Source organism: Uranotaenia lowii, chromosome 3, assembly GCF_029784155.1.
Source record: "Uranotaenia lowii strain MFRU-FL chromosome 3, ASM2978415v1, whole genome shotgun sequence".
Classification (NCBI taxonomy): domain Eukaryota; kingdom Metazoa; phylum Arthropoda; class Insecta; order Diptera; family Culicidae; genus Uranotaenia; species Uranotaenia lowii.
Genome location: NC_073693.1, coordinates 123,933,819 through 124,204,002, shown reverse-complemented (window position 1 = coordinate 124,204,002; position 270,184 = coordinate 123,933,819). Strand labels below are relative to the sequence as shown.

At 34.8% G+C, this 270,184-nt stretch overlaps 3 protein-coding genes across 7 annotated transcripts; 1 reads left to right on the top strand and 2 right to left on the bottom strand.

Annotated features, from left to right (window-relative positions):
• Positions 1–13,839: 13,839 nt before the first annotated feature.
• LOC129754701 (L-2-hydroxyglutarate dehydrogenase, mitochondrial) lies at positions 13,840–28,613 on the top strand. Of its 3 annotated transcripts, none has more exons than XM_055750910.1 (4): positions 13,840–14,121; positions 14,212–14,384; positions 14,455–14,764; positions 27,584–28,613. In XM_055750910.1, exons 2-4 carry the CDS (start codon positions 14,266–14,268, stop codon positions 28,508–28,510), a joined length of 1,356 nt encoding a protein of 451 aa, XP_055606885.1. In that variant the 5' UTR covers positions 13,840–14,121; positions 14,212–14,265; the 3' UTR covers positions 28,511–28,613. The 3 variants fall into 3 exon arrangements, with proteins under 3 accessions (XP_055606885.1, XP_055606887.1, XP_055606886.1); XM_055750912.1 differs by having other exon boundaries at positions 14,191–14,384; XM_055750911.1 differs by having other exon boundaries at positions 13,840–14,132.
• Positions 28,614–58,358: 29,745 nt separating this feature from the next.
• Positions 58,359–254,728, bottom strand: LOC129756771 (putative uncharacterized protein DDB_G0277255). 3 transcript variants are annotated; one of them, XM_055753777.1, is made up of 6 exons: positions 254,617–254,728; positions 166,674–167,338; positions 157,709–157,877; positions 150,107–150,855; positions 113,427–113,790; positions 58,359–58,480 (listed from the first exon to the last, which is right to left on the bottom strand). In XM_055753777.1, the coding sequence occupies exons 1-4, from the start codon at positions 254,689–254,691 to the stop codon at positions 150,112–150,114; spliced, it is 1,653 nt and encodes a 550-aa protein (XP_055609752.1). In that variant the 5' UTR covers positions 254,692–254,728; the 3' UTR covers positions 58,359–58,480; positions 113,427–113,790; positions 150,107–150,111. The 3 variants fall into 3 exon arrangements, with proteins under 3 accessions (XP_055609752.1, XP_055609753.1, XP_055609754.1); XM_055753778.1 differs by having other exon boundaries at positions 113,427–113,787; XM_055753779.1 differs by having other exon boundaries at positions 157,709–157,874.
• Positions 58,421–91,379, bottom strand: LOC129752575 (uncharacterized). The gene is made up of 3 exons (XM_055748349.1): positions 91,330–91,379; positions 72,577–74,185; positions 58,421–58,480 (listed from the first exon to the last, which is right to left on the bottom strand). Exons 1-3 carry the CDS (start codon positions 91,377–91,379, stop codon positions 58,421–58,423), a joined length of 1,719 nt encoding a protein of 572 aa, XP_055604324.1.
• Positions 254,729–270,184: the final 15,456 nt, after the last annotated feature.

Below are 270,184 nucleotides of genomic sequence, written 5' to 3'. Positions count from 1 at the left end.
AGGGGCTAACTCGCCGCACACTGCTGTTACGATGACAGCGAAACGTCAACGAGAAGGAGATAGATTGACGTACAGAAAATAACCTGATTCGAAAAAGTTCCTTCGTCATCCTTACCAAGTCGAAAGTCGGTTGAGTGGAATTTTCAAGTTTATTTCCTATTTTTATATAATTAAATTACTTTTTGTTCACGTTAAGGTGTAAGTAGCATATTAAATTTTTTGTAGTTCTTGCGATTATTGAATTGTGTCCCACGTAGATCGTTTCCCGGCGTTTCTAGACTGAGCGACTGAAAACCTGTGGAAGAAAAGTAAAAAGGAAGAATTATCAAATAAATTGTGAGTAATTGTAACTTGCTTAACTTACCTTCTTAAATAAAGTAGAATTTCCGTAATCTAGTCCGCTCAGGAAGTTGTGCGATCGCGTGATTGTTTGGAACTGCGGAAAAATAAGTAGGACACTCGATGTAAGTTTAGTATTAAGTCTAACACAAAATCTGTGAATTAAAAGAAACCTTTAGCTTTTAGCTACACCCAGCAAAAAACGGAGTTGCTTAAAAGGGTCCGAAAATCGTTCCAACAGTGATAAATAATTTTTAAATGGTTTATGTTTCAGTTATGTTTATCAATTAAACTACAAATCATTGGATTGATACGCAGGTTTTTTTTAATTATTAATTGATTGAAATATGTTTGCTTATCATTCTTCAATTTTATTTGTATCTCAGATATTTTGAGGTATTTTAATTTTTTCGTCCATCAAGCTTACCTCTCTGTGAGCGTCGTAAAGCACCATCAAATTTTTTCGCTTCCAGTTCCTTAGCCTTTTTTTCTGCCTCTCGCTTCCGTTTCGCTATAGTTTCTTTCAGATTCTCCTCTATTTTTTTTTTTTTTGCTTTCAAGGACTCGACATATCTCGAGTGAGAATTGCGGGCAAACTGGATTAACGATTTCGTTACCGTTATAGCTGTAACTCCCCCTGAGATGTTGATTCCGTCGTATTCGATACTTGGGCTGTCAGACTCTCTTCGGTTTGGTTTTCAACTAGGCATTTGACGTTAACCGAAAAGCCTCTTTCCATCGACGCGTTCGTATGAGACAAAATTGGAATTTCTTCAATAAGGTCGTTAAATTGAAAAACTCCTTTTTTGATTCACCTATAAGTTCCATCCAAAAAATGTCCAATCGTTGTGTTTTTCTTCGATATCCCGAAAATGATGTTTTTATTGAAGCTATTGCACATCATTGTCCGAATTCGTCCTTAATTTTATCGGCAAAAGCTCCACTTTAGTGTTGCTTGTCAACAAGTACTTCTAGACACTTGTCTTAACGTTTTTTGGCAATATCTGGATTGTGTGCAATCACACTCACGATAAATACCGAGTGATGGGATAAGTCAAGAAAGCTCGTATAGCCATTTTATTCAAAAATCCACAGTAAAGCAAACGACAGCTATTTTTGAATACAAGGATATCCTTGTCGGGAACCTGACCCGACTTTTGCTTTCTTAATTGCCAATTTATTTGAGAATCCAATTTCTAAGCTTTCAGGAGGTAGAACATTTATTTCTGAGAGTTCAATTCTAATAAGCGTTTTTGATTTTACGTTTAGTCGTTCAGGCTTTACAACTTTCTCCATCAATGCTCTTACAAGCCCGGTTAAATCATCGAAGGAGAACGGAATCATCTGTGTGATACTCGCGTAAAAAGGACTCAACAGTCGAAGCGGCCGTAACCATTTTTGTCCCAGCAAATAATCATCTACAGCTTTAGCAACAATGTCGAATACCTTCGACCGGGAAATTGATGGAAAACTCCGCTCTCAATTTGGATGGTTTTCCTTAATCTTTTTCTCCTCCTTTTTTTTCCCTCGTCGACAAACCGTTTGAGGTACGGTAGCATTTTGGCAGCACGTTCTTTTTCCATCCACCGAACGTCACAAAATTTTAACGGAAATATAGTTGAACCCGTTACTGTAGTATAATCTGCCCTTTTAAGTGGAATGTTTTTGAACAGGCTATGCAACGCCCTCAAAAATTCATCCAAATTCTATTCACTTTTACTCAGTCCCTCCTTGAACGAGTTATGTCCAGTGTGAAATCCACAGCTCCCAATGGTGAGAATCTCATACGCCGGATTCGAAGCAAGTTCTTGAACCTCGCTAGTTAGTTCCTTGAGCATTTTCCAATTTACTGCTGGACCATCCCTGGAACACTGGATCACTCGTTTCAGTAGATCAGGATTTTTAGAAAAACATAGTTTCACGCCATTCAGAAGGTCATTTGAGCGCGTCGACGATAAGAATGTAGAACCAATATACCTTGCTTCAACTAGGTTTCTGTTTAGATTCCAGAAGCGCACACCAATATCCATTTGTTGCTTCTACCTACCTACCTAAGGGTCCGGCGCCGATTGACCGACGCATAGGGCTGAGATAAAAGATTTCCACTGCTGGCGATCCGAAGCCAGCGTCTTCACTTGCTGCCAGCCAAGGTTCTCGTCAACTGTGCGGATTTCAGCGGCTAGACTTCGCCGCCACGAGCTTTTGGGCCTGCCTCTTCTTAGATGTCCTTCTGGATGCCAGTCAAGCGCCTCTCTGCAAATCTCGTTTTCATCTCTTCGCAGCGTGTGCCCAATCCATCTCCACTTACGTTCCCGAATCTCGATTTCTAGCGCCTTTTGATGACACCGGCGATGAAGTTCAACGTTTGAGATCCAGTTGCCAGGCCACCAAGCGCGGATGATGTTCCGCAGGCAGCGATTCACAAAAACTTGCAGTTTTCGCGTCGTCACCGCATATGTGCACCAAGTTTCACACCCGTACAGCAATACTGATTTGACGTTTGAGTTGAAGATTCGGATCTTAGTTCGTAGAGAGATCTGGCGTGAGCGCCAGATGTTTCGGAGACTCGCAAACGCAAATCGGGCTTTTCTGATCCGGGTTTCGATGTCCTTCTTGGTACCACCATCAGGCGTAATCTGGCTACCAAGATACTGGAAGCACTCCACTGTCTCAACCTGTTGTCCAGCTACCACGAAATTGGAACGATTTTCTGTGTTGATCTCCATCGACTTGGTCTTTCCGACATTGACTTTGAGACCTGCTGCCTTGGAGATTTGGGTGAGGTCGTCGAGTTTGTTCTGCATGTCTTGTTGTCTTTGGGCGAGCAAAACAATATCGTCAGCCAGGTCAAGGTCGTTCAGTTGCTCCATTGTTGACGTATTCCGACAATCCTCGGTTCGGTGCACAGTCGATCGATTCAGTCAGAATCTCATCCATTACGATGAGAAAAAGTAGCTAGCGGTGATTAGATACATCCTTGTCTCACTCCAGCAGTTACCGGGATTGGTTCGGACAAGACACCATCGTGCAAGACCTTGACGTACTGTGCTCCGATGAGATGGACTAGTTTCTCTGTGACTCCTCGTCGCCTTAAAGCCGCCCAGATGTTTTGTATGTATGTATGCATGTATGAAAACCCACCAGTGGCTGATAGGTCTTTCGACCCGAGGCGGTACGGGAAGTCTTGATCGCATATTCAAATATTGTTCATGCTTAACTCATCAACAATAATTGCAGCACAACCAAGGGGTCCGTTACCACTGGCTTGGGACAGGTTTGACTCATCTCACTCCCTGCAACTGTTAGAAACAAATAAAGAATTCTGAAAAGGTTCTTAAGTACCCTTCTCATGATTCTAAATTTGTCGAGATACTCCGGCTGGCTTGAACCCACAATCCATTGTATATTAGTCTTCCGATCGTTTGATGTCCTGGCCAACCCCCGCTTAACCTCATAATAGAGTTAAGCTATTTTGAACATATGAAAAAAAAAAACACTTTTTACATCTTAGCTCTTTTTCATTTGAAAAGGCTACATGTTGAAAGGGATAATTTCCGGGAATATTTAAAAGACAGGAATAGGCAAGCCTGCAGCCAAATCCGCCAGTTGCCAACAATCACTCTTCTTGCACTTACCGGGGATTGACCAACGTGTGAAAGGGTTTGAGAAACGGCTAGTGATCAACAACACCCGCCTTGCGAGCAACAGCAATTGTTCAGCAACATTAAGGACCCGTTAAAGTTCAACGAGTTCGAAATTGAAGGTTCGGCACCACCATTGCCACCCGGTTCACCACGTACGATCTTTGAGCCCCAAGACATCCCGTAGTAGCATTTTTTGTTTGCCGACACCCTCTTCGGGTATTTTGGATTTCTTGATTCGTGTCACCCTCTCGTCAAAGTCGACCCGAGGTTTTTCGTAATTGTACTATACTAGCCAACCAAAAAAGGCCGCATGAGGCACATCCTCACCAGAATCCCCGTGGCTTGATCAGGAATTCGAGGGCTGTTGTAGCTAGCCCTTTTGGTCAGCTAATAATAAACTGGCCTGTTGCGAAGCGTTGATGTTACTTCCCGAAGCATTGCTGATACTGATTGCATTGGTTGCAGAGGACACTATACTTCTGCTGTTAGCTTCCCAACTAGATCTTATACTCACAAATGATGTATCAAATGTGTTACGATTTAACCAAATAGATTTTCCTGTTCTTTCCAACCACGATTTATTATTTGTTGCTATTAATCATAGTAAAAATCAACCCAATTGTCCAACAGAATTTCGTGATTATAATCGAGTAAACTCTGTTTTACTGAATCGAGAGCTGAATGCTTTAGACTGGACAAACTTATACAGCATTAATGATCCAAGTATTTTACTCAACACTTTTAATCAGAGAATCAATCAATTACTCGAAACCTGTGTTCCTCTTAGACGTGTAGGCGCTAAACGAGCAAACCCGTGGTTTAATAACACAGTTTCAAGAGCAATTGTTAATCGTGATTTAGCATATAGAGAATGGAAAAAAATAGAACTGAGGAAAATCATACAATTTACAAAAACCTACGTAATCAAACGAATATGTTGATAAATAGAACCAAACAAGAGTTTTACAAGAATTTTATAAATACTCAACTCCCTACAAAAGTACTCTGTTAGAGACTTAAGGCCACTGGAGTTGGTAAGCAGTGTGCCGACACTTTCAATAACTTTAATGCCAACGAAATAAACGAGAATTTTGCAAAAGCTTTCACAAGTGATAACGTTAGCACCAGTTATGCAATGGCCAGTAGTCAAATAAATAGATTCTCTTTTCAAGATGTAACTGAAGATCAAGTAAAATATGCGCTGTTTGCTTTCAAATCCAATGCAATAGGACTCGAAAATATTCATTTAAGATTTATGAAATTAATATGGCCGTTTATTGTTCAACCTGTCACACATATTTTTAACGAAATTATTCATACAACAAATTTTCCAAGTGAATGGAAAAAATCGAAGATTATACCCATAAGAAAAAAGCCTGTCAACACTTTAGAGAACCTACGCCCCATAAGTATTTTGTGTTCAGTGTCAAAAGTTTTCGAGTTTGTAGCCAAACATCAACTGTGCAATCACATTAATGTATATAAACTACTCAGTAATTTTCAATCTGGTTATAGAGAAAAACATAGTACAATAACAGCGATGCTAAAGATTATTGGTGATGTTGGGGTTGTGCTAGATAAAGGAAATTCAGTTATTCTGATTATGCTTGATTATTCAAAAGCTTTTGATACAATTTTTCATAAGTTGCTATATATTATTATGGATTCTCATTGAATGCTGCCAATTTGCTTAAATCGTATCTAAACGGTAGATCTCAAGCTGTTTTTAATAATAGAGAATACTCACGATTCATACCAGTTACATCTGGGGTACCTCAGGGGTCAATTTTACGGCCTGTTCTTTTCACATTGTATATAAATGATCTGCCTACTGTATTCAAGCATTGTGAGATACATATATTTGCAGACGATGTTCAACTGTACTTCGATTGGAGTGACTGTAATGTAGAAGAAATCACAAGTAAGATTAATGAAGACTTATCAAGAGTCAGTAAATGGTCTTCAAAGAACATGCTTTCACTCAATTCCTCCAAAACTTGTGCCATTATGTTCAACAAAAATTGTAATTTTCTCCCATGTATTACGCTGAATAATCTTCCAATAGTTTTTGTTGACACAGGCATAAGTTTGGGCTTCCGATTCCTGTCAAATTTCCAGTGGGATGCTATTTTACAAACACCATGTGGAAAAATATACAATGCTTTGCGTTCTTTACGGCAGAGTGACTCTATAGTAAGCATTGAAACAAAAATTCGACCCTTTGAAAGCTTGATTTATCCACATTTTTTGACATGTGGTTTTCTGATGCTACAAGCTACAGCGCAAATGCTTAATAGATTACGTGTTGCATTGAACTCTTGTGTTTGCTATGTTTTCAATTTGAACAGTTTTTCCCACGTTTCTCATCTCCAGTGTCATCTTATCGGCTGTTCATTTGAAAATTTCATTTAGTTTAGATACTGTATGTTGCTCCATAAGCTTATCGAAAGTAAAACTCCAGGATATTTATATGATAAATTAACATTCGCTAGAAGTACTCGGTCAAGAAAATTAATAATACCACAACATCGCACCGCAAAATACGGCGATTCATTTTTCGTAAAAGGCGTATCTTTATGGAACTCATTACCTAATGATGTGACGATAGAAAAAAGTTAAGAAGTTTTTAGAAAAAGATGTCTAGAGCATTTTAGTGTTTAACTTGTTGAAAAATTATAAATTGTGAAAATGGTATTATATTCGATAACTCTCATTCTATGTACCGCAAACAAACTGTTGTAACAATTAAAAAAGATGTAAGTCTTAAGTTACAGAAATAAATAAATAAATAAATAAATAAATAAATAAATAAATAAATAAATAAATAAATAAATAAATAAATAAATAAATAAATAAATAAATAAATAAATAAATAAATAAATAAATAAATAAATAAATAAATAAATAAATAAATAAATAAATAAATAAATAAATAAATAAATAAATAAATAAATAAATAAATAAATAAATAAATAAATAAATAAATAAATAAATAAATAAATAAATAAATAAATAAATAAATAAATAAATAAATAAATAAATAAATAAATAAATAAATAAATAAATAAATAAATAAATAAATAAATAAATAAATAAATAAATAAATAAATAAATAAATAAATAAATAAATAAATAAATAAATAAATAAATAAATAAATAAATAAATAAATAAATAAATAAATAAATAAATAAATAAATAAATAAATAAATAAATAAATAAATAAATAAATAAATAAATAAATAAATAAATAAATAAATAAATAAATAAATAAATAAATAAATAAATAAATAAATAAATAAATAAATAAATAAATAAATAAATAAATAAATAAATAAATAAATAAATAAATAAATAAATAAATAAATAAATAAATAAATAAATAAATAAATAAATAAATAAATAAATAAATAAATAAATAAATAAATAAATAAATAAATAAATAAATAAATAAATAAATAAATAAATAAATAAATAAATAAATAAATAAATAAATAAATAAATAAATAAATAAATAAATAAATAAATAAATAAATAAATAAATAAATAAATAAATAAATAAATAAATAAATAAATAAATAAATAAATAAATAAATAAATAAATAAATAAATAAATAAATAAATAAATAAATAAATAAATAAATAAATAAATAAATAAATAAATAAATAAATAAATAAATAAATAAATAAATAAATAAATAAATAAATAAATAAATAAATAAATGAATAAATAAATAAATAAATAAATAAATAAATAAATAAATAAATAAATAAATAAATAAATAAATAAATAAATAAATAAATAAATAAATAAATAAATAAATAAATAAATAAATAAATTAATAAATGAATAAATAAATAAATAAATAAATAAATAAATAAATAAATAAATAAATAAATAAATAAATAAATAAATAAATAACAATTGCTAAATAGTTTTAGCTTCAAAATACAAATGAAATTTTACCTTCACACATTCTCCTAGGCCCTCCCACTATATCCATTTAAATTTTTTCTACAAAGTTAACCATTTTATAGGGTTCCTATCCGTTTTTCCGATACGGGCTTACTCTTGGAAAATGTCCTTATTTTTTAAATATAAAACATTTATCATTAAATGACTAAAGAAATAGCACTAAAACTATACATATAAAAAGAAAAAAAGTTGTTCTTTCACATTCAACAACCCGTTTGCTTCTAAATGCTTTTTGGTGTCATCAAGAGAGCTGATTGTTTGCGAGCCTTGGAAAAATAGATATTTTAGGATTTTGAAATTACATCTTTACTAACAGAAAAAAATTCAAACAGAAACCAAATTTTGCCTATTTGATGTATGTATGTATGTATTTCTAACACTCAGTTAGCAAGGTACAGCCGGGTAGCAGCGAGCAATTTTTGCTTCGTAACTTGTCCAAGATTCATCAACTATAAAATTCCAGAATGACTTTGAGTGGACTATTATTAGGGAGAAGAAATGTAAGCAGATGCACTTACATTTCTAAGTAGGGAAAGGGATAAAATTGTCTCCACCGAAAGAACATATCAAAATTATGTAACTTTTCATTCGAGCCGTTATAAAGCTAAGCGCTCCACTGGGTGGGGAGACGATCCCTTGCTGGTGAGGTAGCCCAATGCTTTCCTCAAGAACCGTTTCATTTGAGTGCCCGGAAGGGACCCCCCAATACCCCAGAATGTATTATAAATTTATAAGCAATAGCAATGAATTACCTGTTGAATGTTTTTTGATGGAAATATTTTATTTTATTACTCTAGAACACCTTAATCACAATTTCCACATTCCGTATTTTGAAAATTTGATTCCTTAGTTTCGAATATTTTTTTCAAAATATTTATAAATTACCAAAGTTAAATTTTCAAATATTCGAGTAATAGGTATTACATTTAATTTTCCAAATTTCAGCATATTTTTTTTTTTAAATTTGTGTTTGTTAAATTTGGTATGCTCAATTATCTTACCATCCAAATTCCATATGATTTATTTTGTTATCTTCTAAAATTGATTAATTGTCTTAAAAATATATTAAGTATACAATTTCCTGAATGTTTTTTAGTTTCTAGAAAAAAAATTTCTTAAAAAGTTCAATTGATTGAATTTCTAAAAATTCCAATTTTTAAATTTTTGAGGGTTAAAATTTTCTTAAAAGAATAAATCAGAATCCAATATTTTTAATTTCCAAACAATCAATGATTTGAATTTCAATTGTTATTCTTCCGTTTTTTCCGCTTTGATATGAAAAATTAGTCATGTTCTAAAAGAATACAAAAAAAGGGAACACTCTATGTGATACTCAGCTAATAGGCTTTCAAACGTAGAAAACAGATTTCACAAATCCGGAAGCAGCGTCTTCACCTGATTCCAGTCAAAACTCTCGTTGACAGTTCGTATTTCGGCGGCTAGGCTTCGCCGCCACAAGTTTTTGGGTCTGCCTCTTCTTCGATGTCCTTCTGGATTCCATTCTAGCGCCTCTCTGCAAATCTCGTTCTCATCTCTTCGCAGCGTGTGCCCAATCCATCTACACTTACGTCCCTGAATCTCGATTTCTAGCGCCCTTTGATGACACCGGCGATGCAGTTCCTCATTTCAGATCCAGTTGCCAGGCCACCAAGCGCAGATGATACTCCGCAGGCAGCGATTCACAAATACTTGAAGTTTTCGTATCGTTACCGCATATGTGCACCAAGTTTCGCACCCGTACAGCAATTCGGATTCGACGTTTGAGTTGAAGATTCGGATTTTCGTAAGTAGAGAGATCTGGCGTGACCGTCAGATGTTTCGGAGACTCGCAAACGCAAATCGGGCCTTTCTGATCCGGGTTTCGATGTCCTTCCTGGTACCATCATCAGGCGTTATCTGGCTACCAAGAAACTGGAAGTACTCCACTTCTCAATTTGTTGCCCAGCTACCATGAAACTGGACGGATTTCCTGTGTTGATCTCCACCGACTTGGTCTTTCCGACATTGACTTTGCTGCCTTGGAACTTTCGGTGAGGTCGTCGAGTTTGCTCTGCATATCTGGTTGTGTTTGAGCGAGCAAAACAATATCGTCTGCCAGGTCAAGATCGTTCAGTTGCTCCATTGTTGAAGGATTCCACGGCAATCCTCGGTTTGGTGTACAGTCGATCGATCCAGACAGAATCTCATCCATTACGATGAGAAAAAGTAGCGGTGATAAGATACATCCTGGTCTCACTCCAGCAGTTACCGGGATTAGTTAGGACAAGACACCGTCGTGCAAGATCTTGCACGAAAATGCTTCGTACTGTGCTTCGATGAGATGGACTAGTTTCTCTGGGACCCCTCGTTGCCTTAGAGCCGCCCAGATGTTTTCATGGTTAAGTCGCTCGAATGCTTTTTCGAAATCAACGAACACCAGCAGAAGAGAGTCCTGGAATTCGTTGATTTGTTCCAGTATGATTCGTAGCGTTGTGATGTGGTCCACACATGATCGTCCGGATCGGAATCCAGTTTGTTGCCGTCGGAGTGTAGCGTCGATTTTCTCTTGGATCCTGTTCAGAATCACTTTGCAGAGTACTTTGAGGGTTGTACATATCAACGTTATGCCTCGCCAGTTACCGCACTCTGTCAGGTCTTCTTTCTTTGGGACCTTTACGAGGATACCCTGTATCCAGTCGGCCGGGAATGTTGCAGTATCCCAGACGTCAGCGAAAAGACGATGCAACATTTGTGCTGACAGGGCAGGGTCGGCTTTCAGCATTTCAGCAGGGATGCAATCGATCCCAGGCGCTTTGTTGGATTTCATGTTTTTGATTGCATCTTCTATTTCAGCCAGCGAGGGCGCTTCCGAGTTGACGCCATTTATGCGACTTACTGTTGGCACTTCAAGCTGCGGGTTCTGTTGGCCATCGCTATTCGTGACTCGGAAGAGTTGTTCGAAGTGCTCAGTCCATCGTTTGAGCTGATCTGTTCGATCGGTCAATAACTGACCTGCTCGGTCTTTCAGCGGCATTCTTGCATTAGTCCTTGCACCACTGCACTGAGGCGGCGAGAAATGTCATAAAGTAATCGGATATCTCCATTGGAGGTGGCTCTTTCCCCCTCTTCGGCTAGGGAGTTTGTCCAGGCTCTCTTGTCTCGTCTACAAGCTCGTTTAACTGCCTTTTCCAGCTCCGCATATCGTAAGCGGGCGGCTGCTTTGGCTGACCCGGTACATGCCTGCTCAATTCCGACTTTCGCCTTTCTCCGATCATCGACCATCCTCCAAGTTTCATCCGACATCCATTCACTCCTTCTTCCACAAACTTTACCGAGAGTACCATGGCTCGTCGTGATAAGACATTCTTGATTCCACACCACTGTTCTTCGACTGTTCCGTCTGTCGGCAGCTCCGAGGCTCGGGATTCTAGCTGTTCAACGTATGCCCTTTTCACCTCTGGATTCTCCAACCGGCGGACGTCGTATCGACACCCGACTTTCTCCTCGCACCGTTGGACACACGCAACTCTCAGTCGTATCTCGCCAAGGACGAGGTGATGGTCAGATGTAATGTCTGCGCTTCGTTTGTTGCGGACATCAAGAAGGCTCCTTCTCCATTTTCGGCTGATGCAGATGTGGTCAATTTGATTTTCTGATCGGCCATCTCGGGATACCCAAGTGACCTTATGTGCTGGTCGATGGGGGAAGAGCGATCCACCGATCACCATGTTGTTGTTGCCACAAAATTCTACAAACAGCTCTCCGTTTTCGCTCATCTGTCCTAGGCCATGGCGCCCCATGATGCGCTCAAGGTCTTGATTGTCGGAGCCAATCTTTGCGTTGAAGTCGCCCAAATGGATTTGAATGTCAGCCTTCGGAATTCTCTCTACCACGCTGTTCAGTTGACTGTAAAACTGCTCTTTCTCCTGCAAATCGGCAACGTCAGTTGGCGCATAACACTGGACCATTGTAAGGTTTCTAACCCGTGTTCTGAATCTGGCTACGATTATTCTTTCGTTTATCGGTTCCCATCTAATGAGGGTCGCGTAGGCCTGCGGGCTTAACAGGAAACCAACTCCTCGTTCCCGAGTAGCATGTTCTCCTCGTATGCCAGAGTAAAGCAGGACTTGCTCGGACTGTGTCTTGTGCTCTCCAGTGTTAGGCCAACGGACTTCGCTCAGACCCAGAATTTCAAGCTTGAGCTGCTAGCTTCTCTAGCAAGTTGAGCCAGCTTGCCTTGTTGAGCAAGGGTTAAATCATTCCAAGTTCCAATTTGTGTCCGTGTTTTCATGCTAAAAGTCGTCGCCAAAGTTCCAGGTCGGTCATTTCTTTCGGATTCCGTAACAATTTCAAATCGGGAGCAGTAGGTTGTTAGCCTAAAGTCCCGCGATGGGGCTGCCATCTTTGACTAAGCTGGCGGGAGCCGCATTTCAAAAATTCAGCCGCTTGCTGCAAGACACACGCTTTTTGAGCCGCCCCTGACCTGGAGAACAGACGCTCGGTTGTTGTTGCACGCCGCCCTTGACCTGGGGAACAGACGCGTGCGGCCACCTTCTCAGTCTGCATGCGACCAAAGCATCCACCGGGGTTGGGTACCCGATCTCCGCTTAGGTTACTCGCACCCCAGCCGGCACCGCGGGGAGGTAGAGATAGGAGTTGTGAATAAGAGGTGATATGACCACTATGGGGTCTCGTGTTGCACATTATCCACCGTTTACCAGCCAAACATTTAGTTATTGAACAAATATTAATAATTTCATGATAACCAATGATCACGATGCATTCAGAAGAAAAAATATATCTTTTTGGATAATAACTCATAACAAACATTTGGGATAACTTATTTAAAAATTGAGAGTTTACTATTGCTTTGAAAATATGGAATCTTGAAGTTCCTATAACACTCTAACGATTGACATATTAGAATAAATATTTTATTATAATTTTTTCATGTGAGAAACATTTTTAAGAGGTAAAATGCTTGGTCAATTTTGATATTTTAATTTTAAATCTAATTTAAACCCAAAATTTCAGGTAGCTTTTTGAAAAAAAGTGCTGATTTCCAGCAATTGAAATAATTGGTTTCCAGCAATTGAGATTGCTGGGTTTCCAGCCTTTGGGTTTGCTGATCGTATTTAACAATTCATATTGCTGAAAATTTTGCTGAAAAGTTAGCGGTACAAAAACCAGCAAAAATTTGCTGTTTAGGTTAGGATATAATTTATGTATGCTATTGCATAAATTCACCTGATTGGTAGTACATATTAAAGTTCCTATCACTAACAACTGCATGTAGCTGAACTAACTATTTAAAGAGACTAAAATTTAAATAAGGAAAGATTAGGACCTACAGAAATTTCATTGTGTAAACGATTCGATTAACAATTTGCATAAATGCTCTGCTTTTGATTTTTCGTTTGCAAAAGACCTATGGTTACTTTGATCAGTTCCCGTTATGCAAAATTCTGAATCACGGCAAGTGGCAATGTGTCTGTTAGTGAAAGGTGCTCCACTCCGAATGGTTGTGACAACCGGTGGACGGGAGAAGTGTTGTGATGTGTTGTAAACCTTCGAAAACTCCATCTCCACGAGTGAACTCGCGCTGTGATTGAAGTTCTCATCAATATTAGCATGTAGCTGGAATTTTCTAGTAGTCATGATGAGAATCACTGCAATGGGTATAAGCGCCAAACAAAAAAGCGTCGGGAGATCTGCTCTCCAACCAGCAGAACGTATTTTACTCGCGTGTCCCGAGCTGCAGTGAATAACAAAACGTTGCTTCCTCGTTAAACGAACATACGCATCACAACCGGCATGTATCCGTTCCACGCGTATTGTGTTGTGTTTGGGATTTGTTATCAAAATCAACGCGCATGCGTTCATCCACGCTCTTCCATAAGTTTGTTTTGGGTTATTTTCAGTCTCGCATTCGCGAGATTCGTTGTTGGTTTGGTTTTTTTTTCATTCCTTCCCTTGTGATGTTATTCTGAAGTTTCACATCTTGCACGGCAACAACAACGGAATAAAAATCGGCAATTTTTATTCTTCTTCTGCACTCAAATTTGACGTTCGTCTCCCCAAAAAATGAAGGTCGAATAAAACACCGCTGTCGGTCACAGGGGAGACACTTTTGCTCATTCAGAGCTGGCCTTTGGTTTGGAGTAAAAGAGTTCGGAGCTGCTGAGGTAAAGTTTTGGTTTGTTATCATCCTCTCATAATTGTGTCGGCTGATAAGCTGCTAGGTTGTTCTGAAGATAATCGAATTGTGTTTTCAGGTGTTAGTTAAGATATTCAAGGAGTAGTTTGCAGCCTAGACGAGCAATTTAACGATGCTTCCTCGAGTTATTGACCGATCAGTTCTCCGGCTGTATTCATCGGTTGGAAAGTTGAATTACCCAACCAGTAATCTTGCATTTGCATGTAGGGCATACTCGCAAAAATCCAAAAGGTAGGTCAAACTTGCAGGTTGTGAAAGTTGCATTTCGAGAGCAATTGCATTGCAATTCATTCCTTTTTAGCATTTACGACATTGTTGTGGTCGGGGGTGGAATTGTCGGAACGGCCTCGGCTAGGGAGATTCTGTTGAGACATCCAAACTTAAAAATTGCCATCGTAGAGAAGGAAAATAAGCTAGCTTTCCATCAGAGTGGACACAACAGTGGCGTGATACATGCTGGAATCTATTACAAACCTGGTTCTCTGAAAGCGAAACTCTGCGTCGAAGGCCTCCATCTCAGCTATAAATACTTTGACGAGAAAAACATTCCCTACAAGAAGGTGGGCAAGTTGATTGTCGCCACGAATGATGTTGAAGTAGAACGATTGAATGTGAGTATTGTTGAAATTTGTATATTTCTCTTTTTCGGGTGGATTTCATTTGGGGATGGTGTACGTAAATTGTATTTGAACAGAGATAACCTTGCTTATCTCGGCTTTCTCTGGCTTCATTGGCAATGTCGTATTGAGTCAATAGCAATCTGTATGCGTCTCATGATCCAAATAAAGGATTGATAAAACGCATTTTAGCAAAACATAAAATTTAAATTTTATTTACTAGGTAATCGATATTTTGACTTTTCATCTTAATCAGCAATGTAACTTCATCTATATATATAAAAATGAATGTTTGTCTGTCTGTCTGTTCCCTATAGACTCGGAAACTACTGAACCGATCATCATCAAAATTCGCATCTGAGGGTTTTTGAGGCCGGGGATGGTTTCTGTAATAGTCAAAACTCCATCCGACTTAAGGAAGGAGAGGCTTCCATACAAAATTTGTAGTTTTTCGAAACAAATTAAAGTCATGACATCCATTTTCTTGAGATTTTTTTTCCTTTGGGCGGTTTGTTTTTCGTCTCTATGGTAGAGGCGTCGCGAGCCAACGACGCCAAAAGAAAGTAACCCAGGCATAGCATACTGATCAGTAGGAATATTTGGCGCGTATTTCTCAACCAAGCATATTTTCTTTGAGGGGTTTGTTTTTCGTCTCCATGGGCAAACAAACGTCGTCGCAAGAGGATAGTAACCAAAGCACACTGTTCATTGATTGCTGGAAAATTTAACAATAAGGCGCCTGTTTCTCAAACACGTGGGACGATATGCAACCTAGATGTGTTTTTTTCTTGCTTATTTGATTTGTACACAGCACGTGGTAATGAATTACGCCTAGATGTGACACGGATTGGTATTTTATCAATCGAATCAAAACCAATTGAAAGATTTGCAAAAATACTTCCATATTTAGTTCGTGTTATTGTAGGTAGCATTCGACTTTTCATTCAAGGAACATTATAACATGTTTAAACGTCCAACTTTTTCCGTTAAAAAAAATTAAAAATTATGTTTTCTTCTAGAAATTGTTACTTCAGCCCAAATAAACAACTGAAACGAATTTAGAAATGAAAATGGGAGCTTTTTATTTTAAATAATTCTGAAAAAACCATCGTTCTTTTTGCTTACATACCAATTCAAGTACGTACTTAACATAAAAAGTGTTTTTGTGTTACATGGCTGCATAAAAGAGACTTTTGATCCGCTTCGTTTTTGAAAAGCGAGACTTTAGAACTGATATTCAACTGGACGCAAAATTTTTAAGAGAAATTTTTAGTTTACCCTTAAAGTGTTAAAAACAATATTCCCTTCTGTCAACTTACACGGTGGGGCAAGGGCAAACGTCGAACTTTTAAGAAATTCATCTTCAAAATGATTCAATATGTTGGAAATACCAGAAGGGGTATTTCGAATGTTGAAACTGCAGCGGGTATTTAAAATTCTTAAATGCCTTTGTAAATGAAGGTCATTTGCTTTGAACAGCATTCGTTAAAAGTGGGGTAACAAACATAAATTTATATTGCAGGAATACTGCAGATATATCAGTGAAACTTGATAGAACAAAAAACAGGAATTCGTATTAAATCCATTTTAAAGCCATTACTCTGACGCATCTGTAAATAAGTTTTGCATTGACACTTGCCCCAATATAGGGGACAAATGTAAACTTAGAAATTTGTTTTTGCCTACATTTTTGAATATTTGACTTTCAAAGAGAAAATAAAAAAAAAACGCTGAGAACTTATTTAGTGATGCAACTGATATTCTTTTTAAATGTTTATATGTTTACCGTAGTAAATTTATTTAAAAAAAAAAAAAGAAATTTGCACTGTATTTAAAACATAACTAATTTAATATATTTTTCATCACCATGATTAGTGCTGTTTGGGAATCGAGCCGGTTAAATTTGCCTACCATCTTCAAGCAGTGGGGGACAAAATTGAAAAAAATGGGAGAGCTCCCATGTAAATTTAAGATAAAGAGCTTTTCAAAGCAGGGACCATATGTCAAAAAGTTTTTTTAGGTACAGAGTACAAATTTCAGATCTTGAAAAACGAGTTTAGAGACTGAAAATAATATATACCATCGTTGAATTGCAATTCAGAACTGCAGCTGCAGCTCCCATTTCAAAGTTGTTGGTTCTGAAGTATGATGAGGTTTGATTTAAAAAAATGCTCTCTAAAATCTAAATTTGAATAAATTTTTACAAATTACATTTATTTCCGGAAGGTGTAGCAAAGCACAACGGGTCAGCTAGTTCTTAATATAAATTTCAAAATCGTATTTTTGAATTACCGTCAAACGGGGCAACATGCAAAGGCAGGGTTAGATGCAACATTTGTATACCACAACATTCATTCATCTTTTATTTCAATATATTTTAATAATATTATTATTGAATGATACCAAATTGATGATGACAGAGTTTTTAACATCGTGAACATTTTTTTCTTCTAGTTTTTGATTGTTATAAAAAATTTAAAAAAATCGAGCTATAGATGTGCAATTTTTTACATTTTTCGATGCCATAAAAAACTTTACCTAGTATGACGGATTGGCTTAATGATATCACCTACAAACTTTATATAGCCTTCATTATCCTATACCAACACTGATGGCGTATAAATATTTTTCGGACAATCACCATATTTTTTTAAATAATTTTTTTTATAATTCAGTTAGCTGTCTGGGGTAAAATGCAACAAAATGCAAATCAGAACTAAATCTAATAAATCGCGTTTCCATATGCTGGGATATGATTGTTTTGCATTATGCGTTTATTTATATTAAAATTTCATCCATCGTAAGATTTTTTTTCATGATTTACGGTTAAAGAATATTTTGTAGTATTTTTTACCCCTAAATGTATGCAGCAGATTAACACTTTTTTCTTAAAAACATTTTTGACAGAAAAAAATTTAAAAAATAAATTCGAACAAAACCAAAAATTACTGTAATTGGTGCTTCATGCGCTATGACATCGCAAATGTATAAAAAACTATAAATTTTCAAACGTTTTCATTTGATTTTTAATTAATTACAGACTTTGTTGCAACTTACCCCTTTTTCCCAGTAGGGTGAAAATCGCATGTTTTTGTAAATTTAAAAATAACTGGTAAAACCAATAATTCTTCTAACTACGTCAGTTTGGTGTCCCATCAACCTTAAAACTTTTGATGAACAAGAGGTATGATTATCTCTAAGCATTCAGATTTTAGAAGCCATTGAAGTTGAAAATTGTTGCATGTTGCCCCAGTTGACGGTAAAAAATAGTTCAACTTAGAAAAGTACACTTTATAGCTGCCTTTCATTTCCTGACTTTTTTTGAAACATCATAATTATTAATTACATTGTAAAGAATTTCTTCAACATAGATACAGAACCAATACTGAATCATCTTACAAAATCAATTTCCGATTCAGGATGGTTTCTATCAATCTTCAACAATTAGCAAAGTAAATTCTTCGAAGTTTATACAAGGATAACATTTCAAAACCAATCAATGTGTCATTTCATGACATTCCCCCAGATAAGCTGGCTATGAAATTGGTGTTTCAAACCCTTAATGTTTAATGTATTTCCATTTTCTGGATGAAAACTTTGACTTATGAACATTTTCCTCATTGAACACTAACCGCTTTTAAAAACAAGGTAATCTTTTAAGTTTTATTTTTATTTTATTTTATCGTCCAGTAATTTATAAATTACTATATAACATACAGGCTCTTGATACTTGATCATGTTGAGCTAAAACATTTTAAAATTGGAATTGATCTGATTTTTTCAAGTGCTTTATTTTCTTTGCGAATAGTGCGTTAAAAATTAGCCCTAATAACCTTTGAAGATACTTTTAATTTTCTCTGCAGAACCACCTGTAGGTATGTTGTTCTTTTTACAGTAGTACCCAGTAAATTTATAACAATTACCTAACCTGACGTTGCTTTAAAACAAAATTCTATCGCGTCGTTGCAATTTCTATAGAACTAAGATTGTTATTTGTTAGAGTTTTGAATTATCTGTTTCTTCAACTGTTCAATATCTAGATGAATCAATCGCAAACGTTTTTTTTTTTATTAAGGGTTGAAGTGGCGATATATGAATTCTTTCTATTAAAATTAAATTAAATTAAATTACTGACTGACTTGCGATGATTTTGACCACTTTTTCAGTCAAGGTATTTTTTTTAATAATTTTAAGAAAAAAATTGGCAAAATTTGCCACAATATAGAAGAGACTCTGCCCTATCTAACGCTCTATTAAGGAAAAAAAGATCGGGGGGCCTAGAACGCCTTTGATTTTTGGATGATTTGTTAAACGAGACAAATTTTCGCTAATAATTTTCCCTAAAAATTTTAAACTTTTTATTTTCTTTTGGATGTGTTAATATTTCTTCAAAAATTAATAAAACTTCTAAAGTTTTCATGAAAATAATTTTTAATAAAAAATTTGGCAAATTTTGAAGAAAATTGAAAAAAAACACTAATACAATTATTTATAGTTAGCCTTGAAATTAACTCATGACAACACTGTAGCAAATTAACTAAAATGCGATAATAAAAGTGTGTTCTCTATGATCATTTCTATCAAAGACAGAATGTAGTTTTGAGTTCAGTTAAGAAAAATTACTATTTAATCATCCTACAATATATTTATCACATCACGATTTATTTATATTTTATTTAGACACCTATGGGCGTGGTTTTAGGAAGAAAGAAAGTATAGATTGTCACAACATATTTGATAAACTTTAAAAAGCATTGCGCAGCACTCTTTAAATCCTTATTTCAATATAATTTTCGAATTTAAAGTGCACATTACCTTTGTAGCCTATAGGATCAGATTTTTTTCTATGAATCAGAGAGAACGCTCACTACAGACTGCAAAAAAGAAATTTGGTATCGGTATTTTTGAATACGGCGAATGCGCAAACTGTACACAAATCCAGATAATCACATAAATGCGTTAAACTCTTTATTTTACATCAGAAAGTATGATATTTTTTTAATTTTTCTTATTTTAGTGAAGTTAAATTTAATTTTTAAAATAAAACGAATAGCTTTTTATGAGTGTGTAATCCCACAGTTTTTTCGCCCATTTCCCCTCAAAATTTCGTCGCGAACAAAAAGGCCAATAGTTATTTCGAGATAGAAAAAGGGCATTGAAGTTTTTGAAATTTGTTTTCCAGGACGAGGAGATGCACACATCAGTGTTTATAAGATCGTTGAATGTGCTAATGTTTTAATGTGATCATTTGGACCCGCTTTCAAGCCGAAATTTGCTAGAATATTGCTTCTGCAATGAGCGAACAGTCATTCTGAAATTCAAAACTGCGCTCCAATTTGGCGAATGAACAAAATGAGAGCACCAGTCTGTGGTAAAAGGGCCCGCAGTTATATTTATTAATGTTTTGAAGTAATTAGTACGGGAAAGCTATATTTATCTATCAATTTATTTAAGAAAATGATTGTACGCCGCTAAAAAGGAAATTGATTTTATTTTCTGAAACTTGGGATGCGTTTTTCTCAAAACAAAGGTCTTGGCGCATTCGCCGTATTCAAAAATCGATACCGAATTGAGTATTATCAAACACTCAGAATTATTTTTTTTTATTCTAAATAAATTCATTGCTACTACGTAGAGCCTCGCACTTTTCGGCTCATAGTTACGTAGCGATAATTTTTATCTCAGCTATTTCGATGCCCATTTTTCCAGGGAATGCAAACCAAATTTGTAAGCTTCAACATGATTCTAATTGGTTTGTATCTTATCATTTTTTTTTTCTTTATTTCCTTCTAACACCAACATGGCCAAATCTTGTAGGCATCCTGAAAAATGATAAACTTCCGTTCCTCATTTTTCGTTTCAACAGAGTGGATATCTGATACATAGAACATGCATTGCAGATACTACACAGAACAAATTTTTGACTATTACGTGTCACTGAAAACTGTAACCTTTAAAATAAATCACCTGTAATTAACAAAACCTGTAATTTTAAAATGTTTTCCTTGAAAGTTAACGAAGATTCATTTATTATTATAGCAAATGTCCTGTAAAAAAGTTGAACACTAAAAATTACATGTCACGTAATCATGTTTTCGACCTGTAAAATTATGGTAAATGTCCTGCTCCTTTTTGTTACAGGATATTTGTGTTATAATTTTTGCTGTGTACTTCGTCTAGGGTCCTCGTTCACACTAAAGAAGGGCACAACCAGAATACATCCGCCCTGCAATCTGTCTGTCAACTACTCGCCTTTTCGTGTCCACTTGCTTACTTAGTTCTATCTATATTATTATGTGTCCTTAGAGCAAGTTCACTGGTGGTGGGAGAAAGTGGTAGAAATTTTGTCACTTTTTTCATATTTTGAAAATTTTTCCACGCAAAAACATTTTCAAGATCTGTGGCCTTCAAGTATTTTAACAACATGTGTTGTAGTTTCGCATGCTGTGATGTAAAATTAGCAATATTTCTATCAGATACGGCTGAAATAGAAACAGTACTGTAAAAAAATACAACGCCCAAAGATCTTGAAAACATTTTTGCATGGTAAAATTTTCAAAATGTCAAAATTTCTACCACTTTTTCCCAGCACCAGTGAACTTGCTCTTAATAAACAAGACAATGCTAACACGAAAGTCAAGACACCACACTACGGCCAGGCCAACCATGTGATGTAAAACGCAAAAGATACAAGAACAAGAGAGAGGAATGAAGCTTGGAGTTCCTTACCAAACGCTTTATATGATTCTATAGAATTCGGGTTTGAAGTGATAATGTTAAATTTGCAAAGTTTAAAACTAAAAATGGTTTGATCTTACTCGAAACATTTACAGTTTGACGCTTGTTCCACAGGTAATTCAATCTTTGCCACCATTCACCGTTTCCAGATCTTCTCAGTTAATGTTTCAAAATTTTCACTGAAGCTCAAAAAAAGGTTTCGTTCCTTCAAACTATGATTTAGTTGTTTTTTCTTTATCTTCATGATGATGTAGAACATTTTCGGGAACAACTGTCAAACACATCTTCGAGAGATCGACGCTTACTTAGATCCCTCTGGTGTGTATCTTTTCCTTTCATAAAGATTCTGAGAGAGAATTCTTAAGATCCGTTTTAAATATTCATGAAATGAACGTTGGAAAACCTTATATCAGACCCCAAAAATTTCAAGAATGCAGAGTTCTGACGAATATTACTAAGTGAAGTATATTTAACACTAGCTGACCCGGTGTGCTTTGCTATACCCTCCATAAATAAATGAAATTTTAAGAAATTATTTGAATTTTGTTAGTTTTATATCCAATTTCAACATAATTCAAAAGCAACAGTTTTGGAATGAGAGCTGCAACTGGAATTTCACTACAAAGATGATTTAATCTAATTTTCCGAAACTTGATTTCAAAATTAATTTTCCAATATCTGGAATTTTTGCTCTGTTTTTATAAGCTTCATTGATTCTTTAAATGTGCCAAAATGTATGTTTTACTCATATGGCTTCATCACCCTATCCCACTTTCAATGCGGAAAGGGCTCACGAACTACTATAGATATATTTTTATATCCGAATAACGTCACATTTCGCTCCGTTTGACTGATAAGTTTTCGAGATTAAAGGGAGGGTCTCAAATTACAACTTCTCTTACGTAAAATGGTCTCTAATGCTCAATAAAAACTCGATTTAAGCCTAAAACATTCTTTGGAAGACCCTCCTCTCTCTTCCCATCCGCAACTGCTGGAGAGAGGTAGGTTCACATTCTCGTTTCCAAAAGCCCTCCCATGCCAAATTTGGTTCCATTGGAGGGTTAAGTTTGTATAGGAGCCTCCTCCCGGCTTGAAGTTTTTCCACTGGAGGAACAGAGGGTTCTCAAAATATAATTAAAAATATCATAGAAACATTCCTTGTATTCCAATACCTTCCCATGACGAATTTGGAGCCATTTGCTTCATTAGTTTCCAGTAACACTGAAAATTGTAAACGAGCCCCCTCCCCTTTTCTATATCTCCATTGGAGCTAGTTCTCGAGCTATGCAATAAAAAAGGTATGGAATCCCCCCCTCCTCCCTTCCTATATCCCCACTGGATGCGAGTTTCCTGTGCGTACAGGACCATATCAGCAGATGCAGCTTTTGTCATCGCGGGCATGGTTCCCATCGACATAACTCTGGCGGAGGATATGGAATGTTACAAAGCAAGAGCTGTTAGAGGAGTGCGTAATATTCAACGAGCAGCGTCAATGCTCAAGTGGCAGGAGCAATGGGACGCATCGAACAACGCAAGATGGACGCATAGGCTAATCCCGAGACTTTCAGACTGGGTAAATCGGAAGTATGGAGAGGTCAACTTCTACCTGACGCAGTTCCTTTCGGGTCATGGGTGCTTTAAGCAATACCTTCATCGGTTTAAGCTTGTCAGCTCGCCTTATTGCCCGGAATGCGTAGAGACGGAGGAATCGGCAGAACATGCTATCTTTGTCTGCCCCAGGTTCAATTCAAGGCGTCAACAACTTCAAAATTTGAACGCTGAAAACATAGTGAGTGAAATGTGTCGCGACGAACAGTCATGGCGTGCTATAGTCGACGAAATCTCGCAAATCATGCGCGATCTGATAAGGATCAGGAAAGATGATGAACGGAGAGAGCGAGATAGTCAACCAAATTTGACAAGCTATTGAAAGGTCTTGGGCCTCGTATGACACTTCAATTCAAAAGCAACGCGATCTTAGGGCGCGGTATAACTCTAATCTGGACTCATACGTGTGGTGGGACTTAAAAGGTCTCACGTACTCAGCTACGAATTTTCCTGCAGCAAAAGGAAGCGGAGATACCATTCGAGGTGGTCGTGTCGGGATTCTAGCTTGGTAGTTTCTCAATCGGCCATGCCTTGGTGGTTAGAAATCCTGCGGAAGTGGTTGCTGTGACGGGCGCGAGTTACTTTGAAAGCGTTACCTAACCGGCACACGTTTCGAGGTCCCCGGGATAGTGGATGCTGTGACGGGCGTGAGTTATTATGAAAGCGTTACCTAACCGGCACACGTTTCGGGGTCTTCCGTACCAGTCTTAAGTTGACGATAGAGGAAAAGGAGAAGGAGGAAAAAGGATAAAGCAGTACGATGATCAAGGAGAAATTGAGGAAAAATTGAGAAAGAGGAAATGGGTGAGATGTATAAGTGCATGAGCACAGCCTACCCCTTGATGTAGTATCATAGGGTGAAACCAAGGGGCACATCTGGCACACGAAGCCCAAGGTGGTTTTAGTGGGACGAACCCACACACGGCAGCAAACACCCGGCTGTTATGGTTTGAAGTCAAATTTCCATCTTGTAAAAAAAAAAAAATCCCCACTGGAAGAAGGGAAGGATCTGAAATAATCATAGAAACTTTTCTCGTATTCCAATACCCTACCATGCCAAATTTGGTTCCATTAACTTGATTAGTTCTCGAGTTATGTAAAAAAAAATTGTTGGCCCCCTCCCCCCTTTCTATCTCCTCACTTGAAGGAGGGAAGGGTATCAAATATTCCTAGAAACATTCCTCGTACCCAAATACCCTCCCATGCCAAATTTGGCACCAATTGCTTGATCAGTTCTCGAGTTATGAGAACAATTGGAGGGGTCTCAACCTATAATAGGGACCTTGCCAGGCCACAAAAGCACCCACCTGTCATGTTTCACTCAATACAGTTTAGTAGTTTCCGAGTCTATAAGGAACAGACAGACAGAAATTCATTTTCATATATTTAGATAACAAGTTAAGCTCCTTGAGTGAAATAAATTAAACGAAGACCACCAGCTAACAAGCACAGAGAAACTCGGACGGAACAAGACAATCAATACTTATTAATAGAGAATTATCATTATTGAGTTCTAATAACCGTTCTGGTAGATAATTATTCAGTTTATTATGTTGTATGTAATTTCAAAAATGGCAAAAAAAACAATTATGTTAAAACTCGTTTTTTAACCCTCAAAAATCAAAATTCGAAAATATGAGAAGAAAGGGTGAGGGGGTTTAATCAGCGTTACGTTATTTTTTTATGGGGGTGCGTCGCAGAGTTACGATTTATGACATACCGGAGAGAGGAGGTCAAAAAAGTCATTTTTTGCGTTACGTAATTAATGGATGCCGCCTTAAGTAAAACCGTATAAAAATACCGATGATAAACACTGAGGCAGACGACAAAAATTGGTTCTAAACGATCGTTGAAAATTTTACACAAGGTTTGTGGGCTAGCTTGTACGTCTGTTTTCTGTGTTGTAACTTTCTTCACTAATCTCAAAACTACTTCTGTTTTCAATAGAAATGACCATAGAGAATACATTTTTAATACCACGCTTTAGCAAATGGACTATTGACTTGCCAGTTATTTTCTAGATCATTTTAGTTGTTTATTTTCATATTTTCTTCGAAATTTAACATTCTTACCAAAATATTTGATTGGAAATAATTTTTATCAGTATTTTTAAAAATATCTTTACGCAAACTCAAAAATATGAAATTTGAAGTTCTTAGGAAAAATTAAAAGCGAAAACTTAAAAATTTACGCGTGTATTTTGTTTGCGAATCTTCAAAAATAGGTGTTCTAGACCCCCTGATCATTTTTTTCCCTGAATAGTTGGATAGGGAAGAGTCTCCTCTAGAATGTGGCAAATTTTCAGAGATACTGTTTTTTTTCTTTTTAAAGGTCCAAAACACCATGCAGTCTTTTGCAAAGCTTTCGATGGAATCTGCAAACTTCACATATTTTCTCAAATACGATTTAGTATGGGCCAAAAATGTTTCAATCGGTCTTGATTGAGCAAAATTTGGCGGGTTCATCCTCTCTGGTACGATTTGGACTGTGTTGGATTGGTATCAAGCTATGGTGTACTTTGAGTAAAGCTTAGTTCATTTAGAAATGGGAGACTTTCTTTTGCACAGTTACCTTCAAAATCCATCACTATCAAATTGACAGTTGGCAAAACCTATGATTATTCCAAAAAATTATGTGTGTGAGTGGAGGAAAAGTATGCAAACACTGTCAAAAATGTCTAAAAACACATGATCGGCACTTACAGTTGAGAGTCATCAGGAAAATCAAAACTCATACCAGAAATTTTAATTTTTAATAAGCAAAAACTTAAGTGTAGGGGAGGAGCGGGCTATATGCGCCTATTAAGCAGAATACTGATTTAATTAAATATAACATCGAATATGTGATCAAAAACTATAAACACATGAGCAGACATCTGTTTTGTCTACATTGGAGTATTTTTATTTTGTTATAATCTCTTCCCGTTTTTGAGAAATCGATTTTATTATAACTGTTGGAAAAATTGCGGAACCTCAAACCGTGTGGGCTAAACGCGTCTATTTATGATTTAGGTAAAATTTCTGTTTTTTTTATCAAATCTGTGTTGAGATCTTCGATTTGCTCTCAAGATATTAGTTAGAGTTTAGATTTCAAGTTTAAATGATCAAAATCATATATTTATTTTATTTTAATATTACATCAAAAGGTATCAAAACCTTGTATGAATTTTGAAATTTTTTGAGATGGTTTATTCATAAAATTCTTTCTTGCCTTATGTACAAAGCGTATCACCCTCAAAATGCATTGATTAGATATGTTGTCTTGTCAGCCATTTCGTCAAACGGCCGTAGGCGCATTTAACCCGATAGGCCCATTTTGGAAACTTTCCCCTAGGTCGCTAAAATGTCCTGCAAATTTTTCTCCGATAAGCTAGAAGCGGTTATTAAAAGCTTACCTCAAACAATAAAATTTTTGAAAGTTTCACAGCTCGTAAGCTGTGGATCAAATCCCATTTCAAAAAAAATTCCAGCGGTTGAAACCTATAAAATTTCTGCTCGTGGCAAAACAAAAACTTTGATTTTCACTGTTCTTTAAAAGTTTATAAAAAGTACCGTTGTATGTATGTTTCGCAATCTACGATCTTTACAAACCGATTTTACTTGAAGTTCAATTTAATGATGGTTTTGCTTAGATTTTGTCAAATTTTACCAACAGACATTCCAGTAAAACGTTTTAGTGACACAGAAATAATCAAGTTTTGTTAATTTCGAAACAGCTGAATCCACCAAATAGCCCTAAGTTCCTTTCAAAAGAGAAGTATTGGGCCAAAAAGTAGCGGAAATTAAAGAAGGAAGAAGGACTCACCCAAAATACAGATTTTGGGAAGTGTAAGTGGGAAAAACTGATCAAAATCATTGCTGAAAAAAGTGTTCGCTTGCCTATGGGAGATACCAAGAATAAATGTTAACGATGCTGGACGATGCTAAGAAAGGATTCACGTTTTTGGTCACATCCCAAACTGGGCGGTCTTCCTACTGGCGTAAGCACGCATGACTTTCCGGTCCAAAGTTTTGTCCACCGGACCCGGTTACCGCCCAGATTTTTGTTTGTCCACGAAGCTGCTTTCCTCTCCGTACTTCCGAATCGAATTTCGAACGGCTTCAAAACGTATTTTCACAGGTATTTCTTCCATTTCCGCCAACTAACTTAGCGAAATGTTGGGGAAAGTAGACCATTTGTTCACGATATATTTGAGCTTTTCCGGAAAATGCTTCTCGTTTTCACGAAAATTATGAAACCTAGAGCTCACGATACACGATAAACAATAACACACAGCAGAAATCAACTGTTCAAAAGCCATCCGGAATGAGCTGGGTGGTTTCAAATCCGTACTTAGACATAATGGGACACCCTTTGGTGTTAAATATTTCTTCTCGTCACACATTAGGATGATTGATCAACAATTGATGAAAAAATTAGAAGCAAGAAGTTTATTGAATTATTATTTCAATTGCATTATGTTTCCAGGATCTATACCAACGTTCACTGGCCAACAACGTGCCCGACGTTCAGCTGGTGGATGCCGACCGCATCAAGGAAATAGAACCCTACTGTCAAGGTTTGAAGGCGATCTGGTCACCCCACACTGGCATCGTAGATTGGGGCTCAGTCACCCAGTACTATGCTAAGGATTTCAAAGAGGCCGGAGGAGATGTGTATCTCAACTTCCAGGTTTCCAAGTTTGAGGAATCCAAGGACCCAGCTTATCCAATCGTGGTTAGAAGCAAAAACAATCAAACGGTGCAATCTAAATACATTCTAACATGTGGAGGGTTGCAATCGGATAAGGTTGCCGAACTGACTGGATGTTCTCCACTGCCGAAGATTGTGCCTTTCCGAGGGGAGTACTTGCTGCTGAATCCGGACAAAACCTACCTTGTTAAAGGCAATATCTACCCGGTGCCAGATCCGAGATTCCCCTTCTTGGGTGTCCATTTCACTCCCCGCATGGACGGAAGCGTTTGGCTGGGACCGAATGCTGTTCTTGCCTTCAAGCGAGAAGGATATAAATGGAGTGACATTAACCTGATCGAGCTTTTCGACGCTCTCCGGTTTCCGGGTTTCATCAAAATGGCACTGAAATATGTAGGTGCCGGCATGCAGGAAATGTTGAAATCCGCTTTAATCCCATTGCAAGTCAAGGAACTGCAAAAGTTCATTCCAGAGGTGCAAGATTACGATGTATCCCGGGGTCCGGCCGGAGTTCGTGCTCAAGCCTTGGATAACGATGGTAACTTAGTGGACGATTTCGTATTCGACCAAGGAAAAGGTGATAACGCTCTGGCCAAGAATATCCTACACTGCCGCAATGCTCCATCGCCGGGAGCTACGAGCTCATTAGCTATTGCGAAAATGATAGCAGACAAAATTGAAACTCAGTTTAATATTAAGTAGAATCGATCCGTGGCTGTGGTGAATTCTTTTTGAAATGCATTTTGTTATTTTTGTCGTAATATGTTTATCAAATGTTAAAATTAAAAATAATCCTTGAGTTTTATGGAATTTGTTGATTGGTTTGAGAAATGTTGTTCTTTTTTTTAATATGTCTTTATTTGTATCAATTCATCATTACATTTATATTACATTGTTACATTAAATTAGGTGTTCGGCTCAATAATGAACTGTTCAGTGCCATAGAGATTTCTAATAACTAAAGTTTATTTAGTCGACTTAAATTTGTTGAGCACAATTAAGTATTTAAATGTAGGAGAACATCCTGTTATGTTAAAAAAAACAAACAATAAACCTAAACCTGAAAATTATCCTAAAATTAAACTAATTGTAGAGATAGCGAATTTCTGCAATGGAAGACTGCATCAATTTACCTCTGAAGTTGGAAATGATTTTGTTGGCCATCCCTTCGATAGATTCAATGCTCGCAATCCGATGAAGATCGTCGGTGCTGTGCCAAGGTGGAAGCCGCAAAATCATTTTCAGAACCTTGTTTTGAATCCTCTGAATGGCTTTCTTCCTCGTCGCGCAGCAGCTAGACCAAATCGGAACTGCATACATGATCGCTGGTCGGAACACCTGTTTGTAGATAAGCATCTTATTCCTCAGGCACAGCTTTGATTTCCTGTTGATGAAAGACTAAAGAAATTTAGTGCATTTATTACATTTAGATTAAATATCTTCAATGTGATTTTTAAAAGTAAGATTCCGATCAAGTGTGAGTCCCAAGTATTTTTTTTTGATCAGACAGTTCTAATGAAACCACATTAAAAGTTATGGAATGATTTTCATTAGGTTTTAAAAATTGAGCTCTTGGCTTATGGGGAAATAAAATAAGTTGAGTTCTAGAAGCGTTAGGAGAAATTTTCCACATTTTCAAGTAATTCAAAAAGGAATTTAAATTTTGTTGCAATCTACTGCGTACCACCCGTAAATTCTTACCTTTGGCAGAAAGCACAGCATCATCAGCAAATAATCTTCTGCCTTTTCATTCTGGTACATCAATTAGATCAGAAGTAAAAATATTGTATAAAATTGGCCCAAGTATACTGCCCTGAGGGACACCAGCTTTAAAAGGTGTCCTTTCAGAGCATGAATTTTGTATAGCTTACTTGCAAAGTTCGGCTAGTCAAGTAATTTTGAATAATTTTGGTGAGATATACAGGAAAATCAATTCGAGCTAATTTAGCTACTAAATCTTTGTGCCAAACACTGTCAAAAGCTTTTTCAATATCAAGAAGAGCAACACCAGTTGAATAACCTTCAGATTTGCTAGCGTTAATCATATTAGTTACACTCGAAAGTTTATGTGTAGTAGAATGTCCATGACAAAAACCAAAATGTTCATCAAGGAAAATAGAATTCTTATTAATGTGAATCATCATTTTATTCAAAATAACTTTCTCAAATAGTTTACTTAAAGAAGAAAGCAAACTGATTGGTCGATAACTTGAAGGCTCTGAAGTATTTTTTCCGGGTTTCGAAATTGGAGTTACTTTGACATTTTTCCATTTATTGGGAAAATAAGCGAAGTGAGAACATTAATTGAAGATTTTGTATGTATGTATGTATGTATGTATGGTTCCCCCATCGGTAGCAAGGTCCTGCCTATGGCTGTGTGGCTTGGCCTTCGAATTTCTTCTAGGGCTTCCACGGTCCGATGGTTCGTCGAAGGAAGGCATCCAACCCTCAGAAACCTACAATGGCCGGCTACCCGTGCCGCTTGTAATAATTTCTTTGGGTTATCCCCAGATGCATTCCTTCTAAAGAAATATAATGAAATAATGAAAATTTATATGATATCTGTTGGAAAGGAAAATTAAACAAAATATTGAATAAATATACAGTTGAATATGGTAAAAAATACTTCAATAAAAAGGATGCAGACCTGAAAGAAATTTTATGTTAATATTCATGTTAGACAATTTGAAACTGTGTAGGAAAAAAATGTAGTATTGCAAAAAAAACACACTTCTCGTCGAATATTTACCAAAAAATTCCTTTGCACATGACCGTGAAGCATGCGGATTCCTTCTCGGGATTGATATGATGGCAAACTTAAAACATAAATCCATTTTAAAAATGATTATCCGTTGAATTAAAAGAAATCAATATTTAAGTCTAAAGCAAACACAGTGTATATCATTTAAAAATAAAAACTAAGTAACAACATACATAAAGTCATTCATTCATTATAAGATGTAGTTAATTGAATGGGACACGATAGAACATAATTTTCACTTGTACAAATGAAAACAGAAAGAAGTTAGATTCAAAGTAAATTAAATCAATGCATTATACGACACCGAAACGTAGGATTAAAATAAATTTTATAAGAAACTGGACTGATTTGCCGAATATAATTTCACCTTAAAACAATCTTTCTGGCAATTCTAACAACTTCAAACATGAATTTAAAAACCAATAAATGAACATTCGAACACCGTCGCATTTCAAATATATATATGCGATGCTAACGGACTCGCTTAACTGACAACGCAAAAATAAACAAACGCAAACGGATAAAATCATCAAAGTAGGCCTCAAGATGCTAACGCTTCATCAAGGCAAGAGTTTAACGCACACATATAACATTTAGAACTGAACATGATTTTTCACAATTTTATGCTGAGTGCAACAGGGATCAATTACAAAGAATTGGAAAAGAAATACTACAATAAATACATAGAAATAGAACGGGCTCACCAAATTCTCGGTCAATCATCATCAAAAGTTGATAAGTCCGCAGATGTTAATTTTCCCCTCACTGACACTGACTGCGCTCCTCCTCACTCCTCGCACGAAAATTTTATCAACACTTTTTTGGCAAAGCATTAAACAAATTGGTCAACCAGAAAGTTAAGCCACTTATTTCACCCATCTTTCACTTCAACACTTTTTCCAAAGAAAATCAACGTGATAACCCCTTTAACTAACGGAAACTGAAAATTCCCATGCACAGTTCTGGTCCCTGCCCGTGTCCTCCGAAAATTTGTCGCCATTTTCATTCATTCCTCCGCACTCTCTGGCATCAATTTTGCTGAGTCCTTGATCCTTAATACATCACATCAGCTCTTCTTTCCTTGACAACTTCTTTTTAACAAGACTTTCGGACACATTCACGTCAAATCTGAATTTCCGGAAACAACTTGGTACTGCACCAATTTGGATTTTCACAACCGCACACGTAGCTAACAAATGAAATGAATCTTCTCGTTCGGGCTCCCGAAAGCAACTGAGAACATTAATTGAAGATTTTAACTAAAAAATTTAAAGTGCTTCTGGGCAACTTTGTAATAAGAATATAGAAAATTCCATCTTCCCCCGGAGCTCTCATAATTTTAAACTTTTTGAAAGTCAATTTAAGTTCATCAATAGTAGTCTGACATGAACTTCCAAATACATTTTGTTTAGAAAGAATATCATCAAATTCAAGGGAAATTTGAGCATCAATTGGACTAACAACGATTAAATTAAAATCATGAGGGGACTCAAATTGTAGGAATTGGCTTTTGGGGCTTTTTCAGAATTTTAGTTAATTTCCAAAATGGCTTTGAGCAGGGTTTTATGTCCTCTACTGCTTTGCAAAATTATCATTACGAATGAAATTTAATTGACGTTTGATCTCTTTTTGAATGTCGCAATAAATAAATTTTTAATCAGGATCCCTAGTACGTTGATATTGGCGTCGACGAATGTTTCACAGTCGTATCAAAAACTGAAGATCATCATCGATCAAAGGTTGATTAAATTTATGTTTAACTCTACAGCCTCTACAGTTCTACAGCCAAATCAATATCTTCTATTGAATTAAGTGGAACGTTTACATTCAAATTACGTTCAATAAAATTCCTATAACGCTCCCAGTCAGCTTTTCGAAAGTTAAATGTTGATTCAAAAGGGGTTTCAATGGGGGGATAAAGAAAAAGTAACTGGAAGGTGGTCTGAATCGAGGTCCGCATGAGTAAATAATTGACTACAATGCTCGCCTAAATGCGTTAGAACCAAATCAATTGTGGAGGGATTTCTTATTGAAGAAAAACAAGTATGCCCATTAGGATATTCAACAATATAATAACCTGCAGAGCAGTCATTAAATAAAATATTTCCATTTGAATTTGATGAAATATAATTTAAAGATCGGTGTTTTGTCATTAATAATAAAAAAAATTAGATTTATTTCTGGAGAGTTTTTGTAAATCTCCCTTCAAAAAATTTTTCTGTTCACCGCTACATTGAAAATGCAAGTATTCGGCAATAATTATAATTTTTCCCATAGAAGTTTCTAATTCAATTCCAATTGTTTCTAAGACTTTTGTATTGAAAGAAGGAAGAAGTCTAAATTTGAGACGACTATTGATGACAATAGCTACACCCCCACCTTGTCGATCAAGTCGATCATTTTGTAAAATTTTAAAGAAAGCCTTGCTTTTCAAGTTATTGTCTGGCTTTAAAAAAGTTTCAGTGATGGCAGCAATATGTATGTTTTGGGTTTTCAAAAATAAAAAGAACTTATCTTAACCCATTCGAGACGGCGACTTTTTACGAACGCGTCTCCCAGGAGCCAAACATTTTTATTCTTTGATTCGATCAATTTTTATCTGAAAAACATGAATACAATGAAATTTTCAAAATTTAATCGTAAATTTACGAAACACGTCCATTGCACACCGTGTGTGCAGTCCGCTCCTCGAAATAAAATTATTTCGAGGAGCCGCATTGCACACAAGGTGTGCCATGGGCAGAAAAATGAAAATACACCATTTAAAACATGATCAACCTTCGTTTCAATTTTTGTTTGGTTATAAAGGAAAAAAATATAATGCAAAGAATATTATGTAATGTGGTTTGAATCAACAATTAGTGTTTTTAAAACTTTTTCCAATAAAAATGTGTTTACTCTTGTGATTTATGACGATGGTTTCTACTTTGTCGGTTTCTACCCAATTTTTTCTCCTGTGGATTTTTTCTATCCGAGAACTATTTAAGTAGTCTAACTTTTTAACTCCGGTTAACTTATACTTGTATTAATTTAGAACTATATTTCATAAAAAATATGCAATGAAAAATTTAGTGTTCATCACATAATCTTCCGTACATTTTTCTGAAAAGCACCTTGGAAAAAGGGTGATTTGTCCAACATTTCATGAAGGCACTTTGAACGGAGTGTTCAAATGTTAAAAAATTTGATTTTTATATTTAAAAATGAATTTCTGTCTGTCTGTCTGTCTTTCTGTCTGTCTGTCTGTCTGTCTGTCTGTCTGTCTGTCTGTTCCATATAGACTCGGAAACTACTGAATCGATTTGCGTGAAACTTGCCAGGTGGGGGTATTGGAGGCAGGAGAAGGTTCCTATTATGGTTTGAGACCCCTCCCTCTTTCATGAAGGGAGGGAGGGGCCTCTCAAACAAAAGACAATTTTCTGCATAACTCAAGAACCCATCAAGCAAATGGTATCAAATTTGGTTTAGGGTGGTTTTTGGGAACGAGGAATCTTCCTATGAATATTAGCTACCCCTCCCTCCTCTCAGTGGGGTGATAGGAAGGGGGGAAGGGGGCTACCTTACAATTTTTCATATAACTCGAAAACTAATCAAGATATTGGAACCAAATTTGGCACGGGAAGGTATTTGGATACGAAAAATATTTCAATGATTATTTGAGACTCAAACTCAAAATCTAATAAAGCAAATGGAACCAAATTTGGCATGGGAGGGTATTTGAATACGATAAATATTTCTATGATTTGTTGAGACCCCTCCCTCTTTCCAGTAGGGAGATTTTAAGAGGGGAGGGGACCTCTTTTATAATTTTTTACATAACTCAAAAACTAATTAAGCAAATGGAACCAAATTTGGCATGGAGCGATATTTCGGTACGAGAAATGCTTCTATGAAAATTTGGTATCCCTCACTCATTCAAAGAGATGGATGAAAAGAGGGAGGAGAGGTCTCCCTTACAATTTTCAGTTCAACTGGAGAGTTGATCGAGCAAATTCAACCATATTTGGCATGTGAGGGTATTTGGATACGAGAAATGTTTCTATTATAAATTGAAGCCTCACATTTTTTCAACGGAAAGATATAAAGGGGGAAAGGGGGCTCCCATACAATTTTTGCATAACTCGAGAATTAATCGAGCAAATGAAACCAAATTTGGCATCAAAAAGTATTTGAGTACAAAAAATACTTTTTCTATGTGAAACAATTGCTTTCTTGCAGTAGGATGATAGAATTGGGAATATAGAAAGGGAAGAGGAAAGCTTACATTTAACTTTTTTTTTTTTACAAAATCCGAGAAATGGACAAAACTTAACATGGAAAATCATTTTGGTAAGATTCTATGATTATCTGACACACCAACCTTCTTTCAGTGAGTAGAATCATAGGAGAAGGGACAATTTTGTTAGCATAAGTTCTCAATTTATGCTAACGAAGCCAACAAATGGAAACAAATATGGCATGGAAAGGTACTTGGTTACGAGATATGTTTCTACGATTGTTATAGACCCTTACGCTGTACAGTGTAGAGAGGGGAAAAAAGGAGGAGCCTCCATATACATTTTGTTGTAAAGCTTAAAAACTTATCAACCAATGGAACTATATTTGATATAATAGGATTTTTGGGAACGAAAAATAATAGGTGTGATTATTAAAGATCACTACCTCCAAAACATATCAAGCAAAAACAATCATATGTCTTAAGTTAGATTATTTGCGAATCCTTCGTCGCGAATGACATAAAGATGTTAAAACGACTTTAATCGAAACAAAAAAAAACTCAAATTTATAGAGCAAGATTCAGAATATTAGTTTAAGTTATCTTTGTGTTGCAATTCGAAACTCCAGCTGCAGCTCTCATTTTATAGCTGTTGCTTATGAATTATGTTATAATATGATTTGAAATATACCAATAAAAAATAAAAATTCAAATAATTTTTGAAAATATCATTTGATTTTGAAAGGTGTAGCAAAGCACACCGGATCAGCTAGTACAATATAAAACTAGAATTTCCTAGAAATTCATAAATGGATTGATTGAATACATTTCATGGAAAAAAAATGAAATTTAATGATGATGATATTATAAGCAAACACTTACAGAGCTAAAGTTTATTCCATTTGATTTTTTTAAAATACATTGTAGAAAGTAACCAATAATATAAATTTTATTTGATCATTCGATAGCTACCGTAAATAATATTTTCAACTATAAGATATAGATTTCAAGAACACCTTTGTGGAAGTAGAATCTACTAAAACTCCCTGTCAAGGGCTAAAGAACCCAATAGTACACTCTAAATCTTGAGGATTTGAAAATAAGACTCTACAATACGGAATTCACACAAACGCTATACACCAGGTCCAAGAACCACATCAATTTCAGTTATTCTCTCCACACCATAACCTAAACAATCAACAACGCAAACTTCCACAACAACAGCACAAATAACCTGCAAATGCCCTGTTGTCTGTATCGACAATAGTCTGTACGAAACGTAAATCTGTCTGCGCTGCCTAATTTTATGTCATTTTCATCCCCAGATATTTTGAAAACATTTTCATTCACAGTGAAACCATTGTCAAATTATGTTTACCTATGCTTTAAAGATTCTATTGGTTCAAGAACCAATAAAATTGGTCCACTAGTTTCATCAAAATCATGAAAAAGTTAAAACAACTTCCATTGCACACACGGTGTGCAATCGGTCTTATAAATAGCCTCGGAAAGTCATTGCACACACGGTGTGCAATCCGTCTCGAGTCGGTTAATTAGCCAGCAAAGATCTAGCGTTCCAGTTCATAATATTTCATCATCTATTTGCATCCATGAGGGAATCGTTAAGTCATAATAATTTTGCTAGCATAATTAAAAGAAGTTTGGAAAGCTTCAAACATTGAATTTGCTTTCAACATAAGGTACCTCATTTCCATTAAATTTTGATGCAAAAATTTCAATTTTTCCTCAGCAATCTCACTCAAATCAACAAAATTTTAAGGATCAGAAAATGAAGGAGAAGAAAAGGTATTTGTGTTTCAGGGAGTTTTTCAAGCCTTTGCATGTACGTTGAGACTTGGTTTTTTCCCATTTTTATTAGTTATGCCTGGAGAGGGTAACCCTTTTTCAACCACCTCTGAGAACGTTAAACAACGAGTCTGTGGCGCAGAATCAGCACAGGTAACATTAAAATCACTTCGAGCATTACCAAGAAATGAAACCAATGCAGGCCGAGTCTGACGGCGAACAGGCAGATTGTTTGCCGACCTGACGTGTGAAGACGAAAAAGAGGAAGAAGGAGACGAAACTTTTCTGACAACTTTGAAATTTTTCCTAGAAGCAATATTTTGCCCTAACGGGACAGTCTATGGAATTGGATGAATGATTACCTGCGCGATTCGCATACTTGAAGAATTCTCCAAAAAGGCATTTAGATTTTTCTTGATCGAATGAGCCACAAAGCATGAGCAAGCAATTCGTTCTACAATTTTCAGTGCCGTGACATAAAGCTTGACAACGGCGACATTGCTTAATATTTTGAAGAAAATTGGTAGAAGATTTTCAAAAAGGTTCAAATTTGTCTCGACAATGAAACATAAGACGAGCCTTTTCAAGAATTTGCAAATTATTAACCTGATCCTTTTTAAAATGGATAAAAAAAAGCTCAGGAGCAAAACCAACACTACTGATATTATTCGTGATGGTTCTTTTCCTCATTTGAAACTCTTGAATCAGAGAAAACCCTAACAAAGAATTTTATTCAGTTGTGATCTCATCCGGTGTCTGATCGCCGGTGAGACCACGAAGTACAACTTTGTTAGGACTATCACTTTTAGTGTCGTTGGTAAAAAATTGGTGTTTTTTATTATTCAAATAATTTAAATTTTTTTGAAAAGCATTAAAAGATTCCGCCAATATACGAGCAGTTCCCCTTCGACCGATCTGAAAAGAAATCTTCACATTCTTGACGGAAGTGACGATTTATTTCCGAAAGGCATTGAAGTCCGGAATCGTGACCGTAATTGGTGGAACCTTTTCGTTTTTAAGAGTATAAGAAGAAGAAGGTTTCTTAGTACTCTTATCAGGATTAAATATGAATTTTTCCTTATAACCGATGTTATGAAGGACATCGAATGAATTGGAAATTTTTGGCCGATGGACCTAAATTAGGTTCGGCAATCCGTTTTCTTCCGACTTTGACGCCGGCCGATGACTTCCCCATGCTGAAAAGAAAAGAAAAGTTACAAATATGAATAAAAGAAAATGAACATAATTTTAGCACTGAAAAGTGCTGATTGAAAAACGGGTAAGAATAAAATAAATAATGTAAAATGTTCCTGCAGGTACAGAGCAACGATACGATGCTCCGGCGTACGTGATGACGGCTCAACGGTACATATGGAAGTAGATGCTTTGATTCAGTATATTTCGAATAAACTCCCACTAAAAGTATTAATATTTTCAGAAATCGGCTAGTCTCATCACAACCAGCTGATCTCTCAAAGAAACAATTGAACGTAGTAAAAAACAAAAAAGATAGCAACATTCAATTAACGAGTAAACTACGATCAGCACTCTTTAAATTGAACATATCTCATTTCAAATCAACTCTATCTGGGTTGGATTCTAGATGAACGTGTCAAATTATCATCCTAAAAGAAGATGGAAGCCTCCAGCTTCGTCAAACTAACAAACCCATGATAAGCAAGCCGAACTGTAAATCAATCCAGAAGAGTCGTTATAATAGGATAGGAACTCCCAAAACGGATGGCCGACATTGAATATTTATGAGCCGATAAATTGACGTTCGAGCATTGAATTTTAAGCGACCAGACCCAAGCCAGCTGATGATGGTTGGTTGTTTGCTGAGGTTCGGATGGAACAACAGCTGAAACATTTCGATCAACTCGGGCAGGTCGTCCACTGTGTGTCTCTAATGGAGAAAAAAGCTCTCTCGGATTAGATTGAAGGTAGTCCTTCCCTTAAGTTTATCAATTCGATTACAGCCTAGTGGAGAATTGGAGTGTTTTCCTCCACACCCAGCGGGAGAAGCTTGATCGAAAAAAAGATAGGCTCAGTTGATTTTGTTTGCTCTTTTTGCCTCCTTTTCACGCATCATCAAACTAATGTGAACCATATTGGATTTTCTTATTGATACAAGTGTAAATTGTAGCGCAGCCGGTAGATGGAGGATAATATTATTTTCGATTTATCTCGAACAGCGCTGCAAAAAGTTCGATAACATCATTTCGATTTTATGGGTTCAGACTTTTCTCGAAATATTCTCGTTTTAATATAAAAAGCTTTGGTTGAATTTCTTTATAAAAATGTAAAAATCGGAATACTTTTTGCAATCAGGGATTTCAACTAAGTTTTCGGGAAAAGAAAAAAAGCGAAAAAAACACAGCTACAGATTTAAGCACAACAAACTTGCCATAATTAAATTCAAAAGACCGACAGTGATCATTTTGTTTATTGAATCCAAAAATTACATTAGAGACTCAATCGGACTTACAACAACAGAAAAAAAACAAAAACTTTAAAAAATCAAAAAAATATCAAAAACTACATAAATAACAAAAAGCTCATAAATAATTAGATTAACCTAAATAACAAATGGAAAGAAAAACACAAAACACAAAAAATACAAAAATAACAAAAATTTCAAATGTTTTCAAAATGAAAAAAATTACAAATCAACATAAATAAAAAATTTCATAAAAATTACAAAAATTACAGAGATTACAAAAATTACCAAAATTACAAAAATTACAAAAATTACAAGAATTACAAAAATTACAAAAATTACAAAAATTACAAAAATTACAAAAATAACAAAAATTAAAAAAATTACAAAAAAATCAAAAATCAAAAAAATTACAAAAAATTACAAAAATTAAAAAAATTACAAAAAAATCAAAAATTACAAAAATTACAAAAATTACAAAAATTACAAAAATTACAAAAATTACAAAAATTACAAAAATTACAAAAATTACAAAAATTACAAAAATTACAAAAATTACAAAAATTACAAAAATTACAAAAATTACAAAAATTACAAAAATTACAAAAATTACAAAAATTACAAAAATTACAAAAATTACAAAAATTACAAAAATTACAAAAAACTACAAACATTACAAAAATAACATAACAAAAATATTAAAAAAATAACAAAAATTAAAAAAATTACAAAAATTTCAAAAACTATAAAGATTACAAAAAATGACAAAAAATACAAAAATAAACAAAATAAATAAATTTCATAAACTCAAAATGAAAAAAATGTTAAAAAAAAAATCATGGTTCACTGTAACTTTGTTATAATATTTAACAAACAAACTATAAAATTATAAGCTACCGGATTTACAGAAGAAATTGTAATAGTTCATTTTTTTAACTAAACCATCTATAGACTCTTTTCTATGGAATTAGCCGAAATACAGTTATTTTAACCAATAAATATGTAATTTTGGATAGTTTGCACTGACTATCTCATAATTCACACCATATGACTGAAATTTTTATCCAAACGTTTGCAAATTTTTGCTCCCCTAAAAGTTTTGAAATTTTTACTGAACAAACGTGGCTGTTTATAACATACACTGTCAACGGGAATCGATGAGCTTATTTAGTAAAACTGACGAGTGTAATTTTTATATTTTTTTCACTAAGGTACTTTTGGTAGAATGTAACCAGACTACAGATAAAATTTGCGGAACAAACAGTACAAAATTTATCCATTTTGTATTTGAATAACGATAAGTAATAGGATGTTTTAACGAAAAAATCGCAGAATTGTAACTCAAGTTTGGTAATTTTAATTATGTTTGTAATTTCTTTATTTGAAACGGCTCACATCTTGAGGCTCTAAGGACCCAAACTCGTTTTGTATGTTACAATTGTTTGGTTAGGTCTAGATCAGTGGTTTTCAAACTATTTTCCTTCACCGCCCGCACAAATTCTCAAATTTGGAAAAAAAATAATAAAACGCCTATTTGAACTTTGGTAAAAAAAATTCTTTTCCAATTCAATTTGCCATTATTTTTCGCAAAACAATCACTGATAATTCGGTGAAATAGCATCAAAATTAAAATGCATAGTTTGATTTCTTGATAGTACTTTTTTATGAGCAAAGATTCGAATGAATGATAAGTCTCAAATAAAATTAAAGAAAAGAAAAATTTCAAACATCTATTTTTGAAAATTGTAGACTCGATTTGATAACTGTTTTAAGTTTAGCAGTATTTACGGGTCTAAAAATTGCACATAGGTTCCATCAAATTAAGAGAAAGAATGACCAAGCTGGTTCAAATCCTCTATAAATAAATAAAATAGAATAGAATAGAATAGAATAGAAAAGGTTCCATCAAATGGATTCGGACAATTTTATGCTTTCGAGTATAACTCAAAATAACTTACAAAACCAGATATACATATAAACAAATATAAATACAAATCGTATACGGAATCTCACAATAAAAAATGTGTCTGTATTGAGACCTGCGAAAGCGAAATCATATAAATCTGTTAACTTAAAGATACTTTTGTAATAAACTTGGTTTCAGAGTTCTTCAAAGTCGTTTCATTGTTGGGCGTTAGACGTACTCGTTGTCATTTAAAATCTCAATTATTCTGTAGTTTTAGGAAGCGTGAATTTTAAAATGAACCCACCACCCCCCTGAGCCCTTTCAACGCCACCCAAATTTCAAAGTTGCTCTCACCGCCCCCCTAGAAGCTCTCAACGCCCCCAAGGGGGCGGTAGGGACCACTTTGAAAACCACTGGTCTAGATCATCTCTATTTGAAGAAAACAGGAAATAGATAGGGAAATATGAAATTAAATTGAAAACATACAATTATTTTTTTGGATATTTTTTAAATTTCTTTCATCAACCGACTAAGTTAGGATTAAAAATGCATGTTTGTTTTATCGATCTCTGAAAATGTCAAAATTTCAGAACTAGTTTCATAAAAAAAATTCCGAGCTCAGCAAAAATTTATAGGCAGTTAACGGAAAGCAACGAATTTAGTAATTTTGCTAAAATCGTTGATTTACTTGAGCTGCCTTGTTCTAGTGTTGGGATTATTTACAAAAAATATTACGCGTATCATTTTAGAAACAAAGTATAATACCTACAACTCGACAGTTGGTGATCAATATTGATGCCAAGAAACAAAAACTTCCTATGCCAAAAAAACAAACTTTAGCTTGAAATTCAATTGGATCTAAATCTTTTCTAAATAAAATTCTTATATTGATGACTGTTGGAAAAGTATGTTGATGATAATATATTATCGAATCGAAGAGGCAATCCAAGTTTTCCCGCAAACTACTCCAAAGGGTGCCATCTTCCATTTGTCACAGTTCCTCAGGGAGCTGTTCCGTGTGTAATCCAGTTGGTAATGCGATAACTTTATCCAGAGTGGAAATGGAAAACGGTCAAAATTGTTAAACCTTTTGCCCCAACATCGCTCCGGTTCTACCGCAACATTCCGGTAAATGTTCCTCCCGGTACAAATCGGAAACTATTCTCTTCAAAGAAGTGGGGGAACTTTTCACCCATCATCGAGCAAGCCCAACGGAAAATAACTTAGCAAAATTTGTCGATTCCTGAAAATGAGATGCTAGAAGTGAACAGCTTTCTTCTACTACCTAACCCTTTCGGTGGAATTTACTGTGGTTGACGATTTTGCTAAGCTCAAAGCTATGATCCTTCTGGTGAGCGATTTTTTTCTTTCTTTCTTCTTTTAGCCAATGAATGCTTCAGATTCTGGGTTGTAGAAACCAACCGATTTCTGGGAGTTTGTGTCATTCCTATCAAACGTTCTGCACCCTGGGATACGAGTTAAAATACAGCTCTCTTTCGATTTTCGCATGTATCACGAAATAAAATGATTTCGCATTTACAGAACCACTACAATAATAAAAAAAACAAAAAATGGCAACAAGTATGTTAAAATTTGCAAAAAGCGTGCCTTTTTCCTTATTCAATTATTTTTTCTCTTATTTTTGAACGATTTTGAATAAACATGTCTAGGTAAAGCAAAACGCGCCATGTCCGTTGATCTCTAAGCATGTTTCATATTTGTTTAAATGTATATGCAGTTTCATCATAACAATTTTAAAGATATTTATATGTTGTATTGGAAAACATAACTTGAATATAAACGAATATATTTAAAATTCTTAAATTTAATATAGATTTAATTAACTATTCACAAAAATTTCAGTATATCTGGCAGCACTGCGCGTAGCAATACATTTTTCCGTCTGTGAAGTAGAATAGAAGTTTTTAATACCTGGCAAACACTTTCGTGCTTGAAAATATCTGCTACCTTTCCCCTTCCTTTTGCCGTATAAAACTCCTGTCCCGGAAGCTGCTTGTATTCGGCTTTGACGTAGGTTTCGTCGTCCATTACCACGCAGTCAAACTTCGTTAGCATCGTCATGTACAGCCTCCGGGATCGCGCTTTGGCCGTCGTATTTTGTTTATCATCGCGATTTGGAGTCACTACCTTCTTGTAAGTCGATTGTCCGGCTCGTTTTTTGGCTCGATGCACGGTTGTAGACGATACCCAGCTTATTTGTCATCTCAGCGGCTTCCAGTTTTCGATTTCCCCCCGATCCAGACTTTGTGGCTGTCGACAAACGTTCCCCAAACACTTTAATTACATTTGTAACGATTATTTTGGCAACTTTTAACGATTTTGCCAGCTTTGCCTGCGAGTAGCTCGGAATTTCGCGATGCGCGAGCAAAACTTTGATACGCTGCTCTTCTTCCTTGGACGGCATTTTGACAACTGAAGAGTGAATTCGAAAATCAAAATAGGAGCAACATTCTACACACACACACCTTCGAAATGAGGGGTGTTCAGGTTTTTTAAATGCAAAATTGAAAGAATTAAATCAAGTTGATATTGACCAAATTTTCACCGTATCACCCTTTACGTTAAAGTAACGGAAATTTCGCTCAAAGTGACGACCTTTTTTTTGGTCATCGCTCCACATTTTCACTGTAATATGGGTTGTGAGCTTACTTGGTTGAACACTTCTACTGAATCAAAAGAATCGAAAGATTCCCTTTAATGCCCTTTTTAAAATAAGAATTAAAGGGGATCTTTCGATTGCTTCGATTCATCCACATTTTTACTTTCTAACTTCAGCAAAGGTACCTAATTCAGTTCCTTACTACCCAATTTTTGTCACATTCGCAAAAATCAGGCAAAATCAGGCATATTTTCAGAAATCAGGAAAAAACTATGGCTTATCAGGTTGTCAGACTGACCCTCGAAAAATCAGACAAATTCTGAAAAATCAGGCACATTAGAATCTCTGTCTGCTACTGGCAACAATGCACAGTGGTGCAGAACATCAATCTGCACGAAATTAATAGCGTCCAGGGATGAAGAGATCGACATTTGATGTCTTTAGCAAAATTGTTTAGTTTTACACGGAGCATATTTTGGTATGGAAATTTCTGCCGAGGGGTCCACCGATATCAAGATATAAATGCCAACTTTTTTGTTATTCAAATAAGGGCTTTGATGCTTTCGACAAAGTTGTTTATCTGTTCAAAATACATCAATTCGTTCCAAGGAGAAGAAAGTGATACAATTTTTAAAACAGAGTAACCTTTTTAGTGAGATCTAAAGTGTGAAAACAAAACTTTTGGAGGGTGAAAACAGAAGGTTAATCGCTCATTAAATAAAACGTACAAAAAAAATAAATTTGTTGAATGTGTCAAACTCCTTTACATCAATCTCAGGAGGTACAGTAGAAGTAAAAAAAAACCTTGACTCGTTGTAGATTGGATAAAATGGTTCGCTGTCTTCGAAACAAAGTTGTTACAAACCAAGATCTACAATTGTCTCATACATTATGATGGTTTTAGAAGTTGCTAGCGCTCTATAGAATTCATTTAGTGTATTTTATTGACAATTGCGGAAGGTTCATCCAAAAGTGCACGTTTTCGCAACACTACCATTTTTGTGATTATTTTTGCGGATAAGCGGAACTATTTCTATTTAAAATTAGCAGGGAAATCAGTGGAACTAGCAGAGTTTTGAATTATTGAAAATACTCTATTTTCCTATAAAAATTTCTTATTTTACTTATGTTATCTAATTTTGAGCGCCGCTGAAATCTTATTAATTTTTATCTGAGTTGGCATTTTGGCAAATTTATAGAAACTAACTAGAATTATATTTTTTTTAAAGATGATAAAACTACTTGGACAGATCAAAGCTAGAGTAGGGTTACCATATCCTACAACGCCAAAAAGAGTACATTGAGAAAAAAAAATTAAAAATTGTAAAGACAAACGCCATTTTTTCAAAAACCTTAATGAGGTTATTCATAAACCAACAATATTTTGCAAGATACATGACTTACATGACAAATGCTCAGAATTTTAAGTTGGATTATTCAAAGTTTTCGATTATATGCTGAGAAAGCACACAAAAGTTCACAAAAAATCAAGCAAATGGTTGTTATGCATATTGTCTACTAACCGGGAGTTCATTGCATGCTCAAAGGTGCTCATTTTGAATGAAAAACCAGAATGAAATCGTGCATGTACTCGTGATTCTACTAGTATCCATCCTTTGAAACATTCAACAAAAGAAGCAAAACTGAAGTGATGGGCAATGAATGCATAAAAAGTTGGACCTCTTGTATTTTTAAGGATACAATATTTAAGTATCGGAAGAAATAAGTTAATTTGTATGAGAAAGTTTTATTTAATTCTTAAAAAAAAGAGTACATTTCGTAAAATTTTACAAAAAGAAGAGTACGCTTATTTTTCGATCGAAAAGAGTACATGTACTCTTAAAAGAGTACGTATGGTAACCCTAAGCTAGAGCGCTTTGGGTAGAAGAAACGAATAGATGTTTGAAAATGTTAGCTAGGGCTTTGTTTTTATCGACAGCATTTACTACCTGTGTGATTCTTTTCCCAGCACCAGCTGGTTGTTTGTAGCAAGTGACGAAGAAGCCACATTGCTATTCACAACCAGCTACAGATGGGTCTGTAGCATTTTTATCTCGCTAAACATGGACCCCTCGACAGAAACTTTTATAGCAAAAAATGCTTCATGTAAAACTGAACAACTTTACTAAGACATCAAATGTCTATCTCTTATTCTCTGAGCACTATTATTTCGTACAGTTGGATTGATGTTCTGCAGCACTGTGGTCGCGAAATATCAGCCCAATTTACTATATGTGGGCTCACGAAAGAGGCAAGGTCGAGGAAACTACGAAGCTCGGATACTGTTTTTGGCGATCTAAACTTTTGGATACCTTCAATCTCTGTGGCTTTGATATTGAATTCGTTGCAGCTTTTAGGGTTTGTTTTTGGGAACCCACTTTTATTAGGCTACCCTAAATCAGATATAAGGCTCGAAAGAGGATACTGAATATCAGTTAGTAATAAAGACAATGAGTCACAAAAGTAGGTACACAATTTTAAATACAGGTTTACTACTTTTTTGGGAATAGTAATACGAGAGCTGAGACGTCTTACCTTATTACTTAAAAAAAAAGTGATTATATTTTTTTCACATTCTTCATAAAATGTTTAAAAAATCTATAAATCGTTTGTTCCCATTGTGAACCCCACAAACCTCTAAAAGTAGGGCCAAACTTCAAGTGGCCCCTAGCCTATCCGGACACGTTTCAGCTTTCCGTCCCATAAGGTGATTCAACTCTTTGCCACGGCACCGAATCTTTGCCTCGGTGTTATTATAATTTTATTCCAATCCGCATCAGGGACAAACCGAGCGAGGAAGGGTAACCGAAGAATGGACCAAATTTTCAACACCACACAGAGATTTTGGAAACATCCTCAGAATCCACTCCAAGGTCGTCGTTTGGTTCTTACTAAATGCCTTGTCATCGGGTTTGACGTTCCGATCTGACAGTTCAATCTGGGGCTGAGCAGGGCTTGGCTGTGTAAACATTATGTTAACTGGAAAATCTGTTGTCGGAAAATGTGCCTGGCTGAAGAAGGCCGCACGAGTTTAACTGCTTTGATCGGATGTCAATAGTGTTTGATAATTCTATTAGTGTTGGTCGACTTTTATGAAAAAAATATAACCGCTCAACTTGTTTCCGTAGGATGTTTCTTCTTAATAACTTTTCTAAAGCTGAACGGAAATATGATTTCAATCAGACTAATGAATTCAGAAAATCATGTTCCGCAGTTGAAAAATTTCTATTCTGTCATGCCTTTATAGCTTTAATGGTATTTAACTATTTGCTAGCTTTAAAGCAACTGTATCAGCCCTCACTTCAAAGTTGCAATTTAATCGGCTTATAGTCGAATTAGAAGCTTGATAGCACTGTGACATCTGAATAATTTAATGCTATTAACGGATCAAATATCGCACTTATGCCGAACAGATAGTCAGAACCCTTTGTTGATTCAACCAATACCAATTGTGCATTCAAATCTAACAGCCAGCTAGCCAACTCATTGGATGTGAATCAACATTTGAGATTATTTGCAAACTCAGACAATCCAAGTTCTCTTGTATGCATAATTGAAAAGACTAATGTTGTATCATCACAGAGGGCATCGCAAAAGCAAAAGCTCAATGCAAACAAACAAACGCAACACTACAACTGCTTGTGTGTGTTTGTAAGTCCAAAATGCTAATTGAAATCCTCTTGGTACAAATTTCCATGACAGTTAATTGCGGCCAATCAGGAGGGCAATTAATTATGCCATCAATATGTACAGCCGTCTCTCAGTTTCCCACGTCATCCCCCCTTTCCCGCTCTTTTCCGTGGCAGACAACCAACAATTTCCGCAAACTTTCTGCGGTCAGTCACCAAAACCAAACCGAAGCTGCTGATGGGGCAGGGCACGTTTTCATAATGGATGGGTGATTAATATTTCAATCTCCCTAGAGGGATGACCCGCCGCTAAACTTCGTCATCAATCATAGACAACTCAAAGTTACCACCTCTCCCACAACAAGAAGCGAGCTTCTTTCTTAGGAAGAATAAACGTGAGAGCTTAGCTTCGCAGATAAGAAATAATAAATCTCACATTGAGGAGAAGATGTTTTTTCTTTGAAAATTGAACCGAAAAATTTTACTTGATACACTGAAATATTGATAGTTTCAGACAAAAAAAGAAGTAGGCGTCGATTGAAAAGCGAACACTATATTTTTCCCTCCTACCAAAAATAATTTTCTAAAGTAAAAATTGAAATAACAGTTAAATAGGGAATTGTCAACATTTCTAAACGCGGATGGCTTCTTCAGTTGTTATTCGCTGTGGCTCAAATTCCAAATTAGGTCCGCTGTTTAAAAAAACTTTCCCGGAATGCGGTTTCCTGTTACGTAAACCGAAGATAGAAGCACCAGTTTTCCAGGCGGACAAATTCAACTCTAGGATTGGTATTCTATTTGACATTTCCGGTGAGCCCGTTTCTTTATGTTGCTTTTTAGTAAAATATTTCATTTATACCAGGGCAGTGCTAAAGGGTGATACGGTTAAAATTTGGTCAATATCAACATGACGTATTTCTTTCAATTTTGCATTTAAAAAACCTGAACACCCCTCATTTTGAAGGTGTGTGTGTGTAGAATGTTGCTCCTATTTTGATTTTGGAATTCACTCTTCAGTTGTTAAAATGTCCAAGGAAGAAGAGCAGCGTATCAAAATTTTGCTCGCACATCGCGAAAATCCGAGGTACTCGCACGCAAAGCTGGCAAAATCGCTAAAAGTTGCCAAATCAACCGTAACAAATATAATTAAAGTGTTTGGGGAACGTTTGTCGACAGCCAGGAAGTCTGGATCGGCGGGAAATCGAAAACCGGAAGCCGCTGAGACGACAAAGAGAGTTGCCGGTAGTTTGAAGCGAAACCCTAAACTCTCTCTCCGATATGCCGCAAATAAGCTGGGTGTATCGTCTACAACCGTGCATCGAGCCAAAAAACGAGCTGGACTAACGACTTACAAGAAGGTAGTGACTTCAAATCGCGAAAATAAACAAAATACGACGGCCAAAGCGCGATCCCGGAGGCTGTACACGACGATGCTGACGAAGTTTGACTGTGTGGTAATGATCGACAAAACCTACGTCAAAGCCGACTACAAGCAGCTTCCGGGACAGGAGTTTTATACGGCAAAAGGAAGCGGAAAGGTATCAGATATTTTCATGCACATGAAACTGTCAAAGTTCGCGAAGAAATATCTGGTTTGGCAAGCCATCTGTACCTGTGGCTTGAAAAGCAGCATTTTCATAGCTTCTGGGACTGTCAACCAAGAAATTTGCGTGAAAGAGTGTTTGAATAAACGTCTGCTGCCTTTCCTGAAGAAACACGGTTGTTCCGTACTGTTTTGGGCGGATTTGGTATCTTGCCATTACGGTAAAAAGGCCATGAAGTGGTACGCCGCCAACAACGTGCAGGTGGTTCCCAAGGACAAGAACCCTCCCAGCACGCCAGAGCCCAATTGAGCCAATTGAGAAATAATGGGCTATTGTCAAGCGGAACCTAAAGAAGACAAAAAAAAACTGCTAAAGATGAGCAGCAGGTAATGGCAAACTGGTTTTCTGTGGCGAAGAAGGTGGACAAGGTGGCTGTACAAAATCTGATGGCAGGGGTTAAGCGTAAGGCCCGGCAATTCGGATTGGGAAAAGCGGAAGCCTAACTGAATATGTTTATCGAATTTTATACTAATTAAATTAAATAAACGATTTCACCGATTTACACGCGTTTTCCCTTGACCAAATTTTGACCGTATCACCCTTTATGTAGGCTGTGATAACTGAATAAGATCGTTTTTGGAAACTCATTAGTGCAATTCAACTCTTTGCCTCATATTCTTTATGAAAAATTTATCTTCTTTAGACATAGTTTTTTAAGGTAAAAATTATTTATTATTTATAAACAACCGTAATGATTATCAATAATATTATGAAATTATTAATAATGTATCAAGGTTTAATTTATGAAATATATAAATGTGATTTCTTTTATTGGGCGTTATTCTTTTAATTCAACTTAAAGCACTGTTTGTTATTCAAAATAAAGGCATTATTCAATTTTTAAGGTATCACGACGATATGATATAAAATTGAATATGATGATATAATCGTGTCCTTTCAAACCTGAGTATCAGATTTATTTCTCATCAAAAAAACTGTAATGAACAGTAATGCTGAAGATAATATGTTGCAAGAATAGGTGCTTCATGTATTTATTTTGATCCTGATGACTGAGTGTTAAATTTATGTTGGTGGTTTATGACAGTTTTAAATAAAGATTCAAAATTACTTATTTTGTTTATCAATGCTTTTATGAAAATTCTCATTCGTTTTCTTCACCTCGTGGTGACCAAGTTGTTTTTAAAACCTATAGGGGAGAGTGGGGATACTTGATCCCCTTTTCTTATTTTCACCATATCTTTTTGGAAAAATTTAGCAACTCGCCCTCTTTGACATTTTCTGACAGCTTGTAACTTCAAGTTTCTATGCTCCAAAAACGATACTTAAACCCGTTGATGAACTAGAAGCATTTTCGTGGCAGTAAAAAAATTGCGATTTTTCTGAAGTTAGGGGAGACTTGATCCCCTATTGAAGGAGACTTGATATTTTATTCAGGAAGCCCTAATCCTTGTATAAAAATCAAACAAAACCCCAAGATAGAATGTTAATTTACTATTTTGGTCATGTTTGTTCTCATTTTACAATTTATAGCAGACATAAGAAGAAAATTCTATAACTATGTCTCAACGCTAATAACATTGCATACTTAAAGGCGCTATTTTTTTTATAATTAAGAGAAAATTAATTATTTTTGGTCTTTTCTTTAGACAATTGTTTGATAAATATTAGTTTTTAGATAAATATAAGTAATTTCGTGATCAGCAATCATAACGATCAATTCAGAAGAAGAATATGCCGTTTGGAAGGGAGATCAATTGTACCCAACTCTAGGGGATCAACTATACCCATAATCAACATTTTAGAAAACTTTTTCTGTAAAAAGTTGAGAGTTTTCCATTGCTTTGAAAATATGGCATTATGAAGTTCATTCTACGCTCGAAGGATTGATACATTGGAACAAATATTTTTTTTTTTAATTTTCCCATGTAAGGAACATTTTAAAGTGATGAAAAAAGATCTTCAAGTTACATTTTGTGAAATTTTTCAAACAAAGTTCAATTACTCAAACAATTATTTTGTTGAAATTTTTTAAACTACAAGCATTGTTATTTTGCTCATTTTGGCACATTTTTCTAGAACATTTGATCTTTGTAAGACATTCCAGTTTCGAGATATAGCTAAGGAATCAAGTATCCCCAGGGATCAAGTATCCTCATTCTCCCCTACAAACCGGTTGTCTTCAACTTCTTGTAGTGAACTATCATTTTATTGAACGGTACTGTGCGTTGATTGTAACGATAAGCTTAATAATGATTCATAATCTTCGCTTTACGTCAAGGGTTTTTAAAGGTTAACTTATAATGTTCTAACTGACTAACATTTTATTTATTTTTTAATTCGATTGACGTTCTTCTGGTAATACGAAACACAACAGGAAAGTCTAAGCTGTTAAAAATTTAGGTTTGAATTTTTAAAATGTTTTTCCTTTTAATTAAATTTCCAATATAAATCTGAACAAATATACGAAAAAAAGAAACGAGCTGACTTGTCTCGAGATCCGTTGTCCTTAGCGCATAGCTTCTTCTTCGGAAAACCTTCTTCGGTCTCCTTCGTGGAGCATCAGCCTGCACTATCCACTAATTCATTACGGAGAAAAAGAACACACTTATTTTAAATTCTTTCGACGAAATTAAATTTTTATACTTTGATTTCACTATAAATTAACACTTTTAAATCTATAATTTTGTTGAAATCATGTCATGGGCTACTCCTCTCAGTGCTAAAAGGAGAGGTTTCAGGTTTTAAACACCAATTGATTTTTTTCAGGTCAAATATTATTTTCAAAATCTTAAAAACTTCTGTGATGATTGTTTGACTATTGCTTTTGACAAAATCGTTTAATTTTGGCAATTGGGATTTACGATTCTGGATTTCGATGTATTAAAAATAAATTAAGAATTTGGTTTAAAAATGTGTCATCTACACAGTAAATTTTTGCCTTGATTTCCAGCAAAAAAAATTGCTGGAAATATTCAGCAATCCAACTTTTTGCTGGAAACCAGCAATCGGTTTTCTGATTGCTGGATTTTTCAGCATTCGGTTGTGTTCTTATCATTTTTTTTGAAAACCCAGCAATCGAATTTCAAATTGCTGGACTTTCCAGCAACTGATCTAGTTTGCTGGAAAATCAGCAATCGAGTTATCAAATTGAAGTCTGTTTGTTTTCGTACGCTGAAAAAGGTGAGAATTTATTTCACGAACTTTGAATAGATTAATCAATTATTCTAATTTTCCTCTCTATTAAAGCATTCATGGTCTGCAGACATCAAGTCAAGGGTGAGTTTTCATTGGATAGGTAGATATTTTATAAAAGATACTTATCAAAACTGTATTTCAGGTGGTCAACACTTTGGCACAAAGCTTCCACCCCGGAGCAGAGCCGGTGCTGGTATATTAAAAAAATGTATAGTTTTGGGAATAAATACCTACATAATTGAAAAAATGGAAAAATTCTTATTTATTGGTCCTCATAGGCACAGCAAGTATTCAATACTTAATTTCGAGTTGAAATATAAATTTGATACCAAATACTGCCGAATGTTTTGAAAGAAATAGCTGGTTTCCAGCAATATGGGTTGCTGATTTCCAGCAATTTGAATTGCTGGAATCCAGCACTAATGTTCGCTGATTTTTCCAGCAATTCAAATTGCTGGAAAGTCAGCGGGGCAAAAACCAGCAAAAAATTGCTGTGTAGTGACAAAATGATTGTTTTGTCGATATCATTAATCTTTCAAAATTAAACGCTTTAAAAGTTTTTTGATTTGAAGATTGTATTCGAAAAAAAGGGCAACACTTTGTTTTGTGAATAACTTTTGAAGGTATGAAAAGAATTTAATTAAATTTTCAGTGAAGCTACCTATTTGTGTAACGTGTACGTGAACAGAATGAGGTGACAATTTGTCAAGTGGTATTTGAGATAGCGTCCAATACACAATTTACAAATGATTTGGATAGGTTCGAGAAATATCCAGAAAGGTCCCAGTGGGAGATCCAAAAACAGCTGGAAATTAACCATTCAACCAAAATGTACATGGTAAATCGCTTAGGAAGTCCTAGAGTACCTAGAGTTCCATAGTAAGCTGAAATTCGAATATAATGAAGATTATTGATTCTATGAAGTGAGAGGAATGTGAGATGATTTTTAAGGCTCATTCCGAAAATATGAATAGAGAAAGTGATAAAAAAGACAATTTTTTCTGTCTGGTTATAGCTGACTTTTAACTAGTTCTGATTTCAGTTTTGTAGGGACTATGATTGTATAGATGAATGACAGCATTATATTCTGATTTGCCATATACTAGAATTTGTGAAATATCAAGGTTCTTATTATAAAACGATAATGACTATACACGTATAAGCGTGTATTTCATAGCGTCCAGCTTCGCGTTAGGGCTGAAAAGTCAGTTAATAAGCGAGTTTGAAGTAGAATAGACGCGTAGAAGAAATGCTATTGCTCGTCATGGAAGCTTGAAAAAATACGGCCAGTCACTACAAATTTTATAAGGAAGAAAAGCTGCCCACCGGAAAAATAAACTAAATACGGCGGTCAAATCGTGCACAAAATATTTGGACTGTTGTGGGGAGATATTTTGAAAAATTTCGTAATGGACAGCAAAACGAACTATTATGCGGTCACCTGGCAGGTTCTCGTCTGTAATTCCCGGAGGTAAATAAGGAGAAAAAAAATTGAAAAATTTAATGTCTAGTACTTGAGGAGGCTTACGATCTGTGGAAACTGCAAATTATTCAGTCTTTCATAACGATTGACACGATAAATGCCTAAAAATACAAAGAAGACTGCCTCCAAATGCGACAGTTTTCTCTGCAAAGGACCTCAATAGGCCCCAGGTCAAGTTTATACTCCGTTTAAGTTGGATCTTGAATCGTGCCATAGCTCAAAAGCGGTGGTGGAGTGATAAAAAGTCAAATGTGTTGATTTTGTGCTTAAGGAGGACAATACGCTAAATTTGTTATAACTTCGACGAAATTCAAAAGATCAAGCTTCAAGAAACAGCAAACGTAATCGAAAAAAGCCTTGATTTAAAAAAAGGTGATTCATAGTATGCATTATAGGGGGCACAAGTGTTGCCCAAAAATTAAAGTCTAAAAATGTCTTCGTTGAACGCTATCTCAAACACCACTTTACAGAATATAACAAAAAAAAATGAAGATGTAAACATTACATGACCAGATAACTTCGCTAAAAATTTCATTGATTTCCATCCAGGCATTCAAAAGTTATTCACAAAACAAAGTGTTTCATTTTTTTCGAATCCACTCCTTATTATCAATGTTCATTCATCAGAGCTAAACTTGTTGCAGTTCAGGATAGATTTTTAACACAGTGATCACATATAAAAAAAGGAAAATCGTCATCTCGATATGCCACTGGATATTACGGTATTTCTAAAGACATATTTGCAAATTTAGTTTACAAATTTATTTTACAAGGTTATTAGTTTTTTGTCCCCCTTAGTAACTGAAAGCTTGCAATTCGACCTAATAGGAGCTAAGAAAATAATTTGTATGGTTCACCATAGACCTAGTCGAAAGTGTCCCCAATTAATTCCTTTTACCCCAGTCCCAACCAATATTAGTTTGTTAGACTCTTAACCCACTAAATAAATCATTTATCCCCCTATCTTTTTTTTTCGATCAATCCATGGACTACTAGGATGTGGACGCTTTCAAATAGAGAGCATCAGTTTTGTACACTGAGAATATGCTTCTAGTCCCAAGACAAGGAATATTTAAATAAGGTAGTGCCGATAGCCATATTGGATTTTTTGTGACGTAACAAAAACGATTGTATCGAATATTTTACTATGCTACGAAGTTTTTTGGTGCTTTGAAGACTGCATTATGCTCCCAGCAAACCTTTTTGAATGTTTTTTTTCAACAAATTTCGTTATACGTCTCATGAATATTATAGAATCATCGAATAGATCTCAAGAAAACCGCATTTACCTACCGAAGCGGAGGCAATATACATACATATTTTTAACTTCTGGCTTAAGCTAAGAGAACTTTAGAAATTGGACGATATTTATCACTTTATTCGTACATCCTGCAAGTATGTGAATGAATGCAAATTTTGCTCTCAATCCATGCAAACCGATGCCAGCGAAAATATTTGCTGCTTTTCTCATTGCCCATTGGACAATTTTTCCAAATGAACCTTCTGATTTTTAGCAATCTGGTTACACTGTATATTAGACTGAGTCGCTTTGGGGTCATTTTCGAATTTCCCAAACCCTGGGCTCTTAAAAGCTTCGTCTTGGTCCAAAACTCATCCATGATTTTTTGCAGAATTTTTAAGTTACGTTTACATGAGTAAATTTGAACTTTTAGATTTGTATGGGAAAATTGAATATTTTGTACTGAAAAATCAACATCGTTTCTGTTTTGTCGGTGGAACCGACCCAGCTGATGGTTTTTGTGCCAATTTATAAAATTCCTAAGGGAAATTTTCTGCTGAACAACTTTGTCGAAGACTTTAACTTTGTATCTCATAAGACAAAAAAGTTATAAGCTGTTTAACAGGGAAATGTCTTTTGGCATTGATAAACCATAAATTCAATTGACATCACTGCTGGAGCCCCGCGAAGTATAGCGTGAAAAGTAGTCATGCAATACCTCGATAGACACCCTGCAGTGATGTCAATTGAATTTTATGTTTATCAATGCGAAAAGACATACCCCTATTAAACTGCTAATAACTTTTTTGCCTAATGAGATACAAAGTTAAAGTCTTCAACAAAGTTGTTCAGCGGAAAATTTCCCTTAGGAATTCTATAAATTGGCACAAAAACCATCAGCTGGCTCGGTTCCACCGACAAAACAAAAACGATGTTGCTTTTTCAGTACAAAATATTCAATTTTCCCATACAAACCTAAAAGCTCAAATTTACTCGTGTAAACGTTACTTAAAAATCCTGTAAAAAATCATGGATGATTTTTGGACCAAGACAAAGCTTTTAAGACCCCAGGGTTTGAGAAAATTCTAAAATGACCCCAAATCGACTCAGTCTACTGTATATCGTAGAGAAAACAACAAGAATATTTTTTCACTTGAATCCCGCGCGGGATTCAAACATATCCGATTTTTACCGACTCTAAGTAACCATTATTACGATCGTTTGCTTATTTGGTAGGAAGTGCGATTCGCATTAACATTGTCAAGGATTTGAGCTATCGTTTCTAATGCGATTTTATGTTTGCTGGGTTTTTTTTCTTATTTGATTAATGAATGCAAGGTAGAACATGCAAAAATGATGGAAAATTCAGCTTAGAAAAGGTCTAGCTGATAGTTATTGAGTGTTCAACAGATTGTCATGATTTTCATACAACCGGTTTACCATATACATTATACAATCTTATATTGAGTTGAACTATTAGCATCAATTAATCGGTTTCCAAAATATGCCTATAAATGATTGTGGTTTTATATAAAAATTTGTGTTGTTATACTTTATTGTAATAAGAAGCTTAAACTACATTGACTTCAACATTTCCATGGAACACTATGAAGTCATTTTAAAGTTTTGCAAATTTTAATAGGAAAAATCCGCCATTTTTTTTAAACTTCGATGGTCTATTTTACGGAAAAATTACTCGGAATTCCAACTTTTTTTTTTGTACAGATCTAGAAGTACAAGAATTCTTTTAAATTAACATGTCTTAAAAGTGGAATATTTCCAGCAGATTCTTTGAATTATAAACGAAAAAAGCAAGTTGCCTAGTAAATTAATAGACTTTTCGTGATTGTTACGTCACAGTATAGACCAATACTAGACTTATTCCTTGGTCAATCACGGACTAGCAACCTGTGGCGATGAGGAACTTGTTACTGGGAGTGATCGTAATCATAATTTAATTTTGTGGCAAGTATTGCATACATTTTCTATAACAATGCATTTCAAATTTTACGATTTAAGGTGGATGTGTATAGTAAAACAAGCTATGGCAAGCCAATGTTGATAAATTCAGATAAAAAAGTATTAAAAATCTAAAATTTGAATTTCAACACTGAATCCCACGTGAAATCTGAAATCTGCAATCTGAAATCTGAAATCTGAAATCAGAAATCTGAAATCTGAAATCTGAAATCTGAAATCTGAAATCTGAAATCTGAAATCTGAAATCTGAAATCTGAAATCTGAAATCTGAAATCTGAAATCTGAAATCTGAAATCTGAAATCTGAAATCTGAAATCTGAAATCTGAAATCTGAAATCTGAAATCTGAAATCTGAAATCTGAAATCTGAAATCTGAAATCTGAAATCTGAAATCTGAAATCTGAAATCTGAAATCCGAAATCTGAAATCTGAAATCTGAAATCTGAAATCTGAAATCTGAAATTTGAAATTTGAAATCTGAAATCTGAAATCTTAAATTTGAAATTTGAAATCTGAAATGTAAATCTAAATCAAGATAATCATAAAAAATATGAATAGAATGTTTCGGATCAGTAAACTCAACACCTCTCTGAAGGGTCACTATAGTTTTTATTCAGCTTGCATTATTTTTTAATGATTTTTCGCTCAGTAGTTTTAGTTTTTGTTTCATAGAATTACTTCCAATGCATGGCTTTGGTGAAAATCTTAAGCATTAAATGTTCTCGAATGTAAGAAATAACGATTCTTTTGCACATCAACGGGCAGCACTTCTTCTTAATCGCAAACTATCGTCTCAAAAACGTCCTATTTACACCATACACCATTTAAGGATCTGAGGGCACACAGTTTGGTTTTTACTTTCTTTTTTATTGGTTTTAGGATACTTAGTGTATAATTTTTGGCATCTGGTTGGCTTTTGGGTTTTTAAACTGTTAGGTTAAATATTCAACAGGCGTTAGAGATTAATCTTACAAAATAATTTACCTTAGTTTGGTACACTTTTTAAGTCCATGTTACGTTCATTGAGAATCACTTTATTATCTTTAATTTTGTTTTATTTTTTTGGGGTAGCTATCGATAACACGAATATCTTAATAGTTTAGGGTTTTTTTTAATGATTCTAATACTTCGTTCGATCGTTTCATCAGTATGTAGTTTAAACTTTCAATATTTAATATAATATCGTTCATCTGAAATTTCATGCAGCTCATAAGAACCAGTTAAATTTTTATCCACAGTACAATTAAAGATTTACATCTATTAAAATGACCAATTTCAAAATTCGTTTACAATATGTGAATGATTCGAAAAAAATATGAGCACCATCTAACGTTTAGCATTACCATTGATCAAATTACGTCACTAACAATTTCTATATTTGCCCACTCTGTTGCTTATCGGTCACTCTATTTAGATCAATAAATTGCTCTGATATTGTTTAAAACAGATTTTTTTTAGATTTAATAATCAGTTATCGAAAATAACATAGCTGCGTGTGTTTATCATTTGTGTAACTTTAAATAAATCCACAATCCGAATCATATAAAAGAAATCAACGAGTGGTAAAATGATAACACTATTTCTAGACTTATAATTAAAAGTTTTTTTCTGTTGAAAGTCTGCATTTTTGAAGATTTTTGATGGTTTCGCATTTCGATCATACTCGATGACTCATTTGGTTTATATCTATTTATAATCATTTTTAAAGGAGTGAGGGTATTTTTCCTTACACTGTTTGAAGGTGCTTTTCCATCCATCAGGATAATTTTTTTTAGCTCGAATCTTCAGATGGTTTGATGATCAGATGCACTCCGTAATATTGATTCACATTCTGTAAGAAAGAGAAAAGAGAAAAGAAGCTATAAACTATAGATAAGTAAAGTTTCTTTTTAAAGCAACAAAATAAAGCTTCTAAAGTTTGCCTCACGAAAATTACTCAAACGATCGTTTTTAAAGCCTTCCTTTTTACAAATCTTAACGTTTTAATTCTAACCATACGGAAAAACCTCCCGAAAGCTGTCCCTCAGTTAAAGTCAATCGATAGTGCAGCGCCACCATTAGCAGCCAACCGGCAAGAACTTAATTGCTTAATAACAAAACAGCACTTTTCTAATTGGTGTTATCAGCTAAATTACAGCTCCCTCCCGGTAAATTCGAAATGTTGGTAACAACACCTTGTGCTCGGTGAAATTTCCACTCGCAACAAACTATCCTTCTCCTGAAAAAAGGAGAGAAAACGCTGGCATCAGAACAACTGCTTAGTTTCTGTGCGGTTCGAGGGGTACACCGAAAGTCGGAATTCAATGCGAAATATCACATTTAATGGTTTAAATAAATTTTAGAAATTGGGATACCATTTGTGAAAACGTTTAAAGACGTTGCCGAAAGATATGCAGTGCATTGTCCAAAAAAGAGGCATTCTCCTAACAAATTTTAACGTTTTTCCATACAAATTAGAAATCTTAAATTGAGTAATAAGCACAGAGAACCAGAGAACGGGCCCCGAAAAAATATGTGTTGAATCCGTGTGTAAGAATTTGGCCATTTTAAAACCGTTAAAATTGGCCTAATTGGCACCATCTAGTGGCTCTTAGCTAAGTGACTCAGCTGTTGTTGTTGGTTTTGTTTGTCAACAGTTGAGAACACGTGTTCTCAGAACATAAATAATCTAAAATTTACTTCCAGGTCGCACCAAAACAGAGTTCAGCTAGTTTTTTTTGGGTGCTATTAAAACGAAATATTTTTTTGGCAATGTTGCCTTTGCGGTACTCGTTTGGTATTAAGCCACTGATTTTGTTTCGGGAAAAAAGCAAACATTATTCAATTGTTTGACGAGTAAGGTAATATAACAGTTCAATTATGTGTCTGGTTTAATTTGAATTATAATTTCAAAAATAGTTAAGTTAACATTTGCCGCAGGATTTCTGTATGATGTGTTAATTGATGATACTCCTCGATAGGATAAATAAACTAAACTTTTTTTTAGAATCAGATTTTTAAAACAAATTTCACTCATAACGAAGCATTTCAAATATAGTCAATTGAAAGTTTCACTACCCATCATCGTTCGAACATTGCAAAATAATAGCACGTTAACATCGCGTCATTCCTGCGCCAGGATAAGACTTCAGTCCATACTTCCTAAAATATTCGAAAATTTTAATAGCTTTCCAAATACCGAATTTTGGCTCTTAGTCGGAGCAGAGTAATAGCATGGAGGTTACCCGGACACTTCCTAAGAATTTAAGGGAAAAGAAAAAGGCATTTGAAAGCAACTCGATATCAAAGTTTAATAAATTCTTCAAATATTCCTCCCTTCCATTATACTAATTACAGATGTCCGATTAAAAAATGCGCCAATTTTTTACCAATCCTACCAAGATAACAATTTTGTGAAAAAAAATACTGAACGAATTTTAAAATTTTTGTTCATCATGGAAATATATTCTAAATTTCGCTTTTTTCAGTTTAGGCTTGATGTAGTGTTTTTTTTTATGTTGACAAAAACAAACACATGCAAAAAACCGAAAATCATACAATTATTTTCATACCAGATTGGGTGACAGAAAATACATTTGGCATTGAGTGCATTTTTCATCCGTTGAAGGTACTATTGTCTGAGCGTGTAGAAAAAATGGAAAAAAAATTAAAGTTCCGGTAACGTTATCTAGTGCAGGGGTGCCAGGTGGTTTCGTCAAAAATCAGGACAACGCGAAGTTAAAAATCAGGATTTTTCAGGACCGCTTGATTCATGAAAATAATAAAGATTTCTGCTTATATTGCATAAATAAAGGCGCAATACAGGTGCTGTAAACGCCTTGATTTATGCAACAACAGTAAGCAGCTTGTTTGCTGGCATGTAGTTCATATCAAAAAACATTATTTAAATATCATCTGAACCGAAGATTACCATCTGTTAAATGGGTTTAGCTATTTTATAACCTATTTATTCAATTTTCTCATAGTATAACTACAAATTCGGCCATATTTAAGGAGGTTTTATGAAAATCAGGACAAATCAGGACATTTTAGTGACAAATTTTCAAAAATCAGGACAACTCGACAGTTTTTGAAAAATCAGGACGGTCTCTCGAAAATCAGGACAAATCCTGATAAATCAGGACACCTGGCACCTCTGATCTAGTGGCTCTTAGCTGAGTTGCAAAAATGGCGTCGTTTATTTTGAAATCACGGTTAATATTTTTACACACGGAGGGAGCTCCAGCCCGAACTCTGGTTCTCTGTGTAATAAGTAGGTACCTTAATCTTAATTTTCAGAATGTGCAATAATTTGATCGTTTATTTTAAACAAAAAGGAAACTTTTTAGACTAAAAGCGTTCGAAAAGCGTTGAAAAAAAGTCGAAAATTAACATATTCTAATGGGCGCATTGTTCCTCAAGATTCACTGTCATTAAAGTTTTGATTTCCACACATAATTGAATAACGAAAAACGCGTTTTTACTTTAGTTTGTTAATAATTTATTTAATATCTATTATTTTATTTATAATTTTTTTAAGACAAAAAGTATACCTTTTTGAAGAGACATTAGGCACCTTCTGTCGCACAGTGGGGCAGGACCTATCAAAGCTTGGCCAAAACCCCTTTTTGTAAATTTTAAAAATTCATCATAAATTTATGCTTTTCAGAAACTGGACATTACACCGATCACAAATCTGTGAAACAAAACTTAAAATTCGTTGTTTCATACAATTATTCACGTAGGTGAAGTTGGGGTATGATGCTGTTGGATTTTATCGCAAAAACAAAAAAATATTTTCAATACTCCACTAAAATTTTATTTCTTGAAGATATAAAAAAAAATTAACATGTATGTGTTTAGAATAATATGAAATTTATTTATTTGAGGTTGAAGAACTGAAAAAAAATCGCAATTTTTTTTACGAGCATAAACGTATAATGTTAAAAAATTACGAATTTTCATCATATTGGGACATCTGGAAATCATGTTACCCCACGTTACCCCACTCTCATTTCTACTCGAACATTTAAATGGAAGTCTCAGCTATCCAACAAAACAAAAAGTAGTTGCCACTTTTTGCCTATTCAAAAGTTATTCACGTTTTGGTGAAACATGTTTTTGGACAATTATCGTACTTGTGGAATTGATTTTGATAATGGTTTTTGCTAGAAAAACTTGAACTCAATCGAATTTGAAATTTTAAAATTTAATTTTTTTTCTAAATTTATTTTCCTCTTAGTTTGATAATACTTTATCGGTTTTTAAAAGTTATATTTATCTACAGACAAGCAGATCAGATTCTTTGAAATATGAACTTTCTATAACCTTCTCAAATCCTTTGCGGTCAGATGTTTAGTACCTATCTGTTAACTAACTTTTATTCAAAAAAATTTTCTGTAAATGTAGAGATTTTAAAGTTTTACTCAAAAATAAAATATAAATTTTCACACACTGAATGTTTGGATATTATAAAAAAAACAATGCAACCATGTTTTTTGCTGTCATATTGAGTAACAGCCTACTTGATCCATATGCTACTTATATAAGGTACCAATATGAGTTTATGGCTTTATTATCTGAACTTATTTGTTCTATTACCACTGATCACACTGACATGACCCTTAGAACAAAATTCCGTTCATATTTTTCATATTTAATTTGTATAGAAGCATTCGTTTCATAGATGGAATGAGTTTTGAGCCATCATAATAAGCGATTTGTCGTATCCCGAAATCCTCAGAGGTCAAATTCGGTTAAATTTGGTTCAATTTGCTTGTTTGTTCCTTGTCAGGTTCCTACCAGTTGTTAGATCTTTTGTGGTTGCTTAGTTAGTTTTTTGAAATGTAGAAATTTGGTACCATTTCTATGAAATTTTCTTCTTCCAGAAAAGAGATTGGTCTCAAACTAGCGTTAAAATAACATGCATTTCTTTCTTGACAAATTTGGGTCCATTTGCATTATTTATTCAAGAGTTTTGTAGATATTCAGGTAACATTTGTATGGGGCCCCCCTTCTTGTGAGGGGAGGGATCTTAGAGCATCTATTAACTTATTAACGGTCCTAAAAACCCTTACATGATCATTTTCACGCCGATCGACTGAGTAGCTTTAAAGTTGGTAAGGAAAATCTGCTGAACAAAGTTATCTAGATCAAATTTTACAACACCCAGATGAAAAAAACTACATCAAATTAAAGATTTCGATCAGATGAACAACTTTTCAGAAGACTTCAAACCAGTAGGATTTCATTTAAAAAAGTTATGAGGTTTTGACCATCGATTGGTCAGGTCTGCCCCACTGTGTGTCGTATTCAACTCAACTCATGGTGTACAATAACACAAGGTGATATATTCCCGAAAATGACGTCATTGCTATCCATCTAGTGATCCTCGGTGTATGCAGCATTAACTTACGCGCGCGAAGCTTAAGTTTTGTCTTGCACGCTGTTCGAAGATAGCAACCACGTGACGTGACGTGTTTACACCCAAACAAGTTGTTTACTCCTGGGAGTAGCCTACCTTGTCTTTTTTTTTTACCGTGAACTCAACTAGCCTGTCATTAGGTCGTGTTTATTTTCCCAAACACAGGAACTGGTTTTCAGCTGTTAACTCACGACTCTTATAAATTATTTATGCGAGTCTTACTAAGTTGGAGAATAACGGCAAGGGTTGAATAAATCGAGTTTTGCACTGTGCAGTTCACTTTACAGTACTGAATTTAATAAAATAGTTGTAATTTCTTTTCATTACACATTTGTGAGCCGTCAACTAGGTAAAACATAAAACCAGCGATTAAGTTGTTCGATTTCATGCATTTTTTATCATAATGAGTAAGAGCTATTAACAATGTTCACTCATTAGCGCAAGTACAGAATAAATATACCCATGTAGGGGAAATGTACCCGACCTTGGCACCTAAGGCACGGTTTACCCTTTTTTTTTCAAGATTCCAACCTTCCTGTTGGGTGCACCATATAACATCCTTTGAAGAATTTACTTGCTAACTTGCTTAGAGTTCAACAAAAATAAGTTTTCTCTATGGAACTTTCATTAATGTGAGCAAAATGCATGCAAAGTACTCACAGCGGTGCTCCAATTACTTGGCCGCTGTACCAATTGTTTGCCGTTGCGATGATCCGATTCTTGGCCACCAGCAATGTGCAATAGATCTTTACCAACAATGCTCAATTGACAGTTAACAGAACCGTTGGCTATTCTGAATATAAGGCCACTGACAGAATGACGTCAGCTGAGCGTAAAGTTCTATGCGACGATGGAACACCGGGCTTCACTCATACAACAAAAAGGCTTTTGAAAACATTGATGAAATTTGGTTGGAAGGGAAGCACAAAATTAGCTTTCATTTCAAAAAGTCGGAAGTCCAGAATTTCCGCAATTTTTTTTTGATTTTTAAAACATTAAACTTTTTACTCATTTAAACAAAGTGATGATTATAAACACTTCAGTTTGTTTCAGAATATTTGTGTATGAACAAGAATCATTGGTTTATGAATGACAACCAAACCTTCATCAGAGGGACCGATTCAGAAACCAATTATGTCCGCGAGTGGTTTGAACTTTCTCTTCTTTATGAACATTAAATCTCTTTGGTGAAATCTAAAATAACATATTTTGTAAGCAAACTTTTTAAACTAAACCCTTTAAAAAATTTCTCCAATATTTATACAGTAACTTACTAATGAAGGACTTATAAAATCTGAATAAAGCCAATCAATCTAGGAAAAGTATTTCAGATGGCATGGGCTTATCTAGACTAGTCCAGGTTTTCAACGTAGAGTTTAAAAAAAGTTGGTGTGGTTCAGCTGCCAGAATATTGAGGTAAAATATCCGTATCTGGCACCGATTGATTCACATTCCTCATTACACATTCCTTTTTTAAAAAAGATTTCACAGTTCATCATTTTTGCGAAGTTTGTTGAGACAATTTCATCAAAATAAAAATCAAATACGACTTGAACGGGAGTAATACTGAAAAGTTTGAGCCGTGTCAAATAAACGAATTATTAAAAAAAACGACTTGAACGTGGTTGTTGTGAAAGTGGTATTGTTACGTTGAATTGAAATATCTTATTTTGAACTTTTCTCATCAATTACATTTTTCCAAATATTGAAAAAATTGCTTAGATTTTCTCAGTTTTTTTTTGGAGAATTTCCTGACTTGAATGCTAACTGGACAAATTCAGGAATTCTAAACCTAAAGACAGATTCATTTACGACATTTCTATGGTTTTGTGCATCATGATGTGTTGTCATTTATAAATCATTGTTTAAATTATTTCTTTTGATTTTTTATAGACCATAAGATTATAAGGGTTATTTTCACTACCAAACAACTATCTTCATATTGTGGAGTTTGGCTTCATAAATTAAGAAATTGAAAAATTCTTTGAATGGTATTTTAAAATTTTGCCCTTTTGAATTTGTTAGCTGAGATTATGAGCTTCTAGCAAGAGCCATCTCGAATGCCCGGGGCGTTGCGCAGTGGTTTGACACACCAAATAGATGTTAGAATGTAAACCTTGCTAAAACATTTTTTAATTCGACTCACATCTAATATTTTAAGAAATAATTGGAAACGATATTTTCCTGAACTTCCAACTTCTATTTCCAAGAAAAAAAACTAGAACAAAAATCCAAAAAATGTAATTTGTTTTTAATTGTTGGTCTTGCTTATTCTTTAGCTTTATTTTATGGTAAGATGAGAAAAAGCTAAGCCTTTCACAGGAAAAGTTATAGTCTTTTCAAAATAAAAAAAAATTGTACTCAATGAGAATTATTTAAAACTGTCATGGGAAGCCGGCTAGAGCTTTCACAAACTTCGAAAAAACATTTTGTCAGGGTTAAATAAATCAACAATTTTATTGGCTATGCAAAGCAGTTTTTGCAATTTTTATTTTAATCCTACAGTTATACAGCATATATTTATAAAAAAAACTTTTTCAGAACATCGAATATCTTTTCTGGGGCAAAAGTTAGGTTTAAGGTTTGTGTATATGAAATGAACGGCAAGAATCAAAAAATATTTAAACACCAAAGAGATATTTTTTAAAACTTTCTGCACAGCTCTGGCGATTTTTCAATAACTTTTTCTAACTTGTTACGTAATATTTGAGTGGTCCCAAATCCATATATTTTAAATGCATTATTTTGTTAAAGTTGTGGAATTTTACTCTTTTTTCATCACAAAATTTAGTAATCAAAACCATATAAAATATGTTAATATTTTTTTTTCATCTTTCCATTGGTCTCATGTGGTTAGAAATATAAAAATTGTCAACGAGTTTGAGCTTTTGAGATTTAAACCTAAATTTCTTATTCAAATGAAAAATTACCCTAGTTTTGGCTCAAATATCTTACTTAGAATTGATAAATTTTAAGTAAAATTGATCTTTGATAACTGATTAAAACCTGCATGAAAAATAAACACAGATTTTGAATATTTCAAGAATTCATCAGGTCATCGAAAATTGAGATCTTTACTAGATAGGGTTAGTTGCCTTTTTTGGGACCCTTCAAACGGTGGTTTTTAAATACTCTTGTTTTTCTCATAAATGGACTGGAGGTTGATATTTTTTAATAAATTTCTTTATAGTTCATGATCTTAACTGCAAGTTTCAATGAAAATTTTCAACATAGGTTTAGTCGTTATTGAAATATTTGCAAAAATATGGGTGATCTAAATTCCTATCTTTGAACCTACTGTTCCTATTTTGGTACTGAACTGGTACCTTTCATTGGACCTGTAACTAAAATTCCGAAAAAAAGTTTGATTTTTTGAAAATAAATTAACAAATTAATTTAAAATATAATCTGCAAACAAATATTATTATAATAAAATATTACAGCTTTTTAGCGATTAAAACATTTAAATTTCGGTTATGAATATTTCAAACTCTTCCACTCCCCGTTATCTCTATCAGCAGAACAATAGCTGAAACTTTTTTGTGTTTACTAACTTGTAGTTTATTTGCGTAAAGCTGATAAAAAATGTTAGAAATGTTCAATTTTGGTTCTGAATTATGCCCCAATTAAAAATTCGAACCTTTTTTGATTTCTTGGTGTTGAAACAAAGGTTTGATGGTGTCAGGTCTAAAATTGGAACATCAAAGTCGAAAGTCTCCTTATTTTGGACCCCTTATAAATTTTTCGGGTTTTCCATTGATTTTCTTTTATTTTATTTTAATTTTTCATAACGCGGCCCACTAATTAAGCTGTCTGATTTAGCACTGATAAGGAGGTACATTTTAGAAAACGAAGAATATTTCCAGAAAAACTTTTTCTGGTAAAAAGTGGTATGGTAGGACGCAGAAAGAATAAGTGTAAGAGTTCATTGTGTGCATAGGAGTATCTTTGCCGTATGCTGGCAAAATGATTTTTTACAATTATCGGCATTTTAGGACTAAAGTAGGCTCTTGGTCCAAAGTAGGAATACTCACTCTATTTAAGTTTCAGAAATACAATGCTTTGAAAAATCTGCCAACCAATATGGCGTATGAGATAACCTATTATTTCGAAGAACTTTGGGTGTACAGCCTTGTGAAAGACGGATAGACGTGAAATACGATCAAAACAAAAGATGATTATTAGAAATCAAAACGTGTAACTTATACAATTTGGCGTGGCTAAAACTCAATCATTTAATAAGATACAGGGTGACAAAAAGTCACATAGGAAAATCTCAATATTTCAAAGAATAAGAAAAAAAATCTATATCGTACAGTTTAAAGTTTAAAGTTAGTGAGAAAATATATAGCCATCACGAGAAATATTTAGGCTAGGAGCGGAAAAACTTAATCACGCAAAGCTCTCATCCACCACTGAACTAGAACTGTAGTTCTTTGAATTCGTATTTATGCGATTAACTTAAACTAGTAAAAATTTGATTCATAGACAGCGTCGTGAACAAAGATTTAGTAGCCACTTACATATTAATAGGGGAATCACACTGAAATATGAGTATTGATATCCTAGATCATTGAAGAAACCCTATTCATGTTCAATGAATTTAGCTTTAAAGCTGTTATACATATACTACAAGAACGGCGTATTTATTCCCCTGAACAGTACTATTTTTGACATCGTTTAAGAAAGTCTTTTGTTAAAGACTCAAAACGATTTGGCTTATGATGAAAGATACTTCAAAGATTCCATTCGGTTAAAATATTCAAAATCGTTAAAATTCTCGTACTATGCAGGATTCGGAAAAATTGACAAAAAAAAATATTAAATGTCTAACAATTTTCTCAGAAGTCAGAAAAAGGTGAATTTCATTGTGCAATCGATTTCAGATTGGAAAGTTGAAAGATTTTTCTGTTCTTAGGGTGTTTAGAGTTGTTTTTTTTGTTAAAATTTTCCTGATATCAAAAAAGAGTGCAACTAAAATTTATTCTAGGAATTTAGATACTAACATTTAATATTTGCAATAAATCATATTCATTTAAATCATCGTTAAATTGATATCGGAAAAAAGTACAGTTTTTTCAATTTGAATTGAGATTTAATGAGCAATACAAACTGGTAAGAAATAAATTATTCCAATTTTGGTGTTAACCATCAAAAGTAGAAAGAAAACACAAATTTAGTTAATATTAGAGATCAAAATTAAGCTTAAAAATTGCTATCTTCGATTAATTTTTCTCACTTTTCATAAATCATTTTCAAAATCATGATTTGTTATATGAAATAGTAGGTTAAAAAAATATTATAACTGATTTATATTTTGAAGCGCTGGTTCATCAAAATTGTAATCTTCTAAAATTAAGATTTTTTGAAGACTAAATCTGAATATTCAAAAATAAAAATGTCATTTTGTATTTAAGACCCAAAAATTTTGAAAGACAAAGAAGACTTGGAAATTTTAAAAATATATTTGAAAAGCAATGCTGGATATGAATTTAAAAGGAATTTTTCTGAACACAAATATTATTTTTATGAAGAGATTAACCACCGTAATTTTTGTTTGTTACTTTGATTTATCGGCCTAGCGGTGAAAAGTGATGTCCTTTTTAGTAGGGACATCTAAAGATTATGAAATTTTTTTTATATAGCTGGATAGAAGGTTAGAAGAAATGAAAGATGGTGAAAATGAGTGGGTAGAATTTGTCTAGAAGCATTACCATCACATACCAAATTTTTGTTCCTCACGAGCCTACTACTCGTGAGGAACTAGGCACTAGGCTCGTGAGGAACAAAAATTTGGTATGTGATGGTAATGCTTCTAGACAAATTCTACCCGCTCATTTTCACCATCTTTCATTTCTTCTAACCTTCTATCCAGCTATATAAAAAAATTTCATAATCTTTAGATGTCCCTACTAAAAAGGACATCACTTTTCACCGCTAGGCCGATAAATCAAAGTAACAAACAAAAATTACGGTGGTTAATCTCTTCATAAAATTAAATAACTTTGGCCAAAAAGAAATTAAAAAAAACACGACATCATAGCATCGGTGGTTGGTCACTATCAGACTATCGACCGTACCGTTTCGCATGCAAACCCCGCATGTAACGAATGCGAAGATAACAAACTGAGAAGACTTAAACATCGATAGATGCGTTTCTGAGTTAAAGGGAGCTTATCTGAGCGATCACATATCATCTTTTTGTTCGTCCGCACTACAAGTTCTCGCTTGTGGGGCGGACCACGCTAAGCCTACTAATGTGTTGTGGTAGATGCAACTCTATCTGTATCTACCACTTCATAGTAGTAGGCTCGTGAGGAACAAAAATTTGGTATGTTATGGTAATGCTTCTAGACAAATTCTACCCGCTCATTTTCACCATCTTTCATTTCTTCTAACCTTCTATTCAGCTATATAAAAAAATTTCATAATCTTTAGATGTCCCTACTAAAAAGGACATCACTTTTCACCGCTAGGCCGATAAATCAAAGTAACACACAAATATTATGTTATTTAAAAACTTATTTATCAAATTAAGTTGATAATTTAGCAATACCCTTCGAAATGTGAACTGAGCATTTAGAATAGAGATGTACCGACTGTTCGGCCAGCAGAATATTTGGCGCCGAAAATCGCCAAAACCGTTAAGCCGAATATTCGGCTCACCGAATAGTTGAGCTATGTATTCGGCCGAATAGGCCGAATATTTATTTTTAAAATTTATACATTTTCATAGTAGTCAAATTTTTCAAATGATCATTAAAAACGTATGGTTTTAGTAAAACATCTTAGGTGTTTCCGTGTATCTTTCACTGTAGATAGCTTTATACTTAGATCACAGACAAACAGACGGGACACTAGGTTTTCGTTTTTCGCAAAGCTGTTCCGAAGCTAGGCAATGTCGCCACAAGAATGCACTAGAATCACTAAGAATCAAGTCTAAGTTTTCATCATGGTAGGCTGTGTAATGATGGTATAATTATTTTAATCACCATGGTACCTCTAGAATGTTTATTTTCGTTTGTTTTTATCCAGCGAAACGGATTTGAAACGGTTTGTTTTGATCCAGCGTATTTCTGCTTTGCTAAGTCACAGCGTTGAAAAATTAACCGCAACGAACAGCTGAAATCGTCAGACTAGTACGTACATCAGTTAAAGGATCATTCTATCGGTATGTAAATATCTCTGACTTCGTGCAGGACCGAGCTTCTAACAGCCAGTGTATTTGTTTTTAGGTATAATTTCCCTCAAAATTGTTCGGATCAGTTGGTCGTATCCCGATTCGCGGCCGATGCATTTTTTCGAATAAGACATGGGAACTCAATGAATTTGGTGGACTTTCAAACAGTAAACCTTCATTATTCGATAATTTAGGGACGACTTTCAGTATCTGTTCCGGAGCTGTTGCGTCACCGAAAACGACGAGGGATTCGCCTACAACGGTTGCCTGGACCGAGGCTACATGCCTCCAGAGACTGCAGCGGAGCTAGTCGGAAAAGCAGACTGTTCAAATCCGGCGTCACATGGCCACAACGCTATTGCCATTCGACCCGAAACGCACAAACAGATCAATTAGGAGGACCGCATTTTCAAAACGATATCCGAAACAACCTTCCTTTGCCCCCCTTCCATCAATGAAAGGGGGATAAAAAGTACATGTATTAAAAAAACCAAATACAAAATCATCTCAATGAATTTCGAAGACCGTCAAGAAATGTTTTCGGAAGCGAATTTATGATGAGCCAAAATTTATTAACATATGAAATATATATGTAACAAAGTTTAACCTCTAAAATTAATCTTGAAGGATTATAAAGTATGGCTCAAAAGTTTAAATCCGACGAAAACTTGAGTACTTGACAAATTTCAATCCTCTTGAAATGAGACCTGTATATTTTTTTTAAATCTATAGTTACATACATCCCTCTCCCAGAACCCGAGACAGGATGTATAAACGTGGCGCTCCCAAGCCACGCGCAACCACGCGGTGATCATAATTGCATCGTAAGCAAATATGATCACTTAAATACCGATAGCGAAGGCATGCTCGTTCTCTTTGGTTCCCGACCCGGCAGCAGTAAGTGGTTCAGCAGCAGGAAGTGCAGTTAGCAGTTAGTTTATTAGAATAGAATAAAATCAACGGATCATATGTAGATCCTAATGATAACTTAATAGTAGATAATAACAATACAAGATAAAAAATTAACACAGGTCTATACAGTTCTTGAAACAGTTAAAATTTTTGTCCGGAACACGTTCCTCGAAACATCGAAGTCGAAATGCTCAGAAAAGCGATTGAACGTTTTCAATATGCCGATAAATGCGCTGTTCGCTCCGTAGTTGTTGAGACGAATAGGTACATAGAGCTGCAAAAGCTGGTTTCTCAATCCTCGGGGACGCACGCTGAGAGGAATGGCCTCCAGCAAAACGGGACAGTCGACTCTGGACGTTAAGAGATCAGCAACAACTAGAGCGCGCGTAGCGTTTCTGCGAGCTTGAAGCGTATCTAGGTTTATGAGGCGGCAGCGATTCTCGTAACTTGGTAAACGGAACGGGTCTTGCCAGTTCAGATGACGTAGGGCATACCGCATGAAGCGACGCTGGATGGCCTCGATTCGTTCAGCCCCGTTCTGGTAGAAAGGGCACCAAACAGCTGAAGCATACTCGAGGATGGAACGAACTATACAGCAGTAAAGACTCTTCAGGCAGTACACGTCTTTGAAGTCTTTGGCCATGCGAAATAAGAATCCGAGGTTTCTGAATGCTTTGTCGACGATGTAGTTTGTGTGAGTCTTAAACTCCAGCCGTTGATCGAGAATAACGCCCAGATCGTTGATGTGGTTCACCCGAGAAATGATTCCGTCTCCGAGAGCGTACTCCGCATAAAGAGGGTGTCGCTTACGAGAAAATGATACGACCGAGCATTTACTGCGATTCAGGGGCAGGCAGTTCAGGTCACACCATTGAGCAAACACAATGAACTGCTGTTGCAGGAAATTGATGTCCTCTTGGCCGTTTATGGTGTGAAAGAGTTTCAGGTCGTCGGCATATGCAAGTTTTTTGCAGTCAAGGAGCGAGAGTACGTCATTAAAATATATCACGAAAATTAGTGGTCCTAAATGACTTCCTTGAGGCACGCCGGAGCAGGCAAGAAAATGATTTGAACAGGAGTCACCAATACGAACGGATAACTTTCGACCTGTTAAGTAACTATGGAACCAGTGCAAAAGGGATCCACAGAAACCCAGACGTTCCAGCTTTGCGATAGCGATATCGTGGTTCACCTTGTCGAATGCAGCAGAAAGGTCAGTATATATGGCATCAGTTTGGGTTTTCATAGCAAAGCTGTCTTGCACAAAAGATGTGAAGGTGAGTAAGTTGGTAGTCGTGGATCGTTTAGGCATGAACCCGTGTTGATCATTGGAAAGTTGGTGCTTGAAGAACGAATTAATAGGATCCAGGATAACCAATTCAAACAATTTGGCCATCGCGCATAGAGCTGAAATTCCGCGGTAGTTATTAACGTCTCTCTTGTCACCCTTCTTGTGAACAGGAAACATGTAGGCTTCCTTCCATAGTGAGGGAAAGATTCCAACATCCAGCGATGATTGGGAAATATGCCGAACAGGAAACAGCAAAAGTGGCATAAAACGCTTCAAAAAAGTAGCAGGTATACCATCCGGGCCCAAAGATGTAGAGTTTTTCAGCTTAACTGTCGCTTTCGATATGGATGCATCGTCGATTGTGATACCGTTAAACGAAGAAGGTGTAGGCAATATATTTCTCACAGCTCTTGCCAGTTGCTCAGGAGAAATGGATCCAGTTGTAAAAATGCTGGAGAACTTCTCGGCAAATAGATCACAAATTTCGGGATCAGAGTTCCCTGTGTCGCTGTTCAGGAACATTTGAGACGGAAGCCCTGATTCTCTCCGCTGATTTTTCACGTGCTGCCAAAAAGATTTCGGACTGCTCTTGAAATTCTGTTGTAACCGATTAATATAATTCTGGTAGTTACGCTTAATGGCTTTCTTATAGGCAGAATTCAATTTGCGATATTTGTCCTTAGTGTAGAGGGACTTGTGTTTGTTGTAGTTGCGTAGTGCGCGCTGCTTAGCCGTCTTAAGTCTACGAAGACTTCCAGTAACCCAGGGGGTCCGTAGATTGGTAGCCGTGCTACGTTTCGGCACATGGCGATCGATGATATAGTTCAGGATGTTCGCAAACGTCTCGGCAGCTGCATTGGGATTAGAAAAAGCGAGCTCAGCCTCCCAATCAATGGATTGCAGGACGAGGGATATGGCTTCGAAGTCAACGTTCTTAAAATCGTGATAGAAAGACGCAGTTTTCTCTTCTGAGCCAAGTATTTTAGTGATATCGAGTGAAATCACTAAGGCTGGATGATGCGGGACAGTTTTAACCAGAGGAGCAGGAGCGGATTCGATCGTCGGATTCTTGATCCCTTCGTTCACGAAGCAGAGATCAAGCATACGGCCGTTTTCATTTTCAATTTTGTTGATCTGTCGTAGAGTCGCGGTGCTCAAGGAGTCAAGGAAGATATTAGAGGATGCTGAGAATGAAGAACGAGCAGGATCCGGAAATAAAAAGCCGCTTGGGGAGGAGCACCATTTCAAACCGGGTAGATTGAAGTCGCCGATGATGAGTATGTCGTCTGCCGGAGAGCAAATCGAACTTATTTTAGAGAGGCAGAGCGAAAAAGATTCAGCTAAAGCCAAGTCTCCAGAACGGTCAGGGGGCACGTACACTACGCACAAATAAAGTTTCCGATCTCCGAAATCAATGCGAATCCAAACAAGTTCTAAGTTGGCCCAGGAATCGTCTTCAATTGGCTTAGCTGGAAACGTAGATTTCACGGCGAGTAACACTCCACCACCAGTAGACTTTTTGCTGTTACGAGGACTACGGTCGCAACGGAACACTGCGTAATCTGGGCCGATAATCTGACTAGAGAGGGTCCGGTCGTTGAGCCAGGTTTCGGTGAAGGCAAAGACGTCGTAGCAAGAACATGAAGTCGCCAACAAGTAGTCAATCAAACAACTATTAACACCACCGACGTTCTGATAGAAAATGTTGAAGGGTTCGGACGATTCGAACGTAGTGCGGGATCGATGATCACTGGAAAGGTAAATTCCATCACGCGGGGAAAAACTCTTAGTGGTATCATACTTGCCAGAAAGCGCTGGCTGGAAAACCCCTTCGCCACAGACGAACTCAGGGCCGGGACGACTGAAGACGCTGGCAGGAAACAGCGCGACTGAGTCGAAGGGCTCAGGGGTCTCCGTAGTTCCTAGTTCGTTGCGTCCCGGTGCTGGAGGCCCGGAAGAAGTCGTAGGATTAACAAGGTTCGGAAGATCTAGCGGGATGCATCTGTGGTGGAACGGAAACAGGATACGCGAATGGCAAGTTCTAGACATAAACTGGTACTTGCCTGTAAAAGAGGCCTGGAGAACCCCGTCGCCTCCAACGAACTCAGGGCCAGGACGACTGATGACGCGGGCAGGAAACAGCGCGACTGAGTCGAAGGCGAAGGCGAAGAGTTTAGTGATAGTGATTAGTGAATAAGTAAGAGGAATGTGAAAATAAAACTTTTTTAAAAACATCCTCGGAGACTCGGTCTCATAATTGGCGCAGCCGACGGAAGCAGCTTTAGTGAACTCTGATGATAAAAAAGTGGATAAAAGCCAATTAATAACCGACTTAAAAAAGTGATCTCGCGAATAAAGCATCGGAACAACGCGGATGACCTGTCATCGTTTCGAGTTGAGGATCCCCCCGTCAGGACCACTACAGCAACCTACCGTCACGACAGCAAACCGAGGTAAGTGATATTTTTTTTTATTACTTTTCACCTCAAATCAAAAAGATTAGTGTTTATCTTAGTGAAATTTGGTACTACCAGATAGGCCTCTTTTCACTCGAGTACTACCAGATAGGCTCGAAAACTAAGCTATTCGCTTATCTTTTTGCGTCCGGAAACTGCACTACCAGATAGACAGTTTTCGCGACAGGGAGTGAGGCGACAGGGAGTGAGGCGACACATTCTGTGTGCTCCCAGTTAAAACAAAGTGCTAGCGTTTTATTTTTTCCCAGAGTACTACCAGATAGGCCCTGAAATTAAGAAAATTGCTAAAATTTTGTTGGTATCGATCTGTACTACCAGATAGGCAGATCTCTACAAAAAGTTAAAATAAACTACATAGCAGTGATTGAATTTTGCTGAGCATGAATTGATCAACCATCTCTCGCTCAACGCTTTACTCGGAAGCAAAGGTTGCTTTGAGGCAGCAAAAACGACAAAACCGATGATGCATACGCTCTCATATGGCCCACCTTCAAGAAGCAATATACATTCGAGGCAGCGAATCCAAAAAACCAAACGAATGGCTCTCACTCATCTCCTGTTACATTCTTGAGGGAACCGAATGCAAAAGGCAGAGCAAACCCGAGTCTCCTCGTTTGTGCCTGGATCGAATACCCGAGGTTTTTCTGCTATTGCTATTATTGCACAGCAACCGCACGCAGGCAGCTAGTTTTTTCGTTTTTTTCCTCCCCTCTCCTTGCTCCATACGTTGCGGGCCTGTGCAATGCAATAAGTTCGGTTGTTGTCGTTGTTGCCTCAACCTTTGCGGCGAGGTTGAGTCCCTCAAATTCAATAACGTAAATGAGTATGTGTGCCTCGTCTTCTTCATGCATCATGTAGCGACCGAACGTTGAGAGAGTTCGTTCTGAGCAGCGAACGGATAGTGTCTCTCGGAGCAGATCCTCCTCATGGGGGGAGGTTTGAATGAATGTATATGTATCGTCTCCTGTATTACTATACGAGGCCTCAAAGTGTGTATTTTGAATGCCTCTGATGAGAAAATGGTTGAGTAACGATCAATTTAAAACAATGGCAAGAGACCTGAGGACCATGATAGTAGACCATATGTTATACTACATGGACGAATATTCCGAAGTTATACAAGGGGAATTGATAGCAGCTGGACACAACGTAGCGGTAGGAGACCAAACTGTAGTGGAGGAGTTTATCAGAAATTTGGCATTAAATGGAAGCTGGGCAGGAACAGAGTCGTTGAAAGCAATGGCAGCAGTTTTGCAAAGACCAATCAAGGTGTACAATCCAAACTTCCCGCCCGTAGAAATTGATGTAAATCCCAGAGGTGGAAGCGGAATTGAAATCTACTTTGATGGAATTGGACATTATGATAGCATTCAAGGGACTAAACAAGCAATGAACACAAGAGCACAGGAACAAGAAAAAACAGACCAGAATGGAGGAAAAAGAATAATAGAACATAGTAATTTGAAGGTAAATAGAAAAAGTTCGGAAATGAATGAGAACATTAAACAAAACGAAACTAATTTAGGGAAAAATATAGAAGAATTTGGAAGCAATAGGAAGTGGGAGGGAAGTTATGCAGTAATCAGGGAACCAAATGAGAAAGAGAGAGGAAAAGGAAATACAGAGATTTTAGAAACAGAAAATAGAAACAGCAGTGAGGTAGAAGAAACAAATGAGAACAATGATAGGCAAATGCATAGCACGGATTTAAATATAGATTGGTTTGAGGAAGAGAATAACATGAAAATAAGAAACTATTGGATCACAAGTGAAGAACATAGATTGAAGGTTATGAACATAGTGGAGGACAAATATAGCTTTCTTTGGTCAATAAGTCATCAATTAAGTGGTATAAATCCAGAATCATTAGCATTCCAAGAACTTCCTAAGGCACTACTCATAGATATAGTAAGATACTATAATGAAAAAAATTGGAATATTGGGGAATTACTACCAAACGACAAATTGTGGGAGGCAGTATCAAACACTTTTAACCAAAGGATAGAAGTGTTTAGCATGGACAGAAATGAAATAATAGAGCCTAAATTAAAAAAGGAAAATAAAGGAATCACGATATACAAGTATATGAAAAATGGAATAGAATTAGTTGATAGCATAATCAGGAAATACAAGTGTAATGAACGCAATAAAATAAGGGAAGAAGCTCAGATGAAACAGGTAACCAGAATTTTAAAAGTAGCATCATTGAATATAAGAGGATGTTGCAAGAAAGAAAAAAGGAATGATATAGACGCAGAATTAACGAGCATGGGAATTGAATTAGCAGTATTGCAAGAAGTGAATATAATAGCCACAAAAATAGAAACAGCCAATTTTATTTGGAAAGGAATGGACTGTAACAAATCGAACAAGTCAAGAGGTCTAGCTGTGCTGATTAGTAAGAATAGTAATCTACTTATTTCAGATATTCGAAAAGTAGACAAAAATATACTATCAGCAAAGATAATAACTGAGGATAAAAAGTCATTTGTCTTGGTAAATGTACACACTACAAATGACAAGGCAAATGCTTTTTATGCTGAGTTAGGTAATTATGTGAATAGAAATCCGTTGAAAACGGAAATGATAATTATTGGGGATTTCAATTCACAAATAGGGAAAGACTGCGACGACGAAGAACTACAATACCTAGGACCAAATATAAAACATGAAAGATCTAATGAAAATGGGGAACTCTTAAAGATGTTTCTGAGAATACATAAAATGAAAATCAGAACAATGAATTTTGGAAAATCATTACTAACAACTTGGACAAATGGAAAAAAGGAATCTCAGATTGACCATGTTGTGACAAGTCAGGTAACCAACATTAAAATTATGTTCATTAAGGCAAAATGGACAGCGGTTAGGACTGATCACAAAATAATTATAATCGGAATAAAACTCGAATTACAAAAATTAAAAAATGATCTGAAAAAGTCAAATAACAACATCTCGATACAAAAACTTCAAGAATCTAAAATAAGGAAAGAATATCACGAGAATTTAGCAAAACAAAATATTGACATCGATAATCTGAATGTTAATGAAGCATATGATAACCTTAAAGAAAAAATTAAATCATCAGCTAAAATCGTTTTAAAGAAAAGAGCTGAACCACTTCCAAAAAAATGCAAAGTAGGACTGGAAGAGATTATGAATAGTAGAAAAAAGATAAGAATAGCAAAAGAACGAGGAATGGATACAGAATGGTTTAGAACAGAGTTAGAGATAAGGAAACAGGAATTTTCGGCTATAATTAGAGAACATAGAGAAAAGGAAATTATTAGATTTTACAATGAATTGAATGACTATGAGGTAGGAGAACGTATGAGAAGGTCGTACAAATTTTTAAAACAATATCTAAGAGGAAGGAAACAAAAAACGCCGATCATTCCGATGAAGAACTGGTCAGCAGAACTAGCATTAGCAGAAGGAACACCATTAGATGTATTACCCGATGACGAGGAGATATCAGAAGGACCAACGTTAGGAGAAATTGAGGAGATTATATTGAAATTGAGAAATGGAAAAGCGGCGGGGAAAGATGGAATCAAAAATGAATTTTTGAAATATGCGAATGATCAAACGATTGAAGAAATGTGGAGAATAATAAAAAAATCGTGGGAATTAAATGAAATACCTGAAAGTTGGAGAGAAACAATACAAATTCCGATACCCAAAATCAAATCAGCCAAGGAAACAGGAGATTACCGAAGAATAACACTATCAAATATAGGATATAAAATATATGCAACATGGTTAGTAAATAGGGTAAAAGCACAGGCAGGTAACCCAGGATTTCACCAAGCAGCTTTTATAGGAGATAGATCGACAGATGATCAAATGTTTATTGCGAGAAGGTATATGGAAGCATATTGGAATAAGGGAGAAACGTTATTAGTGGCATCTTTAGATATAAGAAAGGCATTCGATACAGTAGAAATAGGATCAATAGAGCAAATTTTGAGAGGATTAGGAGTAGCACAACATTTGATAAATCGAGTAAAACAGGCAATAAATAAAGAAAAAACTAGCATTTTGTGGGAAGGAATAGAATCTGAAAGCAAGAATAAGAGTAAAGGAATAAAACAAGGATGTCCTATGTCACCATATTTATTTACTCTTATAATGCAAAAGGTTCTATATAGAGTGCAAGAACAATACCCAGAATTAAATCTATTAGAACTAAATAATAAGAGACTACCGGTCATACTCGCCTTTGCAGATGACCTACTTATAATAGTGAAAAAGTGGAAAGATCTAGAAAAGTTAATATCACTTCTTAAAGAGGAGTTAATGACAGTAGGACTTAAACTTAATTCAGAGAAAAGCAAAATCATGATACGAAAACCAACATCAGATCATAGCATAACAAAAACAGTTAGAATAGATGGAGAGGAATTTGAGGTAGTAGATAGAATTCGATATTTAGGTACATATATTACAGAAACACTTGATAGGGCCAACACAACTCGCATAAGATGCAGGCTAGCCTTAAATAGTGCAAGAGTAGTTGTGGAATTTATGAAAAAATTCAAACCAACGTGGAGAATCGCAAAATTAATACATTTAACAGTATTATCACCGGCAATAACGTATGGCTTAAAAGTGGCAGCGCTTATAAAAAGGAATCTAAAATCTATAGCAAGATACGAGACCCTCATTGTAAGAGAATTATTAAAATATTCCAGGGATAGGCCTAGGGGAAGAACTAATCTATTTAAATTACTAGGGGGAAAAACGGCAGTGAATAGAGCAAAAGTCATGCAACTTAAATACTGGGCACATATTAGGCGAAGAGAAGAGGGCCATCCATTAAAAGTTGCAGAAAAATTATCGTTTAGGAGAAAAAAGAAAGGAAGACCAGCAAGAATTTTGCCAGAATCAGTGGAAAAAATTAAATTAAAATTTTCTATTACTGAACAGGAGTGGGATATACTTGCTAGGGATAAAAAAGAATTTTCTAAGAAGGCTGAGGAATTGTATCTTAAGCAAGGAAGTGAGGAAGAATCAATATCAGAATCAGAATGAGAAAATTTAAGGAATCTATATCAGAATCAGAATGAGAAAATTTAAGGAAGAATGAATCAAATAAATCAAATAGTAAGTAAAAAGAAACTAGACAACAAGTAGATTTTTGTTTCTTATAATCCAATTCTAGTCTAAATCATGATAGTGAAATTTTCAAACCATGTTAAATAAAAGAAAAGATAAATAAAGTGAAAGATTTTTTAATTCTAAACATATTCTGACTGTTATATGTATATCTCATAATTAGCATTAATATATTTTTCTTTGAAACATACAAATACTAAATGATACATAAAGGGATTTTTAGATAAGATTTTAATAGAGAGGAATAAAGACACAAAGAATAAAAAATGTTAGCAGAAGTGATCATAAGGAACAATCGAAGCAATAAAGTTCTTTAATTGTCGTTAAAGTTATGTTGTGGGACAAAAAATAAAAATAAAGTTATTATTAACATCATAAAGCATATTGTTTTATTAAATGAATTATAATATAATCAACAGAGAGCGTACTAATAATCTTCCATTTAGATATCTCTTTTTAGATCAGGAAAAAAAAAACAATAAGCGAGAAAGAAAGAAGAAAATGAAACAACAAAACAAAGGAACAAAGAAGGAATAGTAAGTAAATCAATGGTAAGATACGTCTGATTCATTCATAAAACAACAAAGAAGAAATAACAAAATAAATACGAGTCAATCTTTTATTGTACATATTAGGAGACTAACTTAATATAAGCGCACGCTTAAATTTAGTAAGTATCTGGATGTGTACTGAAATAAAAGAGTGAAAGTCTAATCATAATCCCATAACCCATTTGGTTATGAGGCTAAGATTGGGCGGGGCTTATTGGCAATGAAAGTAGCCTCGGGATGTGCAGTTGCCATTCTGAAATGGGTTACTGGAATTTCAATAGAGCTAACACCACCAGCACCCGCGATTGAACAATGTTAATCAAGTAGAATAACATTGGCTCTTTTGCATAACATACCTGCCAGCTCAGGGGGTCGTTGGATGGATTATACATACATATACATACATATACTCTGATGAGAAAATGGTTGAGGATTTCAATCACTGCTACATAGTCACCATTTGAAACGCGCATAAGGCGGACTAAGCAAAAAGCTCGCGCTGCTAGTTCACGCCAAGTGTTTATAAAAGGAGACTGAAATAAGATTCCCTCTGCTCGTTCATACTGACTGAGCAAACTAAAGGGGTTACATCAAATAAATTAATGCCAAAAGAAAAAAAGCTAAGCGCTTTGAAAAAGGCAAGACAATTATTCAGTTCGGAAATTATCTTTAGTGATATTTCGGATTCAGAAATTTCGGAAGAATCTGCTGAATTTTCACACGTTCCTATTGAAAATCCCCCCGATTTAGGAGCACTGAAATTAGAACAAACAAAAATGGAAGACCTCGTGGCGCAAATCTCGCACCTAACCACTATGGTCAGCCAAATACATTCAACCCAAGACCAACAACAGTTGGCAATAAACGCACTAGCAAACAATAATCCAAATTCAGTTAATGAACCAACAGGGACATTAGAAAATTTATTTGCTATACCAGACCCCATCAAATCAATTCCTAAATACGACGGAAACAGGAAGCAACTTCCAGCTTGGCTGGATAACGCTGAGAGAACACTTAACGTTTTCAAACCGCTGGTCACAACTTGCCAGTATGAAATTTATGTGACAGCCGTCATAAATAAAATCGAAGGGAAAGCACGGGACATCATTTGTCTGGCAGGCAACCCGCGTACCTTCGAAGAAACAAGCGAAGTCCTCAGGAACGCATTAGGCGACAAGCAGGAGCTGACCTTTTACAAAAGCCAATTGTGGCAAACGAAAATGAAGGAAAACATGTCCCTTCAGAAATACTACCAAATAATAACCGAAATTGGGCAAAATATAAAAAGTTTAGCCAAACAAAAAATTAAATACAAACAAAATTGGGATGCGATAAGCGCATTCATTGACGAAGACATCCTTGCCGCATGCATTTCCGGCCTTAAAGAACCCTATTTTGGGTATGTGCAGGCCGCAAAACCGGAGAACATCGAGGAAGCTTACGCTTTCGTCTGCAAATTTAAAAGCAGAGAAAGTTTTGCACAACAACCCCCATTCCAAAAGAAAAATTTCAAATATCCAGTGAATGACACCAATGATAAGAAAAAATCTACTGAACAGAAAAATACCTACAATAATCCCCAACCAATGGAGATAGGCTCGGTTAAAAGCAGGTTAACGCTGAACCGAACCATAAATAATAACGGAATTAAAAACGAAGAAATAGATGATGAAATAGACGATTTAGACCTAAATTTTTGCTTCGTCCAGACAACAAACTTTAATAACACAAATTCTCCAATTTCAGAAGTCTCCCAAGATACATTTTCAGAAAATTGGTCGAGTCAAGGAGAGGCATCAACCAGCAACACACCAGAAGAGGAACACAATCAAACCGATGATGGCCAACCAGAAGAAAATCCATCACAATCTAACAATGTTCTTCCTGCAGCAACGAATAACATTTTAGACGACAATGACGAAGATGACGATGACACTGAAACGATTCATTCAGCGCAAACTTCCGACGATCACTTTATTCATTTCACAGAAAGACCAATAAACTTTTATAGAAACCAAATCATATTTAAAAAAGCAAGCTTTACGAGCGACTTAATTTTCAACCCCTTTCCAAAATTTCGAAGAGTGACTATAGCTAGAAAAGAATTTAATCACGACATAATACGTGACTGTATAAAGAAATTTCATGATTACAAGCAACGGCTATATTAGCACCAGAAAATATTACCCAACTTATCCAAGATGTATACAAGGAACACTTTAATGAACACGGACACTTTGTAATGACTCAAAACTTGGTAGAAGACGTTAACTCGGACGCCCGTCAAGACGCCATTGTGAGCAAAGAACATGACAGAGCCCACAGAGGAGTCACAGAAGTAGAAAGTCAAATTAGAAGAAGTTATTTTTGGCCCAAAATGATCGAAAAAATTTAAATGGTTACAAAAATGTGTAAGATTTGCAATATGCATAAATATGAACGTAAACCTTACAACATAAAAATTTCATCAAGACCCACGACAGACAGACCTTTTGAAAGAGTTCACATGGATATTTTCCAAATTAACAAACAAAATTTTTTATCTTTAGTTGACGCATTTTCAAAGCATGCGCAATTAATCCCTATGGATACTAAAAATTTAACAGACGTCAAAAATGCCTTTGCACAATATTTTATGACTTTCGGAACCCCAAGACAAATCATAACTGATCACGAAACTACATTTTGTTCAATTCACTTGAAAAACTATCTCGACAATTTAAACGTTGACCTCAAATATGCATCGTGTTCAGAATCAAATGGACAACTAGAAAAAACACATTCGACAATGATCGAGATCATAAACACTAATAAACACAAGCACCAACACTTGAACATAACATCAATGGTTCTATTAGCTACAGCACTTTACAACAATTCAATACATTCAGCGACACAATACTCGCCTAACGAGGTCATTTTTAGACAAAATAATATTCAAAACCCTCAACAAATTAACGAAGAATCTACTCAAATTTTCAATAAAATAAAAATTAATTTAGAAAAAGCTAAAAACAAACAAGATAAACAGAATAAGAACAGAATTGAACCACCAATCATAGAGGAAGGCAAAGAAGTATTCGTCATTCCTTACATTAGAAAAAAATAAGATCCAAGGGCAAAACCGTCAAACGCTCAAGAAATTACAGATAAAACGTTCAAAAATAATAGGCGCGTTAAATGGCACAAGAAAAATATAAAAAGACTTACATGACATGAAAATCATGTTTTCTAGATTATAAAAGAATAGCCAACCTTTTCTAATATCTTTTATTTTTCAGATGAAATCACTTGCGATCCTACTATTTGTCTCTTCAATCACCGGGTCAACAAAATGTAACTATTTAGGAATTAGAAACCTATCAAACGACCCGATGCTTTTGTTAAAAACCGGAAACTGTAAAATCCAATCAGGGATTGTCAAAATTATACATCCGATTAACATAACCAATTTGGAATCAAACGTATACAATTTTGTAAAAATATCAAGGAAACTAGATACAAACCATCCAATAACAAGTTTAGTTATTCAGAAAAGCAGACAGCTAGTAAATAACTTACACCTGTTGAAACCGCTGAAACCAAGAAGAAGCAAACGATGGGACCAGATTGGAACCGCCTGGAAATGGATAGCCGGAACCCCGGATGCACACGATTTGGACATCATCAACATAACTATGAACGAACTCATCGAACAGAACAACCAGCAAGTCAGGATCAATTCTCTCATTGATTCCCGAATTTCGGAAATAACAGGGACGATCAACAAGCTATTGGAACATGAATCCATGGAAAACAAATTAATAATGGAAGAAATGGATGCAGTAATCCTCCTCCTATACATGGACACGACGAATCAGATTCTAGAGCAACTAGAAAACACAATCCTGAAGACAAAAATTGAACTGCCAAATAGTAAGCTACTATCTCTCCAAGAAATCCTCTCAATCGAAGCTATTCTCAACGAACAAGGTATCGAAACGAAATTTCCCGAGGAAGCTCTAAATTATGCTAAGCCAAAAATAGCATCAAAACACGATACAATGCTATACATACTCGAAGTCCCTAAAATCAAAGGAGACTGTGACATAATCCAACTCATCCCATTAACAGTCAACAACCATGTGATTACCAACATTCCAAATCACATTGTGAAATACAAAAAACAACTATTTCAAACCGAATACCCAGAAAAATTGATTCAACGCGATGTCTTTCTTAATCCCCTGAAAGATAGCTGTACTAATTCAATTATATTTGGAATAGAAGGACAATGCAAATCTGTTTTAGAAGATGCCACAAGAATCTCACTAGTCGACAATAACAAGATTCTGATCAATAACGCAAGAGGCTCCAGATTAGAAACAGATTGTGGGCCACATAATCGTGAGTTGCATTGCAATTTCATGCTTAAAATTTCTAACTGTAGCATTACCATAGACGGGCAGAAATTTTCTTCAGAAGAACGTGTTAGTAATACCGAAGAAATACAAGGAGCCTTTCCAAATCTTACGATGAAGTGGAATACTATTCAGGATCACAACATCTCATTAATCCACAACGAGACGATCCAGAATAGACTGAAGTTAGACTTGATCAAACTTGAACACTCTGGATTCCGAAAATTTTCGCTTACAGCTTTCGGTGGAATATCCACTAGCATAATCATTTTGATAACTCTAACCTTTCTTTGTATCTTTAAGAAAAGAGTAACTATCAAAATAAGGAATAAACCACGGGAAGCAGCAGAAACCAAGAAATCAACAGACGGCTAAGTGTCGAGGACGACACTTTTTCACCCCCCGGAGGAGTTACATACATCCCTCTCCCAGAACCCGAGACAGGATGTATAAACGTGGCGCTCCCAAGCCACGCGCAACCACGCGGTGATCATAATTGCATCGTAAGCAAATATGATCACTTAAATACCGATAGCGAAGGCATGCTCGTTCTCTTTGGTTCCCGACCCGGCAGCAGTAAGTGGTTCAGCAGCAGGAAGTGCAGTTAGCAGTTAGTTTAGTGATAGTGATTAGTGAATAAGTAAGAGGAATGTGAAAATAAAACTTTTTTAAAAACATCCTCGGAGACTCGGTCTCATAATTCTATATATATAAAAATGAATTTCTGTCTGTCTGTCTGTCTGTCTGTCTGTTCCCTATAGACTCAGAAACTACTTAACCGATTTGCATTAAACTTGGCAGGTGGAGGTATTGGAGGTTGGGGAAGGTTCCTATTATGGTTTGAGACCCCTCCCCCTAACAGGAAGGGGGGGGAGGGGCCTCCCAAAAAATTGACAATTTTTTGCATAACTCGAGAACCAATCAAGCAAATGGTATCAAATTTGACATGGTGTGGTATTTGGGGACGGGAAATTTTTCTATGAATATAAGGTACCCCTCCCTCCTCTCAGTAGGGTGATAGGAAGGGGGGCTACCTTACAATTTTTCATGTAACTCGAAAACTAATCAAGGTATTGGAACAAAATTTGACACGGGAAGGTATTTGGATACGAAGAATATTTGAATGATTATTTGAGACCTCTCCTTCTTTCCAGTAGAAAGGGGGAAGGGACCTCCTTCATATTTTTTTTACATATTTCAAAAACTAATAAAGCAAATGGAACTAAATTTGGCATGTGAGGGTATTTGAATACGAAAAATATTTCTATGATTATCTGGAACCCCTCCCTCTTTCCAGTAAGGAGATATAAAGGGGGAGGGAAGTTTCGTACAGTTATTACTACATATCTCATTACCTACAACAGCAAATGGAACCAAATTTGGCATGGAACTATATTTGGGTACGAGAAATGCTTCTAAGAATATTTGGTATCCCTCATTCCTTCAAAGAGGTGGATGAAAAGGGGGGGGGAGAGGTCTCCCTTTCAATTTTCAGTATTACTGAAGAGTTGATCGATGAAATTGAACCATATTTGGCATGTGAGGGAATTTGAGTACGAGAAATGTTTCTATTATAAATTGAAACCCCATCTTTTTTAGCGGAAAGATATAGAGGGGGGTTACCATACAATTTTTTTTGCATAACTCGAGAATTAATCGAACCAATGAAACCAAATTTGGCATCAAAGAGTATTTGAGTACGAAAAATACTTTTACTATGTGAAACAATTCCTTTCTTGCAGTAGGATGATAGAATTAGGGATATAGGAGGGGAAGAGGAGGCTTACATTTAATTTTTTTTTATAAAATCCGAGAAATGAACAAAACTTAACATGGAATATCATTTTGGTATGATTCTATGATTATCTGACACACCATCCTCTTTTCAGTGATTAGGTACATAGGAGGAGGGAGCCCAATTTTGTTTTGTACAATTTTGTTAGCCTAAGTTCTCAATTTATGTTAACGAATCCAATAAATGGAAACAAATATGGCATGGAAAGGTACTTGGTTACGAGATATGTTTCTACGGTTACGCTTTACAGTGTAAAGAGGGGAAGAAAGGAGGAGGCATTGTTGTAAAGCTTAAAAACTTATCAACCAATGGAACGATATTTGATATAAGAGGATTTTTGGGAACGAAAAAAATTGGTATGATTATTAAAGATCACGTCCTCCATTCAGCAGGGGGTGGAGGGAAGGACATGAGAGGGGGCTCTAATATCAGTTTTTTAGCATAAATCCAGAACATATCAAGCAAAAACAACCATATTTTATAAGTTAGATTGCTTACGTGCGATTATATTGAGACCCTCCAGAAAGATTAAAATTATCAGATCTTCAACACAAATTTATAAAACAAGATTCAGGATATAAGTTTAAGTTATCTTTGTGTTGCAATTCGAAACTCCAGCTGCAGCTCTCATTTTATAGCTTTTACTTATGAATTATGTTCTAATTTGATTTAAAATAATGCCAATAAAACAATTATAAAAAATTTAAATATCACTTAATTTTGAAAGGTGTAGCAAAGCACACCGGGTCAGCTAGTGCCAAATAAATTTTCTTTTAAAAATAACTTAAATTTCGATAAACGTTTTTATAACTATAACGAACCCTCAAAGGGATTACAAGAAAAAGAATGAAAATGAAAATGAAATACATGAGATAGAAACAATTTTTTGTAAATGATAGTTGTTTTTCAACCACAATACTCAGTCACAATTCAATCCGAAACAGTTCCATTTGATAAATCTTCATCAGTTTTAGCTGGAGGAATGGTTTATTAGTCGGTTTGGTCGTCGACTCGAACCATCTTGAAACATATGTGGTATCTATCGATGGGATTCACTTACACTCAAGGACCATAGAGCTGTTAATTTCCGTTATATGACCCTGGAAGATAAAATTGTGATTTGAATAATTTAAATAACTCTACGGCAGTGATTGAAACTTATCCGGTTGAAGAGACTCTGTCTGTGAAAGATGAAGCTCCGTTTTCCTCTCCTTCTACTGTGCTGCTGCCGTTTATGAAGTTTCAACTAACTAGCGAGAACTTGCACCAGAATGTTCATGAATGTTAGTAATGATCACTTTTCCCTCTCTCTTGAAAACAGTTGTGCAAGTTCTTGTTCCTTGATCTTCAATGAAATGGGATGTTTCGATCACCCACGAAAAAATAAAATTGAGGAGAAATTTGACATACACTGCCGGTCAAAAGTTTGGGATCACCCACTAAAAAACATGCAAATTTTGATCGTTCATATCTCAGCCGTCTTAGGACATATGGAAAATCTTCTGATCTCATTTGAAAGATAATGAGCAATAGCTATCTCGGAGGTATTTTGCCCAAATATAATGTTTTAGTTTTGAAATTAAAACTTAACCTAAAGTTATAACATTTTCAAAAAATCGCACTCAATATTCAAAGCCGATCATCTCGGGATAGGGTGGACCAAATCTCAAAATTTGAGGGGCATTAGAATTCCTGTTCTTTACTTCTCAAAACACAATCAAAAAATTTTGTGAAAAAATTCAAAAACGTATTTTTAATTAATAAAATAGACACTTGAGTTATCGTCCAAAAGTTTGGGATCACCTCTTTATATGGTGAGTTTGGGATCATTCTTATAAAAACATGCAAATTTATTTTATTCATATCTTTCTCACCTAACATCGTATTGCAGATCTGAAGGGTTCATTTGGAAGCTAAGGAATTGTTATTTTTTATTAAATTCATTCAAAAATTATATTTTGAAGTGATAACCATAAAAAATCACCTGAAATTTAATGTTTTTTTGAAAGTTCCCAGATTTTTTTTATAGTTCTCACCTTAAAATATAATTTTTGAATGAATTTATTAAAAAACAACAATTCCTAAGCTTTCAAATGAACCCTTCAGATCTGCAATACGATGTTAGATGAGAAAGATATGAATAAAATAAATTTGCATGTTTTTATAAGAATGATCCCAAACTCACCATATAAAGAGGTGATCCCAAACTTTTGGACGACAACTGAAGTGTCTATTTTATTAATTAAAAATACGTTTTTGAATTTTTTCACAAAATTTTTTGATTGTGTTTTGAGAAGTAAAGAACAGGAATTCTAATGCCACTCAAATTTTTTGATTTGGTCCACCCTATCCCGAGATGATCGGCTTTGAATATTGAGTGCGATTTTTTGAAAATGTTATAACTTTAGGTTAAGTTTTAAGTTCAAAACTAAAACATTATACTTGGGCAAAATACTTCCGAGATAGCTATTGCTCATTATCTTTCAAATGAGATCAGAAGATTCTCAATATGTCCTAAGACGGCTGAGATATGAACGATCAAAATTTGCATGTTTTTTAGTGGGTGATCCCAAACTTTTGGCCGGCAGTGTAATCTCAGTCTAAAAGAAAAATATGTTTGTTTACTTTTTATTTTAACATCACAATATCTTAGGCTACCTCGATCCTTTTATTTTTGATAAAACTAATTGGTAGGCAATACCGACACCAGATGGCAATGTAATCTCTTGCGAAAGTTTGTTAAATTTTTCTTCTAAGTGTCCTGTCTGTTTGTCTGTGCTTAGATTATTGTTTATTCCAGATTTTCTTGATAAATATATTCAGACTTGCCCTTAAATTCAAAAAAGAATTCGTGATAAATCAAATCTGGCCGGGATGCCCAGATATTGTTTGAAACTTCCCGAATTTTCCCAGGTTTATTCAAATTAATTGCTAAATCAAATAAAAAACTCAAATATCGCTTTGAAATTATAAGATTTTGTGTTCGATTGAAAAAAAAATTAAAACATATTCAATTTTATTAGATTTTAATTAGATTTTAAAACTGATGCTGTGATTCAATGAAAACTTTAAGTTTTAAGTATTTTTTTTCGTTTTGGACGTTTAAGAATAATGCCTTGAATTCAGATTTGCCCTTTCTTCAAATTAAAAAATCTTCCTGAATTGCCCGATCGCATGGATAAATACGTGTGGTAGAAAGTATGATATGCTTCAGGTTAAAGATAATCGTTTTTTTTAACAACCATTTTGAAGATATCTTGCTCAAATTCGAACATCATCCAATTTATCATCAAATAATCCGTTGCAAATTGCTTGGCGCTTGATTCGACATGTTTGTGTCTTGTGTTCAATATTTTTTTTTAACTTTTAGACTAGGTTACCTTCTGAATTTAAGATCCAATTTAAAATTCAATTTTCAATTACCAAATCAACTCTCCCGAACAAATTGCATGATTCTTGGAACCATTTCATTCCTAGCTTTGGGTGCTGTTTGGCTTTCGCTAATTAGCCCGCAATGTTTTACCATTTCCGTTTTTGCTATTTCTGGGAAAAAGCAACGAGAAAAGTCTTTTTCTCCTCCTACACAAATACATACTTCACACAGGTACCAATCCCCATTTAAAGCCACAACTAAACATTGGCTGGCTGGCTGGCTGTAGCATGAATGGCGTAATGAAAGACGATTTCCAGGACCCTCGTCGTCAACAGCAGAATGAGGGAAAAAAATTTCCGTTGAAACGACCCGAGTTTTCTGTAGTGTCGAAATTGATGAGTAATGGTATTTAGTTTGGTTTACTTTTTAAGTACTGAAAGCTTTGATGTTTTGCACCTGAGCTTAAACTGGTCTTAGGTTCTTGTTTGCTAACAAGATAGAAGCTGCTTTGGAATTGGGGAATCTTTTAGTTAACGTTATTTAAAGCTGCAACATTTAGGATGTCAATCTGTAAATATTTTTTGTAAAAAATACTCCAATTATGAAACGGGCTATCAAATTCACAAGACTTCACTGTGTGTGTACTACATTTTTAAATAACTCGCCTGATAATTTCTTTGGCTACAAGAAACCGCTGCCTAAGTGATGGTAAACTTTATCCACCCAGAATGTTAATGAGCTCGATACTGAGTACGCCGATAGTTCGAAATTTATGATAGCTTTTCTTTCCAAGAAAATTGTTCCGCTCGTGCTGAGTTTCCGGAACCTATTCTTGTTAAGAAGTCTACAAAGAGTAGGTATACCTCTTGAGACAAGACAGACAGGATAAGAGCGAGAAAATAAACGATAATTACAACACCTGGCGATGAAAACTTTCTCGCTATTGGGGTTCGGTTTTTCTAATTCCCCCGCATCTTTAAAGTACTCTTCCGTTCCAACGAGACTACCACTGGAAAAAGAAACTTGCCTTAAGCTTTTCAACACGTCTAAAAGGTAGGATAAGTTGGTGGAAATCACAACAGCAGAAGCCCAAATCCCTCATCAAGCACACTCTCAATGTTTTTTGCCCTCTCTCTGGCTACCGAAACTGGCAAGTTTTTTTGGGAAATCAGCTTACCTTTTCATCTTTGCTTGCGCAATAAAACGATAAACTTCAGCCAGCATCATTATCGACAATTCGAGGCTGGGTTTAATCAGAGTCGTTTTTCGTACCTATTATTTTTCCAACTGTTTCTCACGACAGATGGTGAAAATGCTTATTTTAATCCTTTTTTTTCGAAATTCTGAAAAAAGATTTTGATGTATGCTTTCAACAACATAGGCCTTAATATGATACCCTATGGTTCACTCGAATTTAAATTTATATTAAACAATTAATTCTCGAAAAAAAGCTTTTGTTTACAAGTTCATGTTTTATCAAATAAAATAGTTTAAATAAACATCGTTGAGAATCACTGTTCCATTGAGAAAAGAATAGAATTTTCGGCTCTGGAAGTTGTCGATCCAATCTGATTCCGTCGTCGTCGTTAGTCAGCAAGTTTTAATGTTGGTTGCGGTTTGCTCATTGGAGTTGTTTGTTTGTTTTCGTTTTCGTTATTGTTATTGCTCGGTGCCTAAATTTTCCATTGTTCCCTCTGTTTGACAAGCGGTCGGCGTGGTTCGGAATCGGAAATGGACAGCTCCCGATTGTTGTTGGTTGGCTCTAAATTGAGCATTCGGGTGGAATTTTTGCACTGGTAATCCCATAAGGATTCTTTTCTACGTTGGTTTCAATGCGTTGTTCAACGATGTTGTTGGAATGTGATGGAAAGCAGTAGAAATCCGATAAATCATAAAAAAAATTTTTTTTAGTCAAAAGGTGAAGATAAAGTTTTCCTCTTTCAATCAATGTGAAGTACCTAAAAAGTGTATTCGAAAAAATGCAACACTTGGTTTTGTGAATAACTTTTGAATGCATAGATGTAAATTGACGAAATTTTCAGCGAAGCTACCTAGTGTAATATTTATCAATGCCAATTTGTTTGATGTTCTGTCAAGTGGTTTTTGAGATAGCATCCTATGAAGAAATTTTTCGACTTTTATTTTTGGGCAATACGTGCTCCATCTATAATGCATATGCATATTATGAACCATCTTTTTTTCAAACCAAGACTATTTTTGATTGCCTTTGCTAATTCCTGAAGCTTGACCTTCAAAATAACTCAAAATTTTGAATTTGGTCGAAGTTATAACAAATTTAGCCGATTGTTCTCCTTCGGCACAAAAACAACATATTTGACTTTTTATCACTCCACCACAATTTTTGCGTAATGGCATGATTCCAGATTCAACTATAACAAATTTTAAACTTTGTGGGACTTATTGAAGCGCTTTGCAGAGAAAACGATCACACTTGAAGGCAGTCTTTTTTTGTATTTTAAGGCATTCATCGTGTCCATCGTTATGGAAGATTGAATAATTTGTAGTTTCCACAAATCGATAGCCTCCTTCAGTACTGTTTCAGTTGTTCAGCTGTTTCAGTTTTTCCTCATTGTTTATATCCGGGAAATATAGGCGAGATTAGTCAATTTGCAAAACGAAATTTTTAAAAATATCTTTCCATTAGCAGCAAAAATATTTTGCAAACGATTTCTCCACCGTATTTTGTTTATTTTTCAGGTGAGCAGCTTTTCCACCTTGTAGAAATGGAGTAAGGCCGGTTTATAAATCAGTTAGATGAACCAGTCAGAAAAAATTAACTTTTTTATCATTAGCTCTATTCATATTTTCGGATTGAGCTTGAAAAAACATCTCATATTTCTCTCACATCATGGACTTCTTAAACAATTTATCATGAAAACTTTGGTCGAATAGTAGATTTTCAGCTGTTTTTGGGTCTCCCACTGGGACTTTTTAGATTTTTTCTCGATCCTGCTCGCAAATTTTTTCAATAAACTTCAGTTTTGGACGCTATCTTGAAAACCACTTAACAGGTTGTTACCAAATTTTATTCACGTACACATTAGATTACTAGATAGCTTCACAGAAAGTTTCATCAATTTCCATCCAAAAGTTATTCACAAAGCAAAGTGTTGTTTTTTTTTCATATACACTCCTTACATATACAGAATCCGTTCGATTTTGGCAACACACCCGAACATTTTGTGTTGCCAAAATCGAATGTTGCTGAAATGGAACGGTTTTTCCTCAATTTTTTTCAATAGTTCTACAAAAAAAACTATCATTATTATCATTTACATAATTTTCAGTCAATTTTTGATCATTTTTATTTATTTGCTGCTCCTCTAGCGTTAAGGAATTTGATATTTAAGCTGTAATTCTTTACCAAACTACTTACTTTATTCATTAAAGTGACGTGAAATGATGAAACAAACATTCCCGATTAGTTTTGAATTAGAAAAAATAGGTTGGAAATCAAAAACTTTGATTTTGTTCCGTAAACCACACTTTTTCCAGTTTCAAGTCGTAGATGGCAGCACTATCTTGCAGTTAAAAACAAATGTAGTCTCAATCAGGGCCGTATTAAGCCATCGGGGGGCCCGGGGCAATTTATCTCGGGGGGGGGGGGGCCTATAATTCGATTTTTTTTCAAATGCTACCCAGAAAATACAAAAGCTTTTAAACGTGTTAAAAAACTGGAAATGAGTTCAGTATATTATCTTCAAATAGCCATGTTGTCTGCATAGAAAATAGCTTCTAGTATCTTCAAATAAAATTTGTTAATCAATCACGTGCAAGCATTGTGGAAGAGTTTAGAAATTTCTTAGAAATGAAAACTCTAATTTAAGCTGCAAAATGCTAAATTTAATTCTTATTATTTTTTAAACCCTCATCATTAACTAAAATTCTCTAATTTTAAAAATGACCGGATAGATATTTTAAATGATTTTCATATAATCATTGATCGTTTGGTTTGTGCTGATTCGAGAAATATTTACCTAGTGACAATAAGGAAGCATCTTGGAGATTTGAATAATAGAAAACAAAATTAAAAAAAAATAAACATAAGAACTAAATCCATATTTCATAGAGATACAGATATAAGAGTTTAGGAATTCAAAACTTTAAATCACGATCAGAACCAAAATACAGTGTCCCAAATCTAAATCACAATTTCAAATCAAGTTTTAACAAACAAAATATGAATTAAATTTAAAAAATAGAGATACTAACTTACTATCAGAACAAAATCAGAAATTGCACCATATTTGAATTTCAATTTTATGTCTTTGAAACACAAAAAAATCTTTTCATGAAATGTTTTTGAATATGATTCTCATCAGATAAATTTTTTTGTATCAAATTGTTATTCTAAATGTGACCAAAGTTTCATTCGATGCCCTCAAAGCCAAAGGGGTATTAGTGCAAAAATGATCGGTTGAAAAAAAATTGAGAATTAAGATTAAATGTTTAAAACACACAATCAGTTATTATTGAAAAAAAATCAGATACGAAATCCAAATGAGTTTAGTACGCTAAACTAAGGTTGCCAGAATACCCGGAATTTTCCGGGTTTGCCCGGATATTTAACAAAAAAATTGACAATAGTCCAGTCCCGCCCGATTGTCCGGATTTCATTCACATTATTTGCTAAAGCAAACAGAGAAAATCATATTATGTTGTGTTGTCAATCAATCAACCCAAACGGAATTTTTTGAGCAAGTTTTATAAAATTAATAATGAAAAGATTTTTTTTTGAAAGCTTAAATACGATTTTGAAATTGCTGATGAAAAAAATCAAGTTTTTTTTCTCGATTCGTGTACTTCCTGGGCCGACATTTTGGTATCAAATGTCCGGATTTTGCCAGGTTTTTAGCTAAAATAGCATGGATTTGTTCGGCCCGGGTACGTGCTGAAAAAATTCTGGCAGCCTTACTCAAAACTAAAATCCTGAATTTTCAAAATTCAGAAAAATGATGAAACTGAACTTCAGTAACTGAAGAAACAACACGATTTGAAAATCCCAATGAATTGGATCTGGAAAAAGATCATAGAAATATTCATATTAAGAAAATCACTCCATCGTTTTTATGATAATTTGAGAATGATAATTTGAAAAATGATCTGCTGAATTCAGGATATTCACTTCAGTAGATGATAAAATTTTGGTTAAATCAGTTGAAAATGTTCCAGTACAAATTTCAAGTCTAAGGCAGAAATTGATATGAAAATTCAATAAAGAAACCCTGTACTGTCGATTGGGCCAATTTAAGCAACTACAAAGATTTAAAAAGATTTTACTTTCAAAAATAGGGAGGGAAAAGGGTTAAGAATTTATAAACCAATGAAAATTTCAATAATAATAATTAAAAGGTGGAAAGTTATTATAATACGCGATATTAACCTGGATACTGCCCTGGTAAAATTCTGAAATGTTATCATAAAGCGAAATGAGCTGTTATTTAAGTGCAGAAAACCAGAACTTGGAAACTTAACGTAACAACAAACATTATTTTTATGCAAGACGTTTGAATGTAATGAAAATGTGTAAAATTTTACATGTTCAGTACAGAATATCGTAACTAATATGTTTTGATAAAAAAATGAAAATTTGAGGTGTTTTGCCTCATATTCTTCTTAATTTTTATTCGAATTCAGTTTTGTCAAGAAGATTTTGATATTCTCAGCTCGCAAAATGTGGGAGAGCTCCTACACTGCTTACTCTAAGGGCCCCCTAACTTTTTAAGACAAAAGCTAATCTAGATATTTTTTCACGTGGGCTCTTTAGTTTTTATATTTCAAGTTTTCATTCCGATTTTCTAGTTTTGATTTCTTTTCATGGATTTGTGGTAGTATGATTAAAATAATGTTAAAACTTTTTTATCCCTCGGGGGGCCCCCCGGCCGGGGCAATAGCCCCTTTTGCCCCCCCCCCCCCTTTAATCCGGCCTTGGTCTCAATATTGATTTTCCAGGTTTATTTAGGCCCAAATTCATCATTTTGAGGTATTTTCCCATCACAATTTTCTGGAAGTTCACGCTGCAGAAAGCTTTTCCGGATTTGTAAAAGAATCACCAGCACAAAAATGTACAACCGCCAAAATTCCTGATCATTTCAACTCAATTGTATGTATGTATGTATGTAGTTGAACCCACCAGTGGCTGATAGGTCTTTCGACCCGAGGCGGTACGGGAAGTCTCGATCACACATTCAAATATTGTTCATGCTTAACTCACAAACAATAATTGCAGCACAACCAAGGGGTCCGTTACCACTGGCTTGGGACAGGTTTGACTCATCTTACTCACTTCAAACTGTTCGAAACAAAACAATGATACCTGGAAAGGTCCCTAAGAACCTATTCCAGATTCCAAATTTGCCGAGATACTCCGGCTGGCTTGAACCCACAATCCATTGTATATCAGTTTTCCGCTCGTTTGATGCCCTGTCCAACCCCCCACTAGTCCCCAATAATAGAGTTAAGCTATTATATTATTTAATATAATGAAATTTAAAACGATCAATGTTCAAGTGGTACTTAGCTGATTTTGTTCCTTTGTTGATTCCTTTCGCCTTGAAGAAATCCAAGCAATCTACAGGAAAAAGCTTCGACGCTGGCACTCTTATTTTACTACTGTACCCGGAAATAATCTCCCTTGTCAGAAAGATAATAAACTTTAAAAAAATCACTAAAGTTTCTCCACCTTCATCACTGATTCAAAATAACTTTCTTTGAATTTTTAATTCAAATCGATAAAAAAATCCTTCCGGATCTAAATAGACATCTTCTTCACTCCACAAATCGACAAAAATGCACGGATTGAACTCGAATTCTATTACCGGTTTTCCCGAAAATCTATCTACACCAACATCAAGAATTTTCGTTATGTTTAAGTAAATTAATCACTACAATGACTAACTTCGAAAAAAATCTTAATAATGGAAAACAAAATTTTAATTTAAAGACCACTGAAGAAAAACGCGGTCGCGGAAAAACAAATGACCGTTCTCGAGCAAGGCCAACTTAGCTCTCCTGATCATTTCAACTCAATTGCAAATAATACCAATAATGCTGCTAGCCGTCTGGTCCATCAAGTTCTATCGCAAAGTATAACTTTATTCTGATAATCAGTCCAAAAATTTCACTTTTTGTGACCTTGATGCAATTCTAATTTTTTTTTGGATTTAGTGATCTTAGAATTTATAAAGCGTTTACACGGTACATGTAATTATTTCTTGACCGAAATCATCCAGAATTCCCTAATTAATCCCGGATATTCGAAAATGGGCATGAATTTGGTTCCGGGCATGAATCTGATTTTCGTATTATTAAAATGTAAAATATTTCTGAAAACTTGATGTTGAGGATATTTTTGTAAAAACGCCAAAATTAGTGAACAAAACGCATCATACCGGAAGGGTGGTCCTAAATGTTATATTGATTTTATGGAGTATAATGATTGTAACACCAAATACATACATTGCGAAAAACTCATTTATATTTTTTTATTTCTTGACTGATAAAGGGATCGACAATTTCGCCTTTTAAAATACACTTTTTCATATCCGAAATTCAGTTTCTTAGCTGATATCGCGGCAAAATGGCGGCAAACGATTTTTTTGAATCGAATATTGGTACAATTCTCAAAATTGAACAAAGACGAAATTTGTTATAATTAGGTATGCATTCGTAGCGTTATTTGGAAGTCTTTAAATGAGAATAATGACATTTCGTTTTAATATTCAGGTTTTCTCAAAAGTGTACAGCATTCAAAATTCGAGCGTAAAACACGGGGTCTTACACGCATTCTGCCCAAATTTTGATAGGATTGTGGATGGTGCGCCTTGTACAGTTTTCCCCTACGTTTAAAACAACTTATGTCTTAACTGTGAGATCCCTAAGGAAATGTTTATAAATTTCGGAAATCAAAGTACATGTATCCTCACACAAATAGTATATGGATACTAACAACTGGGGCACTAATCTAGGATTTATTTGGAAAACAATGCAATCAAACTGTCTGCTTTTTTGTTTCTTTTGACAATTAAGATCATTCAATAAACAAGCTGCATCTCCAAAACAGTTCATTCAGGATTCACCCGTAGTCGGCAAGCAAGGTAGAATTCACAAAAAGGTCATCTGCAGCCTCCGGTGCGATATGCTTAATGAAATTGAGCCACCTTATCAGCCTCTGCTGGTGGGTGGACGTTAGATCAGAAAAATGGAAAATGGAAAAAATAGCCTCCGGTATATCGAGATAAAAAACGGCAGCAAAAAGGAGATATTTTCTGAAAAGCATCCGGTCCGATATGGTGTCGGTAGGTGCTTTGGATCAGCAAGCAGCCATAAGTAACAAAAAAACGAACCAAGGAAAAGCTTCAAACGAGTGTTGGCTCCGGAAAAATACGTGTGATATTTCTTTGGCAAAAATGAAGGTGAGCTCCTCAGGCTTTCGGTTTTGGTGAACCGGACGTTAGCCGGAATACTATGAAAGCAACCTTCTGTTTCATTTCTCATTCGGAACGAAGGTTGTGATCAAACGTTCAGTTTTATCTGTTGGGTTTCCAATTTCCGGATCGTAAGAAGGGTATTCCCTTCAAATCCCTTAGATTTAATGAAATACTTTCGAACCTACCCAAACCCTCTAGCAATTGGAGGAAAGATGTTCAAACATCCTCATTAAAAAAAACCACGCCCTCAATTAGGGATAGAAATCCCTCGTTGAAAAGAAAATTCCCAAACCGAGTCAATTTAGTCAATTTAAAGTTGCCTTTATTGGAATTGTACCCATGATCGAAATTGCTGCCAGAGAGCGCTCGCCCAGATCCCACCTAAGTACGTGAGATGTCGCGGAATTGATTTATCTTCTGCTTGTCATTCATTCCATCAAGGCAAATTCTCGGTTCCATTTTCAGTAGAAGCACTTCACCGCCAATGCGCCGCCATTCCTTGAATATTGGATGAAAGAAGCGGGCTTTATTATAGTATATCCTTCGCACCGTCGTTGCGATGCTGCAGGGGAAATGATGGCAAAACAATGACCCCAGTCGTCGAAAGTCCAAGGTCGAGCAAGGCGCATTATCTCCACTCAAGAAAGTTTCTGCTGTAAGAGAAGCTAGCAGCAAGTAGCACCGGATATTCAACGATAGGAACTATGCAACCAGCACACTACCTACGTCTAGTAGAAGTAATCCACTTAAAACTAATGGATCAGATCGGAAAACGTGACTTAGTTGCTTATCACGCATGCAGAATCGAAAGCATGGGCCAGGGTTTCTCAGTTGTGTTTCGGCGTTCTGTTACGAAAACTTGTTTGCAATAGGTACCGTAAACTGGGGGAACTTTGATCACTTGTTTCAATCATTTTAGAATATTTGGAAAGGGGTTGCTTTTTCGTCATACCTGAAAGCATTAAAACCCTTACTGAGGTGAGGAGTTTTAAACATGATCATGGATTGCAGTAAATTAAAACGACATTTGTGGTCATAATTAAATGTTTGTTACAAAACCAGATTTCGAGTTTCGGGGTAACTTTGATCACTATGGTTTTTACGTATCTCAACGTCTTCAAATTTATTGTTTTGATGCCATCAAGCACAGAAGGCTCAAAACATCGATAACAGTAATTTTTTGTTTGGACTCAATTGAATTCTTCAACGTTTTCTTTCAAAAACAAATATACCCGAAAGATGGACTATGTTGCTCCATACATTTAGGGGCATAAATTATAAACATTTCTCAAAAATTTTTGGCCTCGAATACAAATAAAATGTTACCTTCATGCAATTCCCTAAGTTCTCGTACTGTTCTCACGTTCTTTTTTCTTCAAACTTTACTATTTGAAAGGGTTTTTAGCCATTTTTCCTATACAGGCTTTTTAATGGAAAATTACCGTTTTTTTTTTCAATATCCAAAAAGTTATCATAAAATGACCATAAAAATAACACATATACTTGACCTAAACCAAGAAAAATGGTAGAACTTTTACATTAAACAACCCATTTGCTCCTAAATGCTAAAATTTGATCATGAGAGATGTTTGTTTGTGAGCCTTCAAAAAACCAGATATTTTAAGATTTAAAAATTATATTTTAAGTTATATAAAAAATCTCCTAATAAAAACCAAATTTAGCTTATTTGTAACTCAATTTACAGGCTTTTAAACGTAGTAAACAGTTTTCAGATATTTTAACTTCATACTTAGTTTATGATGATTATCTGCAAAAATTTCATGTTGATCAAAGTTACCCCGCTGATCAAAGTTCCCCCAGTTTACGGTACTCTTCCTTATCGTACGAATAAAAAAAGACGACTAATGTTTTGACGAGTTCCCTATAACGCGTGTTCTACGACGTTGGACAGTTAATCAAAACATTGATCGAGGAAATATTGTCAAGTACCGCTAAAATCTGATGAAGTATTGTTTGGTAGCGTATGGTATTTGTGAAGACTGATTCGGACCTCCGTTATGGAACCGCCGCACTGTGGGGCAGAACCTATGAAAGTTGTGACAAAACCTCATTTTTCATTTCTTGGATAAAAATTTTCGTATTTATATTTTTGGAAACGAGATGGATAGCCTATCTCAAATCTATCACAGATTTTGAAAAATTAGATTTTTTGAGCAACTTACTTAGTAAGGGAAGTCAGGGTAATTTTTTTTTGAAAAATGAGGAAATAATAACAGAGATCTTAATCGCTCTGCAGAAAATAATCTGTTCAAGATAAACGTTAACCAAATACATCAAATTTTTTGAAATTTAATCACTTTTTATGCACTTTGAAAAAATTAAATTTACAAAATATATTGTACTAGTTATAGCAAAAATAGTTTGACATAAAAAATAACAGATTTTCACCAATTTCAAACATCTTAAAGTATAGTTTTTCAGCAAAATTCAGCGTCGAGTTACATATTAACATAAAGAACTAAGTTTCAACTTTATGGTAAAAAAAGTAGTTGCTAATACTTGCTAATGAAGAAGTTATTAGACTTTTTGTGAGGCATATTTTTAGTGTTTATCATGAAATTTAACATTTTTCTCAGTAACTCGTTCTTGGAATGAAAGCCTACTGTTTAGTGTGGCTTTTTAACAAAAAAAAAATTAGCTTTAATAGGGTAAGAACACTATATATTGAACACCATCTTTGGGATTGAACTCATTTGTGGCCAATAAATAATAACGAAAGGTTTTTCTGATAAAATTTTGATAGCGTAGCTTAAGCTTATTTCTCTGCTTCAAATCGATATAATTTTTTTCGTGGAAATATGTTTTTAAAATTATCATTTAAGCCATTTTATTCAAAATTACTTTTGTCCCAATGATTAAACACAATGATTCTAATATTGAACAAGCAATGTTCTAATTGTTGAACACGTAAACATTGAATATCATTGCATATATTCAGGGGTATTTCGCTTGATAGTATGCCTTGCAGGGGCGATTTTGGTTGAGCTAGCAACCAAGAAACAGTTTGTTTACATCTCCAAACACCAACCGATGTTTGTTCAATAACTGGTATATGCATTTATTTACGAAACGAGTACTGCAAGATTGAACGTTCAATAATTGAAACATTGGCGTTTTCTGTGATCCAATGATTGAACACTTTAATTTGTTAAATTTTAAGAAAATAAGGATAATAAAGGCTGCCACTCTTCCAGAAATCATTCAAAAAGACTTAGTTGAAAACACTTATATCATTATCTTAGACGTTTATTTGTCTTTTATCCAATTTTTCCCCCAATCAAAAATAGGCTGTTTTCTTCATCCAGTCGAAAAACCAAGACAAAATTTGAACACATATTCAAGATTCGGGGATTGTGGCTTTAAGAGTCCGAGATTCTTGATAAAAATTTGAACATAGGTAGAAAATGCTTCAGCAGTGGCACAACGAATTTTGATTCATTTTTCTACTGTATATTATTGTTTTAATCGGTAAATGTTTAACTAGTGTTCAATATCTGGTACCTGTTCAATAACTAGTGCTTCTACCCTAATAGGTACCATTATTTTTTTTTTACTTTAATTACTCAAAAAATCAATTTTTTTTGCATAACAGAATTCATTTTATGCGTAAATGAAGGATATTATTGTGGAGCTAATGTGAACATTTCAATTTTTTTTCTAAACTATTCCAAGGCAATATACAATAACATACATTAAATTGCAAACAGGTTTATGAACAGCTTTATTATTCATCAGTACCCATATTTGAATATTTTTCTTATTTTTTGAACCTGTTCTTTTTTACACAAATCGAGGTAATCTTTTCAAAAAGTTCAGTGAGCGGAAGAGTTAGCCATATACAGTTGCGTTAAAAAAAGAACGAAATCGTGTGAAGCTGCGCACCTACTTCCAAATTTGACAAGCTGCCATTTGTCTCTCGGTTGATATTTTTTAATGAAAATTTTACACAATCTAGTTCAACTATCCAAATAACGCTCTACAAGATTTTAAGTCTTTATAATGCCGGGAAACAAAGATACAGCTATTCCCGTAAAAAAGGGAAATTTAGAATTTACTTTACTAAATTTGATTCACTAAATTTGCTGTTTCTTTGACAATTTTCATTGAAAAATCTTGAAATTTGAAACAAAGATGAAAAAATGTTTGAATTAATATCAGGCCAAGTTTCGTCAAAATCGATGAACGTGATCAAAAATGGTGCCGAGTAGAAATTTAGGTTCATTATCGCCCAGCAGACGATTTAATTCATTTTTTGGACGTATGTTTATATGGGAAACATCGTAATCCATGTGTTTTGGTATTTTTTTTAACGAAATCAAAATTGATCACAAATGATATACATCTTTCAATACAAAATTGAAACACGTTGCGTTAACTAAAAATCAGCTAAATCATCTCAAATTTTTCACTGATGCTTGGTGACCCAAAAGGCATCAAAAAAACATATGGGAGCAAAAAGTCATTTTTTGCAGCGGTCTTATGACTCTAGGATCGATTTTGAATTTTCCTTCTACTTAAAATAGTTTCCATAGCAAGAATTCACATATATTTACTTATATGAACTTGAATTTAATGCGGAAAATATTGGAAAAGCAAAGTTACAAAAGCCAGAAAACGGCTAAATTTCTTCTATTTTTAAAGCCTAATTTTTCTTTGGCTCTGAATAACGGCTAATAAAAGGTCGTAGGAGAAATTGTATATCGTATTTTGTTAACAATATAACAAATAAATGAAATTATTTCAGTAAAGTATATAAATATAAACATATTAGTTAAAAACTATTTGACATTCTTTCAAAACAGATAAATTGAAAAAAAAATTTCAATGATTCTCATATTTTATTACCGATTAAAGATTTTTAAGATACAAAACATTTAAAAAAACTTCGAAACTATCATCATGTTGATTTCAGTCAACACTGCTTCTTATTTTAAATTTATACATACGTATTAAACACATCTTCATGACAAAACAATTTTGTTTAAAGTGTTGCCGAATGCATGTATGTAGGTTTATTACGATAAGTTTTTATTCAATTTCAATCTTTTATTCAAATCATAATTTATTCCGAATTTTTAAATATTCTCTGAAAATCGTTAAATCTCTTCAACTTTTGAGTTTGTTTAGTTTAAAAAAAATATTCATCATTTATTTTTAAGAATATGAAATTTGATGCGTTTTGGATAAATTAGGACGTAAAGTTGAATGAAGAAACGTGATTTTTTACACAAAACTTAAAGATAAAAATTGTTGGAACCACCTGATCAATGATTCTCGCAAAAAGTGCGTTAGATTGAGCGTTTTCTAATCTTTAATTTAGAGAATTTTCAAACATGCAATTTTTTTTTCGTTCTGGAGATATTATAATAAAGATAAGGCGAATTCAACAGACGTATATTTTCAATTTTGTGCCTTTCAAAAATGAATTCTAGTATTAAGATAGAATATCATCAACCAAACGTTTAGATAGCTTTTATTATCGTGAACATTTCACTCGAAGACATCAAACCTCTATGAGCTGATTCAAAGAAGTTACGAGGTTTTGTCCACAACAAAATATGTTCTGCCCCACTGTGCGCTGGACCACCTGACCGTGTCTAGCCGGGGCAACTACGCGCTGTAGTGCTTAGCCGGCTCACCCGCTTGCACTCGCTTACTGGCTGACTGACTCGCGTACACGCTGGTCATCACAAGTGTTGGTACAATCCATACACACATCCCCCTCCTATCCCAAACAAAATATTACAAAAATTGATAGCCAAACAAAATATTGTTGTTTGATATGCAACAAGCTTAATAGTAAAAGTATCTCCAAGTATAAGAAAATTTTGCAAGTACAATCTAAGATCACACGCCAATTGGATCATAATCATCTTAAGCCATGTCGCCCAATATTTGCTTACATTTTGCTTGATTGTCTTTTGTTTAATTTTACGAATTTAATACACGCTTAACGCTGATTTTACACTTTGTGTTAAATTCATAAAAATTGAAAATTCATAATTTTCTCAACTTGAATTTCAAACTGCATGCTCAAGAAACTCAAAAAGCTACGAGAGTGAAATATTCGAATGTTGAGCTTTATTGACAGGTGAAATTTAGCTTAAGGATTTCTTATCTCAAAAAATTCCGCAATTAGTTTAAAGAAACGGATGCGGGATGCGGATGAGGGGAAACAAATCAACGAATATCTGAATGCTTTTGTTGCTATCGTGGCATATTTTTCTTACGCTTATAATTTTGGATAAAATACACCGTTTCACAAAATGTTTAACTTTTTTCACGTGCTAGATTCTAATTTTTCTATGCAAAGTACAACTGCTCGCTCTAAAAGTATATTGTATTTATCAATTCAAGTATCAGTAAGTTATTTTTTTAAATTTTTTTAATTAGTGTATAGTATACAAAAAAATGTTTAGTTTGATTCACATTTTTTCATTCAAGAGACATTCCTTACTTGCTTTCCAATTTCAAGGTGTTCTAGGAATACGTTCACGCTTTTAGCGGATAGGTCAAGCTCATTCATGTTTCTGCTGTTGGCGTTTACTTTTTTTTTAGTTTGAAATTCTCTCGAATCGTTAGAGTGGTTCAAATCCTATTTTACTTCAAATAGCAGGTAAGGTAAGCCACTAAACAATTTCATGTTGTTCTATCGGTTCACCTATGATTTATTATTATCTCAAGTTTTTCTAAAAATTCATTTGACAAGAATCCGACACAATGCTGCAACTATCCTCTCAAATCTTTTTGTTCCTCTCAATTTACTTGAAATTCAAAACATTGCATCAAAGTAATACTCTTGACTAAAGGGTGATACGGTCAAAATTTGATCAATATCAACTTGACATATTTCTTTCAATTTTGCATTTAAAAAACCTGAACACCCCTCATTTTTGAAGGTGTGTGTGTGTAGAATGTTGCTCCTATTTTGAATTTGGAATTCACTCTTCAGTTGTCAAAATCGAGCATCGAGCATCGCGAAAATCCGAGCTACTCGCACGCAAAGCTGGCAAAATCGCTGAATGTTGCCAAATCAACCATTACAAATGTAATTAAAGTGTTTGGGGAACGTTTGACGACAGCCAGGAAGTCTGGATCGGGGGGAAATCGAAAACCGGAAGCCGCTGAGACGATAAAGAGAGTTGCCGATAGTTTCAAGCGAAACCCTAACCTCTATCTCTCCGAGATGCCGCAAATAAGCTGGGTGTATCGTCTACAACCGTGCATCGACTTACAAGAAGGTAGTGACTCCAAATCGCGATGATATACAAAATACGACGGCCAAAGCGCGATCCCGGAGGCTGTACACGACGATGCTGACGAAGTTTGACTGCGTGGTAATGGACGACGAAACCTACGTCAAAGCCGACTACAAGCATCTTCCGGACAGGAGTTTTATACGGCAAAAGGAAGGGGAAAGGTAGCAGATATTTTCGAGCACATGAAACTGTCAAAGCTCGTGAAGAAATATCTGCTTTGGCAAGCCATCTGTACCTGAGGCTTGAAAAGCAGCATTTTCATAGCTTCCGGGACTGTCAACCAAGAAATTTACGTGAAAGAGTGTTTGAATAAACGTTTGCTGCCTTTCATGAAGAATCACGCTTGTTCCGTACTGTTTTGGCCGGATTTGGCATCTTGCCATTACGGTAAAATGGCCATGGTACGCCGCCAACAACGTGCAGGTGGTTCCCAAGGACAAGAACCCTCCCAATACGCCAGAGCTTCGCCCAAATGAGAAATACTGGGCTATTGTCAAGCGGAACCTAAAGAAGACCAAAAAACCTGCTAAAGACGAGCAGCAGTTCAAGGCAAACTGGCTTTCTGCGGCGGAGAAGGTGGACAAGGTGGCTGTACAAAATCGGATGGCAGGGGTTAAGCGTAAGGCCCGGCAATTCGGATTTGGAAAAGCGGAAGCCTAACTGAATATTTTTCCTACTAATTAAACTTGAAAAAGAAATTTAAAATGATTTTTTAAATAAACGATTTCACCGATTTACAAGCGTTTTCCCTTGATCAAATTTTGAATGACTCTTTAGCAGCATTGTTCACTCTCGTCCAAAGCTGACCTCTCAATCCTCTTTGTTATATCTTTTCTGAGATACCAAAGCTGATATCTCATACTAAGTTTTAATTTCAAGTTGTTCTTTAAACTCTCTTGGAATTTGTTTCACCCGTATCATTCCCGGTTTCAAATTTGAAGTTGTTATCTCAATTCAAATGAAATTTATTTTTCAAACTGACACGCTCCATAATTTTTCTTATCTCAAACTGTTATGTCAACACGAATTGCTTAAGTTATTCTGGCCTTTCGGTCTACTCGGTAAAAAAGATACACTTAAACTTCTATTTTGTTTTGGATACGCGTATAATCACGCAACTTTATTTTAGGGGATGAATAACGCGAAAGTGTTCAAATCCCAGAAAAACAAAGAAAAAAAAACGCAATTTTATTTCTCATAATTTTTGCTAGCATTGCTTTAGAAAACTGAGTTACACCGTTGCTTCGTGGTTTTCGACTCTTATTTATTTTTTTAAGGATAAGCTGTTCAATAACGTACTTAACCTCAACTAGTTTATTTGTTTTCATTTCGTATCGAGCTGTCCTCTCAAATTACTTATTGGTTTTCATTTGTATCGACCTGTCCTCTCAATCTGCTTGATCACCAAGCTGTCTTCCCAACTAGCTTATTTAATTTCTGTTAAGCTGTTCTCTCAATCCGCTTGATCACCAAGCTGTCCTCTCAATTCGCTTGTTGGTGGTTTTTCATACTCTAAATACTCCATCACTCCGAGTTCGAAATGAACCCTGAAACAAAATGTTGCCGCCTAAAAACGGTTTCCTTCCCTTTGTGAGCCAGTGCAAAGTCCGGCTGAAAAACCGAAATGGGGGCGTGTCCACGGTTAGACGACATGGCGTAGAACTAGTTCCATTACGTCAATTTGTTGATTTACACTTCTCTAAGGTGTTCACGAAGTTTAACCTGAACATGACGCTCATTAGACCGATTGTTCTCTACGGGCACAAGACGTGGATATTACACTTGGAGTATTCGAGCGATGAGTGAAGAAAACCATCTTTGGCGGCGTACAGAAGAACGGAGGGTGGAGGCGAAGAATAAACCACGAGCTCGCGTGACTCTACGGCGAACCCAATATCCAGAAGTTGGAGAAGAATGCCAGCAACAGATAAGCAGGGGCGCAATGTGCGAGTTGGTTAGATCAAGTGGAGCGTTATCTTGCAGATGTGAGTTTCCCGAGAAATTGAAGAACGGTTCGAATGGTCCTAGTGAATTTGAGGATTTATGTTCATCAAGTTATGTCGTGAGATGGAAATCTATGTAAATAAATAAATCAGGGTGTTCGATTGAGCTTCACCAGAGAGTACGGTTATTACGGCCCAGACCTTCATCGATACAGGTTTCTGTCCGCTGGTGCTTTTCAGTACGATGGCGAAGGTTCGTGATCGATCATTTTGGCAACCAAAACACGATATTGTCTAGCTTTTATTTCGGCCCGCGTCTGCTGCGCTTTGGCTCTTTCTGCCAGTTTATGTTTTTGTTCCACCGGAATGTCTTGAAACCTTAGGATATCGTAAGGCTAGGCCCTAAGTTGAAATTCCAGGTTCCGACGATGACTTCGATCCGGATTATTCAAATCTTTAGTGGCCTATTAGGTGGTACTTCGCCGAAAAATTCTCTCAAGGCGCTTCGTGACGATCTTCACCAAGGTGGATGTCGCTACTGTTGCTTGACGACCTTCACCATATCGATTTTTGGTATCCTGTTGTCTTCCGAATTCCTCTACAAAAGAAGTGGTACGGACTACGAGGGTGTCGACGGAGAATGCAGTCTGGAGCCTGGCGGATGGTTTGTTATAGGAAGGTGAATGTGAAAAAAGGTCGTCATGCAGTCAGAACCCCCCCAAAACCCAAACCTCAACGGGTGATGTCCAGGGGTGTTGTCTTCATCGTGAAAGAGATAGAAAGCTACGCGCAGAGCCAAAGTTATCTGCTCTTGGCGAGAGCGTCACCAAAATCAGCGGACTGCTCTTCGAACTAAAAAAAGATCCGGCGGTAAAGAGCGCCGACTTCAAGGAGCTTGTTGAAAGCACCCTAGAAAGCCCTAGAACGACTGTCCGAGCGTTATCGCAGGTCGCATCCAGTGATGTCAATCTTCCAGATTTTGTCTGGATCTTCCAGACTTTTTGGAAGTTCGTCAGTCATTTTTTTTTATGTTTGTGGACTTCCAGAAATTTTACTTTTTTCCAGATATTTCCAGACTTCAGAGTTTATACATAACATATTTAAAAAAAACAGTAAAAATTCGAAATTTTTGTGTAAAAATGATAGGTAATTGAAAAGTGAGGAATCCTACGAAGATGAATGTAAAGCAGAGAATTAATCATAGAACGTGGTACTATCGATAATTCCACAATGGTGTCAGGCATTGAAAATGTATAGAGTGTATGATTAGATGATCAAGTAAGAAGCATCTGGCATTGCGATCTGGCGACGATAAAAAAAAGATCATTCATGACCTATGAAGTTCGGTATCCAGACTTTTCCAGACATTTTTTCAAAATCTTCCAGACTTTTCTGAAAAACTTATCTCGTCGCATCTATTGAATGCAAGGATTTTTATGAGTTTACCACTGCAGAGGAGCTCGAGACAGTATTATCTAGCATACCTAGCATGCGCAACCAATCAGAAGCTATAAATCAAAGAAAGGCGTACGGTGGCATGTTAAATGAACTCGCTCACGAATTGACAGGGAAGTCCCCTGTAGTGATAGCAGAAGCCTTAACACTTGGGTGGTTAACTAGAGTAGCAGGTGCAAAAACTCCAGAGGCCACAGCTTACTAGAGGCATTTGCGAGACTGGAGGTTGAGCTGTGTAACACTGGAGCTACCAGCACCTATAAATTGTAAGCATGGAATATCAAACAGAATATCATTGATTGATGTCACATTCGCGAGCCCATCACTTAAAACCGATTTGAACTGGAGAGTGTGTGAAGGCTACACCCACAGTTATCACCTAGCGATACGCTATTGCGTAGGAGGTCGAAATCTTGTAGTTGCGTGGCAACCGCAGGTCCAAGAGCGGAGATGGAAGACAAAAGCTTTTGATCAGGAAGTCTGCGTCGAAGCTATAAACAGCAGGAGCATCGCAAGTGCAAAACGCTGAACAGCTTACGAAAATGATAGTAGCGGTGTACGACATGACTATGCCCAGAAGAAGTATACCCAATTGGTGGTGACGATCGGCTAAGGAGGAAGTAAGACCTTGCAACGTTGTCTGTAGAAAGGGTTGGCATCTGGATGGAAGGAGTCAAGCTTCAGATAGCCCACCATAAAATCGAAGAACTGCTCGTGACCAACAATAGAGTTGTGCCGCACAAGGAGATTACTGTTGGAGGACACACCACATCTTCGAAACAGCAGCTGGAATACCTCGGAATAATGTTCGACAGCCGCTTAAGTTTCGGTGCACATGTCAAATGTTTTTGTGATAGTGCGTAGAAAGTCATCGACTCACTGGCCTGGGTTATGCCGAACTGCCATGGAACAAAAAGTAGCAAGAGACGTCTCCTTGCGAGCGCCGCAATATAGAAACTACGATACCTAGGAGCAGCCTGGAGCTCTGCCCTAGAGGTGGAGCGCTACAGATCCAAATTACGAGGAGTACACATCGGCTGATAGCCATGCGAGTTTGCTGTGCATACGGGACCATCTCAACAGATGCAGCTTTTGTCATCGTGGGCAGGATTCCCAATTCCCAGAGACATGGCTCTATCGGAGGATAAACAATGTTACGTAGCAAGAGAGTGAAGTGCGTAAAGCTTAACGAGCAGCATCGTGGCAGGAGCAACGGGACGCATCGAGCATTGCAACATGGACGCATTGCCTAATCCCGCGGCTTTCAGACATGAGTAAATCGGATGTATGGAGAGGTTAATTTCAACCTGACGCAGTTCCTTTCGGGTTATGGGTTCTTAAAGCAATACCAGCATCAGCTTAAGCTTATCGGCTTGCCAAATTGCCCGGAATACGTAGTGTAATGGTTCGTTACTTGCGGTTCACGGGTAACGAAGAAAAGTTGTTTCCGAATTTTTAACACTCCTTTATTCGTTCGAAGTTCGGCGAGTTTTAAAAACCTACGATAGAAACATAGCTTTGATGAAAAGAACTAAAATTCAATGTTTCAATCTCACGTTTAGTAACTTCTTCTATTCGCTTTCTGCTGTCTCGATTCGTATCTGCTGTAGCTGCCTTCCGCTAGCCACCTTTAATATTAATTATGCTGAATAAAATAACTTTGTTCAACATTTCTCAATGACATTCTCACCTCTACTCATCAGGTTAAACAACTTAATTAAGTGTCTTCTTAACAAGCGCGTATCCGCAGTATTGCCCTAAATTATGAGGTTCCAAATTACTCGAAGCGCACTTATTAGAAAACTAATAATACTCCTACCTTTGCTCAAGCGACCTCACTTTACTTCGCACTACTGCATTAAGTTCGCACTTTTAGCCTAAGCTCGTACTTTTAGGATGGATCTTCACAAAACTAGAGTATCACACCTAACGCGAATTTATTGTTGTTTTGTTATTAGTCCTACGACTTTCCCGCCGAATAAACCGCTTTCTTTTCTCTCGCTCTTTTTCCCTGTTCAAAACTGTCATCAACTTGAGTGCGTTCAGTGCTGCCCGTTCAGTAGCTCCGTTCAGTAACACGTAGACATGAAAGAATCGGCAGAAGGTGTAATATTTCTATGCCCCAGGTTCTTGTGTAGGCGTAGTCTGTTGATCGTGATCGCTGAGAATGTTGTGAATGAAATGATGCACACCGAACATTCATAGCGAACTATAAATGATGAGATCTCGCAGATCATGTGTGATCTGATAAGGATCAGGAGAGAGGATGAACGAAGAGATATTCAACCTGACTTAATAAGCTAAAGGAAGAGCTTGGGCTTCGTATGACACCACCAATCAATAGCAACGCGATCTTAGGGACCCTAATCTGGACTCAAATGTGCGGTGAGGCTTAAAGGGTCTTACGTACTCATCTACGATCTTTCCTACAGCAAGCGGAAGAAACTATCCGGTGGTGATCTTGACGGGATTTTAGCTTGGTAGTTTCCTAATTGGCCAGGGCATGGTTAAAATTCTACGGGAGTGGATAGAGTGAAATTTCAAGAATGAGTTCAAGGATATAAGTGAGGTACCAGTTGGCGTGAGATTTTGAAAAACGTACGTTGAAATCCAGATGCAGAATGTCAGTAACGGCAGTTGAAGTGGAATGCAAAGAGGAGCTGTGTAACGTTTGAAGTTTTATACGAAGCATAGTTGAAACCTTGATGAATAGCTGGGAATGGAGTACCTCGAAGACAAATTTTGTAAAGCTGAAGTTCAATGTATGTACATCATCAAGAAGACTGAACAGTATATTTTCGAACGAGTCCAAATTTTAAGGGGGGGGGGGGGGGGGGGTGTAGGGTCCAACGGGTAAAAAAAACACAATTTTTACGATTTTTTTCTAGAGCTATAGTTCAAACAAATGTATTCAAATTTTTTGCATTATACAAAGCATTGTTAAAAGCACATTTAGTAATTTTTTCGTAGAAAAATATTGAAAAATGAGCCGGTGACGGAGCACTTTCGAGGATGCCTTTTAGAAAACAAGATTTGCGGTGAAAACTGTTTTTCAGCACAGAATCATCTGAAGTCAAAAAATCAGAGCAAAATATTTTTAATAGATGTTTTTCGGGACCCCAACGTTTTAATTTAACTTAAAAAATTTTTTATGAAATTTTTGTGGCTGTTTGAAGTAAAAACTACGATTTTTCACGAAAAAATCCGCTATTTTTCACCTGTAAAATCTCCCCAAAGTAAAAAAAAAGAAAAACGTTGGGGTCTGGTATTTTATATGTAGAAAATATGTTCCAAATTTGAAAAGAATAAGTAGTTTTCAAATGACGATGTCCACGGACTTTAAAAATGTGCTTTCGAGAAAAACGCGTTTTAAGTTTCTGCTCTTGCTTTCTTGCAGTATTAGATAGGAGGAGATAAAGGCCTATAGTTTCTTCAGTTTTGCTTCAATTGACTTGAAAATTTGACACACTATTCTTGAAATGTTTTACAATAAGAAAATAAAAAATAAAAAAAAACGATTTTTTGAAAGTGTTAGACCCTAACCCCCCCCCCCCCCTTAATGAACATTTTTTGATTTTCAAAACCTTACTTGATATCGCTAAATTCAAAAGTTTTAAAGTCTATAGTCTAAGTTGATTAAGATAAAAATAAAAGAATAAAAAATTAACAACCAATATCGAGATATATATATATAAACAACGACCCTATACCTCCAACTGACCTTCGATTACCATCTTACGATGCCAACCGTGACTTACATAATTTTTTTAAATATGAATCCTTTGAACTGATAACTAAATTGTGCTCCAAAACGTGTTGAGATCCTCTGACTCTCATCCGCTAGGTCGAGAAAAAAAAATTATCCCACCATACGGATGAAGGCACCCGTCAAATCAAGAAACGGGGGTTGGTGTGTTGTTTCGCCTCCGTCGTAAGTCGGCAGTTTGATCAGCAAAAGGGCATCGAGAACTAAATTTTTGCTGAAAGTCGAAACACTACTGGGCGTGAGAAAATTCTAAACCTGGTGAAAAAAGGTTATCTTCCCCAGCGAATCTTTCGCAACAATTCCCGCTGTTTCCAAGGATTGGTGAGGGCGGATGAAAGATTTTCAATCGTCCAATGGATGTTTTATGTATCGGTATTTACCTGAAAACTATGCATATTTCGATGCGGTCACGTGCTTGTCAGAGGGAGAAGACGACGTCTTCCATGAGGTGTTCTGGGAATGCAAAAAAGTTGTGGAGACTGGTGGCGCCATCTAGTTGTTTTCGTCCTCGTCGTCACCGGCACTCGATGGCACTGAAGCAGAATGGCAAATATTTTTGTCGTAGATGGTTGGGGAGTTTTTTTTGTCGCTCACGCGTCTCGGGAAAACTAGGAAGGAAGTACTCATGATGTTGATGTTGCTGCTGCTTCTGTCGGCAGCTGCCAACGGAATGTCATCTTCTACTACGTTCGGGAGGCCACTGTTAGGGGATTTCGCTGACTGGAGGATTGTGTCACGGCACTTCTGAAATGGCAGGAAAAAAGATAGTTGAACTAGAGATAAAATCCATTATTCTAGGAAGAGTCTAGATAAGCGGTTTATTGTGGGAAGCTCAAAGGCAATTCGAGTGCCATAAATTTTATCATCATGGTTGGAATCAAAATAAAATATCTATAACATATTAAACTACCTACTTTCATACATTCAAAATAGGTTTTATTTAAATTTTATAAAATAAATCAACTAGATTCGAGGTGAATACTTTGAAATACACTTAACCCACTTCCTCAAGAGAGTTCGAGTTGAATGAACACCTTTCTGTACCTTTCTTGGCACCTTTTCAAGGGGGCAACTTTGAATACGTAATACACTACTCGTTAGACAAGTGAGCCTAGCTTAGATATATTAGGGCAGGGCAGGGAACAGATAAGAGGAAAAAGTAGTAACTTTTTACCATATCGACGGTGGCAGTGACACGGTGCTTAGCAATTTACATGCATCAGCATGAATTGCACTTTGACGCCACCGACGCTTTTGCATGCATGATTATCATCCATGAAGTGTTGATGTTTTCTTCCGCCTCATTGACCTAGAAGGATACGTCAAAGGGCAGGCCCATGCAAAGGAATATCTCAATGAAAGGAGATAGTTCAGTAAGCCCTTATACTCTTCCTCTTCAACCCTAGTTGCGAACTTATCAGTAGGTGCCTCATTGGAGAAAACAAAAAATATATGTTGAGTGGTGCGAAACATGTAGGTATTAGATTAAAATTTAATAAATATTGTAATTATACACATAAATAAATTCATAATGAAGCTCTATTGTAATTTGAAACAAATAAATTTAGATGACTTTGCATAAAATTTTATGGCAGAGAAAAATAGTTGCCTTAAAATAAACTTTCAAGGAATAACGAACTAAGATACACATTGTAGATAAATGAAAACTATGTTTAAAAACTTGGTATTTAAATAAGTAACTATAAAGGGCAACAAAATTGGAATTTGGATTTCCATTATGATGAGGCGAATATATTATGGTCGACTTGAAAGAGAAAAGCCAGTACAATTCCACAGATTAACTTTTCTTCTTGACGCATTAGTGACCGGAAGAAATTCAACCGGGAGTAATCCTAAATTTACAGCAATCTATCCCGGCCTTCACAATACCTAATTGAACATATTTAGTTCTAAGAACTTTTAAATGGAGAAACATGATCCCATTTTTTTGTTTTCAGCTTATATTTTCTAAAAAATTGGACAACTCGTCGTCTTTTGCATTTTCTGACAGCATAACTTTTGACTTAATATAGTTTTATTTCACAGAGTCCTTTCTACAAGGAGATGATTATACATACATATATTAATTTTTTGATAATTATCGATTATCCCGTGCTAAGCGATGATGACGATCAATTTCAAAGAAAAATATTTCTTTTGGAACTATTTAGGAGGAACGTACATATAACGCCCCATGTGGCTTGTGATGTGGCATGTGGCATGTGACACGCCACTCATGTTTTGAAGAATCTGCAAAATTTTAAGCCTGGAAAGTATTGTTCTAAATGCTGTGATATGTCAGGGCAAGTATGAATTTTTCTTTTAAATACCTCTGCTTCGTACAAATTTCACAATTTAGATGTTTGTAAATTTCGATGTAAATTTTAAAACACTTTCAATAAGGAGTCACCAGGCAGAGAAAATTGATTAAGAAAATATTTTCTAATACATCGACAGTGAAGAATCTACACTATAGTTTCATACTCAACTCGCTAAGATATGCTTTTAATTGGGTATTATTATAACGCGCCAATCGTTATATCCTGAAAAAAGCATTTATTTCACAAAACGGCATATTTCCATCGAATGTGAACAAAACTATATTTTGAGCGTTAATTCCGGTTAAGAAAATCTAGTTTTCATTTTCTTCAAATTATGATTAGTCCATTTTGATTTTCTTTCTAGTCAAAGTGTCTTTAAGTATTAGTGTGTTTTCGGTCTTTGGCAGGCGGCGGCAACGCTATTCAAACCGTATGAAGCACATCTCTCGGATTTCCCCTCAGATTTCCCCTTTTTTGACACATTTAAGCTTTTTTCTTCAGATTTGAGCTTTCATCTCCTGTGCTCTCAAGGCAAAAAAAGCTTAAATCTGAGGAAAAAAAGATTAAACACGAGATTCACCAATACTTATTTAAAAGATGTTGGTCACACGATACATAGACAAATCGTGTAACGTTGCCGGGTCCTGCTCAGATCCCTGCAACGTTACACGATTTGTCTATGTATCGTGTGACCAACATCTTTTAAATATGTGCTCGTGAATCTCGTTTTAAGCTTTTTTTTTCTCAGATTTAAGCTTTTTTTGCCTTGAGAGCATAGGAGACGAAAGCTTAAATCTGAGGAAAAAAGCTTAAATCTGTCAAAACGAGGGGAAAAAAGGGGAAATCTGAGAGATGTGCTCCATACGATATGAATAATGTTGCCGCCGCCTGGCAGGGGCCCGATTGGATCAGAGTGACGATTAGAGTGTCCTACCCGGGATATCCCGGGAATAATAATTGGGGATTCCCGAATCCCGGGAAACCTTAAAAATCCCAGGAATTCCAGTAGCGAATAATAAGTGCATAATTTATTGAAATTTACACGGTCTAAATTTAGGAAATGATTGAGTAGAATAATTGTTCTAACTTGATATGTGGCTTAGACTTAAACATTTTGCTTTCAGAAACTGGTTTATACATAAAAATTGATAAAAAAAATGTTTTTTCGTTCGTAAACCTATTGTAAAAGTGCAAGACGACAAAGAATCTATTAACTAAAAAATTCCAAGAATGCTACAAAAAATCTGAATCTGAATGTACTATTTTTATACACTCGTCATTTAGTGCATATGGGTGGGCAACATTTTCAACAGGCGGGCCAAATTTCAGAAATGAGATTGGCTGGCAGGCCAAAAGATTATTCAAAACAATATTTAAAAAAATGTTCAAAACGATATGGAAAAACATTTGGCTAGGTCACATTCAGTATTAATTCATCTTGATTGTTGTAAATTTGGAATTCAAGTTACGAATGGTTGAAGTTGTTGTGAAAGTATAATTTCAATTATGATGTTTATATGGTTCGGCGATTTTTTTTATATTTTTAATACGATATTGATAGGGTCTTATTATTTTTATTTTGAGGCTTTCTGAGGCAAATTCCTCAATATTAAAAACAGAGTCTGTTTGAACATTGGCATGAACCAATGATATGTAGTTACTAAAACCCAATCGGAAAACATTGAAAAATGTGTGAGGGAATTTATAGATTATGTATCAAATACCGTACAATTTTGATAATAAAAAAGTTGGAATTGAAATCTTTTTTTTCAGTGACGGCAAACTTTTTTGTAAAAATTATATGAGGCCCTTAGGGCCAAAGTGGTATGATTGCAATTATGATCGATTTTGAGTTAATGATGCCAGATTATTCTTCATGTTTCAAATTATATTTGGTGATTTTTTTCAGATTTTTTAAATTATATTCGGATACTTTTACGTTCGACAATAAATTGGAAGCTCTACGAGAAGATGCTGACAAAATATGGCTGCTGTATGATGGACGACGAAACGTTTATAAATGCCGGTTTTAAGCAAATTCTGGGGTTGAAGTTTTTCACCGGCAAGGTCAAATTCGATGCGGACGACAAATTTAAGAAGAAGAAAATGTTGAACTTTGCCTCCAAATATCTCGTTTGGCAGGCCATCTGCTCTTGCGGACTGAGGAGTGCGCCTTTCGTGACAAAGGGCACAGTAAATGGCGAGATCTACAAATCTGAGTGCTTCGATAAGCGCCTTTTGCCGTTCTTGCAGCAGCACGATGAAGCTCCGCTATTGAGGCCAGATTTGGCATCATGTCACTATTATAAAAGTGTCCTGGCCAATTCTGTCCATTTTGCTCCTGGCAGGATCGCCATTGTGGAACATAAATTTCACACTGCACTGGCTGAACGGGAGACACGCGACCTGTCTCACTGAATATCGTTAGGGGCCGTTCAAATATTACGTAACGAAATTTTCGGTCATTTTCGGCACCCCGACCACCCTAAGTAACACAATTTTATCAGATTTTCTATAAAAAAAATCACAAACCGTAACAAACTGCAATACCTCCTCCCTCCCTAAACGCGTTACGTAATATTTGAATGGTCCCTTAGCTAACTGACGACTGCTCACGGCACGACAGCTCAGAGAGAGATAATGGACTCAGAATTCGGAATGGCCTAACAACTGAGAGGGTGTCGTTTTCGCATTCAAAAATCAAAATAGGAGCAACATTCTACACACACACACACACACACACACCTTCAAAATGCGGGGTGTTCAGGTTTTTTAAATGCAAAATTGAAAGAAATACGTCAAGTTGATATTGACAAAATTTTGACCGTATCACCCTTTAAAAAGTCAAAGGAATTAACGAAGACATTTAAATTTTATGATTTTCAAGTAATTTTGGGACCTCTAACGAAGTTTTATTCTATAAATTTATTCTGAGCACAGTGGTTATCTTCAACAAAAACTTCGCTTAAGGACGCGTAGAAAATTTTTGAAGGGTTGACTATATATGAACAATATAAAAAATATTTTGTTTTCGAAACATCAGAAATTTTCAGATTTTTATGTGAGCCTTCCGAAAAAGCGAAAAGCTACTTTTTGATGAAATTGGAAAAAACCTCTGGAAGGTCTATTAGTTTTCACGTGAACTTCAAAACTAGCGAATAGTGAATTTGTTTTCATCGGATGACCTCAAAAATATTCCAACAGTGTTATTGAAGATTCAGTGTTTTAAGTAGCATTGAATAAACAACAACCAGTCATGAAGCACACTGATACTAACATACATACATACTTTTTTTTTAATGAAGGTACGCCATGTCAATCAGTTACAGTTTTCCTAGAAGCCTTTCTTTAAGTTGACTTTTAATCAACGGTTCTTTATTCCGAAAGTAAATCATCTGTAAAGTATCAAAGTTCTCTTCAGCTCAATCCGATAATTGAATCTACCCTCCGTCCGATAATCCAACATTTTCCCCTCAGGTGGGGTGAGATGAGCTCACTCGCGCGGTACTTGAGTTGAGCGTTGGCTTAATTTTGCACGTTCCGTTGGCTTCCTTCAATATTATATGTAATACAACCCTTTCCGAATTATCCAACAGCAACACAACAGCTTGACCGGCAGGAACACCTGTCCACCTGGGCATGCCGGGTGCTTGTTTCCTGTCATATCAGATGGTCAGAATGGTTGGTTGGTTGGTTGTAAAGTTGAACGCTCGCTCGGATCGGTTCCATTCAGTTCAGTTTCATTCTGGATGCTCTGGATGCTCCGGGGGCACTCGACGGGGTGAGCACAAAGGTCAAGTGGCCAGTTGGCAAAGTGTAGCTTGTAATTAGCTTCAACCTTTTCTTCCCGGGGTTGTTTGATATCGGTTACGCTGTTGAAGCAGAACCATCATTCCGGGATTAGAAAGCTTTCGGCGCCCTTTGCCTGATCATAATTGTTTGGCGAGCTTCTTTCCTATCAGGCGAGTTGAGTAGAAAATTTAATGAGAATTATGTTGTCTGTCAGTACGGATGATGATCAGCACTATCGCAGGACCTGACAAGTTACTTCAACAACTTAGAAGAAACTTAGAGTGTATTCTCTTGTTTGTGTATCTTAATTGAATTGTAGCTTTGTTCAATAATTTTCTCATACAGATTCCTTCAATTCCATGGATCCATGGTTATACAAAATAACGTTTTTGCCTTTCTTTCAGAAAGGTATAGTTATCGGTCGATTTGGGAGATCATTAATTATGGGTCTTAGATATATCTTTATAGGTACCTATCGAATCAGCTCGTCGAGTTCAGATGATGTCTGTGTATTTGTGTGTATTGGTGTGATTTTTTGTAAACTTTTTTTGCACGTTTTTGCGAAACTGGGCAGTACAATAAAAATGATTTTTATCTTAAAAAAATTGATTTTTTTTCTTCTTCATCCTATAAAAGAAAGAAAAAAAAACAAAATAGTTTGAAAATTAAATTTTCATAGTAATTATCTTCAAATCATCACTCCAAAAAACGTGTCAATTTGGCTTGCTAGCCACAACCAGCAATCACTAATCAAGATGATCGAAAACATGGCGCGAAAAGCGCTGGGTACGCATTTACTCCGTGTAATTCCTCTTAAGGAAAGCAGAGGGCGCCACCGATCGAACGTCATGCATGAATTTATCGACTTTTATATGTCAGTTAAACAAGAATGTCTAAATTTCAATTTTATCCTTTGAATGAATTTTATATTTTATGTTTGCCAGTTCACCTTTAGGAAAAACCGGATCCAAAAATTGATTCAGAATTAGAAACCCTAAATCAAAATTTCATGTTGAGGGATCGAACCATAGGGTACAACCCCGAAATCGAATGAATCAAGCCTAAGGACTAGACCCTCACATCGCATATTTCTATAGTGATTGCATGTCCCACCCTGCGCCCAACCATAGATTCTCAAGCACAAATTTCCCTGAGAAGGGGAAAACGGACGATGCCTGCACACCATCTCATCTTCGCTCTCACGTGCGTTCGTGCTCAGGAAGCTTTTTCCTAAGCACAAACGACAGGAGAGAATTTCGCCCGTGGAAGCAAATTAAATCCAATAAGACAAATTTTCTCGAGCTTTAAGCTCTCGGCCTAGTTTGTTGTTCCCTTTTCTCTTTTTCTCTTGAGAAGCTTTTCGTTCGCATTGAGAAACCTGTGCAATTGTTGCGTTGTTGTTGTTGGGGTTGGTGTCTAGAAAAGACGATGACGAATTGCTGAAGCCAATGGAAGATAACAACCAAACAGTAGCGCCACCAAATCCTCCATAGTAAAGTTTAAATTATTTGGGATTTTTTTTGGAACATGCATATAAGGCTAATAAGCTACTAATAATAAAGACAAAATTTAAGAAATAGAGAAAAACTGTACAAAACAACCATTTATGCCAGGTTGACCAAATACAAAATTGACGAATTTGACAATATTGACAAGATTGACAAAATTTTTAAAAATTGCGAAAGTAGACAAAACTGACAAAATTGTAAAAATTGACAAATCTCAAAAAATTGACAAAAATGACAAAATTGACAAAATTTACTTGATTGACAAAATTGACAAAACTGACCAAATTGACAGAATTGACGAAATTGACAAAAATGACAAAACCGACAAAATTTACAAGATTGACAAAGTTGACAAAATAAACACAATTTATAAAATTCAAAAAATAACAAATAAATGACAAAATTGCCAAATTATCAAAAATAACAAAATTGACAAATTTCACAAAATTCAAAAAACTGAAAAATTTGACAGGAATGACAAAATAGACAAGGATGACAAAAATGACGAAATTGACAAAAATGATAAAATTGACTAAATTGACCAACTTGACAAAACTAACAAAGTTGGCAAAACTGACAAAATCGACAAGATAGACAAAATTTATAAAATTGCAAAGGTCGACAAAACTGACAAAATTTTAAAAATTGACAAAACTGAAAAAATTGACAAAATTGAAAAAAATTGACAAAATTGAAAAAAATTGACAAAATTCACCAAATTGGCAGATTTGAGCAAATTGAAGAGATTGACAAAATTGAAAACAAACTGACAACATTGACCAAATTTACTTGATTACAAAATTGATAAAACTGATCAAATTGACAAAATTGACGAAACTGACAAAAATGACTAAACCAACAAAATTAACAAAAATGACAAAATTGACAAAACTGAGAAATTTGACAAGAATGACAGAATAGACAAGGTTGACAAAGTTGGCAAAATGCACAAAATTTACAAAATTCAAAAAAAAAATAAATAATTGACAATATTAACAAAAATGACAAAATCGACAAAATTCACAGAATTGCCAAACTGAGAATTTAAACAAGAATGACAAAATAGACAAGGTTGACAAAAATGACCGAAAAGCTCAAATTGACAAAATTGACTGTACAAAAATCGACAAAACCGAAAAAAATCGAAAAATAGACAAAATTGAAAAAAATAATCATAACTGACAAAATTGACCAGATTGCCAAATTTGAAAAAATTGACAAAATCAGCAAAATTCACAAAATTCGTAAAATTTACAAAATTAACAAAACTGACAAAATTGGCAGAATTAAATTGACAAAATTGAAAGAATTGACAAAGTCTACAAAATTGACAATGCTGACCGAATTGACAAAATTGACAAAAATGACAAAATTGACAAAATCGACAAAATTCACAAAATAGACAAAACTTACAAAATTTAAGGAATAGATAAAACTAACAAAATTAACAAGATCGACAAAATTTTAAAAGTTTGACAAAATTAACAAAACGGACAAGATTGACAAAATGGAAAAGATCGACAAAATTAAACAAATATGACAAACTCGAAAAAAAAAAATCACAAAATTTACATAATTGACATATTTGACAAAACTGAAAAATCTGACAGAATTGACAAAACTAACAAAATTTACTAGATTGACAAATATGACAAAATTGACAAAGTTGACAAAATTGACAAAATTAACAGAATTGACAAGATTGACAAAACTGATTAAATTGTCAAAACTGACGGAATTGGGGGCCGTTCACATACCAAAAATGACAAATTGACAAGAATGACAAAATTGATGAACTTGGAAAAAATGACAAAATTAACAAAACTGACTCATTCGAAGAAATTGATGAAATTGCCATAATTGACAAGAAAAAAACTGACAAAATCGAAAAAAATAACAAAAAATAGACAAAATTGAAAAAACAGACAAAATTGAAAAAAAAACCAAAACTTACAAAATTGCCAAATTTGAAAAAGTTGACAAAGTTGATAGAATTGACAAAGTCGACCAAATTTGCATAATTCATAAAACACAATTAAATAGAAAATAGATTAAACTTACAAAATTATAAAAGTCTGACAAAATTGACAAAACGGACAAGATTGACAAAATTTACAAAATTCATAAAACTAAACAAAAATCACAAAATCGACAAAATTCGCTAAATTTACAGAATTGACATATCAGACAAAACTGAGAAATATGACAGAATTCACAAAATTGACCAGATTGATAGATTTGACAAAACTAACAAAATTAACAAGATTGACAAGAATGACCATATTTTCCAAATTGACAAAATTGACGAAATTGACAAGATTGACAAAACTGATAAACTTGTCAAAATCGACGAAGTTGACGAGATTGACAAAATTGTGAAAATTTACAAGATTGACAAATTTACAAAAATGACTAAATTTATATAACCAACAAAATCGACAAAATTTAAACAAACAATTCATAAAATTGAAAGAAAATTACAATACTGAAGAAACAGTAATATATGACGAAATGAACAGCCAAATAGGCCATTCTTTGAGTTATGTAGAGTAGAGAAAATAAATCATGAGACAGGATTTGATGACCAGTACAGCCAACGGCCAAACCGAAATCCAAACCATTTTGAACCATACGGCATAAATACGGAAGTTACATTTCTAAATTCTATTTCGTAATGCTGAAAGCATAGGGCCTTAACTCTCACATCGTAGTATTTCTATAGTGATTGAAAGTCTCATCCTTCGCCAAACGATAGATTCTCAAGCACAAATTTCTCTGAGAAGGGGAAAACGACACGGGGACGCGGAAGTTGTATGCGCATCCTCTCATCTTCTCACGTGAAGTTCGTGCTGAGGAAGCTTTTTTCTAAGCACAAACTACAGGAGAGAATTTCGCCCGTGGAAGCAAATTAAATCCAATAAGACAAATTTTCTCGAGCTTTAAGCTCTCGGGCTAGTTTGTTGTTCCCTTTCTCTTTTTCTCTTGAGAAGCTTTTCGTTCGCATTGAGAAACCTGTGCAATTGTTGCGTTGTTGTTGTTGGGGTTGGTGTCTAGAAAAGACGATGACGAATTGCTGAAGCCAATGGAAGATAACAACCAAACAGTAGCGCCACCAAATCCTCCATAGTAAAGCTGAAAGCATTTGGGAATTTTCGTTTAGATTATGCATATATATCCTAGATCCGAATTAATTATTTGGACCAGGATGACCAAAAAACAAAAATTGACAAAATTAACAAAATCGACAAAATTGACAAAATCGACAAAATTCACAAAATTGACAAAACTTACAAAATGGGCAAGATTGACAAAATTGACCAAATTGACAAAATTGAAATAACGGACAAAATTGAAAAAAATCACAAAATTTGCAAAATTGACAAAATTGTCTGAATTGACCAAACGGACAAAACTTACAAGATTGACAAAAAAAACAAAATTGACAAAAGTGACAAAACTGAAAAAATAAAAACTCCATTTAATACACTTAACAGTCGATTCTAGCCTTTCTTACAGTCTATAAATTATATTTGGACACACATGACACAAAATAATATATATATATGATAGATTTATAAATTCTGAGTAATGATTGAAGTGTTTCGAACGAATTAATTTGAATGAATTTAAAAAATTAAGATTCAAAATTTTTTATAGGATAAAAGTATTTTGAAATAATTATAATTTTCACATAAAGAATAACATAATTGTAAACTAATTGAATATTTTTGAATGATTGAATTCTGGAATATCTTGTATGATCCCGTTTCAATGACATTATAATATTTGAATTAATTCATAGGAAACCAGCATTTGCAACGGTAAGTGGAACCGAAGGTTGTAAAAACTTATGCTCGTAAATATTTAATATATTTGTCTTATAAAATTATCAATATACTACAAGATGAGTTGATCCTAGTATCACATTACTTTTTTTCGATAAGATTATATTTCCCCTATCCAGTATGACAACAGATCGGTATCAATTTTAGGAAAGGGCGAATGCTGTTTCGAGAAAATTGCGTTTAAAGTTTGACAGTTCCATAAGCTAGGTCTAAGAATGTACTTTTCACCCAACTAATAACTCTATTTGTTTGCATTTGGCGCATACGCTCTTTGGAAAAATCGAACGAGATGTTAAAAATAAATGGAAAACACGTTGCATATTCAAAGGCGGTTTTCTCTTCACACCACGAGCTTTTAGCGACGCTTGTGTGTATATTTATTTCGCCTTTAGTTATGCATGTAAACAGATACTTAAGGACCGTTCTAAAACAGGTAATTGAATTTGAATATGAATTTAATCGACCAAGTTTATTCAACTATTACAAGATTGACAACATTTTCTTTTTCAAAAATAAATAAATTTCCATTTATTTATTTTTGAAAAAGAAAAAATGACCAAAGCGACATAATCGACAAAAATTAAAATTATACTCTTCATTTTTAGACCTCTTCTAATTTATAGATATAATAATGTCATAGAAACGGACTCATACAAGATATTCCAGAATTCAATCATTCAAAATTGTTCAATTAGTTTACAATTATGTTATTCTTCATGTAAAAATTATAATTATATCAAAAAACTTTTATCTTTTAAAAAATTTTAAATCTTATTTTTTTAAATTCATTAAGGATTTACTACGTTCGAAATAATTTAATCATTATTCAGAGTTTATAAATCTATCATTAATTTATTATTTTGTGTCATGTGTATCCAAATATAGTTTATAGACTGAAAGAAAGGCTACAATCCACTGTTAAGTGTATTAAATCGGGTTTTTATTTTTCACTTCTTAATATTATGGTACTAAAAATTCCTAGATAAAAGGAGGAAAATTGAGAGATAAGATACCAGAAAAATGTGTGAAATGGTGGTAAACTCTCACTCTTGTCATAGCAATCAATCATGCTAGTCCATTTTACTTTTGTTTAACGTCTTAGTTCTTCATCTAAATACGACTTCCAAAGATGTATGAATCCTGAATTTATTTTGACGATACGGTTTTACAATGCTTAAAAGAAAGCTTAATTAGTTTCGATTGCATGTTAGTTTTAGCTTAGTTCTGCTTGACTAAATAATCTCATCCACCTTTGGTCATAAAACCCGTTATGCTTTAGAAACAATTTTTTTTGAATATATTACACTAGTTTACAGCATTTTTGAACTTAGTAAACTGAAGGTCATTTTTAATGTAAAATCGGGCGCTGAATCCGAAAATGAAATTCAAAAAAATCTCAGTAGAACCGTTTTTTAGTTATGCCCCAAATACGAAATTTTGGAAAAATAATAAAAGTTCTTGTACTTAGATGGAAATATCTCGGACGGCATAACAGTAGTTTGAAATCCCTCTTTTGCATACTGAAGATGAATGAATTTTCTATCGATCATCTGAACATTGTTTTTGCGTATGATCAACAGTATTGTTGATATTAGTGACTTAATGATAGAAAAAATTATAAAAAACACATTTTTTCAGAGAAAATTTTGTTTCAGCGAAAGTTTTAGACTCGATGGTAACATTTAAAAAATCTGATTTTCTTCTGCGCTTAAATGTCAATTTAAAACAAAGATTACAAGTGGTTATTTATAAAAATCGGTTGAAAACTGAAAAAGTTATGGCTACTTTACCATAACAGTATTTTTTGTAGTTTTTAATAATTTAACGAACAGCAGTAGACTTATCATAGTATAGGAAGAGTAAAACATGATAAATCTCAGTCGCTCTAAGTCAAAATTATTTATTAGCTTACCAAAAGGTCACATGCCAAATTTCAGGAAGATCTGACCATAGAGAGGGGTTGCTTGAGTCTCAAACGTGAATAAAATTTAAGGTATTTTTCCCGGGAGGAACGAAAAATACTGGTTTTTCATCAATAACTTTTCTCATCACAAGCCGATTGTTTGAGACGGTTGATTTTATTAAAGTCTAAATTGAGACAAAAATTTAACCCGAAGACTGTAACTCGATTGGGTTTGAAACAGGAAAGTTATGGTAGTTTCAAGATTGTATTTTGGTCGAAAATTCTCGTATAAAACGCAATGCGTAAAAAGTACTCATTGAGTGTTGTACAAAATTTGCGGCCTTTGAATTACAATAACTTTTTTACTTCAAGTCAAATCGTGTTGCAGTCTTCGGGTGAAATATTTGTCTCAACTTAGGCTTTAAGAAAACCAACCGTCTAAAACAATCGGCTTGTGATGAAAAAAGTTATTGATGAAAAACCAGTATTTTTCGTTCCTCCCGGGAAAAATACCTTAAAATTTTATTCACGTTTGAGACTTAACCAACCTCTCCCTATGGTCAGATCTTGCTGAAATTTGGCATGTGACCTTTTGGTAAGCTAATAAATAATTTTGACTTAGAGCGACTGAGATTTATCATGTTTCATACTTCCTATACTATGATAAGTGTACTGCGGTTCATTAAATTATTAAAAACTACAAAAAATACTGTTATGGTAAAGTAGCCATAACTTCTTCAGTTTTCAACCGATTTTTATAAATAACCACTTGAAATCTTTGTTTTAAATTGACATTTAAGCGCAGAAGAAAATCAGATTTTTTAAATGTTACCATCGAGCCTAAAACTTTCACTGAAACAAAATTTTCTCTGAAAAAATGCGTCTTTTATATTTTTTTCTATCATTAAGTCACTAATATCAACAATACTGTTGATCATACGCAAAAACAATGTTCAGACGGTCGATAGAAAATTCATTCACCTTCAATATGCAAAAGAGAGATTTCAAATTACTGTTATGCCGTCTGAGATATTTTAATCTAAGTTCAAGAACTTTTCTTATTTTTCCAGTATTTCATATTTGAAGCATAACTCAAAAACGGTTCTACTGAGATTTTTTTGAATTTCATTTTCGGACTCAGCGCCCGATATTGGTCAGTCAATCAAGTTCACGATTTTTTTTTAAATTTTGTAAACTAGTGTTATTATTGTTCATTGTCTTTTTATTTTTTAATGAGTAAATTGTGTTGTTTGAGTGAAATTTTATTGAAAGAAAACCGAATTTCGAATTTCATGATCGCAGGGGATGCTCAGTAGAACTAGTTCCACATTGCCAATCGTTTCTACTCCGTGATTGACCGAGGCCATATATTTTGTGCAAAGGTCAAAAGAATGATGCTTGGGATTAGCCGCTCATTCATCTTTAACGCGTAGAAGCTGAAAATAAGTGAAAATAATTTTGTTAAATTGTCAAATTATATTGTTATCTATCACACAATTATTAGAACTAAATTGGTAAAAAACTTCTACTACCAATTTATAATTCGAATTCTATTAACCAGCTACCATTTACCATACTATCGAAAGTCTACACTTTATTTATCTAAAACCTGGATAGAAAAAGGTGGGAGGAGGAGGAAATTAAATTTAATTCATTACCAATTCAGTGAGTCTGAATTAAAATGTATAACCATGCGCGGATCTACAGGGGGGGTGATGGGGGTGATCACCCCCCCCAAGCGGAAAAAAATAAATCTTGTTCATAATTTTTTTAACTCAATTTAGATGAAATATAACTTTTTCATGTGTCAAAATAACTTAACATTGACATTACCATTTTTAAGGCGTGCAAGAATTCAATAGCTGCTTAAAAATATGCTTGAATTGAGTATAAACAATATGCGTGTGTATAACTTCGTGTTGGCGTGCGAAAAGGATAAAGCACAGACAAACAGACGGGACACTCTGTAGAAAAACTAGTCATTTTTTCGCAAAGCTATTACCCTGCCATCTGTTGGTGACATTGCCTACCAACCAATTTCGTTGAAAAAAAAAGTGATCATGGTAACCTTTGACAATTCGGCGTTTTGTTTTGAAACGAAAACAACAACTTTAGCATTTGTAGAAGTTGATATTCTGTTACTTATATCTTTTTCAATATTACGGTTTCTGCTTTTTAGTTTTGACGGAAAAGGCTTCACTGCTGTTTGCGGAACCAGTCAAAGAGTTTAAGAGAGTTGAGATGGTGGTGGTGATGAAAACTGAATGCAGGTTTTCTCTACCAGTATAAAAGTTGACATCGGCACTTTAATACCATCTCCCATCTTATATTCCGCACCTACATAAAAATATTTCTGCACGTTATGAGAAGGACAGTTGTAATTTTATAATTTAGCTACGGAAAATGAAAAGTGAACCACCATTAACGTCCCGTGTTCAAGAAATGCGCAGTTCACTCTCACATTTTCGTATAAAATGAGAATTTTACAGGAAGTTTATAATTCGGCTTAGTTCTTTCCACAGTGCTGCTTGTTGGTCTCTCGGGAATGGGAATGTTGACAGCTTGTCAATTACTCTTAGATTGGGTATCATATAGTTAAATGAAAAAAAAATTTTGCTGTAAATTAGAAAAAAATTAAATTGTAATAATTCAACTTTGATCTCATTTCAAGTTTTTATTTCGAAAACCAAGTATTCAAATATTTCAAAATTGTGATAAGAAGTTATCATGTAATTTTCTATAGAATTATGAATTCTTACACAATTTGAACTACAGCGTCTTCATTCAAAACTTTTCATTCCTACGTTAAGTGAGATCCCGTACATAAATCCATTCAATCTGTTGCTGCTCATTAATGCTGCTTAACAATACACCAACGTTGAACCAATACAGTACCTTGAAAGTTTAAAGGGCATATGGACCGAGAAAAGAGACATGAAGTATCCTTTACGCATTGCACTAGAAGAGGAACGTTTTTGCTTTGCTTCAGTCAGGACACATTTGAGTATGGGTTGTCGGCATCAAGTTACAGATAACATCTAGGTCCTTTTTTCTGACGGCCTATTCATCCACTTAACATCTAAGTCCAAGTTAAACTGTCGCACTTCAATAATAAGCTTCATTTGTCTCCATCTTCTCTGGAAGAATGATTAAAAGAATTAGATTTTCAGGATTTGAATACTTACTGCATTTCTGCTCAGGATGATACTGATTTCTCAAATAACGTTTGGCATTTCGTAATCGACCTTTTGTAGTTTTCCTCCAAATATCACCAGATACCGCCATACGGGTTTAAGAAACATTCTCAATTCTTTCCACTTTTTTCATACTGATGAGTTTACGAGTTGTCACAGTAAACAAACAAAATCGCAAGGGCTACCTAGATGAAAAAATATGATTTCTCCAAAACTATAGCAGTGCTATCTGGTGGCGACATTGCCTAGCTCTAAATCCGTTTTGCGAAGAATGAAAAAAGAGTGTCCTGTCTGTTTATCTGTGGATAAAGCTTGCACCTCACTCTTTAAGGAACTTCCTTAATCATGACAGCAGATTGGTTTTCTTTATTGACCGATATCCAGAGTTGTTGTAAGCGCCAGTACCAGAAACGTCGGTTGATAGTGACTAATTCTGAATAGTTTCTTGAAAAGGCTTAAAGAAGCCAATATTTATTTTCAAGTTGATCATAAAGTCATTTCTTATTTATGCAAGTTTACCAAACTTGATGGGTTTCTAAATATTAATTTTTGGGTCGACAAATGAAAATTTTCAAAAATTTTTCTAAGTATGTACGGCTAAAAATATTCGTGACATAATTCTGACATTTTCAGTAACACTTTTCACCTGTGGGAAAATAACCTCAAAAGCGATCATGTCCTCGAACGGACATCAACGTTTTGTTAACTAAAATTATGGAGGTTATTTTTTCCTTTTCTTATCCATATACGTAGGCAAGTGTGCGTATGAACTGTCAAAAACAACTCTATAGTTGATATTATTTCCAGATGTAGCAATCGAAAATCTGATTGATCAAACTTTGCAGACATCCGGATCTGCTACCGTTAGTCTCTGCTTTCAGGAACATGCATGCCATCGAAGATGATTAGAGGGAAATTACATACATACATAAAAGCATCGAAATGTTTTCAAGTTCTACTAGCAAATCTGACCTCCAGAATGATTAGACGTTCGCATCTGCTGCAGACCCATAGGTGCTGTTTTAAGGCTCATCCTAAACCTTACTCAACTATTGATGATATCAAAAAGCTTAACATTTTAACTAGACACTGGGTACCTCCACCACAATTTTTGTTACTCTGAGCATTTGAAAAGTCAAAGTGCTGAAAAAGAAAAACGATACACAAGTGAAAAGCATTTGGAAACATTCAAAAGTTGACTAGTTTTTTTTTTCAAAACTTTGCAAGGTTATTTTTGTAAAGTCTGTCCGGTCTTTGTAGTCAACCTGGTGGAGTTAATAAAACTGTTCAATTGTTAGATCTTGTTACTAAGCTACTGACTGGTTTTTTTTAAACTCACAGCAAAAAAAACGCTGTAAGTATACGATAAGATGTAAAGAGACGAATCTATTCAGCAAACCTCTTAAATAAAATTAAATGGAATGATTAGCAATCTTTATTTTAATTTGTCTAGATACGTGCTTATTTGTGCTTTAAATGTTATTTGTTTAAGATTGTTTTTTGATTAACGTCTTTAAATTGATATTTTAATGGAACTCCAAGTGAAAAATATGCAAAATTATTACGGTTTAAAATTGGAACTCAAAAGAGAAAATATTTTAATAAAATATAATTGAAACTTGTGAAAATGGCTTTTTTACCCGAATATTGTAATAAATTTAAAATTAATAAGACGTAGTTTTAAGCATAAAACCAGAGATGCTCATTTGAGTAAGTTGAAATTATACCAAAAGATTTATTATTGACTGAAAATAAATAAAGTACGATTTTCAAATGAAATTGCTTATGGTTTTCTAATCTGATGAAAATAAACAAATGGTATCCCCAACTAGATAAATAAACGTAAATTCAAATTCATACCAGTGAAAAAAAAAACATTTATCTGCGTTTTGCCTAAGACTAAGCCAGCCACAAACAGATGTACAGAATTCTTTGAACAAACTTTTTTTTAAATTGTCTTTAACATTATTTACATGCTGCTGAATTCTCTTCATCTTTATCGTCAACATTTTTCATTCCCTAGTTTATATGTTTACAAATCACTCAAAAAATTCTGGCCTTATATTTTGAAAATTTTCTAAATCACCCCCCCTAAGAGCAATCTCTAGATCCGCGCCTGTGTATAACGTTGTCTATTAGCTCGTTAAATAAATTTTAAACACTTTTAAATTAATAATTGTAAAAATCTGTGCTGCTTCTCGGATATATTTCCGCAATTCATACACGATCTGTTATTAAAACATGTTAACAAAAATATTTGGCTGAATTTATACTTACGACGTTCGTTTGTATTTAATAATAAAGAAAAAATCATTGTGTTGCCCGCAAGTAAGTCTCAGTACTAAAATTTGGCCCTTTCTTTTTCAAGTTTAATTAGTAGGGGAGAATGAGGATACTTGATCCCTGGGGATACTTGATTCCTTAGCTATAGCTCCAAACTGGAATATCGAACAAAGATCAAATGTTCTAGAAAAATGTGTCAAATGGAACAAAACAGCAATGGTTGAAGCTCAAAAAATCTTTACAAAATAAGTTTTTGGGTTATTGAACTTTGTTTGAAAAATTTCACAAAATGTGACTTGAAGATCTTTTTTCATCATTTTAAAATGTTTCTAACATTTAAATATTATAACAAAAATATTTATTCCAATACATCAATCTTTCGAGTGTAAAATTTACTTCAAAATACAATATTTTCAAAGCGATGGAAAACTCCCAACTTTTTTTAGAAAAAGTTTTCTAAAATGTTGATTTTGGGTACAATTGATCCCTAATAAATGGGTACAAATGATCCCGGTATATTCTTCTTCTCAATAGGTCGTGGTCATTGCTGATTACGAGATAATGAATAAAGGATCAAGTCTCCCCTAACTTAAAAAATATCGCAATTTTTTTACTCCCACAAAAATGCTTCTAGTTCATCTGAGGGTTCAAGTATCGCTCTAATTTTAGGAGCAAAGAAACTTGAAGTTACACACTGTCAGAAAATGTAAAAGAGTGCGAGTTACTAAATTTTTCCAAAAAGATATGGTGAAAATAAGAAAAGGGGATCAAGTATCCCCACTCTCCCCTATAAAATTCAGGAAAAATATTCAGTTAGGCTTCCGCTTTTCCAAATCCGAATTGTCGGGCCTTACGCTTAGCCCCTGCCATCAGATTTTGTACAGCCACCTTTTAAAAACCGAACACAATCTCATACAGGATCTCAATGAAGCATGATGTTTCCTTGAAGAGATTCCTTTTTTCTTAACTCTAAGCGTACATCTTTCGAGGATATGATGGCTAGCATCTTCCAAATGCTAAAACCACCAACCCACCGAAAGTGTACTATGTATGCCGTGACCGGGATTCGATCTCATACCTCCTGGCTTAGAAGACTTGAAGGCTGCCCTCTACGCCACGGGCGGCGGCACCTTGTCCACCTTCTTCGCCGCAGAAATCCAGTTTGCCTTGAACTGCTGCTCGTCCTTAGCAGTTTTTTAGTCTTCTTTAGGTTCTGCTTGACAATAGCACAGTATTTCTCAATTGGGCGGAGCTCTGGCGTGTTGGGAGGGTTCTTGTCCTTGGTAACCACCTGCACGTTGTTGGCGGCGTACCACTCCATGGCCTTTTTACCGTAATGGCAAGATGCCAAATCCGGCCAAAACAGTACGGAACAACCGTGTTTCTTCAGGAAAGGCAGCAGGCGTTTATTCATACACTCTTTCACGTAAATTTCTTGGTTGAAAGTCCGGGAAGCTACAAAAATGCTGCTTTTCAAGCCGTACCTGTGGCTTGAAAAGTAGCATTTTCAGCAGCAAAAGCAGCATATCTGGCCAAACCAGATATTTCTTCGCGAACTTGGACAGTTTCATGTGCTTGAAAATATCTGCTACCTTTCATCTTCCTTTTGCCGTATAAAACTCCTGTCCTTGAAGCTGCTTGTAGTCGGCTTTGACGTAGGTTTCGTCGTCCATTACCACGCAGTCTAACTTCGTCAGTATCGTCGTGTACAGCCTCCGGGATCGGAGAGAGAGGTTAGGGTTTCGCTTGAAACTACCGGCAACTCTATTTGTCGTCTCAGCGGCTTCCGGTTTTCGATTTCCCCCGATCCAGACTTCCTGGCTGTCGACAAACGTTCCACAAACACTTTAATTACATTTGTAACGGTTGATTTGGCAACTTTTAGCGATTTTGCCAGCTTTGCGTGCGAGTAGATTTTCGCAATGCGCGAGCAAAATTTTGATACGCTACTCTTCTTCCTTGGACGGCATTTTGACAACTGAAGAGTGAATTCCAAAATCAAAATAGGAGCAACATTCTACACACACACACCTTCAAAATTAGAAGTGTTTAGGTTTTTTAAATGCAAAATTGAAAGAAATACGTCAAGTTGATAATGACCAAATTTTGACCGTATCACCCTTTATAATTGGAATTCTATTTACCAGCTACCATTTACCATATTATCGAAAGTCTACACTTTATTTATCTAAAACCTGGACAGAAAATGGTAGGAAGAGGAGGAAATTACATTACATTACATTGAGTCTGAATTGAAATGTATAACGTTGTCTATTAGCTCGTTAAATAAATTTTAAACACTTTTAAATTAAAAATTGTAAAAATCTATGCTGTATCTCGGAAATATTTCCGCAATTCATACACGATCTGTTAATAAAACATGTTAACAAAAATATTTGGCTAAATTTATACTTACGACGTTCGTTTGTATTCAATAATAAAGAAAAAATCATTGTGTTGCCCGCAAGTAAGTCTCAGTACTAAAATTTTGTCCCCCTGTTGAAAATATTGGCCACCCATGATGTAAACAATCCACATCAATGAGAAAGTGTGCAAAATTTGGTTGATTTTTGCCCAATGGAAAAAAGTTATGCCCTGTTGAATATGTCGCAATAATTTGGCCTCCTGGTTGGGTAGTCTATTTCTAACCATAGACCGAGTGACAAGAAAAACATAGTTTGGCTGTTTCTGTTGCTAAGTATATTTTCGGATTGGATGAATATGCAGAAAATGTATAAAATTTAAAGTTTTGAAAAGTTTTTGCTGAGAATGAAATGTAGAATTGTGACGAAGGGTATTTGAAAAAAAAAATTTTATCAGAGAAATATAAAAGTCAGAAAAAAAAGATCGAGAAAAGAGATGAGAAGGAGTGTTGAGTTGATATGAAGGTTAAAGAGTGTATTCGAAAAATATGCAAAGCTTTGTTTTGTGCAGAACTTTTGAATGCATGGATGGACATTGATGAAACTGTTATGTAATGTGTACCTTTACAAAACTTGGTGAAAACTTGTCAAGTGGTTTTTGAGGTAGCGTTTAACAGTGAAGTTCATTGGCAAATTTTTTTGGGCAGAATCGAGAAAAATCCAGAATAGTTTCAGTGGAAGACTTATACACCAATGGACCCATGGAAATCAACTATTCGACCAAAATGCCCATGGAAAATCATTTATGAAGTCCAAGAGGATCCAATAGTGAATTAAAGTTGGATTAAAGTGAAGATGAAAGAGGTTTTTTCAAACTCAATCCGAAAATATGAATAGAGGAAGTAAGAAAAAGTCAATTTTTGAAAAGTTCAGTAATGGACAGCAAAACGAAATCTTGAGTGGTCACCTGGCACAATTCCAATCCGAAACTTTCCGTTTCTTGCCGTCTCACCTATATATTCCGGAGATTACCAAAGAGAAAAAATTAGAATATTCAATGTTTAGTACTTGAGGAAGCTAACGATCTGTGGAGACTGAAAATTACTCTGAATTTCATATCAAATGACACGATGAATGCCTAAAAATACAAAGAAGACTGTATCCATATCTGACCGTTTTCTTGGAAAAGCACTCCAGTAGGTCCCACAATGTTTATTCTTTGTTTCAGTTGGATCTAGAATAGTGCTATTACGTAAAAACGGTGGTAGAGCGATAAAAAGTCAAATATGTTGTTTTTGTGCCGAAGGAGGACAATCGGCAAAATTTGTTATAACTTCAACCAATTTAAAAATTTTGTGTTATTTTGAAGGTCAAGCTTCAGGAAACAGAAAACGTAATCAAAAATCGCCTTGATTTGAAAAAAGGGTGTTTCATAGCAGGCAATATAGATGGCGCACATGTTGCCAAAAAATTGAAGCCGAAAAACTTTCGCATTAGACGCTATCTCAAAAACCACTTAACAGAACATCGCAAAAATATGTACATGCAAACATTACAGTACCAGGTAACTTTGCTGATAATTTCATAAATATATATCCATGCATTCAAAGTTAATCACAAAACCAAATGTTGCATTTTTTTTTCAAGTACACTCCTTATGCAGAAATCAAATAAAATTTTTATGATAGAAATCGAAGATGTGGAATGTTGAATAAATACTCAGACGATAAAGTACATATATGAAAAATATATAAATTTAAAAAAAAAAACTTTGCCAACCATTTTTTTTAATCAACATTAAGATTACCGTTCATATAAAACTGTCAATCACAAAGTGCTTCAACCTACATAAAGCTAGCTGCCACCTGGATTTGGGTTGTTTTCAAAATTATTTTAATTCAAAATAGAGTTTATTCGTTTCAAAATTTCCAATTGATAAATACAATTTTAATCTAATCAAACTGTTGTCTGTAGCAAATTCAGCTTGAAAGGAATCACTCTAGTTTGTATTCAATTCCGAGATGTGTTCCTTCTTCCAATTTTACCACATGTCTAGTTAAATATTTTCCCACGCCGAATCCAGTCAAAAGGTGAAACCCCAAATGGGAAACCATTTTCTCAAATTAGCTCCGAATGATTGCATATAGCTCGGTCGGTGGGTGAAATTTGCCATTAGCCAAGCATTTTTCCGATATTTTTCGTTTCCCCCTAGATTTTCCACCGAGCAGCTAATGAAATGGAAACATGTTCGATGTTGCTTTTTAACTGTTTAGATTTTAGGGGGCTCTGATTAATTGGAACAAGATTGGTTTGGCTTAACGGAGCGAGAAGAGGATAAAAATTAACGCCGGCGGATGTTTGCTTTTGCTCCGTTGAATTTGAGCAAGCTTCACAATTCAATGATGGGTATTGAGCTCTTGAATAAAAACATAAAAAACAAACCTGGGTTTCATTTCAAAACATTTCTTAACTTCCAAGAATTTATTATTTTATTATATTTATTAGACATTAAGAAGCAAAATGTAAGGTTATCGAAAAACAAAAACACAAAATGTTTGCTTTCTTTGTTTACAGATGAGAAATCATGATATAAAACAATTTTCGACTGTTGGATCTAATCGGGTGAGTGAAGAGATACATTTGAGTGTTTTGAATAATTTGAAACTACGGTGGTTCATTTTTTTTGAAAAGCACAAATAAAAAATTGTTAAACTTGGTTATATGACTCTAAAACTGTACCGAAAAATTAGCTTTATGAAGCAATATGATATTTTTACAAACATCAAAAAATCTTGTTTCGATACACCCCAATGTATGTGTGCTTGCAAAAACTTCAAACATAACAATAACATCCTCCCATCGAAGTAAGCGATTCGGTTGTTTGTTGTTTGTTTTGAATCTGCTGCTAGAAGCAAATGAAACTCTTGCCCTGCTTAAACAATGTTTTCCTTCAACCAGCTAGCACCCGATGGCGGTTTTCTCATGAGGAGCCTCCCGCGTGCGCCTTGCTGTTGTTGTTTTTGTTTCGATTCCGGCGCTTTTTGTGATGTTTGGAAAATTAAGACAACTTTGAGCGCGTGTAGGAAAGTAGGTATTCTTTCCGCTCATCCTGATTTGGTAACTTTCAGGGTGGGTAAATTTTCCAATTATACGCTTGTGAGCATTGTTTGCCTGGTTGGCTTGTGATATAGCTCAGTTGGCAAGTCAGTTGCTTCCTGAGCCGATGTCCGCGAGTTCGAGCCCAAGAGTAAACATCGAACACAGTTGTACCGGATAAGTTTTTCAATAGCTGTCCGCCAACTACAACGTTGATATAAAGTCGCGAATGCCAAAGATGGTAAAACGACTATAATCGAAACAAAAAAAAAAATGTTTGCCTGGTTAAGCGTTGGTTTTGGAAACAAGTTCTGAGAGCTTCCGGTGAAGTTTTAATCACAATCAAGACTTACGAGTTTTAATTTTCAAGTCAATCATAAATTGTGTTGATCAATAAATGCTTATTTATGTACAAGCCCCGTACCGGCGCTGCGCACAGCAAAAATTATTTCCTGTAAAATTACACAAATGTCCTGTAACAAAAAGGAGCAGGACATTTACCATAATTTTACAGGTCGAAAACATGATTACGTGACATGTAATTTTTAGTGTTCAACTTTTTTACAGGACGTTTGCTGTAATAATAAATGAATCTTCGTTAACTTCCAAGGAAAACATTTTAAAATTACAGGTTTTATTAATTACAGTTGATTTATTTTAAAGGTTGCAGTTTTCATTGACACGTAATAGTCAAAATTTTTTTCTTTGCGTCACACCATTTGGAAAGAGTTGTTTAATGAATATTGTTATTACTTTTAGGTATAAAAAAATTATCAAACAAACGCCGTGTAGTTACCTCTGGTAACTGCCCGATTAAAAAGTGTAATTTATTTACCGATAATTTTGACTGAATCGGAAATACAATTGCTAAACGGATCATTCCAATTCTTCTCAATGATTTTTTTTTTATATTTATAATCATTTGTCATTTTTCACTTTTAATACTTAAGTTTTTTCACTTTTTATACTAAAGTTTTCGGAAGAGCAAAACCATTTGTTTTATATCAACATTATTGTTATTTTCTTCCTATCCTTCATTTCATCCCTACCTACATTTTCACCTCTGTTCTCAAGAAAAACTTTGTATTTATCGATTTTTGTTTTTCTCTCTAACAAAATTAAAAATTTTCAAATAAATTTCATCTTAATTTTACATTTCATCCTTAGCCAAATCTGTTGTTTGAAATCCCAACCCAAGTAACACAGATTAAGCCAATTGGCTTTTTTGAGTTTTATTACTGTTTTATGAAGACTTTACCATGGTATCCTATTTTTAAAACTTTTTTTAATATAGGAAATGCTTCATTTATCGTGTATTCTAAAAGTGCCCTGAAAGTTTTGCTTAAACTTGTATAAAACACTATCTCAAGAGTGTTTTAAAAAGTTGCAAAAGTATTGCTTAAGCTCCAATAAAAAACATACTTTCTTGTTTTTATGAGGGCTTTGGTACCTGTTTTAAAGAATCACTCAACTTGAAACTAGCGTTCAAGCCAAGTTGAAAAACTGTTTTATTGGAACAGGTGATGTAGGCATGATAAAACTAAGTGACAGATGATTTGAAAATCGAGAAGAATGTATAAATGCTTAAACTTTTATAGCTCTTTTTGAGATAGCATAACCTGTTTTGAAAAGATTTTGTATGATGGATTTGAGAAAAACGGGCTTTCAGAATGAAATAAATTAACACAGCTAAATTCATTTGAAAAATAAAAACAACTTTGTTTCATCTGCATTCAAATTTCAAAAGAACCGCAAATCAGTCCATATCATCAATCGCTCAATTCTTAGGATTCTAACAAAAGCACACTGTGAATAAACGTTTTTTGTGATTTGATAGGAATAAATGTTTTTGACAATTTATTTGTTCTTGATTGAATATTTTTTATTAGTAATTCTAAGCATGCTCTTTCAGTTATAAAAAAAAGTATTTTTAGTTCATGTAAGGACACTATCCATAAACTTACAATTACAATTGAATCCAGTGCAAATGGAGTTATCCTTAAGACATAGTCCTCACAAAAAGCTTCATTCAACGCCGAATAAACTACTTGTTTTATTTATCAATCTCTCTCTCACTCTCCTGCCTAAAGCAAAATAAAAACAATTTTAGAACAACGACAGTACGTTAATCATTGTAGTAATTACCTGTCACTGCAGATTCTGTGATCAGAACAGTTGTTTTTTTGTTGAATCAAAAATCAAACAACGGAACAAGTGAGCATACGGAATTCTGAAACAAAAATTTGGATGTTTGGGACTCGAACCCAAAAGTTTTCTTGCCGATACCGGAAATCGAACCCAGAACGCCTGGCATACCAAAGCCAATCGCGCCAGCCTATCCGTGAGCCCAAAGACAAAATGGTTAAAAAAAATAGAGTTTTTAACAAAGATCGTGACCATCGCAGTTCGAATAATGAAATTTCATTATGTCAGCTAAATTGAGGTTAATTTGAAAATTCATTTAAAGTAATAAAAGTTTCTGGTTTCTCATGCTAATGTCATGAATGGAAATATAAGGAAAAATTTAAAATCATTATTTTTCTTCATGAAAACCATACTATTTTTTAAAAATTAGCTCATATGTATAAAACTGGACCGTTAAATTATTTAAAGTTGAAATGCTTCAGGTTTGGTCCTCAATATGTTAAATTTCTGTGATTTAGTCACCCTACCAGTCTCTTCATTACTAATTCATCGCTATCGGTTAAAACTAAATGTAATTGAACAGAACGGCAATTGTTTTCATCAAAATTCTTAGATCCTCATAAAAAAATATAGTTATAAAATCATTGAAAAAAGCTTTTTATTAGTTTTTCAAATAACCAGCTGGGGTCTGTAAAAAATAAGCATTTTTATTGTATCAATATAAGCTCATTATCTATGTGAATTCATATCAATCAAAAATTTTTCAATACGACTTAAACAGAACGAGATATCTTTGATGCAAAAATCTCATTTTTAAGAACGTTTTAGCTTTAAAGTCCAAACCCAAATTTAAAAAAAAACATCTGATAGCAGACATTTAAACTATTTCAAAATGGTATAGTTTTTGAAAATCGGTCCAGTTGTTTAGATCTAAAAACCAAAACAATAATCCGGGTCAATATGACTTTAAACGGCAAATTGTCCTTCTTTTGCTAGGTAACTCTGGTTACCTTATTCAAAAATATAAAATTGAGAAATTAAAAAGCATTTCATTATATGGAAAGTCTGAAAATTTTATTTATTTAACTTTAACCGTTCCTGAGATATCGCTTCCAGAAAGTACAGTTCGAGTGATATAGACACTAAAGAAAGGTTAGGTAGGTAATTGATATTGAAAATTTTAACTCATTTAACAATTTTTTCGAAGATTGCTAAATGAACTGACCTATGCTTTAAAAAATAGCAATGATTCAATTTGGTTGAAATCTTTTTTGAAATTTCGTCAAAATTCTTGTATTTTGCAGCATTGGGGAAAATAGTCAAAATTAAAAGTATCTACTATACATTTTTCTCAAAATTGGAAACTACTCGCGGTATTCGTAAAAGTTGATCGTTGAACTGTTCATTTGTTTTCAAAATTTTTCTATTGTATTACAGTTTGCCGAAAAAATGCACAATTTTTTTAAATATAATCTTTACCTTTTTCCTCCAACTTTCTTGAAAACTACACCTGATAGAAAATATAATAATTGCTTATTTGGAATCAGCGCCCCCGGGCGTTGAGAACTTCTAGGGAAACCGTGAAGAGCTTCATGGAATAATTTTTTTTTTGTATTTCAGGACGGTGAGCTCTGAAATAATAATACTGGGGAGGGGTGAGTGAAAAAAGTTGGAAAACCACTGGATTAGAAGATATCGACTCTCTGGAGTCACTCGTCAATATTTTAAACTTTTAAACAATATTCAAATCAATTTTTTTTCGAAAAAAACATGATCATGGTTATCATGAAAACGAATCTTTAAGCTTTACTGAATCTCTCAAGCCGTTTATCTGGTTGAACTTGACAGGTAGGTATGTACCGATAAGAAATTCTTTCATATCCAGAAAAAGCGCGATTTATCCTATAAAATAAAGATTATTCACATTTTATTCGATCGAAATTAAAAAGAAATATCATTAAAATTGAATAACTTTGATATTTAATTTAGAAGATTTTGTTTTTGTTTTGATTATAGTCGTTTAACCATATTTATGGCATTCGCGACTTTATAAACGTTGCAGTTTGCGGATAGTTATTGAAAAACTTATCCGGTACAACTGTGTTCGATGTTTACTCTTGGGCTCGAACTCGCGGACATCGGCTCTGGAGACAACGGACTTGCCAACTGAGCTATATCCTTATTTTACCCCTATTTTGAACAGTGTTATTAAAGGTTATTAAGAGTAATACCAATAAAATAAATATTTTTTTTTTATTGTAAACCTATTTATTAAACACTATAATTTTGATTTTTACAGAGTTCCGAAAGTGTATTTTTAAATAAATGTATTAAAAGATGCTCAAATAATTCCCAAAATGCCTTTCAAATAAGCTTTCATTATTAAGTCGCGCGATTCTTAACAATTGTTTAAACTCACCCAAATTACGATTGCCGTGATACTCTAAATTATAACTAATAGTTTCTGCAATCAGCCAAAGTGCTGATTTATAACGAAAGTTTCTCTTGTTGATACTTATAGCAAAGATTATATCTGGTTCAGAAAAAGTTATACCGAGTCTTCGCCTGAGCAAAAGTTTTGTCCAGGTCCATATGGAAATTGAATCTGCACACTGCTTTATAATGTGTGTTGTTGATTCTATATTATTACAGATTTCACAAATTGATGTATCTGCACCTTGGATTTTATTGGTGAATCGCTTTTCTTTACTGGGAAAAATATCTTTAAAGATTTTAAAAAGAGATGTTTTAACTTGCGTTGATAAAAAATTACTATTTAAATTTTCTAAAATAGTTTCCCATTGAAGGTTAGGGGTATCCTCTTGAGTTTTGCATTTAATATTTAGAGAGTTTATAAAAAAGTGATAAAGTTTGTTGCATGAATTTAAATGATTATCTTGTTGTAACTCTTTTGCAACACAAAGCCATTCTTTGAAGTTCCGAGGTAAGGTTTGAGTGTCTGCTTGATCTAGAATAAAATTGTCATGAATTTGAACTCCTTCTTTATTTATAAACAGAACGTTTTTCACAAATAAAGCTTTTGCTTTTGAATCAACATCAACAAGTGCCAAACCACCTTTGCACACCGGAAGATAAAGCTCATTTCTTGGAACCTTAAAAATATAGCCTTGCCAAAGAAATTGTCCACATATTCTTTTTATTGAAGCAATATGTTTATTTTCGGGAGGTAGAATTTGGCAGATATACCACAGCTTTGACAAAATAAATGTATTTAGTATCCATGTTTTATTAAAAATATTCAAGTTTCTTCTGTAATGCGGTTTAAGAGTTAACTGTAATTTTCTTATGTAATCGTTATAATTTTTTTCAGTCATTTGTTTTAAATTTTGGCATATTTCTACTCCTAGTACTTTTAACGTTTTCGTTTCTGTAATCAGTTGTGGGCCTGATGGGCCATTATTGATTCGTAAAAATGATGATTTTGTCAAGTTGAGTTTTATTTTAGAATAAATGCTAAAATAGCTCACTATCTCTAATGCAACATCAAATTCATGATTATTCTTAACGAAAATAGAAATATCATCTGCATAGGCAATAACGTTTATGAAGCTATCGCCTATGAGATGTCCATTGATATTTTCACATAGTTTTCTAATCAGTGGTTCAATATACAGAGAGAATAAAGCCATGCTTAACGGACAGCCTTGCCTAACTGAGCTTTGTATTGGTAGAGAACTTGTAAAAAATCCATTGAATAAAATTTTGGAATTTGCGTTTTTGTATAACCTTTTTAAACATTCTATAAACTGGACTGGAAAATTAAATTTTGATAGGACTGCCCACAGAAAATCGTGATCTACACGATCAAATGCCTTTTCAAGATCCAAGTTTAATAGTAATCCTTTCAACAATGTTGATTTATTTGCTTTTACCATCAAATTTCTTATATTTCTTAACACATCTATACATGAACGATTCTCGACGCAAGCAGTTTGGTTGGGCCCTATCAACTTACCCAGAAATGGCTGTATTCTATTCCATAATATTTTTGTAAAAATTTTACTATCTGAATTTAACATACTTATTGGTCTGTAATTGGATAAGACATGAGGGTCACCTGTTTTAGGAATAAGCGTTATAATGCCTTCATAAAATGATGCTGGAGGATATCCTCCATCCAACAAATAATAATTAAACAAATTTATTAGGTCATTTTTAATGAGATCAAAAAAAATTTCATAAAATCTATAACAAATGCCATCCGGACCAGGACTGCTACATTTGGATGCTTGTTTTATAACTTTCCTAAGTTCTTCTTCCGTAATAGGCTCGACAAGTTTTCTGTTATCGTTATCATCCAGAAATTTATTCAAGATGCTCAATTCACCGGTGAAGTCTATTGTTTCTCTGTTCTCTTTTTGAAAAATGTTTTGAAAATAGTTGAAAATTGTTTGCTTCAATTTCGCTACATCATTTGTAATCTCTCCCCCTATTTTTAATTTAATAGTTTTCCCGTTAGATTGATTAATACACATACCTAATTTTTCATCAGCTAGAAGATTTGTAGATTTTATTTTATAATTTGTCATGTTCATTCTCCTCATTTCGATATTCATTAGCTGTGTTTTGACAATACTCATTTCTGATGAAACATTTTCATTTTTGTTTTGTTTATCACATAATTCGCTTAAACATTGATAGTAAAAACTTTTAGTAGCTTGAATTTCTTTATACATTTGAAAACTTTCGGTTTTGAAGAATTGCCTAATTTTTTGTTTAACTATTGTATTCCACCAAAAATTCAAATCTGTGTAAGATGATCTAGATTTCAAATTCGTAGATATGTCTTTGAATTTCTCTATAATTGATTCATTATACAGCAAATTTGAGTTGATTTTCCAATAACCTCGCCCTAGAAAATTAAATTGCATTGAGTCTCTTACCCGGTACTTAAGCTTAACCCCATGGTGATCAGAGAAACATAGCGGAATAGTTTGAATATCAAGCACTGAATCACAGAAGTTCCTTGACCCATAGAATCTATCTAAGCGCGATTTCGAATTACCACGAAAAAATGTAAAGCATTTATTTTTTTCCTTTTTTAAATTGCTCAATATCAAGCAGATTCAATGAAGTAACTAAGTCCTTCAATCCGAATGAAAAATTCTTTACCGAACCACTCGAATCATCTTGCAACAATATGCAGTTAAAATCTCCTACTAAAACGTTCTCCTTTCCAGAAATCAAATGAGGCAAAATCTCGCGTGTGAAAAGGTGGTCTCTTTCCTTCTTGAAGTTATTCCCCGAATGAGCATAGATATTAATGAAATTAGTTAATCCTACGGTTACTGATAAAATTCTTCCATTAGGGTGCATTAAAACGTTTTCAAACTCAATGTTTTTTCGCAAGAGGATACCCGTACCCTTACCATCAGTACTTAAATTGATAAATGATTGGTGCGTATTTATAAAACAAAAATTTTCAAATGCGATCTCTTGTAAGAATACAATATCAGCATCACAATTCCAGACAAGATCTCGCAATAACATCTTCTTCACCATTGAATTTAATGCATTCAAATTTGTTGTTACTAAATTACGAACCAACGACATAATGAATTAGGTGGAGAATAAACAATTGCAAACCAAAGTCAATTTAAAAAATACGATAAATCGAACACAATTTGAGCATTTCTTAATACACTTACCATCTTATGCACTCTTTTTCATCGCAGCTGCTCTCTCTCGAGTTCGACGTCCAATGATCTCGATTGGGCTTGATTCCGGAATTGACGCAGCCGCTGCAACCGATGTTGTTTTGCTCGTCTGTTTTTTCTTTTTAGTTTCTTTTTCTGATGCTGAGCTGGGGTTGGATACAGAGTTGTCAACTCTTTTTCGCAAAAGTCTGGAAGATTTTAAAAAAATGTCTGGATTTTTAAAGAAATGTCTGGATAGCTTACTTGCTTACTTTTTAAAGTGGTGACCTTTTTTTTTGGTCGCCAGATCTCATGTTGCAGATAGCCACGAATCGTTTCCTGTCACTCTCAGTTAAGTGTTCTGTCTCTCATTTTACCATAAATCTTCGAAGCGTTTGCCATTTTTAATAGCTTTCAAACACTTCTGAATTTATAATTCCTAATTTCTTATCATTTCCTGTTGATTAATACCATGAACATGTTGAATTTTCGTAGTTTCTTAGAACAATTTATGTCCTGACCTGAAAGTCTGGAATTGTCTGGAAGATGTCAAAAGTCTGGAAGTCTGGAAACCTGAAAAAATGTCTGGCAGAAGTTCGAAAAGTCTGGAAGATCCAGACAAAATCTGGAAGGTTGACATCACTGGTTGGATATAGTCCGCTTGAGGTTAATTTTCTCCGAGTCCATTTCGTCGTCACCGTCGTCGTCTTCGTCGTCATCGTCGTCGTCATCAACTCTGTCATCGTCTTCGTGTCCATCGTCGTCTTCGGCGCTGCTCACAGCTTCAACCGACGGTATCGATTTTGTGGCAACTGATGATGTGAGCTCAATCTCACCGAGAGAGGTGAGCTGCATCGGGGCTTCACGTTGTGGTCTAATTTGAGATTTAATCGGTAATGTTGTCATATTCTTAGCGATATTGCCGATGTTCGAAGTAGCTCCGATCGTCGCGTTTTTCAGAACTTGGCTGAACGATGGTGGTTCGGATATTTTCTGCGCACTGGTACCGTTTGCTCCTGCTTTAAGGCTTGCTAGTTTGGGACACTCAGCCTATATATGTCCTTCGCACTTGCAAAAGAAGCATCGGTTTTTTAATCCTTCATAATACAATCTTACTTTAAAGTGCGCGATGAAGATATTTGGAGGGAGCTCCTTGGTGACCTCCATATGTATCCCTCGAATGCCGCTGAACACGGGGAAGCCCGAGTTCGCCACAAACTTCTCACGAACTTGTTGCCGAATCGTTCCAAATTGCCCCAACACTGCAGCGATCTCCTTATCCTCGATTTCGGGCGGCAAGTTAAAAACACGCACATACCGAAAAATACTGCTGGCCACATCCAATCTAACCGTAATCGTGGTCCCATCTTGATAGAGAAATGGATATTCGGCGTCCATTCCGCTCGTAAAGCCATTAAAAATTACTTCATCCAGAAACTTCAGGAAGAAGCAACGCTCGTTTTCGTCCTTTTATAATGAATGGACAGTGGAAGCCTGTATCGCTAACGTATTCCCGACGAAATCGAAGACGTCCATGTAAGCAGGCGGCTTAGCTGATGCACCGAAAGCTATTTTAATTGTATTTTTCCCGCGTTCTTTCCATTTCGAAACACTCCGAAATGGAATCCGTTAAGGCTGAAGGAAGAAAAAAAATGATCTCACTGACTAGAGAAAAAGTTAAATCACGTGTGATCGCATCGACGTCCGAGCGTGAACTCAAAAAAAAAAAAAAAAAAAAAAAAAAAAAAAAAAAAAAAAAAAAAAAAAAAAAAAACTTATCCGGTACAACTGTGTTCGATGTTTACTCTTGGGCTCGAACTCGCGGACATCGGCTCTGGACACAACGGACTTGCCAACTGAGCTATATCCCTATTTTACCCCTATTTTGAACAGTGTTATTAAAGGTTATTAAGAGTAATACCAATAAAATAAATATTCAGACCCCGTTCGTTTTTGGCAACATGCTCGAACATTTTGTGTTGCCAAAATCGAATGTTGCCAAAATCGAATGTTGCCAAAATCGAACGGTTTTTTTTCTGATATTGTTTTCTCTTATTTTTAGAAAATAACTATTTTTTTTATCATTAACGTTATTTTAAGTCAATTTCTGACCATTTTTAGAATTTTTAATAATTTTTTTCTCATGTTTTTGATGCATTATGCACTATTTTTGTTTTGTTTATAATCTTTGTTTTTTTTTGTCATTTTTTGCTGTTTTTGTCATTCTTCATCTTTTTTAAGTTGATTTTGTCATTTTTAGTCTTTTGTTCGTATTTGTTTTTGATTTTTTTTTAAATTTTTCATCTTTTTGTAATTTTTGAGTACTTTATAATTTTTTAAAAAAACTTTTGTTTTTGTTGTTGTATTCCATCACCATTTCTGAACGTAAAAACGTATTTTTGATGTTTGTCCTAATTATATTGGTCCTGTTATGAAGAAAACTAAAAGGTAATGTCGTTTCTAAAAACCGTTCGATTTTGGCACATGTGCCAAAATCGGATGTTGCCAAAATTGAATGTTGCCAAAAACGAACGGGGTCTGTAGGCGAAAAGTTCATATAACGCCCCATGTGGGTAATACGCGCCACTCTTGTTTTAAAGAATCTGAAACATTTTAAGCCTGCAAAATATTACCAATTTGTTTTAAATGCTGTGATTGGTCATGGCAAGTATGATTTTTTCCTTAAAATGTCCCTGTGTCGTGATAATTTCACAATTTAGGTTTTTCTTCATTTCGATCTAAATTTTAAAACACTTTTAATAAGGTGTCACCAAGCAGAGAAAAACGAATAAGACAATATTTTCTGACACATCGATAGAGGAGAATCTAAATTATGATTTTATGCAAAAAAAATCATACTGAACTCGCTAAGGTATGCTTTTCATGGGTATGTTCTATCACGGCCCATGCGCTCTTAATAACGCGCCAATCGTAGTAGGCTGAAAATAGCATTAATTTTTCAAAAAGGCCAATTTTTATTGAAAATGAACAAAAAGTCTAAAACCATATTTTGAGCGTTAATTAAGATCAAAAAATCTATTTTTCAGTTTTTGTTAAATTTCTATTAGTCCATTTTGATTTTCTTTTCAGCCTAAGTGTCTGTAAGTATTAGTGAGTTTTCGGTCTTCGGCTGCTCTCGGGTGTGTTTGGCACTTCCCGGCAATGCTATACAAACCGTATGGAGCACATCTCTCAGATTTCCCCTTAGATTTCCCCTTTTTTGACAGATTTAAGCTTTTTTCTTCAGATTTGAGCTTTCATCTCCTATGCTCTCAAGGCAAAAAAAGCTTAAATCAGAGGAAAAAAAGCTTAAAAACGAGATTCACGAGCACTTATTTAAAAGATGTTGGTCACACGATACATAGACAAATCGTGTAACGTTGCAGGGATCTGGTGTTCGGCTGCTAGGCGCGTATTGAATACACAGCGGCGCGTATTCGCAACACAATTTTGTTCTGTGGCTTTGAATATGGTTTTTGAAAATCATGTTTTTGAAGAAACTATAGCAATTTGAGTAATGAAAAATCATAGGAATTTGTAGAAAACACTTTTCTTGAATGATTACACCCATTTTTAACACAATTTGTACGTTGAATACATAGAAAATTAGCGATTCGCTTAGGTGGCGCATAATAGGGCATGTTCCCCTATGTAGAATTAACTCTCTGGACCACTTGTTAATATTTTCAATAATTCGATTAAGTAAGTAAAAAGTTCTTCTGAAGATCATTTCAAACGTAAGTATTCAAAAAATGGACAAAATTGGCCGACGTGCACGTTCAAGGAACGATAATCCGCCACATCGAAAACAGAAACCATACGGCACTTGGTTGATGCTGGATACTTCAACTTTCGCATCTCAATCGTCTTGAGACTCTGGGATAACAATCAGACAGAGCATCGGACGGCTGACAACCTTGGACGACAAGAAACTTCAAAGGATGCTGAATAGGAGGATCGAGAGAAAACAACGCAGCAATGGATTTATTTCTGCTGGCATTGGGCAGGGAGGCAGACCAAAGAGTAAAAAAAGCGTCTGCCGAAAATGAACAAACATATCAGAAAGCTGCATTCACCTCGGCTGCATGGGTTCGAAGCTGCATGCAAAGTCGCAGCGGGAGCGGGTGAATAAAATTGCCATAGTTTTTTTTTAAAGTTAACGAAAAATTGAAAAATAAAATGAAGAAAAAACTCCAAAAGAAGCCTTTACTCAAAATTTGTTGTTCTTCATGGAAAAAGTTCCGGTAAGCGGAACATTTTGAACAATTTGTTGGGAAATTTTAATATCGAATTTATAAAAAAAATAAAGAAACAAGTCCACACGAAAGTTTTGGTCGCCATTCTGAATTTTTCTATAAAACACTGGAAGCTACTTGGAAGGGTATTGTATATTTTCCAAGTTAACTCGTATTATATATGACCTTCCATTGAAAATTTTCAGAACTCAATAAAGGTATCTGTCTTAGTTTATTTTTAGCCATGCTCAGAAAAAAATCTGTTTTTTTTAATGTTTACCATATGGAAACAAAGGAGTAGTTTCTATGAAATATCATCAAAACGCTTCATTTAATCATGGCCAAACATAAAAGTTTTAAGATGAGCCATTAAATTTTCTCCGAATCAGCAAAACTGATAACTGCTCGTGAAAACTGATCAACGGCTGCGCCCGATTCGATTAAGTGCTTATTCACGATTCCATAAAAAAGCATGACAAGCAAAAACAACACCTTCAGCCCACTCATAAATTCGAGCGCTAAATTATGATACCCTAATAAAGATCAAAAAGCGGCACCAAGGCGGCGGATTGTTGGCCATCAAGTGCGCGGCGCGCGTGACATTGTCCCCAAATTTTACGAGCGCACTTCAGTAGCAGCAACATTGTTGGCTGGTTATTGAAAACCAATCGCCGCTGGCAAATAATGGTTAACGATAACGTAATTATTTGTCGCCTACCTTCCTCACGCTATCAAATTGCCATTAGCTTCCGGTTCGTTAGTTCCGGTTCTGTTGTTGCCACTGGAGCCGATGATGGCCGCAGTGAAACCTTCGAGGGCCCTGCCATTCTGCCGTTGACCAATTTCGCAGCTTTCGTCGTTCGCCGTCGTTTTCCGGTTCTGCTGGCAGCAAATTCCGTCGATTCGAGGAGTCGAATCAAATGTCGTTCCGCGAAAATCGTTCCCCATCAGCAGCTTCCCATCTTCCGGTTCCGACCGATTTCGACGACTTGTGCTGTTGCCATGTAGTAAATATTGATCAATCCTATTGTTGGCATTGCTGTCCCCATTTTCGTGGCCCCGCAGCGTTTCGAAAGTTCCACGTACGCCAGCAACGTGCCGGTTTTCTTCGTAGTCTTCTGAGGATTCTTCTCGATGCCGATGGCCCACTTCGTCTTCCTCCAGCTGAAGTTCCAGCTGATTGGCGTCGATGTCGTGGGAGGATGCGTCGTCCTCATCAATGTGACCCGGGTCCTGATGATGACAGATGCCAGTCAAATCGTTTGCCCCGCGTGGGCTGCTGTTACTCATCATGCCGTTCATCAGCTGCGGGGCTCCGCCGAGGTTTGTTGCTGGCTCGGAGGCTACCTCTGGTGAAAAATATGCTGCTGATGCTGCTTGATTGACGATAAAATTGTCCTCCGGGTCGTACGATTTATCCGAATACTCCGAGTACGAGTCGTAATCATCACAGTCGAAATATTGGCTCTGTAAAGGAGAAAATGGAAGAGTAAGGAAATGATAACCAATTAGTTTAGCACGATGTGTTCTTGTTCTATAAAAATGGAGTTCGATCAATCCCAAGTTTCTAATAGAAAATCATACAAGTAAAAAGAAAACCTTCTAAATTTCATAACTCACAAAACTCTGTTCCATAAATTTCTTTTATAGGTACCAATGTATCGTGTGAATGTTTTTATCAACATTGGTCCAACCACTCTTTTTAAACAAGGGGTCAACTTGAACCACCAAATGAGAATCTTTTTGAGAACTTTCCTCGGGTTAAAGTTTTGCGTTGAAAATTCCATCAGTCTGTTTGAATGGCCTTATTAAACACAATTCTTTATTTTTTCTAAGATATCACAAATGTATTCTTTTTTTTTTCTTTCTCATCTGGATCGGATAAGGTTGTTGTTGTTAAAATGAAACAAAATCAACATACCAGACAAAAAAAAACGTCTGCGGCTCTGATAGAAACACCAATATTCAACATAAGACCGAAACAAATATCAAATTCTTTTTTTGTCGCGCCCCTTCCTCCTTCAACTTTTCCGAAAAACACAAAAGGGGAAGGGGGCACATAAAATTCGTAGTGTTTAATGAAAATTATGTTAAATTTATCTTATATTCTAAAAATCTATCCGCATCAGTTTTGAGCTTTCTACACAAATTGCCCTCCGCTTACATTGTTTACCACCATTTCACTTCTTCTAGGAAGCGCACTCGCTTCATATTAATCTTAAACATTTCTACCTTAGAAGTTCATCTCGCCGCAATGCCATTAAAATAATATAATCAATCTTACATTACACGTAAAACAATCATCGCTGGAAAAAAAAAAATGAAAATGAGTATAGCATCTTTGTATTTGCAAGGAGATTTACATGCAAATCACATGCGAAACTCATATTAATGTCGTCAAATTGGTCTCAAGAGGAAGTGATATTACCTCTTACCGGTTCATATCATTCAAAGTCGGCATTTCTCCGGATTTGAAACAGAAAGCATTGAATCCTGATTCTTGGCCTAAGGGATTATATTTCCGGGAATTTTTGGACTACAACTCGAAGCAGTTTCGTGGTCCTCAACTGTAATCAACCGCCAGCAAATATCTATTGGACACCGGGACGCACCACTCATGCCAATTCGGTTCATATCAGGTGGTTCAGGGGGAGGCTTCCAATTGCCATGCAACGGCAAGTATTCTTTTACTTTGGACTTTTCTCCCAGTCATGCATTCCTGCTTTCTAGCCCCGCCTCGAATTATTGGTTTGATTGGTTTTATATTTCCCGCTATGATGAGCAAATTCATTTTGATATAAGCTTGGTGCAGCAGTATGCTGCTGATGATATTTTGGATACCAACTCTATCTCGGCGAATCTCAATTTGACATCGGGACGCACCATTTCTCATGCCAATTCGGAAGCTCTCTTCTCTGGCCACCAACGACCGACTGTTCCTGTCCAAAGTCGTCCCGTTTATCGGTCAGGTGGTTCAGGGGGAAGCTTCCAATTGCCAAGTTACGGTAAGTATTCGTCTGTTTCGAGCACTTCACCCAGTGATGCATTTTTGCCTTCTAGCCTTGCATCGAACAGGACTCCGTCTACTCAACCCAACGACGCAGCTTGGTGCTATTACCAAAACGTTCGGGGCCTACGCACTAAAACAGAGGACTTCTATCTGGCAACTATCGATAGCAGCTACGATGTCATCATTTTGACCGAAACTGGCTTGACAGATTCGATCAATACTGCCCAACTATTCGGCAATAGGTACTCAGTGTTTTGATGCGACCGCAGCTCGCGAAATAGTCTAAAAAATGCTTTGGTGGAGTTTTGATTGCTGTTAAACAACACCACGTGAGCAGCTTGATTTAGAACAAGTCTGTGTTGCAGCGAACATCAACGGGAAAAAATTATTTTCTGTGCCATATATGTGCCTCCTGACAAAAGTAATTGTATGCACATTTTGGAGTCCCATGTGGCCACCGTACGCGAGTTGTGCACCCGTGCTTCTGCTGAGGAGGTCTTGGTATGTGGCGATTACAACCAACCTCGTTTGTTGTGGGAGGCGAGTGATGCAGGTGCGAAATTCTTGAATGTTACACCTATCAGTGCTTCCGCCGCCTCATTGATCGATGGAATGAATTCGCTCAATCTTAATCAGTTCAACGCTAACAGCAATCATCTCGGACGGGTACTGGATCTTGTTTTTGGCTCTAGTGAGGAACTTATTGTAATTAGAAATGCTCCCGATGTACTCGTACCGATAGACTCGCATCACCCACCTATCGTCTTCGATTTACCTGCTGCTATGTCTACCAATTACGGTTCTCGAAATACCTCCGAACCTAGGATTAGGCCTTTAAATTTGCGGAAAACGAACTTTTCGTTGCTCTTTCAGTACTTGAACAGTGTTGACTGGGATGCAGTTTTTGGAGACTCATCAGTTGATGCTATGACAGAATCGTTCTGCAACTTGATCTGTACCTGGTTGAATTCGCACGTTCCCAGATTTAAAGCGCCTATGACACCCCCTTGGAGCACGCCCACCTTGCGGCAACTACGACGGGAAAAAAAAATGCTTGTCTTCGCAGACTGAGAAAAAATCGAACAGAGGATTTTCAACAACAGTTCAAAGCTTCAAGTTCTAGTTTACGCAGTAATCCGCGAAGTTTTTGGACTTTCGTAAACGCAAAACGTAAAACGAGCTGTTTACCTACTACCGTTTTCTACAATGATGCTGTCGGTAACTCCCCAGATACCTGTTGCAACTTATCTACAGAGCATTTGAAGTCAGTTTTTCTGAACACCGTTTCATCCGAAAGAGAGCGCAGTGAAGCCATCAATCATGTACCTGTCGATGTTTTTGACTTGAATACTTTTGAAATTAATCAAGATCTTATTGAGCGCTCTGCGAAAAAGCTTAAAAGCGCATTTGCTCCTGGACCTGATGGGATTCCAGCTGTTATCTATCGTCGCTGCATCGAAGCTCTTTCCTTGCCTCTGGCTAAAATCTACAACAGATCAATCCAGCAAAAAAAATTCCAGACAAATGGAAAAATTCGTTTATGTTTCCGGTGTACAAAAATGGTGATCGTCGAGACGTTAAGCAATATCGTGGTATTACCAGTTTGTCTGCAGGGTGTAAGCTCTTTGAAATAATTGTTGGTCAAGCCCTTTTACGCGCTCCATCGCAGTACATCGCACCTGAACAGCATGGTTTCATGCCTGGTAGATCGGTGAGTACTAACCTCATAGAATACACGTCATTTTGCCTCAATCAGTTGGAAAATAAAAAAACAAGTCGATGCGGTGTATGCAGATATCAAAGCCGCTTTTGACGCGATTGACCATAAGATTTTGCTCGCTAAGCTCGCCAAGCTTGGCATTCATGACGACATGATTGCTTGGCTGAAATCCTTTCTCACCGAGCGCTGCATAAGGATCAAAAGGATCAAAAAGCATTTCATATACTTTTACCAATCAATCTGGTGTCCCTCAAGGGAGTAATTTGGGGCCATTATTATTTGCGCTATTTTTTAACGATTTGATTACAAGCCTAGAAGACGGAACGAAAATTGGTTACGCTGATGACCTTAAAATATTTCTGCCAGTGGAATGTACTGCTGATTGGATTTGCCTCCAATCTCTGCTGAACCCCTTTTGTGAATGGTGTAGACAGAACAAACTTACAGTTAGTGTTTCGAAATGCTCTGTGATTACTTTTCATCAGAATAAAACACCGATCCCTTACGTATGACTATAGTATCGGCAGCCAGTTTTTGAAAAGAGCTTTGAAGTGAATGATCTTGGCATGATCCTCGATGCGCAACTCACTTCCAACAGTTAACGCTCTTCAGTTATCAACAAAGCGAATCGTCAGCTCGGCTTCATCACCAAAGTGTCACGAGAATTCAAAGATCCTTTGTGCTTGTAATCACTGTACTGCGCCCTCGTCAGATTTATAACTGATCATGCTGGATTTTGAGGATTGAACGTGTACAGAAGCGGTTTGTCAGATTCGGCTTGCGACACCTGCCTTGGCGTCATCCCGAAGATCTTCCAGCATATTCAGATCGGTGTCAGCTTTTGGGTCTCGAAACCCTCGAATGTCGGCGAAAGACTCAACAGGCTTCTTTCATTGTGAAGATTATAAATGGAGAAGTTCAATCGCCAAATCTTCTAAGGATGATAAACCTCAGTGCCCCATCGAGAACTCTGCGATATAATTCGTTTCTCTCACATCAAATCTACCGAACATCGTATACAATGAACCACTCAGTGCAATGATGCGTATGTTTCAGGATGCTGAGCACCTACATCAGTTCGAAGAATCATCCAGCTGATTTATTCGTCGAATTCGTCAGTCCAAATTGTTTTACTAATTTGATTGTAACTAAACCTTTTCATTTAAACATTTATGTTCGATGAATTTAATTATAATAAATAATTAAATAAATACTTTTCCAAAGAGAGTGCTCTACCAAGGATATTTACATGAAGTAGCAGGTATCACAGCCAGTTGTCAACAAAGTTTCTGGTCGTTTGCTACTCGTTTGCTGCCAGAGGTCGGATGTTAAATGCTTAACGCTCGGATCCTCTTAGCTTGCCAACAAACAAGGATGACCAATCTGATTGGCAGCTTTTTTCCTACTAACAACACGCCAGCAATAATTGCGTTGCTACAAGGAAATCGGTGTTTGGGTAAAAATGAAAGTGAAATTTAATGTATCAAAATGTTATTTGCTTATTTGGAACAAAATCAGATGTTGTGAGGAAAAATAAATGTAGGGGAGATAAGGGCATAATGGCCACCTTAAGGAAAACGCTTCTTTAATCATAGAGAACAGCTACAATATGTGAATTACATCATTGTTTCGTGTTCAGACACTCAAATAGTCTGTTGCCTAATTGGATGAAACTTGAAAAAGTAAATAAAAACGTTCAAAAATGCATTTTAAATTTTTTTTGCCGAAAGCTGAAAACCAGCCACTTTAGGGGCATAAAAAGAACCCCCCTGGGACAGTATAAGCACCATTTTTCGGGGCAAAATGAGCGTTTTCTGCCGGGGAATCAAGCAGCAAATTCGACTCGATGAAGTCAACTGATTAATAGAGCTACAGCTTGACTTCATCTGACGATTTGGCCTATTGGTAAGGTGTCGGAGAGGTAATCAGTAGACTCGAGTTCGATTCCTGGTCGTTTGCTGCTGCGAACTTTCTCTTTCAACATTTGGTTGCTACCAGTGGTGCCACATTAGAATCGGTATATTCAAGCCCGAAAAAATCGTTAAAAAGGTTCTGCATTTTTAATCTGATGTCTGGCAATTTGAGTTTTTAGCTAGGAATGTGAATATGAGCTGAAGTTATTCAATTCAATAATTGGATAATTGATTTTGATTTTTTCACATCTTTTTAAATGGTACCCTTGCACTGCATTTTGGGAAGGAGCCATTATACGCTGGAAACTAGCTGGCGTTTTTTCCCTTAATAAAAGTTTCAAGAAGTTTTAAATAAAAAATTAAGTTAAAGTTATCTTTTGCAATTTAACGTTAGGGTGTTCGTATATTTTGTGTTAAATAATAGCTTTCTGGGTAAAAAAAAACATCAAAAATCGTAATCCACGGTTCAAACGCAAAGTTTACTCCCAGAAGAAAAAAAATGTCTATCAGCATGGTTTGTCAATTTGAATTTGTAAATTTTTATTCTGTTTTGGGGAAGTGTTTACATTTTATAAACATAAAATCCATAAATTAATCGTTGTCCTATTGTTGCAAGAAACTCAACAAAAATAAATCTGCATCAAGTTTCTAAAGTTTTTAAAAGCCTCCAATTGCCTGCAATTTTTCTCGATCTCTGTTGATTGGTTCTCACCCTTGTTCTGTAATTTGTCAGTCAACATTTGACACCCTGGCCGGAATCAATCGAGCCATCTCTCGTCATTAGCAGTACAAGTGGTTTCCGTTTTGCTATATAGCTATAGTCGGACCAGATTTTCGAATCAGGCTAGGATTAAGAAGATGATAAATCAATTATTTTGCAATGAGCACATTATTGTCCCTTCCATCAATTGACATCTCGACGTTCGTCCTTTCGGATGGTGTCGGTTCAAGTCGGTTTGAGTCGGTTCATGTCTCGCCCACGATCGAACAATGAATGGGGCTTTCCGAGCTAACCGAGAAAAAAAAAACGGAAGATGGCACCAAGCCAGAGCTGAATAGAATTTCCAATGAGTTGGATAATCTAGTCCGGTTCGATGGGATTTTTCGTTGTCCCTTCGGAGTCGACAACTTGACAGCCAGAAGTTGTGTCGGGTCCTTTCGGAATCGAGCGAGAGGTGCCGAACGGTTTACCGCAAATGTGTCCTCCTCCACAAATGGTCCGGATTGTCTCGCTTCGAGACAGCTGTATTGGAAGAATTTTTTTTCCTTGACAGGACAGCAAAACCAGATCAGGAAAATAAAAAAATAATCCGGGGTACCGGCAGTCTATCGAGAAACTGCCAAAAGCATCCGACCAACGAACGAACGATTTCAGGAGAATGACAATGGAATTTTCTGTTCCTTCTTCTATTCATTATGAAGTTATTAGCATGTAAATGGAAAACATTTGTCTTGGGACGTGTGTTTCCAACGTTTGGGTAAAATGTCATTAGTAAAGTTGTAGTTAGTTACAGCGCAGATTGTCTCTTTTTTGTGTGGGAAAGTTTGCAACTGTTACTGAACGCAAAAATCATTAAGCCTCTTTAAGCATCTTAAGCTGAACCTTGATTAAAATCCAAATTTAAAATCAGAAAAAATTAAACTAAACCACCCACTTTGTGCATTTAATTGACTTACCTGACAGTCGATGCACCGACAACTGTCACTCAAGCTGCATTTGATTCCAAGCAATTGGGCTGCCTCATTGTACAGATCCTTGGTTGATTTTTCTTCGCTCGGTACCCGGTTAAGTGATTGCTGTTTCTGTTGTTGACGTTGATTGTTGTTATTGTTGGAGTTTCTTCTGCTGTAAGAAAAGAACGGAGAAGATTGCAATCAGGACATTATTTGTGACTGCGGTGCGATTTCGAGTCGCAGTTGGAAACGAAGATTTTTTACAGATCAATGGCGACGGGCGTAGGTTTAAGAACATATCGAGTAGATTTTATTCAGTAAAAGCATTTCGCTTCGAAAGTTTATTTGTTAAAATTTGTTCAAATAAAAGAGTATGAATAATATACAAATTAATTTTGTAAAGTTTTTTTCAATAAATATTATATAATTAATATTTTGAGTGAAAAATACATATTTAAAACTGCAAAAAAATTTTTGAATAGAAACAATGAATTGTTTACCATAAGCTACATTTGAAAAAAAAAAATTGTTTCTTAAAAACTCCAATATTTTTTTTGGTTCATGTTTACAGAATTCCACAATTAGATCCCAGATCAAAAATTAACATACATTAACGAGCTAATGATTTGAGTTTTGTACAGAAAGTCTATTACAATTTCAAGGTCAACTAAGTATCACTATTTAGCTAGAAAAATGGGTAGTCTTTAGTAGGGGAAAGTCGGACACCCTTAGGTAGAATCGCAATAGAAAATCAAATATTGCTATTTTCATCGCAGTTCCGTGCAGATGGGCATTTTAGGTTGTTTACTATCACATTTACCATTAAAAAAAGTAAATTTCCTTCATCGAGACTGTTTTATAGCTATCTAAAAACAGCTTGAAAATTACAGTTTTTAAAATGATCGGGTTAAACGGACACTGCTCAGAAAAGGTACCTTATGCCGCAAAAATTGCTGTAAAAGAAGATATTTTTGTGAATTCAGTATTTGAAAACGTTATTAATTCAAAATGGAACCAACTGAAAGCGAAACAGTGTGCGTGTGGTTTCGGAATTCCTTATTTTATAGGCGCTTTCTTCAACGGAGATCCTGTTTTTACAGTTTTTATGGCCTGTTTAAGGGGGGGGGGGGGGGGGGGGGGGGGGTAGGGTCTAACACTTTCAAAAAATCGATTTTTTAATTTTTTTATTTTCTTATTGTAAAACATTTCAAGAATGTTGTGTCAAATTTTCAAGTCAATTGAAGCAAAACTGTAGAAGTTATAGGCCTTTATCTCCTCCTATCTAATACTGCAAGAAAGCAAGAGCAGAAACTTCAAACGCGTTTTTCTCGAAAGCACATTTTTTAAGTCCGTGGAAATCGTCATTGGAAAACTACTTAGCCGATTCTTTTAAAATTTGGAGCATATTTTCTACATATAAAATACCAGACCCCAACGTTTTTCTTTTTTTCTTTTTTTACTTTGGGGAGATTTTACAGATCAAAAATGGCGGATTTTTTCGTGAAAAATCGTAGTTTTTACTTCAAACAGCCACAAAAATTTCATAAATTTTTTTTTAAGTTAAACAAAAACGTTGGGGTCCAGAAAAACATCTTTTAAAAATATTTTGCTCTGATTTTTTTACTTCAGATGATTCTGTGCTGAGATACAGTGTCCACCGCAAATCCTGTTTTCTAAAAGGCATCCTCGAAAGTGATCCGTCACCGGCTCATTTTTCAATATTTTTCTGCGAAAAAATTACTAAATGTTCTTTTAACAATGCTTTGTATAATGCAAAAAATTTGAATACATTTGTTTGAACGATAGCTCTAGAAAAAAATCGTGAAAATGGTGATTTTTTTACCCGTTAGACCCTACCCCCCCCCCCCCCCCCCCCCCCTTAAGATGGTGAGTGCTTTTCGACCGACAATTGCTCTTGCCAAGGTCTTCTGAAGGCATATGAAGGATCAAACCGATGAAAAATTTAAAATACCTGGAGGAACTTATGTGTCCGTTTTATCCGATCTTGAGGGGTCCGTCTTACCCGCCTTAGCAACTTCTTTTTCAAAACGTTTGTTGTTCAAGCCACATTTCTGAAAATTTTGCGTGTTATGAACTATTTTATGAGGAGAGAAAACTACATCAAATAATAGATCCGCAAAGTTTTTGTTTGCTTTGTTTACTATTATAGAACCTTGCTCGCATAAACAAAAGGTCTCGAAAGTGTTGATACACTTAGGCGAACATATTCCCATCATTAGATTAGTGCGAAATATTGTTATTCTCGGTATATTGAAATTGTCCGTTTTACCCGCTGTGTCCGTCTTGCCCGGCTTTCCCCTACCAGTACTAGATCTAAATTCAGTTTGAATTAAAAATTGAGTGTATTACGAGATCCACAAGAGAATAATCAAATATTAATATAATGGTTTAACAAGAATGGAATGGAATGGAATGGAATGGAAATTAACAAGAAAAAGTAAATTTTTGTTAGGAAAAATGGCGCAAAACCAATATTTACAGTTCATATAATAGAATTAAGGCATAAGAGCTATTCTCGAGAAAAACAAGCATCTAAGTTCCTGAAGAGCTCAATAAAGGGTGTTGGGATCAAAAAGTGGTAAATTTAAATTCACCGTATTCATTCTAATTCATTCATATATAAAACCTGAGCACCCCCCATTTTGGATGTTAATCTTAAGTTGTACAAGTCATTTACTCAGTCTTTAAAGCCTTAATCGGCTAAAACGGCGTATGTCTTTTCAAAACAGCTGGGAATTTACCATTGCTTCAAAAAAAAAAAATCGGCATTATGAAGTCCATGTTTTACTCTCACTAACATTATTTACGCATTATTAAGTTCTTGATAAACACATTCATGAAATAATAAAGAGATTTTTTTTAATAATGTTTTCATGTACAAAACATTTTAAGTTGACGAAAAATGATCTTCAAGACATATTTTATGTTATTTTCAAACAAAGTGTGATAACTCAAAAAGTAAATTTGTCAATTCGAAATATTGCTAACAAATGAAGTCTCCCCAGGGATCAAGCATGCTCATTCCCTTGGGGCCTTGCTAATTTAAAAAAAAATTAAACAGAGCAATCACGGAGTCTCTGGGAGGAAACTAAAATTTTCCTAAATAAGCATCGCAAATTTTTGCATAATTCTAAAGCTGGGACCTTCTTTTCATTTAAGCCGAAATTTAAGATGAAACAAGGGAGAGGGGGGGGGGGGGGGGGTGGGGTAATGTGTTTCTAGAACGTAATATGTTTTCAATTTTTTTAACCTTTTTAATGGTTAAAACGCTTGTCCCATCTTTATCGTTATTCCAACTCCAATAATCCAATAATGGATTCCAGGAAAATTCTCTGGCTATAGCTTTGTCGGTGAAATCAAAGTGATAAAAAAATTAGAGAAAGGAGTTGTGATGTCGCAATCAAAGTGATTATTACTACATTTGAAAAATTTATTTTCACTTCTCATAAGTGATTGTATCATAACCAGAATTAGTCTCCTGACGATTCAGTTATTCATTGTAGAGTATATAAATGTTCAGAACGGTTCATTTACATTAAAAAATCAATATTTTGTATACATTTGAACAGGATAATCTGAAGTAAAGAGCATATATGTGGTTTTATTATTAAACAATGTCTCCTGCTTTAGTAATTTATATTTTGAGCAAAGTTTGTGTAAAGATTTTCGTGAACAATTTTGGACTAGGAAACAAGTTTTTAATAATAAAGTGTGATCTTTCCCCAACAAAATAGAAGAAACAGTAGTAGTAAAGAGTAGTAAAAAATTAAAAATAAACTTATGTGAATTTTTCCCCAGACGTCCAAATTACTCGTGATTTTCCAAAAAGTTGACCATTCGGTCGAATATTCTGTTGAATTTCTAACAAAAATACAAAAGCGATTTTTTCCATCATTCATTGGAAGAAATTCCATCTTAATGTCCTTCATGTTTTTAAGTTGATTTTTTTCCAACCAGATCATATAACCAGATGATGAATTTCAAGATCTTTTTAAAGAAGGGGTCTCTCTGATAAAAAAAAATGTCGCCAATAACTGAAAGGACATCAGTTGACTTGTCGCTTCTAGGGTCGTAATCACCAAAGAGAATGAGTTCCTATTAAATCTGGGACAAAACACGTCGTCGAAACAGGGGCCAAGCAATTTGAAATTGCTAATTTGATATCAAATTAGATGAAAGTCAAATTCGAGCAAGACATCTTCAAAGTAGTTGTTAAAAAGAACCTTTAACCTTAAGCATACCATGCTTTAAACCGCACAGTCAGGCAAGTCAAAACGATTTTTTTTATTTAAAAAAAGACCAAATCTGAACAAAAACTAGGCCAAAAAACATACAAAAGGAATGTAAAAGAAAATATCTTGAATTTTAAAGTTTTCATTGAATTACAGCAGCAGTACTAGAATTATATCTTAGGATTGAAAAAAAATTTATGATCATTTTAAAATTGGTCAAAATCGATTTTGAACACAAAATCTGGAAATTATTAAAGAGAAATTAGAAGTTTTGTATATGATTTAGCAAATAATTTGAATAAAGCCATGCATACTGGCCAGATTTGGCATTTATCGAATTCTTTATAGACTTATGGGCAAGCCTAAATATTTTAATACAATCTGTTTATATTTTCAACCTTTTTTAGTGGTTTGTTTTATTTGATTCAATTATTAGAAAATCTTTTTTTTTATAATATACTTTTAGTTGGTTGACTAAGCTTAAATACATCTGATTTTCTGTTACAAATTTTGAAGTTTTGTTTTCTAAAGGTTCAACATTTGTTCAAATTAACGAAAATATTTGTTTTTAAAACTCCTTATGCGGTTTTTTGTCTGGCAGTTCTATATAGGGAACACTCCAAACATTCTGTGGATTTCTGCATTTCGGCTCTCCACTGAAATAATATTTTCTTATTTTCATTTAAAAAATAAATACCTACACTCTTTAGAGCTGATCGTATCATGAAAACAATTTTTAACAGGGGCTAAATATGCTTAAAACAGTCCTTCCACATTAATTTGCCTTGCCCAAGTAACACAGATTAAGCCAACTAGCATTAGGAAGTTTTATTATGGTTTAATTATGGCATTGTTTGTGCAGCTCGTTTTATGACGGTTTTATTATGGTCATGCAGAATGCCTATATATTTTTTTCGACCATATGTTTTAGATGGTTTTGAAAACGCTAATAAAACTTTTATTAAACATACTGTTTTTGTTATTTTGAAAGAGTTATGAATGCTCTTTTTAAACTATAATAAAACACAAACTTAGAAGTTTGCTCCAAGCTTTTATTTGCATGTTCTATAAAAGCACTCAGTGCATGATTATTAAACCGCCATAAAACTTAGTGACAGTTCTCGATCAAGATGTCAAAACAGGACACGCTCAGGTTAGATAGCACATATTTGAATTGGAACTCCCATTTTTACACATTTTTGGTAAGTTGTGCGTGTTGGTTTTGAGTTAAAATTAAAAAAATACATCTTTCAAAACTTGAAATCACCGAAAGTGGAATGAATATCTTTACAATATGAGTATTGAGTGAAAGGGCCCAAAAACTAAAAAAAAAATGTTGCTTGATGCCATCATTAATTCAAGATGGCGGCTTCCGCTTTTATTTTCAAAGCTGTAAATTACTGAAAATATCGTGAAACCTTCACTATATGGTTATTAGGTGAAAGTAATAAACGAGTAGAAGTCAAATTTCGTTGCCCGTCGCCATCTTAAATCCAAGATGGCGGCTACCACCCAACTTGAAAATACTGTAAATGACTGAAAATCGCATTAAACCCATATTATAGGGGTATAAGTTGAAAGAGATCAACCGGTAGAAGTTTTTCAGCTATTAATTTTACCAGATCATATCTAAATAATGCAATCATCATTCATCAACCATTTTGATTGCTGGAAAAAATAAAAAAAAAAACTCCGAGAACTCACAGAATCGAAAAAAAACAAAAATTTCCAACATGTTTAATAATAGCTTTTTAAAAGCTTTGGTGACCAACATTGATGACCAACAATGATATGTCTTGATGACGTTTCTAGGGCAGGGCCAAATAGCCTGATTTTGGCTTTATTAGAGTCCAGGTGATGTTATAGAATGCACTTTAGCTTATTATGAAGAATAACGCTATACTCCAAACAAAATTTTGCTGACCATAATAAAGCTAAAATTGTTACTTGGATGATTTTGCACATTTTTAAGATGTTTCATTGCTGAAAACATGAAATAAGCAAAAAAAAATATTCAAATAAAGCAAGAGCCATCTCTTTTAAGGAGTTAATTCGAAAAAAAATGCAACACTTTGTTTCGTGAATAACTTTTGAATGCATGGATGAAAGTTGATGAAATTATCAGTTTAGCTATCTAGTAATATAAAGTGTACGTGTACAAAATTTAGTGACAATCTGTCTAGTGGTTAGTATGGCTGTATTTAGCTCAATTTGACACTACCAATTTTAAAACTTTACATTTTTCTTGTTTCTTAACCTAGTTTTTTGTGGTCATAATCTTAAAAAAATAAAAATAAATAATCTTTTTGTGCAAAATATAGCTTCTAATTCAGCTTACTTAGGCACTAAGTTAATTTTTTAAAGCATTTGGAAGCTGCTCAATAGTTTTCCGTGATAAATGTTGCTTTTTTTCCTTAGACTTTGAATTAGACAGTTTAGACAGCTGAATGATGTTTGAAAATAATATTGGAATTACGTTACTGGATTTTCAAACCTATAAGTCTCACACTAATCTGTTGAGAAACAAGAAAGAAATAGCGATTTTAAACTAATATATATAGTGTCAAATTGACACTCTAGATCAGTGGTTTCTAAACTTTTTCCACTCACCGCCCCTTTTTGCCAAATTTTTCAGCTAAACGCCCTCTGGATAGTTGAAAACCATTAGCTTTTGGCTTTAGGTTGTTTTAAGACTTAACTCAAAATGCATTCAAATTTATATGAAGCTATATGAGGGCCAAACGGGTAGGGGGTAAAATGGTCGATTCTGATTTAAATATGTCAAACTAATCTTCACATTTCAAACAATTTTTCGTGATTTTTCTGATTTTTAGAATTTCATTTACATACTATTTCGTCCGAAAGAAAAATGCAAATATTTCAAAAAAAATGACCAAATATAACAACTTGAAAGCGTGTTTTGTCGGAATAAGCTTTTATTGACTAACATCCTTTTGGCTCCAAGGTTCTCATATTGCTTCAAACCTCCAGTTAACTCTTAATTCTATGTACAGTTTACTTAACAACTACTTGAACTTTCATTTGTTTGTTTTGATATAAAATCATAGATGTTTAATTTTTGTAAACAAAATTCTATATTCATCAATAATTTGCTTGACACGAATGCCAAAACGTTGGTAAAGTGTCACAAATAAACAAAAAAAAAACCTTATTTGCATTATTGAATATATACTAGTTAATGTCTGTGAAATATCTTAACAAGTAGTATTATTTCGAGATACATGAATTTGAGTCCTGTTCAAAGTTATGCAGCATTCACGGGTCTTAAAGTTTAAATTAGATTTTAATAACTGAATTCCGGAAATGTAAGTGATAAGTTTATCGATGGCAAACAGCACAATTGATTTTTTTTTTCAAATCGATTGAAAAAAGATGGACAAACAAGAACTTAAAATCAAAATTCTCTTACCTAAAAAAATCATTCATATTTTCTTTTAAAAAATCAATCATTAGGTTTTTTTGTTTAGCTAATTTTATGAGACAATTCATTTTAAAAAATATCAAATATCGTCATCTAAATTGAATCTTTAATCTTTACAAATTAATCTTCCAAAACAAGATCAACAGGGTATACAAAATCTGTGACAATTTAAAAATATTTTTAAAATACATTTTAAGGCAAAAAATATTGAGATACTAGAACAAAAGTTTGCTGGCAGCTCTGTGAAATTGAAGATATTTTAAGCTTGAACCAGATGTTTAGTTCTGTAGCGAATTTTTATTGTTTTGCATCGAATTTTCTCGTTGCTATTTCAAATCAACATTCTTTCGTGATTTGAGAAAATGTGCATTACGACCTCACCGCCCCCCTGAGCCCTTCCAACGCCCCCTCAATTTCAAGAATGAGCTCACCGCCTCCTTGAAAGCTCTCATCGCCCCCAAGGGGGCGTTAGGGTCCACTTTGAAAACCACTGCTGTAGATTTTAAGAAGAGTTTTTTTTTCCAGGGCTTTCAGGGCACTTCCATTTGAAATAATGACGATGCAACGTTGAAAATTTATTGAATTTGTCGTGGGTCAAAGAATTTTTTGTTTTTTTTTTTTGGATGCACCAGTATAAAGTTACAAAATTCCAATGGTTTAATAGGTTTAATATATACGTATCACTCAACTTTTCATCATGGTTTGTAGTAGAGATGTACCGAAAAGTGGTATTCGGCGAACGGCCGAATATTGACCTTTCCAACTATTCGGCCAAACGAATATTCGGTAGAATATTCTGTTTAATTTTCTGAAAGTTTCAAAAAAATAAATTGAAGTTTTTGTTTGATCAATAATCTGAATAAACCCTGGTAAAATCCGATATATCTGAGATGATTTACTGAAACCATAAGTTTTTGATGAGTTGGTAGCTTTTTCCACATTACTTTTGCATATTTTATAATTTATCCAACATCTGTTGAAAAATTTGAAAATTTGGTAATTGTATAAATTTAAAAAAAATATTTGGCCTATTCGGCCAGCCGAATATTCGTATTAACGGTTTTTTGGCGGTATTTGGCGCCGAATATTCGGTACGTCTCTAGTTTGTAGATACGTGAAAAAATCTCAGCCTAAAGGCTTTTAAAGGAGCTCTAGTAAAGTAAGTACATTTTTCATAGGCTAGTTAACAAATTTACTACCCTACAAAAGCTGGCGCTATTGCCTGTTAAAAAGCCAGGGAAATGGACGCCGCCGCCGCTGTCTTTGTTCTTACCTTTGACATCGACTGAAAATGTCACTTCCAGCTAGTCCACCGATGCCGCCATTGCTTGTGGTACCATTGTTGCTGTTAGCAGTGCTGCTACTATTGCTGGAATTGGCACTCTTCCCTATTCGGTCCTCATCGAAGAGCTTCCAAATTTTGGCCATCTTGGAGTTGCTGGTTCGGTGGTTGTTATTGTTGGAGTAGCTGGTTGGCAGTAGAGAAGAGGAGGAAGATGTGGCAGCATTTGCACAAGAAGTAGAAGACAAAGATGAATGGTGGTGGGATGACGAATTGGCACTGGATTTGCTGTTGCTTTTGGCATTGTTGTTGTATCTCTTGAGATGGTCGTTCGATTCGTTCGAGTATTTGTTGCTGGCAGTCGTCGTTGATGCGGATGACGAGGAAAGGTGTGGCTGTTGGAGATGGAGGGCTCCTGATGAGGCACTCGTCGAAATCGTACTACAGGTTTCGCTGAAGCCGCAGAGCTGCAGTGGGTGGTAGAGAAGAGGTTGCTGTTGCAGGACATTGTTGGCACTGGTGCTGTTACTGATGCTGCCGATGCTGCTTCTGCCATTCGTTTGCTTGCTGCATGAGTGCATTTCGGCAGCTGTTCTATTATTCACAGTTAATGCTCGCCCAGCTGGTGAACCAAACAGTTCTATCATGTCGAAGTCCTGTCGAAGATAGAGAGGGTAGAAGAAAGAAAGGAAACAATGTTTTCAATTGAACGAAACAGTTTGTGCTGAATGAATGTTGAGTTATAGTAGGAGATAGAAGGTACCCCTATAAACTTTGTGAGAATCGATCGGCATTTTGTGGGAATGGAAGCCCGAGAAATTGGCAAGCTTGTCTTTTTGTGCCCGACAATTGGTTGCTAATGATAAAAGCTGTGGGGATCTGTAGGAGACTGAACGCTTGGACAAGTGAAATTTTCGTTCGATTTTTCCAATTGAATTGAGATTCGTGATGTTGAGTTTGCTGAAAACGCTGTAGTGAATTTTCATTCGCTCTTCATTTTCAAATAATCAATTCCATAGAAAATGATAAAAATTGATAATTTAAATTCAATTGAAAATATATAAAAAAATAGTTGATGGTCTAATTGGCCCAAGGTAAATTTAAAATTAATTTTTGTAGTCTGTTTTAACGAAGCACAGAGTAGTAAAAACTGTAGTTGTCCTTAGAAAGCAACAGTTTCCATCAATGTGTCCATCGAAGTGTCCATCAATGTTGTTCATCTTCATATTCGATACACACCATTTGATACTTAAATGATAGCGAGGGATAGAATTGCATTAATTTAAATAGCATATCTCATTCTTCAAAAAAAAAAAAAACAATTGCTTGGAGAAATAAGTCAAAGCCACAGCTGGATAATTTCATGATGATTTTTTAAACGTTAAAAATAGTTAGCTGGTTCGAATATTTTCAATAGCTCGCCCATTTTTGGGGGCTCCCGTGAAAGATATTTTTAAGAAGACCTCTAGTAAATTCTAAAACCCACATAAAAAACACTTTGACACTCATGACGGGGGTCTAATGACATTTTTTTTTAACTTCAAATGACTAAACTCCTATTTCAATAGTTTTTTTTCACAAATTTTTCTATAAGACTGTTTCAATTTTCAAAATGCACGTATCATTTCATTAAAATCTTTTTTAAAGTTTGTATATTTCGAAAACAGTATGTGGTATGCCTATTTATACCCCCTAGGGTCAAATAACCCCCATTTTTTCCGCTTATACTCTATTGTTTCTATCTCGATTTTCATATAATATATAGTATTGGAAAGCTTGTAGCATGACTTAAATATGATTGTCAGAAATTATTGCATGCTTCGGGTAAAGGGCTGTAAATCAGTTTTTAAGAGCAAAATTGACAAAAATGACAAAAACGACAAAATTTTAAAAATTGACAAAATTGACAAAATTGAAAAAATTGATTAAATTGAAAAAATTGAAAAAATTGAAAAAAATGAAAAAATTGAAAAAATTTAAAAAATTGAAAAAATTGACAAAATTGACAAAATTGGCAAAATTGACCAAATTGACAAAATTAACAAAATTGACAAAATTGACAAAATTGAAAAAATTGACAAAATTGACAAAATTGACAAAATTGACAAAATTGACAAAATTGACAAAATTGACAAAATTGACAAAATTGACAAAATTGACAAAATTGACAAAATTGACAAAATTGACAAAATTGACAAAATTGACAAAATTGACAAAATTGACAAAATTGACAAAATTGACAAAATTGACAAAATTGACAAAATTGACAAAATTGACAAAATTGACAAAATTGACAAAATTGACAAAATTGACAAAATTGACAAAATTGACAAAATTGACAAAATTGACAAAATTGACAAAATTGACAAAATTGACAAAATTGACAAAATTGACAAAATTGACAAAACTGACAAAATTGACAAAATTGACAAAATTGACAAAATTGACAAAATTGACAATATTGACAAAATTGACAAAATTGACAAAATTGACAAAATTGACAAAATTGACAAAATTGACAAAATTGACAAAATTGACAAAATTGACAAAATTGACAAAATTGACAAAATTGACAAAATTGACAAAATTGACAAAATTGACAAAATTGACAAAATTGACAAAATTGACAAAATTGACAAAATTGACAAAATTGACAAAATTGACAAAATTGACAAAATTGACAAAATTGACAAAATTGACAAAATTTACGAAATTGACAAAACTGATAAAATGGACAAGATACAGACATTTCAAAATAGTCTTAATCTTTAATGTCTTTAGCGAGATCGACCGGTTATTGTATGATTTTTTGCCGCATCGTATTTAACTCTAGAAATTGTAGTTTTTCTCAATGATTTTTTAAATATTTTTGTTACTTTCACTTGAGAGTTTGAAGTATTTGAAAAAAATTTCTAGGGATGTTTTTTAAATTGTATTTTCAATTTTTATACCTTTTTATACCTCTTTAGACATATGAATTGATTTATGTCATATGTATCCAAATATAATTTACAGACTGTAAGAAAGGCTACAATCCACTATCAAGTGTATTAAATCGGGATTTTAACTTTATTTTTGTTCAATCTTTTTCACTTTATTTAACAGGTTACCAAATTCGATTTGAGCCAAAATTAATGAAAAAATCTTTTATCCTGATGTTGCCAATTAATACCTACTGATACTTAAATATTTGTAATTGATTTTTAATCAAGTCTACGAAATTACAGAAACTAATTATTTAAACTGATCAAACCACAGATTTTCTTTCCAGTAATCTTTAGCAATCTAAGCTTTAGCAAGCGAAGAAGAACAATTAAAAATTTTATGAATTTAATTTTCTGTTCAATGCATAAAGCTGAAGAATCACTTTTGACACAAAAGAATTTTATAAGGTGGTCGAACACATGAGATTGTGTTCGACCGGGCAAAAATCACCCCGTCCGTGTTTCAATGTGGGTAGGAATGCGATGGGTTTCTTCATCGCTCCTATCAACATTGAAACGGCGAGCGGCAAAGAATCACGCAAGTAGTTCAAAAGCTGTTCACAAAACAAAAGCCCTGCTCACATTTTCACCAACTATTCAATTTCTTCTACCCAAAGCGCTCAAGCTTTGATCTTTCTTCCTATAATACTTTCATGTTCTTTCTAAATATTCCACCTTGAATTTTCACAACTCGCCGAAATGCCAAAAATTGAATAAGGATAAAATATTGTTGAAATGGAACAAAACCTTTATTTTTCATGCATAAAATCTAAAGTGTTTAAAGGTTGGTGACCCTTAGGAAGGTTTAATATCTGTATACCAAATACAGAAACAAAACCCAATCAGAGTAACAGATAATATACAAATTTGAACAGTTAATTCGATAATTCTTTAAAAAACTTAGTGTTAAAACTAAAAAAAATTAAATACTTTAACAATAGTTTTTGCAGAATCATTACTTTTCCGAACAAAGTTCTGATTTGATATAGGTTTTACATGATCAACGTGAATAAGCTTTCATAAAAATTGTCCATTGTGCAATTTATACTAAAACGACGCTCTCTGGAGCCACTTTTCAGAACTTTTTGTCAGCCGAATTATATTAACAAACAATAAACAATCAATTAAAGTATCCATTTAAAAAAAATCAAAAGGGCAGCATTGTTGCCAAAACGAATTTAATTAACTCTCTTGGAGCCCGAGATAGGTCTGATAGATTAACATCTCATCAGTGCTGTTTGAGGGTAATTCGCTTTTGGAACATGTCATGGAAAAATTAGTTGTTACATATAGTCAAAAAGATTCTTTCTTATTCTTCTGAAAATCCGAAATTCAATAAATTGAAGTTTCTAGCAAAGTTTTAAATGATAAGATATTAGTTAAAGAGTAAGGTTTTAAATGCCCATATCTGGAAGCCAGGGTTGCCGAAAAGAATTCCTTATTTTTGAGAAAAAAAAAGTTTGACTTTTTGTGAGCTAACCCAAAAATTCTGTAATGATTATTTGGGATGCTATTTCCTTCAATTTCTTTGAAAAATTCATGATAAATTGGGTGAGTTTCCTAATTAAAAGTAAGAAATCTAATTTTTATGTTGAGCAAAAAAAAAAATATAATCTTGGAAATCCCCTCAAAATTAAAAAACTCTGTGAAATCTGTGAATATTTCGAAATTCTGTGTTCTGTGACACAGATTCAGTGATACAAATTTGCTCGAAATTCTGTGAAATTACAGATTTTTCTGTGATTACGGCAACCTTGCTGGCTGGCTGGCAGTGAAACATTAAATCTACGCTCTAATTACAATTTAACAGTGAAAATAGAAGAGCACAATATTGATCTGATGAAAATATGATATGAACAATCATCATTATGAAATATGGCCATATGGCCTCTCTTGCTATGTTTTACGCAAAAAAAATGGTGATATATAAAATTTCGCCAAAATTTCAGCTTTGACGTATGCTTGACATCAGTTTCTACCATTTTCAATTCAATTACACGAAAATATCGCAAGTGGAACTGAAATAAAGCCAAAAACCTAAATATGCGCATGCCTGGTTTGTTGGTTTTGTTCGTCCGAAAAAAAAAAAATTCAAAGTGTAAAACGACAAATTATTTTAAATAAAAACACAATGAGAAGAATTGGAATGGTCTGCTTAGCAATATTCTTATCGCTTACTATTCTCATTCGGTCAAAATTATAGGCAATCGTCGTCTATCGTTAATGAAAATTCTTTCTCAATTTGTTTTGCAGAAAGAAGTAGTCAGTTTCGTAGCTTTTTTTTAATATGTCTTTATTTGTATCAATTCATCATTACATTTATATTACATATATACATTAAATTAGGTGTTCAGCTCAATAATGAACTGTTCAGAGCCCTATAGATAACTAGATACTAAAAATGTATTTATAAGATTTAAATTTGTGGAGCGCAATCAACTATTTAATGTAGGAGAACATCCTGTAATGGCAAAAATATTTTAAACTTAAAACTAAACACTATCCTAAAATTAAATTATTTATAAAGAGAACGAATCTCTGCGATGGAAGACTGCATCGATTTGCCTCTGAAGTTGGAGATGATTCTGTTGGCCATCTCTTCGATAGATTCCATGCCCGCAATCCGATGAAGATCTTCGGTGTTGTGCCAATAGTTTCGTAGGTTGATTTACTTAATACACTTCGTTCTTTTGGATTCTTACTAATAGAATAGAATAGACTCTTGTTCAGTTAATGTGTCTAGCGTTCTAGGCGTAATGGATAATACGAAATTGAATGAAAAGCTTCCCAATTTCTTATCTTCAAACGTCCGCAAAGTGTCATAACATTATTTCATATTTATCTTTTCCAAATTCATATTTCTAGATAACAATTTACTACTTAAATTAACACAAGAGAATTTTATATAATAGATAACTATTTGAATGATGAAAATATTGTAAATTTTCAATAACACCTACTGATTAAATCAGGGTAAAACATGTAAAAATACCGTAAACATATATACGTATGTTTGGTTTAATTTTTTTCGTAGATGGTTTAAAGTGGTTCAAATATATTTTTGCCCGGGAACCCCCGAGAAAAGGATGCTCAGATTTCCCGTTTTCCAGGAACGCAAGAATGGCTGGGAACAAGACATTATACTGCCTTGCTTTCTAGGTACTAGTAACCCTAACTTTTTGCATTGATAACTTCCTTTGCTTTTTATTATTTTCATGCAAAAGCTTTTCTCGATGACTGAAACTTTTTCGCACTCAATTTCTGCCCAACTTCTGGAATTGAAATATTTCCTTCTAAAGTGCTCGCTCGTATCACGATTAACATGAAAACTCACCACAATCATCGTTCTTGTAAGTACCATAGAGCGCACCGTTCGTTCGTTGGTGCGGAAAAACAAAATTATGAAGCGGCACTAAATGATTTATGGCGGAAGGCAACGAACGGGCAGATAATTTTCATGCTCAAATTGGCTTCGGCAGGGAAATTTCTGGGCTGAGTGGTTTTTTTTTTCTCGGTGAGCTCCCACTGAGATCAACCGTTAGGAGAGAACCACTTTCAATCGATAAGGGGCCACTTCCTGGATTCGGTGAATCGGATCGGGGCCTGTGAATTTGTCGGTTTTCTTGAAACAGAGGTGGAGTTGGGCTTTTTTTTGTAAATTTTTGTATTTAGCTTGTATTCCAAAGTAGATCATTTTGAATAAAATCACACTTTCTTATGAAAGCTTTAACAATTTCTAAATGTGCTGTTTTAAAAGTTACTCTAAAAAATTTACCATGACCATGGAAACAGTTTCTCAATAAATTGTTGATATCTAAATCACACTCCTGATTGTGCAACCATCAGTAGAACGAGTGGCCGGCTGCATCGAACCATTTTCGGAATTTCGGAAAACACGTTCTGCCATGCAATCTGCACTCTCTGGAGGTTTGGTTTTTGAACGTTGCAAATCTTCATAGTGCTAGACAAAGATTTGTGCTCTTGGGCAGCACAGTTTGGTCCGATTTGCCTCGTTCCTGGTTCCCCAGAGATGATTCAAAAGTGCACGAGCTAATCCCGTCTATTCGAGAGAAAAAACGGAAGAAGTGGATACATGCATTTGGCACCAAATTCCAAATAGAATAAATAGAGTGAGCAAATTCTATTCCAAGCTTGATGGCCTACAGTAAACTATCTGACCATGGGCAGAAAAGGATCCGTTCTTGTGAAATGATTGATTCTTCAGCTGCATTTTCCGGATACGATTGAATAGAGGCAGTATCTGACAAGGCATTTATTTCAGCATGTTTTTCAACACCATTCAAGATTTGAGACTTGATGTGTAAACATTGAAATGTTACTTTACCTTCTCTGGCGACCTTCAAAAATTGAACCTTATATAAATTATCAGATTCAATTTTTAAACTCTAGCTGTTCTTAAGATTTTTTTAAAATTAGTTGCCTCTTCAACTTATATGGCGACCGTTAGTAAAATTTTCTGATTTTTAAATTTTATACTCTTGTCTCATTTCAGAGTATCAATTAGCAATTTTGTCTAGAGAATGGGTTTGTGAAATAATTTCTCTACAATGGCGACCGTCAAAAGTTTTTACTCTGTTTCCGTTAAAAATATCAATTCCATTAACCTAAATCAGGAAACTCGACCGACTTTCAAAGAGAAACACCGATGGCGACGGCACAAAATAAGTTTCGTTCTTCATCGTCTTGTCGAGAAGAAGTGGTGGAAAATTAAATTCACAGCAAAGGCTCCCTTCTAAATGACTTCAGTACGAGCACGAGAGCATTCAGCAATGGCAGTGGCACTTCATCCCATGAAAAATGTAAACCTTTCATTAAATCGTTGAAGCGAAAAAAATCTACTAACTTTTCGTCACAACATCTGAGTTAACACACTTCCGAAGCCATGGAAGAGATCCGGTCCGCGGGTTGTTACTTTGCCACTCGAGAGCACATTTAAAACATGTTGGCTTTAGTGGTTTGAATCCTTGAAAAAAAAAAGCTTATTTGATTACCCAATTGTAGAGAAAACCCTGTTTTTAGAATTCTGTCGTGTAACTTGCATTTGAATTAGAACTGTAATCTAAAATTTTTCATCTTTCATCCCACTGTGCGTGCAATGTCTCCCCATCGTTTGCAATGGAAATTGAATTTGGCCGGACGGATGTTAAAGGAAAAAAAATACTCCAGTTGAGTGTTTTGCCATCCGAAGTGCATCTAGCTAGCATCTCTAGATCATGGACCATCATGCTACATTGCCACAGTTTACTCTAGCCATAGAAGGTACACAGCAGCGTTTTGCAACTAATGCAACGCAGCGAAAAGTCTACAACTATCTGATTGCGGCACTCAATTTACATCAACCGTTGCAATGGCGTGCTCGTGGCGTTGTTTGCGCGGCTAAAGAAGTGCACAACTGATTTCTGAGGCTAGGTTTTGGACATCTTGCATTTTGTTTTACGTGTGTACACCATGATTTACTTATGGTCAAGTTAGTTATCCTGTGTTAGTTCTAATTCTAGTTCTAGTTCTAGTTCTAGTTCTAGTTCTAGTTTTAGTTTTAGTTCTAGTTCTAGTTCAAGTTCTAGTTCTAGTTCTAGTTCTAGTTCTAGTTCTAGTTCTAGTTCTAGTTCTAGTTCTAGTTCTAGTTCTAGTTCTAGTTTTAGTTCTAGTTTCAGTTCTAGTTCTAGTTCTAGGTCTAGTTCTAGTTCTAGTTCTAGTTCTAGTTCTATTTCTAGATCTAGTTCTAGTTTTAGTTCTATTTCTAGTTCTAGTTCTAGTTCTAGTTCTAGTTCTAGTTCTAGTTCTAGTTCTAGTTCTAGTTCTAGTTCTAGTTCTAGTTCTAGTTCAAGTTCTAGTTCTAGTTCTAGTTCTAGTTCTAGTTATAGTTATAGTTCTAGTTCTAATTCTAGTTCTAGTTCTAGTTCTAGTTCTAGTTCTAGATCTAGTTCTAGTTCTAATTCTAGTTCTGGTTCTAGTTCTAAATAGTTCTAGCTCTAGTTCTAGTTCTAGTTCTAGTTCTAGTTCTAGCTCTAGTTCTAGTTCTAGTTCTAGTTCTAGTTCTAGTTCTAGTTCTAGTTCTAGTTCTAGTTCTAGTTCTAGTTCTAGTTCTAGTTCTAGTTCTAGTTCTAGTTCTAGTTCTAGTTCTAGTTCTAGTTCTAGTTCTAGTTCTAGTTCTAGTTCTAGTTCTAGTTCTAGTTCTAGTTCTAGTTCTAGTTCTAGTTCTAGTTCTAGTTCTAGTTCTAGTTCTAGTTCTAGTTCTAGTTCTAGTTCTAGTTCTAGTTCTAGTTCTAGTTCTAGTTCTAGTTCTAGTTCTAGTTCTAGTTCTAGTTCTAGTTCTAGTTCTAGTTCTAGTTCTAGTTCTAGTTCTAGTTCTAGTTCTAGTTCTAGTTCTAGTTCTAGTTCTAGTTCTAGTTCTAGTTCTAGTTCTAGTTCTAGTTCTAGTTCTAGTTCTAGTTCTAGTTCTAGTTCTAGTTCTAGTTCTAGTTCTAGTTCTAGTTCTAGTTCTAGTTCTAGTTCTAGTTCTAGTTCTAGTTCTAGTTCTAGTTCTAGTTCTAGTTCTAGTTCTAGTTCTAGTTCTAGTTCTAGTTCTAGTTCTAGTTCTAGTTCTAGTTCTAGTTCTAGTTCTAGTTCTAGTTCTAGTTCTAGTTCTAGTTCTAGTTCTAGTTCTAGTTCTAGTTCTAGTTCTAGTTCTAGTTCTAGTTCTAGTTCTAGTTCTAGTTCTAGTTCTTGTTCTAGTTCTAGTTCTAGTTCTAGTTCTTGTTCTAGTTCTAGTTCTAGTTCTAGTTCTAGTTCTAGGTCTAGTTCTTGTTCTAGTTCTAGTTCTAGTTCTAGTTCTAGGTCTAGTTCTTGTTCTAGTTCTAGTTCTAGTTCTAGTTCTAGTTCTAGTTCTAGTTCTAGTTCTAGTTCTAGTTCTAGTTTTTGTTTTTGTTCTAGTTCTAGTTCTAGTTCTAGTTCTAGTTCTAGTTCTTGTTCCAATTCTAGTTCTTGTTCTAGTTCAAGTTCTAGTTCTAGTTCTAGCACTGATGAACTGATGTACAAGCTCGAACAAAAAATCTTCAAAAACTTGTGTAAAATTTCTAGTGCTCTCTTTTGAAGAAGCCGTTAAAAAGTGACGAAAAACAGTGCCACCTATTGCTTGATTTGTAACTTTTGAACGGCGCAACAGATGGCACTGTTTCTAGATAGCTCTTCTGCAAGTAAGAATTTTTCGAGAGGGCGAAATGGTGTTTGAACTCATTATTAATTAAATTTAAATACAATTAGATGAATTGCTCTGTGTATATAATTAGATGAACTAAGAATAAATTTCAGCTGAGAAAAATAGCATCATTATTATATTGTCACTAGAGAGACTGACGAAATGACACATATACAAGCTTGAATTATAAAATTCCAGAAACGTATACATAATTTCAAATGCTATCATTTAAACAAGCCGAATCAACTTTTGAAGTACCTGATTCTTGGAAGAGCGCAATTGTATATGATCTCAAAAATTAATAAACTAACATCGTAGAAAAATGGACGGCTTCAATATATTCACAGCAAGGTAAATTCATCTGGTTCATTTTACCTCGATTCTTTTTACTAAAGAGGCTAACTAACAACTTTGAACAAGCCAGACGAACCAGTTATTTTATCCAGTTGAGCTTAAAATTAACAATCCAACGAAGAAATACAGATTCTAGGTTTCTCTGAGCGGGCATTTTCACGCATTATATCTGTTTATATTAAGTGCTTCATGCTAGTTTGAAGCAATTCGAAAAACAGCATTAAGCGTAAAATTTTGATAATGCAAATCAGAAATGTGTAACGAATCTTCAACTTCAATTTGATCGAAACTCGTCAAATAGATACGACCTTTTCATAATTGACTAAAAGTTTGTTGTTTTGTTTTGTTTACATTTCATTTTCTTTTTGACAGTTCTCTCTGGTGTCCTTGGAGACATCTGGTGGCTCAACCAAAAAACATAAAATTGATTCAAAACGGTCGTCGGGACTTTACACACTTTTCAAGGCTTAGCTTGTACATCAGTTCATCAGTGGTTCTAGTTCTGGTTCTAGTTCTAGTTCAAGTTCTAGTTTTAGTTCTAGTTCTAGTTCTAGTTCTAGTTCTAGTTCTGGTTCTTGTTCTAGTTCTAGTTCTAGTTCTAGTTCCAATTCTAGTTCTAGTTCTAGTTCTAGTTCTAGTTCTAGTTCTGGTTCTAGTTCTAGTTCTAGTTCTAGTTCTAGTTCTAGTTCTAGTTCTAGCTCTAGTTCCAGTTCTAGTTCTAGTTCTAGTTCTAGTTCTAGTTCTAGTTCTAGTTCTAGTTCTTATTCTAGTTCTAGTTCTAGTTCTAGTTCTAGTTCTTGTTCTAGTTCTAGTTCTGGTTCTAGTTCTAGTTCTAGTTCTAGTTCTAGTTCTAGTTCTAGTTCTTGTTCTAGTTCTAGTTCTAGTTCTAGTTCTAGTTCTAGTTCTAGTTCTAGTTCTAGTTCTAGTTCTAGTTCTAGTTCTAGTTCTAGTTCTAGTTCTAGTTCTAGTTCTAGTTCTAGTTCTAGTTCTAGTTCTAGTTCTAGTTCTAGTTCTAGTTCTAGTTCTAGTTATAGTTCTAGTTCTAGTTCTAGTTCCAGTTTTTGTTCTAGTTCTGGTTCTAGTTCTAGTTCTAGTTTTAGTTCTAGTTCTTATTCTAGTTCTAATTCTAGTTCTAGTTCTAGTTGTAGTTCAAGTTCTAGTTCTAGTTCTAGTTCTAGTTCTAGCTCTAGTTCCAGTTCTAGTTCTAGTTCTAGTTCTAGTTCTAGTTCAAGTTCTAGTTCTAGTTCTTGTTCTAGTTCTAGTTCTAGTTCTTGTTCTAGTTCTCGTTTTAATTCTAGTTCTAGTTCTAGTTCTAGTTCTAGTTCTAGTGCTAGTTCTAGTTCTAGTTTTAGTTTTAGTTCTAGTTCTAGCTCAAATTTCAGTTCTAGTTCTAGTTTTAGTTCTAGTTCTAGTTCTAGTTCTAGTTCTAGTTCTAGTTCTAGTTCTAGTTCTAGTTCTAGTTCTAGTTCTAGTTCTAGTTCTAGTTCTAGTTCTAGTTCTAGTTCTAGTTCTAGTTCTAGTTCTAGTTCTAGTTCTAGTTCTAGTTCTAGTTCTAGTTCTAGTTCTAGTTCTAGTTCTAGTTCTAGTTCTAGTTCTAGTTCTAGTTCTAGTTCTAGTTCTAGTTCTAGTTCTAGTTCTAGTTCTAGTTCTAGTTCTAGTTCTAGTTCTAGTTCTAGTTCTAGTTCTAGTTCTAGTTCTAGTTCTAGTTCTAGTTCTAGTTCTAGTTCTAGTTCTAGTGCTAGTTCTAGTTCTAGTTCTTGTTCTAGTTCTAGTTCTAGTTCTAGTTCTAGTTCTAGTTCTAGTTCTAGTTCTAGGTCTAGTTCTTGTTCTAGTTCTAGTTCTAGTTCTAGTTCTAGTTCTAGTTCTAGTTCTAGTTCTAGTTCAAGTTCTTGTTCTAGTTCTAGTTCTAGTTCTAGTTCTAGTTCTAGTTCTAGTTCTAGTTCTAGTTCTAGTTCAAGTTCTAGTTCTAGTTCTAGTTCTGGTTCTAGTTCTAGTTCAAGTTCTAGTTTTAGTTCTAGTTCTAGTCCTAGTTCTAGTTCTAGTTCTAGTTCTTGTTCTAGTTCTAGCTCTAGTTCTAGTTCCAATTCTAGTTCTAGTTCTAGTTCTAGTTCTAGTTCTAGTTCTGGTTCTAGTTCTAGTTCTAGTTCTAGTTCTAGTTCTAGTTCTAGTTCTAGCTCTAGTTCCAGTTCTAGTTCTAGTTCTAGTTCTAGTTCTAGTTCTAGTTCTAGTTCTAGTTCTTGTTCTAGTTCTAGTTCTAGTTCTAGTTCTAGTTTTTGTTCTAGTTCTAGTTCTAGTTCTAGTTCTAGTTCTAGTTCTAGTTCTAGTTCTAGTTCTAGTTCTAGTTCTAGTTCTAGTTCTAGTTCTAGTTCTAGTTCTAGTTCTAGTTCTAGTTCTAGTTCTAGTTCTAGTTCTAGTTCTAGTTCTAGTTCTAGTTCTAGTTCTGGTTCTAGTTCTATTTCTAGTTCTAGTTCTGGTTCTAGTTCTAGCTCTAGATCTTGTTCTAGTTCTAGTTCTAGTTCTAGTTCTAGTTCTAGTTCTATTTCTAGTTCTATTTCTAGTTCTATTTCTAGTTCTAGTTCAAGTTCTAGTTCTAGTTCTAGTTCTAGTTCTAGTTCTAGTTCTAGTTCTAGTTCTGGTTCTAGTTCTAATTCTAGTTGTAGTTCCAGTTTTAGTTCTAGTTCTAGTTCTAGTTCTAGTTCTAGTTCTAGTTCTTGTTCTAGTTCTAGCTCTAGTTCCAGTTCTAGTTCTAGTTCTAGTTCTAGTTCTAGTTTTAGTTCTACTTCTATTTCTGGTTCTAGTTCTTGTTGTTTTTCTTGTTCTAGTTCTAGTTTAAGACCTTGTTCTAGTTTTAGTTTTAATTCTTGTTCTTGTTCTTGTTCTAGTTCTAGTTCTAGTTCGAGCTCTAGTTCTAGTTCTTATTCTAGTTCTTGTTCTAGTTTTTGTTTTTGTTCTAGTTCTAGCTCTAGTTCTAGTTCTAGTTATAGTTCTAGTTCTAGTTCTAGTTCTAGTTTCAGTTTTAGTTCTAGTTCTAGTTCTAGTTTTAGTTCTAGTTCTTATTCTAGTTCTAGTTCTAGTTCTAGATCTAGTTCTAGTTGTAGTTCAAGTTCTAGTTCTAGTTCTTGTTCTAGTTCTAGCTCTAGTTCCAGTTCTAGTTCTAGATCTAGTTCCAGTTCTAGTTCAAGTTCTAGTTCTAGTTCTTGTTCTAGTTCTAGTTCTAGTTCTTGTTCTAGTTCTCGTTTTAATTCTAGTTCTAGTTCTAGTTCTAGTTCTAGTGCTAGTGCTAGTTCTAGTTCTAGTTCTAGTTCTAGTTCTAGTTCTAGCTCTAGTTTCAGTTCTAGTTCTAGTTCTAGTTCTAGTTCTAATTAGAATTGTTGGTTTTTGTTCGAGTTCTACTTCTTTTTATTTGATATCCACTCGTTATTTTAGGCTTGTGGCGCCATGTTTCGTAAGAATAAACCAGAACGCCAAAATCTCCTCAAATAATAATTCTAGTTCTAGTTCTAGTTCTAGTTCTAGTTCTAGTTCTAGTTCTAGTTCTAGTTCTAGTTCTAGTTCTAGTTCTAGTTCTAGTTCTAGTTCTAGTTCTAGTTCTAGTTCTAGTTCTAGTTCTAGTTCTAGTTCTAGTTCTAGTTCTAGTTCTAGTTCTAGTTCTAGTTCTAGTTCTAGTTCTAGTTCTAGTTCTAGTTCTAGTTCTAGTTCTAGTTCTAGTTCTAGTTCTAGTTCTAGTTCTAGTTCTAGTTCTAGTTCTAGTTCTAGTTCTAGTTCTAGTTCTAGTTCTAGTTCTAGTTCTAGTTCTAGTTCTAGTTCTAGTTCTAGTTCTAGTTCTAGTTCTAGTTCTAGTTCTAGTTCTAGTTCTAGTTCTAGTTCTAGTTCTAGTTCTAGTTCTAGCTCTAGTTCTAGTTCTAGTTCTAGTTCTAGTTCTAGTTCTAGTTCTAGTTCTAGTTCTAGTTCTAGTTCTAGTTCTAGTTCTAGTTCTAGTTCTAGTTCTTGTTCTAGTTCTAGTTCTAGTTCTAGTTCTAGTTCTAGTTCTAGTTCTAGTTCTAGTTCTAGTTCTAGGTCTAGTTCTTGTTCTAGTTCTAGTTCTAGTTCTAGTTCTAGTTCTAGTTCTAGTTCTAGTTCTAGTTCTAGTTCTAGTTCTAGTTCTAGTTTTTGTTTTTGTTCTAGTTCTAGTTCTAGTTCTAGTTCTAGTTCTAGTTCTAGTTCCAATTCTAGTTCTTGTTCTAGTTCAAGTTCTAGTTCTAGTTCTAGTTCTGGTTCTAGTTCTAGTTCAAGTTCTAGTTTTAGTTCTAGTTCTAGTTCTAGTTCTAGTTCTAGTTCTGGTTCTTGTTCTAGTTCTAGCTCTAGTTCTAGTTCCAATTCTAGTTCTAGTTCTAGTTCTAGTTCTAGTTCTAGTTCTGGTTCTAGTTCTAGTTCTAGTTCTAGTTCTAGTTCTAGTTCTAGTTCTAGCTCTAGTTCCAGTTCTAGTTCTAGTTGTAGTTCTAGTTCTAGTTCTAGTTCTTATTCTAGTTCTAGTTCTAGTTCTAGTTCTAGTTCTTGTTCTAGTTCTAGTTCTGGTTCTAGTTCTAGTTCTAGTTCTAGTTCTAGTTCTAGTTCTAGTTCTTGTTCTAGTTCTAGTTCTAGTTCTAGTTCTAGTTCTAGTTCTAGTTCTAGTTCTAGTTCTAGTTCTAGTTCTAGTTCTAGTTCTAGTTCTAGTTCTAGTTCTAGTTCTAGTTCTAGTTCTAGTTCTAGTTCTAGTTCTAGTTCTTGTTCTAGTTCTAGTTCTAGTTCTAGTTATAGTTCTAGTTCTAGTTCTAGTTCCAGTTTTTGTTCTAGTTCTGGTTCTAGTTCTAGTTCTAGTTTTAGTTCTAGTTCTTATTCTAGTTCTAATTCTAGTTCTAGTTCTAGTTGTAGTTCAAGTTCTAGTTCTAGTTCTAGTTCTAGTTCTAGCTCTAGTTCCAGTTCTAGTTCTAGTTCTAGTTCTAGTTCTAGTTCAAGTTCTTGTTCTAGTTCTTGTTCTAGTTCTAGTTCTAGTTCTTGTTCTAGTTCTCGTTTTAATTCTAGTTCTAGTTCTAGTTCTAGTTCTAGTTCTAGTGCTAGTTCTAGTTCTAGTTTTAGTTTTAGTTCTAGTTCTAGCTCAAATTTCAGTTCTAGTTCTAGTTTTAGTTCTAGTTCTAGTTCTAGTTCCAGTTCTAGTTCTAGTTCTAGTTCTAGTTCTAGTTCTAGTTCTAGTTCTAGTTCTAGTTCTAGTTCTAGTTCTAGTTCTAGTTCTAGTTCTAGTTCTAGTTCTAGTTCTAGTTCTAGTTCTAGTTCTAGTTCTAGTTCTAGTTCTAGTTCTAGTTCTAGTTCTAGTTCTAGTTCTAGTTCTAGTTCTTGTTCTAGTTCTAGTTCTAGTTCTGGTTCTAGTTCTAGTTCTAGTTCTAGTTCTAGTTCTAGTTCTAGTGCTAGTTCTTGTTCTTGTTCTAGTTCTAGTTCTAGTTCTAGTTCTAGTTCTAGTTCTAGTTCTAGTTCTAGTTCTAGTTCTAGTTCTTGTTCTAGTTCTAGTTCTAGTTCTAGTTCTAGTTCTAGTTCTAGTTCTAGTTCTAGTTCAAGTTCTTGTTCTAGTTCTAGTTCTAGTTCTAGTTCTAGTTCTAGTTCCAATTCTAGTTCTAGTTCTAGTTCTAGTTCTAGTTCAAGTTCTAGTTCTAGTTCTAGTTCTGGTTCTAGTTCTAGTTCAAGTTCTAGTTTTAGTTCTAGTTCTAGTCCTAGTTCTAGTTCTAGTTCTAGTTCTTGTTCTAGTTCTAGCTCTAGTTCTAGTTCCAATTCTAGTTCTAGTTCTAGTTCTAGTTCTAGTTCTAGTTCTGGTTCTAGTTCTAGTTCTAGTTCTAGTTCTAGTTCTAGTTCTAGTTCTAGCTCTAGTTCCAGTTCTAGTTCTAGTTCTAGTTCTAGTTCTAGTTCTAGTTCTAGTTCTAGTTCTAGTTCTTGTTCTAGTTCTAGTTCTAGTTCTAGTTCTAGTTCTAGTTTTTGTTCTAGTTCTAGTTCTAGTTCTAGTTCTAGTTCTAGTTCTAGTTCTAGTTCTAGTTCTAGTTCTAGTTCTAGTTCTAGTTCTAGTTCTAGTTCTAGTTCTAGTTCTAGTTCTAGTTCTAGTTCTAGTTCTAGTTCTAGTTCTAGTTCTAGTTCTGGTTCTAGTTCTATTTCTAGTTCTAGTTCTGGTTCTAGTTCTAGCTCTAGATCTTGTTCTAGTTCTAGTTCTAGTTCTAGTTCTAGTTCTAGTTCTAGTTCTATTTCTAGTTCTATTTCTAGTTCTATTTCTAGTTCTAGTTCTAGTTCTAGTTCTAGTTCTAGTTCTAGTTCTAGTTCTAGTTCTAGTTCTAGTTCTAGTTCTAGTTCTAGTTCTGGTTCTAGTTCTAATTCTAGTTGTAGTTCCAGTTTTAGTTCTAGTTCTTGTTCTAGTTCTAGTTCTAGTTCTAGTTCTAGTTCTTGTTCTAGTTCTAGCTCTAGTTCCAGTTCTAGTTCTAGTTCTAGTTCTAGTTCTAGTTTTAGTTCTACTTCTATTTCTGGTTCTAGTTCTTGTTGTTTTTCTTGTTCTAGTTCTAGTTTAAGACCTTGTTCTAGTTTTAGTTTTAATTCTTGTTCTTGTTCTTGTTCTTGTTCTAGTTCTAGTTCTAGTTCGAGCTCTAGTTCTAGTTCTTATTCTAGTTCTTGTTCTAGTTTTTGTTTTTGTTCTAGTTCTAGCTCTAGTTCTAGTTCTAGTTATAGTTCTAGTTCTAGTTCTAGTTCCAGTTTTAGTTCTAGTTCTAGTTCTAGTTTTAGTTCTAGTTCTTATTCTAGTTCTAGTTCTAGTTCTAGTTCTAGTTGTAGTTCAAGTTCTAGTTCTAGTTCTAGTTCTAGTTCTAGCTCTAGTTCCAGTTCTAGTTCTAGATCTAGTTCTAGTTCTAGTTCAAGTTCTAGTTCTAGTTCTTGTTCTAGTTCTAGTTCTAGTTCTTGTTCTAGTTCTCGTTTTAATTCTAGTTCTAGTTCTAGTTCTAGTTCTAGTGCTAGTTCTAGTTCTAGTTCTAGTTCTAGTTCTAGTTCTAGCTCTAGTTTCAGTTCTAGTTCTAGTTCTAGTTCTAGTTCTAATTAGAATTGTTGGTTTTTGTTCGAGTTCTACTTCTTTTTATTTGATATCAACTCGTTATTTTAGGCTTGTGGCGCCATGTTTCGTAAGAATAAACCAGAACGCCAAAATCTCCTCAAATAATATCTGTTCCATCGCTAATTAGTCAAATTACGTGATGGTTGCTTCCGGAAATGCTTCCACAATCAAGAATATCTTGCATAGTTAGTTGATCCAAATTACGCCTAACTGCCGCCTAACGACCTCTGGTAATTGATCCAATTCGCAAAAATTGTCGGAAATTTATCACTTTGGGGCCATCAATAACTGCCATGTTTCATCTGCCTGTCTGACAGCAGCTGAGAAAGCGTGTCTTTATTTCTACACACACAGTCCATTAAAAGGAACATTGCTTCACGTTCAGTCAATTAGAGGCAACGTACTATCTGTAGGGAAAAATTATCGTTATTTGCCTTAATGAGGCACTCGTCGAGCGATTTTCAGGTGGATGGAAACACGCTTTTCCGTTTTTTTTTCGTTTTGGTACCTACAACATTCAAATCCTCGACTGACGCCAAGGCAGGAAGACAGGTGTGGGAGAGATAAGCTAAAAGTGCCGCCTCCGAGCGCAGTGGATAAAATACGACTTACACACCTTGGATCTGATGATGATTATCCATTTGTGGGGACTTGAGAGCGCCGCATTTGGCGCGCACTTTAGGGAGGAAATAACTAACATCCATATCCTGTTTCCGTCTGTTGAGTGGCTCGTCGTCGTGAACAGCAGTTTTCCCAAGTGGATTCTTTTTTTGTAGCAACTCCGGACGAAGGGAAAATTGACTAGGGACTTTAAGCACTTTTTTGTAACACGTCTGGCTTGAATTTTTATATTTATGAAAAAAACCTTCAAAGATTTCAAACTTCAAAATTTGATCCTTTACTTATTTCTTCTACTTACAAATGTAGCAAACCTTTAAGACTTCTTCAAGCTCTTGCCAACTTTCATCCATCCAATAATACCTCAATCAACGCTATCTAAGTCCCACTAGAAAGTGTAAGTTCCACGAAATTCAAGCCCTTCTGAAACCGTCATGAGCCCTACTGTCTTAATGATGCCAATCCCATTCCTGCTTCGGGGTTAAAATACAATCATTGCCCCATGGAAATGGTCCCGTTTAAACATTTTACGGGCAATTGAACTGCACGGTTCCTGATCGGGATGACAAGTTTTATCGGTTTTCGGGAGAAACACCGAAAGGTTTGGGAATTTGGGAAAACGATTGGCCGTCCTCGAAACATTTGCTAACAATTCCCAACGGAAAATGAAGTGCTTTCCGGGAAAATCTTTCAGGGTTCATTTTGAAGGAACTTAAATTTCTGATTCAGCTATCGAATTGATAGAAAAAACTATACACAAATACATTATATGTATTAGCAGAATTTAAATTCATTCTGCACAAATTTAAAAAATGGACAAAACATGATTCCACTTTCTAGAAACATAACGAAAAAAATAATTTAATAAAACTTCAAAGACTCATGAACCCTCCCGCTTTTTCCTTGTCAGAGCCAGAGAAAATTAACACATTGTTTCTTATCGCTCCAAAAGCTTTTGTAATGAAGTTGGTAATTGGGTCGGTCATTTTTGGCGCGCCCCTACAGGCTGTCAGTGAGCAGTAATGAAATTCAACCCATCCAGATCGTGGGGCTGTTGCTCTTACGGCTGGCCATATCATTTACAATTCAAATCTTTTTTTAAAAACCAACACTTTTCTGGTGGTGACTCCCGGTACTTAGTAAAGACAGCTAGAAAACGGAAGCTCTCGGAGAAAATACATTTGTTAAAGCTTTAAAATTATATGAATAAGTTTGAAAAAAATATAGAACTGTTTTTGAACATTTTGAAAATAAACAAATAAATAAAAGTTTTTTTTTCAATGATAATCATTTTAACGAACTTAATTTTTTCTATGCAAGGGGTAGCAAAGCACACCGGGTCAGTTAGTACAATTATAAACGGTACTATGTATATTATTTCTGTCTGTCTGTCCGCAAGTATTAATTTCAGCTTATTATGGTCAGTTAAAGCTAAAGCATTAATCTATATATCACCAGAACTAAACCTAAAGCGCATTTTATACATCACCAGAACTCTAAAAAAGCTAAAATCTGTTCCAGAAACGTCATAATAACTTATTTTTTAATCTTCGATAAAATCATTATTCTGGTCATCTTGGTCATCAAAGCTTCTTTAAGTCTGTGATTAAACATGTAGGGGAAAGGTTTCCTAAATGGGCCTATCGGGTTAAATGACCCTACGGCTGTTTGATGAAATGGCTGACTAGACAGCTTACCTGACCACTGCATTTTGAGGGTGATATGCTTAGAACATAAGGCAGGAAAGAATTTTATGAATTCACAAACTCAAAAAAATTTAAAAAATCATACAAGGATTTGATAAATTTTGATGTAATATTTCGACTTTTAAAAATTATACGTAAAGAAGCTTAAAACAAAAACTAGGATGGTTTTTGTTTCTTACTCAAATGAACTTAAGAAATTAAACATATTTAAGCTTTTGTGGAGGTTTAATAATGATTATATAGTAAAATAATAGAGTGTTTTTGTATGCCCCCATCATGTTTGTAAAATGCCTCCATCCTGAAATAACAGGTTAAATAGAATAAATAAATGATTTTTATCATTGAACCTTCAAATCTAAGCTCTGAATAACATCTTTAGAGAGAATTGAAGATCTAAAAACAGATTTGATAAAGTTTTTCTCATGGATGAACTGCCTCCATAGTATGGCAACCGTAACTTTTGTTTTCTTCCATAAAATTATAATATACATAGATTTTTATAAAATTTCAACTTTGTCGTACGGAAATTATTACTTTCTAGCAGTTTCAATGAAATTATACGGAAATATTTCCCAAAAAACAGAAATTTTGTTCAAAACATAAATAGGCGCATTCAGCCCGCACGGTTTGAGGTTCGGCATTTTAGACAACACTTACAATAAAATCGTTTTCTCGGAAACAGATGAAAATTTTAACATAAAAATTACTCCATTCTATAGAAAACAGATGCCTGCACACGTGTATATAGTTTTTGTACACATATTCGATGTGGTATTTGATTGAATCAGTGTTCTGCTTAATAGGCGCATATAGCCCGCTCCTCCCCTAAGTAATTTTTGTTTTGTTTCTCGATCCCATGAGTTCTCAGAGTTTTTTTTTTAATTTTTTTGCAGCCGCCATGATTATTGACGAGTCTTGATTGTATTATCTAGATTTAATTTCGTAAAATTATTAACAAAAAACCAATGTTTTAACCATATTATGTGCATCTTTTCTACTGTCAGTTCAGACTTTAGGTAAAATGTGTATGAAACAGTATCTTAAAATAAATGCGCCACGTCAAGTCTTGGAAAATGGAAAAATGATGTTGAAAATGGTAATTACACAGTCGCTGTTTTCGGTGATTTCAAGAGATCGTTTGAAACGATTTATCGACTGAAATTGATGGATGTGTTAGCAAGAATTAGATTAAGTGGCATGGTCTGGTTTCACAGTTACCTGGAAAAAGAATGCAATGGACAAAGTTTGGCTCATCTAACTCTCAGTACAAAGGAAATAAGTTGGATGTCCTTCAAGGAAGTGTTCTGGGGCCCATTCTATTTATTTTATACATCAACGACTTGAAAATGTGCCTACAACACGGTCACCTGAAACTTTTTTTCTGATGATTCAGTGTCTTATTGGACTGGTAAAAATTTAGAACTCATACTGCATCAGGCAAATGCTGATTTGGAAAACATTACTGAGTCTCTGATACAAAGAAAATTATGTCTAAATCTCGACAAAACAAACTGGATGATCATAGGTAACCGCAAAATTGTGAATTGCCCAAGTCTGCTAATGAGGATGTGTGATCGAAAGAGTACGTCAAGTATAGTATTTAGGAGTGCAAGTCGATGATGAGCTAAATTTCAAAGAGCATGAGGATTATACAGTAAAAAAATCGCAAAAATATGGTATACTTTGTCGGATAAATAAATATTTGACTTTCTGGTCAATAATCATTTATGTGAAGTCAGTAATTATGCCATATTTTAATTACTCAACAATTATACTTCAAGCTTCACGCCTAGTGCTCTCATGAAATTGGATTTCGTGCAATGTTTTGCAGTCGGAGTTATCCGCACCAAGGTTGACTGAAAAGAGGTTAGCGTGTAGAACTCCGACAGATTATACCATGATGAATCTAGTATGGTGGTCTCACATGCCAAATCGCACGTTCAGCCATATTGAAAAAAGTTTTGAAAGCTGGCTGAAGTGTTTACGAAAAAGGGGGTCCAAAGATGCCAGGTGTTTGAGATACAAAATCAAAGAAAAAATTCTGTGCATGTCAAAGACCATAGATCAAAAGATTTAAAATCAAATTGGGTTTTTGTTTATTCCTTAATTACAATACACATTGCACTTTTCGAATGCTCCGAAATAGCTGTGATTATCCGTGATAATAGGAAGGATCTTTTAAGAGTGATAATAGGAAGGATCTTTTAAGGGTGCACCAAACAACCATTATCCTAAACCGGATGTTGCTTGTCCGATCGATGGCATCAAGGTCGGACTCAAGGTGTTCACCATCGAAGCGGCAGTCGAGGCTACATCGTGCACTACGACACTGTCACCGGTTCCCTCGTTCAAAAGGGTAAAAAAAAACCATCTGGTTTTCCCAAATGATACCCATCAGATCCGGATTACTCGATTGGATCTTCTGGAGCAGCGATGACAACAGACGGGAGTCCTCCTGAAGCAGCTGTTTCATCTCGATGAAGATCAGATGTTCCTGCAGGATGGTGGATTGTCATACCTCGCCATGTTACCATTTGATGACTTTCTGCTGCTTCCAGACAGCTCTTGGAAGAAAATAGTGTTGAATATGCATAAATTTGTCATAAAGTAATGGATAATTAATGTCAATCACTGCTACCGACAAAACTGGCACCGTCGTCTATTGATTCAACGTCTTCTAGCTTTGCTTACCAGCCCGGAACTCATCCGGAAGAATTTTTTCGCTTCTATGGATTATATTTGCAAAAAATCATGGCGAAAACTTTATTTGAGCAATATATTGATGATTGGCAAAACTCCGTGTTTTACAAAAATCGGAGCACCTAGCATCCCAGCCAGCCAGCAGCCCAGCCAACAGCCAACTGTCAAATTTCGGCTGCGTTTCGCTCCCACCGTCGCCAAAGTGAGACCACCATATCTAGATTCATCATGGATTATACACTAATTTGACAGGTAGCACGAATGTACAAGTTCACACAAATGTCGCAGTCATGAGTGCGCAGTCCAATTTAGTGCGCTGCGATTTATTTCTTTGCAGTTTTTTTCACGTTTTCAAAATCTTAAAGAAAGTGTCTACTTTCTACTAAAAATATTGTTGAAAGTTTTTTAGATTTTTGTCCGCGTGTTTTCTCGTAATACAACACAGTGCATATTTTGTTGATTTGTCTGTGTTTTCTTTCTGTTTTCTTTCAGTTCTGTGCGCTAGTGGCGACTCCTCTAAGAAAATTAGCTTTTTATAGTGATCCATTGCTAAGAAAGAAATGAGTTAACGAGCTATATTCTACAACGGCTTAAATATGTATAACAGCTTGCTGCAAAACATGAAAGATAACTTAAATATAAAAAGTTTCAAAATAATGGCAATATTATATTTTAAGATATGCAAGAATCCCAAATGGGATCTTTATAATGCGATGGAAATTTGATTTTAGACATACAATCTGTAGTTGATAAGACGAGCAGTACAGAAAATGATAACGAAAAGTGTAGACAAAAGGATAAATTGTTCCTCCCACTTCAAATGATGCGTATGGGGTGAAGGGAGGACCCAAATGAGCCTCATGGGACCATCACAAAAAAGAAGGCGAATTTCGTTGTCTGACGCTATCTTGAAATCAAAGACAGCGGCTTCCACTAAAGTTTAAAATGTTGTAAATGACTTAAAATCGCATGAAACCTCCATTTAGTTATTGGGTGAAAGGGCTAAACAAGAAGAAGTCAAATTTCACTATCTGATGCCACCTTGAAATCCAAAAAGGCAGCTTTCGATTAACTTAAAAATGCTATAAACGACTCAAAATTACATGACACTCCCACAAAATGGGTATTGGGTGATTTACAGCATTTTAAAGTTAAGCGAAAGCCGCCATCCTGGATATCAAGATGGCATCAGAAAACAAAATTCGACTGCTACTCGTTTAGCCTTTTCACTCAATACCCATATTGTGGGAGTTTCATACGATTTTCAGTGATTTACAGTATTTGAAGTTAAGAGGAAGCCGCCATCTTAGATTTCAAGATTTAATTTTGAAAATCACAATAAATTTTCTTGTATAAAACTATGAACTCAAAAAAAAATAAGTCAACCGTACTCAAAACCGGACGAATGAAAACAAGTAGCTTCTGTCTGATTTTGCAGCACCTGAATCAAGCTTCAATATGTGATTTTTTGTTCATGGATCCACTTGCCCCATTTTACCCTAGAAGTTCGTAAAGTTTAGGAAAAAAAACTTGAAATTGCGATAAAATCGGAAAGAATGGTCGTGGAAACTTTAGATCTAATGAAAAATGAGTATATTGAGTGTTTCAATAAATATTGTAAACATCATATTTATGATAGTTTAAAACTAACAATAGTAAAGTATAAAAACAGATTTGAAATATGTTTTGAATTGAAAACTTTATAACTCTGCACTGAGACAGAGCTTTTAATATTTAGGCAAAGTTTCAAATTTTGGTGATATCTGAAACTTTGTAGAACTTATTTTGTCTCTCTCTCTTCAAACATAAGAAAAAGTGTTTTTATTTTTATCATAGTAGACTGTGAATATTTTTGATACTTTCACGTTTTAAGGAACAGTCAAACTATTAAATGTTCTGGAGACACCGAGCAGCTACAATGAAAGTCAACAGCACTAAAAAGGAAAAAAGTTCCTCTTAATTGCTTTTTTTTTCTTTTTTATAGGAATTGAAATAAATTCCACTTAAGGCCCTTTTGGACCACTATGCACTTGGAAGGCAGGAAGGGAGGAGTGAGGCTCCCATACAATTTCAATTGCATATCTCGAATACAGCCAACGGAACCAAATTCGGCATGCAAGGGTATTTGAGAACAAAAATGTTTTCTATCGATATTTGGTACCACTTCCTCCTTCCAATGGGGAGATAGGAAATGGATTCTTTTACAATTTTTTGAATAACTTGAGAATTTAACAAGCAAAAGGAACCAAATTTGGCATGGGAGAGCATATGATACGAGAAATGGTTAAATGATAATATGAAGGCAGTAGGGAGACAGTTGTTGGCATAACTCAAAAATAAATTATGAGAATGGAATCAAGTTGAAAATTTTTTCGGTATTGCCTAAAGCGTAAACTTATCAAGGAAAAAAAGAGGTGATTTGCCTTCGAATATTTTGTATAACTCAAATACTTTTCAAATAAATGGAACCAAATGTGGCATGTGGCGTTATTCTGATACAAACAATGTTTTATGCTAGTTCCTGACCTATTCCATCTTCAGAAGGAAGAAGGTGGAGAATCCATACCAGTAAAATTTACATTTTGGCATTATTAATGAACTCATAAAGCTTTTAAAAAAGGTTTTTGAATTTTAAATCTTTTGTATTCGAAACTTCAGCTGCAACCTCCATTTTAAAGTTGTTTCTTCTGAATTATGTTGAAATTTTATTTGAAAATGTGCCTATAAAAAGTACAACATTAAATATTTTTTTCAAATTTTATTTATTTTTGGAAGGTGTAGCAAAGCAAACCGGGTTAGCTAGTGAAAAATAAAACTAATTTCGATAATATTCACCAAAGACTGTAAAACTTTCAGGACTTTCCACCGAAAATCGTAAAATGTTCTTTGATTTCCAGCTATCGGAAAGCGTATTACGCATGATGATTCGAAAAAAACGAAAATTTTACAGTTTTAGGTTAATATTACCGCTGTTTCAGTAATAATATCAAATATTTGGAAAAAACAACCTTTGTTAAAAATCACCGACCTTTCGATAAAAATTACCATTTTTTTCGGATATTATTACTGGATTTTTGGTGAGATCTACCGATATTTCGGTGGAAATTATCGATTTTTTTTTAAAAATATTTTTGGTAACATTTAACGGTAGTTCGATAATATTACCGGTAGTTCGGTAATATTTAACGATATTTCGGTAATATTTATTATTATTTCGATAATATTTAGAGGCATTTCGGTGAAATAGACTGGTTGTTCGGTAAATATTATCGAACTTTTTAAGCTTTCTGGTAAAAAATCACGGTTTTTCTGTTATAATTACAAATATTTCGGTAAAAATCTAAGGAATTTCGGTAAACTCTACCGAGTATTCGGTATAAAAAATCGAGATTTTATAGTTTTCCTTAAAAAAAAATACACCATTTTAACCGATTTAGGCTTTACAGACTGAATAAATGACGCAGACACTTAAGTTTAACATTTAATACCCAGTAACGAGATGGGAATCGAACCCATGCCATCAGTGGATCTGCGATTACCGTCTTACCACGCAAACCACCCGACCATCGATACGTTAATTTTCGGTTAAAATCTATCGGTATATCACTAATAAACACAGGTATTTCACAGGCACACAGGTACACTTCCGGGTTGTTCGGTAATACAACAATCTTTTACGTTGACAGCTGTCAAGATTTTGACAGATGATCTAAACTGTCACTTCTTAACGAATTCCACATGTTAGGAATTCGGTAAAATATTAACCGAACTTGCTAATTTTCGTTTTCTGTGTATACAATATTGTTACACATAATATCTCTTTGAAATGAATCCATCAGTTAGCTGAGCCATCACTCAATTCCAAGAAACCTTCATGAAGCTTCCGCCCGGCACATGAGATGTTTCCAATTAAACTTGATCCCGGGTCTAATACATCTGTTAAAACAACCCATCAGCCCTCCGAACGGCATCTGATTATCGTAAATCTACTCCCCTACCATAAAATTTCACTCAAACACCTTCATCACTTTCAAAATCAGAATCTTTTATCATGCTTCCAGCATCTTGGTGCCGAAAATACCTTCACTACTCCTAAATTTGCACCGGAGACCCGGACATTTCGCCTCGACGATGTTAACTTCCTCGATTTTCTCGATATTGGCCCACTTGGAACAACTTTCTTTGCCACAAAACAAATTTCAGCACCATTTCAGCCCACCCACCCGGTCCGATTTGAGTGAGAAAGATCCTCCCCGCGCGTCGCCCAGCTAGGCTAAGCTAGGCTAGTCAAACGTATCCGCCTTCCTTTGACCCAACCACCCAATGCAGACATCTTAGTAAAAAGTCCTATGAGGCATCGCCTTCGTCGCTTCTGTCTCGGTTTGGTGAAAGAGAAAGTCTGGAAAGCATGAATCAAAGTTATTGCTGCATCCTCAGCCAATCCGGGTCGGGGAAATGTCTTTCCTGTTTCCACCCTTGCCATCGAATGCCGTTTTTATGTTTCCCGTAAAAAAACGAACTTTTACGCCTGAAATGCCGCCACCATCCAACTTTATTCGTTTCGGGAAACATGTAGTCGATGGAAGTTTTCATGGAACAGAAAAAAAATCAATGATTCCGGTGCGGAAATAAAAATGAAACCAAACACAATAAATAGAAATGGAAACTTGGGCTGATAGTTTGATTCCTGGGCCCATTCTCGGCTAGCTTTAGGCGGTAATTGGATCCACGTGTAGATGTCGAAGTTTACAGCGTTTATAACTTTCACCAGAACGAGGGGAGCGATATGTTTTGAGAAACATGAGTACCAATTTCGATGAAAATCGGAAAAGTGGAACTTCTATCGATGTCAATTTGAATAGAACAGTCTTTTTTTTATCAAAAAGAATTAAATTTTTAAATGTTAGAAATCCTATGATTGTTGTACCTATTTATTTGAAAATGACAAAAAAACATCTGAATAAACACCGAATATTTTGGAAATGAGTCACAGTTTAAATTTTTAATTTCCTATACGTTTTTACATTAAGGTTGCCAGAATTTTTTTACCAGCTGGGTAAATCCTGGCTATTTTATCTAAAATCCTGGATAAATCCGGACTATTATTTTAATGTTTTCAACCTAAAATCTGGGCAACTTCCCGGTAAATTTGGTTAAAATCATGGAATTATACGAACAAATTTAAGAACAAAAACGAATGAAACATTTTTTTATTCATTGAATCTCAACAGCAGATTTAAATTAATTTTCTTGACTTCTAATAAACCGTCGAGATTATTTTGAATCAATTTGGTAAAAAAATATTTTTGGATGCAAAAAAAAAAAAATGAAAACTTCATTTGTAATTTTCGTAGATAGAATTTGGAAACAAAGTGAACAAATTCGAGTTAAATACGGGCATTTTTTCAACAGAAATCGGGCATCCGGGCCGGACTGGACTTTTCTCAAATTCGGTATCAAATGTCCTGAAAAGTTCGGAAAAAACCGGGCAATCTAGCAAGCTTATCTTACACCGTATGAACTGTTCCCATGAGGTTCATTAGGGTCCTCCCTCCATGAAAAACTTAGCTTCTTCTCATGTTAGCATAAAATGATGCTTAAGTATAGTCAAAACCATTAATTGTATTTGCTTAGCTTAGCTTAGCTTAGCTTAGCTTAGCTTAGCTTAGCTTAGCTTGGTTGACTACTCATATCCACCTTAAATCATTGAACTTGAAATGCTGTGAAGATATGATCATTCATCAAAAATATGTATAAAAAAATGAAACTTCTGATAACATATTTATCTAGTTCTTTATTCAGCTTACGCATTTCGAATTCCACGATCGCTGGCGTGGCTAAGCAGAACAAGTTCCACGTCGCCAATGGTTGCTACTCCGTGATTAATCGAGGCCATCAATTTTGCACAAAGTCCAAAAGAATGGTGCTTGGGATTAGCAGCCATTCTCATTGTACAAAACTGATGCTCTCACTTTTTTATATGATTAATAACGGCGCCGGCCACGTCCTAGTAGTCAATAAGGGGAAAAAGGAAGGAATGTTAGTATGATACTCTTTAGGTTCAACTAGCAACCTCTTGCTCCTGCATAGTCCAAAAATAATTTTGAAATAGTCAGAACCAGAGATAAGTTAGTATCACCAACTATGGAGACCGTCTGTACGTCTGCGAATCTATATTCAAGTATCCAAGGAAGGAGTTGTGTTAGTTAATGAAAGGTAGAGATCAGGATCCATTTTGGTAAATGGTGCGATCGAGTTTTCCTACACCTCCTATGCTCCTAGATATTTCCTAAGGAATCTCCTATTTCTATCTTTGAGGCAGTGATAAGAAGTTTAATAGTAAAGTAAAAAATATTCTAAAATCTTCTTAGCTAACTTGTTTTCCTAGCTGTTATTCCTGCTACATTAATGTATTTTCAAAAACGACCTTTCAGGGTAAAAATACTTCTATCAAACTTCAAAGAATATAACTAGAGATAAAGGAGATATATTAAAGATTAAAGTTTTGTCAATGAATGAAGTAATCCTCTTTTTAATTTATTTTACTTTATCAATTTGTTATGTGAATTGTGATGATTGAATTAGATCGTTTTTGGAAACCCATCAACATAAATCAACTCTTTGCCTCATATTAATGTAAACGATTATTAGTTTTGAAGCATCTATCAACAGTTCATAAAGCATATTTTAAGACATTATCTTGGAACAACCTAACATTTCAAGATTAAAATTAGCATTCTGATATTCGATATTGTAAAAGAATAAATAACTCACTAGAACTATTCATTTTATCAATAATTTGTATGTTTTTGTGTGTAGTTTCTGACATAACTAAATAACTTTAAGCATTGTTGAACTTCTTTTTTTATTTAGAAACTTAGCTGATAAACTGATTTATATTCTGGTATGGTTGCTATCCTAAAATTATCCTTTACGTTACTCATGTTCAACTTTAAGTACTTCAGAAAAATATTTGAAATTATTCTTAAATCAAGTTATGACCTTCATGATGTTTCTTGGCAAATTTATAAACACAAAAGCTTCCTGTTGATGGGGCATCAGAAAAACGCCTAAATGTATACAGAACTAACTCTGTTGAAACGATAAATAAACTTGTGCAAAATATTGCATGAAAGAATAAGAAAAGCTGAATTGAAGCATGGACTTATCAAATCTTGTTGCAAGCGTTGTATGAAATATTTAAAATAAAACAAAATGTATACTTAGCTTCGAATAGTCGTTGTGGTCTTCATGTTTGGCATCTGCTCCGAGAATATATGAAACTGTCATCAGATTGATCATTGTTCTAGAGGCATTTTATTTTTTTCACTATGACGTATCACTCTCAGCACAGACACATATGTTACACACGTTACATTAAAACTACCGGACGTTACATGCCGGTCTATAAGCTTATAATGATGGAATCTTTTGATGTGAAAGCTTCTTGGTTGTAACACCTTCTCTAGTGAAGCTAGTACGTGCTAGTACTTCAAATTTTCATGCACAGGACATATCAAAATTGAATATTTAAACGATGATTATCGCGTAAACAGAGGTAATTGTAAAGAAACTTCACTAAACCCGTTTGAAAAAGCACTCAGCGCGTTCGTTCCACTAAAAGCATCGAACAAATAATCTATATTTCACTCTTAATTAAGAATTTTCTATCACCGATAGCAGGAAAACAAACCGTACTTGGCAATGTTGCCAATAATATAGTCAAAACCATTAATTGTATTGTAGACAAACTTAATTTAAACCTTATTTGAATTTTCTAAATGATTTAATACGCAAAAATATCTTCTTCCATACAAATTTCACTTTTTGCAGCGGTCTAATGTGCATTTTTCTACAGTTTCCGGTCAAAATTACACATAAAGCTTTGGGACATTCGATTCCACACATTTGAAGAAGCCCTGGGCGGGAAAACAGAAAAAATTGAAAAAAAAAATCGTTCAAATGTCAAATTGGTCTGATTAAATCACATACCAGTGAGTGGGTAACAAAATTTGGTTCTTGAGAATGAACATTATGAAAACTCTAAATTCATAATAAAGTTTTTCATTGAGCAGGTTTCCAAATTTCATCAAACTGAGTATGCCTTGTTTATAAAACATTACTTTTGTTGATTTTGTTTGCTTCCGCCATGCATTTTTATCTTAAACAATTACCTACTCTATTCAAAAACCGCACTGTTTTTTGTCGAAAAGTAAAAAAAATGCTGTAAAAAGGTAAAGCGAATTTCTATTTGCTCACCTTATTATCTACAAAATATCAATGCATACAAGCGATATTTCTGGTATAATCGGGCTCTTGGATTATATTTGATACATAAATATAGATTTACACATTTAATTTAAAAATCTGAAAAATCTGTGTACTATGGACATAAATCAGGGCAAAATATGTATCTGAGCAATATCTGGACGATTGGTCTAAAGCAGTGCTGCAAATTTTATGAAAGCACCGATGATGCTCACTATGACTTTCTATCAGTGTAGAAAGCTCAAACTGAAACGGTCAGAAACTACAACAAATTAAAAAAAAAAATGAAAAACAAAATGTTAAAAAGTTCAAAGAAATCAACTTCAAAAATGGACATCTCATTCGAGTGACCGAAAACAGAAAATTAAAACCCGATTTTAAAAGGTTTTTCAGAATTCATTTCATCGTCGAATGTCGTAAACAAAGTTTCTTCCGAAAGTCTAGCGAACCGATTCGCCCATACTTTGTCACTATTCAAATAAACCTAATGGTATTGAAATGAAACACATTTGTTGTCAGTTAATAATGTTCCAAAAATTTTATACAGGTTTATTCACTTGATTCCTCGTAATTCAATTTCTAAAATAAAAAATCCGAAAAAAAATCCCTTACTTAAACTACCGTGTGTACCATATGTGACTGGTTTACTCAAAAAATATTACTTTAGAGTTCGTGAAAGCTGAAGCTTAAAACTATACGATGGAAAATCGAAAACAATTTTTCCGTTCTGCTGATGATACTAGAAAATCTGGAATGATTTAAAGTTTATAATTTGCATATCTAGATGACACAGCACAGCTGAAATTTATTTATTTCATAAGAATGTCAATTAATTTTGCGTGTTCGTTGAATATAATCTAAACAGTGAAAATTCACTGAAAACTGAGCGCAAACTCAGGGTAGATTACAAACATAAAAGAACACATTTCAAATTCCAAAGAATTTCCGCCAACTCTAAAACAGTTTTTACATGAGGTGAATTGACGTTTTTAGACTACTTTTTTTGATTTTGGTTTCGTTAAAAATTTGAAAAACATGTAAAAATTGTTTTCGATGTTCCATCGTATAGCTTTTAACTTCGGTTTTCATGAACTTGTTCAGTAAACCATATGTGACTGACGGTAGTTTCAGTAATGGAGGTTTTTTCGGATTTTTTATTTTAGAAGTTAGATTGCGAGTAACAAGTAAATACAACTGTAGAAAAAGTTGGGAACATTTTTTACTGACATTAAAATGTGTATATTGAAGTATTTAAAAAAAATTATATCAGTAGAAACAATTTTTAACTATTTCACTTTAGGAGTGTCAAATTGACATTCAGGGTCTTATTAGGATTTTTTTAGGCTTTTGGGGAACGTCCATAAAAAAAACTAATGAGGCAAAATAAAAGATTTCATCAATTCATTAGGGGCTCCGAAAAAATTGTTTTGGTATGATGTGTCTGAAAACAGTTACAAGCCTTAAAACTTCCAATAGTGTCATATTGACACTCAAGAGCGGATTAGGGTTAACAAGCTTTTTATTAACTGGTCCTGTCCTCCCAGCGCAACCGCATTGCATATGTCTGAAAGAAACCAAATGAAACATATCCCATATTCTATCACAAGACAAATCAAGATGGAAACAATCAGCCAGCAAGGATATTGTCGAATGATGTAGGGAAAACTGTAAAAAAGCACCAGTTGAGCATAATCACTATTTACAGCGTATCTATCATTTAAGAACCAAATCGAACGTTTACGTCGATTAATAGAACTGATTTACAATTTACAAAAAGAAAAACACGATTTTGATGATATTTTTGTAAAAAAAAACTTTAACATCTCGAAAACACAACGCGGGGTAGAACACCAAAACTAGTGGACAGAACGCACCATACCGAAAGGGTGGTAAGAAATGGAACAATGATAATACGGAATCCAATATTCGGAATATCTGTTTTGTAACACGTTCATCGTTTTTTTTTATTCAACTAACCATGCTTTGGCAATAAAATAATTTTTTTTTGTAACTGATTTATTTGAAACGGCTCATACGATTAGGTTTTTTTTATATGTTATTGCAAAATTTATCGAATATTTCGCGTTTTGAATTTCATTTTTTGGTATGCTTAAAGGTTAAACGATTTCAGGTACGCATTAAAACTCAATTTCATTGTAACATTGCGGCAAACATGTCGGCAGATGACTTTTTCGAATCAAATATTGGTGCGATGGTCTTTAAAAAGGGCGAAATTTGATATAATAATGCATTCTTATCGTCATTTGGGAGTCAACAAATACAAAGAATGACATTCGTTCTGATATTCGATTTTTCTCACAAGTTAACAGCATTCAAAATTTGAGCGTAATCACGTGGTCTTGAGGGCATTCTGCGACAATTTTGATTTGATTGTTTTTAGTTAGAATTTGTGGAAAGTTAGTGAAATTTAAATAAATATTTATAGTCTTCCGAAAGTGCATACGAGTGGAAAAACGTTAAGCTGTAGTTAAATCCGATTGCGCAGGTTGATTGATCATAAAAGTTTATATTTTACACTTGAACAATTACTAAGTAGTTTCCCGCAGATTCGATTAATCTTTCTTTTTCTAAGAAATAAAGTCGTTTCAGTGAACATTTAACCTAAGAAAGGATAGAAAAGCTTGTTTGCCACATAAAAAATGAAGGAAGACATCATTCGAAGCCATAGTTAGCGTATTTTCTAGAAATAAGGCCATATTCCCCGCTGGTGCGTATTTTACAGGTTTCCGGGGAAAACTGTACAAGTCGCACCAGTTAAGAATAATCGCTATTTACAGCGATACTCATCATCTATGAACCAAATCGAAAGTTCACGACAATTCAGGGATTAGATTTATGTCTTATGAAAAATAAATAATATGATAAAAACACGATTTTGGTTATATTTTTGTATAAATCTTGAACAGCCAGAAAACAAGCCGCGGGGTAGAACGCCAAAACTAGTGGACAGAACGCACCATACCAAAAGAGTGGTGAGAAATGGAACAATGATTCTACGGAATGTTATAATTGAAACATAAAATTTTTAATTACATGTTTATAGTATTTTTGTAAACTAACCATTATTTGGCAAATAATCATTTATTTTTGCTTAATAAATAAAAATTTTGCATTAAAAAAATCAGTTTTTTATATCCTTATCCGTAAAACACCTTCAGGTAGGCAACGAAATTCAATTTCTTGGCTGACGTCGCGGCAAACATGGCGGCAGATAATTTTTTCAAGTCGAACATTGGTGCACCTTTTTAACTCAAACAAGGATGAAATTGGTTATAATTATGCATTCTTTATCAATTTAAAAGCTTATTTTCTTTTATCTTGATTTTATTTTTGTTGATCGAGTTCAAGTGTTTATATTCTTAAACTCACTTGTGCTTGATAGATTGTTTTTTTTATCTGATATCTGATACGAAACATTTTTTTGTATTTTGTGTATTGGTTCAGATTTTTCTCTATACTTAAATGTTTCGAAATTTTAGGTGGCATGCTTTTTACTTAAATGTTAAATTTTTAAATTCCTTCAAGTTTGATGATATTTTTTATTACGATCCTTTATCGACTTTTGAAACTGAAAGTTGGATCTAATATCAAGTTAAAGTCCTATATAGCTATACTTTGGAAAAGTTCCTATTAACCACTGAGCGTAAAAGGTAATGTGCATGTTTCAATTTTTCATGGTCTTTCAATCCGTTCTTATGATAGTGATGCAATTTACTTGGAATCACAAAATTGATAACATTCAATTCTCAAACTAACTGGATAAAATCAACAAAAAATAAATTAAGGTGATCTTTTACCAGTTATATGACTTTCTATTGGTGTTACAAAACTCATAAAAAATTATTTCATAATGAAATGTTTCAATTCAATCTCATTTAGTTGTTTTGAGTCTATTGGAAATTTTACAGCCGTATTGCTTGAGTTGCTAAAAGAATATGACATTTCAAAAAAATTAACGGTGAACGAACAAACATCTAAAAAAAATCTAAGAATTGCCTTGATTCTGATGCAAAAAATTACAAATTTTGTCAATATTCTTCGTACAGGCTTTGCTATGCTTCACATCCAAGTATCCATTTTACTGGTGCCACGTGAAAAGTACACTTGCAACGAAAATGGGCACCAAAACTTCCTGTAGAGAGATGGATGCACAACAGTAAGCCTTGATTGCTTTTGGCGCCTTCCTACTCTGGGTGATTCGAATGAAAAAAAAAATGGAAATTGGGTGCCATGACTTTTATTGGATACGAATAAAAACTAAAAATTAATTTTCAAATTCCACGAAAACATTTTCGAAATAATCTCTCCGTTGTGTTATTCTTCGCGTGAAGACGAACACAACAAAAAAAAATCGCATGCAAATCGGATGATCCAGTGAAAGTTTTGCGTGGTCGTACATTTCTGTATGGTCTGTCTCTCTCCCTGTTTTATATATATATAGATTAACATTCACAAGAAGTACTCGGTCAAGAAAATTAATAATACCACGACAGCGCACTGCAAAATAGGGCGATTTATTTTTTGTAAAAAGTGTATCTTTATGAAACTCATTAATTCATGATGTGACGATAGAAGAAGTGAAGAAGTGTTTAGAAACAGATGTCCAGAGCATTTTAGTGTTCAGCTTATTGGTAAATTAAAAATTGTGTAAAATTGTATTATATTGAATAACCCTCATTCTAGCAGTACCGTAAACACACTGCTGTAACAATTAAAAAAAATGTTAGTTTTGAGTTACAAGAAGAAATAAATTATCAATAAATATTTTACGAGTTAAGTGAAAATATTTGAATTTTGTTAATACATGTTTTCAAAATTTCATCAAGACGGAATGTAAATAAGCAGAAGGGAACACTTAACGCGAAGTGAGAAATTTTCGAACACATTGACTGTACATTTCAGATGAAACAATGATGTTTGTTTAATTTCCTTGAATGTTACCTAATACATAGTAAATTTTATGAGTATTGCTCTAGACATATGTATCTTCCAATTGTGTTTTGGATATATTTTCTAAAATTTTCTTTATTTGAAACGGCGTTAGATTGAAGTCAAATCAATTTTTCTGTTTTTTACAATTTATTGTTTAGCTTGAAAAAGGAAAGTAGAAAGGGAAGTATGAAAACAAAATGTTTTGGACCTTAAAAAATTAAACAAACGTTCTTCGTTCGTTGATCATCGACGGTATGTTAGATATCTGTAACTGATGGGATTTTCATTCCCGAGCGCTCACAAAGGATATTTTTGTCGGTCGACCTGATAGCCGTTTTATGTGCCTGTAAGGAGCCACGGCAGGCTTCTATTAGCCGAACTATAAAAGCTCTTCCTCCTTTTTGTTGCGTCGCGTGTGGGCTTTCCTCCTTCTTTAGTTCCCTACTCTCGATTCGAAGAAATCTGAATTTCCCACGTCGTCGTCGTCGTCGTCGATTGAAAGCATTGAAGGTAGACATCTGTGTTCCATACTGCTGCTGACTGGTCTTGGGTTTACGGAGAAAGGCACGTGGCAGTTGTTGTTTAATTTGGGAGAGTGTGAAAAGATGTTTACATGCTCGTTCGGGGAAAACGAGGGAGTCCTGTGAAGATATTTCCGAATGGTTTTCATCTACCCACCGATTTGGGGATGGGAACCTCGTTTGGTTTACTTCTGGGAACGTGTGTAGCTTTTCTTTGCTTTTATGAAGACAAACGTCGTCGTTGTGTAGTCTGTTGTATTTATTGCTGAGTAACAATATGATTTGCTGCTTGTGATTTCTTACTTTGGTATTTCTTCGATTGTATAGCTGTTGGTGATGCTTTAAATGTCAAAAGTACATCTAAATTAGATTCAACAAATATTACAAAGAATTTCCTAAATAAAAAGAAGCTACTACACCCGTAAAAAAGGTTGAAAAATCCAATGCCTATTTAGCAAATCTCTTTGCTGAAAATGCGCTGAAAAGTGTACTGTACCAAAGATGATTTGATTAGTTAGCAAACGAAAGTTTATTGTCATAATTTTTCTAAAGCTTAGTTCTTTTAGAAATGGGACAGTTACGAATGCGTGTATCTCAAAAACTATTCGTTTCAACAAAATACTTTCTATGAAGAAAATGAAGGTAATGTTATGATATTTCATGAAAAAAATTGAAAAAAAAATATTTACCGTTTTTTGTTAAAGAAATTTCTACGTTATTCTTGGTATCTCCAATTGGCCAGCGCACACTTTTTTCAGTCATGGTATTGATCAGTTTCTCCAACTTACACTTCGTAAAATCTATAATTTAGGTGGTTTCATCCTCCTTCTTCAATTTCTGATACTTTTCGGTCCAATACTTCTCTTTTAAAAGAAACTGGAAGCATCTGAGTGGATACAGTTGTTTCGAAATGAACAAATTTGATAATTTTTGACCACATTTTTGAACGTTTTTTTTTCGGTACCGGTTTTACAGCTTAAGAGCTTTGGAACTATCAAAACACGTTTTTTTTAGGTTGGATTTCAATGAGTCATCACTAGGCAACACTTTCAGCTTATCGGAGAAAATTGTTTTGGACATTTCAGCGATCTACCCTTAGTTTTTCGCTTATTAAAAATTAAAAACGCTGGTATGAGACTAGACTTCCCTGATGACCCTTAACCGTTGTTGCCGATCATGTGCTTCACTCCAATGCTTGATTTGAACTTTGTGGACATTATTGACAGTGTTTGCATATTTATCCACCACAAAAACTCAGTCATTCTTGGAATAATCATCGGTTTTGTCAGCTATCAATTTGATAATGACGAATTTTAAAGAAAACTGTGCAAAATTATTTTTTTCTTTTTCTCTTGCATCGTACATTTATCAAAAACGCGTAAATTTTAAATTTTGAAAAAAATAGGCCGAATAGAACTTTTTATAGGCAACAAAATGCTGTCAAAATTTTTAATATCCGATAACTAGTTAACGAGCTATTAGCAAATGAAAGTGTCCCATTTCTAAAAGAACTAAGCTTTACCACTGCCGATTACCATAAAAAACGCACTTGCATTGACTGTCAGCCATTTGGCCGGTGTTTTTTCCATCCTTCTATGTCTTTGATGAGGAAAAGGATGAGAATTGTGGTATTGCTGGTCTTCTGTTCGATGTTCCTCTTCAGACTGAGCTCTGCTCTTTTTTTTTTTCAAGGGAGTTTAACAACCAGGGTCATTCTTCCCTAACGCTCATCAAACAGCCGAGAAACGATCCCACGCCATCTATCATGAAAGTTTATAAGGCTAACCCCTTGACCACTAGAGAGCTCACAGTGCTCGATATTTATATTCTCTCGTACTCATAGCGCACTCATCAGATTATGCCAGTGTATTGTTCCTTTCAAGGATGCCACAAGAATGAGACGGGAATGAGGTGGGAATGGGAAACTAGAAACTGTTTCCTATTCCTATTGTACTGGTTTACATACACACGCACAGCTCATCTTGGCTTGTGGTGTTTTGCCCTGGGGGAGGAAGACTGAATAAAAAAAGAAAAAAAAATTTCAAACGTCAAATTTCTCTCATCAATCTACCGACCAGTGCGAAGGTTCAAAATTTTACTTTTTTATTTAGTAATTTTTAATAAAACTTTTTTCATGCTGAAAAGCACTTGTTTTGCATAAAACAATGATTTAATTAGGTTTTGCTTTGCTCTGGTAAATTCCTGCATGATCAGGCGTATTATGTCGCTCAAATTTCGTCAAAGTTTTGAAGCTGATAAATAAAAATGGCTTGATTAATGGTTGTTCTAAAAATATAGCTAAATCTAAATTTAGCACCTAAACAACTGAGTTACATGACTCACTACACGAAACTGATCATCGTAAGTTAAAATTTGAACGATTACAAATCTTTTCAACAATTGCTGGCTTTTTGCCGAACAGTAAAAAAACGATGCAGAAAACGATGCAGCAAATTTCAGTCTTCCTCCCCCAGGTTTTGCCGTTGTTTGGAAACAAAGAATTTCTTTTTCTAATGCCGGTTTACATTCACACACCGCGCTTTTTTCCACATTGTGTTTGTAAAATAGCATCCCACTGGAAATTTGGCTGAAATCGGAAGCCCAACCTTATACCTGTGTTAACAAAAACTACGAGAAGATTATTTAGCGTAATTCATGGGAGAAAATTACAATTTTTGTTGAACATTATGGCAAAAGTTTTTGAGGAATTAAGTGAAAGCATGTTCTTTGACTGCCATTTACTGACGCTTGATAAGTCTTCATTAATTTTACTTGTGATTTCTTCTACATTACAGTCACTACAATCGAAGAACAGTTGAACATCGTCTGCGAATATAGGTATGTATCTCGCAATGCTTTAGAACAGTAGGTAGATCATTTATGTACAATGTGAGAAGAACCAGCCCTAAAACAAACCCCTGAGGCACACCAGCCTGCAAACTTCTAAGATGGTACAATCTATGATTTATTTCCATTCACTTGGAAAACTTGATGAATAAATTATTTTGTTAAAAATATGTGTGGCACCGATTTTTGTAAAATACTGTATCTCCAGCCACACAAACTCCAGAAAGCTCAAATTTTGAGGGGGGGGGGGGGGGGGGGGAGAGGGGGTTTGGAATTTGGAATCTATTATATAAAATTCTCTTGTAACGGTGTTTGTAGTACTACTCCTCCGAAATGACCCAAACGATTCGAATGAAATTATTTTTATAATATTCTGTAGGCATGCGAATCGGTTTAAATCGAATAAAAACAACACAAAGTCGCATCAATTGTCCGTATTAATTAAATTTGTAATAATTAGAATAAAGTCATGACATCCATTTTCTCGAGATTTTTTTTTCCTTTGGGCGGTTTGTTTTTCGTCTCCATGGTCGAGGCGTCTCGAGCCAACGTCGCGAGGCGTTCGCCGTAACCATGGCATAGCATACTGATCAGTGGGAATATTTTGGCGCGTATTTCTCAACCAAGCATATTTTCAATGCAAGGGGTGGCGATATAAAGCCTTGATGTGATTTTTTTTGTTCTTTTTGATTTCTCATTTCTACAGCACATGGTTATGAATGACGCCTAGATGTGACTCAGATTGACATTTTGCCGATCGAATAAAACAAATAAATTTTGTTTTGCGAAAATCTGAAATTGAAAAGTCTGGCATCCATTTTTAGAAATTTTCTTTTCTTCGAGGGGTTTGTTTTTCATCTCCATGGGCGAGGCGTCGCTAGCAAACGTCGTTGCAAGATAATAGTAACCAAAGCATACTGTTCATTGATCGCTGGAAAAATTTAAAAATTAGGCGCCTGTTTCACAACCAAGTACCTATATTTCTTATGCACGTGGGAGCGATATGCAACCGAGATGTGTTTTTTTCCTTGCTTATTTGTACACAGCACATGGTAATAAATGACGCCTAGATGTGACACGGATTGATATTTTATCGATCGAATCAAAACCATATAAACAATTTCAATTTAAATTCGTGTTAATTTAAGTAATAAATTGTTGTTCAAAAAATATGAATTTGGTAATGAAAAATATGAAATAATGACACTTTGCGGACGTTTGAAAATAAGAAATTGGGAAGCTTTACATTCCAATACGCCTAGAACGCTGGACACATTCACTGAACGAGAGCCTGTTCTTTGGAATAGATTGAATAGGATTGAAGTTTTTAAAAGCCGAACGAACTTTTTGATTTTTTGCAAACGTAAGTTGAAGTTATCAATAAAACAATCTACTTTTCACTGACGCATCTGAAAAAGACCTATGTGTTTTCACTAGCTCCAATAAATGGGACAAATGTATACTTCGATATTTCTTTTTGTCAACATAACTAATTTTTATTTTGAAATTATTATTTTTTTCAGAAAATATGAAAGTTGAACTGTGGTTATATTCGTTTGCATTTGCCCCGGTGTTTCATTTTTGAAATGAGCTGACGAAACCATCGAAGCCTGAACAGATTATTTCATTTCGATCTATTAAATTTTAAAAAATCTGCTTTTAAATTAAATGTTATTAAATCATAAAAATATTACATAATCCTAAATGAAATCGCAGATCACCACCAACAATGTTCAGGAAATTTTGAAATCAGAACATCCCAATGCTTCAATTAGAATCTTTAAAATAATGGGTGAATATATGTATCTAAACATATGTTTTCCTCTTTTCAAAACCAATCGTTTCGTTGATTCATTGGGTTAAAGTTCAAAGGAATGAATTAGCATATTTTGCTTGAATAAAAAAAGGAATTTACAGTATATAAAATCGTCAGATTTAATGCCATAAAAAGTGCTGTTTGGAAACATTTTAAGTTGAAATGTGTAAAGTCTATAACTTAAGTATCAGGCTAAACTTTTTGGAAATGATATTGGTGAAAATATAGATTTTGATTCAAACTGCTTCGTAGCATGAGGATGGTGAATAAAAAGCTGTTTGAAAATGGTTAGTAAAAAATCTTTTCTTATGTGTTTCATTTCTTCAGCTCTAAAAAATACACCATCCAAAGCTAACTGGGAACTGAAAGCGCTGCGTTAGGAAAAATATTCGGAAAATACTCAAAAAGTTGTCCCGATATTCAAAATTCTATTTTAAAAAAGATTCATAAGCAATATATTCCAATAATCGAGAAACTTTTCTAATAAATGGAATACAGCTAATGAAACATACATATTTTCAACATACAGTTAATTATGGAACAAGTTACAAAAATTGGATTTTAAGAGACCCGTTGAGTTAAAATTCTAAGGTTTGATTTTGATAGAATTAAGCGGGACAATTCGAGTAAAGGGAAAGAAGGAAAATGTAAAGAAAACTAGGAAAAATGGAAAATGGACGCCAAGTTGAACATGGTAAGACGAAGTTTACCGGGTCTGCTAGTTTTTAATAAAATTTTAAGGTTATTCAAGAGCATCAATCTAAACTCAGAGATAATTGAATCAAAGCAATCGAAAGATTCCTTTTAATTCAACAACGGTAAATGAAAAGTTTATATACCGGCATTTCGATAGCAACTTATTACCTTCTTCAGTGAGCGTTTTTGATTGATAATGACAGAGATAATGCCAAAACCTCGAAAATTAATCACAGGTTCAGAATTTTTTTTTATGTTTTTCAAAATTTTCTTGTTTGTTGATAGAAACTCGTTTCCGAAGAAAAACTTTCGAATGGGAATATGATTTGTTTTATTTTTTGTTAATATGATTCAATAATGGAATTTTTTCATCTCTTAATAAAAATAAAATCTTTCTATAACCAATATAATTTATTTTATTCACCCACAAAGATTTTTTTATCTCCCTTTTTTATATTAGGAGTTACATTCACACCATTATTTCTTCCCGAAGTACCGAATCCAAAGTTGAATAACGTGAAGCCGTTTTCAGGAACGCATCCATGCCTCTCGAAGATCTCCGGGAACCAACAAAATCAGTAAACTTACTCACGGAAAAACAACTTAGACAAAACACTATGGTGCATGACTTGACTTGGCTCTTTGTTTACATTTCTAGTCCTGGTCCTGTTCTTGATACTTTATAATTTAAAATGACATTTTCACGTTCAGGGTTCTGTAATATTGATGAAATTCAAATTCAATGTCTTTTAACATTCCATGTCCAATAATTTTAAGAAATTTCTAAATCAGTGTTGTTAAAAATTTTGTGTGGCCAAAAAAATTTTATAAAATTTCATCGCATATGATGAAACGAAAAAGGAGCGGAATGTTGAATATTACACGTTGTAAACTTCAACAGACTTGTGAAATTTGAAAGACTTGTTAAATATTTAAGACGTATAATATTTAATCCGCACTGAGTATTCCGTCATATGTTATGCTTTTTTTTTAAATTTGCATCATAGATATGTGATGTAAAGTTACATCAAATAATCACGTTCCGTGTCAAATAATATTTGTGTCATTGGAATTCAGTGCTGTTAAAGATTCAACTTTTTGTTTATTTGGAAATTTACATTATCAAATCGCATTTGATGTCATTTAATTTTAAAGGTTTTCAATTTCAGTGTTGTCAATGATTCAGATTTTTTGCTGTGTTGACCGAATTTGAATCCAAAAGCAGTCTACTTATTCAAAATTTATTAATTCTTTTAATCAATCAAACACTATTTTTTCAGTCTTATGTCGTAGATGGCAGCACAATCTTGCTGTTAAACAGGATGAGACGCAACGGCTAAACCAAATAATTGGAATTGCATCAAGGCCACTTAATAGTGGATTCCTAGGGCCGATAATCAGAGTATTTTTGTACTTTCTGATGGAGTTTGATGGACCAGAAGGCTAGCATTATTATTGGTGTGATTTGCAATTGAATCGGAAGTTGAGATGAGCATTAATTTTGGCGATGATATATTCTTGTGCTGGTCAATTTTTAATAATCCAGAAAAGCTTCCTTCAGCGAGAGCTCAAATAAACAATCTCAAAAAATGAATTATGAGACTTAATTTGGGTTTCACTGCAAAATAGTGCTGCCATCTAAGACTGGAACTGGAAAAAGTGTGGTTAACCGAAAAAAATAAAAGCTTTTGAGTCAAATCCTGTTTTTTCTGATTCAAAATTAACCCATAATGTTTTTTTTCATGGTCCAGTTCACTGTCGCACATTTTATTTTGGTTTTTAATACACTCTCACAGTTGAAGTTTCAGCAGAGAAAAAAATTCACAAAAAAATGGCATATTCATTCTTGCCTTGCCGGTAAATTTGGAAAATGTACAAAAACTTTGAATTCAAAATACTGACTTTGGAAAGTTCTTATCGGCAACATTTCACTAAGCCGATATATAATGGGAGGTGAGTCAACGACTGTTAAAAAAAATACTGTGGGCTATTTAACTGATCAAAATCCAGTTTTGTTAAGCACTATGACTTCTACTCAAAACTCATTCTGTCTTCATTTTGTTGAGTGAGAAATAGACAAGAAATAAAAAATATGAAAAAAATCACTTTTCAAACGTGCAAAAATCGACTGTAACCTCATGATTTTCAAGTACATAACTCAATCAAAGTAAAAATTAGCATTTTGGATTTTTTTTATTTCGAATCCTTAATTATCTGGCTTTATATTTTAAAGAAAGGATTTAAAAACATGTCATTTAAATCACATGGCATCAATTTAAATCACCTGAATAACAGTAAAAAAAGATCAATTAGATCATCTAACTTTTAAACAGAACTGAACATCATTTCTTTAAAAAAAAACAATGAATGTTTAATGCCTTCCGTAAATTTCAGGAATAAGAATTGTATAGAAATTTAATGCAAGCAAAAATAAATAATATAGCTGGACCAAAGCATTGGCAAACTTTTGACTTGCTGAAGACGCCCGAAGCTCCTATTTTCCTCAGCGTTAATAATCTTCCTTATGAAAATAATGAACAAAGGCCACCAAATTACGCGGTGAATAAATTTGTGTAAGGAAAGCAAGAAGAGCAAGAGCTCTTCAAATGTCTCGTTGTTGCATAACTTTGTTGAGTTGAGCGAGAGAGCGGAAGAAAACGGAAAGAAAAGCTGCTGATAGTAGATAGTAGTACAAAAGCACAAACTTCCAGTTTCCGTTTTTTTTCTCTTCCGTCGAAAGTCTAACATCCTTCAGCTGCTAACTATGTATAGTTGCCTCAACAAGTTTTCATCCGCCGGATAAAGGTATTAGCACTATGCTGTATCTCTGCTTCGGAGGTAAATTTACCTTTTATGAGATATGTGGGAAAAGTTGTAGTTGGAGCTTTTTTTTAAAGAAATTTTTTTGAGGTGGGTACATACAGGGGGAAAAGTACAAAGTACAGTTCCTCTAATTATTATTCATAAGCCAACTTGCAAACTAAGCTGAAGAAACCAGAACTTTTTTTTAAAGTCACACCAGCTCTGGCGCCTACAAAGATCCGGGGCCTCTAATTGACTATCTACCCCAGGAGACTTTCTTATGCCTTAAAGAAAAGCAAATGATGGGTGAAATGTGAGACAACTTTGCTGCACTACAGGGCAGCCGAGCGTTCTTTCATGTTTTGCCCTTGTCGGGAAACTTGAAGAACCCGGTGTGGTTTTTTCTTATACAATAGGGTGGTTCACATTTATAAAAATGCATTCTAAAACTGCTTAAATTTTAAAGAAAAACTTTTCAAATATGTTGAACTTAACTTTTGTACAGAATGTTTAAGGCAAATGATAATTTTGTGTTTCAATTCTTTCGAAGCTCGAAACAAACCACCTTAAAGTGCACCCAGTTCCTAGAACTGTGATCGAGAGCGACCGAGAAAGAAAAAAAATACAGGCGAATGTTCGCGTTTGCTTGCAAAATTCATGCACGAGTCATCATTTGAATGAAAGGATGAAATATGCAAGACTTCAACATCAGCAAACGGCTGCCGGATTGCCGGAGAAGTACTTTGATATCTTGCGCTACAGTTACGGTCCGAAGAAAATAATCTCCTAGGCAGATGAAGCGGCGACTCAGCAGCAGATTTCCCCATGGGCCGAACAAAGTCAGAGATGTGGGAACTAATGCGGTGCGAGTTATATTCTAAAATAATGAAAATCTTTGAAAAGAATCAGGAATCGTATCACTTATTATTTTAGCAAAGTTTCATATTTAAAAAAAATTATCAACAACTTTGTGTCCATATTTGAATGTTAACTCAATCATTTGCTTATTCCTCAATTTTTTTTAAATTAAATATTAAATATATGGATTAAATCACACTTCTACCGAATGAAACAAAAATTAAACAAATAATAATAATAATAGCAAAAAAAAAAGAGTTAAGAGTAGATTTTTGAACAACGTCTTTTGAAATTAGAACCAACAATACACTGCTACGTTTATAGACAGTAGAAACACCACCACAATCTCCACAAACATCTGTGAACTAACACTAAAAGTTGTATCAGGTATCAGGTATCAGAACGGGGGTAGGCTTAATAGTGGCACGTTATCCAAATATACGGGAAAATTGTGCCTAGCCTTTTTTTTATCCAAGTTTTCATCATTTACCTGAGAAACCTGATTAATCAATAAAATTGAGGAATACATATATTCAATTTATTTAAGATGGCATAAATCCTATCCACTTAGGAATTTAGCATTTAAGCTCTTTTCTACATTCGGTATGGAATGATTGTTTGTTTTATAAGTTCAATTTCGTAAACTCAGACTCGTTTATAGCGTAAGATCCCAGAGAACGAAAACGTAGTCTGGCAAATGAGAGACAGTAACATATCAGATGGAAGGGATCTTCCACATCTGATTCACATCTATCACACACTGGAGACTCAGCACGCTGAATGTTGTGCATGTGATAGTTGAGTTTACAATGACCGGAGAGTGCTCTGATCAGGATGCTACAATTAGATTTACTAAGTAACACGATATGATTGAAGACGGATTAGCTAAATATAATTTAGTTTGACGACAAGTGTCCCAGATAATCATCTGCGAATCCGTACGTCATTGTGTTTTCTCAACAAGCCGTCTGCAACTAGATTCCATAAAAGAGGTGATAGTATACCTCCCTGTGGGCAACTACGTGTGCTTACTTTTGTAATTGAAGCTTGTCTTAAAGACGAATGAAGATTCCTGTTATTTAGCATCGCACGAATCCAATTAGTTATAACACTAGGCACTCCATGAACTAGTGCCGCATTCATTATTGAGGTAAACGAGACATTATCAAATGCTCCTATGTCTAGAAATGCTTCCAGGCATGATTCTTTCTGTGAAAAACTATTCTCAATATTGTGTACAATGTTGTGTAGAAGAATTAATGTTGGTTTTGCTGTTCGGTATGCATGTTGTGTCGCATCAAGCGGACGTTGGACAAAGCATTCTTGCCTGATATGATTGTCAGTTAAACGTTCAAGTGCTTCTAATAGAAATTAACTTAGACTAATTGGACGGAGGTTTTTGGCTTCATCGTATGATGATCGTCCCCCTTTTAAGTATAGTGACTTTCACGGCTTTCTGCCGCCATAGTTTAGGAATATATCCATGAGCAAAACTGCTTATCATTATTTTTCTTAATATGTGTTTGAAACGATCAAAACCTTTTTGAAGCAAAACTGGAAATAGACCGTCACTTCCAGGAGATTTGGATTGGGCCCATTTGATCGATTTTGTAGTAACTATTTTCTGAGCAAAATGCAAGAAATCTAGACTTCCAGAAAAGAACTCAGGCTCTATCGATAAATCATGATCAATACATCCTGGAAAGTGAGTATTGAATTGACAACTTAATGTTTCTTCGTCGTTTGATGTATAATCACCACTAGGGGTTTTAAGGTATGAAACCTGATAATCTTTCGATTTGGCTAAGACTTTATTCAACCTACTTGCTTCGTGCAAGCTTGAAATGTTGGTGCAGTAGCTCTGCCAACTTGAGCGCTCGGCAGCTCTTGTTGCTTTTCGGTAAGCTCGGCGAGCCAAATTGAAAGCATCAAAACCTTCCGTGCGCCGTCGGTTCCAAGAGCGTCTGCAGTTGTTTCGTAATTTACTGAAATTTGAGTTCCACCATGGGGTCATTGTGCGTAAGGGACATGCGTCTTCATAAGAACTCAAAATAATTTTAGCAACCACTTCATCCAACTCAAGAGGAGTAGTAATTTCAGGAGTATATTCATGAAATTTAGTAGCAAGATGCTCCGAATATAGATCCCAATTAGTTGTTCTCGGGTTTATGAATGTATTTGTTTCTAAAAATTCACCTGAGTGTTCAAAATTGATAAACCTGTGGTCAGAAATCGATTCTTCGTTAGGGACATGTCCATTCGAAATTTCCTGAGAAATTGTTCTAGAATAAAGTGTGATGTCAATCACACCTAACAAAAACTGGTTTATTTCCTACGTTTAAGATTTCCAAATCTGTGCTGCTTAAATATTCCAATAAATTTAGGCCTCTCAGATTGATGTCTGAGCTACCCCATACCAGATGATGAGCATTGGCATCACAGCCTATTACAAGAGGTATATTTTGTGATTCACAGAATGAAATTAAATTTTTTAAATCATTCTTAGGAGATGATTGCTCATAATAGTGTGAAAAAAATATCAAGTTACTATGAGGCGGTAACTTTTGTTACAGTTAGGCTGTTCATAACTCTTTTCTTCTCTGTGCAAGGTAGGGGAGGAGCGGGCTATATGCGCCTATTAAGCAGATTACTGATTTAATCAAATATCACATTGAATATGTGTATAAAAACTATAGGGGAGAATGAGGATACTTGATCCCTGGGGATACTTGATTCCTTAGCTATATCTCGAAACTGGAATGTCTTACAAAGATCAAATGTTCTAGAAAAATGTGCCGAAATGAGCAAAATAACAATGCGTGTAGTTTAAAAAATGTTAACAAGATAATTGTTTGAGTAATTGAATTTTGTTTGAAAAATTTCACAAAATGTAACTTGAAGATCTTTTTTCATCACTTTAAAATGTTCCTTACATGGGAAAATTATGAAAAAAAATATTTGTTCCAATGTATCAAACGTTCGAGCGTAAAATTAACTTCATAATGCCATATTTTCAAAGAAATGGAAAAATCTCAACTTTTTTCAGAAAAAGTTTTCTAAAATGTTGATTATGGGTACAATTGATCCCCTAGAGTTGGGTACAATTGATCCCCCTTCCAAACGGCATATTTTTCTTCTGAATTGATCGTTATAATTGCTGATTACGAAATTACTAATATTTATCCAAAAACTTATATTTATCAAACAATTGTCTGAAGAAAAGAGCAAAAATAATTAATTTTCTCTTGATTATAAAAAATAGCGCCTTTAAGTATGCAATGTTTTTAGCGTTGAGACAAAGTTATAGAATTTTCTTCTTATGTCTGCTATAAATTGTGAAATGGGAACAAACATAGTCAATTAACATTCTATCTTGGGGTTTTGTTTGATTTTTATACAAGGATTAGGGCTTCCTGAATAAAAGATCAAGTCTCCTTCAATAGGGGATCAAGTCTCCCCTAACTTCAGAAAATTCGCAATTTTTTTACTCCCACGAAAATTCTTCTAGTTTATCAACGGGTTCGAGTATCGTTCTTATTTTTGGAGCATAGAAACATGAAGTTACAAGCTGTCAGAAAATGTCAAAGACGGCCAGTTGCTAAATTTTTCCAAAAAGATATGGTGAAAATAAAAAAAGGGGATCAAGTATCCCCACTCTCCCCTACGTATATACACGTGTGCAGGAATCTGTTTCTATACATTGCACAATGGGGAAAAAAGTGTACAAACCGCGAAGAAATTGAATATCTTTCGTGCTACATGACCCAAATCTATGAAAATATACTTTCCTTTTGTGAAAATTTCCGGAGAATTGATTGGACATAGTTTCAAACGCCGCACAAGCTTACGAAAGAAGATATAGTGCCTTTTTAACCCCTAATTCCCCTATATTTTGTAATTATTCCAGAAATACACTGATTCGAACCAGAGAATTCTGAACGAAAACAGACCTATCGTGAGTAATTTTTTCTGAGGAATCGAATGAAGGCTGTTCCGGCCACCGCACGCTTCAGAAAATGGAGTTATGGCTGTTTTTACCCTCAATTCCCCTATATTTTTCAATTATTTCAGAAAAAAGCAATTTCGAACTTGAAAATTTTGAACCAAATGGGTTGTATCTTGTGTGATTTTTTGCGAGAAATCGAATGAATGCTGTATAAGCCCCCGCACGCTTTGGAAAATGGAGTTATGGCTGTTTTACCCTAAATTCCATCAATTTTTCAAATTGTTAAGAAAAAGCATGTTCGGATTTGAAAATTTGTAATCTTTTGGGACGTATCTTGTGTATTTTTTTTCCGAGGAATCCAATAAAGGCTGTTTGAGCCACCGCACGCTTCGGAAAATGAAGTTATGGCTGTTTCTACCCTCAATTCCCCTACATTTTTCAATAATTTAAGAAAAAGGCATGTTAGGACTTGAAAAATTTGAACCAAATGGAATGAATCCTATGTGATTTTTTCCGAGGATTCTAACGAAGCCAATTTGAGCCACCGCACGGATAAGGAACAGGAGTTATGGCTGTTTTACCCTCAATTGCCCAACATTTTTGAAATAGCTCAAAAAAAGTATGTTGAGACCAGATAATTATGAACCAAAAGTAAAGTATTTTGTGGAGTTTTTTCCGAGGAATCAAATGAAGGCTGTTTGAGCCGCCGCACGCTTCGGAAAATGAAGTTATGGCTGTTTTACCTTCAATTCCCCTACATTTTTCAAATTGTTAAGAAAACGCATGTTCGGACTTGAAAATTTTGAATCTTTTGGGACGTATCTTGTGTTATTTTTTCCGAGGAATCTAATGGAGCCTGTTTGAGCCACCGCACGCTTTGGAAAATGGAGTTATGGCTGTTTTTACCCTCAATTCCCCTACAGTTTTCAATGGTTTCAGAAAAAATCATGTTCGGACTTGAAAATTTGAACCAAATGGGTTGTATCTTATGTAATTTTTTTCAAGGAATCCAACGAAGCCTATTTGAGCCACCGCACGGATTGGAAACAGAAGTTATGGCTGTTTTACCCTCAATTAATCTACATTTTTCAAATAGCTCAGAAAAAGCACGTTCGGACTTGAAAATTTTGAACCAAATGGAACGTATCATGTGTGATTTTTTTCGGGGAATGCAACGAAGCCTATTTGACACACCGCACACATCGGAAACAGGAGTTATGGCTGTTTTACCCTCAATTCCTTTTCATTTTTTTGGAGCCTGTTTGAGCCACCGCACGCTTTGAAATAGTGAGTTATGGCTGTATTTACGCTCAATTCCCCTACATTTTTCTGAAATCATTGAAAAATGTAGGGGAATCGAGCGTAAATACAGCCATAACTCACTATTTCAAAGCGTGCAGTGGCTCAAACAGGCTTCATTGGATTCCTCGGAAAAAATTGCATAAGATAAGTCTCGTTTAGCTCAAAATTTTCAAGTCCGATCATGGTTTTTCTGAACTTTTTGAAAAAATGAAAGGGAATTGAGGATAAAACAGCCATAACTCATGTTTCCGATGTGTGCGGTGTGTCAAATAGGCTTCGTTGCATTCCCTGAAAAAAAAAAACACACATGATACGTTCCATTTGGTTCAAAATTTTCGAGTCCGAACATGCTTTTTCTGAGCTATTTGAAAAATGTAGATTAATTGAGGGTAAAACAGCCATAACTTCTGTTTCCAATCCGTGCGGTGACTCAAATAGGGTTCGTTGGATTCCTTGAAAAAAATTACATAAGATACAACCCATTTGGTTCAAAATTTTAAAGTCCGAACATATTTTTTTCTGAAACAATTGAAAACTGTAGGGGAATTGGGGGTAAAAACAACCATAACTCCATTTTCCAAAGCGTGCGGTGGCTCAAACAGGCTCCATTGGATTCCTCGGAAAAAATAACACAAGATACGTCCCAAAAGATTCAAAATTTTCAAGTTCGAACATGCGTTTTCTTAACAATTTGAAAAATGTAGGGGAATTGAAGGTAAAACAGCCATAACTTCATTTTCCGAAGCGTGCGGCGGCTCAAACAGCCTTCATTCGATTCCTCGGAAAAAACTCCACAAAATACTTTACTTTTGGTTCATAATTATCTGGTCTCAACATGCTTTTTTTGAGCTATTTCAAAAATGTTGTGCAATTGAGGGTAAAACAGCCATAACTCCTGTTCCTTATCCGTGCGGTGGCTCAAATTGGCTTCGTTAGATTCCTCGGAAAAAATCACATAGGATTCATTCCATTTGGTTCAAATTTTTCAAGTCCTAACATGCTTTTTTCTTAAATTATTGGTAAATGTAGGGGAATTGAGGGTAAAAACAGCCATAACTTCATTTTCCGAAGCGTGCGGTGGCTCAAACAGCCTTTATTGGATTCCTCGGAAAAAAATACACTAGATAGGTCCCAAAAGATTCAAAATTTTCAAGTCCTAACATGCATTTTCTTAACAATTTGAAAAATTGAGGGGAATTTAGGGTAAAACAGCCATAACTCCATTTTCCGAAGCGTGCGGGGGCTCATACAGTATTCATTCGATTTCTCGCAAAAAATCACACAAGATACAACCCATTTGGTTCAAAATTTTCAAGTTCGAATTTGCTTTTTTCTGAAATAATCGAAAAATATAGGGGAATTGAGGGTAAAAACAGCCATAACTCCATTTTCTGAAGCGTGCGGTGGCCAGAACAGCCTTCATTCGATTCCTCAGAAAAAATTACACACGATAGGTCTGTTTTCGTTCCAAATTCTCTGGTTCGAATCAGTGTTTTTCTGGAATGTTTACAAAATATAGGGGAATTAGGGGTTAAAAAGGCACTATATCTCCTTTCGTAAGCTTGTACGGAGTTTGAACTATGTCCAATCGATTCTCCGGCAATTTTCACAAAAGGAAAGTATATTTCCATAGATTTTGGTCATGTAGCACGAAAGATATTGAATTTCTTCGCGGTTTGTACACTTTTTTCCCCATTGTGCATTGGTGTAATTTTTATGTTAAAATTTTATTCTGTTTCCAAGAAAACGATTTTATTATAAGTGTTGTCTGAAATGCCGAACCTCAAACCGTGCGGGCTTACTGCGCCTATTTATGTTTTGAAAAAAAATTCTGTTTTTAGGAAATTTTTTTTTTTTTTTGTTTCGATTATAGTCGTTTTACCATCATTATGGCATTCGCGACTCTATCAACGTTGCAGTTGGCGGATCGTTATTGAAAAACTATCCGGTACAACTGCGTTCGATGTTTACTCTTGGGCTTGAACTCGCGGACATCGGCTCAGGAGGCAACAGACTTGCCAACTGAGCTATATCACAAGCCCTTGTTTTTAGGAAATATTTCCGTATAATATCATTGAAACTGCAAGAAAGTAATAATTTCCGTACGACAAAGCTGAAGTTTTATAAAAATCTATGCATATTTGAATTTTATGGAATAAAACAAAAGTTAGGGTTGCCATACTATGGAGGCAGTTCATCCATGAGAAAAACTTTATCAAATCTGTTTTTAGATCTTAAGTTTTCTCTTAAGATGTTATCCAGAGCTGAGATTTGAAGGTTCAATGATAAAAATCATTTATTTATTCTATTTAACCTATTATTTTATGATGGAGGCATTTTACAAACATGATGGGGGCATACAAAAACACTCTATTATTCCATTATATAACCATTATTAAACGTCTACAAAAGCTGAAATATGTTTAATTTTTTAAGTTCATTTGAGTAAGAAACAAATACCATCCTAGTTTTTGTTTTAAGCTTCTTTACGTATAATTTTTAAAAGTCGAAATATTACATCAAAATGTGTCAAAACCTTGTATGATTTTTTAAATTTTTTTGAGTTTGTAAATTCATACAATTCTTTCTTGCCTTATGTTCTAAGCGTATCACCCTCAAAATGCATTGGTCAGATAAGTTGTCTAATCAGCCATTTCATCAAACAGCCGTAGGGTCATTTAACCCGATAGGCCCATTTAGGAAACCTTTCCCCTATATCAAACTATTTGGCTTATGAGAACCGATATTGAATGTTTATATCAAAACCGCTTGACACATGGTTGCCAACTTTTCATATCACACTTTGGAAGTATTTTATGATGAATATGCTGAACAATAGGCGTATTTTCTTTCAGATAACGAAACCTGGATGACGCAAATATCCCTTGTCGTTAGATTGGGTATAAGTGTTGCATTTATAGAATTGTTTATCAATTTACATGCACGAGGCATGATCGGGCATTAGTCTGAAACTGTTTATGAAACTATTCAATGAACAACTATGAATGCTAGCTCAGTGGCACGAGACTCTTTGACTTTGTCTCAGAGTCGGCGAACCACAGGGTAATTGGAGGGGCTTCGCGTTCAACGGTACAGCAAAGGCTCGTTTGTCTTGTTTGTTCAAAATATATAACACTTTATTTTAACGGAAGATTAATTTATTGGAAGAAAATAAAACGAACTTTTTCAACTTTTTATGTGTATTATTGTGTTATCTTATTTTGATCGCCGCTGGGATATATTCTTATCTAAGTTTGTGGCATATCGGCAAATTGAAAATCTAATTAGAGAGCAATTATGATAGATATGAAAATTGATAGGTGGAAAGGTCAAAGCTAGAGCGCTTTGGGTAGAAGAAACGAATAGATGGTGAAACTGTGAGCTTAGGGCATTGTTTCTTATCGACAGCATGAAACTGCATGTGTGATTCTTTACCCGGCATCTGCTGGCTGTTTATAGTAAGTGACGAAGAAGCCACATTGCTACCCACAACCAGCCCAGATGGGTCGAACACATGAGGTTGCGTCCGACCGGTGGTAGAATCGAGAAGGACACTCCTTGGAAGTTAGAATCGGGTCTTCCCCGATCCGAGGGAAAATCCTCCTTTACGTTGATGGCCCGCAGACAAGAGGATCTCGAAGATATTTTACGGGTTAGACGTAGTGGGCTACCTTAGCCCACTAGGCCGAGGAGTGTGATCGGGTGCTTGTCAAACGGCTTGCCGCTTGAGCAGCGAGAAAGGGGTTTTGATGGTAAGGAAAAAAAGGTCCTATGAAAGAAAATTCAGGAGGTAAGTATTGACCACTTATACTAGGGCAGGCTTGACCATACCTGAATAAGGCTCGTGTCCTTTAAGTAGTCCGAAATGGCTACCGTGACACTTTTTCACAACTTTCTTTGCTCCACTCTATCGGTTTGACCACACTCACGCCTGTTTAACTAATGACCGTTGGCGATCAAATTGAATTGAAATCGCACCAGTACGAAGGCGTTAACGCCGCCACCATTTTCCTCCGCCAACGAAGTTGCATGCAATCTCCTTCCATTTGCAATTGGGAGAATTTTCCGGTTGCATTCAACCCACTTCATGTTGTGTTGTCTAGTGTGTTAACAGATTATGTTCTTATTCTAATTTAAATCTAACAATATTTTATTTAACCCTAATAAGAAATAAAACAAATGAACATTTACTCAAACTTTACAATGTACCAATTTAAAAACAACAAGAATTTTGTAACAAACGGTTACAAATCATTCCAATTACACTGAACACAGTAAAGTTGGGTTTGAGCAAATTCCCTAAGTTGAAAGATCCATTTCGGAAGTAGGGTTTTTACACCAAGCCGATTGATGCAGTTCCATTAAGGATTAAACGACATAAGTTCACTGTAGCGGTTTTTATATGCTGCAGATTTATCTGCGCAACCTTAATAGAAAGCATTTCTATCGAAGAATACCTTGCATATTTCCATCACACACAACAACGAATGGACACTTAGCAGTTGGACAAGAACAAATTCGACAAAAACAACAGACAGGAAATTTCCTTGAAAAAGACCAACAAAACTGGTCGAAACGTCGTGTATTTAGAAAACAATCGTAGTTTGATCTACATCAAAGACCGAAAAAGCCAAATTCAAATTTCTATATATCATCCACGGTCGGAAACATAAACCTAACATTAAAAATATTTTAATAGTCTTATTCCAAGATATTCAAACGTATGACTTAGTATAAACATAAAAAAACACTTTTGATCAACTTTTTGTTCTATATTCTCTTGTGTGCGACCCCGGGATTCTTGGGGAAAGGAAATTCACACATTTATATGTTTATATAATGTTCCTATTTGAACCGAAACGTTAGGAGGCTATATCGCCCTCCCAACACGCCAGAGCTCCGCCCAATTGAGAAGTACTGGGCTGTGTCAAGCGGAACCTAAAAAAGACTGAAAAAACTGCTACGGACGAGCAGCAGTTCAAAGCAAACTGGCTTTCTACGGCGAAGAAGGTGAACAAGGCTGTACAAAATCTGATGGCAGGGATTAAGCGTAAGGCCCGGCAATTCGGATTTGGAGAAGCGGAAGCCTAACTGAATATTTTTCCTGAATTTTATACTTATTAAACTTGAAAAAGTAATTTAATTTGATTTTTTAAATAAACAATTTCACCGATTTACACGCGTTTTCCCTTGACTAAATTTTGACCGCATCACCCTTTATGCCAAAACTTGTATGCCAAACATTTTTTAAGAGAATGTTCGAGTTAGGTATTTACATTTGTTTTATATGGAAGTTACCGATTTTTTATAACGCGAGAGTTTACCAATCCAATGGATTTTATATACAACTTTCTATGTAAACATATACATAGACATGCTTGGGTTTTTAATTTTATTAAGATCGGTTTAAAAATATTCCGCATTGTGTAGTACACCCACAAATCAGAATGTAATCCAATATTGAACTACCTTGGAGGTGGAATTATCGGTATTAGATTCTATGCCGGACCGGCATTAGTAAGCTTTCTGATAATTGGCATTGTCCACCTAGCACAACCGCTTTGCAGATGTCTGAAAGAAATCAAATAAAACATATCCAATATCACACATATAATATACGGCGTATTACAGGACACGACACTTAACGTTATTACTAACATAAAAGGATTTAAAATTACCTTTTTTGTCGACCGGTTTCGGACTCGATGTTGCCCATCTACAGGACGATGTCCGACTGGTTACTCAAAAGAAAAACACTAACACAGCTTCATACTACTGCATAGTATTCGTCGAAAGATGGTCAAATCATTTTTGGTTGGCCAAGTTGAAAAGAGGCGATATGATTGGTGGGTCGTCCTCGTTCATTAAAGGCCTCTCAGAAGTTGTTATAAACATAGATTCCCAGGCATTTAAATGTGACGCTTTGCGTATACATTTTTTGAATCTAACCTTTTCCCAATCTATAGAGTGGTCAGATTCCGATGCGTGGGCAGCTACGCTGGATTCGTTGGTTTTGTTGTTGTCCACAGCGTTTTTATGCTCTTGTATTCGAGTTTTAAATTCCGAAAGATTCTCTCTAACCATGGTTTGAAAGTTGCATACAAAAGCTCCAACACCTTAAAGGATCGGTTGGTGTCACTGAAAGACAAAGTCCCGCCGGAAGAAAGATCCGGAATTTACGAGATTCCGTGTGAGACTTGTCCAGCAGTTTATATTGGCCAGACAAGACGAAAATTTAAAACTCGAATAAAAGAACATAAAAACGCTGTGGACAACAACAAAACCAACGAATCCAGCGTAGCTGCCCACGCATCGGAATCTAACCACTCTATAGATTGGGAAAAGGTTAGATTCAAAAAATGTATACGCAAAGCGTCACATTTAAATGCCTGGGAATCTAGGTTTATAACAACTTCTGAGAGGCCTTTAATGAACGAGGACGACCCGCCAATCATATCGCCTCTTTTCAACTTGGCCAACCAAAAATGATTTGACCATCCTGCGACGAATACTATGCAGTAGTATGAAGCTGTGTTAGTGTTTTTCTTTTGAGTAACCAGTCGGACATCGTCCTGTAGATGGGCAACATCGAGTCCGAAACCGGTCGACAAAAAGGTAATTTTAAATCCTTTTATGTTAGTAAGAACGTTAAGTGTCGTGTCCTGTAATACGCCGTATATTATATGTGTAGTATAAGTTCTTACGTTGGCACAAAACCACCAAAATGAGTGATATCCCATATCCTTTCACAAGTCAAAGCAAGATGGAAACAATCAGTCAGTAAGGATATTGTCGAATGATGTACCGAGTCGACAATAGAAAACAGTTTCTAGGTTCCCATTCACCTCCCTTTCCCATCAAAGACAAAGGAGGATAAAAAAAAACGGCAGACGGCCAATGCAGTGCGTTTTTTTGGTAATCGGCGGTGGCAGAGAGGCTATGAAAATCAACTTTCGTTTGCTAACCGACTCAGATGGTGCACTCGGTAAGTTATTGTACTGGAAACCCGATATTAGATAGTGCAGTGAGTTCGATACTCACTTTTTTATATGAATTATCCAATTGGATTAAAATCTCATAAATTGTTATTCTAATTTCGCTTTAATGTAGTGGTCATTCATAATTATGCTGGGGAGCTCGAGTCTTTATGCTTTTTTGTAGTGCTTTTTCAATCATATTATCAGCTCAGTATTGTAATTTCAATAATTTTTTTCACTCCATTTTTTGTAGATAGCATGTATGTTGTTGATTCTGTTATCAGAAATCCTGGTTGATTCTCGATTTGTCGAGTTCACTTCATCGTTTCTACCAGCTGTAGTTTCAATCTACATTGACATTTGATGTATTCAGTTTGCTGATAGAATTAGACTAGAGCGTTCTGCAATGTTCAAATAAAATACAAATTGATAAATTTTCAACTTTTCAGTCCCCTTCGAATTGTTTATCAAATGTGAAATCGCATTAAATGTACTGAATCATTCTGAGAACAAGCGTTCTTTTCTCATCTGACTTTATGCCTCATGATCATTCTTTCGACAGATACTGTCGGATGCAGCTAGCTAGAGCACTGTTGCTGCTGCTGCTGCGAGAAAATCTTCCAATGTTGCTCCTGCTGAGGTTTTTCTGCTTCGGTACTTTTCAACCTCCGGCGATTAGTTACGCAACCAAAAGAAGGGGTTTGATTCGGATTTCCTCGTGCGCTTCGATGTGTCGATACATACGAATGTTTACAGCAGGATCAGGAAGACTGTGAAGCTTTATGATTATGATGTGTTGTTCTTCCGGCTGCCACGGTTCATGTCATGTCGAGATGTCGAGATAGTAAAATTGAAAATATGTTTATGCAACGATTTCTCAAAAAGCTTGAAGTTAAAATTGTTCGTTTGTTCTTGAGTATTGATTTGATTCCGTTGTAAAATATTCTTAATGAAATGTATAGTTTAAAATTTCCGACACAACGAAGTGCAGCTCTGAAATTCATAGGCACAAACTTTAAAGAAAATCAATTCTCGCAACTTCCTGAGCTTCTAAACGAAACTTCGCTGTTCTCCGTGTCGGATGCCAATATCCGGGCGAGATGATGACTCTGCAAGGGCAGCCAGACCAGGGCACTTAGTTGGTCGGAACAAGGACGAAGCAGCAACGCACAAAAAAAATAAAGGCTCATCAGCGTGAAAGTTCATCCCTTCGGAAGCTCGCTCTCATTCCGCATTCATCCGAACCCATCGGAATACACAAATAGGTTCGAAGCAATTTCCAAGATTAATGAAATTTGTTCGCCAATTTCCCTTTGTGCACTTGGCCAGGAATTTTTTCTTGCTTTCTCTCGCTGCTGGTAGGTTCAGTTTTTCGCCGAGGCTTTCTCGTTATTTATCCGCCGCCCAGCCGGATCCTGATGACTGTGGCCGGAGATTGTTCCTCCTGTTGCTGCTGCACCATCTAGGATCGCGCTGGGCCATCCTCCAGGAAGGAAGGTTTTCCCCACGAGAAATCTCCAGCCACTCCCAGCATCCAGGCTCAGTGCCGGGAGATTCTTTTTCCGAAAAGCGAAGCCGTGAAGCGGAGCGCATTTTAATTTCAAATTTCCTTTTTTAATTTTCACAATTGCTCAAGTGGCAAACGGGTAATGAGAAAAGTTTCTCACAATTGAAGCACTTTGCGGAATTAACTTGCTCGCGCCTCTTCCGGTCGGTCGTCGTTGCTGGTGCTGCTGTGGTCCAGAAGCACTTCCGGGCGCGATAGGGGGTCGAAACTGTCCCCGGGAAACTACCCGGGGAACTCGGTCTCGTGTAATCTTTCACATTGACGAAGTTTACTTTACCATGAATTTTAAAGAAAACTGTGGTGGCTTCCTCATACCATTACATGGATGCCAAAAAGCACGCTGAGTCAGTGTTGATGACAAGAAACGCTGAGTTCCGAAAGAATATTAATTAAAACATAAACAGGGAATATTCTTATTTCGGTTGATGAACAATTTTAAACAAGTTTACAGCAAATGAAAAGCTAATTAGGTTCTAGGAAGTGTCTTTACCAGTGTTGAATTTTTCATTTAAAAGACAGCGAGGCATTGGGGGTGGGCCTCATGATTTAACAATTAACTGAGAACTGGAGTCAGTAATGTTTGAACAATTACTTAAAGTAAATGGTTCAACAGTGAGCTGAGTAGTTAATTTAAAGCAAAACTCAGCTTTTTCGCACGTTAGAACCACACTGAGATTTTCATTCCACAATTCATCTTCCTTTTGGCTCTGATTCCCTCGAAACAACCGAAACGGAAAAGGAAAAACACAACACATCCAATATGCATTCCGCAAACAATTTGCAATCTTAATTCCAACACTTTGTCGGAAGCCAGACACAAAGTAATACATTTTCTGCCAGAACAGAGCATGACAATCAAACATCACAAAACACAAACGTAGCATCCTCCCACGCGCTACTTGCTGTAGAAATTGCAGCACAAAAGCAGCAACAAATAAACAATCCCGCGCCCGCCATCATCATCGTTTGGAAGAGAGACACCTTACATTGCAAGGGGCAAGGAAATGCTCGTGGAAACAATTATACACAACAAGTTGACTGTGGCTCTTGGTATTTGCAAGAATGACATAAGACGAAGAGATTCTCACGAGTGAAGACGGTCTTGCATGAGAGCATACATTTCTTAATTCGAGGAATTTATCAACATGAATTTCCGTTTGTTTTCTAGTGCGTTGATTTTAAAATGAATGCACTTGGGAGTAAAGTGAAGCTTTGAAGTGCTATAATTATTGTGAAATTAATGCAAAGAAGACTAAAATTATAATTTTATTTCGAAACAAACTTTTGGCATTGCTGTTATTTTTATTGCTTTGATGTATAATGACGTAGTGGTGCGAATTGGAACTTCCGAACGGATCTCACGCTACGAAAATTTTCGATATGGAGGACGTCTTTTGCGAAGAAATGAAGGAATAAGGATCGGTTGTATGCATAACAATAAAACGCAAATACTGTGATTGAGAATGTAACAATACAACTTCTGAGAAAACGGATTTGCATTTCCTGTTAAAAAAATGTCGCATTTTGGCGTAAATATTGTGTTTGATGTATAAACCGACATCGATGTTTGATTAATTTCAAGTTATTGACATCATAAAACAAAAATAATTTTACCTAAATTCATAAACCCTTTTAGGTAATTCGGGGTTCAATATCGAAACATAGAGCTCTTCAGACCTTTGGATGTTTTGGGGCCCATCAACTAGAGGGTGAACACGAAATAATTGCGACACCGAAAATGTCATGCCAATTTAGATCCAAACGTAAATTTTAAGGTAGTTTTATACATATATTTACTTCAAATTTAATCGACGGAGCCTTGAGTGTAAAATTGAACGCATTTCCACTTGATGCCCTCCATTAAAGTTATTAATCACTAAGCACTCCATTTTCTTAACATCACAGAGAACAGAGGTCGGGCAGGAGCTAAAATCTTGTGTAAAAATGCCAACCGTTATTTTAAAGAAAAAAAAAACAACTCAGCATATAGCCACTAGATGTCTTTGAAAACACAAACGAAGATTTTCGTTAAATATGCATGGTAAGGTAAAAATAACTGAAGATTTAATTTATCGGCCTAGCGGTGAAAAGAAACCTTCTATCCACCTATATAAAAATGTTCATAATCCTTAGATGTCCCTACTAAAAAGGACATAAATTTTCACCGCTAGGCCGATAAATTAAATCTACAAATATAAATTACGGTGATTAATCCTTCATAAAAAAAGAAAAAAAATGGTTAAAATATTTTTCAAGCATTAATATACAATCTGTCTTATCGTTTTTGAATGGTTATTTGGTATTCAACATCCATCGCATGAACTTGTGAAATTAAAATAGAAAAGTTTCATTATGTATACAAACGGCAAAGTTTACTTACTAACTTGATCAGCAGTTGAAAAGCTATCGATCCAACGTTTTAAAGGAATGGTTGTTAAATCTTTATCTTTTGTTTGCATTCAACTGTGCAAGTTTGATAAACTATAATTATCAACAAGTAAAACACAAATGTTCCCAATACATTTTACAGAGGTAGTGATAACACAGGTCTACCAAATATAGGGGAGAGTGGGGTATCGTGGGCCATGGGGAAACGTGAGCCACTTTTTATATCTCAGATGTATGTCGAGATAAAAATCTCAAACCAACTGTCATCGTCGTCGCTTTGCGTGAGCATATATTTCTATATGTTGTTAACTGAAATACGCATCATATGCTTCTTTTATTTATCAAGCTAAAAAAAGTTAGAAAAATTTACTTACATAATTAAAAGAACACCCGCTAATTTCAGCGATGGAGAACCTGAAGTGCATAACAAAAATATGCTCATACGCTTATGATCTAAGTTTTGTCATGATCTTTCACGTGGAAAAGGAATTTTTGATGAAACATCAATAAGTCACACAAACGTAACCAATTTGCAAATCATAGCTTGTGGGGAATCGTGGGCCACACATCTTGAACCACCTATATTTTTATGTTTTTCTACACATTCAGAACTTAAAATACGTTTTTCCTATCTTTTAAGTTTTCTTATGCCAAACTATCTGACCCGGTAGACTTCGTTTTACCTTCTAAAAAAATCGTAATAAATGTTTAATTTCATCTACACGTCCTTAACTGCACCGTGCTCGCGAATAGATTCTTATGGAAATCGTAACAAATAAAGTTGAATTTGTATTGGGACCACCTTCCATAAAATGTGAGATCCTTGAAACTATTATACAAACCATCTTTGACCCGAAAAACCCTCGGATACCAAATTTCACTTCATTCCGACCGACCATTCATACGTGATGTTGTTACAAAGAAAACGCCTCCATTTTATATATAAGATAAAGAGTTATGGAAAATATTTTATCCATCCTATATAAGAAATTTTGCCAAAACGTTCGCGAGCCAGGGTTTGGAATCTATTCGATCATACATAGCTCTCTTTTTTATTTCATCATCTGAAATTGCTTTAAATTAACAAAATGAATAAGGAAATCACAGTTTTGGGTCAACTCATAAACTTTGCATGTTATTTGGTCAATTTGAATTTGGTGGCCCACGATTCCCCACCATTTTTCAAAATCCAAAAAGTATTACTTTTTTTCAAACAGTCTGAATTTGGGGAAAAAAAACTTTTTTTTTATTAAATTTAAGAAAAATACCTTAAGATACCTTGAAAATGTAGAAAACCATACCATTTTTTATATTCATTTTATCTTTTATAATAAAGAAGTTATGGAACAACGGAAAAAAGTGGCCCATGATTCCCCACTCTCCCATACTTTTTCCGAGATGCACATATGTAGTTCAAGATCTTGTTATGACTAATTTGGAGGCGTCTTTGGTTTTTTCTTCGATGGGCTCTCGTTTTCTAGATGAAAATTTTAACTTTTGAAGCAAAATAGAAATCCTTGAAAAAAAATGTGTAGGCTTAAATGCCACGCAACGTTTAATTTTGTAATATATTGTCTGAAATTCGGAGAATTATAATCCTTTGAAACTACAACATCTAGGAAACTTTAATTGATTAGACGATAACAAATAAAATCAGTATTGTGTAGTATTGTTTCATAAGTATGTTGGTATATCAGTTGCTACTGATCAATTTACTAGAAATGGATAAGTTTTAGCATTTCCAAGCGCCAAAATACCTATTTGAACTCAGAACACCAGACACTTAAAAATATGTTTTGAGTCGTGGGAAATAAAAATGATGCTTGCTGGCTGAGTAAGTTTTAAACAGTATTCAAAAATAACTCTTGATGGTTGATTGTATTATTTGAACTGATAAAAACACCTATTTGAGCTTCAGGATTCAAACCATTCAAACTCTACCCAACTATTTTCTATGAATGATACCTCACATTTTATGTGAGTAAAATGTAAAACTAGTTAATCAATTAAAATAAGTGGGAAAATTGAAGCGTGTGAAACGCAAATTTTTATGTAAACAACAATTTTTGGACACGTGGCGACGAAAATTCAAAACATTATCTGGGATGCCAATTTGGGATTATGAATTCCTCTAAAGAAATGGTATCTAGTGTAAAGATTCCAGATTGGCTGGTTTTTTTTACGAGCTTACGCGGTTTTTCAAAGAAAAAAAATTAGGAAAGCGAGGTTTGGGGGTGGTCTGGATTTTGAGGAAAAAAGCTCGGTTTTTATCCGGATATATCCACTATTTTGGCTTAATCAAAACCAAAAGCTCCAATAAAACTAACGATGTTTGATTTTTGCATCAAATAATAATTATTGTTTCATCAAATTGAACATATAATTATTGTTTTCAATTATAAATAAGATTAATGCCCCTGAGGTGTCTCTCGAAAAAAAATATTTTTTCGTGTTTAAATTTTGCAACTCCTAAAATTTTACAAAAATACCGAGATTTAGACTGATTAGCCTGGTTTTTTAATTGAAATTTTGAATTCCAATGCACGGATTTTGCAAAGATTTCTGGTAAAAATGACCAAGTTTGTTCGGCCTGGAAACGTTCTGGAAAAGTTAATCATGTGACATTTTGGATTTTGTAACAGTCTTAAACATATCCAAAAACCTTCTTCGATTTCGTATCAAATCTAATTCCAATTCCAATCGAAAATATAAATCCCTCAAAAATTAACTTAATGATGATATTGGTTGCGTCTTAGGAAGTTGGAATTAGTTGCATAAGACTGAAAGCAGTTTTTCAAAAAACAACTGGCACCCCTATCGAGTAACGGAGCAGTTCGTTTAGTTTTCGTTCACTTAGGAATCAGCACCATCTAGTGGCTACATGCTGAGTAATATTTGAACGAAATACTAACGTGGTTGAACTCAAATTCTTAAACACGATTTCGGCTCAGTTTTGTTCTGGGCCAGATCTCTGTTCTCTGTGTTAACATTTACTTCTCGTCTTTGACTGTCTTCTTGCTCTTCCGAAGCTCCCGCTTCATTTTCGCCCAGTACTGTTTCACCGGGTGCAGCTCCGGAAAGTTTGGCAGGTTCATGCCCTTTGGAATAAAATGGACAGGGTTGGCCTCATACCACTCCACGCCAGGACACTTTTAGAATAGAGGCATGATGCCAAATCTGGCCAAAACAGCGAAACTGTTGCAAGAACGGTAAAAAGCGCTTCTTGAGGCACTCAGATTAGCAGATCTCGTCATTTATTGTACCCTCTTTCACGAAAGGCTTACTTCTCAGTCCGCAACAGCAGATACCCTGCCAAACGAGATATTTGGAGGCGAACTTCAACATTTTCTTCTTATATAATTTGTCGTCCACATCAAACTTGCTCTCGCCGGTGAAAAACTCCAACTCCGAAATTTGCTTCAAATCGGCTTTTATATACGTTTCGTCGTCCACCACACAGCAGCCATATTTTGTCAGTATCTTCTGGTAGAGCTTCCGTGCCCGAGTTTAAGCCACCGATTGTTGCCGCTCATGGCGTTTGAGAAGTTCTCTAGCTTGTATGTATGTAGTCCAGCTCTCTTATTTGCATCTTTTTTATTAAGACATACACCGTCTTAGCCGATTAAGGCTTTACAGACTGAATAAATGACATGGACAACTTAACATTAACATTTAACACCCAGTACCGAGATGGGAATCGAACCCATGCAAACAGTGGACCAGCGATTACCGTCTTACCACGCTAACCACTCGACCACCGAGACGTACGAGGTGTAGCTCTGCGACAGGCCGATCTTTTTAGCCAAATCGCGGCTTGAACGTTGGGATTTGCTTTAATCATCCGCTTCACCATTCCCTCCGTTTTTATGTTCTCCGGTCCCGGTTTATTTCCAGCTTATTTGTCGTGGTCCAACGTCAACCGCTCCTGGAGCCGCTTCAACACAATTGAGACGGTTGAATGGTGAATGTTCAAAATTTTTCACAACTGCCGGTGCAACAGGTCAGAAAATTCCAGGTGTTTAGGTGTTTTTTCACCGTCATTTCCATTGTATCGAAAAACACAACTTCGAGTTTGAAGGAATGTCAACAATGAGAAAGTGTGCAAAATTTGGTTGATTTGGTAAAGAATTTATGCCCTGTTGAATGTTTCGTGTTCGCCCTTTAAAAAAAATGTTTGGTGATGATAATAGCAGAGAATAGTTAGAGGATGTGTATGAATCGATTTTTCTGGTTTGCTTTTATCGTTCAAAAGTGGCTAGAAATCAAGCCCTCTTGAAGAACTGAATGCTGAGTACCCGCAACGTGAAATCACTGACCATACTGACTGGACACTCGATTTCGTTTTCTGGATAATTTTTCCAACAGTACGCAATGTCGATTCCAGAGTGCGCATCGATCGATTTGAAGAAATGCTATCCCAGTTAGGAAATGCCACCCAACTTTAAAAATCAAACACGCAATTTCTACGATAAAATCGGGCTAAATAGGACCATTTTTCCATTTTTTGTCAAATTTATCAGGTTCGCCTCCTGCCGTCGGTATTGCAAACCTGCAAAATCTGACAACACAAAATTAGACAGAAAATGGTTGAATTTTTGTTTTAAGTGTCATGTCAGTGTGGTCAGTGGTGAAATTGTAAAGCACGAAACAAACGTTCCCATATTTTTAGACTTGATGTTATTCCTGTACCTATCAACGAAATTGGTGAGCTCGTTCTATACTTTAAGCGCTGAAACTAATCTTTCTAGTTGACTCCAGGTTTTTTTTTATTTATTTGCGCAAAAAACGCGAACATCAAATCGTTTTGCTGGAATTAACAAATTTGTTCAATAGAATAAAACTCTTTTCTCAAACTTTCTTCTGTATTGTCAGTAATACTAGTAATGATATGTTTTCAAATTTAAAAAAACTGTAGAATTTTACTTGTTTAGATCACATTTGTAATCTTCATGAAAATATGATTCTTATATTGAATGAAGTATAATAAACAAATTCAGGATCATTTATTTTATTTAATGTATATTTGTAAGTTCATAAGTAACCAATGATTGATTTCACTCAAAACTCATCTCAATTAATTTTGAAACTCATAAACATCATATCACCAAAACTAGAGGTTACAAATAAATCTGACTAAGATTGGCAGGATGCCAAAATCTAACAAGTTTTTAAAATATAAGGTCCAAAATACTGTTTCCTTGAGAAATAAATTAAATTCTTTAAAAAATGTTTTGAAATGGTAAGATGTTATTGTTGGAAATCATTTTAATGTTCACGTTTAAATTTTCAAATAAATTTACCGAATATTGTAAAATCTTTTTTTAAATTTTTACAAAATTTCTTAAGTTAAAGTTTTAATTTTTTTTAATATTTCCAATAGGTTTGTCATTGTTTTTCAATTCGGAGTTTTCGATAAAGAATATTTTTTTTCTATATTTTATCTTTGCCTGGACCCAATATTCCAATGGACGGCGACAAAATATGCAAAGCTTAAATTTTTTAAAACGTTTTAGTTATTCTTATTATTTTTAATCATCTTTCTTGAAGCGATCATATTTTTAAAATTAACCTATACAAAGTTTGAAAACTGATTCGAAGTTGCAGCTGTAAACCTAAATTTCAATGGGCAATGCTAACTAAGTAAGTTTATGATTTGTGCTTTCAATATTTACATCTATACTGGGAATTCCTTGTTATTATTTCGGTGTTTCTCTACATTTTTTTGATCAAATTAATTTCTTACCTGGACAGAAATTAATGTATTCATTGGCTTTTGACTTGTTTTAGAACAAGTGTTATATTTTATTTATTCAATTTCTGTGCGCTGAATGTTTTATTTGAAGCTTTGAATTTTTGTATTTTTCTTAATTTCAATTCGCTTTCTATTTCTAGTGTTTTGAAATATTGATTCAAAATTTGTAAACTAGGCTGCATGAAATTTGTTTTCTAGTCAACTTCTAGTTCAGGGTGAGGATCTTAATTTGGAAAAATTTATTACCGACTTAACGGAGATATCATTAAATTAAAACATTAATTCCACATACGGGATTCGAGCCCAAAAGTTTTCTTGTCGATACCGGGTATCGAACCCAGTACGCCTTGCATTCTAAAACCAGACTCGCGCCAGCCTATCCGCTAGACCAAATCGACTAACAGGTCGTGTTGAAAAATGTCGAATTTTGGCAAAAAATTTGTTTTGATATACAAACCGACTTCGTTGATAAACGAATTTTAAGTTATTTGACATCTTAAACCAAAAAAAAAAGATTTTCGTTGGTTCATTAACCCTTCTAGGTAATTTTTTTTGGTAAAATATCTAAACTTAAACTGTTTTTGGGCGAATCAACTTTTGCTTTTGCATTTAAAGAAAACAAACAAACATAAAACACATATATTTGCCGTGACCGGGATTTGATCTCGTGATCGTTGATTTAGAAGAATTTAACGCTATCCTCTGCGCCAAAGACGGCGGCTTTAATATTCCTGTTTTTTTAACTCGACATGACGATTTTCGCTGCCATGATTAAGAAAAACTTTAATAACTTTTCGTATTTTAAAGTTAACAGTTAAAGTTTAAGTCTCAATATCTCGATTCAAATTTTAATTATAGCTTTTCATAGCTTTCTCCTTTGTAAAGTATGGAACAAGGTTTATATCAGATTAAGTTTTTAAATTTTAAATTCCATTCCAGTTGTTTTATTTAATTTACAATTGCTACTTCAAAATTCGTTTGTAAATCTCCAGACTCTGAATTCTTTATCAAGTTTAAAATCTAGGACCTTTAATTTGGCAAAACCACGAGGTAAAAGTTGATTAACTTAAAAAAAAGTTATTGAGCAACATTTAAGATTCCGAGGAAACTGCCAGTAGATTATAAATTTATAAAAACATGCTATTTTTGCCCTACTTATAGAAAAATTAAATAAAAACGTTTAAAAAAACGCATAAAGCACCAATTTCAGAAATTTTTGTTTTTTTTTTAATATACTTTAACACTTTTTCTACACTTTTTTAAGGAAATGGCATAAGGGTGCTGTTTATATTGAGGGTTAAAAAATACTACAACAAAGTACTACTAGCTAATTTATTCAAATGAATGTTTGGATGGATGAAATTCCGAAATAAAAAAAAAACGCGTGATGGAATACAATCATATTCCAGCATACGGAAAAGAGATTTGAAAAGTAAATCTTTGATTTGCTTTTCGATGCATTCGAGCCCAGACTGGTAACTGAATTAAGAAAAAAAAATTCAAAAAAATTGGTGATTGTCCGAAAAATATGTTTGCACCAAGTGTTGGTATAGGATAGTAAAGACAATATAGTAGGTTTGTATGTGACATCATTGGGCTAATCTGTCATATTGGGTAAATAAAGTTTTTGCGGTATCGAAAAATGTAAATGTGTTAGATGTATGTTTTAAATAAAGAAATAATGTTCTAAAAATTTGATGACTTTTGTTATGGTGTTTAACCTACGAGTTTAGATAAAAATCGGAACAAATTCACATGATTTTATTCTTTATAATTTTTTCATCCAACTGCTGTTGCGATTCTAAGCGGGGAGTGTCGAGTATATTCTCTACAACTCATTAGGAAGTTTTTTTGTTTGGGCTTTCCGGGAGTAGCTTTTAAAAAGGAATGATGCATAAATCAATAATTTATGGATTCATTGGAGGTCCCCAAAGATATTTTTCTACGGAACCGTCTAAAAAAGTTACAAGCATCTAAACTTCAAATAGACTCATACTGAAATTTAAGAGTGGATTAGGGATAAAATAACTTCACATATGAAATAGTTTATGGACTGAAAAAATCTTGGGTTAAATTGTCTTTTGTTGATAAAAAGTCTATTTTGTGTAATCCTGGGCTCCTTTTTCCAACTCATCTTCGATGTAATCAGTTTACACCGAAACAAATCAACTCAAGTCTGACAGAGGAGACACTGATTCCGACAAATTTTACATAATACTGAATTAAAACGAAACGTGTCAAAGAAAGAGGAGCTCAGCTTACTTCAACCATTACTGTGGCATCATGAGGTTAGAAGAACCTACGTGTATCTATCCCTACTTACAAGAATTTGACATACAGAAAGATACACGAGCTATTCAAATTTGAACCAAAAGCCATCGGTTTGTCATGCAGTTGATCTCTTGCCGTAGGAAAAAAAGTAAAAAAAAGTAAAAAAAACAATTCCAAACTGAGTAGAATCTCCTTTTCCCGTCGTAATGAGATTCCACTGCCATTTCGGAACCCGTCACAGTGATTCGTGTTCGTTGGAGTTCAATTTAATTTCACCTGATGGCTTTTGCATACATACACTAGGGTGGCAATGGATGTATGGGAAAAATTTCATGATAGAAATTTGAAAACCAAGCATACACATTTTAGATTGGCCTTAAACACGGTCCTGCGCAAAATATCAGCTCAATAGAACTTGATCCTCAAAGCCTCGATTTTTTTTACCTTCAAAAATCACCTAAGGAAATCGGGAAAATCGTCATTTTAATATTGATGCCAAATATGTATGGTGTATGTATTAGACTAAGTCGATTTGGGGTAATTTTTGAATTTCCTAAACCCTGGGGTCTTAAAAGCTTCGTCTTGGTTCAAAACTCATCCATGATTTTTTGCAGAATTTTTAAGTAACGTTTACATGAGTAAATTTGAACTTTTAGGTTTGTATGGGAAAATTGAATATTTTGTACTGAAAAATCAAGATCATTTTTGTTTCTTCTGTGGAGCCGAGCCAGCTGACGGCTTTTCTGCCAATTTATAAAATTCCTAAGGGAAATTTTCCGCTGAACAACTTTGTCGAAGATCGTAACTTGGTGTCTTATTAGGCAAAAAAGTTATTAGCAGGTTAATAAGGGTATGTCCTTTCGCATTGATAAACCATTAATTCCTATCGAGGTACTGCATGACTACTTTTCATGCTATATTTCGCGAGGCTCCAGCAGTGATGTCAATTGAATTAATGGTTTATCAATGCGAAAAGACATACCCCTATTAAACAGCTAATAACTTTTTTGCCTAATAAGATACAAGTTACGATCTTCGACGAAGTTGTTCAGCGGAAAATTTCCCTTGATATTTTATAAATTGGCACAAAAGCCGTCAGATGGCTCGGCTCTACAAAAGAAACAAAAACGATGTTGTTTTTTCAATACAAAATATTCAATTTCCCATACAAACCTAAAAGTTCAAATTTACTCATGTAAACGTTACTTAAAAATTCTACAAAAAATCATGGATGAGTTTTGGACCAAGACGAAGCTTTTAAGACCCCAGGGTTTGAGAAATTCGAAAATGACCTAAAATCGACTCAGTCTAGTATGTATGGTGTTATCTTGAAGAAAAAAAATTAACCAAAAGCATCTCACTGGGACTAGATAGTCAATTTTAGACCAAAAAGTGTTTTTCGAGATAACACCAGATCTCGACGTTCTAGGCATTTTTCAGTCATTGGTATCAACACAAAAATTTCGATTATCCCGATTTAATTTGGTTCCCCTTAGATGATTTTTGAGGATCACAAAATCGAAACTTTGAGCGCTTTGAAGCACCCCTCAATCAAGTCCGATTAAGTTGATATTTAGCATAGGTCAGATTTTTTAAGACCTATCTACAAAATGTTTATTGTTGGTTTTTAAAATTCTTCTTGGCCCTTTTTCGCTGCCACCCTAATACACACACCGAGCTGCTAACCTTTCTTTGCATGGAACATAAGTCAAAGGAAGGAATGGGCGGAATACTCTCTGTTTAACTTGCTAGAAGAAGCTTTGATTTTTTTTTTGCAGCTCCTATTTCCACATTTTAGGATCCCCAACTTTTGGGAATGGATTTTTTCCTGACATTGTTCAGGCACTTGAACGGATTCATTTTTTTTTTGTTGCGACTCTCTCGCCAGCTTACCTGAGTGGCATTGTTCCGAGGGTTGACAGTTCAGAGCAAATAAAATGTAAGCATAACATTCAGATTGCTAATGTCATGCCTCCGCATCAGAAAGATAGACACAGCATCAGCAGAAATGAGTTCTGACAACAATTGTAAAGCACATCTCCTAGGATGGATGTGATACCGATTAATGCTGGGGAAAGGAAAAATGGAGGGAAAACATCTTTGAAATAAATCTCAGAAATAAACTTTTGAAAACAAACAAGAGCGTTTTGTTGGAAATTAGTAGCGACTTTTAATGCTTCTAGCAGAATTTGGCAGGCGTGGCATAACTCTTTGTAAGGATTGATTTACATCCATGGAGATTCATGAGATTAGTTGTTTTGAATGGTTTTTCTTTGGTTAACATTAAGAATTCTAGGGTTGACAAAAAAAGTGATTATATAGTTTGTTCCACTGAGTATATGGTCACAGATTTTGGATATTAATTCATCATTTAAATGGCATCAGACATTTATAATTGAGCAGCGTCGAATTCAGTGAAAGTACAGTAGCTCTTGATGTCCAATAAGAGCTGCAGCTAAAGCTATAATTGAAGGTTTTCTCTTGCCGAATTTTTATACTGAACATTAAAGAAAAGTTTTACTCCTATCATTAGTAATAAAATTACACAGCAAAAAATAATGTAAATATGGACGATGTATTTTCTGGAGATGATGTTGTATTACGGATTTCTGTTGCAATAATACATCTAAATGAAAAGCGAATACGTCGTGAAGTGTAATATCACAACTTTTTATGTGCTATCGCATCAAGTAGTCAATGTATTTCTTTGTTGACGTTCAAATTCCATTTCATTTCAATAATCAAGAAACGGATTACGGACCTCAGCTGTATTTGTTTGGCTTGTAAGTACTACCAAAATTAATTAAAAACATAAGCAAACCCACAACTTCAAAAATAATTTCATTATTTTCATTTTTTAGGAAATTGGACCATATGGATCGGTGGTACGAAACATATTCTTCGACTAGAAACCACCGGGTACATCAAGGCAATGTAAAATTAGTTACCAATTGTGACTCAAGTTATGTGCAGGTATTTGATGTAATATCGCAATACTTTTTTTTGCTGTGTAGGTCTATTATTGTCAGCACAACTTCGATAGAGTAATAGCATTAATCTTCATAAAAAGCTAAAGCGCATTCTATTCATCACCGGCACTCTAATGAAGCTTAAATCTGGCAATTTAATTCTGATTTGTTCTGATTTTGATTGTTTAAGAAACGTCATCATAACTAAAGCTTAGTTCTTTTAGAAATGGGACAGTTACAAATGCCTGTATCTCAAAAACCATTCGTTTGAACGAAATACTTTCTATGAAGGAAAAGTAGGCAATGTTATGATATTTCATGAAAAAATTTGAAAAAAAATATTTACCGTTTTTTGTAAAAGAAATTTCTACTTTATTCTTGGTGTCTCCCATTGGCCGGCGCACACTTTTTTCTGTCATGGTATTGATCAGTTTCTCCAACTTATACTTTGTAAAATCTATATTTTAGGTGGCTTCACCTTCCTTCTTCAATTTCTGATACTTTTTGGTCCAATACTTCTCTGGAAACTGGAAACTGGAAGCATTTTAGTGGATACAGTTGTTTCGAAATGAACAAATTTGGTTATTTTTTATCACATTTTTGAACGTTTTTTTTTCGGTACCGGTTTTACAGCTTAAGAGCTTTGGAACTATCAAAAAATGGCTGTTTGAGGTTGGATTTCAATGAGTCATCACTAGGCAACACTTTCAGCTTATCGGAGAAAATTGTTTTGGACATTTCAGCGATCTACCCTTAGCTTTTCGTTTATTGAAAATTAAAAATGCTGGTATGAGACTTGCATTCCTTGATGATCCTTAACCGTTGTTGCCGATCATCTGCTTCACTCCAATGCTTGATTTGAACTTTGTGGACATTATTGACAGTGTTTGCATACTTATCCACCACATAAACTCAGTAATTCTTTGAATAATCAACGGTTTTTTCAGCTATCAATTTGATAATGACGAATTTTAAAGGAATCTGTGCAAAAATTTTTTTTTCTTTTTCTCAAGCATCGTACATATCTCAAAAACGCGTAAATTTTAAATTTTGAAAAAAATAGGTCGAATAGTACTTTTTACAGGCAACAAAATGCTGTTCAAATTTTTAATATCCAATAACTAGTTAACGAGCTATTAGCAAATGAAAGTGTCCCATTTCTAAAAGAACTAAGCTTTAGTTTTTTTTTTATCTTTCATAAAATCATTATGATGTCACCAAAGCTTTTATAATCATGTCATCAATTTTTGTTTTTTTTTAATTCAGTGAGTTTTGCGAGTTTTTTTAAATTTTTTTTCAGCAACCAAGATGGTTGAGGAATAGTGATTGCATTATTGAGATATGATCTGGTAAAATTAATAACATAAAATGCAATGTTTTGATCATATGATGAGCATCTTTTCTACTGCTATACCAGTCAAGATTTTGGTAAAATGTGTATAAAACAGCATCAGTAAACAGTAAAACGCGCTTCGTTACACCTTTACAATAGGGAAATTTTAATACAATATTTATTTTTTAAAATATTTAGAAAATTTTACAAAAACATTTTTCAATTAATATAATTGTAAAACATGATAAAATGACACCGCAAACATAATGTAATGAATTGAAAATATGCCTGAAAAAATATTTTCAAATCCTCACTAACATCCATCAACACGGCATCATTTTGTGCCCTTCGATTTCATAAATAACATGGTGTTAGTCAATTCAATGCTTCATAGCTTTATTGTGATGTTAAAAATGATAAAAATGGCTGATTACTTTCTAAATTATTTATCATTAGTACTGTTAACCTTTTGTTCCATATGGTGAAAAAAATTTTAACAATTAGTAAATGCTGTTATACATTTTTGCATAAAGCTACACACGAATTTTTTATTATGACAATAATATTTCTGTCAGATAACGTTCAATACAAAAAAATGACTTTCAGTGTTGCGTTCAAAAAAGAATGAAATCACGTGAAGCAGCAAACTTGCTTCCAACTTTGACCAGCTGCAATTTCTGTCTGGCTTGTTTTTTTTTCCATGAAACTTTAACAAAATTTTGTTCAACTATTCAACAAACACTCTACAAAATTTGAAGACTACTATGACTCAAAACAAAGATACAGCTATTCTCGTGAAATAGGAAAAATTTAGTTTGCTTCACAAAACTCGCAAACAATTTTTATTGGAAATACTTGAAATTTCCAGAAGAAAATTTCAAAATTGCATCAGCTGGAAGTGGATCTGGATCAAGTGGAAAATTAGCATTTTTGAGGCCTAATTCAAGATTGTTTTGCTCTTCACTGTTTTTGAAGCATCAGCACAGAGATCAAGATTTAATTTTTATTTAAATGCAATGAATGATTGTTGTTTTAAAACAACAGAAACAAATATTAAATTATTCATTCCCAAAACGTGTGTATTTTTTAATCAATTATTTAATCAAAACACAAATGTTGAGCTGTAGCTAACATGAGAATAAAAGTTTATTATTTACAAAAAATAGTTCTTAGATAGCCTCTGTTATCAAACAATGTAACCCTCATCAAATTTTCTATTTTAAGCACACGCATCAACTGTTTTACCTTTCATGGAAATTTATCAGTTTAAATTTTAAACTTGTATTTAAATGAATCAGCCATTTTGAATAATATTTACAACTTTGACGCGTAACAACAAAAAATATTGGACCAATACTGGACAATATATTGGGGAACCACCTCAATCCTATCCTATTTATTTAAATAGAAATGGTTTATATTATTTTTTATTTACGGCACTTCAGTCTCTTATATTTGAGATGATATTATATTTACTAAAAATAATATCGTCTCAAAAATAAAAGACTGAAGTGCCGTAAATAAAAATATTACATCCAATTACCAGTCGATTGAAAATCTTATAGAAATGGTTTATTTTAATGTATCTGAACTGAAATACCTCATAAGCATTCCAAATTGCCCGGTCTAAACCGAGTTTGTATGGATTTTCAAACAAAAAATTAGGAGATGCTCAGCCTTGTCCGGTTTTCCAGATATCGAGGAGAAAGGCCTGGTTTTTACTGGAATATTAACAATTTTAAGAAATTCCAAATTTTCAACTTGTTTTAGCGAAATAAAATTGTATGGATTTATTGGAATTGTGAGATAATATTTAAACACCGCTGATGTGCCTTGATGGAAACCATTTTTCGTGTGTAGTATTTCAGCTTTTCTTTTGCCTTTTTATGAAAAATATTTATCCAGATTTTAGCTGGATTTTCTCAGGTATGGCTATGATCATTTAGAATCCGGGCAGTTATAAACGTGTGTATTTTACAAACTATTAATTTGATCGAAAAACTTTCTATGGAGGAAATGAAGGTATTTATATGACATTTAATGTAAAAATATAAAAAAAATATATCAATGATTTCAAGAAATACTCTAACTTTTTCATAAAATCTCTTTTTTTATCTTCGCACACTTTTTTCAGTCATGTATTGATTTGTTTTTTTTTTTTTTCACAGAAGCAAAACCTTTGCAAAATCAGCATATTTTATACAAACTCATCGGAAAAAGCGATTGCAATCTGGTTGGAACCTTTTCAACCTGGCATTTCGAAGAATTTGAACTCTTAAATCCGGTTTTAACATAATTTTTTTTGTCCATCAGAACACATATGTCAAATTGCCTAAAAACCGGAAGTACAGATTGCGATCTTTGGAACTGATCATTATTAGTTATTTACTTGGTGTCTACTAGTCAGGCAACACTTTTTGCATGCCGGAAATTGATTTTTTGCATTATTTAAGGAGTCTGCTTTCAGTTATCCCCAATAACCATAGACTATTTACCATATTTAAAATCAAGGGTTGCACTCTGATGGTTGGTTTGAACTTCGTGTGGATCCTAGAGTGGCTCCTTATACTTCTTAACCATTTGGTCCGAAAAAAAAATCAGAAAAAATCAACAGTTCATGAGCTTTCAAGTCAAACAATCAAGAATTTGCGAGTCGCAAAATGCGTAAAAGGAGCAAATCTGTGCAAAATTATTTTTACCATGTCTTTTTGCATCGTAAATATCTCAAACACACCTTAACTTAAAAATCTATAAAAAATAGGCAAGATAGTCCTTTTCATAACCAACACAACGTTACTAAAGTTTTGCATATCCAAGCTCTATTAACGTAGCTATCACCGAAATAAAGTGCCCGGATACTAAATGATCATAGCCTTAGTTGGGCCCTTTCGCTCGATACCTACTGATATTGTGGAGATGATATGAATACTTCTAGCTTAGCTTAGCTTAGCTTGATTGACTACTCACATCCACCAATTATCATTGAACCCGAAATGCTTTTTCATTTATTTTGCCGTATTCCTTCGTATAAGATTATTCTTGTTTTTAGTTTATCGAGGGACGATTGTTTTATTTGGGTCATGATGTTTTTTCACTCTAAGCACTTCGAATTCCATGATCGCAGGCGTGGCTCAGTAGAACAGGTTCCACATCGCCAATGGTTGCTACTCCGTGATTGACCGAGGCCATCAGTTTTGATCAGAGGTCAAAAGAATGGTGTCTGGGATTGACAGTACATTCACAATGTCCAAAAATGATGCTCTCTCTTTGAACATCAATAACGGCGCCGGCCACGTCCTAGTAGTCAATTGATAGAAGGAAATGAGAGAAAGGGGATTGAAAGATTCATAATTCATGCTTTAGGACCGAGGTCACCTCTGCATCCTAGCAAATAAATTTTTATTGGGAATGGGGGTAAAAGGATTTGATCAGGAGACACTTTTGACTAGTGTGGTTATATGTATATTTTTAATCCTACCCTTCTATGTTCCTTTTATTCCTTATTATAATAATATATTTTTAATATTGGATACTGGAAAATATTTTAAAATTTTCGAAGGCTGAATAACTTTTTTATCTGAGTTAACATAATCGAAGAAAATTTATATTTGATTTAAAGCATATCTTAACATTGAAGCTTTGAAAATTGGCAAAAACAATAACAATGAAATTTTCAAAATATTCTAAATGATAGTCTATACCGATAATCTGAAATCATAAAAATGAATCAGCTTGATAGAATTTTTAGAAAATAATGAAATTTTAAAGAACGTTTATGGGTTTTAATATAGTTTGAAATCTCGTTAATTATTTTATTATTACAACAACAATAGCTGAACTCCTGAGTACTCCTACTAATAATGGTAAAAACTATAAGTTTCTAGTAAGCATCCATCTGGAATAGCCTAAAACAAGGCAAATATCAGTGAAATAACACGAAAACAGATATCATAGTGCAATTCATGATTGAAATATCAATTTACGAAAAAAAAACTCAGCCAATGTCTAAGATTATAAAAACTATCACGTATCTACACCTGAAATAGCTCCGAACCATTAGAAATTTATCTTTAGTCAAACTTACAGCAGGGTTCATTTTCTGAAGTCAAATAAAACAGATTAATTTGAAATCTCTTAGCTAGTAAATTCACCTCTTATCTGAGAAACGCTTGAAAAACCCCAACAAACATTATTAATACTAAACTAAATTTTACAAAAAGCGCATTTTAAAGTTTTTAAGCTGAATTTGAACTCTGAGGACAGCTTTTCTGTTCCTATCTAAATTTTAAAATAATAGTGTGTTTTCTACCGAAACTTAAACAAAAAAAATACTTCTCAAGATACAGTAGGAAATATAGAATAATTGTTGCTAGATCGCGTAAACATATAAATTTTTATTAAATGGTGAGATAGTCAATATGTAATTTGATTTCGTTTGATAAAAAAAATTGATACTTTGTTGCTGTTACTTCATAATACAAACGCCCTAATATAGGCGGAATTAAAGCATCTAGCAGGCAAAATCTTAGAAATATTAAAACAAAAATGCTGAAAATTTGCTCAATACCAGGAATATCATGGATCAAATTTAAAAAAAAAAAACATAAAAGTATACAATAACGATACAAAATACTTATCTTAATTGAAATCGGAGATCCCATCGCAAAATAAATACTGTAATTGAGAAAGATTCCTTGTCTTTCCGGATGGCGTAGAGCTAGTCCTTCCTCTTCCTTAACGTCGACCGAAGAACAACAATTTTTTATATTTTAAAACATTTAAAATTCGGCATTTGATTTCCACTTGTTCACTTGCTTCTTAAGTTAAAATATTTTTTATTTAATTCAATTCTCTCTATTTCAAGATTAGAAAATTTCCTGCCAGATAAAAACTCAACCGTCACGTTCGGCCACAGCCTACCAAGTCCTGTGGAGATGATATGAATACTTCTGTGGATTTACAGTATTTCAAAGATGTTAATATTTTATTTTTATTCAACTTAAAACAACGCACATGATTGATAATAAAAGTGAAAAATTGGTAAATCCGATTCGAATATGTGCCATCTAGCCTGAGCCCTGTTTTGACACCTTGATCGAGAACTGTCACCTAATTTTATTGCGATTTTCAAATCAAACACTGCGTGTTTTTATAAAACATGCAAGAAAACTTGGAATACACTTCTAAGTAAATATTTTATTCAGGAACGGATTGAGGCATTATGAATCGGATTTTTTTGAAATATGCCATCCCATAGAATACATCATATTTTAAACATACAAAAGAACTGGGAATAAATTCAATATTTTGCTCAAAATAACCATTATGTCTGCTTAGAAGTTTCTAATATCTTCAAACAACTGACTGAAAAACTTTGATTCCAACTGTCAAATGCAGAACACAATTCGTCATTTTTTCAATAACTCAATAACTAACATAAATTTTCGGTTTTAGAAAAAAAAAATCAGAGATAGATATTAACATGTTTTTCGTTTCACCATTGATCGCTTGGCGTGTGCTTCGTCAAAAGCAAAATAATTTTTCCTCAAATGACATGTGCGTGGTAACATTATGAGTAAAGACTTCAAGTCCGAGATGAAAAGAATAAATAAAAATAGATAAAAATTTCATGGAGATACAGATATAAGAGTCGAACTCTTAAGGTAAATCAAGTTTAATACAAAATTTACCATCAAATTTAATTTTTAAATTAAATAAATTTACTAAAATAACAACCATAGTGAACAATTTCCAAGAAACATATTTTGATTACCTACCCTATCATTCCTGAGAAAAAATTTAAATGTGAATCGCAATAGAATCTAGATCTCTTCAAAGAAACATGAAGTTTCACTGAGATCCTATATGTGTGTGTTCGTTTTTAAAAACAGAAAAAAAGAATATATCCACACTAATTTCTTAATATTCCATCTGAACTCACGTCTACTTGTCTGAAACATGAATAAATTATATTTAGGGAGATATATAAGACAGTATGTTATGAAGGGCATAACTTACAATATTATTGTTTTTTGATAAGCATCAATCGGATGCGTTAACAAAATACCTTCGATATTAACACGTTCGTCGCCACGTCACCCAAATTCGGCAGACGGTTGTATTTTCTGGGGGCCCCGTCACATCAAAAAGCAGGTGACGCTCTCTTACCCAAGTAAGCCGCTCAGTTTAGCCACACGTTGCAAATCTGGGAACTCTCCCTCTTTTCTTTCTCGCTCCCAGAATTTCTTTGGGCCTGGCTGGTAAAACTACTAAAATGAGCGTGGCGACGAACGTGTTAAGGTAAACTACCTACAAAGAAGCTTTCTGCAGAACCACCTTTTGACCTCTTTATTTATTCAGAATCATATTTCAGTATCTCTTTTCAATTTCAAATTAAAATTAAAAAAAGACAAATAACAAATGAAATTCAAATATTTATTTAAGAATCAAAATTACTATCAGAGAAAACGCATCAATTGTAACATTTATTATTCATTTTTCATACGTTTATTTCAGTTCAGTACTTTAAACAATCTCTAGTTTTCAGAGAAACCACTAAACACAATAAAACAATACATGAATTGAACAACTCATTGAATTTAATTTCTATTGTAAACCCTGGAAGGAAAATGAAATTAAAAACATAAAAATATTCATGTTAAGAGAACCATTCAAATAATTTCCGAATATAACCGTGAATTAAAATGATTTGATAATGGTCAATTGGAAAATGATATGCTGAATTGAGGATGTTTACTTCAGTAAAGGATAATTTCAAAGTAAAAGTCCCTTCAAATCAATACCATCATACTTCTAGTCAATCAGTTGGAAAAGCTTACATATATTCGAATTTCAGTACGGCTCATTGATCTTATTTTAGGAACTACTGTAGTTTTTCCAATTTTGATATTTTTTTTAAGTTTATTTTAAGAAAAAAAGGGTGTTGATTGTTTGAACTAACGCAAATTCCTTTAATGATTGAAAAATTCATTTAAGATTGTCACAAATAACGTAAATGTTTAAAGTAAAAGCAATTTACCATTGTACTTAAAGTAAGAAATGTGTTCTTAATACAAATAGGAGATGTTTATCTCTATTCCACATTTTGTGTACTGCAAATGTTCTTTTAAAAAGTGATAATAACTGTTATTTATTCAAATTTTGACAAAGGTAAGAAAAAGTTATTCCAGGCACTTGTTAAAAGCCGTTACGTTTTTTTTATTTTATCATTACGTTACGTTTTATCGTTACATTTCAACTCATCATATTTAAACCATAAAGTTTGATTCACAGAGACTTCCTCGAATATGTTCTTTATTGAATTTTCAAGAAAAAATGATTTATTATTGGTTGTAGGGTAAGCATTCAAAAATCCCCGGATCAATTCGGACATCTTATACAGATTTTCAATGCAAAGTGGACAAGTAATGCAAACTACGGTTGGGCCATCAGGTTGTTGGAATTTAAAAAAAAAGTCCGTAAGATTTCAAGTTTTGTTTAAGGATAGCTTTAGCTAAATGGTTTTTTGGGAGTTTGAAACATGATTTGAACGCTGCTGGAGAGTTTCGATGAAAAAAAAATATAACACTTTCTTGTCAATTTTTTAAAATAATCATTGGATTCTGCTTTGTCCGGATTGTGTGCTGAAAATTTCCAAACGGTTGGTTTATTTTTGGTTTTAATTCCAATTTTCTAGTTTTTACTTTTTTTCAGATTCTCATAACTGAAAGTAGTATGATTAAAATAATGTTAAACTTTTTATTTTTTTAATAATTTATTGACCGATTTCTTTCAAAAAAACTGGTTTTTCATGTTCCTCTCGAACAAAATGTCTCAAAATCCCATACAAACTTCAGGCTCGTTGAGCGACCCCTTCCCGTGGTCCGATCTGGCCCAAATTTGGCATGAGATCTTGTACTAGGCCCAGGATCAATTTTCGCCTGCAGCGTATAACTTTTTCAAAAGTCGGGTCATTTGGGGCAGTCTAATGTTTACTTATTTTCGTTTTTTGCTATACAATACCTCCAATTTCCGCTGAAATAATCTTGAAAGAGGTAGTATAGTGGAAAACTTATTCGTGTTGTTGTTGGTAATCCACCATGGGTGCACGGATTCACCGCAGTTTCTGTCAAAGTATGTGCTCACATGCATTCTTTAGATTATTATGTTCGACAAATCTCCAATGCAGCTCGCCATCATACCCGGACCCCATGGCTTCGTATGAATTGTTATGGAGTGAATGTATTGTGTTGATGTAGGAATATTTTGGAAGAACGAATCAATCTGGTGGGCTAGTTTACTTACAGGTATTTTGGCATCCGTGTATATACCTGACCAGCTGGCAACTGATTGAACATTCCTATTATATAGTCAGTTATAGAATGAAACACATCTTACCCGTCGCCAACTTATGGGAATCGAACCCAAAAGTTTTTCTTGCCGATACCGGGAATCGAACCCAGTACGCCTGGCATACCAATACCAGACTCACGCCAGCCTATCCGCTAGACCACATCGGCGCTTAACAAGTTTATTATAATCGCAAAAATAGGTAAAAGTTATAAGGTGCACCGGGGTAAGTGGGGACGGTTTTTCGTATAGTTCAACTTTAAAAAATCATTAAAAAAAACAGCAGTGGGTTAATTTTGATAAAATTGCGTTCAATGTGATGCAGAACATGTTATTCACAAATGCTGAAGATATGAGCTTGATAGACGCAAAGCGAAAAAAGTTACCACGTAAATTGTTATGGACGGCTGGTGTCTTCACTTACCCCGCTTTATGGGGTAAGTGGGGACGGTAGATTTTCCCTTTGATTTCTCAGGAAATTTTCAACAAATTTGTATTTTTTTGGTTAAATACGTTACTTTATTGCTCGAACCGGCCGAAATTTTGAAAAAAGTTCATGGTACTATTAATAAGGCATCTTTCAATGATTATTGTGTGTAATCCGATATTATCGAAAATTTATACTTATTTTAGAAAAAAAACAAGTACTTTCCAAACTTTTCATGATCTGAATGCTAATTAAAGCTAAATTGTATTGAATGAAGGAGAAAAAATTGAAAAAATGTGTAATCATCAAGTATGTATAAAACCGTCCCCACTTACCTCAGGTAGGGTTTGGAGACGCAATTTTAGATTTTTTCAAATAAACCCTTTTTTTTCGCAATTTTTAACCGTCGTTTCTTTTCCTAACTGGTTGTTCCGAATGTAAGGATTGTTTCAATGTAGAGTTTTTCGTCAAGAGCCAGCTAGTTAACGAGAAGTTTGCGATTGAAAAAGATGCACATCAACTCCACATCGTAGTTAAAAATAGAAAATTTACGAAAAGTCACCGTAAACATCCGCAATTGTCGGAACCGTATCTATTTTACAGTTATTGGGTAGATTACAAGTAAATTTAACATTCTGCATTAAAAGTTTGAAAAAATAGTTCACAGTATTGTTTTAATAGCCACCGTCCCCACTTACCCCGCGTCCCCACTTACCCCGGTGTACCTTACATTTTTCAAATTGCAGTTTGGCGTGCCTCAGTTTTCGTGGAGTGACAGTTGTGATTATAATCTAAACGCATGTAAAAAATGTTGATAGGTTCCCGTGGGCGGTTTTCATACTGTGTTAAAAAAAACCCTTGGTTTACATGTATGGTTTCATGCTAGCACAATTCTTGAAAAGTTTCGGGTACAACCAGGATATTCGAATCTCAACCTTAAGGGTTAGAGACGCGTTCGCTAAAATTTTAAGTATAAGGTTAGTAGCAGCTCATCATTGCATAAAAGTAAATGAGCACCAAGCAATCATTGCAAGATAAGTAGTTTGTATTTGACTGCTGCAAGCTTTGTATGGAAATTTTAAATTCTTAAATGTTTACACCTCCGATAACTTTTTTTGGTTGGTTTTGCTGCCAGAAATAGCAATAAAAATTTTGGAAGCGATCCATCCAGTCCTGAATTAGCGCAACGAAATTTAATTTTATATGGAAATTTGTATGGGAAAACAAAATTTTTCAGTCGAAAATCGCCAGAGATGTTCTGAAAGTACCAAAAAATATAACTTTGGATTAAAAATGTTCCTTAATTCTTGCATTACATTTCTTGTGAACAAAGCACCAATCTACATAGTTCCCCAAAAAAGATGTTCAATGTTATATAAAATTTTTGTTTTCAAAATTCATTTATTTAATTATATGGTTTTTGATCGCTTGTTTGAAAGCTGTGCAACAGTAGGATGGAAATAAAAAATCTCAAAAAACTGTTTTGCATTGCCAGAGAATTTATTGATTTATAAAGCCTTTGCATAAACATTTCATGCAATTATTAACAGCTCTAGCAAGTAAAGTCTGCCATTTTTGAATACTTTTCAATGGATTCAGATTATTTATTTTGAAATGGTTATAACTTTTTTCATGAAATTCATAGTGTCGAGTCCGGAGGATTAATTTCTGATCTCGCGTTCGGAAATGCTTTCCTCAGTCGCTTACGTTCGAACTTTTCGTCAACGCAATACTCTATCAACTGACCTCAATCAACGATTTGGTTCGAGAAGCGAGAATATTTTTCCGCTCCGATTGTACACACACAGTCACAGGTTCGTTTCGTTAAGTTCCATTTCTTCGATCTCAATTATATAAACGCTCTCGTATCTCTCACGTCGCATGTTAGCGATTTCGTTTACCGAAATAGTGTTAGTGAGGATACTGGTTCAATATTAGAAAGCTCTATACTGATCTGGATTAGCTCCTGATTTCACAGACAACATACGTCTTCACTGTGAATCACATATCACATATAAGTTTATAAGTTATTCAAACTCATGTTTTTCAATACTTTCATTTATCCTTGTTCCTATATTCTCTACACATAGATGCTTGTCATGCAAGCAAAAAATGAAGCTTAAGAATAGTCGACCGATTTCATTTCAAGCTTATTTGAATTTTCTGGATGATTTAATGTGCAAAAATTTCTTCTTCCATACAAATTTTCATACAAAATTGAAACGCGTTGCGCTAACTTAGTAATCAGCAAAATCATCTAAAATTTTACACTAATACTTGGTGACCCAAAAGGCATCGAAAAAACATATGGGAGAAAAAAGTCATTTTTTGCAGCGGTCTAATTTGTATGTAAGATTTATGTTTTGTGCATTTTGGGTAGTCGATATCCTATTTGAATGAGTTAACACCTTGTTGTAATTCGATAAAAGGGTAATAAAATTAAATATTGGACTTTTTGATATAATTTGATATAATTTTACACCCTAAAAGAGTACTAAATTATATCTCGTTTCGATTGGAAAAATTTAGTTTCAAAATCTTTCATCTTGATATAATTTTGTTTTTTTTTACTTCTTATCGAGTTACCTGATGAATTTCAGTTTTCAAAACAGGCAAGTTGAGGTAAAAAACAACTGATAGAGCAAGTTCACTCGTGTTGGGAAAAAGTAGTTGAAATTTTGTCACTTGTAGCGTATATTGAAAATTTTACCATTCCAAAATGTTTTCAAGATCTTTGGGCGTTATATTTTTTTACAGCACTGTTTCTATTCCAACCGTATGTGATAGAAATATTGCAATTTCTGCATGACAGCATGCGAGAATTGAACACGTGTTGTGAAAACTCTTGGAGGCCACAGATCTTGAAAAAGTGTCAAAATTTCTACTACTCTTTCCCAACACGAGTGAACTTGCTCTTAGTATCAAAAAAGATAAGTAATTTTTTCAAATTATAAAAACCAACTTCTTTCAACATACAAATCAAATGATAAAATTGATTTTCTTTGGACAAAAAAATCACTGAGATTTGGAATCTTTGATTAATTCTAATCCTCTCTTGAGTGTTAATATGACACTATTAGAAGTTTGGCGGCTTGTGACTTTATTTGGGTGCATCCTATTAAAAAAAGAACTCTTCGAGGACTCTCAACCAGATCTTTAAATCTTTAACTTTGTATCATAACTTTTTTTTATGGATGCATCCTGAAAGCCCAGGAAAAAAAACTCCCCAATTAGACCTTGATGGTCAATTTGACACTCCTCGCTTAACACCGTTTTATATCTCTCTTGTTTCTCAACCGATATTCACAATTTTATAGTTTTGGAAACCTCGTAATGTACCTCAAATATGTTTTCAGACATTATTCAACTCTAGTACTTCAGTTTTTCGTTATTCAAAGGCTAAGAAAATAAATCCTAAAAACATGCTTCGGAAAAAAAACTATTCATTCTTTTTTTCTAAAATAAATTCCTGATCTACAGGAATGTTAGAAAAATTCACTTAGTGTCCAAAAAAGCTTAAGTTAGAAGCTGTACGATTCTTGTAAGGATATATATTTTTTTTAAATTTCTTTTAAGATCATGACCACTAAAAGTAAAAAAGTGGTGTGAAACCATACTTTTCAACAAATGATTCGTCAAAATTGTATGAGTCACACCAGATAATTTTTTAAACAAGGATTGAAAAGTCGACGTAATTTGAAACATTTTTGCATTCTTAGATTGTCAAAATACGAAATACAGAATTTTCAAAGGTTGCTGTTTTCCAAACTTTTTGTCAATTTGCTATTTTTTCAGATTTTCTTGCACTTGAATTCAATTTGCAATGGATTTAGAGTATATTAACTCAAGATTTCCGCAATAAATTATTATTTACCAAAAAAAACAATTTTGTACCGCTTCTAGTGGTGCAATTACATAAGCGCTACGATACTTTACAAAAATTTAATCTTTAAATTTTTTAAAAATCGGTTGAGAAACAAGAGAAATATTTTGCTTTTAGTCAGGAGTGTCAAATTGACTCTCCAGGGACTGTAACGGGTAAAAATTTCGGGGTGGATGAGGGTTACAAAACATTCCTCTCAAAGCAAATGCAACTAATAAAGCTTAATTCTTTTAGAAATGGGACACTTTCTTTTGCTGATAGCTCATTTACTAGTAATCCAACATTCAAAATTTTGACAGCATTTTGTTGCTGTAAAATGTTCTATCCGACCTATATTTTTTTCTTCAAAGTTTAAAATTAACGCGTTTTTGAGATATTTAAGATGTGAGAGAAAAAGAAAAACATATTCTGCACTGTTTCCATCAAAATTCTTCATTATCAAATTGATAGCTGATAAAACCGTTGATTATTCTAAAAAAAAACTAAGCAAAAAGTAAGCAAACACTGTCAGAAATGTCCACAAAAAACAAATCAAGCATTGTAGTGAAGCACATGATCGGAAACTATGGTAAAGGGTCATCAAAAGTACGTATTTGCTGATTGTTTTGTATAAAATAGAATGATTTGCCAAGATTCTGTTCCTTTGAAAAAAACAACAATTTTCAAAGCCAAAGCTTTGGTTTTCGCTGTTTTTAAAAGCCTAAAAAGAGTAATCTTGTATGTATCCTTCGCAACCTACGATCTCTACTAACCGATTATACTTTAAGTTCCATCTCATGATGGTTTTACTTCGTTTTTGACAGATTTTTCCAGGAGAAATTCCATTTAAGACGCTTTTAAGTTGGTCAAAAATAATCAAGTTTTGTTAATTTCGAAACAGTTGTATGCACCAAATTATCCTCAGTTTCTTCTAGAAGAGAAGTATTGGACCAAAAAGTAGCAGAAATTGGAGGAGGGGGATGCAACCATTTAAAAAACAGATTAGACGAAGTAGAAGCTGGAAAAACTGATCAATATCATGACCAAAAAAAGTGTGTCCCGGCCGATGGGAAATGCCAAGAATAAAGTAGTGTTTTTTCTTACAAAAAACGATAAATTTTTTTTTTTTTAGTTTTTTCATGAATTATCATAAGATTACCTTCATTTCCTTCATAGGAAGTATTTCGATCAAACAAATGGTTTTTGAGATTCGCGCATTCGTAACTGTCCCATTTCTACAAGAACAAAACTTTATGATCGCGGTTTAATTTTCCCAAGTATTTCGATCCCCAACACTTATTTACATATCAGTATTGCATATCGTAAGACAATTTTGAAATTTTCCTGGAAAAGATATTGATAGATATTCTTTCTACTTACCCTGTATCGATAGCTGGAGTTCAGTACGTAGACGCTGTTTTTGTTGCACTGCTGCTGCACCATCATGTCGTCCATCTCTGCAAAAAGAAAACGACAGAAGACAGGAGACAAGTCTTTAGTTTGGTTTGGTTTGGTCGGTTAGTTCGATGGTTAGTCTATGAGAAACTATGAGGTTGGATCCTGCTGCTGCAGAAGACAGCATCTCATCATGCGGATGGAAGCCATCAACAAAGTAAATAATGAGGCGCCTTCCACACTATTCATTCACATACTGGCGCAGGAGCAAAAACGAAGTTTCTTCTGAAACGTATCTCGGGGAAGGTATCTCGTTTACTATGGAGGAGTGGAGAAACTTTCATTGAGATCTTTCCTTCACGTTCGCCACAAAACCGGTAATCCAATCGACGGAACGGATAAACTTTCCCTCGACTTAAAAGCACGACATTAAGGATGTGTGTGGGTGTGTTGTGTGCTTGTCTGTGTTGTGTATATGTCAACTTCAATTAAGGCTAAAATGTAGTGCAAATTTCAGACCAATTAGCAAGGTAAATTGTACTCCATTTACTATCTAATGGCAGTAACTTTGGGTTCCGTTTCATGAAGCATGATCTGCCGGCTGTCTGAGCTGTTCTGGTAATTTACTCAGGAAACTTCTGATGAACGCTTCCTAATTTATCCCAAGAGGAAATTTTAAAAGTTTGAGTTAAAAAAACTAATTAATACATCCAAAAATGCTCATATTTTTAAACACTTCTTTCATAGGGTTTTTAAATTTGGTAAATTATTGATTCATATTTTAAATTTGGTTGAAAATTCAAGGTTAAGTGTTGAGTACCCAATATTGCGGTTTTCATTCTTAGTGCTATCTAATGAGGGTCGTTTTTAAGAAACAATTTTCACACAGAAAATATCCCCTACTAGTGAATTATATTTCCTACAGCCGCATAACAATCTTAAGTCGCCAATTCCCCCCTCTGAAACGGTTTAGGTCGAATTTAAAACGTACGCAGGGGAGCAACGGTGAAGATTTGTAACTCTATCAGCATGCAGAAGACGAATAGCGTGGGAAAAGCTTTTCCGCAGCTGCTTTTTTTTTCTCTAGAAGACGTGGAAAAATGTTGCACAGAAAAAAATAGGGGAAAATTCTCCCTCGCTTAGTCGTTGCCGGAAAGCTTCTAGGCTAACAAAAGCAGAGGAAAGGAAGAAAGAACCCAAACCTCATCATGATTATCGTCCATTAAAAGTTATTACCTTTGGCACCCTCGCTTTCTATCTCTCTCTAGTTTTGGTTTGCGACTAGCCGATGTTTAGGAGTCTGGATTTTTAGCGAATAAATAAACTTAATTAAAAGCCGGGGAAGTTATGAAGCTGTTTATTTTCTCATACATTTTGAAGATTTGGTAAGATAGTGGATAATTGAACGTCAGAGACAAAAACTGACCTAGTATTGAACCTGACAGTGAAAATGGACTTCAAAATATCAATCAAACGGCTTGAAGTTTTCTCGACAAATTGTGTTCTACAACCTAAATTTCTGGGACGTCTTAAGGTCTGGAATAATAAATTTTTGGAATCACAAAATTTAAAAAAAAAACAGCAATATAACGATTTTGTCAGTTTGAGGGGCTGTAAGACCACACACATATAACATTTTTAAACTACTGGACAACTCTCTAGATGATTGTATTTTTTCGAGAAAAAAAAACAATTCAATTCTTCATTTTTTTACGCAACAAGTAAAATTTTTGAAAGAAATTATCCTGGCAAGATTTTAATCAATTTGTTTGATTGACTTACAATCAGAAAAATGAGGAATTTTTCCTTAATCTTGTTAGATTATTTTATTAACAGATTAATCACCGTAATTTTTTTTATTACCTAATTTATCGGTCTTATCTGTGAAAAGTTATGTCCTTTTAAGTAAGAATATCTCAAGATTATGAAATTTCATAGACGGATAGAAAGTAAGAAGAAATGGAAGACGGTGAATATGAGCGGGTAGAATTCTATCACTTCATAGAAGTTGGCCCGTGCCGAACGAAAAATTGGTATGCGATGATAATGTTTCTAATAAATTCTACCCGCTCAGTTTCACCTTCTTTCATTCCTTATAGTTTATAACATTCTATCCTTCTCTAAAATTATATAATCTTAAGATGTTCGTTCTAAAAAGGACTTCACTTTTTATCGATAAGGCCGATACATTAAGTAACTAGCTTGTTAATTTGGTTGTTTGTCAATTGAAAAAAAAAATACTTGAACATTAATTTCTGCTGTAAAATATTTATCCTTCATCAGTTTAAATTTTACTCAATTTTTTTCGAACGATTTCAGAGTTTATAGTTGATTAGAAATCAATCCTTGTTAAAAATTGTAAAACCATGATTAAAAAAATTTAATTAATTAAAAATAAAGTGTTCCAAGCTCTACCGTCGAGAACAGATCATGTCTCTCCTTTCCACTGCCCAAAATGCTGCACCACCTTTTTCAATGCCAAAAGATATATCCTATTCAACAGCTAATAACTGTTTTGCCTAATAAGACACAAAGTTAAGGCATTGAACAGAATTGTACAGTGGACAATTTTATCCAAAAAAATATAAATTGGCACAAGATCTTTTAGCAGATTCTGTTTCATAGAAGGAAGAAAAATGATGTAGGTTTTTGAAATCAAAATTTTGTGATTTCAAAGAAGTCGATGATTTCTTTGAATTTAGCCACAGTATTTGAAAGACTCAAATACTAGTATTTCACAAGCTACTTGCTAGCATCCTCAGTGGGTTAGTCGATAACTCACTCAGGGTGCTAGCAAGAACTTATACTTTGAAATCATAGTTTCATTCAGCTAAGAGGTTCTTCAAACCTTCTCTTTAGTTATAAGCAAAAGATTGTATTTTCCTATTCAAACCTGAAAGTTTATATTTACTCATGCAAAAGTTACTTAAAAATTCTGCAAAAAATCATTGATTAGTTTAAACTCACAGTTTAAGAGTCTAAAATTGAGACATTCAAAAATTACCTCAAATCGACTCAATCTACTATCACATCTATGTTTTGTGATATTTCGAGAAAAAAATGATGAATTTATTATAGATAATCCAAAATCAGATACTGATCATTTTATAACTCTTCAATTAAATCACGAATCAGCTTTCTTCAAGATGTGTTGGATTCAGACATAAATTCATAGTTAAAATGCTTCACAATTTGTTAAAAACGTAACAGAAAAACCACCCATATTATACAAGAACCACTGAAGAAACCTTTTTTTCCATGGTAGCACAGATGAACCACTACTTTGCATAGTCCGCATTTTAACTGAGCACCTTTTAACAACACTATTTTCACTCCAAGTGTGCAAATATGAATGCATATTACAAAATTTGAAGAAATTTGATATACTAGTTTTTGCACGGCCAATAAAAAGCTGCCTTAAAATAGAAAATTTGTTTTTCAAATTTTAATCAATGGTTCCTTAATGGTCAATAATCATTCTCGAATGAAAATCATGGCTTGCAGAACGTTGCTGGAGCAAGCAGAAACTAAACGGTGATACGGTCAAAATTTGGTCAATATCAACTTGACGTATTTCTTTCAATTTGGAATTAAAAAACCTGAACACCCCTCATTTTGAAGGTGTGTGTGTGTGTGTGTGTGTAGAATGTTGCTCCTATTTTGATTGTGGAATTCACTCTTCAGTTGTCAAAATGCCGTCCAAGGAAGAAGAGCAGCGTATCAAAATTTTGCTCGCGCATTGCGAAAATCTGAGCTACTCGCAGGCAAAGCTGGCAAAATCGCTAAAAGTTGCCAAATCAACCGTTACAAATGTAATTAAAGTGTTTGGAGAACGTTTGTCGTCAGCCAGGAAGTCTGGATCGGGGGGAATCGAAAACCGGAAGCCGCTGAGACGACAAAGAGAGTTGCCGGTAGTTTAAAGCGAAACCTTAACCTCTCGCCGAGATGCCGCAAATAAGCTGGGTATATCGTCTACAACCGTGCATGAAGCCAAAAAACGAGCCGGATTATCGACTTACAAGAAGGTAGTGACTCCAAATCGCGATGATAAACAAAATACGACGGCCAAAGCGCGATCCCGGAGGCTGTACACGACTATGCTGACGAAGTTTGACTGCGTGGTAATGGACGACGAAACCTACGTCAAAGCCGACTACAAGCAGCTTCCGGGACAGGAGTTTTATACGGCAAAAGGATGGGGAAAGGTAGCAGATATTTTCAAGCACATGAAACTGTCAAAGTTCGCAAAGAAATATCTGGTTTGTTCCGGTTGTTCCGTAGTGTTTCAGCCGGATTTGAAATCTTTTTATTACGGTAAAAAGGCGCTGATAGTGATCCACTCGTTTTCCGAGTTTACACGAGCTATAGTGACTCTAATGGCAAGTGTGTGAGCTTTCGCATCTGAGTGAGAGAAAGATAATTCTTGCCAAGAGCACCCTAGTGTTTTAGTCATACACCTTAGTGTAAATGGAGAAATTGTTTTTAAAACTCTCACCACACAATTTACAAAAAAATAACAACAATTTTTTCCCCACTGTCAGCGATGCCACATTCAAATCTTTACTCTTAAATTAAACATTAAATAAAATTATTTTGACTGACAAAAATCTTAAACGAAATATGCAGCAACAACAAAAAAGATCATCAGTGGAAAATATTAGAAAAATCTGAAGTTTATTTGACTGTTGATACCATTAAAGTTCTCTCAATTTTTAAAAAATCAAAATTAAATTATCTATATATATAAAAATGAATTTCTGTCTGTCTGTCTGTCTGTCTGTCTGTCTGTCTGTCTGTCTGTCTGTCTGTCTGTCTGTCTGTCTGTTCCCTATAGACTCAGAAACTACTGAACCGATTTACGTGAAACTTGACAGGTGGGGGTATTGAAGGCCGGGGAAGGTTCCTATTATGGTTTGGGACCCCTCCTCCTTACAGGAAGGGGGGGAGGGGCCTTTCAAATAAAAGACAATTTTTTCATAAAAAAAAGATACATGAACAAGGGAGGAATGAAGCGTGGAGTTCCCTGCCAAACGCTTCATATGGTTGTATACGGCTTTGGTTATAAATTTTCAATAGAATATGAATAAACAAACAGAATAAAAATAATACAGAACGGGCTCACCAAATCAAAGGGACACTATAATTACAGATGATTCAGGACGCAAAAATAGCTTCAACTACGGCAAAAAATTCTGGAAACTCGGCTTGACTGGATCAGGAGGTGTTGGGAAAACTGCTAACTTTGCTTCTTCGCAGGAACCGAGGCTAACTAGTAGGTCTTCATTTGGGTTGGCCTCTATTCCAGAGTCCGGACGGCTTCATTTCTTGGACTTTAGCCACTAAATAGATTCCGATTCTCTCTTTTCTATTTTTTACATAACTCAAAAACTAATCAAGCAAATGGAATTAAATTTGGCAAGGGCGGATATTTGGGAACGTGCCATGATGTAATGATTTTTTAAGACCCTTTACTTCTTCCAGCGGGGAGAAAGGAAAGAGGGAGGGAAGTTTCATACAATTTTTATTGCATAACTCAAGAACTACAACAGCAAATGGAACAAAATTTGGCATGGAACGATATTTGGGTACGAGAAATGCTTCTATGAATATTTGGTATCCCTTACTCCTCAAAAAGGTGGATGAAAAGGGGGAAAAGAGGTCTCCCTTACAATTTTCAGGTTAAACTGGAGAGCTGATCGAGCAAATTGAACCATATTTGGCATGTGAGGGTATTTGGATACGAGAAATGTTTCTGTTATAAATTGAAGCCCCATTTTATCAGCGGAAAGATATAAAGGGGGAAATGGGGGCTTCCATACCAATTTTTTTAGCATAACTCGAAAATTATTAGAGCAAATGAAATAAAATTTGGTATTAAGAAGAATTTGAGTACAAAAAATACTTTTATGAATATTAAGTTCTCACCCTTCCATTCAATGGGGAGAACGGAAGGGGGACTACTTCCTTTCAAGTTTATGCATAATTCAAGAATTTACAAAGCAAATAAATCCAAAATTGGCATGGGATGGTATTTCAATACGAGAAATTGTTTTATGTCAAACAATTCCTTTCTTGCAGTGGGATGATAGAATTGGGAATAAAGTAAGGGAATAGGAAAGCTTACATTTAACTTTTTTTTTACAAAATCCTTGAAATGGACAAAACTGAACATGGAAAATCATTTTGGTATGATTCTATGATTATCTGACAAACCATTCTCCTTTCAGTGAGTAGGTACATATAAGGAGGGAGGTGAGCCCAATACAATTTTGTTAGCATAAGTTCTCAATTTATGCTAAGGAAGCCAACAAATGGAATTATTATGGCATGGAAAGGTACTTGATTACGAGATATGTTTCTACGATTGTTATAGACCCTTACGCTTTACAGTGTAGAGAGGGGAAGAAAGTAGGGGGTTCCATAGAAATTTTGTTGTAAAGCTTTAAAACTTATCAACCAATGAAACTATATTTGATATAATAGGATTTTTAGGAACGGAAAAAAATTGGTATTATAAAGATCACGACCTCCATTCAACAGGGGGTGAAGGGAAGGACAGGGGATCAGTTTTTTAGCATAAATCCAGAACATATCAAGCAAAACAAACATATTTTATAAGTTAGATTGTTTGCGTTCGATTAATTTGTGATCCTCCTTTTTTAGGGCGAAGCTTAAAGAAACAGATGAAAATTATCAGATCTTGAACCCAAGTTTATAGATCAAGATTCAGAATATTAGTTTAAGTTATTTTTGTGTTGCAATCCGAATCTTCTGCTGCAGCTCTCATTTTCTAGCGGTTGCTTATGAATTATGTTATAGTTTGACTTAAAATGATGCCAACAAAACACGAAAAATTTGAAAAAAATCGCAAAAATATTATTCGATTTCGAAAGGGGTAGCAAAGCACACCGGGTCAGCTAGTTATCTATAAAAGGTTTGTTTTTGAATTTCGGAAGCTACTTTAAACTGTGTTATTATTTCTCATAATTGAAGACTTTCACATGAATCAAAATTCTATTTTTTTTAAGCAAAATGTTCAATCGATATAATTTTTCTTTCCTTTAAAATTTTCACAACGGCTTTTGTGGTCATTTTTTTTTTTCAAATTGTGAAATCTGTACTAATCTTAACCAAATCCTTGAAATCTGTTATCTGTGCGGACATAATAGGTACCGAAAAATGATGGAAAAATCCGTACTTTTCAAAATAAATCTGTACCTGTGGCTACCATACCCACTGCTGTTATTTTTTCTTGCAAAAATAACTGTCAACTGTGGCGTTTGGAGCAGAGGTGCCAGGTAGTTTCAGGACAGTTAAGGGACCAATTGTCAAAATCAGAACAAATCAAGAGTACTTAAAAAATTAGGACGGCCTCTCGAAAATCTGAACATCCAAGGATCCAAGGACATACCAAGAAAAAACTGTGTTATCTCCCAGATTTTTCTTCAACTCAATCAGGGCGTGTAAAGCTTCGGGTGTGTTCTTATACCAATGCACGGAATCGTCCATCTTGTGACAGGCAATCGTAATCGTAGTTATGGTAGGCGAACAATTGGCTGTCAAAAGCGCTCCGTCTCCACTCCCCACCAATGAGAAACTTTTGGTACCCCTTGCCTTCTTTTCCTCAATATGCATCCACCCGTTTAGCTGGAGGCACTCTGAATTCAATGCACAATCAGAGATGCCAATGTGTCAGATTTTTCTGGAATAACTGATTTTTGAAAGTCCAGCCTGTATACCTGATAAACCTTGTATTTTTCCCTAATTTTTTTTGTAATAACCCTGATTTTGCCTGATTTTTTGGTTTCAATAAGCAGAACTTTGTACAGATACGTTCAAAACTCAAAAGAAATGCAGTGCTTGCCCGTCGTCGTTCCAACTTTGAACTCAATAACTTCAATCTCTGTTGGGTTCAAATCTTCTATCAATGTTTCATAACTGGTTTTAGAAGATTTAGGCGTCCTGAACTCGAATCTTTTGTCAGATTTTGTTTATCGCATCCAGTTTCATTGATAAGGCGTTTAAAATAACAGTTTTTAGATAAATCAATTATTGATATCTGTTTTGGTAAATATCAGTATATCGAGTCAGGTAGTAGTAGTGCAGTCGAATGTAGACAGATAGATAGACGTCAAAAGCTGATCACCCGAAAGTGATCTAAAAAGGGAAAGCTCACTTAAGCTCTGTTCAACTGCTCGAATTTGAACTTATTTCTTCTCTGCAAAAAACACTCACAAAATGTAAATGTGTGAAATCTAGATTGATAGGGAATATTTGTTTTGTATTCTGTTTCACCATTCGACACTTTTTGTACAACACAATTGTGAAGACAGTCCAAACCAATCCGTCGCTGTATACACACCGCTCAATAAATCGCCCATCAAGAACGAAAATAAAGTGTTTCGAGTCAAGTTTTAAGTTGAGTTTTTAAACTAACCGCCGCGTTCTAAATAAGTGTCCGAAAGTGTTCCGGTCCCAAAACAATATCCTTTTTTATTATTTTTTAAATCTCTGTTGAAGACTGCGAAGCGTTTTAACTTGTACTTTGAAATATATTTGAAATTCATTTTGTTTTGAAATTTCATTTGCATTCCGTTCCAACAAAATTTGAAAAAATTACAAATAAATAAATTTCCAAAACTTCTAAGTAAACATTACTTGCAGTTTTCGGAAAAAAGTGAACAAAATTCTTGAATGAATTTTATCCTTCTTTCAAAAGTTATTTCGAAAACCAGAGCTGGTTTAAAAAAAACACAATTGCATTTTTGGATTGCGCCTCCAAACTAGTCATAACCTTTTTTTTAAAATTTTTGGCACTTTGGAAAATTTGAATTATTTTGCGTTATGTTTAAGCACCTTTGTCTCAGTCAATTTGACATTACTAAATCATACGTGACTTTATATGTAACAATACTTGTTTATTTATTTAAATTCATTCAAACTACAATTTTTATCTTAGATATTGCAAAACTCCTTATAAAAAGCTGATAGTTTTACGGAAAAACGTATCATGTTTTCGGCCAAAGATCAGTCAATTTCAGAATGTTGAAAATAATTAGTATAGAAACCGATTAAATAATTAATTTGTGTTTCAAAGTCAGAAACTTTGGCAGATGGATTATTTTTTCAAAATTAATTAACTAGAGCAAAATAAGATTGTCGTATGCAAAAATTCGTTTACCTTTCTAAAGATATCTTAAATTTTGTTTCCAGTTTATAAAACTATTCATGTGTATCGTTTGCTACGAAAACCTTGAAATCTGTTACATTTAAACTTAATTCGCGAGAACTACAAACAACTACTGAATCACATATCACACTTTTGAAAAACTCTATATTTCGTCAGTTAAACGTGTGATAGCTGATCAATCTATCAGTACCACAACATTTTACAACGGTGACCAAATAAGGCACCGAGCCCGATCATTTTATGTTAGCCTGATTTATCCTGAGTTTTATTCTCAAGCTCCCTGAATTTTTGAAAAAAAAATTGTTGGCAACCCTGTGCGCAATAGGAGGGAGGATTCTCTTCATCAGCGGATGTGAATGCTCTCGCTCACTCTTATGTATGGACAATATCACTCTTGATTGAAAGTACCACTATTTTTCACTGGGCAAGCCAATCTGAGAAGTTTTGCCATCCACGCTATCAATAGTGATACTAAATTTGGAAAGAAATTTTCTTCTGCCATTCAAAAAAATTTAAATTTTTCTTGTTTTACCGGATTTTAAATTCTACATAATATTCAATTGATGAATCATTGTTTTGATCTAATTTATTCAAGAAAAATAGAAACTGCTGGAAACAGCAGTTATAAAAATTTTTATTCACCATTTATATCATGTCGCAGTTTGTTCGTCAACAATGTTACGAAAACCGTAGGTACAAAAACTGTCACAAAGCATCCGTGTAGGTTCCGTAGAATTCAAATGGAAAAAATAACATAATAACAACAAATTTAGAACAACAATGACAAAAAAGTCAAAAACCTCAAATATCTTTGTTCCCCAGCAAACATGAAATCGCATTGAAAATGATAACTGAAGTCATAAAAAACGTTACTGCGAATCGTAATTCCAGCTAACGCAAGTAAAAGGTCGTAAAAATTGTTACTCGAAGTCGTACTAAATGGTTTAAATCGGATATGATAAAAAGTCCGCCATGTTTGCAGATTTTGAAGACGATTTCGTTCCTTTGCTTTCTCCCGCGTGGGTCAAGTGCGAGAACAGCTTTGTTTTTTCTCTCTGCGACCAGGAGTGCAACCAGATTGTTAAAAATCAGATGGTGTATTTGCAGGAATTGCCCAATGACAGAGGCAGCAAATATTGTCGCTGGCAACGGTTCGCATGCGTTGAGAGAAAAAAACTGGTGCTCTCTTGCATTTTTTCAGTATGTATGAATATGGTGTTCTATATCGTCAAAATCGTATAATCTTATCGCTTTAGCCAGAAGTTGAAAAAATGTATGTATATTGCCTCCACTTTGGTAGGTAAATGCTGTTTTTTCGAGTTTCATACGATCTTTCTATAATGTATATGAAACGTATAACAAAGTTGTTGAGAAATATACCTACAAAAATGTTTGCTGGGTCTTCATTTATCATATTTATCATTTTGAGAATGAGTTATAACTTTTAGAGGTTTTTAATATTTTTGATTTATAAGAAATAGAAAAAATTACATATAGTTTTTAACATTTTTTTTATAAATGGAATCTTAAACAAATCTTTTATTGAGTGTTTCTAATTTTTTCATTATTGTTATCATCATCTTTGTATTATTTTTAATTTTTTGCTTGAAACTTAAGTATTTTTTTTTATAATTTCTTATTTTTTCAGAACCACCCTTGAAGTTGAAAATAAATGGACCAGTCATGTGAAAAATCAAGTCTAAGATTAAAAAAAATCACAGAAAAATCTGTTATTTCACAGCATTTTGAGCAAATTTATTCTAAACTTGAAATTGGAAAAGTTTGATAAGATGTTAAGTTTGTTTTATTTTTCATTTTTCTGAAGAGAAAAGTAAAAAAGGTGCAATTTGACATGACTTTTCAATTAAATTAATTTCAAAAAAACATCACAAAAAACCATCACCGAATTTTCGCTACAATCTCAGAAGTCAGATTGTTTCTCCAAAAACACAGAACTTATTTCGGCAACTTTGGCCAAAGCTGCATTATCAACATTCAAATGGATTACAAGAGATTTCCAGCAATTTATGATTTTTTGACTAGTCAGTTCCTAAATATTCCAAAAAAAAAAAAATCAAAAGGTTTTTTTTTCGAAACATGGCTTATTCCAGAAAAGTTGATTTTTGGCATTTGTACTTTTTTCGAAATGATTAACACTAGATCTCGAGATTTGAGGAATTTCTAAGTCATTTACCATCATAATCAAAATTTCAATTTTCCAGAATTACTTAGGTCTCCCCTAAATTATTTTCAGGTTAATAAAATCGTACATTTGTACTCTTTGAGTCTCCCGTATTTCATGTCCGATTGAGTTGAAAATTTGCAAAGGTCAGTTTTTGGGCCAATCTACAAAAGGTATAAGACCCGTTTTCGATTTTTTTTTAAAATTTTTGCCATACATCCTTTACTTTATTATATTCTTGATTATATCCCACACAATGAAGCAGTGTAGGATCCTATTCAGCTTTTTTTTGTGACTTATGTGGAATTTCAAGTATTGATTTTTCCAATAGAAAACTAGTTTTTTTTTCTACTGTTCCCAAAATATGGAGCATAAAAAATGGGTGGAACATTTTTTTCAACTGGAAACAAAAAAAATTGAAAATAAACACTGCCCAATAAACGGGACAAGAAATTTCCCTAACAGCAGCATCGCCTGGGTTGCAAATTGATGCTACGATGATGACGCGGTGAAAGGACGAACGAGTTGATTGTTGTTAAAAATCCATGGAATAATTTCAGTTGATTGGTACCGCAACATCATTCCAGCCATCTAGGCAGCAGCATCAGCATCATCATCTGAGGAGTAAAGGATTCTCGAAAGCACTTCACATTGGTTGAGGAAGTGGAAGCAGTAAAAGGTGGTCCCCAGTCAGGCAGGATATCCCTCCTCTGATGCGTGTTTTTATGAGTGCCCCATAATCCCGATAATGTGTGCCAGTGTGTCATTCATTGATGTGATGTTTCGATGAGAGCAAGGGGAAGAGCCATGGGGAAGCCATAACCGGGGAAGATTGAATGAACGAGTTTCGAGTTCCGGGGCTTTTCCAAAGTGGATTGAACGACCGTATACATAATAGGCTCTAATTGGTGGATCAAATCAGTAGTAGCTCGAACTGTTTGGAGGCTTGTACAGCACTACCGCAAATGGGTAATCCTGAATTAATTCAAATCTCTTTCAATTACGGCTGTTCATGCGTGGTCAATCAAGTGGACCGCAGGATTTTCGAATGGTTGTTGGCTACTCTAGTTAGTAGGATAAAAGACTATGGCATTCGTTTGATCTTTGATTTAGTGGACTTTTTTTAATTGAAAACTGGAGCTTAATCATGAAACATAAATCTGTACGCATTTCGGAGCTATGTAAACGAAATATAAATGTTTGTTACTCAAAATGTAGGACTTTTAATGCTCTTTGAAGGAAAAATTACAAAAAAAAATCCGATGAAATCTTGAACTTTTTGGTGAATACCACTAATCATAGTTGGGACACCATGTTAGCTGACCTCAGAAAACTCATTTTGTTCCACTATCTCTTCATTTCTGTTGCATCCCGAGTCGTTTTACCATTTTTCTTCGTCTTCTGCTTGACAATAGCCCAAAATTTTTCGACAGGGCGGAATTGAGGGCAGTTGGGTGGGTTGATGTCCTTTTCGACAAAATCCACCCGTTGGCTCGATACCACTGTAGTACCTCTTTGCTGTAGTGGCAGCTTGCCAAATCTGGCCAAAACATGACTGGTCCTTTGTGAGATCTAATGTACGGAAGATTACGTTTTCTCAGGCACTTCTCCCTGTACATCTTGAAGTCCATGGTCTTGTTTGTCACAAAAACCGAAGGTTTTCGTCCGCAGCTGCTTATCGGTAAACACGAATTTGAACTTGCCGAGGACATCACCCTGACCAGTAGTGACTTTATAAAATTTTTGGTCAGGAAGCTGCCCAAAATCCATCTTCAAATTCGTTTTGTCATCCATGAGGATGCATCCGTCTTACTTCGTTAGAACCTTGCTATATAACTTCCGGGCCCGTCCTTTGGCTACTAAATTCTGCTTCAATGTCTGGTTTGGTTGCTTACTGGCCCGATAAGATAGTATTCCTTCGCGCAGACGAATCCTTCTGACGGTACACTGGTCGGCATTGAATTTCTTGGCGATATCATAGTCCGACTGCTCTGGGTTTACCTTGATCCGATCCTTAGATCCTCTATAACGATTGGTATGAACCTGCCGATCGATAGTATGCATCTCACGGAAACGTTTGAGAACGCTGCACATGGTCGATTTGACCATTTTTAACGATTTCACGAGTTTTGAACCCGTCGGGTTTTTGACGTAGGTGTCAAAAATTAATTTTCGTCTCGCGGCTTCCATAACGTGTTACTTTTTTGAAAAAATAACGAATCGTAATGAAATTTTCAGCACTGATAGAGGATACATTTTTGAACAAAATACTGTCAAAACATTCCAGATCCGACAGTTAGGAGCGCTATGGTACAATAAACAGTGCATCCAGATTCATCGTGATCCATTGTTGCACATAAGGATTTTTCAGTTTTATTTATAAAATCATGATCACAAGAAATGTAAAAAGATCAATCAATAGAAGGCATTAAACATAACATAACATAGAAGGCATTGTCTATCCAAAGCAACCAAAAAGTCACAAATTTACTGGAATGAAGGCTTTGGAAGTTACACATTGGCTAACAAAGAGAATTAAATGCTCATGCTCGTTCTCATGAATGAACTCGAAAGTAACAAAAGTGATTAATATGTACATTGTATGTGACTTATCTTTCCAATTTCCATGAGTGAACTACATGTACTTATCAATGAACTTGAAAGTTGATGATATATTTATATATACGTTGCAAGGGACTTAAGTCACAAAAAGACACAAAAGTACTCAAAAAGGAATAAATTCGCAAAAAGTGCATTAAGATGCTTTCTTTCTGGCTGGCTGACTGTGTGGATGGGCTTTTTAGTTTCAGTTAGAACAACATCTAGGCGTGTTCGATTCTGACCACGAAGTTCGGGGTTCGATCCCCAAGCCGGGCCAGTTCTTTGGATTATGTATATATGTAGGAAATGTAGGAAAAAAGCAATCGAGCAGCAAATTGAACAAATCTCGGCAAACCGCAATTTTTCGAGTATGGAACACGGTGCCAAGGGTGCAATTATGATAAAGAGTGAATATTTTGGTAATTTTACAATTTTTGGAAGCTGACTTAAAGGCCGCTGGAAGCTGAATAAATGGTCATTAAGACTTGATTTGGAACTTGAAAGTTTCCATCATAACTAATATTTTGAGCTGAATAGAATGATATCATATCAATGATGGGGCTAAGTAAGCATTTTTGCGCCTGTTTTATGTGACTTTTGGTTGCTTGAGATGTAATTACTTCAAACAAATCGACACTTTAGAGAACTGATTAGGGAGTTTTGTTTATCCCATAATGCATCATTAAAGATTTCATGACTTGCAAGCCACCGAACTTACAACAGTATCAAACTGACACTCTATAGCAGATGAGTGTTAAGGTTTCATAACTGATATTTAAACCACTGATCACAATGACATGGCACTTATTTAGAACAAAAATTCAACCATTTTCTGTCTAATATTTTATTGGCAGATTTTGCAAGTTTGCAATACCGACGGCAGGTGGCGAACTCGAAAAATTTAACAAAAAATGCCCTGTAGGAAAAATGTACCTGTTCAGCCCGATTTTATCGTAGAAATTGCCTGTTTTTTTAAGTTGGGTGGCATTTCCTAACTGGGATAGCATTTCTTCAAATCGATCGATGCGCACTCTGGAATCGACATTACGTACTGTTGGAAAAATTATCCAGAAAACGAAATCGAGTGTTCCAGTCAGTATGCTCAGTTTTTAATCGTTCAAACATAAGAATAAGAGGCTAGTAGTACGATTTATTTGTCATGATAGCTATAAAATATATGTTTGTAGAAGATTAGGTGAATTTTTTAAAAATCCAAGAAAAATCCTGAAATGAGATTTCAGACGCAGGTTTGTATTAAAATTGAGTTACCGTTTATTAGATTCCCTTCATCAAGTCCTTATATGACAACTTATCACTTTATAGGTTCCAATCTTGTTGCCTATTCTTGCTGATCCCCAAACTCAGAATCAGTCCTTAAATACCTTCAGTTTCTGAGATATCTTCTCAAAATCAATTTCCACACTACTGGATTACTCCGTACCACATGCTGTGTTAGCTAAGTTTATCGTGTATTATGACAACATGTGTATTGTCACACGTCATCAATTATCATTAGTTGTCAAAACACTATTGTTCAAATGAACAAAATGAAGGCATGCTAAGTTTGATCAAATGTGCAA

Excerpts from the sequence above, each read along its gene's own strand:
- LOC129754701 (XM_055750910.1), top strand. The coding sequence starts at position 14,266 with ATGCTTCCTCGAGTTATTGACCGATCAGTTCTCCGGCTGTATTCATCG. Across the intron at positions 14,385-14,454 it reads TACTCGCAAAAATCCAAAAG|CATTTACGACATTGTTGTGG; the intron begins GTAGGTCAAACT and ends ATTCCTTTTTAG. Across the intron at positions 14,765-27,583 it reads TTGAAGTAGAACGATTGAAT|GATCTATACCAACGTTCACT; the intron begins GTGAGTATTGTT and ends TTATGTTTCCAG.
- LOC129752575 (XM_055748349.1), bottom strand. The coding sequence starts at position 91,379 with ATGATGCTGGCTGAAGTTTATCGTTTTATTGCGCAAGCAAAGATGAAA. Across the intron at positions 74,186-91,329 it reads GCGCAAGCAAAGATGAAAAG|TGATCATCGATCCCGCACTA; the intron begins GTAAGCTGATTT and ends TTACCTTTCCAG. Across the intron at positions 58,481-72,576 it reads AGAAGGGTGACAAGAGAGAC|AATGTGAATCAATATTACGG; the intron begins GTTAATAACTAC and ends TCTTTCTTACAG.
- LOC129756771 (XM_055753777.1), bottom strand. The coding sequence starts at position 254,691 with ATGGACGACATGATGGTGCAGCAGCAGTGCAACAAAAACAGCGTCTAC. Across the intron at positions 167,339-254,616 it reads ACTCCAGCTATCGATACAGG|GACTTCGACATGATAGAACT; the intron begins GTAAGTAGAAAG and ends TATCTTCGACAG. Across the intron at positions 150,856-157,708 it reads GTCGGTGCATCGACTGTCAG|AGCCAATATTTCGACTGTGA; the intron begins GTAAGTCAATTA and ends TCTCCTTTACAG.